At 38.1% G+C, this 288,358-nt stretch overlaps 1 protein-coding gene across 1 annotated transcript; it reads left to right on the top strand.

Moving 5' to 3' along the window:
• Positions 1-106,209: 106,209 nt before the first annotated feature.
• Positions 106,210-280,270, top strand: TNKS (tankyrase). Its single transcript, XM_065899772.1, has 27 exons — positions 106,210-106,882; positions 131,537-131,761; positions 154,396-154,491; positions 194,533-194,569; positions 195,327-195,402; positions 216,862-216,956; positions 218,436-218,502; positions 218,805-218,991; positions 223,186-223,307; positions 224,769-224,860; positions 224,953-225,031; positions 241,468-241,639; positions 243,663-243,742; positions 246,911-247,056; positions 249,014-249,179; positions 250,521-250,740; positions 251,037-251,146; positions 257,316-257,504; positions 259,383-259,620; positions 260,209-260,291; positions 266,995-267,115; positions 268,325-268,422; positions 268,592-268,666; positions 269,380-269,485; positions 270,092-270,278; positions 272,999-273,155; positions 279,699-280,270. Exons 1-27 carry the CDS (start codon positions 106,210-106,212, stop codon positions 279,783-279,785), a joined length of 3,984 nt encoding a protein of 1,327 aa, XP_065755844.1. The 3' UTR covers positions 279,786-280,270.
• Positions 280,271-288,358: the final 8,088 nt, after the last annotated feature.

The following is a 288,358-nucleotide window of genomic DNA, read 5'->3' as shown; positions in this document are numbered from 1 at the left end:
AGCAAAAGGAAATCTATGGCTCCCTTAAAAGCAAACGTGATACGTAAACAGAAAAGCATGGGGTGCCTGTTGACCTGTCACCTCACTAGAGTCCCCAGACCCCTTCCGACAACTGGGACCATGCCAGTGATAAGACCACATCCAGCTCCCTACGGAAATCACACGGACCTTTCCACTATAAACCCAAAGACATACAGACTTCTAGAAAGAGCAGAAGTGTGTAAGGAGCTATTCAAGATAGGCAGAAAGGTGAGCGCATACGGAGGCCAAGGTGAGGCATGTAATAAGGAATCCAGGAAGTGATTTTTTTTTTTTTTTTTTTTTTTTGCGGTACGCAGGCCTCTCATTGTTGTGGCCTCTCCCGTTGCGGAGCACAGGCTCCGGACGCGCAGGCTCAGCAGCCATGGCTCACGGGCCCGGCTGCTCCGCGGCATGTGGGATCTTCCCGGACCGGGGCACGAACCCGCGTCCCCTGCATCAGCAGGCGGTCTCCCAACCACTGCGCCACCAGGGAAGCCCCAGGATGTGATATTTTAAGGCGATAGAACTGAGATGCCAAGATTCTTAAGCCTTTGGAGAAGTTTCCCAAGGCTGAGTATAGGAATCCTAAGGAAATAGAGAAAGATGCTACGAATCATATACAAATCTACACGTGTACATGAGGAGTGGATGTGAGCAATCATGACATTGAGAAACATTTCTAATCATAAATGCTTTGAAAATAAAATCGCCCCTTTAGGTATTACAGCTTCTACGACTATGCAAAACAATGCAGGGTGCTGGATGCTTTCAATATGACCATTTTATTAGTCAGGTCAAGCTGCCAGAACAAAGCTCCACAAACTGGGTGGCTTCAACAACAGCAATTTATGTTCTCGAAGTTCTGGTGGCTAGAAGTTCGATACTGAGGTGTCCATAGGGTTGGTTCCTTCTGAGGGCTGTGAGGTGCTAAAAAACAAAATCTACTAGTAAATTTTAAAGATCTTATCGGCTTTATTCAACAACTCGTGAATTGGGCAGCACCCAATCTAGCAGATAGAAAGGAGCTCCAAGGAGCTGTGCAACATGAAACAAGCGGAAGGGAAAAGGAACAAGGAAGTTGTACTAGGCAAAAAAGGATGCTGGTTATTGCAAGGCTACTTTCCTTTAGGGGACAGTAGGAGTCTCCCAGGCAGGTCACCTAACTAGTGCTGATCAAGCGATTCCTCGTTGACTGGTTTAAGATTCCATTTCTGGAACAGCTAAAACTGTTAACTAAGTTAAGTCTTGGTTTGGTGATGTAGGGATTAGCATAAGTGACTCCATATTGGGTGTGTTGTCTTGTTTTCAACACAGGGAAAGAGCTGTTCCATGTTTCTTTCCTAGCTTCTGATGGTTTGTTGGCAATCTTTGCTGTTCCTTGTAACTGGCTGACTTCTCCCTGTGTCTTCACATCATTTTCCCTCTCTGTGTCTGTCTCTGTGTCCAAATTTCCTCTCTTTATAAGCACACTAGTCACATTGGATTAGGAACCCATTCTATTCCAGTATGACCTCATCTTAACTAATTACATTTGTAATGACCTTATTTCCAAATAAAGTCACATTTTGAGGTACTGGAGGTTAGGACTTCAACATATGAATTTGGGAGGGACACAGTTCAATCCATACCAACCATGATTATGTAAAAACACTGTGGTTTGGGTCAAGGGCTGGAACTTGCCAAGCTTGCAGTTCTGCATGACTGTCACGCATCACATCTGCCCTCAATTGCCCCATATGCAGCCTCCATCCTGTACCCAGTGTGTGGCACCCCAGAGATAGAAACTACCCCAACCAGAAATATTTTGAGGCGAGGATCAGTTCTATAATTTACATTCCTGTCCCTGTCGCTAGCCATGCCTTCCCACGGCTGTTTGCTCCTTTCCATATGTCATACCCTTTGCTCTTCTAAAGCTGCAGATAAAAGATTTCAGACCAGGCAACATTTCAGGGTGTCTGTACCATCTGTGAAATCTCTTCCCAAATGAACAGTGAAAGGAAACACTTCAAAGGTCTTATTTCAAAAAATGTTTCATTCTGAACATACTGAAAGTGGGATTAAAAAAAAAAAATCCTTGCCCTTTACTTGCTTTCATTTTCAATATGAATAAAGAATTTGTCCTTATCTCAGGGGAGGATGCTTTCCTTCAGAATGCAGCGGCTAGAAATACAACACTTAGATAGTCACAAACCCTTAGTGTAGCTGATAAACAGAAAGTATTCACGACCTGTGAGGATAAAAACCTTCCACAGCCATCAGGTGTTGCTTTTGGTATTCCTGTGGCCATTATTCATGGTGTGAATAATGAGGAAGGCCTTGGAAACAGCCAGCAGGCTCCAGGAGCGAGGCGAGGAGGTGAGGTGGGTAACCCAGCTGCCATAGGTAATTTCCAGCTAGAAATTACAAGTAGAAAATCTGAATTGAACTGAAGTTTCTCAACCGAAAAACATCTTCCTGGAATATTAAAATAACCCAATCTGAGCCCAATACAGAAAACTATAAGTCTCTGGATTGGTGGAAGACACTTTATTTATTTATTTGCTGTGGACCATTTTTAAGGTCTTCACTGAATTTGTTACAGTATTGCTTCTGTTTTATGTTTTGGTATTTTGGCCACGAGGCATGTGGGATCTCAGCTCCCCGACCAGGGATCAAACCCGCACCCCCTGCATTGGAAGTCAAGTCTTAACCACTGGACTGCCAGGGAAGTCCCAGAAGATAGCTTAAAAATGTGTTTATGTCTGCGATTTTAAGGGGCTCTCTGAGAAGAAAGGATGAGTAATGGTTACAGGGTACGACCTTTCTCAAAGATAGAAGCCACACCTGTGTGTGATCATGTGACAGGGGACCTTTTGAGCCTCTTCCAACCTTGTGATTCTATTAGTCTTTGAACTCTGGGTGGTGAAGACATTCATAAGCCCAAATAGGGCAGAGTGAAGTGAATTTGGGCCACAAATCCAAAAACCTTTACCTATTCCAGCTCTGAACTAAAGTATTCAGTCTTGGAAGTGAGAGAAAAAGGGGGAGCCGGCAACAGCATTCCAAAAACTGTATTGAGTACCTACACTCAATGATAATCATTATCATTTCCATAGGAAATGAAGGACAGTCTGCCCCAGAGACAAACTCTTAGGTCCATCGTTTGGTGGATAAAAGGCATTCAAGCCATTCCAGTACTTAAGTGTTTAAGTCTTAGGAGTTAGGGAAGCTCCGTTTGCTCTCAAATGCTCCAGAATTAGATTGAGCTTAAGCATGTGCATGGTTCCTACAGCAGAGGCAGCTTTGGCCACTGCTCCCGGGTGAGTCAACGCTACAGCAGGGCCAGAAGGTCACTGAGCCAGCTGGGATCAAGAGGTAACAAGATGGCAGCTGGTTGTTCATTACCCCCCTCCCTGTGATAATCGATGGATAAGCCCAACCCACTTCCTTAAAATAAACTGTGGTAAAATATACATACCATAAAATTTACCCCCCAGATTCTAACTATTTTAAGTGCATAATTCAGTGGCATTAAGTACATCCAACAATACTGTGCACCCATCACCGCTACCCGTATCCAAAACTTTGTCGTCATCCCAAATAGACACTCTCCACTTCCTCTTTAATCCGAAAGAAATAAATGTGCAAATTGTCTTCTCTCTCCTCTTCGACTCCAAGCACTGCTTCAGTCTTGCAGTGCCTTCTATGGAGAAACAGCAACGCTGAGAATAGGCCGTGACCACCATAACGGCACAACTGTCCTCGCTAAGATTCCATGACCTGCACGGGACCGGAGACCAGACTGCACCACGCTGATGGAGAGAACACACTCAGACCCTCCACCAGTATTTTTCCAGCAAAACTGCGTCCCCCACGTGGTCTGCTCGTTATGTGCCGAGATAAGCACTCAGTTAATTTTAAAAATGCCATAAACTCGATAATCAGAGAATGAAGTGGACCAGTCTGCTTTCACTCTTAGGGGTTAATGACAAAGGACACACGATAAACAAATAGTGTTAAGACTGAAAAATGACTCCTTTCTCTTGGTCATCTGTCTGGACTGGGCTCTTAAAGCTCCAATAGTTTTGTTTATTTAGGAGGTAGCAGTAAATCTCTGGGATTAGAACGGCCAGAGGGCCAGGGCATAGAGCTGCCCAGCCTTGCTTTCCTCTACTCCTCAAGCTGTTCCACCCCAATCACTGGGAACGGCTAACACCAGTTCTGCCCCTGGGGTGAGGAAAGGTTACGGGCAACAGAGCTTCTTTGAGTCATTCAGGTCTCCTTCTAGAATACAGGATCAGCTTTGATGAGATACCAGTTCTATCTGTGCCACCACCTCCTGGGATCTTCTCCCCTTCAGGTACTCAAGGCCACCTGATGACACGTGCATATTTTGTCTTTGGTGACTTCTCTGCTGTGATAATATTCTAAGTCTGTTTCTTTCATCTCTAGGAGATAAATTGAGTGGCTGGGGCTTGTGAGTTACAGCGCTCATTACGAATGGCAAAACTCTAAAAGAACCATGAGCTAAAACCCCAAAACTTACCTGTTGGCCAATTTCTAGGTGCTCCCTTTCCCAGAGGAAGAGCATCAGAAGACCAGAACTTGGGGCTGACGATGGTAAGAACCAGCAGAGGCAGTAAGCTGGGAGCTTGAGACCATGGAACCAGACACCGGACTCAATACTCTGAATAATAGAATTCCATAAGTGGAAACAACTGTAAGGATTTTTTTAGTCCAGTGAGCCTCAAACAATTCATACTGGTTAAAATATAGATCCCAAGGCTCTTTCCTAACCTATTCATTCAGAGTTTCTTGGAGATGGCATCCAGAAATCTATCTTTTAACAGTGTGCCAGGTTATTCTGGTGTTTTGTCAATTTTAGGAAACAGTGGTCGCATTGATCAAACCTCCCGCAGACGATGCATCTGGAAGACCCATGAGACAATCCCCTCTTTGTTCTGGACTTGCACTCCTGTGAATGCAGCCTGAGATGGCATTGAATCATAGTGGAGAATCATAACTGAGCTTGGGGTCAGCGAATATGCTCAAGTCCTCTACCCCTGAATCACCATCATATTTATTCTTGAATCTCGAAAGGCACAAGGCAAGGATGAGATGTGACAAATTGGAAGCATAATTTAAGCCTAGTTAGTTTACTCTGCCCTTCTTTCCTATGTCCATCTTTCATTGTTAAAATCGATGGTTTCCATCCCATCATGGGTATCAAATTATAACACAAATAGGAACTAGACCTCATTCTATAGCATGGTTCACATTTCAATTCAATTCCACAGATATTTAATGAGCAAATAACTCAGCAAAGTATTAAAGTGCTAGGCAGTTCATATATAAATCTATAACTCAGATACAAGATAGAATTGATATCTGCCCCAAGAGAGATGCAAAATGTTATGCATGTTCAAAAAAGGCAAAGATCACATCTCGTTGAGAATGGGCTGAAGACACAGAGGGCCCTTTTGGGGAGACGTCCTATTTGAGCTGGAGCTTAAAGTACCATCTGCATAGATGTGCTAAGGAGGGCCTATCATACATAGAATATCTTGTGAGTCAAGCAATGAATGTAGAAAACATGTATGTTGAGGGTGGGAGTGATCATAGAATAGTCAACTTTAAGGCTAAAAGGAAGTGGGTTTGGCTAGTGCATGGAGGGCCTTTGCACTAAAGAATTTGGATTTCATTTTCCAAAAGCGGGGAGTCAAGGAGTGGCCATAGGGGGCAGAGTGAAGCCAGGTCAGATTGGAGTCAAGGGTTCCTGTCAAGAGGTAAGAGGTACTAAAATGTTTACAAGTCCAAAAATTTGGAAACAACCTGTATTAGTCTCCTATGGCTACTGTAACAAATTACCACAAATTTCATGGCTTAAAAAAACATACATTTATTCTCTTTGAGTTCTGGAGGTCAGACCTCCAAAAATCTGTTTCTCTAGGCCAAGATCAAGGCAGCTCTAGAGAAGAACTTGTTTGCTTGCCTTCTCCAGCTTCCAGAGCTGCCTTCCTTGCATTTCTTGGCTCTCAGCTTCTTCTGAAACAAGCATGTGACATTTTTGTAATTAAAATAAAGACAGGAGGAGTGAATGAGGGCCAGAAATAGTGCAGTGAAGATGAAAAGGGAAGAACTGATGCAGAGATGAAGCCTCTAAGATTCACCAACCCATCAGATCTCAGAGGCAGTGGAGGAAAGACCGCTCTCAGTCAGTAAGCCTGGGTGACAGAATGGCTAGGCTGCCAGCAGACATCTGTGCAGGAGGAGATAGTTTGGGGAAGAGGAGGCATCTTTCAGATGTGTTTGTCCTTTGGGTCTCATTGTAAATCTACAAAATCAGACTTTTTACTGGAGGGATCTGGCTACTAGTATTTTAAAAAGTGTTCCGTGTGGATCATAGCATCCTAGACCTAGAGCAGTGGCTCTAAAAGTGTGGTGCTGGAACCAGCATCACCTACATCATCTGCGAACTTGTTAGAAATGCAAAGTCTCAGGCTTCCTCCCAGACCTACAGGATCAGAAACTCTAGGGTTGGGGTCCCGGGATCTGAGATTGAACAAGCCCTCCAGAGGATTCTGATGCATGCTCAGGTGGAAAAACCACTGACCTAGAGAGCTTCTAAGGATCCAGATGACACTGATAATTTCAGTCTAAATCTTGCATGGGCAATTTTATTCCGTCTCTCCTGTGGACCCAATAAAAAATACAACGCTATGGTCAATCCTGAGACCTTACTCTCCACTGAGACTGACTGGGTAACTCATGCACACTGTCCCCAAGCCAAAAGTCAGGATGGTAAACCTTTCCACTATTAGCTGCAAAAACCCCAGCTTTCCAGAAGAAAAATGTCCACTCTCTTCATGGGACCTCCTCATCGTAGAAGCTGCTTGGGCACTCTGTTATTCACTAGACAGGTAAAAGTACTTTCAGGCTTACCTGATCTGAGTCTTATAGACTCTAAAGCTCATAGACTCATGTTATTGGAAGAGAATGGAACAGAGCATCTAGTCTAATCCCATTTTACCAGTTAAGAAATGGAGGGGCCCAGAGCTCGTTGGTAACTTTGTATGGTAACAGAGATCATAACACAGTTGGTGACCAACCTGGACTCAGACTTTCAGACTCATTTCAGTGACCCACATTGCTTCAGCTTGGAAGGAACAGGTGCCTCATCTTCTAACCCTAAGACGCTGCAAGCCCAGTGTAGCTGCCCGGGCCATCCATCCATGTTCAAGGAATTCACGGTCTCCAGGAATGGGTGGATTTGGATTCCTATTGGCACAGAGGAGGCAAATAAAGGGAACAAGGAGAAATGTTTTTTCTAGGCGTGCTACATTAATAACAGCTCTTGCTACAGAGGTTCCCCCATGTACCAGGTAGATCTTTACCTCAAAACAACTTTGTAAAATGGGCACAACTATCCCAGTTTTACCCATGAGGAAATGAGGCACAGAGAGGCTAAGTACATGATCAAGTCCAAACAGTGGACAATGAGTGGAGGTAGGATTAAAACCTCAACTCTGAATCCTGGGCTTTCCCCATGTAGCCATACTGCTTTCTGGTGAGTTGCTTTTGAACTGGGGGTGTGATTTCTTTCAGTCTCTAAATCAGTGAATACTAACCCCGACTGCAGGTTAAAATCGTGGGGAACTTTGAAAAGTACTAATAGCTGGGCTTCCCTGGCGGCGCAGTGGCTGAGAGTCCGCCTGCCGATGCAGGGGACGTGGGTTCGTGCCCCGGTCTGGGAAGATCCCACATGCCGCGGAGTGGCTGGGCCCGTGAGCCATGGCCGCTGAGCCTGCGCATCCGGAGCTTGTGCTCCGCAACGGGAGAGGCCGCAACAGTGGGAGTCCCGCGTACCGCAAAAAAAAAAAAGTACTAATAGCCGCTGCCCTTCCTCCCACTCCCATTAAAACAGAACCTCTGGGTTCTGATACCAAAATACCAGGATTATTGATATTCTTTTTTAAAGCTCCGCAGATAATGCTAATTGCTGATGGGATGCAAACCACTTTTCTAAATGTTTAATTTGCTTCAAAATAATTAAGCTAACCAGGAATAGACACCCGTTCTTTAGGCAAGTGGTGGATAGTTAATTAATTAAATTACTCAAACCGATGATTGAATTATATTTAGAAGTTAGATAAAGAAAGGAAATGGGGGAAAGGAGAGTTGAGTTTTTATTAAATAGTTTATTTGTGGGCAGGGCAGGCATGCAGGACTGTTGCTGGATGTCAGAAATAACAGCTCATCTTGGGGACCCCCATTGGTACCCCCCTGCCCCCAAGATTCCCTGGAACACAGTGTTATCCTGGTGTTTGAAAATGTATATGTGTTTAAAAGTAATTAAAGCAAGTTGGAAGTTAATTATTCTGAACATTACTTTACCAAGAGAAAGTCCTTTTTAAATTTAACAAGTTTTCTATTTAAAGCATTTTGGGTCATGTTCCTAGGTTAAACGTAGAAGACAGTAATCTCATGGTAATTCCTTGGGTCTTATCCAACAGAATTTTTAATTAATAGCATATTCACTAAGGTTAAAAATAGATCTTGAACAGAGGTCTTTCTTTAAGGAAATCTATACCTCCCACTCTTTAATTAAAGCTTTCTGGTAGGAGCCGTGCTCCCAGAAATTCTAGTCCTTTTGATTTTTTAAAAGCTATATCCCCTGAGACTCAGAGTAACCAACCTTCTATTTTTGAGTGTGAATCTTAGGCAATGACAAATCCCAGAAAGCCTCCACCTGTAGCCATCAAAGCCTCCCTCACCTCCTTCTTCACATGGACAAGACATCAACCTGGATGGCAAAACCCAACCACTAACTGCATCCCCAGAAAACTGCCATCTGCTTTTAAATTCTTTTAAAACTGAACCCAAAATTGGTTTATAGACTACATATTTACTTTTATTTTCCTGCCCGAAAATTTTCATACCTTATTTACTTATACATTTATCTAATCTTGAAACTTCAGGAATAGAATTTCTTACGATTGGAGTAAATTTTTTATCAATAAAGACCTCTACAAGTTTCTGGAGCATTCCTCCACCTCTCCAGGTCAGATGAAAACGTCCAAAATTCTGCAATTTAGAGAGAAAGGTGCTGGGAAAAAATCTTTGCAATAGACTTAAGTTAGTAGGATTTCTTAGCCTGGAGGAAACTGGCTTCAGGGTAACCCGTTAATTGTCTAAATGTATACAAAGATGGCTCTACCATCCTTGCATGGTAGAAGGGGTAACCAGCTATTTCGCACATTCACTGAGAAAAGAACAAAGGAAGCCTAGTCAAGCTGCCAGAGGAGGGATTTAGAGGGATCGTAAGACGAAGACTTTTGCACTGAAAGAGCAACGACTCTTTTTTTAAAGACTTAAAGAAAAAGCAACATACTCCCTTGTACTGACTGGGGTTTAGCTATTCTTGAAGGGAGGAGAATTCATTGAGAACTTTTCACTGAACTGTAACAGAAATCCAACAACTAGCTCCTTTTTAAAAGACGAAATCATCGGTTCACGTAAATACAAGTCCAAGGGGTGGGCTCCAGGCATTGCCGGGTTCAGGGGTTTGAACAATAAGATGGACGCTCTGTCTCTTTTCGTCTCCCACTCTGCTTGGCTTTATGCGCTGAAAGAATTTCTTCTTGTGACAGCCAGATTGCTGCAGGCAGCTTCGAGCTTATTCTGCCCTTAAAGCTCCTTTTCCCATATCTATGTCAGTAAAGGATTCTGATCAGCCTTGACTCTGTCCCTAGGCCATTCACTGGTTCCAGAATAATTGAATCCGTCAGACTGGGTTGCGTGCCCATCCTCGTGGCAGAGGCAGTGAGACCCCTCAGGTGGCAGAACCCACAGATCACATGGAGTGCAGGAAAGACAGTTCTAGAAGACAAAGAGGCAAGACGGGCACAGAAATAACATGGTTACTGCAGAGATGATTCGGGAAGAATTCTTGTTTTCCTGCAATCACAGGATGACAACTGTGAACTGAGATTTTAACAGACTACCCTGATGTCCCAAACCCCAAAGCTAAACACTAATTTTTTTTTGGCTAAACTTTAAGCTTGGAGTATCTTTCATTGTTTTTGTATTTTGGTTTTGGCTTTTTTGAGGGGGAAGGGGTGGGTGGAGGCAAAATAATAAGCTCCTGATGAACCAGTTAGAATAGGCAGCCCTGTAACTTCCCTTCATCTTTGGATCACTATTAACCAATCTGAATGTGATTTGGTTTGAGTTCATCGGCCATGACCTTCCACTGTCACCATGTCACAGGGGCCAGATAACTGCCCACCAATGGAACCCTGGCCCTCTTTCTCAGAGTCTAGACTGCAAACTTTCCCTGGCTCCAGAGTACAGGGAGTCCGAAGCGATTGATAGTGACCTTGCTCCCAGGGCACAGGGACAGTTGCTGACAGTACGTTTGCCAACGTTTGGGCTGTTTGGTCTTTATTAAAACCCTGTGTATCATTCAGGGTCCTGGGAGGATACAGAATTCACCTCAGGTGGCTTGAATGAAGAGATTTTATGAAGAACTCTCTACAGATGGATGATCAGGATTAAGGAAACAAACCAGAGAACAAAGATATCCAGAGGGCTTCCCTGGTGGCACAGTGGTTGGGAGTCTGCCTGCCGATGCAGGGGACGCGGGTTCGTGCCCCGGTCCGGGAAGATCCCACATGCTGCGGAGCGGCTGGGCCCGTGAGCCATGGCCGCTGAGCCTGCGCGTCCGGAGCCTATGCTGCACAACGGGAGAGGCCACAACAGTGAGAGGCCCGCGTACCGCAAAAAAAAAAAAAAAAAAAGATATCCAGAGACTAGCAGTGTTGGAAGCCATTATCACCCCTAAGGCAGAGAGACAAGGAGGAAATAGAGGTACCAGGGCTGGGTGAGAGCTAAAGGTAGAGACAGGACCACTTGGCAGGAACACAAGTCATGGAGGGGGTTAGCCATTTGCTGCCTCTCTGACACCCTGGCACTATCCCCCTGGACCAAATCCACTTGCAGCCAGTCAGCAAAGGGCCAGGGATTCAGTCCACAGGGATCGGTGTCCCAGGGCATAGAGTGGGGCAGAGAAGGGAGAGAATGGATTGGAAAAACTAGGTCTGGCTTCCCAACAAGGGAAGTGACACCTAAGAAAACTCAAGGAAGAGGAGGATGCGTTGGTCAAGTCTATCTCCTAAAAATCTAGAGAAAGTATAGCTCTAATCCCATGATGCAACGAGTCTCTCAATGGCCCTAAGGAATTTTGTTCTCAAAGCTTTGAGATTTGTTTCTTCCAAATTTTATCCCAGGTAGGCATGCAGTGACATCCATAATAGACTACTGCAACCATTATACCTGGGCTTCACTGAGAATTAGTACTCAGGAACAAATTCAAATTAATTATCTGGCTACACAATGGCAGGATTAACCTTTAAAGTGGATGCAATGACCGTGATTTACATAATCTATTTAATCATTTTTCAATAGAGTTAATATTCAGAATGCACGTGGGGAGAAATAAATTACATCTTATAGCTTTTTGTGAACACCAGGTTCAGCTCACAAAGAATAAAATTAACATTATCTAAGGTATAGAACATATCAGGTGCCCAGAGCAATAAATTAGATTACAGGGATCATTACCAGCCCTTCCAGAATCTTCTTGTAATATGAATTCATCCAGAAAGTAAATAAACAGTGACACACAAAAGGAGCAGATTTTATTCATCACTTCCCTCTCGGATCCAAACAGAGATAGTCTGATCTGATAGGACCGTATGAGATATTTGACAGGTGTGTGTAATAAACATCAACAACACTGACTTAAGGATCTATTGGAAATACATCTAGAATAGAAGGAACAGGCTGAAAATGAAGCAAAGAAAATTTAATTTGAATCTGGGTTCATTTCTTATCTGATCATTTTCTTCACTTAAGTTCCATTCTGGGTGGAACATGTGTGTTTTATTCTTTCTAAAGAAACAAAGGCCTAAGAACTGAGCACTGGAATGGTCTGTTCTCTGGTCCTAAGGAACCTGGTGCTTGAGAGCTATTCTTTGAGGAATCCAGAGAGTTCTTGGGGAAGGTGTTTAGGGAGAGATGCCTTATTTAAAGTGAACTTCCTGGGCTTCCCTGGTGGTGCAGTGGTTGAGAGTCTGCCTGCCGATGCAGGGGACACGGGTTCGTGCCCTGGTCCGTGAAGATCCCACATGCCGCGGAGCGGCTGGGCCCGTGAGCCATGGCCGCTGAGCCTGCGCGTCCGGAGCCTGTGCTCCGCAACGGGAGAGGCCACAACAGTGAGAGGCCCGCGTACCACAAAAAAAAAAAAAGTGAACTTCCTACAGAGAAAGACAAATACTGAATGATATCACTTATATGTGGAATCTAAAAAATACAACAAACCAGTGAATATAACAAAAAAGAAGTAGACTCACAGACACAGAAAACAAACCAGTGGTTACCAGTGGCGGGGTGGGGGAGCAAGATGGGGAAGGGGAGTGGGAGGTACAAACTATTGGGTATAAGATAGGCTATAAGGATGTATTACACAATATGGGGAATAGAGCCAATCTTTCGTAATAACTGTAAATGGAAAGTAACCTTTATAAATTGTATTAAAAATTGTTTTAATCTTAAAAACAAAGTGAACTTCCTGAATCTAAAACTTCTAAAAATTTAAATTGCCCCAAGAGAATGAGACTGGAAGAAGAGTCATGGAAAAACAGAAACCGTGTCAATTTAAAAGGGACTTTACATTAAAAATTAATTTTCAATTAAAGTACTCACTGTGAATTTTGAGAGCACAGGAATAAAAGGAGAGTTCCAAATGGATCCAGGAGCTCTCCCTCTTGGTAGAATATGAGAGGTAGAATCAAGTATACACTAGAGGAAGTAGGGGCCTAGGGGCCAAAGAAGCAGGCTCCAGCCCAGCCTGTCACTAACTAGAGGGTTCTGAGCAAACTCACATTACTCCTCTGGCGTCCAGGATCCTCATCTGAAATATAAGACCCATATCACATACTAGTAAGTGTGGGTATAGACTCAGTCCAGCCTGGGTTTGAGTTTAAGCCCTACTAGCTGCGTAGCTCTGAGCAAGACATTTACATCTTCAGCCTCAGTTTCCTCATCTGCAAAATAGAGAGATTAGTAGAACCTACCTCATAGGATTATTGGGATGACTAAGTAAAATAAACGTATAAAGCACTTAGCACACAGAGCCTGGCACATAGTAAGGGTGTGATAAAAACTGGTTCTTATTACTTATAATACAGCTCTAAAATCTCTCCAGCTATATTATTCTATAATTCTGGTTTTATAGCACAAAGAGAGAAAACCCATAGTTGAACAACGTTACAAATGATGAGTCCGTAAGCTATGTCAATGCATGAAAACATACATATGCCATCATCTTAAGTAGAAGAAGGGAGTTGTGAATAGTTGTCCCCAGTGTAGATTTGCTGGTAAAAAACAAGGGGAATATTGAGAAGCAGTGGAAGGAAATCATCATTGAAACAGTTGAAATGTCATATTATCCTTTTTTTTTTTTTTTTTTTTTTTTTTTTGCGGTACGCGGACCTCTCACTGTTGTGGCCTCTCCCGTTGCGGAGCACAGGCTCCGGACGCGCAGGCTCAGCGGCCATGGCTCACGGGCCCAGCCGCTCCGCGGCATGTGGGATCTTCCCGGACCGGGGCACGAACCCGTGTCCCCTGCATCGACAGTCGGACTCTCAACCACTGCGCCACCAGGGAAGCCCCATATTATCCTTTTTTTCTAAAGTTGTTCAGGAGTTCAGTACAGAGTTAATGAGGAGCTGAAACTCTATGAAAAGTGGTTTTGCTTGTCTTCTTTTTCTATGAAATTATCCTAGATACGTAGAGATTACCATTTAGGGTTACAGTCAGTGATCGAGGGCCCTTGGATAACCATCCTGCCAAGGTGATGGATCTAGTTGTTTTGTGGCTCATCTGTAGCTTCTCACAAAAAGCTTTTCAAAAAGAAAGATGGTCCAATCTCTCTTAGTGAAGCTGGCTGAACATCTCTCCTCAGAAAATGTTCCTATTAGCTTTTCTCCAACTCAGCCTCCAGTCTAATCCATAAATTATGCAGACACACTCTTCATCAAACTTGGACTTTTTACCTCTTGAACTGTAGTGGGAAGAGAGGATTTAATTAACTTTGCAGCCTGAGAAATCACAGGCGAACTCCTGAATGTCTCTGGGTTACTTGGATAGTTATAAAAATAACAACAACAGCTGAATTATTGAGTGTTATCTAGATGCCAGATGCCATGCGAAGCACTTCACACATCATTTGATTCTTACAACAGCTCTATGAAGTAAGTAGTAATATCATCCCCAGTTTACAGATGAAGACATGGAGGCTTAGAAAATTTAAGTAACTCGTTCATGGTTACAGCGTTAGTAAACAACAGAGATAGGATTCGAATTGCCTTTGACGTGGTTCCAAAGCTCATGGTCTGAACAGTTACTCCATAAGGGCTGTCTGCTAAGTGATTGCTTATCCTTCACAGTCTTTCCCAAATTACTGTGGTGTCTCTTCTTTAAGAATAAGACATCTTGGGCTTCCCTGGTGGCGCAGTGGTTGGGAGTCCGCCTGCCGATGCAGGGGACACGGGTGCCCCGGTCCGGGAAGATCTCACATGCCACGGAGTGGCTGGGCCCGTGAGCCGTGGCCGCTGAGCCTGCGCGTCCGGAGCCTGTGCTCCGCAACGGGAGAGGCCACAACAGTGAGAGGCCCGCGTACCGCAAAAGAAAAAAAAAAAAAAGAATAAGACATCTTACTGTATGTGGCTTCAAGAGAGTTTTCCCCAGAGTGGGTGCCCAATTAGCCAATAGTTGGTCTGTTTTATGCCCAGCATTGTGCTAAGCTAAAGAAAGCCCTTGAACTTCCAGCCTGATCATTTTCTAAAGAAAATGTATTGGAGGAGAATTAATAGACAGAGGAGATTGTAAAAAATTAAAAGTCCAGCCTTAAGAGACTCCTTCAAAAGTAAGCTAGTGGGCAAAAAAAATTCTAAACCAGCATCTGTGTGTGTGTGTATTTTTGTGTGTCTTTGTGTGTGTCTGCATAAGGGGAGTTGAAGAGAAATGTTGTCCATTTATTCCACAAAATGCCAACAGAAAAGATGAACAAGATCACGGCAAGAGAAAACTACAGCTATTTTTTCCCCCAAAGAAGAGCATTCAAAGCGATTCATCGGCTTGACATTAGCAATCCTCCCAAACATTTATACATGAATTCTTGAAGACAAGAAATGGACAAATCAGTCAGCAGCCCAGCATTTGAAACTATCACACTATCCAGTTCTGTAATAAGACATCGACTGTGGATACGGGGTCACTCGCCTCCCCTCCACTTGGCTTCCTCATCTTTCACCTCCAAGTATGAAAATACAGCTGGGAATCGGCCACATCAAGGCAACTGTACTACACATGGGTTCCTTCCATCAATAAGCAGGAAACAAAATGGAAAAAGCTCACTTTTAAATCAACATAGTCATTTGTAAAGAGAGAGCTCCATCTCTTCCTGTATATGGCTACAGCACTCCTCAGAGAAGGGTGAGGGCTGATTTCTCTTTCTCTTTTCAAGGGTTAATTCTCCTGTTGTCATTCACAGAATAGAACATAATATCAAATTGGAGGAAAGATCCTTTTGTTTCTCTATGTCAGTAACAGATGTTTCTTTCAGATCAGGGAGCTGCAGGGAGGAAGAAATTTCATCTCGTGCAAACTTAAAATGAGCTGCCCAATGCTGCAGAGTTATGTCTCTGCCAGGTTCTTTGGGAAGATTCCTGACCTTAAGATCAGCTCTGTTGGAGCCAAAAGAAGTGTTCCTTTTCTTTATAGGAAGCAACTTATTCACATCAATTTGGAACGCACCAGTTCTTGGGCTAAAAGTCCTGTCTCCCACAGCACCGTGTGAGGCCACGGAGTTTGGCTCTATGATCCTGAACTCTGAAGATGTGCAGACCTGAATTCAAGCCCTCAATTTCGTCTCAGCATCAAGATCTACTGTGATTCGGGGAGAGAGAATAGAGGTGCCAAGTCCAGAACTATTGTTTACAGGATAAATTATAGATCTTTGGGAACTATTGTCAAGGTTTGAGGGAAGAGAAGAGGATTCTCACATCAATCTTTTAAAGCCTTTATTATATATTTGAGAGAGAGAAATTCACCAAGTTTTTCTGAAATTTGGTTTCTTCTTTTGTAAAATGGAAATAACCTCTTCTGCTTACTGTGTAAGAACAATCTACTACCAGAGTTCCTTGTACGCAAGGACAGTGTCCTCTAAAACTTTGCTCTCCAGTTTTTGAGCAGTGCCTGGCATAGAGAAAATGCAGAAAAATGTCATCGTTGAGTGAATGAGTAAATGAAAGAATAAGCACATCAATGGATTGACAGTAATAAAATATGAAAATGTATGAAGTCCTCTACACTAGTTGTAAGCACTCTTCTCTAAATGAAATAAACTACTGGCTCTTCCTCTGGCATAGTTCAAAGTCTCTAAAGCATCTCAACCTTTGATTTGGAGTTCTTTGAATTATCGGTCTTTTAAATTCTGTTTTATCTTTGGCAAGCCAATGTGAATACAAACATGGCTTTTCCTCTAAAGACTGTGTGATTCATCAGATAGCCTTCACCTGAGCTCTCTCTAATCTCCTGACTGGTTTCCAGGTAGCCAGAGGTGTTTTCATTTGTGACAGCTCAGTGGGAGGTTTTAGGAAGTCACTTCCTCCCCTAAGCTGCATTTCTAGAAAGCAATTCCCCTCCAAATATGATTGGGAAATGGTGCTTTTAGTGGAAAATATTAATGAAATTTGAGGTCCTAGTCTCAGGTGTGGTTTCCCCACAAGGCAGGCAGCAGGATCCACCGGGTTCCTCACATTCAAGACATGCCAGCTGGGTTCATGCTCTTTGCCACATCCCTGGAGGAGGTGTTAGCCATCAACCTGTTCTGACAATGGTCCAGGCCCGCGCGAGGCTCTGTGGGTAAACCCAGGTACGTTGCATCCACCTTTTCCGGAGAGACAGACCTGAAAGCATAAAAGCTATCCAGTAATCCAAGCCAGCCCATCTTAAGGGCCACCTGAGTGAGCTAGAGTCACCAAAACCAAGAGAGCCTTAGGGCCAGAGTCTACAGGAAGATTTCGTGGAGAAGGTGGGCCTTGAAGCAGGAAGACTCCGCATCTGCACTGACTGGGCACGGAGCCAGCAGGACTCTGCATGGGTCCTGGGGAAAGTCAGCAGGCCGCCGGGACTCTGGGTTTTCCTTTCTTGACATTTTCTCCCTCATACGGTCCTTGGAAGGACCAAATTAAATAGTGGATGTGAAAGTTACTTGAAAATTCTAAACTACTACTATCATTGTTATTTAGGAAAAATATGGCCCGAAAAGCAGGTCAGGCACAGATCAGGAAGGGCATTAAAAGTTTGGCTAAGGAGCCGTGTTGGTTAAAATTGAACTTCATAAGCAAGAAAGGGCAACAACAAACCCTGGGCAGGCCCTTGGGCTCCTCTCTCCCTGCAGCAGCCTCCTTCTCTCCCCTCACAGGGTGCCACCCACTGCAGCACAAACCTCTGTCACAAACTTAGTGGGAAATGAAAGCTTATCTCTAAGAGTGTTGATGAAGTGTTAACTCACCCATTTCAGCTCTACCCTCTCCCCTACACAAAGCTAAAAATGAGAAATCAATTAACGTGGGCTATTTTAGAATTTCGGCAAACTTTGAACGTTAGAGGCAGCGCTGCCTAGCAACAAGAGAGGATGTAGGGATCACCTGAGCTCTGATTCGGACTGTCCCACAGGCTAGCTGCTTAACTAACTTTCCTTGTCTGAACCTCATTTTCCTCCTCTGTGAAGTGGGTGGTGTGTGTGTGGGGGGGTCTTCCACGTTCCCTAAGGACTTGTCAAATCCTCTTTGAGATGTTTCTGTACCTGAGGACAGGGGAGGGGAGAAGCTCCAGGGATGGTGCTAGGGGCTCTAGGAAAAGCAGGTAAACCATGTGGAGGATACACCGTCAACCACATATCCTGTCTAGAGCCACGCTGACATGGTCTATTCTTCCAGCAGACACTGCGGATGTGCCCAGTAGGTCTGTGGATGAGTGACACAGAGCTTCTGACATCACGAAGCTCACAATCTAGCGGCAAAAAAATCAGACAAATAAACGCACCATTACTCGGCAGCATGGTAAGTGTCAGGATGCAGCAGTGCTGGGAACTATGGGAGACAGAGGAGGGACCACTGCACCAGACTGATTTTCCAATATTCTTGTCCTGTGCTCCCTGCCATGCTTTCTCGGTCTGTTTCCTGAATAGCTTCACCAATCAAGAAGACTTGGATACATTTAATCTATTTTTTAAGAATTACAACGATATTAAGTATATCAAATATGCCCGCCGATCAGGCTTGGATCCTCCCCCATCCTCCATGGTGAATCATAAATTACCTAAGGACCTTTTCCTGTGCCATCATCCCATGATTGCCTATCGTGGGCTATGCCGGCTGTTTCTGTATGGCATTTTTTGAACTCACTTCGAGAAGCATGCCCTTCCTTTTCCTTGCTCTGTACCTGCCACTTGGCTGTGTTACGCCTTTCACTGGGTGTTCGAATTTTGTTGGGCAAATTCCCTATATCCTAGGGCAGATACCAGGATACAGACTCAGCACTGACAGAGAAACAAATTATTAACCACCTGCTTGTATTTAATCAGGAGAGTTCATGCCCAAAGCCAATGAGAGTCAATGGGGTCGTGATTAGTGGTGTTTAGCAAACATGTACAAGTTTCCACTAGAAAAATTCATGCTTTATTTCTTTTTTCCTAAAATGGCCTTTCTAAACCCTAGAGGGTTTGATATCCAAGAATCTTGTGACCACACACATAATCTCCATCCTTACCCTTCCCCCGTTTCAGAGATCCATCTCCCGCCCTGCCACCCGCTTTGCCTCTGCCCCTCTGGACTGAAGATCCCAGTGTCTCCCTTCTGCCCAGTCCTCCAACCCCTTGATCACTTCACTGGCCCACCTCTGAGCCTTCTCCTGTTCCATTAGAGTTTTCTTGAAGTGCAGAGATGAGAATACGCATAGCATCCCTCAAGTAAAAGCAAGTGTTTGTTATTTGTTTCCAAAACTCTTCCTGGAGCCCCCAGTCTCATGCTGGCCATTGTGACCACATCAACCCGTGTCAGCAGATAAGCCAAAAGATAACCTCTTGGCTTCCTTTCCTCCTCTCTTCTCAGGGACAGACTCTCTCCAAGGCTGTCTGACACCCGGCCCCCCCCACCGCCAGACAATAGCAATTTCTCCTTGCTGTATGGCTGCTCTCTGCCCCAGGTAAGAATCGGTAAGAAGCAAAACCCATTTTGCAGCCAGAATTCTAATCCTGGGCTAAGCGTGTTCTCATCCCGCACGCATGCAGGGCACGGATTCTGACAAACAGATGACGCAGCCACAGTTGTGGAAACAGAGCTGTTCAGAATCTGCCAGCTTCCTCCTGGAGCGGTGGGAGAAAGCTCTCCATCAATGCCAGTCCCTCTGATTACACCCCTAAAGCACAGCCGCGGTGTGCACTCTCCTTCCAAACATTGTGAGCCTCAATCCATGTGAAATGAGCTGGACCGTGTTCATCAAAATAGCTTCAGCAGCGATGTGAGCCATTCCGATGTTTGGATACAGGACTCTTCTCTGTTTTGACTAAAAATTCTAACCTAGGGTTTACTTTTGTTCTCCTAGAGACACACACACACACGTGTGTGTGTGTGTGTGTGTGTATGTGTGTGTACCCGCCTTCTCTTCCCCTCTCTGGTACTGTTTCCATATTTCTATTTTCTTCTTTTGTTATATATTTAAGCATCTCCTTTATTTCCTCCCTCCATCCTTCTCCTCCTCCTTCTTTCTTTCCTTCTCTCCTCTCTCTCCCTTCCTTCCTTTCTCCCTCCTTCTCTCTTTATCTCCCCTCTCCTCATTCCCTTCCTCCTCTTTCTTTTCCCCCATCTTCTCCCCCCACAATTCTGCTAATTCTCCTAATGCCTTAAACTGTACAAGCCAAAGAGTTCAGCCCGCTCTCCTGAAATTGCAAACTGTTGCGTGGTTTTGTGACGGTAGTGTCATCTGCTCAGTCCCTCTCACTATATCCTGGTGTCTAAAGATTTTCTTTAATATGTACTCAATAAGCACCAATATAAAAAATAAAGTAGAAAAAAGCCATAAAAATCAGACTGTACTGAGCTTAACTTTTCTGCATTCACTAAAACTTGTTGATATCATGGATTCTATTAGGCTAATCCCAGCTACAGCGTGACATGATCTTTATTATGCCAGTGCAGAGCCCTGAAGTGCTTTCTAAAGTATAAAAGATAAAATGAACAGGATTGGGGGCGGGGGTTGAAGGGGTATTATATTACACCTTGATTTTTAGAAAACTGGTAATTTGTCTATGGTATAATTTATATACTAATTTATAACCAACCAGAACATGTGATGGACCTAAACTCTTTCTTCCCTAATGGTGTCACATGGCAGAGAAGCACCATGGAAATAGCTATACACATTCTTTGTGTAACATATTGGAAGATAATACAGAAATGTGTGTAAATGTCTCAGAGTATAATGGAGTATGATCCAGAAGTGTGTATAAATGTCAACAGACCTCGAATATCATTCATTCCTATCCTTGGGGTTCCAATGTTAATAGCAGCTGCTTCTGACAAATCCTGATTGTGAATCTGTCCCCGCTGACCCACACCTTTTGATACCTTTGCTCTGGGAAGGTCACCCACTCCTGTTGGCTTTATCTCCCTGGCCTCTCAGCCTTAGAGCTGTCAGGTCTCAGCCTGTAAGCTGCATGTGTTTGTCATTTCAGCTTCCCTGAGAGTAGGTGATGCCTAAACAACTCTGTCCTGCAGGCATTTGGAATGAAAACATATTTTGTACTTGTCCCAGCGGTCATGAATTATAGAATCATAACTCTGAAAGGAACCTCAGAGTTGTCTACTCCAATCTCTCATTTGACTAATGAGTAGGGTGACTGGTTTGTCTGGACAGTTTCAATCTATGCCTCTTGTCCCGACATAGTTATTAATAGCTCCCTCTTTTACTCTCAGATGTATCCTGATGTGGACGATAAATTGTACAGTCTCCCTACTAACGAGAGAAGTAATGTAGCTGAGGCCAGAATCCACACCCAGGTATCCAGAGTTTTTATTTTTTTTAATAATTATTACTGTGCTGCCTCTTTCACCTTAGAGATATTCCTTTAGAGCAATGCTTCTTAGTCAAAATCACCTGGAGAGCTCTTCCAAAACACAAATGCTTTAGCTCTAATAAACTCTCAGGGTAGGGGTTGGACATACATCTTATGGCAGAATTTCCACGGCAATCCTGATGTACATCTCTGATTCAGAGCCACTGCTTAGAGAAAAGAGGTGGCTAAGAGAGATTGCTACACCCACCCCCCCAACCATGTGGCAAGATGTACTATTTCATCACTAACAAATCTGACCAACAATTCACCAGACTCTAAGGCTTCATCATTGATCGCTCCATTTTGGTTTTGTATATGCCGTGTGACTTTGAAATTAGGCTAAACAAGAAGCTAAAAAGCCCGAAGGTGACTTCTCTCTTGGGTCCAACTCTAGGAGACATACAGAAAGACTTCTCTGATCCATAGAGGTTTCCTTCAGTTTGACTTTCTGCTTCGTATTAACCACGCCATGAAATCAGAGGTCAAAGAGCTAGACAAGGGTAGATTTTCTTCACGCCATAACAGATGAACTTTATAGCCTAAGGTGGCTATAAGCTAAAAAGCAATGCCAACCACCAGCAATGTGGAGCTGATGACCAAAGAAATTTAGTAAAAGACAGGAGTACTTCTCACATTTGGCCAGGAAGAAAAGAAACCAGCAGAAATGACTCCATGCCAGCAAGGAGAAGTGAATCACAGCTGGAAACCTAAGTGAAGGAAGAGCAGTGATTAATCAGTGTTTGAAAGCCATCTGCTTTCTTTGGCTCTGGAATTCAGGCCAGCAGCACTGGCTACAGATGCTTGAAAGTGGGTTGGGTGCCAGAGAAGGGACAGTGTTTTCCTGTTCAGTGAAGGTGTAAAGGTTCATCTTCTGCAAGACTGGAGTGTGAAAGGGCATGTTCATTTGGGGCAACACGGGTAGGTCCCACCCACCAGCCCATCTGGTTGACTTTTTTTTTTTTGGTTGACTTTCTTTTATTTCAAGTTTCTGTGTTATGATTTTTGTTTCACAGGTTGGAATCCTCTACCTGGACTTACTGTTATCTTTTTTCCCTTCCAAATCCCCAATTTAAAAAATAGGAAAGAAATTGAAAAAAGGTATTAACCTATGGGCAAAGAGAATGGAAATGGAAAAGGGGAAAACAAAAGCTAAAAGATTTCTATAAATTGGGGGGAAATAGGAAGCAGATGGGGTGCTTTGGACCAAATTGTGTTCCCTTAAAATTCATATGTTGAAGCATAACTCCCAATATAATGGCCATTTGGAGGTAATTAAGGTAAAATGAGGTCATAGGGGAGGGGCCCTGATCTGATAGGATTAGTTTCCTTATAAGAAGAGGGATCTCTCTCTTTCTCTCAGTGCATGCACACAAAGAAGAAGTCATGTGAGCATACAGGGAGATGGCAGCTACATACAAGCCAGGAAGATCCTCACCAGAACTTGACCCTACTCGTACCTCCATCAGACCTCCAGGCTCCAGAACTGTGAGAAATAAATTTCTACTACTTAAGCCACTCAGTCTACGGTATTTTGTTATGGCAGCCCAAGCAGAGTAATCCATGAGAGATTGATTTAGCCTAGAAGATGAAAGTAGATCATAAAAAGCTGCTAATGGAGTTGGTAATGGTGCAGGGTAGAAAACGGGTTAGTTATTTCAAAGGTCCACATTGAGCTGTTGAACCAACAGGAGCCACCCTACCTTGAAGAGCCAGGTAACCATCCCTCTGCTCATTCTCCTATGAGAAAAGGGAGGATTTTGATTTGTTTTCTGGAGCAACTGAACTGGAGATTGGGGACACAAGGCACAGATAAGGGCCAGGGAAGCTTGGTGCTACAAGCAGGGTGATTAAGGGCGTACATGGTGAACTGTGAAGCCCTTAGTCCTCTGCCTTGGTTTGCTCCTCAAATGCAGCAGTTTGGTATATCTCCCTCCCACTCCAGGGAGGAGAGGGGACGATTCTTCTTTGGAGAAATAAGTAGCCCCAGAGGAGTGATATCTACACAATAAATAGTAAGGGTCTAGCAATGGGAAACAATATTATCTGCATGCTCCATGACCCCCTACAAAGGACCTTACAACTGGACAAACTCTACCCACATGCACCAAGCTCATGAGAGGACAGCCAAGGATTAAGTGAGGGTAGAATAAAGATACCTTCAAATACACAGAACTCAAAAAATTTATTTCCCGTGCAGTGCGTCTCAAACTCCTGGAGCCTGTGCTTTGGCAAAATGAAGGCAAAACTCAACAAAGAGAAAGACTTGGAATTCAGAAAACAAGAATTACAACACAAAATAATGGTGAAGGGAATACCTAGGATGACAAAGAGTGGATCCAGCCTAGAATAGAACTAGATCAGATGGAGCAGAAAGATGGAGGGATATGAAAGGAACATGTCCATAAGGGAAAAAATGTAAATAATCTGATATATTTCAGTGTTTAGAAAAATAATTCCTAGGTGTTGGAAAGATGTTGAAGCATTAGGGGGAAAGGAGGGCTTAATACATATAAAACTGAAAAAGTAAACAAAATTAGGCAATTATTAATTACAGGAAAAAGTGGTAATAGCTGGCTTTCAAGAGGTGCCCAGTGATCCCCAGTTACTGGTTTTCATGCCCCTTGTATAATCTCCCATGTTTAATAAGAATGACCATGTAACAACCAGGATTTTGTGGAAATGATGATATAAAAGAGATTGGAACTTCCAGCTTGGTCTCTTAAATCAGTTGCTCTGGAGGAAGCCAGCTTCCATGACGTGATGATACTTAAGCAGCCTTAGAACCAAGAGCCAGCCAAGAGCCAACATAACCTGCCAATCATGTGAGTTATCATGGAAGTGGGTCCTCCAGCTCCAGTCGAGCCTTCAGGTGATGCCAGTCCTCAGTCAGCACCTCCACTGCAAGCTCATGAGATATCCTGAGCCAAAACCACCTGCTTAAACTCCTGGATTCATGACCCAAAGGAACCAAGCAAGATAATAAATGTTTATTGTTGCTTTAAGTCACTAAGCTTTGGGATAAATCTGGAGTATGAAGGTCTTGGTACCTGGAAGTGGGTGCAGCTATAACAAAAACCTAAATCGAGGGTGTGGATCTAGACTTGGTAGTGGGAAGAAGCTGGAAGGACCTTGAGGAGACAATTAGTGAAAGCCTAGAGGATGTTAAAGATATTGTTAGTAGAAGCCTGATAGTTTTTGAGGAGGATGCTGGGGAAGGCCCAATAGAAAGTGAGAGAAATATTATTGGAAATTGGAGGAAAGGCGATACTTGTTATATGGGAGCATAATGTTTAACGATGCTGTTTTGTGCAGCAACAAGGAAATTTTTATTTACAGAAAGAAAGACTCACACTATATCTCAAAGACTGTGAGTGACATTGGTGAAGGTATGGGCTGCAGTAAGCTATAGGCATGATAAAAGGAGAGGAAAATTCACCTGGAAGCTGAGGTGTAACCAGTTGCCAAAGCCTGGGGAGTGAGCCTGGGGGTCCTAGGGCAGAGGGTGCAGCTCCTGGGCTGCTGGTTGAGGGGAGCACACATATAAAAGGAGCTACCCCATGGTCACAGTCTCTTGCAGTTCCATGGTCTTGCCTGTTCATTATAGTCCTAACCACCATCGTGACAACACACCAGTCAAAAAAGGAACAAAACATGAAAAGATGCCCAGCATTGCAAAATATTAGAGAAATGCAAATTAAAACTACAATGAGGTACAACCTCACACCGGTCAGAATTAGCCATCATTAAAAATCTACAAATAACAAATGCTGGAGAGGGTGTGGAGAAAAGGGAACCCTCCTACACTCTTGGTGAAAATGTAAATTGTCCAGCCACTATGGAGAACAGTGTGAAGGTTCCTCAAAAAACTAAAAATAGAGTTGCCATATGATCCAGCAATCTCACTCCTGGACATGTATCTCACTCCTGGACAAAATTATAATTCAAAAAGATATGTGCACCCCTATGTTCATAGCAGCACTATTTACAATAGCCAAGTCATGGAAACAACCTAAATGCCCATAGACAGATGAATGGATAAAGAAGATGTGGTACATATATACAGTGGAATATTACTCAGCCACAAAAAAGAATGAAATAATGCCATTTACAACAACATGGATGGACCTAGAGATGATCATACTAAGTGAAATAAGTCAGAAAGAGAAAGACAAATACATATGACATCCCTTATATGTGGAATCTAAAATATGACACAAATGAGCTTATCTATGAAATAGAAAAGACTCAGAGACATAGAGAACAGATTTGTAGTTGTCAAGGGGGAAAGAGAGTGGGGGAGGGATGGATTGGAAGTTTGGGATTAGCAGATGCAAACTATTGTATATGGAATGGATAAACACAAGGTTCTACTGTATAGCACAGGGAACTATATTCAGTATCCTGTAATAAACCATAATGGAAAAGAATATGAAAAAGAATACATATATGTATAATTGAATCACTTTGCTATACAGCAGAAATTAACACAACATTGTAAATCAACTATATTTCAACAAAATAAATTTTAAAAAATAAAAAAATAAAAGGAGCAAAGGAAACGTGTTGGAAGACACTGCTTTTGGAGAACACGCTTAGTAAGATCACAGAGTTGTGAAACCTGGGTTCAAGCCCCCTCTGTCACTCATGAGCCCCGAGGCCCTGGTAGAGTCATTCAGTATCACTGTTCTTCTCTTTCATCATCTGTAAAATAGGGACATTTCACATAGTGCCTTTTAAGCTATTAAGTGCTGTGCAACTAGGGGTCGCCCCCCACCAGCAACTTTGGCAACTGTACTTACACCTCCTCCCAGCATGTTGACTGGAGAAAGATAGTGCAGCTTTCCTGACTATGAAGAAAAACAGTCCATTACTACCATGACCTAGAAAACCTTCTTAATAGTCAGAATTACCAGGAAAAATTATGGAGAACTGGGACACAGCCCCTTTCCACAGTCAAGTGAGGCAAACATAACAGAGGGCTGAGTGAACTGACAAAGGAAGGCATTAGAGCCCAGACTGTCTTCATGTAACAATTTAAGTGCCTCCCCTCCCCTTCCCTCACCTTCATCCCTTTTACAAATAGCATTGGGTGACACAGGCTTTAGCTTTACTTGCCTTAGATTCTTTCTGCTACACTTGTGGAGTGGAAGGCGTGGTTGCCTCCCCCGGCCCCTCCTTTTTTTGTGCAACATAAAATGATTAGAGGTTAAGCTTCTCATCTTTGGAAGCCCTTCACATTAAAGGACGAGGTGTCCTGAGATGCCCACATTGACTGGTGCACTTGTGAGCAGCCTGCCAGCACGGACATCTTTGTAGGCAGGTAGGGTAGGAAGATGCCGGCAGACATGGGACTCTGAAATGTCTGGTGTTTCCTGCGAGGTAGGGTGGCTCTAAGACTTTCTTTTTTTTTGTTTGTTTGTTTTGCGGTACGCGGGCCTCTCACTGTTGTGGCCTCTCCCGTTGCGGAGCACAGGCTCCGGACGCGCAGGCTCAGCGGGCATGGCTCACAGACCCAGCTGCTCCATGGCATGTAGGATCTTTCCGGACCGGGGCACGAACCCGTGTCCCCTGCATCGGCAGGCAGACTCTCAACCACTGCGCCACCAGGGAAGCCCAAGACTTTCTTGAATTTGTTTAGTGTTGAGATGCTTTCTCTATTCCTATAGCTAATGTTGGCATAGCTACCTCATAGCAGATGTCTAATGTTGCCTGCAATCATACTTTGGGGCAAAACTTGGTGGGAATCATTAAAGGTGCTTTAACCGTCTCATTGCCAAAACAAGGAGAGGACCATGCCAAGAGAACCCACAAATTAGCCTATTTGCATATGGGCACAAGATGCTAGCCTTCTAGTGCTTCTCAAATTTACCCTTGAAATCTTCCTACAGAGCATTTCTAAGCATGAAAGAACTGCAATATGGTCCTTAGAGCTAGAAGGCCACCAGCAATTCTGCACCTGCTACTGTACACGGCCTGCATTTTTTACAGAACGGATGCCTTGTGATTTGTAGGGGGGGAAATCCCTCTCACTATGCCACAGAACACAGAGCCACATGTTAGAACTGTCAGCTGCTTTCAGGAAAGGTGGAAATCTGCATATTCTCACCCCATCTGTGCAATGATCCTGATTGTTTTAGAAGTTCTCTAGAAGACAAATCTAAGATCACAGCTCTGAACGGTATACTCATCTATACTACTCAATGAGGCAAGGAAGAAAATTAACTAAAACAAATACAATTTCTCAGGGATTGAAAACAACAACTACTACAGACTTAAGAGGTCATTGAATCACATCCAGTGAGCATTCTTTTTTGCAGCTTTCCTGTTGTTTCACAAAAGTATGACTTACAAATTCATCTATACATTACAGAAATACATTCGGTAATTACAAATTACAGAAATATTTATACAGCAGAGAGTCGTCTTGGGTCTAAAAAGAGAGGGAATGATGGTGTTGTGGATAAAAACTATGTTTTCATTAGTGATTCATCCATTTAAATATTTTAAGAGCCTGCTAGGTTCTGGGATGCAGAGATGGTTAAAGCCACATAAAATGGTACGGTCTCTGCTCTCTGGCTTACAGGAGAGAAAGGAGAAGAGGGAGATAGAAAGGCACAGAATAACAGAGAGACAGAAAGTGGAGGCAAACAGAAAATCAGAGACAGAGTAGATAGACATCTTTTGGCGCCAAGCATAGACAGGGGAGAGAGATATAAGCCACTGACTGCTTGCTGTGGGACACTGGTCAACTCATTCAACCTTTTTAGACTTACGTTTTCTCATTTGTTAAAAGCTATGTTTTTTAATGGACCAGAAGAATTATATGATTACATTAATTCTTTCAAGACACATGAAGAATTGATATGCACATAAGGGGAGTTTGTTTACTCAACAAATAAGAACAGCTGTTGAGGCTGTATGCCATATATATCGCGTACAGTTGTAAGAAAAAAGTCCCTACCATCTCTGATCTTACAGGGCTCACAATATCATGACAGTCCTCAAACATGGGCCAGGATCACCTGTGGGACTTTTTGTAAGAAAACTTCAAATGCATAGTAGCATATAGTAATGCAATGTTCAGGTTCAAAGGGGACCCTGGAGTCTGACCTATATCCTAAGTCCAGCTCCACCACTTAACAGACTTAAGACTTTGGGGCACTTACTTCTCAAAACCTTAGTCTCCTTATCTGTAAGCCTAGAGTTAATAATACTGATTTAGTAGGGCTGTTTGAGAATGAAATGAGATAACTCATGAGGAGGGCTTTCCACAGCTACTGGAACAAAGTAACCACTCAATAAATGAGAGCTCTTGCAATCAGCTTTTAAATTCCTCCCAATCCTGAAATTTCTTGATCTAGTCTATTTTAGTCTCCAAGGTCTAGGTAGGAACACCTTACAAAGAGAAGAGACAATAGCACAGAGCCACCTGAGCTTTTGAGGAGGGCGTATTTGGCACATGTGTCTGGTGTGGACTTGAATATTATTGTTCACTCCATTCAAACGCTGTACAGGAACTATGAGATACATAAATGCTTAAAACTCACATTTCTACATGTTGGTAGCTTATTTTCTTCTTAGTTGATTAGAGCAAGGGTATGCATCAACAAGTAATGAGATTTGTTGTAATTGCTTTTATTCTATCCCTATCTGAGAAAATGTATACTTGGATCCCATTTCCTATTCTATGAACTCTAACAAGCCAACATTTCATTGACTTATCCTTCAAAAAGAACAGTTTTCTTTTCTGTTTTTTTTTTCCAGTTTTCTTTTCTGATATAGTATTTTACTTGAAAAATAAATTTGGATAACTCACTGTAACTAATAACATATTTTGGCTGAAATAAGAACTTCTAACCTAGAAAACACGTGGGCAGGGTATATCAAAGAGAAACAGTTTTTGGTGTGACTTTACCTAAAACAATAAATCCTAAACTGCTATTACAAATGTATACTATTTTCCTTTAAGTTGTGAAATTAAAACAAATTTTCCCATGGATTTACTCAAAAAGATTTTCTTAAGCATAATCTGCTCAGACTAAAGGGATTTGTTTTTAAAGATTAACTTTTAAGGCGCTCTTGAGATTTGCATAAATCTTCTTTAATCATAAATTCCTGTTCAGCTATTCTGCTTCCCTCTTTAATATTTGGAGCCATTCCCTTCTTTAATACCTTTTGTCTTTTTAGTCATTTTTTTTAAATTAATTAATTAATTTTTTATTTTTGGCTGTGTTGGGTTTTCGTTTCTGTGCGAGGGCTTTCTCTAGTTGTGGCAAGCGGGGGCCACTCTTCATCGCGGTGCGCGGGTCTCTCACTATCATGGCCTCTCTTGTTGAGGAGCACAGGCTCCAGACGCGCAGGCTCAGTAGTTGTGGCTTACGGGCCTAGTTGCTCCGCGGCATGTGGGATCTTCCCAGACCAGGGCTTGAACCCGTGTCCCCTGTATTGGCAGGCAGATTCTCAACCACTGTGCTACCAGGGAAGCCCTTTTCAGTCATTTTTACAGAGGATTAAGTAATAAAACCACAAAGAACTTATTCCATTGAAATTTCCCTGAAATATTTGCCATTCTCATAACAGATTGTTTTATTATGAGTGTATTATATCCACTTGCATGAAACAGCAAGACAGATTTTCCTTCAAAAAGAAAATAGGTTGCATGCATCTTTAACTTTTGCAATTCAGTTAGAATAAGCAATAGCATGCTTTCAAAATACTAGACGGATAGCCCAGTGTGCTGCTTATTTCATATTGATTATTTAATTGTGCCTAATATATGGACTTATACTGATGTGTCTATCCATTCAATATGCATTGATACCTACCTGTGCCAAGCTCGGTGCTCGTCCTAAAGAGCTCAGACAAGGTTAGGAGGACACTGTCTCTGCCCCAGAGAGCTCACAGTTGGCCAAGGAGATAGAAGAGGCTTCAGAAGAGGGGATGCCACTTGAGCTGAGCCTTAAAGGAAAGGTAGAAGGTTGCCAGGTAGAGGAGTGATGAAATGCTATTCCAAGCAGTGGAACAGTCTTTTCAAAGATCCTAAGGTGCAGAATTGCATGAGAGTTTCAGGAAATGATGGAGTCAGTACATATAACAAGAGGGCAGTTGTCTGTCTTTGAACAAAGGTGTGATTTTACTTGCAAATTGGTAAAAGCATTGATTGCAGACGCACGTTTCCTAAGCCTATATTGTGGCCACTTGATCCCCGATCTCCTGGACCTTCAGCACCAGGTGGCTTGCTCCGATCACCGTCCACTAGACTCCCTGGGGCCACCTTCTTCCCAAAGTCTCCCATACACATACATATTGTGCCCACTTTAGGCAGTGAGAGCAGGGTAACTCAATGATGAACAGCATGTACTCTGAAGTCAGTTCTGTCACTTCCTGTGTGACCTCTAGCAATTGACAACCTCTTTTGCCTCAATTTCCTCACTTGTAAAACAAAGATGAAAAGGCACCAACCTCATAAAGTCACTGCAAGGATTAAATGTGGTAAGGTATATCATGATTTACATAAGTGCTTGGCACATTGCAAATTTTAGTTCTTGTTTATTAATAATACTTCCCCCAAATTCCTCACTGTCTGTAAAAAATAAGATTCTATAATAACTGTTCCCTTTTTGGCTTCATCTACACTTAAGGAAGGTCAAAATCTTGTGGTATCTGCTGCTTTCAGCCTAATGAGGAACTTCCATGTCCTGGGATGTAAAGTTCCCCGTTCCTCTACCCACCCCCATTATTATCTGTATTATTATCTGACATTTGCTGAAATTGACACAATAACTTTTTTCATCTAATCATGCGACATAAAGAAGACTCAAATAACAATTCATCTTGAGTCTCTCTTCTTTGATCTCTTCCCACAGGTTCTGTGCAAGCTTCCCTGGGTCTGTGGCTCCCCCAGGAGGTAAACATTGCTCCATACATAGGGCCACATCCCCTTCTCATATACTGGTTTCCTTTGAAAAAGGCATATTTATCCCATCCCCATACTAAAATTCCGAGTTCCATCACATAGGTCGAGGCAATCAGCTCCTGAGATTATATTTTTATGTTCTAGCCACTTAATTCCAAGGCTCTGCGTGGTGGCACAAAGATGTCAAAAGCTCTGAGTACTGTTTCTGCCTCTCCCCAGCCCCCCACTTCAGTGTTTCTCCCTGTGAATTTCCTGACCAAGCCCCTTATTCCTCTGTAGCTGGGAACTTTATCTCCTCCTGCTTTATCTCAATTCAAACTCTTCTTTAACTGGCAATTCTCCAGGCAAATAGGCTCTCCCCATTCTTCATGAGGTACAACGCATGTCTACCCAAAGGATCACTAACATAGATCGTACTGTGCTTTATAAATCACACTTTGATTTTGCACAACCTTTGTAGAGCTGACCTTCTTCTCACCTCTAAAATCCCAATAGGAAAATATTACCTGTATTTCCAAGTCCTTTCCTGTTTTATCACTATAACAATAATAATGGTAACAGGTAACATATATTGGCCCCCGCTTTATGTCAACAACTAAAATAAGCATTTAATGAACATCAGTTCACGTGATATTAATGAGTCCTGTGAGATAGGCAAAATTATTGGTCTCATTTTACAAATATAGGAAACAATGCTTGCAGGTTAAGTAATTTACCTGAGATCACACAGGTGGAAAGTGTTAGAACAAGGATTCAAGCCCCAAACTTTCTTAACACAAGACCTATGCTATTAACCATTAGATTCTACTGTCTTTCCTAAAGATACCTCAGGATGTAAAGTTTTCTTATATATTCTGCATCTTATGTGTAGTAGATTAAGTGATTATCCCCATTTCCACCTCTTCCAATATCTACACTCTTGCCATGGCCTCACAATGGTTCAGCATGTTCCTGCTGCCCCTTGATTTGGGGTTTAGCCCAGGAAATGTGAGCAGAAGTGAGAAGCTTGGGCCTTGTATTAGTTTCCCGGGGATGCTGTAACGAATTACTACAAACGTGGTGGCTCAGAATTTAAAGAATAGAAATGTATTCCCTCACAGTCCTGGAGGTCCGAAGTCCAAAATCAAGGTGTGGGCAGGGCTGGTTCCTTCTTGGCAGCTCAAAGACAGAATGTGTTCCATGCTTCTGTCTGAGCTTCCGGAGGTTGCTGGCAATCCTTGGAGTTCCTTGGTTGTGTCAACGTAACTCCAATCTCTGCCTCCATTGTCACATGCCCTTCTCCTTGTGTGTCTGTGTCCAAATTTCTCTCATCTTATAAGGATGCCAGTCATTGGATTAGAGCCACCCCCCAGTTTGACCTCATCTTAACTTGATTACATCTGCAAAGACGTTACTTCCAAATAAGGGCATATTCACAGGTAGCAGGGGGTAGATTAGGACTTCAATATATCTTTTGGGGGCACAGATCAACCCACAGTAGCCTTAAAAAGCACTTGGTTTTTCTGCTTGGTACCTAGTACTACTGCCATCACCCTGGGCCTAAGTGAAGATCTACAGAGTAAGAGCTGCCCCAGCCAGACGGATCCACAGTTCAAAGCAGAGCTGCTGGGCTGAGTCCAGACTATGTGAGCCACCCCCCATCTGACCCCCAAACCATGAGAAAATATGATTGTCACTGTCATCCACAGTGTTTTCAGGTGGTTTGTTATACAGCATTTCTGTGGCAACATCTAATCAGTGCAATAGGTCTCCTACCCACTAAAAATAACTGATTAAAAGATACCATGTGAGGGAAAAACCCATTTGCAATAGCAACAAAAGCCATAAAACACCTCAGTATACCACTCTTCAGCAGATATTGGTCATGTGAACTTAAATTTTGTATTATTCATGGAAGACTATTTTCTAATTAAACAATTATTGGGGACCCCACTGGAGATTCATTCAAGAAACAATGTGAACCTATCTGTGGATAGTAAGGAGGGATGAGGGGGAGAAAAAAAAGGAGCTAAAGACGTTAAAAGAAAATATCCCTGCCCTCGAGTTGCTCACGATTACATGAGTGTACAAACTTCTGTAGGTGAATGGGGTAAACAATATGCCATTATAACTATGTCCAGCTGTTTATTTCTTGCCCCTCAAAGGCATTTCTGAAAAAGAACAGCAGCTGCAGAGGAGCCTAACCATTTTGCCAGGAAGAAAAGCACGCAGAGGTGCCCGTAATAGCCAGACGTATTTCTAGGCTTTGCTTTTCTATGGGCCACAGGAGTTCAAGCTGCCCATTATGCTTTCCAGCTAAAGTCACTCTCAGACTTTCTCATCTCATTCAGCCCTTTCCTCCTGTCACATGTTTCTCAGTCCTGACCATACCCAAGCATCTCCAAGGAAGAGTCTTTTCATGCTGCTAATTAGAGTTGATGTATTCATGGAGCTCTATTTTCCCATCAGATCATCCCGTCTGAGGCCAACATTCCTTTTGAAGTCTGGAGACTCTGAAGCTTGGAGGAGCTGAAGAGCTCTCAGAGAACAGAGCCTCCAGGAATAAAACTTTAGAAAGATCTTAAGATCATTAGCACTCTTTTTCTTCCCTGCTCAAAGAGTATCTCTTTGGAAAATCTTCGGTGGTGAAAGTCATTAAGGATCACATATGAAACCCTAATTAATCAAAGTGTGAATCCAATTTTTGACGAGCTGTTTTCATCTCCATTAGATTTGGGGTTTGTAGAAATCTGGACTACTTTAGCACATAACAAAAGGTGGTTGCCCTACAATGTTGAAGTCTAAGTCACTCGAGCTATCTTCTCATTGCATCAAATTCCTGGTGACCTCGCATGAGTCATTGTTCAACACCGAGGATTTCTAATTCAGCCAACAAAGAGCAATGGAATGTTCACCTTTTGCTACCAATTCCTCAGTTTGAAAATGACATTTACCCGCAGTATTCAGTATTCAATGTGTTCTCTTAAATGAGCTAGAAAAGTTACCTTATACCAGGCACAATCTTCCTGTTTCTCTGGCAGACAGCTGTCTAGGAAATGCACTCTGTACTGTTGTTTATTACTTGAGAATCTGCTGCTGTAGAAGCACAGGCACATTTACAACACCATAGAGGGATGGATGGAAATGAAGCAGGGTATAGAAATGAACTCTATGGTTTTAGGTTATTTATTAAGGCTCTCTAAGCATCAGTGTCTTCATCTGTATAACGAAGATAATAATATTTCCTGCCCATCTTACAGGATGATTATGAGAATCAGTTCTTCGATGTATAAGCAGTACCTACGATATCCAACACTGTGATAGCTATTTCTGAAAACATAAAGGTATTACTTCTTGACTCCATGGTTTTTTAATGGAAAAATAAAGGAATTTATGTAAATGGTTAACAGTCCTACAAATACAAGGTAGTAGCAGAGGTCATGGTAGTCAACTCAGAAAGTCAATATTGGAAGAGAAGTTAGAGTCTAGCCCTCTCATTTTAAGCAAACTGAGTTCCAGAGGGATAAAGGACTTATGCAAGGATGTACAACTAGTAGAATCAAATATTTGTTGTTAAAATATCCCAATTTTTAAGCAGATTCCTGGAAATTCAGTATGAGCTAGTCTAGTCTGCTAAAATTTAAACAGTTCTATGGGGAGAGCTGAGGACATTTAGAGAAACCATTTAGCTTCGTTGGACACTGCAGCTAAAAGGACAGGCTCAGGAGTCAGACTGATGGGTATTGGATTCTGGCTCTGCCACTTATTAACTAGTGACCTTGGGCAAGTTACTTAGCTTTTCTGTCTAATTTCTTCGTCTGTAACATGAAGATAATAATAGTACCAAACTCCACAGGATCGTTGTGGAGAGTCAGTGAATGAATTATATAATGGGCTTAGAACAGAGTCTGGCAAATGACAAGCCTCAGTAACTGTTATCTATTAATGTATTTAAGTCAGGTAGAGGCTCACATGGGTCATTCTGTTGGGAAGAGAGGTGCCTATGGAAGGGATGATTGGGGAAGACAGTCACATTAGACCAAAGGGCAGCGCCCAAAGCAGTGAATGCCCTGAACGCCACTTTCCCCGCAAACCAACCCAGAGCTGTTACCTTTAGGCTATTTCCTTCCTTTCATTAAAGTGTCAGTTAAGATCCTGAGCATTTCGACTATTATGCACGAGGGCTGAGGCAGAGCATGAGCCCATAATTCTAGAACTGTAGCACGGCTCTTTCATCAACTCGGCTCCCAGCAGCAGCTCACTCTGGGTTCAATTCGGGCAGCAGAGAAGAGGCAGTCCGTGTTCTGGGATAAAAGCATTGATCACCCATCATTAACAATTCATTAGCCTCCTCTGCCCGGCTGGAACTGGCCTAGATGTTGACAGGCAAAGCCTGGAGGGGTTGTTTGGTCTACACACTGATCACACGTGATTATATAAGGCTTCCTAACCGCAGCAGAGCGCGACAGGCACTGCAGACCCTAGGTTAGGGTCACTCTGGGACAACTGTCCATTTTCCAGCCTCACTAGGTGACGGGGCTGTAAGCTAGTCAGTGAAATCGGCACAGCTGGAGAATGAACGTGTCGGCCCAGAGGTGTGGCCAGCTCGGGACAAAGCAGTGTCCACGGCTAGAGGGAGTTGGGAGCGCCCAGGTCGGTGCTGGAGCAGTGAGCTGCCACGAGAATTCAGTCGTCTGATCCCCTCTAGGTAAATCCCTTTGATAGACAGCGAAGCATCCGGCTTCCTCTAACCTTCCAATCAGACAGCCACCTCCCTCTTCCTCGGATGGCAGGCTGCCTGTCTACTGATGATAATTTGACTTCCCACGTAGACTTCACGGCAGGGAGAGAATGTCCTTGAAACAGAGTATGTGTCTGATCTCCTGGCTGATTCCACTTGTCATGGTAAATTAATAAAATGGTGTTTTGATTTACACACCTGTCTCTTGTGAACTTGGTTAGTATGACTGAGGGCCCAGTAAACTGATCTTACCTCAGTGTGCTGACAAAACCAATTTTCTCAGTTTTTGTACCTGAAAAACAAAGGGCCAGACCCTGGACCGTGTGGTTAAATCACCAAGGTAAATTCCTCTTTGAAGTACCTGGCAGCGGGACAGCCAGCCTTCCCTCTATTGCTTATTAAACACATTTATCTCCTGGACTTTAATCTTTCAAGGTGAACGCTCCATGTTCAAGGCCCACTCAAATGATTGATTCCATGGTGATAAACACAGGAAATGGGAAGTTTGCCCCTATCCTGAGCTACCCATCAACGTTTTGATAAATCTACAAAAGCACCTAATCACAACATAATTCTAACGAGCATGCGATTTTTAGTGTTTTACACATGTCCTCTATTCAAAACTATTAAGTTATTATTCATTTATAAGCCAAACTTTCCTAAGACTTCTCAGACAGTACAGATTCGGTTATGTTATCTTTAAACCCGTGGTGCTGGCTGGGTGGCCCTCAGCCCCCTCCCCCAAGTCCCCAGTCTGCTCTGGGAGTTGTCTGAGGGCATCTCACCTGTGCTCACAGCCCTCTCCTCCAGCCTCTTTTTGAATGTTGGCTGCCCACAGGTCGCTTTCAAGAGAGCCTGACCCTTGCCACCACCCCTGTTTTTGGTGTTGCAGTCATTCGAAGATTTCATCTTCCAAGCATACTGTTTCTGGGAGTCTGCAAAGATATTTTTTGAAGTCAAGCCCACCTACAGAAAGTATGCATTTTCCATCTTCCTCTTCAAGTCAGACAAGGCGGTCTTGCATCCCATCATCAGCCCCTGGTCTTGACACATCTGTGCCTCTGTTCAAGGGAAGTTTGATCTTACAGCACATCTAAATGGCAGGAAAATTCATGTATCTGAAGTATTCAGACCCCTGTTAACAGATCAACAACAGCTATATCAAAATGTCTCATATTTCCAGTGGCCAAAACTGTTGGTACTCATGACCCGTCAGATAGGAAGATACTGGAGGATACAAGCTCTTTCCTACAGGCAGCCCACCAGCTACTTGACAAGGAGCTGCAGAGACTTTAGGAGTAGAATGGCACCTCTCAAGCCCAGATCCTATACCTGTTCTATATCTTAGTCCATTAACAGCAGGGAAGGAACTTGAAAGCTTATTAGAAAAGAAGGCAATCGTGCAATAACAGTGGCAGACTTTGTAGATCATCGTCCAATTGCGTTTTGGAAACTGGTGTGGTTTTTTAAGGCATCTTGACTTGCCCAGTAATTACCTGGGTTAATTCTGTTTTCTGAGCATTGTAACAGATATTCAAAGATACTCCACCCCTGTAGTCTGAAGATGGTAAATATGTTTTAACACAAATATTATGGGACATTATGAAAACACATCAGGACGCAAAGCCTCCTTTGTACATCCCCACACCCCAAAGTATCCAATGGTCTCATTTTTGCAAAGAAGTGATAACTCATTTAACCAGGAGCTATTGAAAAGTACGGTGAAAAACATTAAAATGAAGCTCTATGGACCAATGAATCAGATTTTAGAGACACTAAGTGTCCACATTTTGAAAGACAGCAGCGTTTACACTGAGAAATACTATTTCTCTCACTTGTCATATAAAGATGGCATATGATCGTCTCACACAAAACTGTGACAGATCACAAGTACAGTGGTGATGGATGGGATGTGGAAAAACCTTTGGATGTGTGTGCATGTGTCCTTTTGATGTGTATTGGATAGTCAGTGTGTAAAATAGCACTTCTATAAAAAACACAAGGAAAAACTAAAGCCATGATAATAACAAACTGTCACGTATCCAAGAAAACAGCAACAAAAGACCTGGAGCAAAAACCATTGGTATGAAAAGCCACGTCAGTCTATGACAGAGCAAAGAGATGTCCCCCAAATTTAATAATGTATTTGAGCAACGTAAACTTAAAAATGATATTTTATATATTTACATAAATGTATATGTATGTGTGTATATATGTACATATATATGCATATGCATATATATATATAAATATGTATATATATAAATGTAGATATTTATAATCTTTCCAGGGATGGGATCCTGGGTGTAGTTTTGTACTAGCTGGTCCCTGTGTTTTCAGGAGAAAAGCAGTAGAGCGTAAAGGGTAAGGTGCTCTGGGCACACACCTTACACACTTCAGTTCTCAGCTCTTCAATTCACTTAAGAGGAATGCTTCCATATGAGATGCTCAGAAGAGGCAAATCCACTGAGACTGTATATTAGTGGTTGCCAGGGTGACAAGGGAACGGGGGTGACTGCTCATGGGTATGGGATTTCTTGAGATGATGAAAATGTTCTAAAATTGCATAGTCATTATGGCTGCATATCCTTATGAATATCTACCCAAACCACTAAATTGTATACTTTAAAAGGGTGAGTCTAGTATGTGGATTATATCTTAAGAAAGCTATTATTAAAGAAATAGGTTAGGAAATAAGAAAGAGGAACACTTCATCTTCCTGAGCCTCAGCTTTCCCAGCTGTGAAATGGGATGATGATGATAGCTGACTATGACGATGCATGTGAAGTGCTGAGCACAGAGTCTGCTCCAGTCACTTCAGCAATACCATCCTGTCCTTGCCTTCCTCTGCCAGTGGCTGGTACTCAGGCCTCTCCCCTGATGGAGGAGGGGAGTTGCCTCCATATAATTCATACTATTATATAACTTCACTTGTATCTGTAACTTACGTTTCTGCCCTGTTGTAGCACTGATCCACCCTAGAGGTGCCCTTTCTATAGAGGAGGGAGAGAGAAAAGAAAATAGCAACATTTCCTGGGCTCTGGTGACAATTTTTCCACCTCCTAGGCTATGGAGCTATAGAGGGAGCTCCCAGGAAGGTTATTTAAACTCCAGGGCACATCGGTGTTGCTAGGTGCCTGTACCTGGTAGCACAGCCTTGCTCCAAGATCAGTTCCCCCGTCAGACAGTATGATGAGAGTCCAACCCACATACCTGATGCTGTTCTCTCTTATGGTACCTTTATTTAACCATCTAATTCCACCCAGCAACCTGAATGGACCCACCAGCACCCCAATCCACTAAATGTGCATATATATGCTTAGATCCCCATTTGGACAGATATCAAGTTGTTGCCTAGAGGGCTTCTTGCCACATATGGCATGTGGCTGGTACTGCCCAGCTTTGTGCTCTGGAATAATTGAACCTGAATTTTAATCTAGCTGGGACCCCTGACTCTGCTCTCTTCTGCAGAAAATAAACCTTCTCTTTGTGAGAGATCCATAGAATGTTTACCAAATATTAATCATATGAAGATAATCGCAATAAATTCAAAGAATAGAAATTCAATAGGCCACATTCTCTAGACATAATGCAATAATATTAAAAGCAATTTTTTAAAATTATAACCAAAAAAAACAAAAAACAAAACCCTAACCATTTGGAATTCTTTTAAGTCTTCTGATAACCGTTAGACCAAAGAGGAAATGAATAATACAAGGATATATCATTCAGAAAATAATGGAAATAATGAATACATATCAAATCATGAAATGAGGCCAAGCAGAATTGAGAAATAAATTTATAAACTTCAATTGTTTAAATAAAAATGAAAAACACATGGTAAGCTGTAAAGTTAAGATTTTTGAGGAAAGAAAAAAAAGAGGTCCCAAGGAAGGAAATAATCAAGTTAAGAGCAAAAAGAATACCATCTTCTGTATAATGAGTGCCTACGATGTGTCGGGTTCTTTTATATACATTTTCTAATCCTTCCAAAATCACAAATTGGGTACAGTCATCCCTTGGTATCCTCAGGGGATTGGTTCCAGGACATGGGTACCAAAATCCTCCAGTGCTCAAGTCCCTTATATAAAATGGCGCAGTATTTGCATATAACCTATACACACTCTCCCATATAATTTAAACCACTTATATTTTACTTATAATACCTAACACAATATAAATGCTATGTAAATAGTTACTGGCACACAGCAAATTCAAGTTTTGCTTTTTGGAATTTCTGGAATTCTTTTTAATATTTTTGATCTGAGGTTGGTTGAATCCACAGATGTGGAACCCACAGATGCAGAGGGCAGATTTTACTATTATTTCATTTTGCAAATGAGACTACTGAGTATCAGAGAAGATGAGGAACTTGTTCAAGGCTTCACAGCTCTTAAGTTATGAAAGGAATTTGAGCTCAAGTCTGTCTGACTCCAAACATTGCCCTATTTCTACTATATTCCATCCACTGATATTTGCTCTTTCTAATATATCTCATTCATACAAACATACATTAAAAAATTGACCACATGCTGGGTCATTGAGAAGGACTATATTGGGTTGGCCAAAAAAGTGCATTTAGGTTTGTCCATAAGATGGTATGGAAAAACCTGAATGAACTTTTTAGCCAAATATAATGGATAAGCCTCATAAAGACTTAATGAACAAAAAAGATAACAATAAATATTATATCAGATGCAGAGATTTAAAAATAAAAGTTATATTCTATACAAATACATAATACTAGGCTTTCTATCAGATAGGCAAAAATTCAAAGTTTAACAATATACCCTTTTGGCAAAGACTGAGGAAGAAGGTGCTTACTCTTCCTCTCTGTCTCTCTCTCTCTCTCACTCCTACATTGCTGGAAAAAATGCAAAATGGTAAACCAATGGAGGGAAATTTAGCAATACATACCAAAACTCCACATGCATTTACCTTTCAACCAGTCTAGAAATCTCACTTCTATAAACTTATCCTGAAGAGACACCAACAACAACACAAAAATACCCAAGCATAATGTTATTCATTGTAATTTCAAATTATTGGCAATTACCTAAATGCCCAGGCATAGAAAGTTGGTTCAATACTATGGAACATGCACAAAGAGGAGTACAATGCGGCTGGAGAAAAGAATAGGAAAGATCTTTATAAACTTACATGGAGTGATTTCCAGGATATACTGTTAAGTGAAAAAAACAAAATGCAAAAGATTTTGTATAATACAGTACCTTTTGTGTAAGAAACAAGGGAAAATCAGAAAACATACATAAATCTGCTATTTTGGGGAAAAAAACACAAAAAGGATGAATCATAAAACAGTGAAATTTGTAACCTACAAGGGATAATGGAATGGAGTAGAAAGGCTAAGGGAAGGACAAACATCATTGAGTATCAGTATAAACTTTTATTTCAAAAATAAAAATACATATATTTCCTAGGACTATCTGCTAAAAGGACCTAGTGGCCAGATACTGACCACTAAATACCAAGGCTGCTTTGAATGGGGTTCCCATTGGCTAAATCTGGGATAATCTGAGCATCAGAATAAATAAGAAATATATTGGGTTACATTCTGCTATTTAACATGGAAATCATGAGTCCATACTGATGGTAGATAACTAGAGAGATAGTGGATATTAGGTAAGTAGGTAGAGTGATAGATAGATAGATACATACACATGTACATATGAAGGGAGAGTTCATCCATGTAGCCCATTTATTTTTAAAAAATAGTGATTTGCAACTGCATCACCCCTTGCCAACTGATAAATGTGTAGGGAATAATGGAGTTGAAAACCACTATTTTGCAATGATCACAATAAAGATTATTTCAGGCAAGAATCATCAATAGTTGCTAAATTTGAGGGGAGAAATGGGAGCAGGATATTTACTTGGTATAATGTGTCTCCCCACAGAATGTTTATTAGTTGCAAAAGGAAAATAGTAATTATACAGTGAAGAAACTGGGTAGCATCTTGATTGGGTGATCAAAATTAACATCAGTAATGAGGGGCAGATGGGCCTCCTATGCCTCCAGATACGATACCCTGAGAAGGACACAGTATCAGCTTTGTGGTATTCTGGCCTCCAGTGGATAACTGATGCATTTCATCATGAAGAAACACCAGACAAACCCACACTGAGGAACATTCTGTAAAATAACTGGCATGTTTTCTTCAAAAATGCCAATGCTCTGAAAGATAAAGAAAGGCTAAGAAACAATCCCGATTAAAGGAGAATAAAGAAACATGACAATTTAACATGATACCTGATTCTGGATTGTATCCTAACTTGGAGGAATAAAGTACGGTCTAAAGTTCATTATTGGAACAATTGACAAAATTGGAATATGCATTTGATAAAGTATTAGTCAATGTTAAATTTCCAAATTTTATAACTGCACTGTGGTTACATAAAAGAATAACTTTTTTCTCAGGAAACACACATTGAAGCTTTAAGCACAGTGACACAGTCAACCTGCTCTAAACAATGATGTTTGTGTGGTATATGTGGGTACTTGTGTGGAGAGAGAGAACAAATGAGGCAAAAAGTTTAAAAATTGGTGAATTTGGGTAAAGGGTATATGAGAATTCTCAGAATTATTCTTGAACTCTGATAGATTTGAAATTATTTCAAAATAATAAGTTAAATTATATATATATAATTTATTTAAATTATATTTAAATATATAAAATTTTATTTTAAACAAAATTATACATATATATTCCTGAATGGATTAAGGGGTTTCCTGCCTTTTTTCTCATTCTCATTCACTTTGGACAATTCTCTTAAATGAAAGATAACATTTTATATTCTTATTCACATCTTCATCTTTGACCAGATAAATCTCTTCCCCTGCTGATACCTTTATATGTTGTTTCATTACACAGTTTTATTTTGAGGTAGGTAAGAAATGAGAATTTTTCTTCCCAGTTGATAAGTGAAAAAAAAAGAGAAAACTAGAAGTGCTAGGAAGAGAACATCCTTGCCAGGGATTAGGCAGGGGAGAGGGCAGCCTGATGTGGATTTTGCACTAGGACACTCGGTGGCTCCCTGGAGACCTCTGGAATTAAGTGGTGGCTTGTAGTAGGGTGTGAGCCCAAGGCTAGAGGAGGCCCTGGGTCCTTATGAGCAGCCCTGATGTAGTCAGCATTTACCACTTCCTGGACTGTACCCAGGAGCACCAGGGGTCCCGTTAGAGGGAGAGCCCAGAGCTCAGTCTTTCAGCTCTTATTCTCACCCAGAGACCATCCACTCTCTTCTCCCTAACAAGGCCATACAATGATAATCATAATGATTTTTTCCCATTCTTCCTAGACTCATTTCCATTTGGTTAAAAATGCACTTCCCCAATGATTCATTTATCATCCTGCTCCTGTATTTTATCATGCCTTCCCCAGCGCCCTTCCCAATGATGTGAAATTGTTATCCAACAAGACCCAAACTTCTCATACTCCCATATGATTGCATGGCACTCGCTCCATTTCCTTAAGTTATAGCAACAATTAAACTGTGCTTTAATTAAGTAAGCCCTACCCTCCTCTTATAACATCCCCATTCAGGCAATTTCCTTCAGGTAATTTCCTTCATTTTGATATTATTACTCACGCCTACTGGGGTTAGAAGAATATATGTGCCGGCACAGGATGAGATTTTATGTTGTCTTTGAATGTTGATTAATTACCCTGGCAACATGTGTAATTTCTACAGCTCTATAAAATCTAGCTCCTTATTTTCTCTCTCCAAAACCTCTTCTTCTGGGGAAGTAGAAAAGCAAGCCCTTCTGCCATTTTCCACCTGAACCGTAATCTGTGTACAAATTCCCAGACCCAGGAAAGAATTGATATTTATAGCTCTTGCTCTTACGCCCATCAGAAAACATGACAGACTGGAGGGCACCAGTTTTGAGTGCATACATGAAGCGCCATATTGTGGAATTCCTCAGATTCCTATTAAGTTACAGAAAATGTGAGGCAATCGGTATAATTCTGCTCTGTGTCAGCCTTGCAAACAGGAAGTGCTAGTATATTTTTCAGACCTGAGTGTCCTAAACCAACACAGTCAGGGGGCTCTCTCAGTCTGAGCTTCCTACCTCAGAAGGTTAGTAAGTATGCCTGAGCCCAGGCCCCAGTTAAGCCCCTGTCTCACAACTGGGAGTCCAGCTGGGCGTTTCTGCCCAGTCTACCGGAGACCCAACCCAGTAACTCTAGGGCACGAGAGGACCAACCTTCCTGGTTTACCGAGGACTGAGCGGTTTCCTAGGACCTGGCACTGATGCGGGGAGCGGGAATACCTCTGGGGACATCTTCAACGCCACAGGAATGCAGGTGCCCGTGGCTCACAGCAGAGATTCCGGGTTTACAGCAGCAGTTCTAATCTGGACCTCACAGCTGATCACTCTGGCACTGGACCCTTTGCCCCCTTCAAGCCTGACGCGTGCAGGGGGCAGGACTGAGAGTGAATGATCTCAGCTAGGGCTGGCAGAGGCAGGGCTAACCTCTTCATTCAGCAGGCCAGTGAATTCGCCTGGGGAGAAGAAATTGCAAGGCCAGTGTGCTAAGGTGCACAGTTGGACGTGAGCTGCCCAACTGCCTGAAGTGACCCAGGACCATGACTTGCAGCCTTTGGAGAGAACATGGTTGTTTGAGTCAAAAAGTGGTGGCAGCACATGTGAATTGTCTGAAACCTGAGAAAGAAATATTGGCACGCCTAGCATGGTTTTCAGTCAAACAGAACCGGCCCCAAAGCTAGCCAGTTAGGTCAGATATGTGGTCTGAACAGTCCTACCTGGAAAAAACACAAGACTGTGAACCGTTCTTTCTGTCTTCCCGGGAAGATCTGAGGCTCTCAGGAAAATGGACGCTCTGCCTCTTGCTTTAAACAAAGAACTCTCATTCCCTCGCTCTTCCCCAACATTTGGCGTTTGCGTTGCATGAAGAGCGATCAGGACCACTGTGGTTTTAGCAATGGATCCTGCTCCTCTGGCTGTGTGTGTGTGTGTGTGTGTGTGTGTGTGTGTGTGTGTGTGTGTGAGAGAGAGAGAGATACAGAGATACACACACACACACACACACACACACGTACCTTAGCTTGGGCAAAGGCCTCCTTTGCTATGGATATTGATGCAAGTACAGCTCAAAGCCTATTTTCTTCCCCAGAAGTCATCACAGTACACATTTCAGCTTCTTTTTAATGTGCCTGTGTTCTAGAAGCTGAATGTCTCCAGTTGAGGAGAGCAGAGCCTGTTATTTTGCCCCAATCTACTGTCGAGCTATTGCCTGGAGAATTGATGCAAATCATATTGGCTTTTGTTTCTTTTCTCCTACCCTTGCTTGTGGAGAGTTTTAGAGAATATGGCCACCCCGACAGACTGCTGTTCCTGATCAAAACTCCCCGGATTCTCTGGGCAGAGGGCTCACCCGCCAGCCAGCCGTTTGTAGAGGGTGAGAAAATGAAGCAAAATTAGCATCATATCCACACTCTTTCTTCTCCTAACAGGCCAGCAGCTGGCTCTTCCCACTGGGCAATTTTTCCCTTTTTCTTTGTGATTTGCCAAAGAAAAAAAAGGAAGGGAAGAACAATTAGGAACATCATTTAAGGTGTGTGTACCTGGTGGAGCCCTTTCAAGTGACATTCAGAAGCACTGGATCCCCACAATTCCTGTGCCCCAGGCCAGTCTGGCCCAGATTTCTTGTTTCAATGACATCCATTCTTTAGTTTCCTCACTGTGTTCTGGCCTCTTCTCAAATGACGGTACCCAGGGGATAAAACATTGCCCTTGTTTTTTCTTTTTGTCTTTATTTTAAGGGCAATTCCCCTAGTCCTTTTGTTTTCAACCATGGAAGGAATTCCTGTTCTCATCAATGGCTCTGCTGGACTAAGGCTAACCACAGGTAGATATGTGGACAGATCTTAAAGCTGGTGGCCTGAAATCTTTTACCCGTTATAGGTGAGCCCCCAATCTAAAAATACTCATTCTGCGGAAACCTGAACTTTCAAACAGATTATGAAAGCACTTAAGAGATTCTTTACAAAAAGAATCCTCCCAAGATTGATTCCTGTAGGTAATTGCTTACAGATCATTCACTATAATTAAAGATTGGTAGAAGATTCACTGGAGAGGAAAAATTAATTTGAAAAGAAATTTAAAGTCAACCTGTCAGAACCATCAAAAATTAAAATCTCTCAGAAATGTAAATAAACCCTTGGGTTATAATAAAAACCTATGCTGAAACAGAATTTTGTATACAATAATTTAAGCCATATTTTTGTCTTCTAAAAGCTAGATTCTAATGGAATTTGATTAATCAAATGATTAAATCAAAGGCTCATCTGTAAGTACAAGGAACAAACTTGTGTGACCGTCTTATTACTTTCAAATGAAGACGTAAATGCAAATTAGCTCATTATCAGGCAGAAGGAGAAAAGAATGTTTCTTTCTATTTGGAAAAAGGCAGCCACAAAAAGAACCATGCAAGAGTTCCACATTTTTTTTCTCTTAAACTCCTTGGTAATTCTAATAAAGGAAAAATAGTATCTTATTGTTCTAATATGTATTTCTCCATCCATAAGAGAAAAATGTATTTTCACATGTTTATAGTCCTTCAGATTTTCTCCTTTTTGAATAGTCTTAAATTATTATTATGGTTCTTTTTAAACTTGTTTATAGGAGTAATTTCTGTATTGTAGGTCTATGCTGTCCATTACTCTACCTACTAATCACATGTGACTGTTGAACACCTGTGGTTAGTCTGAATTGAGATATTCTATAAGTGTAAAACAGACGCTGGGTTTCAAAAACCTAGTACAAAAAACCCGAGTCTGAATGAATTAAAAAAACACCCAAACATAGAATAAGATCCAATTATATACTGTCTATAAGAGATGCACTTTAGATTTAAGGACACACGTAGGCTGAAAGTGAAAGGATGGAAAAAGTTATTGCATACAAATGTTAACCAAAAGAGAGCAGGGGTAGTCATACTTAGACAAAATAGACTTTACATCAGAAACTGTCACAAGAGACAAAGAAGGACATTATATAATGATAAAAGGGTCAATTCACCCGGAAGATAACAATTATAAATATATATTCACCCTATATCAGAGCAATCAAATATAGGAAGCAAATATTGATGGAATTGAAGGGAGAAATAGACAAAAACACAATAATAGTAGGGGATTTCAACACCCCACTTTCCATAATGTACAGAACATTCATACAGAAGATCAATAAGGAAACAGAGAACAACACTATATACCTGATGAACCTAACAGACATATAGAGAAAAAGCAATCCTAAAATTCATATGGAATCACAAAAGACCTCAGATAGCCAAAACAATCTCGAAAAAGAAGGACAAAGCTGGAGGCCTCATGCTTCCTGACTTCAAAATATATTACAAAGCTACAGTAATCAAAACAATATGGTATTAACATAAAATAGTTGTATAGACCAATGCAACAGAATAGAGAGCCCAGAGATAAACACATATATGATCAAATGATCTTCAATAAGGATACTGAGACTATATCATAGGAAAAGGATAGTCTCTTCAGCAAATGGTGTTCAGAAAATTGAACATACACATGCAGAAGAATGAAATTGAACCCTTGTCTTATACCGTACACAAAAATCAACTCAAAATGGATTAAAGACAAACATAAGACCTGAAACTATAAAACTCTTAAAAGAAAACATAGGGGTAAATTTTCATAATATTGTTCTTGGGAATGATTTCTTTGCTATGACATCAAAAGCACAAGCAACAAAACCAGAGAGAGAGAGACTACATCAAACTGAAAACTTCTGCACAGCAAAGGAAAAAATCGACAGAGTGAAAATGCAAGGCAACCCAGAGAACGGGAAAAAATACTTGCAAACCATATATCTGATAACAGGTTAACAGCCAAACTATAAAAGGAACTCCTTCAGCTCAATAGTAAAAAAACAAAAAAACCCAAATAACCTGATTTTAAAATGGGCAAAAGACCTGATTAGACAGTTTTTCAAAGAAGATATACAAATGACCAACAGGTATGTGAAAAGATGTTTAATATCACTTATCATCAAGGAAATGTAAATCAAAACCACAATGAGATATCAGTTAGGATGTCCATTATCCAAAACAAACGAACAAACAAACAAAAAACCCAACCATAAAATAACAAGTGTTTGGAAATTGGAACTCTTGTGCACTGTTGCTGGGAATGTAAATTGCTACAGCCACCAGGGAAAACAATATGGAGGTTCCTCAAAATATTAAGTATAGAAATTCCAGTCGATCCAGCAATCCCACCTCTGGGTATTTATCCAAAAGAATTGAAAACGAGATCTCAAAGAGATAGGTATTTCTACTCCAGTGCTCATTGCGGAGTTATTTACAATAGTTGAGATGTGGGAACAACCTAAATGTCCATTGATAGAAGCAAACTGTGGTGTATGCATTCAATTAAATGTTATTCAGCCTTTTAAAAAAGGGAGGTCCTGCCATACTACAGCATGGATGAATCGTGAGGACATTATGCTAAGTGAAATAATCCAGTCACAGGAGGACAAATACTGCATGATTCTATTTATATGAGGTATCTAAAGTAGTCAAACTCACAGAAGCAGAAAGTGGAATGGAAGTTGCCAGGGGCTGGGAGAGAGGGAAATGGGGAGTTACTGCTCAATGAGCATAGAGTTTCCATCATGCAAGATAAAATTTTTGATTGATGTAGTCAAATTTTTAAAGTTCCCTTTAGGGCTTATGCTTTTAATATTATTCCTTGTATTAATCTTTTTAACAATATTCTATTTTATTCCAGTTGTCTTAAATTTATTATTTTTCTCTTGTTTTAATTTTATTCCATCTGGAATTGTGTGTGTGTTGTGAGATTTGTATAAACTTTTATTTTATTTTTTTTTAGTTTTGAAAACCAGTTGTCCCTATATCATTTATTAAACAATGGATCTGTTCCTCCACTAATTTGTTAAGCCACCTCTATCCTAAATCAGGTTTCCATGGTGTGCAGGGATGTGTTTCTGAGCTCTTTATTCTCTATCATTGATCTATTTGATCTATCTTTTACCCCCATGCCACATTGTTTCAATTGCTATGGCTTTATAATACATCTTATCCCTGGTCAGAAGCTCCTTGCCAACCCTCCTTGTTCTTTATTTTCACTTGCTGTTAGAACTTTTCAATTTCAGGATTGGCTCCCCTGCAGCCCTAGAAAGAATAAGTGCTGAACAGTCAGGCAGCTGACTCTCCTCTGGACCCTCCCCTGAGAGACGGTACATTGCCAAGCCCTAGACCTAAAGTTACGTGATCTGGTTCCTATCTTGGGAGAGAATCTGTTTCCTCTCCTGGCCTCTGGCAACTGGTCCAATGCAAGCTGTAACTGGAGGCTATGTCACATCCTCCATCCTCTAGTATAAAGCATGACCTTCACACAGCATTCTAGGAGTAGCTTCCCTGAGTACGTGGTATATATTTGCAGCTCCCACTGGACCACAAAGTGTTGGCCTCCCTTTACTGCAACTTACTCCCCCATCCATCTCTGAATGCTTGGGGCTCCCTCGGTTGCTGTTCACCATGATTCCCCTATTTTCAAAAACAGCTATACAGTTTTAATATCCTTTTGTTATTTTTATCCATAATTTCTCTGTATATTATTGCAGAAGGGAAGGTTTTCTGTGCACATTGGAGCCATCATTAAAAATTATAAAAGTGTATTTATTAATATGGGGAGGTATTTTGATATATGTAAGGGGAAAAGAAATTAACAAACAGAACAAATGGATACTCTCATTTAAAATACTGACAAACATGGGACTTCCCTGGAGGTCCAGTGGTTAAGACTCCGTGCTTCCAATGCAGGGGGCATGGGTTCGATCTCTGGTAGGGGAACTAAGATCCCACATGCCGCGGGAGGCACAGCACCACCCGAAATAAAATAAAATAAAATACTGACAAACAAAATACGCTCCCATGTACATATATAAGTAGAAACTACATTAAGATTTTTGGGGCTGATTGGAAAAGACATAGGTTTAGGTTACATCTAATGACATATAAGAATAAATTCAAGAGGAATAATGAAAGGGAAACTTTTTGCGGTACACCGGCCTCTCACTGTTGTGGCCTCTCCCGTTGCGGAGCACAGGCTCTGGACGCGCAGGCTCAGCGGCCATGGCTCACGGGCCCAGCCGCTCCGCAGCATGTGGGATCTTCCCAGACCGGGGCACGAACCCGTGTCCCCTGCATCGGCAGGCGGACTCCCGACCACTGCGCCGCCAGGGAAGCCCGAAGGGGAAAATTTTAATGCTGCTCATTTAGTCCTTATGGAACTGCAAGGTCCTCATCACTGTTCATAACAGAGCAGTGACTCTATGCTCCAATCTGGCAAACTTGGAAGAGATGTGACCACTCATGTGACAATTGTGTGGCAACTTGCCTTGTCATTCCCCTCAGAGAGCTCTGCTTTGTTCTTTCTGTTATTCACAGGAGCCGGTTCCCTTCTGTCTTGTCTTTACTTCTGCCACTGCCTACTGCTGCAACCACACCTCTCTTTGCTCCCTTCTCTCACTCATAGTTTCTGCTTACCCACTGTTCCTACGGCCTCCTGGCTTCTGGTCACTTCTTTCCCTCCTTGTTTTTCTTCACCACTGAGCTTCTCTACCATCCACATCCATCTCTGTTTTGTTTTGTTTTTTCTAGCTCCAAAAGAAGGATCTGATTCGTTTTGTTCTTCATGATCCAGTATAGGGCATCCTTTTGGCTCAAAGTTCTGACAAGAAATCACCTTAGACTATCACAATATTGTAAATCAACTGTACTCCAATAAAAAATTTTTTAAAAAGAAATAAGTGAATTATAAATAAATAAAGGAATAAATGAATGAAAAGACCAAAAAAAAAGAAATCATCTTAGAAACCTCTGGCTTCCTGGTATCCGATCTGCATATTGCTGCCTTTGGGACAGTCACAGATGCCTGGCTCCATGAGCAATGATCAGGGCTGCAGAACCAGATGACACAAAGCATGAACACCCTTATGTAGAGGCTGCCTGTAACCACATGACTTGAGAAGATAAGGTGAACCTGCCTGGCAGCCACCTGGACCTCCAGTACATCCATTAAACCTTTAGGAGTTGTTACTATGAATGGGTGGGATTTTAACTTTCCTTTAATAAGAATAAAAATATTTCCTCATGTAAAATTTTAACATTTGGCAGAGTTAAATATATGTTCTTGCTTATATTTCTTTAAACCTTGCCTTAAAGTATACATTCTACTTAAATGGTGTCCTCTAGCATAATAACTTGACTAATAGCGTTGAAATGAGAATAGTAACGGATTGTTTTTGCTTAATATGATACAGTGCAGAAACATACCAATGTTTGTCTCCACCAGCCATGTGTATGGAAACCCAAGATATTTAAACTCCAAAGGATCAACATCCATCATGTGGTAGATTATCCACTTGGGAGAGGCTACCTAAGTGGAAATCAACCAAGGATTTGTCTTCAAGTCAAAATGATAAAATGACAATAATGATCACATCTGTTTTGTAAAACGTGGAATGATATGATTATGATGATGTGATGGCATCTCTCATTTGCATAGGAAATATAGTATAAAATGGAATTTTATACATTTCATCTTATTTGATTTCTATAGTAATTCTGTGTAGACAAGACATGAGTTATTATCCCCATTTCATAGTTGAGAAAACGGAACTGGGAGAGACTGAATAAAATTGTGGAGTACAAATAGGATTCAGAAATGTTGACTAAGGTCCATTGCTTTTCCCAGTATACTTTAAAATCCAGTAATAAAAATGTAAATTATTTCCATTGGGAAGCACCATTATAACCGTCTTCAGTCACTTGAATAATATGACATACATACACTTCAACTCACAACTATATTCCCGTATGTTCAATTGGATTCAATTAAATCCAGCAAAGATTTGTTTTCTTCTCTTCTCCCAGGTACATCATTTTCTTATAGAAGTGATACCTTGGAGATGTCCAGTCCCGACATTTTTACGTTCTTATTATCTGACACTTTGTTTATCTTCCTGAAGCACCTCTGGGGCAATGGCAGCACCTGCTTTATCCAAACATGTTTGATGTACCTAAATCTCCACCAGCTGGGGAAGGAAGGAATGTTTCACATAAAATAGCCTTAAAGTATTAGTGTTAAATTCACTACACTATACTGCTGCCCAAATTTCCAAGACCCCCAGAGTTATATGTTCAATTGAGCATAAAACATATGTCAGGTTTGTATTGGACTGTAAATAACAGAAAATTTTACTACAATGACTTAGGCAAATAGAGGTTGATTTTTTTCTTCGCATTCCAAGACACCCTGAGTAGGGCAGGCAGGCCTAGACAGGCACTGAAAGATACCATCAAGGAACCAGGCTATTTACATCATTCTGCTCTGCCTACTGGTCACAAGATGGCTGCTGCATCTCCAGGCATCATGTCCACACTCAAGTGGAAATACAAAGCATCACCAACTGCCTCCTTTTGTTTGTTTTTGATTTTTTTTTCCCAGATAAAAAGAACCTTTCCTAGAAATCCCTACAAAAGAGTTCCCCTTAGGTCTCAAGATTTCATAAGCTAGAGCTAGTTAAACATGGCAGCTCTTCTTTGCAAGAAAGGTAAAAATTGCCGAAATTGGGGCACAGTTTTGTCATGACTGATCATGATCAGGCACAATCCATCACCTGAGGCTGGACTCATGGCTTCTCCGAACAAAATCTATGTTTGTTTATGGTAATAGTGTGGCCCCTCATGAATCAAACATTATGTGGTGATGATAATGAATACCCAAATCCACAGAAAATGAGGAATTGAGGCCAGGTAGCCCTACTCCAAAATGTGGGATGAGAAGGTTGGTTTACCTTTTCTTGAACTGAGTGGAAAGGGGAAAGATTTTAAAACTTTGATTTGGTCAGTAAAAACATTTTTATGTATGCCCATAGTTTTAAAATAGATTTTACTGTCTGCAAAAAGGTTTTGGAGCCCTATAATCTCACAAGGCACAGAAGGCTACATTTGGGCCTGTCCCAGAGGGGATGCATTCTGAACAGCAATAGAACTGGTCTAGGATGGCAGCGCCAGGCAGCATCACGCTACCAAGAGGCTTATGACGATTCACATTACCAAAATGTCTGCGAGTCACTTTCATTACCCTTATTGACAATTAACTTTTATGGCAAAATGAAATAATTAAGCAACAGTAATTCTGGAGCACATAGCACTCCCTTTACTCTTATTAAAGGAATTCAGTGGTGCAAAGGCAAGTTTACTGAGTCTAGGGCTCTTTAATATGGTTTTTTTTTTTTTTTTTTATCGGTACGCGGGCCTCTCACTGTTGTGGCCTCTCCCGTTGCGCAGCACAGGCTCCGGACGCGCAGGCTCAGCAGCCATGGCTCACGGGCCCAGCCACTCCGCGGCATGTGGGATCTTCCCAGACCGGGGCGCGAACCCGTGTGCCCTGCATCGGCAGGCGGACTCTCAACCACTGCGCCACCAGGGAAGCCCTAGGGCTCTTTAATATGAACTAAGATGGTACGGAGCTAAGATTACGGTGAGAATTATGGTGAGTCACTGAATTCATTAGCAAAATTAACTTTCCGTTTGGCATTCAAGCTATTGCTTTACAAGTTATTTAAGATAATTAATAGAAAATGTGCTACAATAATGAATGGTATTTCAGTAACTTCTTTGCCAGTATGCATTGCAAAGAGCACTTGTATTTAACATTCCCATTTTTTTTTGTTTGTTTGTTTCTGCTCCTTGGAAGGAAGTTTGCCAGGAGCTTGCCTATATTTAACATCCTCGCTTGTTGACTTTGTCAAAGTTAACAGAACTCTAATTTGCCTCTCAGTCACTGTCTTACAGAACACTAAACCTGGGATTTAGGATTTAGGATTTCAGTGGTTTCCAACTGAGAAATGGTTACCATCTTGGTGAGAATATGCATTCTTGTGGTGGGGGACTGACACTCATATTGCAGGGAACTTATCATCCCTGGTCTCTGGGCACTAAATGCCAGTAGCATCCCTCAATAATCTGATGACCCCAAACACTCGCACCCATTCCCAGATATCCCTTAAGAACACAGTTAAGCCACAAACTGATATCCAGAGAATGTCTTGAATTTACAGATATCCACAGTAAGATGCTCAGTAACCCAGATTATATATTGATTGGTGGCAGAGGCAGTACTGGAACCCAGGACTAGAACTCTGAGTCGGGGGAACTTTACACAACAACAGGCTTTTTCTGTCACCTAATAGAAAGTTAATAATGTCCTCTCTTGTGCATAATAGCTATTTAATCAATATTTGTTGAATAACTGAGAATCTAATTCCATCAACAAAGGCGATGTTATTCATTAGGAGGTGGCCATCTATGAAAAATGGCACCCTTAATAAATAAATAAGGAAAGGTATTTTGCATTTGGGCTCCAACCAAACATTAAACTGAAGAGGTTTTGCATTGCCTACAGGGTCAGACAAAGGGCTAGAATAATGTTGTTGAATATAGGTGTTTGGGGCCAAGGCAAAGTCAGTAATTCCATAAATGAGGCATCTGGGTGTCCAGAGAAGCATTTTGTACAATTCCATGCTTTTGGACTCTGAGCAAAGGACTCAGAAATATTTTCAGCAATACTTTCTCTACTTCCTTTTGCCAAATAAACTTTTATTTGGTAGTATTTCACTCCCTTGGCCAGGCCTTCTACCTTTATCATTAAAATGAGCACTAAATACTTTCCTTCACTAAATACTTACAGTATTCTTTTGCCTCCTTGCTAGCCACTAAAGTACACATTCTATTTATCACTTAGTCATTCCACACAAGTGGGCACAAGAGTCCCCACAATGTGACAGGCATGATGCTCAGTGTTGGAATACAACTGAAATATACAGCTCACAGAAATGTTACAACAGATGTGTGGCTCTGGAAAACCAGGTTCAAATTCCAACTCAGCCTCTTGAAAGCTCTTTAACTTGGTCATATTCCAACTCTGAGCCTCAGTTTTCTCATTTCTAAAAGTGAGGGAAACACCTACGTTCTAGAGTTATTATAGAAATTAAATATAAATTATGTGAAAATTCCAAGCACAGTGCCGGGCACATAAATTTCCTTTTGCTTCCAAAAGTTTTGTGTTCTGTGATAACTTTGCCACTGCCCTCAGCTAAGACTTTGAATGAGCTGCAAAACCACACGGTTTCCTCATCTGTCAAGTGAAGATGCTACCTGCCATAGCAACAGGAAACAAGGGGATTCATTCACAGGGGTATTATGAGATTTGAGTGATTTGACAGAAAAAAAGAGGTTCACATGGATCTTAATCCAAATTTTTATACTTAATTGAAACTTTAAGTGCACCTACTAATATGTTTAACTTATTTCAGATTCATAGCATTGAGTATAGAATTGGAATAACACAATCTCAATTCTGATAATGGCATATGCTTTGCATTAATTTTTTTAAAATAAATTTACTTATTTATTTTATTTTTGGCTGCATTGGGTCTTCATTGCTGTGCACGGGCTTCCTCTAGTTGCGGCGAGCAGGGGCTACTCTTCTTTGCGGTGCGCAGGTTTCTCATTGCAGTAGCTTCTCTTGTTGCGGAGCATGGGCTCTAGGCATGCGGGCTTCAGTAGTTGTGGCGCGCGGGCTTCAGTAGTTGTGGTACGCGGGCTCAGTAGTTGTGGCTTGCGGGCTCTAGAGCACAGGCTCAGTAGTTGTGGCACACAGGTTTAGTTGCTCCGCGGCATGTGGGATCTTCCTGGGCCAGGGCTCGAACCCACGTCCCCTGCATTGACAGACAGATTCTTAACCACTGCGCCACCAGGGAAGTCCCCTGCATTAATTTTAAAGAACTAATTCTTACATGCTTTTGGCCAAAATAATCATATTCTCATTAATTCTATTTATATCACTACCACATTTAATCACACATAGAAAGATTTCTCTCTTGTTATTTTAAAATAAGCCCCCAAATATACATATATATATTATATCTCAATCCAGTTTTAAGACTGTATGATGTCACCGTGATCAATATAATTGTCCTGTGGTGAATGCAAATATTACTGGGAACTTTGTAAAATTAGATTGGCACAATAAAAATCCAAATATTTTAGAGGCTGACCTGGATTCAAATTCCAACCTCTCCACTGACTAGCAATGGAAACTTTAGAGAGGTTGTTCAAAATCTGTTTCCTCATTTCTAAAAGATTAGTGTGAAGATTAAATTAAATACTGTCTAGGAAACTCATAACAGGATTAAGTACTCACTAAAGATTTGATCCCATATCCAATAGCAGGTGTGACTCTTAGGCTAAGAAGGACCATTTCTTCCCACTTGGTCTGGCTAACTCCTACTCATCTTCCAAGACTTTGACCCTGGCATATCTTCTCTGGGCAGCTCCTGGCCACTACCAACCCACTCTGATTCCCAGCTGGGCCAGGCATCTCTTCTTGTGTTCCCCTGACACTTTGTGTGTATCTACCTCAAATCACCAAACACTCCAAATGAGTTGCCATATTTTACCTGTTCGCCTCTGCTGCTAGACGTAGAAGAGCTTAGAAAAGTCCAGGGACCGTTCTCACCCTTATACTCTAATTCCTCACACGCCATAGGTGTTATAAACATACACTTGATTTCAGAAAGTTGAATGAAATAAAGACACACACCAAGTTCTATAAAACCATGCCCCCAAAGTGTTAAAACACTTTTTCTTCCCCATCTTTTCACCAGCCATGAGAGCTGCAGTCTTATCACTGAAGCCCAGAACTTTGAAGTCATTTGATAATGGTGTTAGTGGTGCCAAAAAAGCAAATCAAAAGACTCTCTAAGGGGTTGTTCTTCTCCTGAATTTGAAAGCCAGTGTCCGAACACTGAGATCCTGTGGCAAGAAATGACAGTCCCTTTAGGACAAGTGAGAGAAATTTCCAGTTACTTCCTTCTTTCTGTAGTACTCTATGAGGCCATTTCTTCCCCAAAATGAATATGGGAGATAAAAGCAATGGTATGGCATATTTAAGATCATTATTCATTTGAGATCCTCATGGAAGTGACATGCGCTGTGGATAATTCTGTCTAAAACTGCCATCCTGTTGGTTACTTATCTCTCTAGCCCCTGCTTGGTTTCCTCTCTGGTCAAGGCAACAAGATAGGCATCTGAGGACAGATGGTGCGTTGTCTTCATGGAATAGGCAGTGAGGGAGAAGGGAAGAGAAAGTATCCGTTACTAACTTATTCTGCCAGCCTTTATGTATTTTGCATACATTATTTCATTTAATCCTCTCAAAAGCCCTGTGAGGTAGTTAAGCAGTTGGTTATCTTGGTTTTACAGATGTAAGCCCACAGACTCAGAGACAGTCAGTAACTTGCCCAAGGTCACACAGACTGGAAGAAGCTCTCAGTGCCATATGGAGCTCCCACACAAGGAAATTTCTCAAGAAGTCACTAAGTTGTACACAGTTCTTTCATTCGTTCACAGGCTTAGAAGCCACACAGAGGGGTTGAGTCCCAGGCACAGAATACGCTGAGTGAATGTACAATCTGTGAGCACATCTGTTACTTAATCTTTTCCAGGCTCAATTTTCTTATCTGAAAATCCTGCCCCGAGATTGTTTGGTAGATGAAATAAAATAAAGCATGACGTGCTCAAGACAGTGCAACAGTGCTGGTACAGGACATTTAAATGTGTTTCTACTGATGAAGCAGTCCCGGTCCAGTGGGAGAACCAGTGTCATAATCAACCTGCTAAGAAACAGCGAGCACTCTTTTAGTAATGATATAAACTAAGTTCTACAGGAATACTAATGAGGAAGTGAAGGATTCTGCCTGAGGGACTAGAGGGGGCTCCCAGAGGGGATGACATTTCAGCTGAGCCTTACAGGATCTGTTCAATTTCCCTGATTTGGCAGAGAGAAGTTGTACAGGGCTGTATCACAGGTGTGGGGAATGCTATAAACAAGGCTTGGGATGCTAGATAGGGGTCAATCATAGGGCGCATGGAGGGGGATGGCAGGAGATTCAGCTCAAGTCATAGGTTAGAGTCAGTGGGAAGAATCTGACATGTTGGGCTCCAGGGTTTGGGTTCATGCTGTAGGCAGTGGAGAACTGTGAGAACTTCCCAAGTAGGGGAGCCACGTGTTCTCATTTGCATACTGGAAAAAGAACTGGGGAGGCCATCTGGACCACAGATTAGAAGGGAGAGAGCCAGAGGCAAGAAGACCATAGTGACTCTCCAGAACATACAGGTTGATCAAGAGCATGGGAGGGGAATGGAGGGTAGGGCTCCCATCTGACGGGATGGATTACAAGTGTCAGTGATGCAAGCCTGTCCCTCATTTCTCTAGGGCAAAGCTGTTTAGTGTTCCACCTTCTCTTTCAGAATCAGAAAGTCTTATAGGTTTAAGGCAGTTCTTAAGAATTTGAGAAGTGAGGGGACGCTATAAAAAACAAACAAAAATAAGGGTAGCTTTGTGGGGTTTGCAGCAATGTGATGTGCTTGAGCTGGAGGGCCTTCTGACCTACTCTACGGATACCCCCAATAAGCCTTTAAAGTATAAACAGTTACTGGAGTTGCCATTCTGTAAACAGACTGTGAATATCATATTCCCATTTTCCCAGGCTCTGCATTCTAACATTCTTCTGGAGAATGTACGTTCGTCAAAATCAGGTCATTAGGAAAAAGAATACGGACAGAAGGGTTCTCTTCAAGAGTCATTTTACCAACTTGGCCCCCAAAACACAAATGGTAAGATTAGCAAGAATGTCCCAATACTGGGTGCAGCCAGACTCTGCAAGATGCTTAATGTCCAAGGATACATCTGGATTTTAAAGGTAGAAAACATTTGTTTTCAGATTTTTATATAAACCGAGAGATAGAATGCTAAGTGTACAAAATTTATTTTAAAGGTTGTGAACTGAAAATTTTAGTCCAGGACTGGGTTAAGAGCTGACAGGGAAAGATGTGAGTACATAATAAATAAAACATTCAAAGGGCAATTTCGGGTATTTCAAAGCATAGAAAAAAACAAACTATAAGGGGCTTCCCTGGTGGCGCAGTGGCTGAGAGTCCGCCTGCCGATGCAGGGGACATGGGTTCGTGCCCCGGTCCGGGAAGATCCCACCTGCCGTGGCAGCGGCTGGGCCCGTGAGCCATGGCCGCTGAGCCTGCGCGTCCGGAGCCTGTGCTCCACAATGGGAGAGGCCACAGCAGTGAGAGGCCCACGTATCGCAAAAAAAAAAAAAAAAACAAACAAAAAACTATAATATTTGATGAATGGTGTCAGACATTAAGCTGTAGAAAAAACAAAAATCCAGATTCCTACATACTCATTAATCCAAAATAGACTCCAGATGGGAAATAAAAATATTAAAACAAAACATTTAAAAATGTGTTATGATTTTGGAATAAGGAAGGCATTCCTAAGTAGAAAATATACCTAAAAACCATAAAGGAAAAAGATTGATAATTTTGACAATATAAAAAGTAAAAACCTCTGCAAACATATATTAATAAAGTCAATATTAATATAATATATTTATGTTAATGTACATTAATGAAGTCAATATATTTATGTATTAGTAACATTATAGATATTATTATGATAAAGTAAGAAACAAACAGCAATCTGAGAAAAAAGGCATTTGCAACACATATGACCACCCCTCACTTGGCCTCCATACCTCTATCTGCAAGTGTTAAAAACCTCCCTAAAACCCTATATGCTCATGGCAAGGCTCCTTCTTCTCCCACCTTCAGCTCCCCAGCCCCCTCACCTCTACCCTCGTAGCCTCACCCCCATTTACCTCTTTGAGATCATCAGCACTAGTCTCCATCATGACCTTTATCCTGGTTCGTATCAATCACCTCAAGAAGCCCAGATTTCCCTCATTATTTGGACCCTTATCCCCATTCGGCGTACATCCCTCTTCTGACCGCACACCTCTAATTCCTAAAACTGTTCCACTGTGCTGTCACTCAAAAGCAGGTCTCCTATATGCTGAACTTCCTCTCTAAACATTCCCATCAGCTTCCTTTTTTTTTTCCAGTCCCGTGGCATGTGGGATCTTAGTTCCCCGACCAGGGACGTAACCTGCACCCCCTGTGTTGGAAGCGTGGAGTCTTAACTGCTGGAGCACAGGGAAGGCCCTGCTGTCAACTTCTTACTCTACTGCCCTGCTGCCCCTGAGCATAGAGCTTCCTCACAGCCCCAAAGCAGTCTGTAAAGTGTGTGTGTGTGTCCATTAAACATCTCTGGAAGGACATATAAGAAGCAGTTAACAGTTATTGTTTCTGGGGAGCAGTTCCAGGAGGTTGAAGAAAGGGAGATTTTGTTATTGTTATATTCTTTTCTCTAGTGTTTACTTTTCATGACATGTATGACATTTTCTTTTTTTTTCAAAGGAGAGAGAAGCACCTTAAAAGACAATGGTCAAGTTCTTTTCTCTTTTATAATTTCAATATTGTGTGTGTGAATCTATCCACATGTGCACACGCACGCCCACATCACCTTTCGTGCAGTGCATGGAGTTAAAGTCATTTGATATCAGTTAACAGATCCAGTTTTTTTGTTTAAAACTGTTTTCAGAGGGCGAAGACAACCTGTCAGGATAGTTGATTAAGTATTCCCTATCCCCCACGTACATATACATAAATTCAATAATAGAAAAATATTCAGACCATTTGTTTGGCATTTTGAAGACAAAGCAACTAACTAATCAATAAACAGCTTCTCATTTGTGTGTGTGTGTGTGTGTGTGTGTGTGTGTGTGTGTGTGTGTCTATGTGTTATTCTTTAGACAAATACTATATTTCGGGATTTAGATAGGTAAGTCTATTTTATCTGCCTTGTACCTACAATTGTCCAACACTGGATTAGGTCCTACAAGTAAACAAACTAAGTCTCTGCCTCAAGATGCTCATACTCTTTGAAAAGGTGGAAAGAACAATATAAACACAAAGGAAACAATATAAACACAATATAAACAGTCAGGAAAGATTTAATGGAAGAGTGAAGACTTGAGAGGCTACAGCAGAAATCAAACCACATAACCAACAATGAATGGCTTTCTTCTAACAGTTGGCCTTTGAAATCACAGTTTTAATAATCCATGTACTCCAGTAAATTATGACAAATCAGAATGCTACATTAAAGTGGACCCTGGGACAAAACTCCTTACCAAACCAATTTGAATTCAAATGGGCAGCAGTATACATAAAGAGAAGAAAATAGCGGATACCATTTCCAACATTGCTTTATAAAGATAATCAGCTTTTATTTATTCGGATATAAGAAGATACTGCGTAGTGGAAAATGGTAACTATTTGGGGATTTTGCTAAGGATGCAAGACTTTCAGGAGATTCCCTCCCTTCCGTTCACCCTTCCTGAATTATTATGCCCATTACCAACTCCATGTCTAAATCAGAAAATTACTCAAATGCAAATTGAACAGAGCAATTTATCTGTGACTGAAAATATCTCCGAGTTAACAGAGCTCCACTGATGAGATCTAAACAAGCCCAGGGAATCACGGTACCTAATTTACAACAGTATTATTTAGCAACATAAATTTAACCACAAGCAATGTATATCGTGAAAGTCATAATAAACACCAGAGAAAAATGGAGGAAAAATAAGAAGTTACACAAAATGTGTTCCATTAAAAGAGAAAGGGATCACAGGACTGTCACATTAGTACTTGACACACCGTCAAATTTCAAACTGGTTAAAGTAATGAAACCAGCAAATTAAAAATTGTGATTCCATTCCTTTTCCCACTGCAGATTTACAAACAAGTAAATCAACTTTTTTGTGTGATTTAAGGTCTCTTGAAAGATTTCCACAGAAAACTATTTCTCCATCAACCTGTCATGGTGGTGAAAGTATCATTGTTAAAAATGTAAGGATTTAAACGTCTTTTGGTTTCCAAGATTTCCCTATTAAATCTCAGAGAAAACTGACTCTTCATCAGCTAATGTATCATCGGAAATGATGTATCCTAAAACTGTTGAAATTTGTAGACAAAAGAGAGCTTAGTAATGCAATTATTCCTTGTTCTCCGAATTTAGAGATGAGTAAATTGAAACTCAAAGATATTATCCAAGGTCATGAAGCCAACTGTTGGCTGAAATGGAACTAAAACTTAATGTTTTAAATTTCCAATCTAGTACCTTTTCCTTACTCTGTGCCTGTTTCTTTCCAAGGCTCTACAACAGTGAGACATGAGAGAGATACCCAGGGCAAGAAACAGGAATTGTAGGTGTGTCCCAGAAAGAAAAAGGGAAAGCACCATAAAGTAACATCACTAACTTCACAATTTTGCCTAGATAGGCTCTATTAAAAACAACTGAGGGCTGCCCTGGTGGTGCAGTGGTTAAGAATCCGCCTGCCAATGCAGGAGACACTGGTTCGAGACCTGGTCCGGGAAGATCCCACATGCTGCGGAGCAACTAAGCCCATGCGCCACAACTACTGAGCCTGCGCTCTAGAGCCTGTGAGCTACAACTACTGAGCCCGCATGCCACAACTACTGGAGCCCACGTGCCTAGAGCCCATGCTGTGCAACAGGAGAAGCCACCACAAGAAGTCCCGCCCACTGTGATGAACAGTAGCCCCTGCTCGCCACAACTAGAGAAAGCCCTCACGCAGCAACGAAGACCCAATGCAGCCAAAAATTTAAAAAAACAAATTTATTTAAAAAAAAATGTATAAAAGTTGCCTGCTAAAAAACTAAATATGTAAATTTTAAAAAGTAAAAACAATTGAGTCTGGGAATTCCCTGGTGGTCCAGCTGCTAGGACTCTGCACTTCCACTGCAGAGGGCATGGCTTCCTTTGGTCCCTGGTTGGGGAACTAAAATTCCACAAGCCGTGTGGTATGGCCAATAAGTAAATTAATAAATAAAATTAAATGGACATACTACCTTTAAAAAGACCCACAAAAACCTGACTTTGGGGTTTGTTTTTTTTTCCCCATCAAATTCAAAGCCGACCAAAGTTGAAGCTTGGTGTTGGAAAAGTTGACACTGTGTACAATGTTTCATCATATTATTGGTTGTAGGTGATCTTAGTTGACAGTCCCTACAAGGTAAAATCCCGAAATTAACACGATTTATTGTTCTCCTGGCCAGAGTTGCTACTGCCCAACTTGATCACTCACCACTTGCAAGACTAGGTTATTATACAGAGTCTATATGTACTTACTCCCCTGTGGTAGTGCGATGCTGGGTTACCTAGTAGGTACTCTATATAAATGGTTGGGAAACTAGCAAAGCAGAGGCAGCAAGGAAAATGGAAAGAATTTGATAGTTGATATTTTAAAAAAATCAAAGTAGACTTCATTTAAGAAAGTCAGAACATTGTCAGATGGCTTTATACCTATTTTATAGCTTGGTGTTTCATTTTAAATTCATATGGCTGAAAGGTTCCATAATCGTTTTTAGAGCTCAATGCCACGAAAGCATTTAAACTAGAACTTCTGGTCAGGATGACTCAGTGTCTTCATGCTTTGCTGCATTCCCTATGCCTCACTCTCAACCCCTCATCAAAATCAACAATGATAGACAAATAAATGGGTATAGTCAATGTAAGAAAACAAGATAAATATCTCTGTGGACCAGAAGCAGAACAGGACCTCAGAACGGTGAAAGAGACAGAAGCCCCAGCCCCACTAGGATCTGGGTCAGGAAGCAATGGCACCTGAGGAGTCACAACTTCAGAATGACAAGGATAAACAGTGCTTCTCCCTAGATGGACCTGGAGCCACATGGATGGAGAGCCCAGGGACTAGGATGGGGTCCTCTGTTCTTGACAAGATGCTGAACACAAATGCTGCCACCATCTGCGTGGAGCCATGACTTTATGGAAACTCAGGGCTCTGGGAGAAGGGAGAACAAACCAGTCCTCAACTGGAGACTTAAGTTTTCCTCTTGGCTCCGTGGAAGGATCTTCAGTACCCCCGAGGTCACCGTGTGCCACTCTTCCCCAAATTTCATTATGATAGATCTGGTTTGTTATAGAATAGTGAACACTTTCTTAGTCCAATCAACAAAAGTCCACCAGGGACAAACCTATAGTCCAACAAAACCAGGTTTATTTACTCATTGCTACGAGCAAGACAGCACCCCAGAGAAACTGTGAGTGTCTCACCAAAGGGGGAAATAGGGTTAGCATAGGATTTGGACAAGAATGGAGTTTAGGCGAAGTTTAAATGAAGAGGGTGTTTATTTAAGCCATCCTAACCATTTTTGTTTTTGTTTTTTTTGTTTTTTGTTTTTTTGTGTGGTACGTGGGCCTCTCACTGCTGTGGCCTCTCCCGTTGCAGAGCACAGGCTCCGGACGCGCAGGCTCAGCGGCCATGGCTCAAGGGCCCAGCCGCTCTGCGGCATGTGGGATCTTCCCGGACCGGGGCACGAACCCGTGTCCCCTGCATCGGCAGGCGGACTCTCAACCACTGCGCCACCAGGGAAGCCCCATCCTAACCATTTTGAAGTGTATAGTTTAGTGGCATTAAGTACACTCACATTGTTGTGCTACCATCACCACCCTCCATCTACAGGACACATCATTTTGCACAACTGAAACTCTGTAGCCATTAACCATTAATTCCTCATTTGTGTTCCCCCCTCCGCACCCCTGGCAGTTACTCGTACTTTCTGTCTCTATGAATTTGCCTACTTAGGTACCTCAAGTAAGTGGAACCATACAATATCTCTCCTTGTGTGACTGCCTTGTTTCACTTAGCGTCATGTCCTCAAGGTTTATCCGCACTGTAGCATGTGTCAGAATTTCCTTCCTTTTTGAGGCTGAATAATATTCCATTGTATGTATAGACCACCTTTTGTTTTTCCATTCATCAATCGATGGATATTGGGTTGTTTCCATATTTTGGCTATCAGGAATAATTCTGCAATGAACATTGACGTACAAGTATCTGTTTGAGTCCCTGTTTCCAAAGCTTTGGGGCATATATCCAGAAGTGGGAATTGCTGGGCCATCTGGTAATTCTGTGTTTAGGCTTTTGAAGAACCACCAAATTGTCTTCCACAGCAGCTGCCCCATTTTACATTCCCACCAGCAATGCATGAGGGTTACAATTTCTCCACATCCTTACCCACACTTGTTATTTCCATGGTTTTGATTATAGGCATCCTAGTAGGTATGAAGTGGTGTCTCGTTATGGAATGAAGTGCTGTTTTGATAGACTCAACACTAAGCAGGCCTGTGAATAAAATGGTCAACACCAGGCTAGGACTGTGAGGTGGACTCAGGGTCTCATTTCCTTGGAAACTGCAAAGTTAAGTTAAAGTGCAATGTTGTGTTCAGAAACCCCATATCTGAGCCTCGGTGCCTGGGTTGATCATTGAGGCTGCTTGTCTGCTGCAGAATGACTTAGATCTTCCAGGCAAAGGCCCATATCTGAGCCCCGGTGCCTGGGTTGATCACTGAGGCTGCTTGTCTGTTGCAGAATGACTTATAGATCTTCCAGGCAAAGGTGGAATGCTCATTCTTCCTGATATAATTTCAAACTGCAAAATCTCAGACAGTCTGCGATTTTAGAAAGCAAGTTTTCATAGTGAATAAGTAAAAGAAACACCCCTCTAAAAATGGGGGTGGTTGTGAATTTTTACAATGGCAGAGTGTCCTTGGGAGAAATATTGGTTACTCTTCACTTTGCAGCTGGCTTTATCTGTTACCTGTTAGCCCAGAGTGACGAGTAGCAGGGCAGATATTTTATTTACTTTCTTAGTCTGAGCTTTTGCTTTCTCAACATCAAGGATATGATAGAGAGCAAGGAAAAAATAAGTCATAAATCAAAAGCTTCCTACTCAAAATGAACCTACAAACCAAAATTCCAAATCTCATAAATATGATGTGAAGAGAGACAGCCACCTAGCCACGGCCACATCGGCGACACCGATGACAGATGTGATGTGAGGGTCTGCCTACCTTACCATTAACTAGCAGCGTGGCTTAGTGAATTACCAGCTTTTCTCCAGTGATTTATTTCATCATGTACAAAATGGAATTAACAACATGACCCACTCAACGATCTTGTTATTAGATGATTCAAGGAGGTAATATGTGAGAAAGGCTTAACATTTCAACATGACTTTCAAAGACCTGGTATCACTATTAGTGCCATTTCTTCTCCTCTGAACAAAATGTTTGGTGGTATTGCTCCTCCGGCAAACAAGAGCATCTGTTCTTCTTTCCAGGTTAACTGAGACACACGGAACATTTTCTTCATAACCCTAAGCTGTAATATCAGGGCAGAGTCTGGGCGGGACCTACCTCTAGCATCCTCTTCCCTAAAACCTCTTCTGCTCTTCTGCAGGGTTATTTCACCCACTTAGACTGTATTTTTATGGATTGAGATATGGTTGGTAATCTCTTGCTATTTCAGCCATTGTCCTTTAAGTAGCAGAAATGGATAGTGAGCTTGTGAGCCTCAAGTGCCAACTGTGAATTTACATCCATCACTACATAATTAGCAATTAGCTGAGCACAATAAAGGGAGATCCTGCTACCAATACCTCTCCACACCATCCAGACTGGGGCGTCATGCTTACCTCTGCCTTGCAAAGTGCAAATTGGGAACCATCCAGGTATTTAGCAAGAATAAAATACAACATTTAAATGAACTGCTTAGAGATGATGATGGGGCAGCTTTTATGCAATATAGTCAGGGCTTCTTTGGGGACCTCATTTTCATTGAAATCCAGCTTCCTGAGCCCCGGCTGACTCCCTAAAGACGTATTAAAGATATTTTCTAAATGAAGGTGGGGCATTATTTTGGGTAATGACTTCAGACCCTAGGCTATAGTTAGCGGCTGATGAGGAGACCTTCAAGCTGAAAGCTAATATCTAAGAGGGGAACTGATCGGCCCTTTTCACTTTGCTTCTTCAAGGCTGAAAGCCAAGTAGAGCAGCTCCTTGCTGGCAGGAAAGGTAAAATAGACCAGTATGACCAAGGCATCCTTCAGCTTTGTGATTAGAGTAATAATCACTCTGCCCCCTAATTTTCCTGCCACTGCAGGAACTATAAATGGCATTCTGTGAGGCCACAAATTGCTATGGAGCACTTTGTACATGAGGGAAATTCTACTATTGTGTAAATGGATCGGTTCTCACCTGAAAATTACTGGCCTCTCTCTGACAAAGTGATGTAGGAGGCCTTGTTATTGCTTGCTGGGTTGTGTAAAATCCAACTAATTTTACAGGAAAAAAAGCTTTCTCTACCTTATGATCCCTTACAATGGGGGCTGCCAATTTTTTGGTCAAACTAGTGAGTGAAGCAGTGGTTCTTTTCTTCCTTTTTCTCTTAGGAATGGTCATCTCCTGAACTGTCATTGTCCAGGAAAAGAGAGTCGGTTCCCCTCCGAGGAATCAGCTGAGAGAACATTTTTGTACTCTTTTCCACCATGATTCTAGACCCAAACCCTCTAAAACGTACCCCCCACCCCCAAAGCATACCTACCTTCCCTGTCTCTACCTCATCCACACATCCACACCCACCCCACACAAAGATTCACTGTTAGGAAAATCCTCACACTCTCTCTAGGCAGGTTTTCTTGGGCTATCCACAAGAGGTAAACACATCCTTCTTTGCTCCTACACTACCTTGCTCACGCTTCTGAAGTATCTCAGCACACTTTGCCTAACAATTTGTCTCCCCACTAAACTGTAACCTGCTAGACACCAGAAACCATACTGATTACATCTGACTTTGCATTCCCAGCACAGGCCACCATGCCTGGCACAGAGTTGGTTCTTAATGAATGTTTATAGTTGAATATACCTTCTAAGTCATAATTTACCTGTTCTTTTATAACAGGCAATTTAAACATAGTTTTAAGATACCGATTTAAGAAAAGATGGATAGACTTGCTTCCTAGGTCTATGCTGTAGACCTCTGGGCTGGGCAAAGCGGGTGCAAAGAGAACTAAGACACTGCCTACATCCCTAGAGGCTCACAGCTCAATGGGAAACAGACTTGAAGCCACATCATCACAATACTGGAATGGAGAAGTAAATCAGTGCTAAAGAAGCACAGTGGGAGTGGCCAACTCCATTGGGGCCAACTCGAGAAGATTTCACAGTGAAGATGACTTTTAAAGGGGTCTTGAAATATGGGTAAAATTTTCCATGTATTGGAGGATGGAAGGCATCCTAGGGCAAGAAACAACTTCTGAAAATAAAACTTTCAGGTCTAAAAGGGCCGTGAAGAATGCACTTTTAGGGCTGTGTTGCTGTCCCTCTTACTTGTGTGTACACCCACCCAATCCCCTCCCCTCCCCTTCGCATCCCCTCTCTCCAAGCACACTCTGTGGGCTTTCAAAAAGAATCTCTTCCAGTGAGGGGCGTTGAAATGGGTGAAGGGGGTCAAAAGGTTCAAGCTTCCAGTTATAAAATAAACAAGTCCTGGGGAGATAATGTACAGCATGGTGACTGTTGTTAACAATAGGTGTATTGCATATTTGAAAGTTGCTAAGGGAACAGATCTTAAAGTTCTCATCACAAGAAAAAAAATTTAGTATCTATGCATGGTAATGGATGTTCACTAGACTTACTGTGGTGATCATTTCTCAATGTATATAAATATCAATTCATTATGTTGTACTCCTGAAACTAATATGATATTATATGTCAATTACACCTCCAAAAAAAAAAAAAAAGGAATGTCTTCACAAGTATTTCAGAGTCTTGTTTGTCTTTCCTGCCCTGTATTTGGGAACTGTGGGTCCCAGTAGGCAGGGGTAGGAACTGTGTAGGGGGTCAGTTCACTTACATCACAATTCTCAGAAGGGAAGGAAAAACCTCTCCCCTCAACTATGAATGAGATCCCTGAGTGCCTTGTTCCTGGTTGCTTGTTTGTAGAATCAGAGATGCTTCTTACCAGAGAAGCCTTTAGAAGTCACCACCTCTGCCCCATAGGAACATGCTAACCCAGCCCCTCCACACTCCTCCCCTCCCTTGTGTGTATCTGACTTTCTGAGCTTCAAAGGCCCTGGGGAAAATTCCAGAGTATCACTAGAGAACATGCTAGAGAAAATCTCACATGAGAATAAGAATGTAGCCTAAGTTCCTACCAGTGGAAACCAAGGTATTATCTTTTGTCCTATTTTTCTTCCTCGATGCCATTTTATCATCTACTCCGATATCTGAAATGACCTCTCACAAGGCCCTGAGGACAGGACCAGGTACAGGACAGTGTGTGGTAGCATCACGTATTTTAAAATTCTGGTTAGGTTATGCTTTTACATCCAGGCCAACGTTAAATATGTTCCTGAACCGCACCTTTTAACTGCAGCCATCCTGGTTTAAGGGCCTGGAGGGAATATAATAAGCCAGTTTGCACCGTAGACTAAGATACAACTGTTAGCTACACATCAACTTTAACAGACTTTGACCTATGAGAGTCCGGATTCAGCTCCTATATTTTGTGTCTCTCTTACCCCGTTGGGTCTCCCTCTGACAGTTTTTCAATGCTCTCATCCACCCCATTCACTGTTCAAGGCCTCTGCAGGGGCACCTCACCTGGAATTGACCTTGTTCCCTATACCAGTGATTTTCCAACCTGGATGTACAGCAGAATCACCTGGGGAGTTTGTTTTTACTTCAGTTCTAGAACAGATTGCTGGTATTTGTTTTAAGGCCCCCAGACAATGCTATCATACAGCCAGAGTTGAGAATCATTGCTGTAGACAGTGTTTTGTTTCGTTTTTAAGCTTTTGAAAGCTGTAGAACTCTGTTCAAATGAACACTATACCAAAACCCAAAGTGTAAAGGAAATTGGAGCAGAGTTTCTTTGGTTGATGAAGTGTAAGTGTGGAAAGGAACACACGTCCATAGGGGACTCCGTAGGACTGTCTAAAAGCCTTCATGGATCTCTATCCACTCCATCAAAATGTACCTTCCCTGAAAGCCACTGCATTCAACCCATGGGCCTGCAAACTTTTTCTGTAAAGGGCCGGTGAGTAAGTATTTTTAGGCTTTGCAAAGTCATATGGTCTCTGTTGCAACTACTGCACACTGCTTTTGGCCGTGAAAGAGCCACAGACAATAGGTAAAATAATGAGCATGGCTGAGTTCCAATAAAATTTTGTTTACAAAAGCAGGCTGAGGGCTGGATTTGACATGCCAACCATAGTTTTCTGACTCATGTCTTAAAGCATTGCCCCCTTCTAAATGATTGATTGCTAATCTTATAGACTAAGCGTACTAATGTTTTTCTTCCATCCAAGTTAACGTCTATGCTCGTTAAGTTACGTGTGTTTTAATTGGAGCCCTCTGATAACAGCCCCCAAAACCAAGAACTGGACTTCCTAGATGGCTTTGGTAGAACCAAGCCAAGCGAGGAATTATTTGGTGGAAGGTGGCAGGCCTATGCCATGGGCTAAAGTGGGATGATAGTAACTCAATCAATAGTCTCTTCTGAACTGGAGTTTAAAGAGTATGGAACAGAGGTCCCTTCAACCTCCTGGAAGTACCTGGCAGGAGGGCCCTGATCAGGGGCAGTGATAGCTGTAGTGATCTTTGCTTCCTTTATCAGATAATAGTGATAGTGTATTGGGGTAAAAAATGCCCTTCCAAAGTCTGCCACATTTGCTTGTAAGAGTCTTTGTGTTCGGGCTTCTCCTACTTGAAGGATCACATCCAGTTCAGCTCAGAAACAAAAGCTGAAGGCAATGCTCCAGGAAGGCTGTAAGTGCTCCTACTGTAGAGGCCACATAAAATGACGTGGGGCCATTCAGAGTGTGGGGATTTGATTCTGCCTGTCAACAGTTCTGCAGGTGTATTTACCTTTGTGCTGCCCGGGCCTGGACTGTGTTTCCCTTGGGCCACGTTTAAGGATCAACTTGTCCCGCTCCGCCAACAGAACAGTGTTCTTTTCCCTGGTCACGCTGCTCCTGAGGTGCTGGAGCTCCCTTATTTAAGAGCATTTTTTTTTTTTTTGCAGTACGTGGGCCTCTCACTGCTATGGCCTCTCCCGTTGCGGAGCGCAGGCTCCGGACGCACAGGCTCAGCGGCCATGGCTCACGGGCCTAGCCGCTCCGCAGCATATGGGATCTTCCCGGCCGGGGCACGAACCCGCATCCCCTGCATCGGCAGGTGGACTCTCAACCACTGCGCCACCAGGGAAGCCCTATTTTAAGAGCATTTTTAAAGACCACATTCTTTTTTATTGCTTTCTGTTTCAAATCTACTTGACACTCACTTTTCTTTCTCACTCAAAATGCCTGATTTTTTTTTATCTATAGCCCCTTGTAAATGAGAAAAGAAAATAAATGTTGAAACTAGTTAAAGATATGAATGCTGAAGTATTTGTGGAGAAGTATGCTGATATTTGCAATTTACTTTGAAATGCAACAAAAAACTGAGATAGGTTGATAGATGGATAGAAGGGTAGATGGGTACCTGATAAAATAAGTAGAGTAAAATGTTAATGGTAGAATGTAGGTATACGATGTTCATTGTAAAATTCTTGCAATGTTGCTATAAATTTGAAATTTTCATAAAATGTTGAAAAAAATAAATGTTGGAATATTTAGAAAAAAATAATTTCTTCACATAAATTATGCCAATGCTTGAGTCAAGACTCAAAGACTTGGACCAACATATGAGAATCAGTCTGCTTGGAGTACTAATTATGAGTAACCCTATTACCAAGAAGCCTAATTAGATTCAAATCTTTTATTCCATCATCATGGTTATGAAATTCCGTTAAACAGCAAGTACTAAATGAAGCGTTCTAGGATCAGCATAATTTATTCTTATTTTTCTCTTTCATCCCTTTGGCTCTCAGGTGGCCAGAATTGGATTTTCTGTAATCCTTGGTCACACTCTCATTATTGGCCCATGGTTGACCCATTTCTGTTTATTCATTATTTAGTCATTTGTATTAAACACCTGTAAATCCACCACCCAAAATAAAAGCCAGAGTCTTGAAAACCCATATCTGACTACATCGTCTCCCCAGCCCATTCCACACCACCCTGAATTCCATGGCCATCATTCCCTGCTTTCATATGTGTACGTGTTCTTTGTATATCCATACAGTCCTTTAAAAATATTTTTTAAATTGTTTTTAACTTTGTAAAAAGGGTATATTCATTTTGGCCAGTCTTCGTTTTTCCCACTTAATATTATTTGCAGAGATTTATCCATACTGTTGCAAAATTGCTGTGGTTCATTTGTTTGATTACTATATAATATTCCATTATGTGAATCTACCATTTATTTGTTCCCTTCAGTTATAGACATTCGGTCCCAGGTTTCAATGTTACGAACATTCTTATATGTATCCCCTGCTATATATGTGCAGGAATGTATCTTGGCTATTTGTCTATGAGTAGAATTGCTAGGTATTAGGGCATTAAAAAGGTTCGACTTTAGGAGGTAATATCAAACTGTTTTCCAAAGTGATTGCACCAATTTGCACTCCTCTCCCCTACATTAATATGGTCTCTGTTCTTAGACAACATTCAATACAGTGGAATATAGGAAAATATAATGAAATGATTTAATATTACACATACATAAATGGAGTGAATAATGAAATAAAATCTTTAAGATATGCCTTTTAGTGATGAGGAAGAAGTGATAAATGGATTTGTCTCCCCCTCAATTGCTACTCATTGGAGTTACATCTAGATAGATGTTTGCATTTCTCTCCTTCCACTCCTGTTTTCTTAGTTTTGAAATTGTTTGTTCTATGTGAGTCTCTTGGGTTCCTCTTCACCTTAGAGGCTGTGGAAATGTTTTAACCTTTTATTCTTTGGCAAAACTGGAAGCCCCTTCCTACAATTTTTTTCTTCAGCATCAAAAAGCATTAACCTCCCACTCCCACCTCTTCCAATAGTTGTTGGTCCTTCTTTCTCTGTCAGTTTTTCTCTGTCCAATGAGAGGCTTTGTGCTTGGAGGTCAGAGGTGCCCAATTCATTTACTTTGTTATTCAGTGTCCTGAGAGCTTACCTGGGCCTCTGGCTTTGTTAAAAACACTCCCTGCTGGTCACAAATTGGTGTGATTCATTTTATAGCTAATCCAGGTACAGTCGGGCTGTTAGTGTCCTGCTGGTGTCCAATCTGTCTAATATCTGGACAACCAACCCTGAAAATGGATGGTGTTGGGGCAGCAGTTGTGATAGGCCCGTGACCATACCCCCCCCCCCCCCACTAAGAGTTTCAACATTTATTCTGCATATCAATTCACCCGGACAGCAGAGGAATCCACCACCTCTGGGGCAGGTGTGAGGGTCACCTCAGGTTCCTGGGAGCCGGTGTTCAGTATGCTGCTCTACCTGCCTACACCAAGGCGGGTCTCCTACACCAAGGCGGCCTCATCAGATAGCGAGTTTCATTATGTGCTGTCCACTGGGGACTCTCCTAAAAGCAATAAATTCATTTCACTGTGCTAGTCTCTGGACTATTAAAGCACTTTAGTCCTGTTTCTCCTTTAAGCTCCCAGGAGCCAAATATTCACTCTGACAAATGCTATTCATTACAAAGTTAAGATGACTTTGACCGTTTCTCTCCCATATAATACAATGAAGACGCTTTGTCCTGGATTCATCTACAGCCTGACAGTATTAGGAATAAAAACATGCCAAGGCAGGCAGTCTGTTCTCCAAAATGGACTGAAATTACCTCTAGCTAGCTATGCCTTGCTTAGATAAAGAGTAGCTGAAAAAAAATAGTTTTCTGCTCATTTTTAATATCCTGGAAGATATATTGCTTAAGGGTGGATGATCAGAAAAAAAAATAAAGTAGAAAAATGAAACATCATTGGAATATAAAAAACATCAAATCCCTTTCACTCCTCTTTTTTTTTTTTTTTGCGGTACGCGGGCCTCTCACTGCTGTGGCCTCTCCCGTCACGGAGCACAGGTTCCAGACGCACAGGCTCAGCGGCCATGGCTCACAGGCCCAGCCGCTCTGCGGCATGTGGGATCTTCCCGGACCGGGGCACGAACCTGTGTCCCCTGCATCGGCAGGCGGACTCTCAACAACTGCGCCACCAGGGAAGCCCCCTTTCACTCCTCTTTAATCCACAGATATTTTCTCCTGCCTTTTCTCCCCAGGCTGAGAGTTAGCAAATAAATGGGGGAATTTGGTGGAGTTATAGAATATCTCCAGAGCTGGACACAAGGAAGATCTTGGAAAGATCTTGGTGATTGATTGATTTGAGCAGAAATTATAGCTATATTTGATTTATCATCAAAGTCCAGCTGTGGGTCCAAATCACGCTTCTAACACATACCAGCATCGGGTAAATTTTTAAACCTCTGGTATGGGGGCCTCTTTCCCCATCTATAAAATGCGAGAAATAGTACTTCCATTATAGGTTTATTGTGAGAACTACATGAAATAACATATGCAAATCTCCTAACCCAGCACTTAACATATACAGTAAGAAAAATTTAATATTTATTTCCTTTTCTTTTTCCTCCCTCTTCTGTGGAGAGCTAAAGAGAGAGGCAGGAGAGAAGAAGAAGAAGAACACAGAGGTAGATTGTTGTTGAGTCTCAGAGAGAAAGCTCTGTCCCACAAATTTAACTTCAGAGAATGTGATCTCTCTTCTGTCTACACCGACGGCATTAAACCAAATAACCACAGAAAATGTGATCACTGTGTTTGATGCAGGAATGAGGTTGCAGATATTTCAGATAAAAGCTGCTAGAGGAACTTCTTTGTAGTCAGAAGTTGGAGGAGAGCTTTGCAGCCCACGAGACCAGGCTTGCTCTGGTTTTAAGTGTAACAGATCATCCTGCCCTCTTTATGCATCCTGGGCTTTATAGCTGTGTTTTGGGTACCAACTTCCCGTCTAGTTTCATCTTAATCCTCCCCTTCATTTCCTTTCTCTTTCACCCACGAATCTTCTTGATTTCCTTGCTTATTTTCTGCATTGTTGTATGCTAGGTACTGTTGCAAACCACCTTGTACCCTATCTGATGACTTTGTTGATTAATTAAAACTTGGCTCTCCTGCTTTTATCCCCACAGCTCTGCACCAGGCTTTTCCTTTGCACGCCTGATGGGAACAGTGGAGGCTTGTCTGCTCTAACAGCTAATGTCCGGTCTCAGGAACAAAGGGAGTCTCTGTTGCTTCCACAGCTGTGGCCAGCCCCATCCCAGAATAAGGAGAGATTTGGGCTGAACTTTCCAGAACACTGGAAAAAGCCCCCCATCCGCCAAGAAAATAACAGCCAAGTCATTCATCCTCTCACTTGTCTGTCCAATTAGAGACATTGCTTTATAAATAATTATTTTTCTAAAAATGTTTCCATCCACTCTCTTTTAGTAGAGTAACTTTAAAATACCTGATATTATCAACTCTGAGGAGTTCCTTGGAGAGTGTGCAGGATCCATCACGATAGGAAAAACTATTTTTTAGTGCCTCTTTTTTTTTTTTTTTTTTTTGCGGTATGCGGGCCTCTCACTGTTGCGGCCTCTCCTGTTGTGGAGCACAGGCTCCAGATGCGCAGGCTCAGCGGCCATGGCTCATGGGCCCAGCCTTTCCGCGGCATGTGGGATCTTCCCGGACCGGGGCACGAACCCGTGTCCCCTGCACCGGCAGGCGGACTCTCAACCACTGCGCCACCAGGGAAGCCCAGTGCCTCTTTTTAAAAAGAAAAAAATGCCTTCTTAAACCCTGGAATTACTTTTGAAGGACACCATTAGAATACCATAATGGGGGAGGGAAGGAGAATAAGGATAAATAAGAGTTTTTCCAATTAAAGTTGTATATTTGTACCTCAATATGTTCAAATAGTTCATCAATTATTTTTTAATTATTTATTTATTTTTGGCTGCGTTGGGTCTTCGTTGCTGCGTGCGGGCTTTCTCTAGTTGTGGTGAGCGGGAGTTACTCTTTATTGCGGTGCGCGGGCTTCTCCTTGCAGTGGCTTCTCTTGTTGCAGAGCACAGGCTCTAGGCATGCACAGGCTTCATTAGTTGCAGCACATGAGCTCAGTAGCTGCGGCACGCAGGCCCTAGAGCATGCAGGCTTCAGTAGTTGTGGCTCTCAGGCTCAGTAGTTGTGGTTCGCGGGCTCTAGAGTGCAGGCTCAGTAGTTGTGGTGTACAGGCTTAGTTGCTCCGTGGCACGTGGCATCTTCCCGGACCAGGGATTGAACCCATGTCCCCTGCATTGGCAGGCAGATTCTTAACCACTGCGCCACCAGGGAAGTCCCAGTCCTTCAATTATTAACTGACTGGGAAAGTTTGCTGCACCAAAACATACAACACCGGAAGGCATTCACCCAAACAGGTTTTATTTATTGAACGTTGTTTGCTATCTCTTGGCAGCTCTGTCTTTTGGGATGTTGTCTGGAAGTCTCCCTAAGGTATACACTGTCGAGGGGAGATATCTTTGTTTGGATTTTTCAAATAAAAGACTGGCAGACACCCAAAGGCAAGTATGCTAACTTCGGATCCTTAGAGAGATCAAAGCAAGGTATTCAGCAGCAAATCCACCTATGCTGAGTCCCTTCAACTTGTTGAATCAGTTCAGGACTCTGATTTAGTGGTGAGGATTAGACCTGTAATGCTGTGGTGCGTTATGATGAAATTCAGAGCTTAACATACTGTGAGTGTGAATCGAAGGACAGATATGAGTAGAGAAGAAAATTCATGGTATTTAAGATGTGAGCTGGTGTTGTCCATTCTTGGCAGCATACTGAACATTTCTTTTTATCCTAAAATCCTTTAGTTTGTTATTCTAAAAGGTAGAAGGAGTTGAGAAAGAATGAGAAATATAGGGGATTTTATTCTGTATGTCTGAGAGGTTTCTTTTAGCACATGCAAATATAAAGACCTGGCTTTCAAAATCATGCACAATTGTGTAGCCTTTTAGGTGTGAAGTTATGAATTTATTAGGTCTTTTCATTGATTTCTTTTTGAGATGAGCATTTTGTTGAAGCCTCACTTTCAAAGGAATAAAGAATGAAACAATAGGATGAAGAAAAGAGGTTGGGAAAAAGAGATCTGCTGAGATCTCAAGAGTGACTGGACATGGCCTTGACTTTGCAATGCAGTCTCAGAGATGACCACAAATCTTGGTGTGTTAAAGTTCACAGGGCAAAGCAACCATTCCAGTTAATTACCTGGGCACGTGCCCAGGGCACAACAATCTAATGCATGACCGAGTCTAGAGGGGGGCTACTTTGGTGGCCGTTTCCACCAAAGTAACCTAGAACCCCAGATGTCGACTCCTATCTCAGGCTAGAGGCATGTGGAGGAGGCTGGGGTACCCTATGTGCAGGTGCAGAAGGCAAAGATGGGCAGATTCTTGGTCGTTATATCCACCAGCATCTTTTGCATTCCCTCACCACCAACTTCCCTCACAACTTGGGTGAAGGTCCACGTAGGACTCTTGGGGCACTGAATGCCACATTGCACAGGGAAGAGCGCTAGCCAAGCAATTGGATGACTTTTTCTATATCAACCCTCACTTCTTGGAGACACCAATAAAAGTCCAAGGAGGTGAAAGTACTCGTCTACGTCCACCTGAAGCAAGGCAGTGGCCAGGAATTTACCAAAACCTATGAACTACAGATTCCAGGCCCAGGGTTAAGCATTCAGAAAGGTTGGCTTCTCTCAGTAGAGCAGTACCTTAGAGTGAGCAATCCCATAATGTAGGATCATATAATTTTTATTCTAGCATATAGAGGCATGAATGGAAAATATTTCTAAGTTTTTTTAAAAAAGAAAAAAAAACACATGGAAGCATCTAAAGCTATTTTTGTAAGTTTCACAAATCCAGAGTATAATGATTGTTTTGTTACAATATTTCATCACTTGCTTTTCCAAGAAACATCATCCCACTTAACCTCAGGGTACTTGAAAAAGAGGCACAGAGTCCCGGCTCTGTCTAGAACAGTTGAGGAACTGGGGTTCTGTCCTCCTTTGGTGACAATTGAAGAGGATATATTCTTGCTATGTCATCTGAAGATTTATATCCAAAAAATAAGGGGGGAGGGATAGTTAGGGAGCTTGGGATGACAAGTACACCCCGCTGTATTTAAAATGGATAACCAACGAGGACCTACTGTATAACACAGAGAACTCTGCTCAATATTATGTAACAACCTAAATGGGAAAAGAATAGATCCACGTATACGTATAACTGAATCACTTCACTGCACACCTGAAACTAACACAACATTGTTAATCGACTGAACTCTAATATAAAATAAAAACTTACAAAGTTTTTAAAAATTAAAGAAAAAAACATTGCAATGTACTTGATTAATAGCAACCATGTTCTATAATGATGTTCACATGCACTGGCTCTATGCCATCCCCAACACAGAATGACAAAATGGAGATAATGTGATATAGCCATATCCCTCTCCTACCTTATTCCTCATTATATAAAAGCAGTGCCATTTTTCTCTGAACAACAGACCTAAGAAAGACATACTTTTCTTTTACACTTCCCCAAGGAGCAAATTTCACGAGAAAGAGTTACATCCACCAGGAGCGATCTGTGCACCAAAAGTATTCAGAAACGCTCAGCCTGCAGAACCATCATTAGCATTCAATCACACACTTTGTTCCTAACAAGCACTCCTTGGCCCTACAAAAGGTGATAATTGTAGTTCTTCTTTATCTACTTTAAATTAATTTATCCTTTGGGGTCATAGGACTGCCAGGTTAGCAGTCCCAGAATCTAACATCATAATTGTACTAAACTATAGCCTTACAAGCTTTCCTTAACAAGCACTTTAAAAAAAAATAGTGATTCTCTCCAAATCCTGGAGTTTAGAAAATAGGCAATGAGGGACACAGCCGACCTAGACCTAGAGGTTGATTCCTAAATTATACAAGACAGGACACAGAGCATTCAATTCTTTGTATCTATTGTATACTTGTTATATATATTTATCTGTAGAATAAACAGGTATTTACAAAGTACGATTAGGGTACTTTATTCTGAGTGATCTGAATTAAAGAAAATACCTAAAACCATACTCTTCCCTTGAATTTGCTAATCTTGGTTGATTTTAACCCATTGTGTCTTTTTTCCTGCGTCTAGTTCAGAAGTGTATTTAATGATGATAATAACAGGGTGCAACCTTAAGTAAACAAAAATGAACCTTATGGAGATTTGAGACATCCAGTTGATGCCATGATGGCTCCAAGCCTGGGCTTCCCACTACGTGAAGCAACTCTCAAGCAAGAAATCATTGCACTCTCCCCTCTCTGCTAAAACCACGTTCCAGTGGGAGCAGGAGAATGGGTCCAGCTGGTAGGAGTCCAGGCAGGAAGATGAGGATCCATGGGTGCTGGTATCCACATACTTGACTGAGCTCCTAAAACATTGGCCCAACAGGTCAAATCCAAGAAATCGCAGAGTAAAGCACTTCTCTTGGGGCTTTGGGAAAACCAAACACAGAAAAACGATTCATGGTTACAATCAAAGCCCATTATAGAGTCCAGGAGCAATTACAGGAATTAGAGGACGTGTGGAGCGGAAAGAATGGCCATTTATTGGGTCAGACTGTACTCACAGGAGAAAGACGATTGCTGAGCAAAGTTGAGAGGACACTGAATGAGCCCAAAGTCAGAACAGAGAGATCCAAGCTGGTCAGAGTCAGCAGCCTGCTGGTCTGGTGAGTACCCAGGGAGCAGTCACTTTCTGAAGTGACAGCTTCAAACCCTGGCCTTAGTTGAACTTATTTTTAAATGCCTTCCACCCTAGTAGGCTGAGAAGCTGCAAGGGTCCTCCCAGTACTTGGTGACTCTAAAGAAAGCTGTGTGGCACTTCCTTGGTGGTGCAGTGGTTAAGAATCCACCTGCCAATGCAGGGGACATGGGTTCGAGCCCTGGTCCAGGAAGATCCCACATGCCGTGGAGCAACTAAGCCCGTGCGCCACAACTACTGAGCCTGCGCTCTAGAGCTTGCGAGCCACAACTTCTCTACTGAAGCCTGCGTGCCTAGAGCCCATGCTCTGCAACAAGAGAAGTCTACGGACTGCAACGAACAGTAGCCCCCTCTTGCCGCGACTAGAGAAAGCCTGCGCACAGCAACGAAGACCCAATGCAGCCAAAAAAAAAAAAAAGTTGTGTAGGGATGAATGTTACTTTAAACATTTGTGTCCCCAGGGTTAAGCACTGTGTGGAGATCAGAGGAGGGACTCAATAAATATTTGTGGAAGGCGGGGAGGTAAGGAAGGGGTGAACAGGCCAGATTCAAGTACCATTAACAAACCATTCAAAACAAGTCCAAGGCTGAGTCGGGAAAGGACAGAAAGCCATAGTCGAGCACCTATTGCTGTGGGATAGAAATCATCAGAAAAGGGGCTGTGACTGGGGAGGTGGGTGGTGGAACCCTCCAGTCACAAAGAAGGGCTGAGGTGCAAGATGGAAACCCCAGTGTAGAGATAACGAGGGATACATCCTGCCTCCAAGGAACTGGAAAATTAATTACAACCTTAACCACCGAGACACAGGAAGGAGGAGAGATCAGGGTACCAGGGCAGGGAGGTATTGAGGATAGCAGGACTAATAACCTCAAGCCCTGACTAGGATATTCCCCTAACCAGGGTCATTGTTAGTCCTGGGATAAAGATGAACCTGCACGAGGGGCTCCGTACTCCTCACAGAAAATGTTCAAGGTCCAGCAGACATGGAAATCTAACAGATTATTGCACGTCTTTCTGGTGGTTGGTTATGAGTTATTCATTCTGCCCCCTGGGTAGCTGGGGAGATAGGGTAAGTCCTCCTCGGTTTGGTAAAAGATCTGCCTCTTGCATTCATTTTTTTAAAGAGAGGAAGGACAAAGGACATTGATGAATTGCTACCTGGAGAAATAAGGTGGTGGGAAAGTTCATCCATAAGTACAGTTCTTTTAGGAAAGTGTGATGGAAGGGAACAGGGTGACCTTTAAGGGTGAGGCATGGTGTTCCAGTTCAACCATATCCTATCAATCCAGTCCCTGGCTGTATGTTTCAGCTCCCATGTGGGGTCATTTGCCCCCTCCTAGCATCCTCTGCTATTTCCATCTTAGTACACTCTGTACATTCTTTACAATTGCCAGGTTATTTTATTTCTGTCTCTAAAACTATAAACTCCAAGGGAATAGGTACCATGTGTATTTTTTTTTCATCTTTGTATCCCCAGAATCCAGTTCTGTGCCTGCAATGCTCAATCAATAACGGTTGGATGGATGGATGAATGAATGAGTGAATGAATAAATATCAAGCATTTATATCCAATTTCAACCATAGGGAAGAGAAAATTTTAGAGACAAGAGATGCAGGGTTAGTGTTGCTTCTAAGTTTCTGCAGTGTAGCAACATATAATCTCTCTCAACACAGAATTTGGGGCCGGAAGTCCAAAACTTACAAGAAAAGAATGGATGACAAGAAGTGTGCAATAACTTAACAGTAATTTCTAGGTCGCTTGCAAATGATTAGCGTTAATAATTACAAGCTTTTATTGGGCCCTTTCTATTTTCAGAGTGCTTTACAGTCATTAATTTATTATTTCTCACAACATCGCTGTGAGGTAGATCATCGGTATTATCGCATTACAGAAGCACTAAGGATGCCGAGTTGGATTTAACTGACCCAGGAACATAGCTGTTCTTAGTAGTTCATTTGCCCCTCTGCTTTCTGTTCTTAACAATCTATTGATGCTGCCTGGAGGGTGATACTGCTGAAATGCAATTTAGAAAGAAACACTGCAGACAACCACAGAGGATCCCAGGAGCAGAGTAGGTCCTGCATCTCTGAAAGGTAAGAGGTGCCAGAGAGAAGCTTCAACGTCGTCTAGAAGGGCACACGCGAGCTTCCGAACCTTCCGAGCATTCTCTAAAAACGTCCTTTTCGCCTAAGGTGACTGCCATCTTGAAAATACAGATTTAATTTAGCATGCATAGGTTTGAAAGCAATTCATACGATTTGGCCTCACAATGTTAAGCTAGGTTTCCTATCAGTGATAGAGCCAAGTCCTGGGACCAATTTGTTTTGTCCCTATGGGAGCTACATGTGATTAGATGTTCACTCCAAGGACTAAAACAAATGGGGTCAAATGCTGGAAATAGTATTGCCCAAGAAGGCTGATGAACCTGTAAAGCAGCACTTCAATCACTGGAACGATATTCAAGGAGAGTGCTTTACCTGCCTGTCCATGGGATATTTTTCCTTTCCTTCTCCATTGCCTGGCTTTCCATTTGTCCACCTGTGGAGGCTTCTCAACCAGCACTGAAATTGTTCTTGTTGTGGGCTGAATTCTGTCACTTAAAAAAGCTATGTTGGAGTCCTAACCCCCAGTCCCTCAGATTATGACATTTGGAAACAGGGTCTTTGTAATGGTAATCAAGTTAAAATGAGGTGATTAGGGCAGACCCTAATCCAATATGACTGGTGTCCTTACAAAAAAAGGAAATTTGAATACAGAGACAGACATGCAAAGAGGGAAGAAGGCCGTGTGAGGACAGAAGTTTGGAGTGATGCATCTACAAGCCAAGACCCACCAAAGATTGCCAGCAAACCAAACCACCAGAGGCTAGGAAGAGACAGGGAGGGAACATATCCCTATAGGTTTCAGAGGGTGCACAGTCCTGCCAAGGTCTTGATTTAGGACGTCCAGCCTCCAGAACTGTGAGACAGTAAATGGCTATTTTTCCAAGTCACCTAGTTTGTGGTACTTTGTCAAGGCAGGCCTAGGAAACTAATGCAGTTCTATTGCTAGATTAATCTCGAAAGGAGATGAAACATGACATACTGTCCAAGGCCACTGCCCAGTAGTATTTAATTCTTCTTTATATAAGTCACTTCCTACTATATAGTAAGTTGGGTGCATGAGAGATGAACTCTACTATCCAGACCATTGGGCAACATTTCGAGTTGTTCCATTAACAGTTATAATTGTGGCCACAGCTCTACATTATAGAAGCTGCCCTCTAAAAAAATAAGGTTTTCATACTTCATTTCTTCGGGGATCCTCATTTGAAAACTCATGCTTTTGGTTCTACAAAAGACAATGAGGAGAAAGGCAAATGGTATAATGCAACCTATCATCACTATAGAGAAAGTATCTTAAATGCATATCTTCCTAGTATCCATCACAAGCAATTTTTTAAAACACATTCAAATAACATAGAAGAAAAGAAATAACAGAAAGGGGAGATGAGTGAAATAGAAAATATAAAACAAAGAAAATCAACAACATCAAAAGTTGGTTCTTTGAAAAGACATTTAAATGTGATAGACATTGAGCACAACTGATAAGAAAAAGAGAGATAAGACACAAATTGTGAATATTGCAAATAGAAAAGGGACATTACTATGGATTAAATAGATGCTAAAAACTGCTAAGATATTGTGAATAACATGTCAAAAAATTGACAATTTAGACAAAATGTACAAAGAGAAACACAATTTAATAAGAGAAAGATAAATTAAAAATTTTAAATGTATATCTATTAAATAAATTAAATACTCAGTTTAAAACTCTCTTACAAGGAAAACACCAGGCTAGGCTAGATGGCCTTGTTAGTTAAGTTCATCCAAATGTATTTAAGCATGGAGTAACAACAGTCTTAACAAAATCTTTCATAGCACATAAGGGCAGAAGCCCTTTCCAACTCATTTTATGAGGCCAGCATAACTTAACAATGACATTACAAGAAAGAAAAACTACAGGATGGTATCTCTCATGAGCATCGATTCTAAAATCCTAAACAATATGCTGGCCAGGACCTCTTACAGAAAACTGTAAGGCTCTTGTACAAAAATTAAAGTGGCCCCAAATAAATGAATAAACCATATGCACCAATTTAAAAATTTGATATTATAAAAACAGAAATTCTCACACAAATAGATATATAGATTCAATGAAATACCAATCAAATCCCAGAAGTTTTATTTCTGTGAAAACTGACAAATTGACTCTAAAATTTAGAGGAATAAAGGAATAGCCAAGACAACCTTGAAGAACAAAGCTGGAGGACTTACACTACTAAACACCAAGACACTATAAAGCTGTAGTAATTAAGACAAGTATTGGCCCAAGCATAGATAAATAGACTGATGGAAGCAAATACAGAATCCAGAAATTGACAATCAGCAAATACAGCAACAGGATTTATGACAAAGGTGACACTGCAGTACAACAGAGGAAAAGATGGATTTTTCAATAAATGGGGTCAATTGGATTCCATATGGAAAACCATACTGTTATTCCTGCCTCACATCGTATTAAAAAAATCAAGTCTAGATGATTTCAGATTTAAATATAAAAGGCAAAACAATAATGCTTCTAGCTGGGAGAATATCTTCACAAATGGAGCAAGCAGATTTTTCAACAGGTCACAAAAAACACTGACCATAAAGAAAAGAAAAATGAACATACTGGACTTCAGTAAAATTAAGAATTTGTGCCCATCAAAAAATAACATTGAAAGTGAAAAGGCAAGACACAAAATGAGATAAACATACACGCGTGTGTGTATAAAATTTCCTGTATCTAGGATGTAAAACTCGGTATATATAAATAACTCCTAAAATCAATAGGAAAAAAGTGAGCATAGGAAAAAAGTGAGCAAAGGATTTGAATATACACTTCATAAAAAACAAAAATCAAAATGGCCAATAAACATATAAAAAGTTTCTCAACATCAACAGTCACCAGGGAACACAAATTAAAACCACAATGAGATAGCACTACCCATTCACCAAAATGGTTAACATGAAAAAGGACTGCATAACCAAGTGTTGGTGAGGTTGTGGGCAAACACTCATTTATTGCTGCTGGGAATATAAATTAGCACAACCACCACAGTAAACTGTTTGCTGTATCTACTAAAGTTAAGGATACACGTACTCCATGGCCCAGTAATCCTACTCCTAGGTTCACATCCAGCTGTAATACACACAAGCAGCCACCAAAACACATACACAAGAATATCGAGATTAGCGCTATTCCTAATAGTCCCAAAATGAAAACAACCTCATGTCCATCAAAACAAAATGGATAAATCGGAACACAGTACAACAATGAGAATAAACCAGCTATTGTTACATATGCTAACACAGATAAACCTCATAAATCTATGCTGAACAAAAGAAGCTAGATACAAAAGAGAACATAATTTACGTAGAGTTGAAGACTGGAAAAACGAATCACAAGTGATAGAAGGTAGTGGGCAGGGAGTGAGTGGGAGAGGGTCTGAAGAGACTAATAGGGGTGTTGGTGATGGTCTGTCTCTTCATTTGAACGATGGTATATGTTTGTTTAGAAAATTAATCAAGCTATACACTTAAGGTTTGTGCGCTTATTTGTTTGCATATTTCAATACAAAGTTTCCTTGAAAAAAATGCATCTTACTGATAGTGGATCTTACAAAACCACAGAGCTTTAAAATCTGGTAAATTCTTAGATTTAAGGGTCAAAGGGGAATGACTGACTCACCCTTGATAGGGAGGTGGCTAGAAATGAGGCTGGGAGAATAAATTCAGGCCACACTGTGACGTTCTCTCAATGCAATGCCAAGGACTTGAGAGTTTATTCAGTGGAATGCAGAGAGTGAGTTGGGACTCAGTGACGCAATATGACTAGATTCACGTTTATAGAAACAAATCTTATACCAAGATATGAAATAAAATGAAAATGGGGAGGGGAGAGAAGATCCAGGGAAACTAGGTAAGACACTGTCAAAATAACGAGGAAAAAAATGAAAGCCTGAAATGGCAAAGAAGTAAAACGTATGTTTTCCCCCTGCCCATCCATGTCTGCCCTTTATCTGGACCTACCAAGTAAACAAGTACAGATTCTGAAAACACTGGTTATGCCTGGAAAGTTGCCGTCTCTCCATCCCAGGAGCATCTTCACGTTGATGGCTTGCAGGAGAGGGGCGATTCCCCGGAGTAGCTGCTGTCAGACCGTTTTTATTCTGACGAGTTCTTGGGTGCTAGTTCTTGTCATGCTTCACAGCTCAAGGCACTTTCAAGCATGGCATTTCCTGGGAAGTTAAAAAAGAAAGTTATGTTATCTGCTGAAAAATCACAGGACAGAAACTGCAAGCAGCACACATCTGAGGACTACAAAAGTGGATCAGTGTTTTTTGACACTAACTTCTTTACTGGGGTAACGCAGTCTGAGGTTTAAGATAGATTGGAAAGGTTTTCTGGTCTCTTTGATGGATCTTTGTGCATATATACCTTGTTCATAAACTGGGGGGAAAGGGTATTTCTGGGGTCCACAGGGCTGGAGGAACACTCTTGTTACATTTAAAACCATAAACAAGCTACAGCATTCCCTATGCTTTTTTCCCTGTTACTGTATAGATAGATACATACATAGAGATAGAGATATATAGAGAGAGAGATTTTAAGGAATTTGCTCACACGATTATGGAAAGGCTGGCAAGTCAAAAATCTGCAGGGTGGGCCAGTAGGCTAGACACCCAGGAAGATAGCCATCACAATCGGAACACCTGCTTTCCTTCTGGGAGTCTGGACATATGGTACATGCCAGGCAGAGGCTGTGTTTGTGACCAGCTCCCAAAAAAAACCTTGGGCATGGAGTCTCTAATGAGCTCCCCTGGTAGACAGCATTTCGCAAGTGTCTTTTTTTGTTTGTTTGTTTTTTTATACTGCAGGTTCTTATTAGTCATCAGTTTTATACACATCAGTGTATACATGTCAATCCCAATTGCCCAATTCAGCACACCATCATCCCCACCCCACCGTGGTTTTCCCCCCTTGGTGTCCATACGTTTGTTCTCTACATCTGTGTCTCAACTTCTGCCCTGCAAACAGGTTCATCTGTACCATTTTTCTAGGTTCCACATACATGCGTTAATACACAATATTTGTTTTTCTCTTTCTGACTTACTTCATTCTGTATGACAGTCTCTAGATCCATTCACGTCTCAACAAATGACTCAATTTTGTTCCTTTTTACGGCTGAGTAATATTCCATTGTATATACGTACCACATCTTCTTTATCCATTCATCTGTCGATGAGCATTTAGGTTGCTTCCATGACCTGGCTATTGTAAATAGTGCTGCAATGAACATTGGGGTGCAGGTGTCTTTTTTTTTTTTTCTGTATGTGGGCCTCTCACTGTTGTGGCCTCTCCTGTTGCAGAGCACAGGCTCCGGACGTGCAGGCTCAGCGGCCATGGCTCACGGGCCCAGCCGCTCCACGGCATGTGGGATCCTCCCGGACCGGGGCACGAACCCACGTCCCCTGCGTCGGCAGGTGGACTCTCAACCGCTGCGCCACCAGGGAAGCCCCAGGTGTCTTTTTGAATTATGGTTTTCTCTGGGTATTTGCCCAGTAGTGGGATTGCTGGGTCACATGGTAGTTCTATTTTTAGTTTTTTAAGGAACCTCCATACTGTTCTCCATAGTGGCTGTATCAATTTACATTCCCACCAACAGTGCAAGAGTGTTCCCTTTTCTCCTTGCAAGTGTCTTCACAACTTGCTGTTGGGGGAATTAAGCACATCCTGTGCAACTCCACTGGGAGAGGACCCTTGGAAGATTGCTTTCCCCCAGACTTTATCCCATATTCCTTTTTCCTCTGCTGATTTGGCTTTGCATCCTTTTGCTGTAATAAGTCATAGTTGTGAGTATGACTAGATATTGAGTTCTGTGAGTCTTCCTAGTGAATCATTAAACCTGGGGGTGGTCTTGGGGATCCCCCAACCCAGGGTATTACAAGAGCCCATCTTATTCCCTTTCTCCCTAACACAAGGCGTAACACAAGTAAATCACATAGTGTATCAAAAGGACATTATAATGAATAACATAAAAACAGCTCAAGAGGAACTAGTGATTATATAGTACTTGGGGAATAAGAAGTGCTACAAAAATGCTAAGTAACGATAATAAGACAAATTATACTTTTCCACTAATTGCAAAGGACATTTCCACTGATTTTCACAGAAAACAAACTTAATTATGTATGTCCAGCAAGAACTATTATAAATCTTTTAAATAGATCTAGAATATTTTTAGTGAGAAGGATAAGTACAGAGATCCATTAACCAAAGGGAGAAATGTTTAGGGACAATTGAATGAAATTTCAAGCCTAATAGGTTTTGAGATCAATTTATTAGAATTATAAGGAAATATTTCATGTATAATGATCTCTGGGTTTTTCTTAATAGTCATACTAATTAACTTCTCAAATTCAATAAAAGTGTAGGAAATTTACTTATGTTCAGTACTTGACAAAATAAATCATGGTAATTACACATATTCACGTGGCCAATGATAATTCCTCTAACTCAGTCTAATAAGCAAGGGTTCTTTAAGATAATTAGTCTTAAAAAAAAAAAAAAGAAAAAACCGCATGTATAAAATGACTCCTACTTATTAGGAGTTTTGAGCCTTCATGATGATGCATAAACAAGAGTTTCCTAAATCTTCAGGTCAGTAGTAACATCCTTTCAGGTGCAGCTTTAGTAAGATGCGTATTCGCATGACATTATAACACACCCAGGTACGATCTCTAGGGGGTTGAAGGTGTTGGGTGACATAGTAATGGGACTTTTTAATTTCAGGGCTGCCCTGACATCCACCGTGGCTACATGGGGAACAAGGTAATATATCAGAATCCCAGGAAAGCCATAGATGATGAATTATCAAAAGGCTGATACCTAAGAAGTGATTAAAACCATATACCAAGCAAATTTTATCTGTCTTCTGTATCACAGATGAGGCTGGCATTCCATCTCTTGACATATATAATCTAAAACAATTATCAAAGTGTGATTCTCAGGTCATCATCACCTGGGAATTTGTTAAAAATGCAAATTATTCAACAACAACAAAAACAAACGACCCAATTCAAAAATAGGCAAAGGACTTGAATAGGCATTTCTGATAGACAGAGAGACAGGTAGATAGATAGATAGGTAGATAGATATACAGTACGTATATGCAAATGTCAATAAGCACATGAAAAGATACTCAATATCACTAGCTGTAGTGTAAGTGCTTGACTTTCAATTCCTGAGGCATTCATTTCAAAAGACAACTATTCTGAATAAACATATTGCCAGGTGTATAACACAGCAACTAGCAAAACAACCAGATAAGGGACTAGGCTGTCCTCACACAAGAAGGTCCCCTTTTGGAAAGCCCAAGGTAATCAAGATAACTGATTGAGTTATCCCCTTGGGGGACCCCACTGCTCCCTTCTTGTGCTACGATTCCTGCTCTTATCCTTTCAATTAGCCAATAAAGAGTGAGCCCAAGAAACTCTAGACACCTCACTCTCAGATCCTAATAAAGGCAGAGCCCCAGGTCTGAGCTCTCTCTCTCTCTCTTTATCCATGACCTCACTGTGGCCCTTGGGTGTGCTGTATATCCTCCAGGACTTGTGAGTTAAAAGTATGTTCCTCAGCGTTCTCTGACGGTTTTTGCTGAAGTATGTCTGTAAGAGCTGGCCCAGTCGTAAGTAGGGGCCCCAGTGGGGAAATGTCTATGGAGGTTGCTGGGAGTAATGTGTGCCCAGTGGGTGTTGCAGGCATTCCTAACCAAGGGCACTACCATCAGTAGGCTTAGGACTCATGGAAGGTTAGTCATTAGGGAAATGCAAATCAAAACCACAGTGAAATACCACTTCCCACCCATTAGAATGGACATGGAAATTATTTTTTAAAAAACACAATGGAAAACAGCAAGATTTGGTGAGGATGTGGATGAGTTGGAACTCTTGCATGTTGCTGGTGGGAATATAAAATGGGGCAGCCACTCTGGAAAGTGATATGGAAGTTCCTCAAAAAGTTAAACAGAATTACCAAATGATCCAGCAATTCCACTTCTAGTTATATAGCCAAAGAAATTGAAAGCAGGAACTCAAACAGATACTTGTACCTCAATGTTCATAGCAGCATTATCCACAGTAGCCAAAAGGTGGGAATGACCCAAATGTCCATCAACAGATGGATGAATAAATAAAATGTGTTCTATACCTACAGTGGAATACTACTTAGCCTTAAAAAGGAATTAAATTCTGGGCTTCCCTGGTGGCGCAGTGGTTGAGAGTCCGCCTGCCGATGCAGGGGACACGGGTTCGTGCCCTGGTCCGGGAAGATCCCACGTGTCGTGGAGCGGCTGGGCCCGTGAGCCATGGCTGCTGAGCCTGCGTGTCCGGAGCTTGTGCTCCTCAACGGGAGAGGCCACAACAGTGAGAGGCCCGCGTACCACAAAAAAAAAAAAAAAAGGAATTAAATTCTGATACAAGCTACAACATGCATGAACCTTGAACATATTATGCTAAACGAAATAAGCCAGCCATGAAAGGACAAAGACTGTATAATTCCACTTATATAAGGTGCAAAGCCACAGCTGGAGACATCCAAGACAAACAGACCAGGCCTTCTTAGCATCAAAGGACAGTAAAGTCTGATCTTAACAACATTTCTGAGTTCTCACCCTCCCAGCAGGAAGCAGCAGGCAGGAAGAACTGACTCATTAACAGTCATAAGCACCCCTGGGAGTTCTAGAGAATATTTGGAGAGGAGACACCTAGGGAAAGTCTGGACTTCTTAATCATCTGGCAAGTGAAAGGATATAAATATGGGTATAAATATGTGACCATATTTTATTGTTGTAGATGGATAAAGCCAAGTCTGTGTTACAAAAGGGAAATAATAGTGAGATGTGGTTGTCTGAAAGGTATTTTTTCCAACTATCCTCTTACACACTTGTTTCCTGTGGTACTTGATTGTAATAAATCATAGTGGGAAGGAGTCTGTGTACCTGATTCAGTAATATCCTAATATCCCTGGCAATGGAGAAGCCAGGCATTCAAGGAAAGTAAAATAGGAAATAAAATAAGAACACAGACTTTCAAGCCAGACAACTGAGGGTAGTGGATTCTAAGGGGGTTCCACGGGTGCTGCATAGGCTCCACTTCTTAGCAACACTTTGAGAAGCAATGTAGCAGGTACTTGATAATGGATGCTATTGATATCATTCTTGTTATATGATGGCAGTAGACGCTGTGAAAGAAGTTCGTTTAATAAACTCTTACCTTCTGATTACCTACATCTGCTTTGATTTCACATGACCAATAAGCACCCTGTGTATTCTCAACAGCAACCAAGAGCCACTGGGTTCCCTATCTTAATCCATGTCTCTGTCACTTTGGAGCACCTCCCCCTCCCCTAATGATGGCCACCCTTGGTAGCTGACCTTTTTGGGTCTCCTCCACTTCTCCAAGTCTGAATAGTGATGATTATGAGTTTCCAATATTAATCAAGGCTTAAGATATTGTCAGCCAAATCAATAAAAGCTTTGTATGATTAAAGTTGAGCACCTCTTATTTTGCTTGAGAAAAGCTGTAAGGATTCTCTCGCTCTTTAGAAAGGGTTGGCTGACATCTAAAGATTTTCAGTAAGTTCAAATTGCCAGAGAGATTTGTTTCTCAGAGGGCCGAAAGAAAAACGATAAAAAGAACTTGAGAGTACTGTATTGGAGAGAATTGTAAAGATAATTACCCACATTAGTCACATTTTATCCATTTTCTTTCTCTGCTTTTTTTCTAAAAAACTAGAAATGGAATCCAAGAAAAACTTTTGTGATAATAGAATAGATTCCTTTATGAGTATGTGCGCTTGAGATATAAATCCAAATGGCAGTGCTGTAACCACCAGCCTATGTTCAAATGTTCTGTCCAAGTTAGGTGCTGAGATGACACTTGATCAAGATACAGATCACTGGTGTTCGTAAGAACTTCTCCTCAGGTGCCCTTGGGTTGGCATGGAGCTCTCCCAAGGGAGATTGTGATATGATTCTGGGCACCCTGCTCACAGAGTGAAACCAACTATGCTGCATTCTATCTCCCTCTAGAAGCACAAGGGACCCTGGAAGCCCGGGGGCAGCTCCTTCAATGATTTTAATGCCATTAATACCACTCACCATTTATAACAAGATCTTGGTGATCAATGATGGTATTGCATGAATACACAGTGCACCTAACTGGCTGATTGGTATTTGTTGGATATCTGTGAGATTTTCAGTGTCGTACAAAATAACAGAACTACTATTATTGAAGGTGTGATTCCATGAAGCTTTCAACATGGTAGAGTTGTACATATGTGCAACCCAATGCGGGTGAGGACCCATATGCAGGGGTGATATTCAAAATATTTAACAATCTATATGACCCAGCCACCAACTTGTCAGATAGAGATCAGTCAACAACAATCATTGCAGCCCTACTACTGCTTTTTTTGAAAATTATTTTATATTGGAGTATAGTTGATTAACAATGTTGTGTTAGTTTCAGGTGTATAGGAAAGTGATTCAGTCAGCCCTTGGTTCCTGGATTCATGAATCCTGACTATCAGAGAAACAGCACCATATATTGGATGATGAATTAGAGCATAAACATCCTCCCAGAGAACACTGCCCAACACTGCAAGTATTGCCACCTAACTTGTGCTTATATCTGACTCTCTTCAAAAGGCCATTCCACAGTTCTACCAAGCCACATGTTTTAGGTCAATGGGAAACCTGGTAAGACCAGTGAATTCCATGAGCGTGGGTCTATTACCACACTTCATTTAGTGTGAAATGAGCTCCCTGATCAGAAGCAATGCTTATACTATGACAGTGGATAAGGCAGCCTGTAAGTCCACAGACGGTAGTTTTGGCAGAAGCATTGCATGCAGGAAAGGCAAATTCATATCTAGTGTATCTATTCCAGTAGGAACAAAACATTGCCCATTTCCTGATGGAAGTGATCCAGTGTCATCAACTTGCCGTGGTAGCTGGCTGATCACGTCAGGTTGGTGCCATATTGGGGACTTGGTTTTGGTGTCTGCTGTTGACAGGCTGGGCCCTCAGCAGTGACTACAGCTGGTCAGCGTTGGGGAGTGGAAGTCTATGCTGCTGGGCCCAGGCATAACCCCCATCGCTACCATCATGGCCACTTTGTTCATGGTCCATTGGATGATGACAAGAGGGGCTGGGGGAAAGGCCGACTGGTATCCACGGAACGTGTCATCCCATCCTCGTGATTATTAAAGTCCCACCAGTTGGTGAGTATTGACATGGGACACAAATATCTTCACGTTTTTTACCCACTTAGAGAGGTCTATCTGTATCTACCTCTTCTCAAGACTTCTTTGTCACTAATTTTCCAATCATACTCCTGCCAACCACTGGCCACAGTCCATGAATTGGTATGTAATTGCACATCTGGCCATTTCTTTTTCCAAGCAAAATGGCCAAGCAGGTGCACTCCTCAAAGTTTTCGTTAACAGAAGGATTTCCCTTTACCACTAAGAAAGGGGTTGCAGTGCTCTTGCGTATTGTGGTGCCTGAATATTGTGCAGAACCGTCTGTAAATCAGGCAGACGTTTTCTCTTCATTAGGGAACTCCCCACAAGGCCATAGATGCGGGCTGGGAGAAAATAATGTAAGAGTGGCAGCCATGGGCACTTGGGCCAATTCCTCGTGTAACTTACTTGTGCCTTCAGGGCCTGCTCAAGCCCGATCTCCTATATACTAGCTCCATTCGATTACAGAGTGTGCTGTGCAACTTTATGGCTCTGTGGGTCAGACAACATTCAGTTCACGATGGGCAGTTCAGGTCACATGGTAAATTGGTGAGCCGTGCATAAGCAGCCAGTCTCTCTAAGACCCAGTAGTAAGCCAGTCTCTCAAAAGGAGAATAATTATCCACAAAGAATGGCAGGACTTTGCTCCAAAATCCTGAGGGTTTGTGCTGGGATTCACATATAGAGGCTGCCAAAGGTTCCAAACAGTGTCCTTATCTGCCACTGTCACTTCAAGCACCATTAGACCTGCTGGCTTGTGTGGCAGAGCAGTTTGCACATCATCGTGGACTTGTTGTAGCGCCTCCTCTTGTTTTGGACCAAACCAGCAGCTTTGGGGGTCACTCAGTAAATAGGCTGGAGTCATACGCTCTGAGGAATATGTCTTCTCCAAAATCCAAAGAGACCCACTAGGCGTCGTGCCTCTTTTCTGATTGTAGGAGGGTCAGATGCAACAACTTATCCTTCACCTTAGGAGGGATATCTTGTCATGCCCCTTCAGAGGCAGAAGACCCCTGAATTTTGGATTTATTTCCGATCCTCTGACAGGCAAATGTCTTAATAATAAGCCCACAGTCATTACAAACTCCTGCTCACTAGGTCCAATCAGAATACTATCCTCAATGTGATGGGCCAGTGTGATGTCTCATGGAAAAGAAAGGCAATCTAGATCTCTGTGGACACAATTATCATAGGAAGCTAGGAAGTTGATATGCCCCTGAGGAAGGACAGTGTTAACCCCATCGCAGTCCTCTGACTGAATATGATGCTTTGTCTTCTCCCGCTCCTTCCATGTGGTAAATTAACCCAAATCTGCCCCTTAGGGCAGCCTCTCTCTCCTCTTCAGATGAGGGGCTCTTTGGCACTCTCATTGTAGTAGGCTGAATAATGGCTCCCCAGATATTCCCACATCCTAAATCCAGAACCCATGAATGTGACCTTATATGGCAAAAGAGACTTTGTATATATGATTAAATTAGGGATTTTGTGATGGGGAGATTACCCTGGATTATCTGGGTGAGTCTGATGTAATCACAACGGTCCTTCTAAGAGTGAAGCAAGAGGAGTCGTAGCGAGACTGACTTGTGACCCCCTCACCTCCAAAGCACATCACTCCAATTTCTGCTTCCATCATGACATCACCTTCTGTCTCTCAAAGAATAATGGCAGCTACTAGAAGCTGAAAAACTCAAATAAACATTGTGTCCTCAGAGTCCCCAGAAGAAACCAGCATTGTTGACTCCTTGACTTTAGCCCAGTGCCACGGATTGCAAATGTCTCACCCCAGAACCGTAAGAGAATAAATTTGTGTTGTTTTAAGCCACTAGGTTTGCGGAAATTTATGACAGCAGCCGTAGGAAACTAGTACACTCTGCCTAGGGCTTTGAGGTCAGCCTGTGCTATGAATTGTGATTGTGAAAAGTGAGGAGGACATTTTTGTGACTCCACAGTGTCCATTTCACCTTCTCCCATTCAACATGAGCCATGCCATTTGGCGAACTGATCCCCGGAGGGGGTCATGATTAGCTCAAGCCCAACTTCCTTAGAGTTGGTTGGTTCAGGAGCACAAGCCCAAGTCAATCAATGCACGGATTTCTCCTGGCAACAGGGATTAATTTAGAAATGGGCATGTGACCCAGCTGGGGCTAGTGAGATGCAAGGAAAAACAAAGACAGTCTTTCTTCTCTGTTTTCTATTTCACTAAGAAAGAAGAAGCGATCAAGAGGCTTTCTCAATCTCCCACCATGTATAGCCATGTACTGCTTCTGTGCCCATACACTCTGCCTTTTTGTGATACTAAGGATGAGCTGTCAGTTATTGTCCTCTAGATTTGATCCCTTTTACCTACTTGAGGACATATTGCCCCAGACATTCTCCCCTCTATCTACTGCATCATGAATTACCCCCTCTCTACTAGATTCTTCTTATCAGCATGAAAATGTGCTTTTATTTTTCCCATCTTAAAAACTTCCCTTTTGGGCTTCCTTGGTGGCGCAGTGGTTGAGAGTCCGCCTGCCGATGCAGGGGACGCGGGTTCGTGCCCTGGTCCGGGAAGATCCCACATGCCGCGGAGCAGCTGGGCCCGTGAGCCACAGCCGCTGAGCCTGCGCGTCCGGAGCCTGTGCTCCACAACGGGAGAAGCCACAACAGTGAGAGCCCCGCGTATCGCAAAACAAACAAACAAACAAACAAAATTTCCCTTTTAAGTGACTGATAATGGGTATGAGGTTTCTTTTGGGGTTACTGGAAACGTTCTAAAAGGGATTGTGGCAATGGTTACACAACTCTGAATATACTAAAACTCATTGGTATGTACACTTTTTTTTTAAATTCCGTCAGTATTTTTATTTATTTATTTATTCAATTTATTTTTGGCTGTGCTGGGTCTTCGTTGCTGCATGTGGGCTTTCTCTAGTTGCAGTGAGCGGGGGCTACTCTTCGTTACAGTGCAGTGGCTTCTCTTGTTGTGGAGCACGGGCTCTAGGCGTGCAGGCTTCAGTAGCTGTGGCATGTGGGTTCAGTAGTTGTGGTGCACGGGCTTAGTTGCTCTGCGGCATGTGAGATCTTCCCGGACCAGGGCTCGAACCCATGTCCCCTGCATTGGCAGGTGGATTCTTAACCACTGTGCCACCAGGGAAGTCCCGGTGTGTACACTTTAAAGGGGTGAATCGAATGTATATGAAGTGTATCTCAATAGAACTATTATTAAAAAAAGAGGATATTGGCAAATATGATATTCTAAATGTTTGAAATTGGGTAGAATAAGTCACAATGATATTTTAACTACTTTAATGGAATATCTGAAAACATTTGCAAACATTCTATAAAACGATATAAATAGTATTTATTCATTAATAAAAACATGATAAAATAGAAAACAAATATGAAAATAAAAGTACATCTATAAACAAAGGCCCTTTCTTTTTTATTATTAATTTTTAACTGAAGTATAGTTGATCTACAATGTTGTGCTAGTCTCTGTGTACAGCAAAGTGACTCAGTTATACACATATATACATTCTTTTTTAGTATTAAAAAAAAGCCCTCTCAACATCACTCCTTGCTCCAGTTGCTACTTTATTTCTCTCCTTCCCTTTGCACTAAAGTTTATTTTAAAAATTCCCTTTACTAGTTTTCTTCAATCCCTCTTTTCCCACACGCTATTGAACCTACTCCATTCAAGCTATCACCTCAACACTTCAACAAAACAGCTCTTCAGGGTTGCCAGTAACTTCCACGTAGTTAAATCTCATGGTCAGTTCTCAGTCCTGATTTTACTTGTCCTATCAGTCGTATTTGACAGTTTATGATCTCCTTGTTTTCCTTGTTATCAGTCAACTATTGCTATAAAAGTGCTCTGTAAAAAACCACCCCAAAACTCAGTAGTTTAAGACATTTTTGCTTATTCATCTGTGGGTCACACGAGGGGTTTTTTGATGTAGGCTTGGCTCAACTGGGCTGGATGGGCTCCAAGTGGCAGGATGGGTTCTGATCTGTTCCATAAGTTTCTAATCTTTCTTGGACCAGAGTGTTAACTAGGTCGTTTCTCTCCTGTTGATGATAGACTGTAAGAGGGCAAGTGCAAACACAGGATGCCTCTAAGGTCCAGACTCAGAACTGGCATGGGCACCTCCACCATCATTCTGTTGGCCAAAAAAATCATGTCTTTGAGCTCAAAATCAAAGGGCTGAATATGCTCTCTCTTTAAGGGGAGTATTTACAAAGTCATATGGCAAAGAGCGTGGACACAGGGAGGGGTGAAGAACTGAGGTCTCTAATTTGATCTACTATTCTCCTCCTTGAATCACTTCCTTCATTGGTGTCGAGAATATCGCATTCTACTAGTTTTATTCCGTTGCCTGCTCCTCTCAGCAGTGGAATTGGAATGCCTCAAGGCTCTGTCCCTGGACTTCTTCTCTAGCTATAGTGACTCATTTGGTGATCTCATCTAGTTTTATGGTTTTAGAAATTGTCTATATGCTGATGACTCGCTTGTTTATATCTTCATTCTGACTTCTCCTCTGAACTCCAGACTCATATACCCAACTATCTACACTTGAAAGCCTAATAACAAGTTTAAACTTAACAAGTCCAAAAACAAACTCCTCATCTTCTCCCTTAACTGTTCCCCAAGTAATAAATGGCAACTTTTTTTTTTTTTCCAGATGCTCAGGTAAACCCTTGGAGTCATTCTTACTTCTTTTCTTGTCACCATCATCTCTTACATTTTAATGGCCTCTTCCACCCTAGAATCTGTTTTCAATACAGCAGTTAGAGTAAGCTTTTAGAAATAGAGGTCAGATAATGCCATTCTTCTGCTCAAAACCCTTCAGTGCCCAACATCTCACTTACAATACAGCTCTGCTATGACTTTATAATACAATCTGATCTTCTGTTATTCTTCGACTCTATTTCTTTTCACCTCCTCATTCGTTCTGCTCCAGCTACATGAACTTCCTTGGTGTTCCCTGAATAAGCCAACTATCTTCTGTCCCAGGGCCTTTGTATTTTTTGTTGCCTTCCCCTGGAACACACTTCCCCCAGATATACCCATGCTTGCTCCTTTAAATTACAACCCTTACTTCCATCACCCTTTTCCCCAGCTCTCATTTTTTCTGTAGCATTGTTTATCACCATCCTACAGGCTATAGGTTTTACCTATTTGCTGATTGTCTATGACTCTTGGGTGGATATATGAGTTTCACAAGAGCAAGAAGTTTTGTTTTGTTCACTGCTATAATCTCAGAATGTAGAACTGTGCCTGGCACTTGGTACGCACACAAAAATATTTGATGAATGACCAAATGGATGGATAGATGACATTGAAGAATTTGGTTAACCTGATAAAATCTGCTTCATTCACTGTGGTTGAGCTTAATGATTGCTAAAACTAACCTGACATACCTTAAAAGTCTCAATAAAAAGTGACTACCTGGCTTCCCTGGTGGCACAGTGGTTGAGAGTCGGCCTGTTGATGCAGGTTCGTGCCCCAGTCCGGGAGGATCCCACGTGCCGTGGAGCGGCTGGGCCTGTGAGCCATGGCCGCTGAGCCTGTGTGTCCAGAGCCTGTGCTCCACAGCGGGAGAGGCCACAACACTGAGAGGCCCACGTACCGTAGAAAAAAAAAAAAAGTGACTACCTGATGAGTGTTATTTGCATCGTGGGTATGGATGGAATTACCCAGGAAGTACATACACACAGAGAAAAGAAGAGGGCAAGGATTCCCTTGTTCTTCCTTCATCTACCTGTCTGGCTACTTCCTATGCCTCCTTAAAGCACAGCCATTTCTTAGAAACTTTTCCAGTGAAAACACTGGGGCTAAAGGGAGTTATTTTACCTTTGAAGAGAACTAGTATCTCTGCAAATCAGGGCAAGATAAAGCTCCAGAAGAGACTTGGGTCTCACTGTGTGCAAAGGCATTAATTTCACTCCTGGCATCCAAGCAAAAGTCCTGGAGTTATTATAGAAGGTAGTAGAGGGTAGGTGTTAAAAGCCCAGGCGCCAGAGCCAAAACACCTTGCTTCAAATGGTGACTCCACACTATTAAGTGTCCTGTGACCTTGGGCAAGCAACCTAAGTTTTCAGTTCCTCACTTTTATCATCTGTGAAATGCATTTAATAACAGTAGAGTTACTGGGAAGATTAAATGAATTAATGAAGATAAGGCACTTAAGACATAACGCACTATAGGTCATGTACATGTGATATGTAGTGAGTACCGTATAGTGACAGTGATACTGCTGCTATTTGAAGCTAGGATCTTATTATTTGAGACATGGCACCATCCCCTCCTTGAGTGCTCACCCACGGCTGGGTTACAGGCTGCTTTGTGTTTCCAGAGCACCCTGTATGTACTGGCCTTGGAGCACTCACATCGTGTTGACATTATCTCCCCCACTAGACCATAAACACTCAGTGTTGAGGGCCATGTCTAATTCATTTTGGTAATCACTTCCTGGTATGGCACCTGGCACTTAGAAAACACTCCCGTGCCTATAGGGGCCAGGTCTTTATTGAGTAAAGTCATCTAGATGTAAATCAACAAAAGGAATGGTAGAGAACAATTGCCCTCTGGCGATACCAAGTAGCAGCAACTATGAAACTTCAGCCTATTGTCATGTGGAAAAATAGGCAAGGGGCTTCATACCATCTGATTTTCCAATGCCCTCTAGTTTCTATTGCGGCTGTAACAAATTATTACATATTAGTAGCTTAAAATGATGCCAATTTATTATTTTATAGTTCTGCAAGCCATAAATCTGGCAGGGGTCTCACTGGGCTCAAATCAAGGCGTTGGCAGGGCTGCACTGTTTTCTGAAGGCTCTAAGGGAGAATTTGTTTCCTCATCTTCACCTTCTAGCTGCTGCCCACATTCCTTGGCTTGTGGCTCCCTACCTTCATCTTCAAAGCTAGCAATGGCTGCTTGAGTCCTTCTCACATTGTATCACTGCAATCTCCTTCTCTGCCACCCTTTTGCACTTTTAGGAACTCCTGTGATAACATTAGGCCGTCCACATAATCCAGGAAAATCTCCCTATTTATTTTTTAATTGAAATATAGCCGATTTATGTTTCAGGTGTACAGCAAAATGATTCAGTTATATAACATATACATTTTTTCAGATTATTTTCCATTATAGGTTATTACAAGGTATTGAATATAGTTCCCTACATTATACAGTAAATCCTTATTTATCTGTTTCATATATAGCAGTGTGTAACTGTTAATCCCAAACTTCTAACTTTTCCCTTCCCCTTTTCCCCTTTGGTAACCATAAGCTTCTTTTCTATGTCTGTGAGTCTATTTCTGTTTTGTAAATAAGTTCATTTGTATCAGTTTTTTAGATTCCACATATAAGTGATATCATATGATATTGGTCTTTGTCTGACTTACTTCACTTAGTATGATAATCTCTAGGTCCATCCATGTTGCTGCAAATGGCATTATTCCTTTCTTTTTTATGGCTGAGTAATGTCCCATTACATATATGTACATCTGCTTTATCCATTCCTCTGTCAATGGACATTTAGGTGGCTTCCATGTCTTGGCTATTGTAAATGGTGCTGCTATGAACATTCGGGTGCATGTATCTTCCTGAATTAGAGTTTTCATCTTTCCTGGATATATGTGCAGGAGTGGGATTGCTGGATCATATGGTAACTCCATTTTTAGTTTTTTAAGGAACCTCCATACTGTTCTCCATAGTGGCTGCACCAGTTTACACTCCCACCAATAATGGAGGGTTCCCTTTTCCCTAAACCCTCGCCAGCACTTATTATTTGTAGACTTTTTGATGATGGCCATTCTGAGCAGTGTGAGGTGATACCTCATTGTAGTTTTGATTTGCATTTCTCTAATAATTAGCAATGTTGAGCATCTTTCCATGTGCCTGTTGCCCATCTATATGTATTCTTTGGAGAAATGTCTATTTACATCTTCTGCCCATTTTTTGATTGGGTTGTTTTTTTTTTATATTGAGCTTTATAAGCTGTTCGTATACTCTGGAAATTAATCCCTTGTCAGTCGCATCCTATGCAAATATTTTCTCCCATTCCTTATATTGTCTTTTCAGAAAATCTCCCTATTTTAAGGTCAGCTGATTAGCAGTCTTAATTCTATCTGCAACCTTGAATCCACTTTGCCATGTAAGGTAACATATTCACAGATCCCAGGGATTAGGGCATGGCTATCTTTGGGGCACTATTATTTGGATATAAAAATGAATGTTGGATTGTTCTATTATGTTTTCTCTGATACAGGGCCTTTCATTTGTTGGGTTTGCATTTTCTCTCTCATGCTGTAGGCCCCTCTCATGTATTTGGTGACTTATGGTGGTAAGCTCAACTTCCGTGGGAGATTTCTGCAGACATCCATGTGTCACTGACCTCAGGAACCATGGCTGTGTTGGTTTCCCTTGAGGGGGCTATGGTGGACTCCCACACTATAGCCACTGTGGTTTCTCAGTACTGTGGACAGAACGTTTTGAGGGAGAGATGCGCAAAGTTCCAGGCTGAGCATCCCTTCTTTGCAGAGTCTCCACCCGCCACTGCACCCAGCACACACATCATGACTACAGCCAGGAGGGAATAGCTGCCTTTCCCCTTCCGGTTCCCAAGATTATTAGACCTTCCTTTAAGACACTGTGAAAAAAGAAGTATGTACGAGAGGCTGCATATCAACATTATTGGGTGAAAAGGAACCTGTTTGTTATTAGACAGGCAAAACCAGTGCTGTCTCCCAGGTAGCCTTTAATGTCCCATACCAGAGGCCTTCTCCAGTTTTTGATAATAATGGTTGACATTTACATAGCATTTAGCATGTGCCAGAAGCTGTTCTAAGCACGTGGCATATATTAACTCATTTATTTCTCACAACTCTTAATATCCCCACCTTGCAGATGGGTTTACAGAGGTTGAATAACTTCTGGATTATTCAATGTTTTATTTTGAGCAACATCTTCAAAACAAAGACGATATGAAAGAATGCGCAACAAGAGAAACTGCACACACACACACACACACACACACACACCATTTAACTCAAACAGGTTTCACTCATTTATTTCCTTCAACAAGCCAACGATGCCAGCAGGCAAGAGGAGTCAGCGCCTGGAGAAGCGGGTGGAATCCTGTTCTGGGATGGACTAGTGCCTCTCGCTCCCTCGGCTGCCACTTATTTCCAGCCAGTAGGTCTGGTGATCTCTGCTCCCAGAGTTCTTTGCTCCAATCTCCACTGGAGGTAGGAGATGGCTCACCAACACTATGTGGGAGCCTGCAACCCCTGACAGTCGCAGGAATCAACACTCAACAAGGCTTGGCTGGCTGGCCCTGTGTTCTGACTGGGGAGGCTGAGCCCTCCAGGTGTGCCTCACAATCTATTGGTTAGCAGCGGCATCAGCCCTATTCTGATTGGCTACATGCAAAGTTTCGTAAGCCATCATTTCATATTACATCATTACATATGCATTATTGGCTAGTTATATCATTCCTCATCAGTATATTCCAGAACTTTTGGGAACTTTTCTAAACATGTTTATGAACTTGGGAACTTTTCTAAACTTGTTTATGACCAGGTATTTATCTTTTTTGAGTGAGGAAGCCACATGCTAACCCTTAATGAGATATATATGTACGATTTTAATTACTTGTGGAAAAATTGTTTACAAGAAATGCTTTGGGTGGGAAAGCTAGTTTACCATTTTTAAAGTACAGCAAGTAGGTTTTTATTTATCCCTGTTAGAACATAGGGTGGGCCATCCTTTAATCACACACAGCTAGCCAGTGACAAAGCTAGAATTCATATCCAAGCAGTCTAAATGCAGAATCCACATTCTTAACTACTGTCTTACATTTATATTGCCTCTCTGCCTGGAACTAACACTCCTGGCTCAACTCAATACTCCTCCCAAGTGTACAGACCATACTCGGAGAAAAGCCAAGTTATCAAAAGGGCAGACTACGGATGTCTTGTGAGCAACATGCAGAGGACCCTGCTGTGTAAAAGATATAAAGCTACTGAAAATTTCCAAGGGGGAGGATGCTAATAAACTAATATATAGGGGATCTTTAAATTACTGTAATTTTCCTGCCTTGTAATAGTTGCTTTGCTTTTTAAATAAAATTTTCTCTGATACAATGTGGTTGGCATGATTGCAGCTGTTGGAATTATTGCCCACCTATAGCTTTACAAAAAAAGATTCTCCTGGGTTTCTGGATGAAACTTCAGCTAAAAATTCTCTTAGCTTAGTAGTAATATCTTCATAGAAATATCTGGCCCTTTGGCATCATGGGCATTAAATGACATAAGGATAACATTATCTTTTTCTAAGGCCCAGGTGAGGAAATGGCACTGCCTCAGCCAAACTATAGCTTTAGCTTGGGCTGTGGTTGCAGAAGAGGCATTGCACAGAGGATCAAACAATAAGTGGACTTAGCAGATTGGAGCCACTACCAGTGAACGTGAATGTGGAGCAGATTACTGGGAAGCATATGAATGGAATAAACACACCAAGTCTAATTGAAATATGGACACTGCACAAGTTCACGATTGTGTGATTTACAAAGTGTGTCCTTTGGGGGAAAAACAAACATCACAACACGGTCCAGAAGGTGAGTGACCTTTGAGTTGGTGGCTCTTTCCTTTGTATCAACAACATGGCTTAAGAGAGTGCTATGTGCTCACATTTTTATACCACTCGGACATGATTTTTCTGAAAACATTTTTGAAAATGGTAAGATGCTACACAAATTTGATCTGCAACAATTATTGGAAACAAGGCCCGTATGGAATCTTGAATTTTCAGATGAAGAAACAATTCAACCTGATTTTTCTCTGCCTAAGATTCCTGTTACATGTAAAATAGTGGCTATTTATTTCTAGTCATTATCTTTGTCGTAAAGGAAGTTGTGAGGAGACAGCTACCGATAGTGGCTATTAACACTTTATGTATGACACGTTAGAGCATGAAACTAACAATCAAGGTGTGCTTACAAAACACCCAGGACTTTTAATCCTCACGACAATGCTACAGTAAAATCAGAATTTTAGAATGACAGAGCTGAAGCATATCTACCAAGACTAGCCAACTAGTAATCATTAGAGATGTGATTCAATCCCAGGTTTGTTTTACTATAAGCTTTGCTCTTTTCCCGAGGGTACAGTGCATCCCTCATGGAATTGTTTAGCTATAAAAGATCAGGTAATGGTATCTGCTTTTTCATGTTTAGAGCTCAATGTTAGTCCATATAAACCCAAACCTTATAAATACTTAATGTTAAGTACTTTTACTACTTTCCAGTGGAGGGGAAAAAAGCAATTTCCAATTGATTGAATGCATTTTCAGACACAGTTTACCAGTAGAATAGTTTCAGGCAATTCAGCCTTTTTATCTCAACCAGCAGAAACTTTAAAATTTATTTTGTACTGATAAACAGACATGCTAGATGCATTTTGAATTCGGGTGAACATCACTACTTCTTGTGATCTATGAGGGTCCATCACTACTTCTTGTGATCCATCAGGGTACCCAGTGAGATAATTCCTATGTTTCCCATTCAGGGAGAAGGTCATAGTCAAGGGGCACAAGGTGAGTTATGGGCATCTAATGCATCATGTTGATTCACCCCCACGCCTCAATGCCACCCTCTGTTGTGCATTATGATTCAAAACCAGGAGAATGTGTGTTGTGGACAGATTTTAGTTACACCGATGGAGTCTTCCTATCCAGCCACACATTTGTCAATATGTGAACAATAGCACAAATTTATAAAACACATGGATAATGTTAGAGTTATAATCTGCAACCCCAGACTAGATGACAATAAATATCACTCATAATATTATGTTCCTGACCTTGTTGTATTTAGATGGTAGTCCTAAAGAAACTTACCTATTTATGTGGATAGGAATATTAGCATCACACTTATATTTCATAATGAACATGTGAAAGAAAAATTTATCACATAGTTTGGTATTTTGCGAAGCAAAATTTCTACTTGACCCATCTAAATCTTGGGTTTTTCTTTAGACACAGAAGCTCCATTTGTGTCCACTCTCTTGGAATAATGTTGTTTGTCTAAATTTCCAAAATACCTAGTTTACTATTAAACAGGAGGCAGGAAATGCAGACCTTACTGAGATTATCTCATTCATTGGTACATTTCTTTTGATGGTAGACAAAAAAAGTAGGTATAGGCAGAGGAAAAAGAGATAAAGTAATTGCTGAAGAATGGCTTCTGAAGGTGAGTGATGGATGTAGAGCAGTCAGTTTTTCATCTTAGTTTGGGAGAGGGAGGGAGGAGGGATGAGAGGAACAGACATGAGAAGTTCAGCTAAAAAGAATTCAAAAGAAAGGAACATATTCGTAATTATTTGGGTCAAGCTTAAGGTGAGAAATAAAAGTACAGAGATAATAGAATAGAAAAAACCACAATTTTAATAGTTAACATTTATTGAACTATTAATTCCATTTTGCAGAGGGGAACCTGAGACACAGAGAGGTTAAATAGTTTGTCCAAATTTACCCAGCTCATTCACGACAGAGCTTGAATTTCAATCCTGGCAATCCGAACCACTATTTTAAAATGGGATATTAACGAAGTACAATACATAAAGTGAGAACTCTCATAGAGAAGGGATAGAGAGACCAAGGGATTAACTGGGGGGGGGACGGGGAGGGGAAAAAGTCTGCATTTCAAATAAAATTTACCAATGGGCTAATTATAGTTGTGTTTTATTAACGTACGGAGCACTCTGTATATGTTAGCTCATTTAATCCCGCTAACAATTCTGTGAGGTAGATACTAACTAGTCCATTTATCAGACAAGGGCACTTGATATTTGATAAACGACACATACCTTGCACAGAGTTCCACCTCAATAGCAGGCTCTGGAGCAAGAAAAGGAAGACTGAAGAAGACCTGGCAACTGAACGGAACAGGGCAAGGTAAGCAGGCTGAAAAGTGAGAAAGGCAGGAAAAGCTTCCCGTTTAAGCCTAGGATGGCTCCAGCTTTCAAATCTCCCCGGCCAGCCCGCCAAGGAGTCACAAAGCCCGCCCCTCAGCTACAGGGCGACGCCCCCTTCCGCGGCGGTTCTCGGAGCTCCCAATACTTCCCGCCCACTCTCTGACCCCGCCCACCGCTCCCAGCATCATTTCCTGTGCGCTGGGTGCTAATTGGTCCAGCAGTCGGAAGTGAGGGCGGGCGGTGGGGCCGTTGCCGCAGTGACAGTGCTGGGGGAGTCCGAAGATGGCGGCGTCGCGTCGCTCTCAGCATCATCACCACCATCATCAACAACAGCTCCAGCCCGCCCCAGGGGCTTCGGCGCCGCCGCCGCCACCTCCCCCCCCACTCAGCCCCGGCCTGGCCCCGGGGACCACGCCAGCCTCCCCTACGGTGGGTGGCCTGGCCCCCTTCGCCTCCCCGCGGCACGGCCTAGCGCTGCCGGAGGGGGATGGCAGTCGGGATCCGCCCGACAGGCCCCGATCCCCGGACCCGGTTGACAGTACCAGCTGTTGCAGTACCACGAGCACAGTCTGTACCGTCGCCGCCGCTCCCGTGGTCCCGGCTCTTCCTGCCTCATCTGCCGTCGGGGTCGCTCCCAGCCCAGCCGGCGGTGGCAGTAACAATTCACCGTCGTCCTCTTCTTCCCCGACTTCTTCCTTATCTTCCTCTCCATCCTCCCCCGGATCGAGCTTGTCGGAGAGCCCCGAGGCGGCCGGAGTTAGCACCACAGCAACATTGGGACCTGGGGCAGCAGGACCTGGGCCAGGGGTCCCAGCAGTGAGCGGGGCCCTCCGGGAACTGTTGGAGGCCTGTCGCAATGGGGACGTGTCCCGGGTAAAGAGGCTGGTGGACGCGGCAAACGTGAATGCTAAGGACATGGCCGGCCGGAAGTCTTCTCCCCTGCACTTCGCTGCAGGTCAGAGACTTTGAATTGTTTATTAAGGGTTTTGGTGTTGGGGACGGGGGTCCGGGTCGGGAAAGAAAACAAGTTATTATGATGGAACAATGGGGGCGTGGTTATGGTTCTTCAACACTTCTCGGGAAGACTTGAGGTTCCTTTCTTTAGGTGGTGCCTGGGTAACGGGGGGCGTGGTAGGGGAACGTGTGAATCCATTCTTTTTAGTGTTTGCACAGTGATCCTTGTACTCATCCCCAAACTCCTTTACTGGTACTCAGGATATGGGTATACTTAAACTTTTTCAGTTACGAGCGTGCAGGAATAAAGTTAGATCTGAACAGTCTTAGAGTAGTTTTGTCGTTTGTTTGCTAGTTTATTTCGTTTTTGCAAGAGTAGGTCCCAGGAGGACAGTATAGACCAAAAGAAGTTTAATGTAACTCGACAAGTGTAGAAGTAGCTATCGTAGTCTTCTTAGTGGGCCAATGAGAGACATAAATGAAGTTAGTGAAACTTTCCCCCCTTTTGCAAGGAGTTTACAGTCCAGTTGGGTAGATCGAAAGGTGCCTGTATGAAACAACTGGAGAAGACTATTTGGATGCATTATGTGATGGCGGAAGAAATATAGGCTTTGAAGTTATGGACACTGCTGTTTGTTAGTTTTGTAACAGACAATTTACCTTATCTCAATTGCCTCCATTTTCTCTTGGGCAAAAGTGATATACTGAGGTTGTGTGAGGATTTAGTGAGAAGCATCTGGCGCGTAAGTTCTCCCCCCAGAATGCTAATTCCTAAACGCTGGAGCACTACACACTTTTGTCTTTTTTTTTTTTTTTTGAGCAAGTAGTTGACTATTTTCTTTTAAAAACACATAACATATTTTTATAAAATACAGAGAAATATAAAACAAAAAGGACCATAATCTCACTGCCTAGATACCTACTATTGATATTTTAAAAAATAAAGGTAGGGCTTTCCCTGGTGGCGCAGTGGTTAAGAATCTGCCTGCCAATGCAGGGGACACGGGTTTGAGCCCTGGTCTGGGAAGATTCCACATGCTGTGGAGCAACTAAGCCCATGCGACTGCCCTCTAGAGCCTGCGGGCCACAACTACTGAGCCCGCACGCCTAGAGCCCATGCTCCTCAACAAGAGAAGCCACCGCAGTGAGAAGCCCGCGCGCTGCAATAAAGAGTAGCGCCCTCTCTCTGCAAATAGAGAAAGCCCGCGCACAGCAACAAAGACCCAACTCAGCCAATAAATAAATAATTTTATAAATTAAAAAAAATAAAGGTAATGTTATATACATTAGAAACGCTACATTAAAAATGTATATGTTGTATGTACATTGTAAAATTAATGTAGTATAGAAATATATACAATGAAAAAGCACCACGCACACACACACAAACATCAGAGGTAATACCCTGAAGATTACTTCTGCTAAGTTTCTCCTTCAGTTTTTTCTGTTAATGGTAAAGCATATGTTAAACTTACTAAATACATTATTTATTTTTACCACAACTTGGAAAATATTTTTATCTTCATTTTATAGATGACACAAGTGGAGCACATACTGCTTAAATAAGCCCACGTTCACTAGAAGTAGTGGAACCTGGATTTAAACTTTGATTTTAGAGTTTGTGAAATCAAGTTTAAACAATTATAACATACCAAGTTTAAGGTCACTTTTCTTTTTTGTGAGTAATTTTGATGGAGTTTCTACTTTGGCAGTGTTTGGGGGGAAGAAGTAATTGGGGGCATATACTCCAGGAATAGTGTTCACACATTTTATTTTTTGCAGCCCATACTTAGCAGTATATTGTCACCCACACACAAACTGAGTCAAAATTTCAGGAAACAATTCTATCCCTTGCTACATGTGTTGCACTCTGATATTTTATATCCTATTCCATTTCCTTTCTTACAAATGCTGTTTGTGATCCCATTAATGAGTCATGATCAACAATATGAGAAACACTTACAGGAAATCATTATTAGATGGCTGGGTCCATTCTTGAAATGTAGCCACTACTGTTAGGAATGTAGTGAATTGAGTCATAAACAGGCTTCCATTTAAGTAGATGCATGCTCACGGTGTTGCTTATTTTAGATGAAAAATCATTTCTTTTTCTTTAGGCCAAATGATAGATCTATAATGAATGAAACGAGACCTTTTGCTTTTGCAGACTTTATTCCATATTTGACTATTTTAACACATTGTTTCACAGATCTTGTCATTTCTCACAATATTGCATTACAAGTAATCACTAACAGGTGATAGCTAGTTATATTAATTTGGGTAATAATGTACTTATTTAGGATTAGTCACACATAAAATAGTGCTTATCTCCCAAATCACATCTTCTGTTTGCCACAATAGTTACTTTATATTCTGTTTTAGTTTTATGTGTACCCAGATAAGCTAGAAGATAAACAGTAAAACAGCCCTGTAATTATGTTGTAGTTACGAGAACCTAATCTTGAACTGGCTTTTTTAGAGGAAAAAAAATAATTTTTTTTAGTGCAGTGTGGAAAAAAGAACAAAAACAGTAAAACTCTCCATGGTCTAAATGCACAACACTCTGTAGTCAATTTACCATGCTTTCATGTTTATGTTCCTAGCATTAAAGCATTAAAGCTTTGTTAAATCTAGTCTTCTCCATCATGTGTAGCCTGGATAATTAAAAGTAATTCTCAGTTGACTATTAGTTGGTTAGAATGCTAGTCACTGAATGTCATGGAAGAGCTGTTTTAAAGATAGGAAATTGGTACAGTCCCTTGGATGGAAAGGTTTAAAAATTGTAGTTCTTTTGTTGCACGAATCTTTTATTACTTATCATAGGTTGGTGTTAAACACTGACACAATTTTCAAGTGGCAGGTATTCCTTACCCTTATGGAGCTTCAGTCGGGGTGGGGGGGGGCGGAAATTAAATAACAACAACAACAAAACCCCACAAAGTGTATAACCTAGAGTGACAGGAAAAGTACACTATACTCTCTTTTGGAGCAGGCAGTAAGGACTCTTGTCCTGATTTTAGATCATTTAAAGAAGAAGTCTTTCTAAAGAGATTGTTTAAAACAGGGATTTAAAGGATGAGTCCAAGCTAGCTAAGCAAAGATGGGAAGGAAGAACGTTAATTAATGCCTTTATTTCCATATAAATATAAGTGTAGTTCTATAGAGTGAAATGAAACCATTTTTAAGACCCTCTGAAGTGGTATGAACTCATACTCATATTTAAATCCTTATGCTTTTTTTTTAACCATAATTCTTTCCAGCAGCAGAATTAAGAATCCTTTCTATCTCACTGTGGATTGTGATAATTATTAGTTTAAAATGTGGCTTAGAGACAGTATTAATAATGGAATCACCGTATCCACAACTAGAAGCATAGTCTTCTGTTTCCACTGTTGATACAGGTTCTGAAAGTACTATTTCTAATACCTTCTTAAGATAGCCATATCAAAATGATCCAGTCTTTTATTGTTGACGAGTTTATATAAGACTTTTTCTTCTACAATTAAGATTCTTGACCCTGGTTTTCTATTGTTCAAAGGATGGTAGTGAAAGCTTTAGAAATAGTATTAATTTAGAACGATATATCTCCTGAGTTCAGTTCCTAGTAGTGACATATTTTTGTTATACGCGGGCCTCTTACTGTTGTGGCCTCTCCCGTTGCGGAGCACAGGCTCCGTACGCACAGGCTCAGCGGCCGTGGCTCACGGGCCCAGCCGCTCCGCGGGATGTGGGATCTTCCCGGACCGGGGCACGAACCCGTGTCCCTTGCAATGGCAGGCGGACTCCCAACCACTGCGCCACCAGGGAATCCCCCTGATGATGTCTCTTTTTAAAGAAAAGTTCAGATGATGTCTTTATTTAAAAAAAAAAAAAAGGTTTAACGAAGCATTGAATTCTGAAATTTCACAGTATTTACTTTAAATTGAAGAAATTTTGAAATAGGCTTCCTGGTTAACTTTAATGGTTAACATTAATTAACATATGACTTGAATTAGGACATGTAATATGAGGTTCTTCAGTACCAAAACCAGCAAAATATGTAGGGCAGTTTTATGCTTTCTTTTGATTTGAGTGGTTTCTATATCAACACACATTTAACTATGTAGAGGTTGCCTGACTCACTTCTTTTTCTCCTGATTTTTTTCAGCATGTCCATGCTTGTCCCTCCCCCCACTTCACTGCACAAATGTAGTTTCTAGTAAAAAAAAAAAAAAACCACTATGTCCTCTAAACTGTTGCCCATCAGTGGGTAAAAAAGTGAGTCAGAATGCTTCAGTCCTGGAGTGGGAATCTTTCTGTACTTTCTATTGTCTGGCAAGGTCCTTGATTATACTATTTTATTTTTAATATCTTTATTGGAGTATAATTGCTTTACAATGGTGTGTTAGTTTCTGCTTTATAACAAAGTGAATCAGCTGTATGTATGCATATATCCCCATATCCCCTCCCTCTTGTGTTCTCCCTCCCACTCTCCCTATCCCACCCCTCTAGGTGGTCACAAAGCACCGAGCTCATCTCCCTGTGCTATGCAGCTGCTTCCCTCTATCTGTTTTACATTTGGTAGTGTATATAGGTCAATGCTACTCTCTCACTTTGACCCAGCTTACCCATCCCCCTCCCTGTGTCCTCAAGCCCATTCTCTACGTCTGCGTCTTTATTCCTGTCCTGGCCCTAGGTTCATCAGAACCTTTTTTTTTTTTTTAGATTCCATATATATGTGTTAGCATATGATACTTGTTTTTCTCTTTCTGACTTACTTCACTCTGTATGACAGATGCTAGGTCCATCCACCTCACTACAAATAACTCAATTTCATTTCTTTTTATGGCTGAGTAATATTCCATTGTATATATGTGTCACATCTTCTTTATCCATTCATCTGTCGATGGACACTTAGGTTGTTTCCACGTCCTGGCTATTGTAAATAGAGCTGCAGTGAACATTGTGGTACATGACTCTTTTTGAATTGTGGTTTTCTCAGGGTATATGCCCAGTAGTGGGATTGCTGGGTTGTATGGTAGTTCTATTTTTAGTTTTGTAAGGAACCTCCATACTGTTCTGCATAGTGGCTGTATCAATTTACATTCCCACCAACAGTGCAAGAGGGTTCCCTTTTTTCCACACCCTCTCCAGCATTTATTGCTTGTAGATTTTTTTTTTTTTTTTTTTGCGGTATGCGGGCCTCTCACTGTTGTGGCCTCTCCCGTTGTGGAGCACAGGCTCCGGACGCACAGGCTCAGCGGCCATGGCTCACGGGCCTAGCTGCTCTGCAGCATGTGGGATCTTCCCGGACTGGGGCATGAACCCATGTCCGCTGCATCGGCAGGTGGACTCTCAACCGTTGCACCACCAGGGAAGCCCTGCTTGTAGATTTTTTGATGATACCCGTTCTGACCAGTGTGAGGTGATACCTCATTGTAGTTTTGATTTGCATTTCTCTAATGATTAGTGATGTTGAGCATTCTTTCATGTGTTTGTTGGCAATCTGTATATCTTCTTTGGAGAAATGTCTATTTAGGTCTTCCCCTTTTACCTTTCATTTCTCATAAGGCAGGAGTTAGGAAAGTTTTTCTATATATGGCCAGACAGTAAATATTTTAGGCTTCATGCCCTCTGTGGTCTCTCTTTAAACTGTGTCAACTGGTCAGCTCTGCTTTTGTGCCATGAAAGTATCCATAGACAATACATAAATGAGTGGGTATTGTTATATTCCAATAAAACTTTATTTATAAAAATAGGTAGTGGCCATATTTGGCACAAGTGTTGTAGTTCACTGATCCCTGTCATAAGACATTGTCTGTGGTATTTTTTTTTTTCATTTTTGTTTTCCTTCTTGTTTAGTCTTTACTTCTGGAATAACCTTTTATTTTGAATTATTTTCTGAGTTCTGTCATCTTATTTCTAATTCACATATGCTAGTTTTTCATATCTTACATCATTTGCACATTGTCTTTTAGCTAATATTGAAATAGTAGAGCATAATTTTGTCTTTTTTGGGCATTTTCTTCTAGTATATTGTCTATAGGGATGCTTTTCTGCTCAAATTCTTCTTATAAGAACTTTACATGGGATTTGACCTCATTTTTTTTCTACCGCTCATTTTTACAGAAATTAATTGCTAAGTAATTTCAAGGATAAAAATAGATGTCTGAGATGTTGAGGGTAACTCCCCTTGTCCTTCCTCCTCATGTTGGACATGCAGGTCTGACCTAGAATAGATGAAGTCTCACAGAAAGGTTTGCAGGATCATCTCTTACAGTAGTAGCATTTAAATTATGAAACATCATTTTATATCTTAGTTTATATAGCCTACATGCCACTTTCTAGAGAGCCTTTACCAGAGACATTGTGCTAAGGGCATTTTATAGTTAAGATGTCTTCCTCATAGTCTGTTTACATAGAAGTTTTAATAACAAGAAGTTTAGTCACCTGCCTTTTTTTCCTCCCCTGGGGCATCCCTTTTGTTCCCAAGGAACTGAATAGATCGCAGGCTAGGTGTGCCTTCCTTCCAAACCAGATGTGATTCTTTGGCAGTTAAAAGGCCAGAGAAATATATCTGGAGAATAGAATACATATCTTTAAGGACCAAGTTGTGAGCGTAAATATGTTTTTAAAAAATGGTATCTTAAGCTTAGAGCCCAGGAGAAGAAAAGTGGTCAAGGAATGTAAATCATGCAAAGAAAATGTATTTTATTTTAGTGTTAGGTTTTAGGAAGGAATCAGCATCATCATGAGTCTTGCGATGAAATGCAGTTGAAAACACTAGAGTAGCTTATTCTTTTTTTTTTGCGGTACGCGGGCCCCTCACTGTTGTGGCCTCTCCCATTGCAGAGCGCGGACGGACGCGCAGGCTCAGCGGCCATGGCCTACGGGCCCAGCCACTCCGTGGCATGTGGGATCTTCCTGGACCGGGGCACGAACCCATGTCCCCTGCATCAGCAGGTGGACTTTCAACCACTGCGCCACCAGGGAAGCCCAGTAGCTTATTCTTAAATGTATTTAATAGCCTGCTTTTGCTTTATGGACAAAGAAGTGTTTCTGGTAGTTGATTGTAAAATATATGTGAGATACGATTGAAGACACAAGACCCTCTTAAATTCTTATTTTTCCTGTATGTCAGGGTACTTGAAGTTACTTTGGTCTATGTTTATTCTTCTGACAGGAACACTCAGAAATGTGGGATGTAGCTCTGATCTTGGGGGGCCTAATACCTGTATCATCAATGTGGATTCATAATAAGAACTGAGTAGTGTCGGTGTTCTGGGGATTTATACTAAAGCCTAGGTGCTCAAGATAACTTTGACGTTCATTTTCTAAAAATCATTTGATTTTGAGTGATTGAGGAAAGTTATGAGTGTTTTGTTTTTGTGTGCCTACTGGGTTTTCCTTTTAAGGCTTCATCAGATATTCAGGATTGCTTTTCCCTGCAGTGAATTTCTGGGTTCTTTGTCAAGTGGAAACTTGTTTTGCCTGTTGGTTCAGGAATCTGTGTATAAAATTAAAGTAGTGTGAGCGTAAACCTTTTTTTTTGAGACTTTTTTGGGAATGTGACAGCTCCCTATTCAGTTAAGATTTGTCATTTTTGTTTTAATTGTAGAAAAAGGGGAGATAAAGTGATGTAAATTTTCCTCTCCCTTTTGTCTTTTCAGTAGAACACTAAACTAATGGTTGGTGGCAGATGTTTGTTGGTTTGTTTGTGTGGACTTGCAACTTTTTTCATTGCGGTAGATTTAAAAAAACATGAAGCAGACAATCTTTATTAACTACAAACTGAAAAAAAAAATTGTTTTAAATTTACTGATTGACCAGATCTTTGAAGCCAAGGTCCCTGTATCATCAGGTATGGTTTAAAAATAACCTAAACCTTCTGATGCCCAGCTATAATGCTTTGGAAAAACTAGGATATATGTATGTATATTATGAGCCATAAAGATCAGATGCCTTCATTCTGGTCTATCGACCAACCATAGAAACCATTTTGATGTTCTCATCCATCTTGTTAATAAATAAGATATACAGTTCTCCATTTCCAAAACTCAGGTTGTTCTCATGTTGACAATGGAAAATGGGTTTTTAAGAAAGAAATGACATGGGATTACAGTTGATAGCTACATTTTAGCTATTTTTTTCTAGTATCTTGAGAAGAGATGCCAAGCTATGCTTTTGTCTTTGCAGGAAAATGTTCTCTTTTGGAAAGAAAGAAACAAAAAAACCTTTCAGACTAATTAAAAAACTTTTAGCAAGCTATCAAAAACTTGGTTGCCCTTCCCCCCCCAAAAAAGGTCCACACAATTTAACATTAGGAAAGTGTAGCTGTTACCTTGTTAGAATTTTATGAAAGCAGATAAATTTGAGGTAAAAGGAGAAGTTCAGTGTTCAGTTTAGTGGAATGCTCGTGGTACGTGCTCTATAAATATTTGAGCAGATGAACTTTGTAAGTTAACACTTCTGATTTCTGATATTGTCTTTCTTAAATGTATAAATGGTAATTCTTATATATTAGTCTAGTTCTTTGTCATCAAAGTGCTTTTACTGCTCTGTTGGCATATAAACGAATAAATTTAGTACTGATATTGTTGCTAAATAATAGTAAAAGCTAATAAAAATAACAACAAAAAAGCTTTCAAGTGAATTTTGCACTTTCCCTGTGTTATTTAATCCTTACAGCAATCACACGAGATAGGTTTTAACTCTGTTTTACAGATGAAGAAACCGAGACTCAGGTGTCTTGTCTAAGGTCACATAGCTGTTAAGTGATGGAGCCAGATTTAAACCCCTATCTGAGTGTCCTAAAATTGTTTGGGTAATCCTACTCAAATAGAAAGTTGGTAGCAGTAAGAAATCAACTCTTTGAGTCATTTTATTATTTGACAGTTTGTTATTGCCTTCTCAAATTTGTTTTCTGAAAATGTAAGTAATTGTACACATTTTGGAAAGTTCAGTAGAAAGTAGTTCATCATCTCACTACCCCAGTGCAGCTAATAATAGTCATTTTGGCATCTTTTCCCCTAGCTTTTTTCCTAGACATTTAAAATAAAGCAAAACTGCATATAGATGCTCTCTTAAAACATGACTAGGATTAGATCGAGACCATGCTTTTAGTAAGTAGGCTGTTGGAACATTTGTGATTAATAGAATATTGGACTCTGATCTTTTGATCAGTTGCTAATTAAACATAAAAAGTGTGATTGGAAGTAATCTTCGAAGAACCTCGTAGTTTAATGGAAGAAGGATATCTTAGCAATTCCTTTCTTTAAAAAACTACTTAAATTTGTTAAAAAATCTCAAAGATAAGCTGCTGTATGCTTTGATTCATGGAAGCAGTCAAGAAAAAAACCATTTTGAACAGTAAATAAAGCATATGGGAGTCACAACAATTTGAAAGTTTAATGCCCCTGAACTGATAGTTTAAAATGGTTAAGATGGTAAATTTTATGTTAAAGGTATTTTACCACAATTAAAATTTTTAAAATGGGGATGGATGTCTATCATAGTGTGCATTATGGTCTCTCCATTGTCCTTAGAGAGAACTCATTTCTTAATATTACCAACATGAAATATGGAAAGTAGCATATTTAGCAGTGCTACGTTGAGGATACCCTTTCATCTCTTTTGTTAATTCACATTTTTGAGAGTCACTGTCCTCCTTCTTTGGCAGTATGAAACTAAGTATTCATGAGGTGTTTATGGAAATTCAAAAGAACTTCATGCAGCTTGTTTAATTAACAGTCATTGAGACAATTTCATAGTGTGTTTCCCCCCTTTGGTCTTTTTTCAGGAATCTGGCATGAATCCTAAGGTTTTATAGTGGTTCAATGACAACTCAATAAATGTAAGTGCTGTAAGGAGCAAAATGATGGAATGGCATCAGTTCCTGCCCTTGCAAGAATTTATAGTCAAAATGCAGTAGTTCTCAAACTTTTGATCTCAGGACTCTTTTACACTCATAAAAATAATTGAAAGAGTTTTTGTTTATATATATTATATTGATGGAGATTTATATTAGGACTTAAAACTGAGAAAATAAAAAATTCTATTCTGTGTTAGAGTAAATCACACTTTCAATGAAAAGTAACTGTTTCCTAAAACAAAGATTAATGAGAAGAGAGGCATTACTTTACACTTTGCTAGTCACGTTAATGTCTGACTTAATAGAAGGCAGGCAAATTCTCATCTGCTTCTGCATGCCATTTGTTGTGCTTTATTACATATATTGAAGTATATTTAGAAAATCCTGCTTTAAACAGATATGTAGTTGGAAAGGAAGGAATATTTTAATAGCATTTTCAGATAATCATAGATTTTTTTGTTTGATACTACACCCCGACTTGACAAGTAGTCTTAAAGGTTAGTTGCAATGTGGAATCTGAAGCCATATCAATAAATTTTTCATACTCTGTTATGTATGAAATGAAATCCATTGGTCTATCTTATATAAATGGATTTTATAGCTATACACATTTAAGTATCGAGAAACTTTTAAGCTCATGGTGGCAGATGCAAGTTTTAAAAAATTCTCATTTTTTGCTTGAAAGCTCACATTTTATCATTGGGAGCAAATACTGTTTGTTGTTTTCCTTGAGGTGACAGGCTCACTTTGTTCATTCTTGAGAAAATGTTTACCAAATACACAGGTCAGACGGAGCTCAAATGGTCTCATAAGTGTTGTTCCTCAAGACAACCATACTTTGGTGTGTAGCAGAAGTGCTTAATGTGTATTTCTTATTTTGCCACAAGAATATTAAAAAAGATACATACTGAGGGGTTGGAATTTAATAAAATTAATATTTACATTTTCATGAAGGACATTCTTAAGTGAAACTGGTGGCTTTTTTTTTTTTTTTTAAACTGTGAGGGCCTGGTGGTGAAAAATTCAATGACTAATATATGTCCATATATGTCAGCTCTACAGAATACAATGTATAGTTTGCTGCCACTGTTTTGGTTCATGCCAAGATGCCAGCAGTTTCACCTACCATTGCTTTTGCACCATCATGAGCACCATGAGTACATTTTCCAAATGTCCAACACATGATGTTATAAGATCTTGCACTATAACTGTCTTGACAGTAAGAAAGCTAAAATCATCTTAATATTATTTTGTAAATGGTTTTGACTTCTCAGACCCCCAGAAAGTGTCTCAGGGATCACCAGGGGACCATGGAACACACTTTGAAAACTGTGGAGCTAATACAAATAGATATTAATTTTGTTAACATTCTTTTGAGAATCTGATACTAGGTATGGACATTTTCCCCAGAAAGATATACTTAAATAGCAAAATTTACATGTAATTTTCAGAGGATTATAAACTTCCAGAAGCACTAGAGCTATGGTTCTCAAACTTTGCATCAGAGTCACCAGGAAGGCTTTGTTAAAACAGGTTGCTAGGCCACACTCCCAGGTTTGTCATTCAGTTGGTCTGGAGTAGTCTAGGAATTTGCATTTTTGTGTTCATTCTCTTTGGTACTTCATGAACCCTTATTAATCTGAAATTTTACATTTTCCTTTAATTATGAGACATCCTGTCATTATTTCTACGTATATCTTTCCTCTCTTCCAATCCTCTGTCTTACCTGTTTTTTCTCATTCTCTGCTTCTGTTTATCCCTTTCAGAATTTTTTTGCTAAGTTCTTCTACCAGTTTTTCCTCAGGAATTTCTCCTTTGTTTCTATTATTATTCAGTCAATTTATTGTATTCTTTATTTCTCCTGTTATATTTTTCATGATAATATTTCCAGTTGGTTTTACTTGGTAGATTTTTGTTCTCGTGTTTTCAGTATTCTCCAGTTTTTCTCTAGCAACATTTAATATGCCAATTTTAAATGTTTTTTTTTGGTCTGTTAATTCTGCTTTTATTTGCTCTTTCATGGTACTTGCACTCCTCAGACATCTTATTATTTTCTGCTGTGAGCTTATATTCCCTAGGAACTAACAACTATTTGGGCCAATATTGCATTTGTTTGGGAGGATGAGTTTTGATGGGGGTCCGGTTTAGGACTGGTGAAAAACCTGTGTTCTAGGTTTTGGTTCTCCACGTGGTCTGAGGCAAATAGGGACATGCCTCAGGGTAGAGAGGCTCTGGATGGTGGTTACATCGTAGTTGTTGAGGATTTCACTGAGCAATTACACGAGGTGAGTGCTATCACTGTCGTGTAATTGCCTAATTGGGAGTCCACCTGTACTTTGCTTCCCACCTCAGCCAAGTTCCAGTATTTTACCTTGATGTTACCCCTTCTCTTTTGGCTAGAGGTGTGCTGTAGATACTGCTTTCATATTCCACAGCACAGGGGACAATGTGATAATGTTGAGGAGTGAAAAGGACACAGATCACTTTCCTCTGGCCTGTCTTCTGTCCAGGATAACTGATCTTCTGCAATTAAGCTCATGTTTCTTCCCACAATGGCACCCAACCATTTTTTTTTTTTCTTCCCAAGGAGGAATGATTTCTTACAGTGTTTTTTTGTTTGTTTTGTTTTTTTAAGCTGGAATCTGGGATTTGTCTTGTACCCTTTTGCTTCTGGTGATTTCCCAATGTTTTTGGAAAAAACACATTTTTAACTGTGTTTGCTAATGAAATACTTTTATCTGAGTATAAGTGTTTTCCTTTCTAAATCAGGTTCTATAAAATGGAAAAATTAATTGGTCAGAGTCCACCTTTGATAAATGAAAAATATATGCAACATCATTGCTTTATAGAAGTCATTTTGTAGTTTGTTTTCTAAACTGTTATTTTAGAAATAACGGAATATACTCTTATAAGTCTTAACCATGACTTCTGATCTAATGAAGTGTAAAATAGTTCTTTATTTAAAGGCTAATAGAGTTAGAAGAGGAAGCAATTATGACTAATGTTAAGTAGAAAATGCATGTTTCTTTGTCATAGAACATTTCTTATAAAGTAAGCAGAAATCTATTATTAGGTACCTACAGTTCTGTGTATATTGGACTGCATAAATTTAACCCAGTGTATAGAAAACCTTTGACATTTTAAAGAATATATCACAAGACTTTCAAGACTTTCCCCAACTCCCAGCTTAGAACATAATTCTGGGGCATATAATTTCCTTCATAAAAAGTAGTAAAACTAAAAACTTTAAAAGACTAGAAGATAGGCCTGTACAAAAAAGTTAATAGAATTACCCATCATGTTGAGAGGGGTCTGCTCTGCTAGGTACTCCTAATTTTGAGGCTGCTTTCTGCACATCAGCCAAGATACAGGTGTGATTCAAATTATTTTTCTTCCAGTTTTATTGAGATATAATTGACATATAGCACTGTATAGTTTCAGATGTACAGCATAATGATTGATTTACGTACATCATGAAATGAGTACCACAATAAGTTTAGTGAATATCTGTCATCTCATATAGATAAAAAATAAAAGGAAAAGAAACAAATATTTTTTCCTTGGATGAGAATGCTTAGGATTTACTCTCTTCATGTATAACATAGAGCAGTGTTAATTCTGTTTGTCCTGTTGTACATTACATCCCTAGTACTTATTTATCTTGTAACTAGAACTTGTACCTTTTGACGATTTTCATCCAGCTCCCCCTCCTGCCACCCCCCCACCGTCTCTGATAACCACAAATCTGATCTCTTTTACTATGAGTTTGTTTACTTTTAAAAATATTTATTAATTTAAATTTATTTATTTATTTATGTATTCATTTATTTATTTATTTATTTTTGGCCGCATTGGGTTTTCGTGCTGCGCACGGGCTTTCTCTAGTTGCCGCGAGAGGGGGCTGCTCTTCATTGCGGTGTGCGGGCTTCTCATTGCGGTGGCTTCTCTTGTTGCGGAGCACAGGCTCTAGGTGTGCGGGCTTCAGTAGTTGTGGAGCACGGGCTTATTAGTTGCTCAGCGGCATGTGGGATCTTCCGGGACCAGGGCTCAAACCTGCGTCCCCTGCATTGGCAGGCAGATTCTTAACCACTGTGCCACCAGGGAAGTCCTTGTTTACTTTTTAAATACAATTGACTCATGACATTATTTTAGTTCCTGGTACACAACATAGTGATTCGATATTTCTATACATTACAAAATAATCAGTTATCATTTGTCACTATACAAAGACATTACATTGTTATTGACTGTATTCCCTATGCTGTACGTTTCATCCCTATGATTCATTTATTTTGTACCTGGAAATTTGTATCTCTTAATTTCCCTCATCCCCCAACTCCCTTCTCCTCTGGCAACCACCTGTTTGTTCTCTGTATCTGTGACTCTGTTTCTGTTTTGTTATATTTGTTCATTTGTTTTGTTTTTTACATTACATGTAAGTGAAATCATAACGATATTCGTCTTTCTCTGTCTGACTTATTTCACTTAGCATAATACTTTCTACATCCATCCATGTCACAAATGGCAAGATTTTCTTCTTTTCTTATGGCACAGTAATATTCCTCTGTGTGTGTGTGTGTGTGTGTGTGTGTGTATGTATGTGTATAATACCTTCTTTATCCATTCATCTGTTGATGGACACTTAGGTTGCTTCCATGTCTTGGCTATTGTGAATATGCTGCAATGAACATAGTGGTGCATATATCTTTCTGATTTAGTGTTTTTGTTTTCTTCAGAAAAATACCCAGGAGTGGAATTGCTGGATCATATGGTAGTTTTTTTGAGGAACCTCCATACTGTTTTCCATATTGGCTACACCAGTTTACATTCCTACCAGTGCTACACAACAGTTCCCTTTTCTCCACATCCTCACTAACACTTGTTATTTGTTGTCTTTTTGATGATAGCCATTCCAACAGGTGTGAGCTAATAGCTCATAGTAGTTTTGATTTGCATTTTCCTGATGAATAGGGATGTTGAACAACTTTTAATGTGTTTCTTGGCCATCTGTATGTCTTCTTTGGAAAAATGTCTGTTCAGGTCCTCTGCCCATTTGTAAAATTGGGTTGTTTGTTTTTTTAATGTTGAGTTGTATGACTTTTTTGTATATTTTAGATATTAACCCCTTATCAGATACATCATTTGCAAATATCTTCTCCCATTCAGTAGATGGCCTTTTCATTTTGTTGATAGTTCCCTTCATTGTGCAAAAATTTGTAGTCTGATGTAGTCTCATTTGTTTACTTTTGCTTCTGTTTCTCTTCCCTGAGGAGACACATCCCTATTGCTAAGACTGATGTCAGAGAGCGTACTGCCTGTGTTTTCTTCTAGCAGCTTTATGGTTTCAGGTCGTACATTTAAGTGTTTAATTAATTTTGAATTTATTTTTGTATATAGTGTGAGAAAGTAGTTCAGTTTGATTCTTTTGCATGTAGCTGTCCAGTTTTCCCAACATCATTTATTAATTTTTAATTCAGTACAGTTATAAGTTACTGTGTTTAATGGACCTTTAGAGATGCTCACGGATATCTAGAACTACTGGTATTAAATTGCTGAATGATGACTTTGTTAGCTGGGAAAGAAAAGTTACTTTAGGAACCTTACAGCTATTGCATAAATGTGTCATGGCTGAAATTTGTTTCATTGAAAGTAATTTTATTGTCATTGTTTTTTTTTTTTAATGCTTTTATGGGGGTGGAGGTGGTTTGGTATACTTAAGAAAGTAACCAGGCTATTCTGATATTTTAGGTTCAAGTTTTTCCTAATGTTTTTTGAGAGAACAGTGAACACGTCTCATCTGTCACCAAGTAACTTTTTATCTTTCCCAACTTACTTTCTGTTATGTCTTCTGTCAGGAAAATAGATATTATATATATATATATAAAGTTCATGAGTTATTTTGCTAGACAGTCCCAAACTTATTTTATTGTTACTTTGAGTGTCTTTTGAGTATAATTTTTTTGCACTTAAGGAAAAAAATGATAAATAAGTATATGTGAGAGATGCAGTATAAATTTTTTCATTGGTTTTATAAGTCTAAGTCAATGAATTTAGCAGTTCAAATGATATATAGTGCTTGTGACTTTGCTGACAGTCCAGTTAGGTCGAAAGAGTCTTTAAGCTATGACTTTGCTACTATAAATTAAAACGTCACTTTTTAATACTCCAAACAGTTTAGGTTTTTCTCCTTTTATTAAATTTTAGAATGCATTGTTGTTATTTACAAGATTTAATATTGCCCAAGGTTGTTCCTTTGAAGCTTTAAGTTTAGGCAGTTTAAAATGCTGAACACTACTGAAACAAATTACTGTCTCTATGAACTCAGATCTAGTGAATAGATACCAGTGACCTTACATTTGATATTGAAACATTTTTGAGTGGTTTTAATTGAAACTCTTAACATTAGAATAAGAAACTTGGTACGTATATTGGGTTTAGGTAATGTGTAATGAATTTAGGTTTTCCTCCAGTGCCAGCACAATGCTTTCCACATAGTATATTTTAAAATTTCTTTGAGTATGTGAAATAATGTAATTGTTTCTCCTACTGCTTAGGGGAAAGAATGTGCTGAACTTTACAAGAGGTTCCTATTACTTAGTTTGGTTAGGGAAGAAGAATTCATCAGTGTGAACTTTTTATTGCTACTTCGCTTGCCCTGCTGAAATTCAGACTCTGTTACTTATGACTCAGAGGTTCTGCGTGATCTGGTTTTACTGACCTTTCCTAATGCACCACTGCCCCTTCCATCCCCAAAGCAATGAAAACCTTAAAATACCCAATAATCCTTGACAGATATGCATAGGGTATTAATGGAGAAAAATAGAAGAACATAAGAGACCTCAATTGAAGGAGAGGTATATCATACATATGGATTAGAAGACTCAGTACTTAAAATTTTCAACTTTTCAGAATTAATTCTAATCAGTAAGCTTTTAAAGAAAATAATTTCCAACAGGCTTCTTCATGGAACTTGAAGATATTTATATTGAACATCAAAAAACAGTAATAGCCAATATAATTTTTTAAGAGGAACAGAGTGGATTGACATTGCCCTACTCAATATCTAGGCTTATTTTGAAGTTAAACTGTTGAACGAACAAACTGATGGAAAAGAAAAGATACGGAAAAAAATAAAATTAGATCTTTAACTCACACCATACTTACAAGATCTAAATGTGAGAAGCAAGATTATAAAAGTAATCTAAAAGAAAATATAGGAAAGTATGTGAATAGGAAAGATACTTTAAAGATCACATAGGAAGCACAAACCATGCTTCCTATGTATGTAGGGAAAGATTGTTTAAGTTTAAAACTTGTCTGAAATCAAACACAATGTAAACAACGTTTAAAGACAAGCCATAAACACAGAGAATATATTTATAATGCATATAACCAACACAAGATTGGTGTTCAGAATATATAAAGAACTCCTACAAAACAATAAAAAAAAGACAAATGAAAAATTGGGCCAAGATATCTGTCTGATAGTTGACAGATGAAACCTAAATTGTCAGTAAATACATGAACAGATGTTTGTATCAATTTGCATGGATTCAGCTATAGATATTCCAGAACTCAACCAACAGAAACTTAAAGCGTAAGGACATTTATTTCCTGCTTGACAAGTCTAGAGGTAGGAAGTTCAAGAGTTGGTCCAGTACCTTATGAGCATAGGAAGGATCTGTGCCATTATTTTCATAATTCCCTTGACCTTCTTATCATTTCAGTGGCTTCAGATGTCACCACCTTTTATGAGAAATTTTCTAAAAATAGAGAGGAAAGGAGAAAAGAGAAAAGAGAAAGGGACCCTCTTCCTTCATACACCTTCTCTTAATGGGGAGAAAAATCTTTTCAGAAGTTTCTAGATTTTCCCTGCTGTCTCATTGCCAGTCACTGACAGAGAGGAATGAAATCACCTTTCCGGCTTAGAGTAATCAGGAGTCACTCCCTGGACTGGGGAAAGGATTGCCTTCTCTTAGCATATATTGTCTGTCCAATTCCTGAGCAAAATAGAATTTCTGTTTGCCAGCAAGAAAAGGGGATAATTAGAAAAAGCATTTGACAAAATTCAAATCCATTTATGATAAACAGTCAACAAAGTGGGTATAGAGGGAACATAACTCAACATAATAGAGGCCATATATAACAAGCTCACAGCTAACGTCGTACTCAGTGGTGAAAAGATGAAAGCTTTTCCTTTAAGATCAGGAACAATACAAGGATGTCCACTCTTGCCACTTTTATTCAACATAACATTAGAAGTCCTAGCCAGAGCACTTAGACAAGAAAAAGAACTAGAAGTCATCCAAATTAAAAAGGAAGAAGTAAAATTGTCACAATTTGCAGATGGCATATTATATATAGAAAATCCTAAAGGCTCCATCAAAAAGCTTTAGAATAAGAAAATTCAATAAAGTTGCAGGGCATAAAATCAATACATAAAAATCTATAGCCTTTCTTTGCACTAATAATGAACTATCAGAAAGAGAAATTAGGAAAACAATCCGATTTACAATTGTATCAAAAAGAATAAAATACCTAGGAATAAATTTAACCAGGGGGGGTGAAAGACCTGTATATTGAAAACTGTAAGACATTAATGAAAGAAACTGAAGAAAACAAATAAATGGAAAGGTATTCTGTGCTCATGGATTGAAAGAATTAAAGTTGTTAGAATGTCTATACTGTTCAAAGCAATATATAGATTCCATGCAACCCCTATAAGAATTCTAATGGTATTTTTCACAGAAATAGAACAAACAATTTTCAAATTTGTATGGAATCACGCAAAAGACTCCAAATAGCCAAAGCAGTCTTGAGAAAGAGGAACAAAGCTGAAGGCATCACATGCCCTGATTTCAAACTACATTACAAAGCTAAAGTAATTAAAACAGTATGGTATTGGCATAAAAACAGACATATAGCTCAATGGACAGAATAGAGAGCCCAGAAATAAACCCATACATATATGGTCAATTAATTTATGACAGGAGCCAATAATATACAACGAGGAAAGGACAGTCTCTTCAATAAATGAGATTGGGAAAATTGGACAGCTACATGGAAAAGAATGAAACTGGACCATTGTCTTACACCATACACAAAAATTAACTCAAAATGGATTAAAGACCTGAATGTAAGACCTGAAACCATAAAACTCCTAGAAGAAAACATAGGTGGTAATCTCCTTGACATAAGTCTTGGTGATGATTTTTTGACTCTGACACCAAAAGCAAAAATAAACAAGTGGGACTACATCAAACTAAAAAGCCTCTTCATGGCAAAGGAAACCATCAACAAAATGAAAAGGCAAACTACTGAATGAAAGAAAATATTTGCAAATGATATTTCTGGTAAGAGGTTAATATCCAAAATATGTAAAGAACTCATGTTGAGGGGCTTCCCTGGTGGCGCAGTGGTTGAGAATCCATCTGCCGATGCAGGGGACACGGGTTCGTGCCCCAGTCTGGGAAGATCCCACATGCCGCGGAGCGACTAGGCCCGTGAGCCATGGCCGCTGAGCCTGCACGTCTGGAGCCTGTGCTCCGCAATGGGAGAGGCCACGACAGTGAGAGGCCCGCGTACTGCAAAACACAACAAAACAAAACAAAAAACTCATGTTGAAAACAATGACGGAAGAATGTGTGTGCGTTTGTGGGTGAATTGAAATTGAGTAGTCAGTCAAAGTCTCTCCTAGTTGTTACCTTTTGGCTGAGAATTGGATGACAGAAGGAGCTAGGCATGTGAAGATCTGGGTACAAGGTCTTCAGGCAGAGCACACAGCAATTGCAGAGTCCTCTAGACTGAAATAAGTTTGTCATATCCAGGGAACAAAAATGGAAGACAGGGTTAGTAAAGCTCAATGAGATGGGAGAGGTGAGAGTGGCCAGCTCACATAGTGCCTTGTTATGTCATAAGGAGATTTTAGTAATATTTTATGTGTGTTATTGGAATCCATTGCAGGATTTTAAGTAGGGAAGTGACCTAATCTGATATGTGCCTTGAAAAGATCACTCTGTCTGCTCTGTTAAGCATGAATTGTTGGGCAGCAGCTGTGACAGTAGAGAGACAAACAGGTTATGTGCTGAAGTCTAGACAAGAGATTGTGGAACTTGAAACCAAGCTGGTGGCACTGGGGAGTAGGCAGATTTGAGATGTGTGTTTGGAAGTACAGTTCACACATATCAGGACTGAGGGAAAGAATTCTTCAACAGTAAAATGAGGGTAATGGTATCTCTCACAGGGTGTTATCACAGGAGCCAATGTTTGTCAAGCATTTGGCATACTTCTTGACACACATAAGAGCTTACTAAATGTTAGATACTTAACCATTATTATTGTTATTTTTATTGTTGTCAAGAATAGGGCATGTACTTTAAGCAAAAAGAATTTTTCTGTAAAAGCTAAATTATACCTGTTGTACAACTCTCAGATTGGAAGTGTTATAGCACATACTGTTTTGTTGGTAAAAATCAGAGTATTACTCTGTCTTAATTTTTAACAACCTTTGGATCGGAGGGAGATGGTTCATTTGTTTTCCTTTTGTACTTCATAATACTGAACCATAAATAAATAAATATATATATATATATATATGTATGTATGTAGCAACATTCCTTTTAAAAGCTGTGACTTAACTTTTTTAAATGTGTGCTAGCTTGACGAGCTAGGACGCTGAAAATCTTGTCTGCAGTATGTCTGTAATGCTTTCACTTAGGGACTGTTTCTTTGAGTTAGTTATTGATAACGTTACTTCAAATTCTATGTAGTTCTTTGAACTGACCCTAATTATTATTTTTACTTTGGTTCTTTAGACCCAAATAAACAAATCAATTATAGAGATAATTATGACTACAAACCTTGGTTATGAAACAAAGGCCTTATATAACCATCAGAGATAACGAATTCTCTTTATGTGTGAAAAATAATGCATATGCATTCAACATGGATAGAATGGCGAATGACCAATTATGATTTGTGCTTAACAGTACAGGTAGAGTATATGTTTTGATAAACTTTTTATGTGTGGTTTTCTAAATTACAGTACTTTACATAGGGGACTTATTTGTTTCATAGATAACAAAACCTCTGATTTAATAATGTATTTTAATACAAAATCAAATTAGAAGAGTTTATGTCATAATTGCCATATAAAATGTATCTTTACTGGTTTTGACTGTTCACCTCCACCTTCTTTTATAAACTTATATGTGTACACCCACATATATTTTATACAAAATTATGTTTTTATATAATAATTAAGAAAACAGATAATCAAAAATAAAAATATTCCATACTTCTACTGCTTAGTGATTTAGTCTCTTTTTCTACCCATCTATGTATCAAATATATATATATATTTTCTCCTATATTTTGTTTTATATATTTTTAATCTAAAAGACTGATCTAAAAAAATATCTATGTTGTTGAATTTTCTGTAATATCCTGTTTTGTGTGTGTGTGTGTGTGTGTGTGTGTGTGTGTGTATGGTCTATACCTTTTTTGGTGATTTTTTTTCATTGTGGTAAAATATATGAATTTTAAAATGTTAAAATTTTGTTTATTTTAAGCAATTTAAAAATAAAATACCATTTTAGCCATTTTAAAGTATATGACTCAGTGACATTAAGTACATTCACAGCGTTCTAGCATCCTTTTAATACAGGATGGTATTATATCAAAAACCATCACTTCATCATTCACTTAACAGAGTCTTTATTGTTGGACATCTAATTTCCATGATTTTCTATAAATAATGTTATGATAAATATTATTTTTATTTGTTTAGTAGGCATTCAATTTATACTGTTTTAATACAATAATTTTAGACCCAGTATTACACATACAAGTAAATCTAAAAGGAGGGGAAAATACATGTTACATTTGTACACCAACATTAATGTGCCTGCAAGTTCCTATCATAACACAAAATTCTAGTGAAACTGTTAAAAGTGGCATATCCTGGTGTATGACTTCTATCTACAATTATGTCTGGGACCAAATGCATTCACATTCCTCCACATGACTCCACAAGATCACTTCATAAGGATTCACAGGCCCCAACATAGCACCAAATGAAGAATTTCCTTGCCACCAAAGATTCAGGGAATGAGCATAGAACTCCAAAAACTACTCTGAAGATGACTCTCTTTATGTTTATTCTCACCATTTTCCAATTTGTTTAGATGTAGCTAAATATGGTCTACAAGTACCTACAAAAGAAGTTGGCCATAAAATTACTTATAATAACACAGCAAAATTTAGTTCTCTGCAAAATAAGTTAATATAATACTATTTGTTCCCTCCCATAGATAACTTTGGATTTGTAATATTTAATTTCCTTCACTTCTATTTTAAAAGAAAGAAAAAACATACAATAGGGGTAGCCAAACTATTGCATGGAAGTATTTATCCCTTACTTTCTCTCCACTTTACAAAGCAAATTGTATGATTCTAACACTTAAAACAAAATAGACTTTAGGAATAATTTGTTCTAAACTACCTGTATAAGTTTCCTGTGGCTGCTGTATCAAATTACCACAAACTCTATGGCTTTAAAAGAAATTCTTTTCTGTCACAGTTCTGGAGGCTGTCAATCCAAAATCAGTATCACTGGGCCAAAATCTAGGTGTTGGCAGGTCTGTGCTCCCTACCAGGCTCTAGGAGAATCTGTTCCTTGAGTATTCCTGGTGGATGCCAGCATTCCTTAGCTTGTGGCCACATCACTCTAATATGTTATATAAATATTCTTGATGCAAAATATTTGTTCATATATGAATCATTTTTAAATGATAAAGTTTGAAAAGAGGTATTGTTGAGTCAGAGAGTATATTTGTTTAAGCCTATTCATGATAATGCTACATTTTTTCTAAAATGTCATACCAGTTTTTATTCACATTATCAGTATGTGAGCACAGTTCCATTTCACCACTTCCTTGCTGATACCAAGCATTTTTGTTTTGTTTTCTTTTGTTTTATATTTTAGATGTAAAAGTTTTAGTAAAAAGTAAACACACTCTTTGCTGTTTTGCTTCAAAGTTATAATGTGTATTTTTTAAAGTACCAATTGATACGTTAAGAAGTATCTTATTTTATCTTTATTTATTAGTGAAGAAAGGAAATTAGTTCTCAAACACTGTTAATACACTGATGAGGGTGTGTTTGCACTCAGGCTTTACTCAGATCTATAAAGCAGGAAAATCACTAAATCTTCATGGGTAAAGAAAGCACCTATGGCCCAGTGGGAGAGTAGGTCTGTGACAGTAGAGGCAGGAGGCACATTGAAGTCAGAGAATTAAACAGAATGTAATATCTGTTAAGTTCGGCAGATAATAAAGAAACAGCAGGATGGTGATAGTTACATTAGCATGTACCCTATACTTTTGGTGTTCCAGTTACTAATATGAAATTGACTTCTTTTCACCCCAAATTTTCAACTTAATTTGAAGAATATTTTCTGTGGAAACCTAATTCTGATAAATATCTGTGGAAACATATCTTTTACTTTGAAGACTTTTTCTTAGAGCCTGCTTTCCTGGAATGAGTGGATTTCTAAAGATAGTGTGGAGGACATAACGTTGAAAGAAACCTTTTTCGTTTTCCTTCTATTTTCCACATAGTTCTCATTTATTTAGTTTATATATGCATAAAATAAAGGAAGATAGGACCCTTATTGCTTTTCAGTTTTATTTAAGATGTCATTTTCTAACAGCATTGCATGGTAAGGAATAGCATGGAGGTAGAGATACCTAGCCAGTTAAGTTCTAGTTAAATTTAAAGTAGGAAAGAAAGGATCATAAATGACAGTATTAAGCTGTAAAGATAAAAATACTAATATTTTCAGTTTCCTTTTTTTTTAACCCATTGCAATGTAGCTTGTAACTTCATCACAGTACTATAATGACTTTAAAATTGTCAAAATAACTGTTCTTTTCCATTCTCCATTGATCTCACTAAATGCTCATCATGCTGGACTTTGCATAGTGTTGTTGCCCTTTGACTTCCATAATGGTGTGTTTTCTTGGTTTTCCTTACCTTTCTCAGTGCTTGCCTAGTCCTTACAGTGCTTTAGATTTTTTTCTAGCTCTTCCGACAACCCCCCACCATTTTTCTGTCTGAAAATTGTGATACTTTTCACCAGTGTTCTGGCTCTGTATTTCCAAATGCCTGCATTCTCACTTGTTTGTCATAAAATTTCCTCCAACTCAGTAAATCCAAGCTTGAATTGTTTCACCTAACTACCCATTCATTTAGTTTGGCTAACAGTCCCAAGATAGATGTTATGGCATTATCTTTATTTCTTCCTTTTCAAATATCTTGTAACCAAACTATCACCACATATTTCTGGTTTCCATATGTTCTTCTCCAGTTGCCCTAGTGTAATGTTGACTGTTGTGATTTGGCTTAGATTTGGTTGTCATTGGTATTTAAATAACCTTTATTAAAACGTAGAGATGGATTTTATACATACGATTTTGTCTTGTGAAGCATGAGGGGAAAGTGAATGCCTTGGACAGGAATCTTGCCTCATTCATTTTACATTTCTAGCACAGTTGCCCAGCACATAATAGATGTTGAAGAAATGTTTTTTGAAGGAACTGAGCAAATTAAGGGAAGAGCTTTCTTAGTTCTAAGTTCTGTGAGATGAGAGAATCCATTTGAATGGCAACTTTTTTTTTTTAACCTTTTTGCTATAGAACACAGTACTTCAGTTGTTCGTATTTGTTGATATTGTTAAAGGAATTCTAATGGTTCTTTTTACAAAATTGACTTACAGTATAAAATATTTTCCCTCTTCCGTTTTAGGTTTTGGAAGGAAGGATGTCGTAGAACACTTACTGCAGATGGGTGCTAATGTCCATGCTCGTGATGATGGCGGTCTCATCCCGCTTCATAATGCCTGTTCTTTTGGCCATGCTGAGGTTGTGAGTCTGTTACTGTGCCAAGGAGCTGATCCAAATGCCAGGGATAACTGGAACTATACCCCTCTGCATGAAGCTGCTATTAAAGGAAAGATCGATGTATGTATTGGTAAGTATTATTTGTTGATATCTAAATTGTACTATCAGCCTGACAGGTGTAACATTTTAAATGAAGGTTTACACAAGGAAGAAGGGTAACTTTTTCCTTGTTTTTTATTGCAGTGGAAATAGTGTTCCCAGAGAATAAATAAAGAAGGCTTTATTACTTATTCTTAGAAACAATTCTTTTCCACCAAGGGGAAGTAGAGAGATGGAAATCTAAAGTTGGTTAAGAACAAGTTTCGCAACATTAACTCTCCAAATGTGAGGCAAATGTCCACTGGTGTGGAACTAAATTTTGATGGATTACTGTTATCAAATTTAGTTAATTTACAGTCTCTTTAAAAGACTGCAAGTTTTCCATCCTAGCGTCAATGAGAACCATTATAAAGTATAAGTTCTAACTGAACTGGATGACATATTTGGAGGTTTTAGGTTGATTCAAGGAAAGTCATGTAGTACTAAGGCAAAACCTCTTTCTTTATGTTACTAAAATTGAACACCAGCTATTTTATTAGCACTGGAAAAGCTCTGAGTGGTTTGAATACAGTAGTTCAAGGCTTAATATTTTCAACATGTGCCATAGTCTAGAGAAAAAGCAATTTCAAACAAAATTGAAATTTTCAACGATTTTAAGTATTGTGATTATATGAAATTGTATTCAATCAGCATGTCTATTTTATATGTATCTAAGTATATATATTTTTTGATTTTGCTATATTTTATAAACTCTTTCATTTTGAATCTGAAACAAGCTTCTAGAGAACAAGCATAATTTCTCCTGAGTGTATCATCTCCTTGAAACTTAAGGTGGTGGATGTTCGTTTAGCCTGTGGCAGGTTGATTTACATAATTGTTGTCTTCCTGAATGGCATCCATTTGTTTAGTCAGATATTTTTATGATAAAACTCAAATACATATGTCATTTTTAAAGATACAGAGGCGGTGCCGTTATTAAGATTTTCTCCCTCTTCATAGCCATCTCTTCCAGCCTCAAATATATTTTTTAGTGTTCCTCAAATTATTGCATTGCCTGACAAAACTTCTTTATCCCATTCTCTCTCATTATCCTTTGTCACTTCATCCATTGATGTGACCTTTTGGACACCCTGTCCTTTTTGATCTTTGACATCTTCCATTTTCACTTGATTTACCCATTTCCTCCTATGTCTCTCACTAAAACAGCCATGTCCTAGACTAAGTCATTTCATAAAAGTAACCCAAAAAGCTTGAACTTACCACATATTCTCTGACCACTAAACATCTTAGGTTACTTGTGATAAGTTACTAAGTGATAACAGTTATTGAACTTGACATGTATTCTTACCTAATCTTCTAGACCTTCAACTTCCCTACTTTCATCCTTTCTTGCTTCACTTTGTCATATCCATTGGATTTTTCTGTCATTAGTTACAGAATTTTATACAGTTTTCACCTTCTTGGAATATTATCCCTTTTAGGCTTCAGTGTTCTATTTTCCTACCTGTACCTCTCTGAATTTTTCATTCTATCAGTGCTTTTAATATCTTATTGAAATTAATATTCCTCTCCTCCTCCTAAATCCACTTCCCAAAAGTATATAATGAAAATGCTCCTTTTATCTAAGTTCATTTATTGGTTTTTTGAGTGTCAGTTATAAATTGAGGTTCAGTTTCAGACAACCCATTTCCTACCATAAAAATACTAAAATTCATTCCATAACTAAAAATATAAATATATACTTCTATAAACATTAGAATATAAAACCAAACTCTTAATATAAAGCTATATTATAAATATTCCTTTTGGGTCATTTTCTTGCACAGGCAGAATTGAATGAGGCCTTTCTAATTCTGAGTGCAGTGATATTTGTATCTAAACTATATACTTTGTTTTCCTAAATCTCCCACAGGCAAGCATAGGCATTCTTTATTGACCAAAGAACTTTTAAGTAATTAAAATTAATTAAAATTTAATTTTTTAAAATATTTTTATTGATGATTGTGATTCTGATATTATAGATTCTCCTCTTGAAGTGATCAAACCATTTTTTTTTTCCACTGAAAACTACTGATGTCTTACTTTATCCATTAAAAATTGCAAAGGAGCATGTCTTTGCTGATGTTGTGTGCTTTGGAGATGTAGATTTGTTTCATCCAGTTGTGGATTCAAAAGGATTTACACGTCATAAGTTAGCACATCACACTTTATCTTCAGTTCCACTGATCATAGTAGAATTGGTCACCATTTTGTTGATGATGATCAATAAGATTGTGTGGGACTCATTATAAGGACATAAGTGTGTTTGATATTTGGGTGGGAGTTGAAGTTAAGCTTTTATGAGTTGACATTGGCTAGGGTGGTCTAGGAAACCAGGCTAGGATGGTCTAGGAAACCATCAATTGTATACTATAGAGTCTAAGGTCTAAATAATACAGAATATTCACAGAATTATAAAATATTTATTAAATTAAATAGAAAATACATTTCTCATCTATTTCTCATACAACTGAATCTATAAATCTTTGCATAATGGGTCAATAAAACTAAGAAAGCCTCCTGTATGTTGTCTTGGCTAGATTGTTGTGTTGCCCTTGCTAGATTGCTGTGTTTCCCAGTAAACCACAGATCTTAAAATATCATATTGCTTTATTATATTTAACTCTTTACATAATAAGAGGCATTTATTATATATTGTTTTTGTTTTTGTTTTTTTGCGGTACGCGGGCCTCTCACTGTTGTGGCCTCTCCCGTTGCGGAGCACAGGCTCCGGACGCGCAGGCTCAGCGGCCATGGCTCACGGGCCCAGCCGCTCCGCGGCATGTGGGATCTTCCCGGACCGGGGCACGGACCCGTGTCCCCTGCATCGGCAGGCGGACTCTCAACCACTGCGCCACCAGGGAAGCCCTATTATGTATTTTTAACATTTATTTTGAAATATAGATTCATAGGAAGTTGCAAAAATAGTACAAGAAGATCCATGTATCTATCCTTCACCCAGTTTTTCCCAGTGGTTACATCTTATGGAATCATAATACAGTATCAGAAATAGGAAACTAGTGTTGGTACAGTGTGTATAGTTCTATGCCATTAATCACACGTTGAGATTCATGTAACTACTACTGCAGTCAAGATACAGAACATGTTATCAGACTCCCCCAAAGATCCCCCTCATTCTACTTATTTATAGCCTACTTTTATAATGACCTACCCCCCATCCCACATCCTTAACCCCTGGCAACCACTAATATGTTCTCATGTGTATAATTTTACCATTTTGAGAATTTTATATAAATAGAATCATACAGTATATAATTTTTTGAGATTGGCTTTTTTTTTTTTTCACTTGACCTTCCAGATTTTTTTTTAAATTGCTGATTATTATGCCATGGTGTTGATGTACCATAGTTTAGCCATTCACCAATTGAAGAACATTTTGGTTGTTTCTACTTTTTGGTTATAACAAATAAAGCTCCTGTGAACATTTGTTTACAGGTTTTTATGTGGAGATGAGTTTTCTTTTCTCTAGATAAATGCTCTGCAGTGTGATTGCTGAGTAATACAGTAAGTATTTGTTTAGCTTTTTAAAGAAACTGTCATAGTATTTTCCAGTGTGTTACATGATTTTTCATTCCTAACAGCAATGTATGAGAGATCTAGTTTCTCTGCATCCTTGCCAGGATTTGGTATTGTCACTATCTTTTATTTTAGCTGTCCTAATAGCTCAACAGCGTTTTAATTTATACTTCCCTAATGGCTAGTGATGTTTCACATGCTTATTGCCATCTATATCTCCTCTTTGGTAAAATGCCTCTTCATGTCTTTTGCCCTTTTTCTTGAAATGGAGTAGGATGTGTATTATCTGGGATGCTTTTAGTTGCAAATAACAGAATACCTCAACAATAATCGCTTAAACAATAAAATCTTATTGACTCACATGATAGAAAGTCTGCACGAGGTTTTAGGATTGACTCAGGAGTTTCAACAATCTAAATAGGCAAACATGTTAGCTTTTCCCTCTTGGTTTCAAGCACCAAGCATCATATTCTCACATCAACATCCAAAGCAGGAAAGGAGGAGGTAAAAAAAGGGCATTCTCTGCTTAAGATTTTTTTTTAAGAAGAAAAATCTTTCCCAGAAAACTTCCTCTTAAGAGCCCATTTTTCAGAAGTAGGTTACGTGTTCACCCCCTGCAGTAACCACTGGCAAACAGGAATGAGATTATCAGAATTAGGACCAATCATGATTTATCCCCTACATCTGGGCACCTTGCTTCCCAAATAAAATTGGATTTTTTTAAGTAGTAAGAAAAGGAAATAAGTTTGAGTGGATGATTAATGATGTTTCCACAGAAGGATAAAACAAGTAAGATATAAGACTTATTAGTAACATGCCTAGGGGTGGGATTGCTGGGTGGAATGATAAGTGTGTGTTGAATTTTACAAGAAGCTGCATTTCCCTGATGGCTGAATGTGTTGAGCATATTTTTATGTACATATTGATCATTTATGTGTATTCTTTTGTGAGGTCTCTGTTCAGATCTTTTGACTTTTTTTCCTTATTATTCCCGAGTTTTGAGAATTCTTTTTTGTGTTACGGATATAGACCTGTGTTGGATTTATATATTGTGAATCCTTTCTCCCAGTCTTGCCTTTCATTTTCTTAATGGTGTCTTCAGGCAAGCAAAAGTTTTCAATGTTGGTTGAAGTCCAATTTGTCAGTTAAAAGAGAAAAAGTATTTGGTGTCTTCCCAGCACTGGAATAATAAGGTGAGGTATCTAATAGACAATTATTCTTAGGTTAAACACAGTTTATAGTGAAATAAGATTATAGTTTTAATTATCAATACATTGCAGAAATTCAGGAAAGCAGGTTTTGGTTTAAGGGTCTCTGCTTGAAGTGCTTTATGATAACTTAGGATACACTTTTAAAAATTAAAATGAAAGAATTGGCTACCCCATAATGAAAAATTGAATGTATTATGTGGCTCATTTTTAAGATTTAAAAGTCAGGTGGATCTTGTTTAATTAGAAAATAATTATCCAAAATATGCATGGTTATTTCTGTGATAACATTGTTTGCCCCTACTATTTGGAAGTATATTTCTAGAATCTAGGGAAATAGGTTATTTTTAATAACTTGTTGCATGAAATCTTTCTGTGAAGGAAGACATTAATTTGTAATACTTAAACTTTTTTTTTTTTGGTTTGTGCTATCCCTTGGCTCTTCTGAGATCAAAAGACACACACAGATGTTCTTTGAGCTGTTTCTTCATGTCACTGGCTTTGGTAATAGTTTTTCATATTCCCGCAATATTGAGACAGGAATTATAAGCAGTTTAAGTAGTTCAAAGACAGTCTTTATAGTTCTGGTGTAGTCTTAACCTCTAGTTCTCATTGGCATCTCGGAATAGAGTAGCTATCTGTCCACTCAATAGTATATTTCCTTTCCTTTTTTTTTTTCCCTACAAAATGTGAGTTGGGAGCCAAATATAAACTTCGGAGCACAAGTTTTAAGGACCAGAGTACCGTTTACCATATTTTATTTTTTCCTACCTTTGTTATTTAGGGATCATATTTTCACATAGAGTCCTATTCAACCTGGGTCTATGAGTGAGGGAACTCCCCTGCCATCACTTTCCAACTTGTAGCAGAAGCAAGGAATGAACTTATTTTACTAATAAGCCTTTGAGATTATGGAGAACATTGTTACTGGCCGTAACCTAGACTACCCTGACTGACTACACTCTATTTATGAAATTGAATTCCTAAGTAAACAATAAAGAAATGGTTACGAAGAATGACTTGTTTGGTTGCCATCACAGGGAAAAATATCTTGGAGCTGATCCCCAAGTGAATCAGGGTCATAAACACAGTTCAAAATGCTTTCCTACTTAATAATTAGCATATACAAGTGGTATGTGCATAGTGATGAATTAAACTAAAATTGTTGTAATCAAAATATATTTGCTTTCCAATGCAGCTGTAGGGTCAAGTGACAGTCTCTTAAACTGAATCAGGTAAGGTGTCAATTTGAGCATGCTTCCAATCAGTGTCTTGTTATGTGCACCTTTGGTATTCTGCTGAGATTGTACTTGGTTCTTCTTGGCTGATCCTATTGTTAGTCTTCTGTGGTAAGGAACTAACAATAATTGTCTCATTTATTCTTGTATTCTTGTTGCCTATAGCTGGTATCTAATTGTGTACTCAAGAAATGTGTGTGGAATAACAGAGCAATTCACAGGAAGATGGCTAGGTTCTCTCTGGCTTTTTTGCATTACTTTGTGTTAATGTGGAAAAGGAAGTTGAGTAATTTTCTACTCCTTTTGTTTTTTTTTTTTTTTTTTGCGGTACGCGGGCCTCTCACTGTTGTGGCCTCTCCCGTTGCGGAGCACAGGCTCCGGACGCGCAGGCTCAGCGGCCATGGCTCACGGGTCCAGCCGTTTCGCGGCATGTGGGATCCTCCCGGACCAGGGCACGAACCCGCGTCCCCTGCATCGGCAGGCGGACTCTCAACCACTGCGCCACCAGGGAAGCCCTCTACTTCTTGATTAGGTGGTATTTTGAGATTCTTTTATTTTAAAGTTATGTGAATTTGCAGCATGTCAGATAATCCTATATTTATATACAAATATAAAACGTATAGTCAGATATAAATTATGTGTAGATAATCTACCATTTGTCAAATCGTCATTCTTCATTAAGGATGGGTTGTTGAATATTGGTTCTGAGCATGCATTGACTTCTGGTTATGGATTTTTTGTAAGGAATGGGCAGTCATACACTTTTTGTTGTTACTTGTAGATTAAACCCATGAGTTCTCCTGTCATGAACTGAAGAGTTGAGACAGGGAGGGAGAAGAAAGAAAAAGGTGATGTTGGTGCATTTACCAAAAATTGCTTTGGTTACATGATACATAATACAGTGTTTTCCCTTGAGGCAGCCCAAAGTACCTAACCAAACAATTTCACTAATATTTATAACCTATGCATGAAGCAGATGATTCAAATTACCTACCATTTTACTAGTGAAGAAAGCTGTTACTTTGCCACAGTCTGTAGAGCTGATATAAAGTTGTTATAATAAGAAATGTTTTCTTGACTAAGAACAGAAAGTTCTCTCTGCTTAGTGAGATTTGAGTGTATTTTAAGAATAAAAAACTAATTTCATTCTTTAAATGTGCCAAACAAATCCTTCTTTATTCTTAGTTCAGCTTTTTAGATCATCTAATATTTAACAAATTTAAAGTGGTAATTTTACCTTGCTTTAAAAACAAAAACAAAAACAAAATCTTAAGATAATCTATTTACTAAAGCTTAAACTGTTTTTATTATTATAACTCACTCCTAAAGTAGTATCTCTTTCATAATTTCCAGGCAACTCTATTTTATGTATCTTTTATCTAGAAAGATATATTTACTTTCCTTGTTCAAACTCTATTTTAAATTACCTTATCTACACACTCGTGTTTCTCTTTAGATCATATAAATCTTTCTCCTTTACTAAATTACCTGATCACTTCCATGAAAAGTCCTGGAACTTGGGAGTGGCATGGGATTGAGGGTGGGGGGAGAGAAGGGTGGGACTGCTTCTGGTACATTCTTGTCTTTTGTTATTTCAAATATAATACATTGAAGATTAACAGCTTTCTGGGTTTTGTCTTAACAGTAATATTAAAAGTAATAGATGTTCATTTAAAAAAAATAAGCAAGTACACTGATAATAATTGTCACACCTCATTTTCTGTCCATTTAGATTTATGTAGCCAATAAATGAAAATCGGTTAAAATGTTAAAAATTTAATTCCTCAGTTGTACTAGCCACATTTCAAGTGCTTAATAACCATATCTGGCTATTGGTTATCTTATCAGAATGTGTAGATATTGAAATTGCCATCATTGTAGAAAGTTCTATTGGATAGGGCTGTTATAGTCAGTGTACCTGTGTCCATAGTCCTTTCTACATAAAAATGAGATCATTCCACGCATGCTGTTTTCTAATTTTTTCACTTTGTGTTATGACCATATTTCATTATCAGTGAATATTTTTGTCTAATCTCATTTTTTTTTTTTTTTTTTTTTTTGCGGTACGTGGGCCTCTTACTGTTGTGGCCTCTCCCGTTGCGGAGCACAGGCTCTGGACGCGCAGGCTCAGTGGCCACGGCTCACGGGCCCAGTCGCTCCGCGGCATGTGGGATCTTCCTGGACCAGGGCACGAACCCATGTCCCCTGCATCGGCAGGCAGACTCTCAACCACTGCACCACCAGGGAAGCCCTCTAATCTCATTTTTAAAGGCAGTCAAGAATTATATAGAAATAACCACTTTTAAAATCATTCACCTATATTAGGCCATTTAGAATATTTCTGATTTTTCACTATTTTATAAACAGTACTATAGAGACTATCATTTTCATTAATTACATATGTAAACCCTGATTACTTTAGGATAAACTACTGGAAAGCTAGAGCTTCTTAATAAGAATCAAAGAAATGTAGCTGCTGGAGTACTCTATTAGGGCTCTTGATTTAGTCTGTCACATTATCTATCCATATGCCATCCATAAATGAGCTAGGTTAAGAAAAGTCATTTCCCACACCTTCCTTACTCTTTGTAAAAATTCATTGAAAATTCAGTGAAGTCCTGAGAATTTGTTTCACTTGCTTTTGTTTCATTATTCTCTCTCTTCCCTTTTCCTGACAGAATACTTCCCTTTGGCATTTTTTTTTTTCTTTTGCGGTACGCGGGCCTCTCACTGTTGTGGCCTCTCCTGTTACGGACCACAGGCTCCAGACCTGTCACAGGCTCTGGACGCACAGGCTCAGCGGCCATGGCTCATGGGCCCAGCTGCTCCGCAACACGTGGCATCTTCCCGGACTGGGGCATGAACCCATGTCCCCTGCATCGGCAGGTGGACTCTCAACCACTGCGCCACCAGGGAAGCCCTCCCTTTGGCATTTTTAACATTACTTTTCCATATAAAAACTGAATTGGGATCTTTTAAACAAGTCTCAATGTAGCATTTTCATAAAAAGTAAAAAAAAAAAAAAAATGGCAAAATTCCATACTTGTATCCTTAAAAAGGAGAAGAGCCAAAAATGATAGCAGTTTTTCCCTTCTGAAATAATCCCTGGTTAGAGTGTTTATGCATTTACCTGATATATTTGGGATTACTTTAGTAGGCATTCTGGTTAATGGTGTTAAATATATATTGATATATTTATATAGAGTTTGATATTTGTTCACTGTATTTTATTAAAATTCCCAGAATGAATGTCTTTATTCTCCTAAGCACTTAAGAAAATATCAAAGATGCTTAAATTAGGGGGAAAAAGGTCAAGTAACAAGAACAAAAGAACAACCAAAAAAACACCTCATACATTTTAAAAAGTGATGTAATGCTTTGCTTACTACTCAAGACTGTCTGTTAAATTAATTAATTATATGTTTGCACTTACTTTTAGATTAAACATGATTGTCCAAAACAGTCTATGGATTTCAGTGAGATGCGTGGCTTAAGTTTGGTGTTGTATGAAAGTGGTATTTGAGGCAAATGGCTCATGTAACCAGTGGGTTCTCTTTACATGGTTATCGTGTTATCTGAAACACATGTATATTAAAACTGTGTCCTTGCTTTTTACAGTTCCCTTGTAACTGAGATTTCAGAGGCAGGCCCAGATTGGAGATAAAGACTCATGGAGTCCTTCTCACTCCCCATTTTCAGCTGACCAAACTAGAAAGTTGTTACGTGTAATAATTGCAGTTTCAGGCTTTAAAAAAATGTGATGTATTTTTGTTGCTTTAGTTCTTCAGTTATTTAAATCTGCTAATTCTCTTTTTTTAGATGGGGGTGGGTGTTAGACTTTTCATCTGTAAACAGAATCCAGGATTAAGAATGTAACCTTATTGTGAGTTGTTTCATATTCTGCCCTCAGGTATGACAGTACAAATAAGACATTAAGAAATCCCACAGTGTGTCCAAATATATGTTTATTTTGTGTCAAGCCTGAAAATTTCTATATTTGTTGTGGTACAAATAATCATGGTTACAGATAGAGGGCATATATTTCATTTTGCCTTGGGGGGGCACAATTTTGAGCATTGATCTTTTGAAAGAATCTATTGTACTTGAGTATGAGGATGGTGGGAACAAGAGAAGGAAGTATTCTAGTGGGTCTCCTAAAATGGAACCCTGGCTGCCTTGGTGTTACTGCAGAGTCTGGTTGCCTGCTTTCCTACAGGGGGTTGTTGGATGGGGTTAGGAAGAGGACATTGGTCGCTGGAGGAAGGTATTTAGGACAGATACATAGATGTGCCCTTTAGAATTCACATGAAGGAAAGAAAGCTTGAGTTACAGTTCTGGTGTGATCTTGGCTTCTACTTGTGTAGAATTATAAGGTAGAAATTAAATGCTTGGCTTTAGAATTAAGTATGAATTCCCCTTTACCACAAAGAATTTAGTTGCTTTGAGCCTCAATTTCTCACTTATAAGGTGGGCATCAGACCTCCTGCATCAGGTTGTTATGGAAAGTTAAATGAAATAATAAAGCAGGTAGAGTCTCGGCAAGTGCTTGTTTCCTTCCACTCTCTTTTCCCTTGGGTGGCAGCATAAGGTGTTCTCAGAGATCATTTCTATATTCTGACACTCGGTAAAAACGTAATGACAGATATGTGGCTCTTTGTTGCCTTCAATGTGAATTAGTTTATGTCCTTTGTTTCATATTCATTGTTACTTTGTAAACTTGAATTATGATTTGATAAGACATGAAACCTTTTTTAAAATGGCAGTTTATGCCCTTTAACTTAGCAGAGACGTTGCAGGTAGGATAATGGAAAATTATCGTAACATAAACATTTTCCCCACAAATACTTCAATAGCAGGAGTATGAAGTTCTAGTGATTTGCTGTGACTAAGTAGAAAGCGTATGAAAGCTTGACAAATGCAAAGAGATGTGAACAGTGATAATTTTTTAAAGGCAAATTAATTATGAGTAAATAGTTCTTCAAGTTGCTAGAGGGCATCATAATTGCTGTTTCTGAAAATTGCAGCCCTCTAGGAATGAGCGAAGGGAAAGAGCAAAGGAGGAACTCTGTTAAAAGAAAAAGGCATTCTTTTCCTCCTCACTGTGGGGGAAAGGAGCTCAGGTGGGATGTGAGAAACGTGATTGAATACTGTCATTAAGAATATCACTCATAGGATAATTTATCGAAAACAAGCTACATTAAAAAAATTATTTGATATATTTCCCAAAGAATGAAAACTTAACGGTTATGTTCTTTGCCTCCTTCAGGTTGAAAGTACAACAGTATATTGAGGTTCCAATCCTTTGAATTCTTAGAGACATAGGAAAATAATAGTTGTGATATTATTTCTTAAGAAACTAAAATTCAAAGCAGAATCAGAATATTATGGTACTGGCTCAACCCTGTGTTCCTTGTGAAAAATGTTTTCAAACATGTGACTTTAAACCTTGTATCACTAAAACTGTAGCACTAAAACTGAATTGGTCTTAATATTTTATAGTGGGGGAATTTGCCTGGAAATGCTAGTAAGTCCTTGAGGCCTTACTCGGCTCTTGGACTCAGAAAGGTGGGTGAAACTTCTCTCAGAGAGATTGGGAAGCACCTTTTGCATGTGGTTGCTGTCCCTAGAACTGTAAAAATTCTGTCATCCTGTTATAAACTTACGTGGTCAGACTATAATATCTACTTTGTTACTTATTAGTGTTTTATTTACATGACTCTAGTCAAGTATTAGAAAAAGTAATCTTCCCCTAAGTACAAGGAAGTATAAAACAATAATTGGGTACAAACGAATTCATTGTTCCTAGGGCTGTTACCAGTTTGCCTTTATTTTAATCCAACTGGTATTTTTTTAGCACTCTGTGCACGGGATTCTATTTTTGAAAGGCAGATGAAAAGGTCCTGATTGAAGGGATAGGGTGTTTATTGAGTCCCTATTGTGTGCTAAGAACCAAGCTAGGTTTATATATATTGTCTCAATTATGACCGCAATCCTTGGAGGAAGGTAGTGAAAGAGGAAATTGAAATTGACAGAGGTGAAGTCACTTGACTCAGGCCAGACAATTGCTAAGTAGAGAGCAGTATTCTCAAACCCAGGTTTGTCTGACTCCTAGACAGGGCTTTCTTTTAGATTTGATTCTCTAGGGTTTCCAGGTAGAAAGGAGATATGCTTTGTTATAATCATTCTTATATTTGTTCTACTGCCTGCTTTATCTTATAATAAATTGTGGTTTGTGTAAGCAGATAATGCTGATTTCCCAGAAGTATTGGGGCCTGCCTTAACTCCTTATTGAAAAAAGGATATAATTGAATTGGATATAAGAATCTGCTATATACACATACAGAATAATCTATACCTAAGTTACTCCATATGTAACGGACCTTTTCAAAAATTCTTGGTCTTCTCTGTTTATAGGAAATCTTGATAATGGGAGCAAAATTTAATTGGAGGATTCTTTTATTATTATAACATTTCATGCCAAAGTTTGATCATAAAGAGCTAGTCTTATGTAAATTCAGTAAAATTTGATTTACTTGGATTAGCTTTTTTGAGTAATTAAATATTTTCTAATGTCTTTAAAAAAATTCTTACATGCACATGTGTACTATATGTTAGCCACTGTTCTAAGAGCTCCTCAAATACGTATTTGTTTTGTCCTCCTAATAACCCCATGAGTAGGTACTGTTATTATCTCCTGATTTACTGGTGCGGAAATGGAAGTACAGAGAGGTGATGTCGCTTCCTGGGGTCCCAGAACTAGGAGGTGGAGGAACTGAGATTCTAACCCATTCAGTCTGGTTCCAGAGGACCAACTGTTAACTGTGGTGTTTTGCCATTAGTAAGTGCAGCAGACTTAGGAGAGAATTTGATTTTTTTGAACTTACTTTAGCTCAATGAACTATCTGCCTTTATGTGCCTCATTAGATGGAAACCCATTGGTAACTTTTTTCCATGTCCCTCACCAGGAAAAAATAAGAATACATTTTTTTCCTAAGTTCAAAGGCACATAAAGACAGATAGTTCCTTGAGGTAAAATTATGTATCACAAGTATGCTAGTCCCAGTTGTTGACAGAATTCTGAATTTTTGGTGACTTTTGTATGAAAGGCAAAGACTAAAAAAAGTATGGTTAAAAACCTGGACTTTTACACAATAGAAAATTACTTCTTGACTATTTTACTTTAGACTTATTTCTACAGTCTCAGCATTATCACAGATTCTAAATTAATGTATTTATTTTATATTGGAATTGTTTATTTAATGCTATACCATATTTAATGTTGTTTGCTTGATAAGAACTGCCCAATTTTTATTTCTCCATTGGTTACAAATTAATTACTTTAAAGAGCAGCTTTAAGAGAAGTATTGTTTTGGCAAACATACTTAAACAGCATGTGTAAAGATCATTTTTGTCTGAGGAGAAATATCTGTCTCATTATAAAAATAATATATATTTGTAATAAACATTAAAACACTGTAGAAATATGTAAAATAGAGACATTTTTGTAAAGATTCATTTACCATGTATAGCCATATCTACATAATACTTTAAATTTAAGATCTGTTATTGCTGTAGATGCCCGTTGAGATCCGCCCATGTACTCTAGAACTAACGCCTCTTTCCCCATCACCATTGTTTTTATTGCCTCTTCCAGCTTCTCTGGCCAAGCTTTTGAAGTCCAGAACCCGATTTGAGGCAAGCTGGAGCAAATTCTCTTTAATGAGAGTTTGGAATTAAGGTTCAGATAGTACAAGTATATGTATTGTCTGTAGCCGAGGGTGATGGCAATAAAGCTGGGAGACAGGGATAGGCAGCAGCAGGATAAATTTGGGGACATGTTTCTGCCTTTGCTTTTGATGAGATGCCTCTATTCTTCAATAAATTTTCGTGTTGTTTAAGCCAGTTAAAGTAGTTTTTTCTCCCTTGTAATTTAAAAGAAAAAGCCCTCTAATTGATAAAGTCAGTACTCAAAGATATATTCATAAGTCACAGCATCATTTTTATTATTTACCTTTTACTATTATTTACTGTTTTTAAAAACATTTACTAGTTACTATTTTATTGATTTACTATTTGTTTATTTCCTATTATGTTATTAAACCACAGAAATCTTCCTTCAAATGAAATCTAATGCAGTAACCCAATATGTAAAAGTGTTGAGAGGGGAGAAGCATAGATCTTCATGTATTCCACCTCACAAAAGTTCGTGTGTGTGTGTGTGTGTGTGTGTGTGTGTGAGTGCGGGGAGTAGGTGTGGTTTTAGCCAGGAGCAGTTTTGCCCATTGAGGAGATATTTAGCAATATCTAGAGACATTTTTGGTTGTCACAGCAGGGCTGTTTACATCAATTGGGTAGAGGTCAGGGGTGCTGTTATCATCTTTCAATGCCCAGGGCTACTCCCTATTGTTGCAAGTTCACGTTGCAACCCAAGCCAAGGCCAAAGCCAGGGCCTGACTAATTTGACGAGAAACGATGCCACAAGTGCCAGCTCCTTGTGGTCCTTGTACTATACAGCAAAAAGGATGACACTGAGAGGAGAAGGGCTGAATGACTGCAGCACAAGTTGTGGGATCCTCTGTTGCTGAAGAGCCAATAGAAGGGGAGATGAAGAAAGCCCCCTACTCTACCTCATCAGAAGTGGGAAGTGATGAGGGAAGGTAGAGAGGTGAGTGGAAGATGGCCTCACAGTAGCTCCTTGCAAGTCTCTCATCTTTCATTTCCAGAGGTCACAAGGCATTTGCACCAAGACACAGATGAACTGTGATTCAAGTCTTTGCTTAGCATGTGAGGATACTTGCAGAGTCTCCAGGGCACCATGGTGGAGCCATCACCCTACACCTGCAGTAAATAATTATCTGGTCCAAAATGTCAGTAGTTCACTCTGCTCTAGAGTAGTGCTGTTCGGTAGATACATAATGCCAGACATGAATGTAATTAAAATTTTTCTAATAGCCACATTAAAAAGAAACAGGTGATATTAATTTAATAATATATTACTTAAAGCAGCATATACAAAATATTATTTCAACATATGAGTATAGAACATTATTATGCTAAGTGAAATAAGTCAGAGAAAGACAAATACTGTATCACTTATATATGGAAATATAAAAAATACAACAAACTAGTGAATATATCAAAAAAAGAGGCAGACTCACAGATATAGAGAACGTAATAGTGATTACCAGTGGGGAGGTAGGGGAGGGGCAATATAGGGGTAGGGCAGTGGGAGGTGCAAACTGTTGGGTGTAAGATAGGCTCCAGGATGTATTGTACAACCTGGGGAATAGAGCCAATATTTTGTAATGACTGTAAATGGGAAATAACCTTTAAAAATGGTATATAACATTAAAAAGCATTATTAATGAAAAATTTTATATTTTTTTCAACTGGTTTCTGAAATCTAGTGTATATCTTCTACTTAAAGCACATCTCAATTCAAGCAAACTTTTCATCAGTAATACTTGATCTGTATTTAGATTTAATAAAATTTACAGTTGAAACAGTAGATTCACATATCTAAGGTGTTCAAAACATATTAAACATTTTCCAATAACTGAATCATGTACCAGTGTGTCATGTATCAACTTAATATTTAAATTAATTAAAATTAAATAATTAAAATAAAATATAATTAATAATTCAGATCATCAGTCTCACTAGCCACATTTCAAAGACTCAATACTTACATATGGATGGTGGCTACTATATTGGACAGTGTAGCTCTAGGCACTAGAAGATCACTTAATCATCTTAATTTATGGCTAACAGGCCAAGCTAAGACCACACAACCATTACTTCAGAACTTTTCTCCAGCTTGCTTGGATCTCTGTTCATTATATACCAGAATACCTGCTCTTAAATATCCATTTCAGAAGAGCTTTATAAGTAGGGTCACATTAGGCTAGGCATTATATTATGAGGTTCTCAGAGGTTTTTCCAAAGGATATTAATTAAGATGAAAGAAGCCTACTTCACTCAGTGAATGTCACTACTCATTCAGTGAAAAGATACCACTGAGCATCAAAAAAATCAACATGAGTCTAGTTTATGTTGAGAGAAACTTACTGATTAGCCTGAGTATGTTGACAGGGAATAGAACTGATCATTCTTTCTGAGTCCCAAATTTAATTTGATATGTAGAACCAGTATTTATCTCCTATGAATGTTAGAATTTGAAGGATTTAAATAGTTTATTTGGGGGTGGAAAGTGCGGGTAAGAAGATGGATCTTAATAAAGGAAGAGAATTCTAAAAAATATAAAGAGGAAATAAAATATTTTTTAAAAAAAATTTTGCAGATGAAAATAAATTTATATCAAAGAGTTTTCTTTGATTTGCCTAGTCAGACCTTATATATCTTGGTTCTAGAGTAGTGTTTGTAGGAATGTATTTAAAGCTATTAACATTTATTTTAAAGTAATTTTTAAGGTATAACATAATTTAATTGATGTTACCTAAATTAAATTTATCCCAAGAATAGGAATATGGTGTTTTTACACTTGTAAAAATATCATTTTTTGCAAATATACATGGAAGCAGATTTATAGTTAAATCATTGCTTAACGTCTGCTGTATAGTATAACATACACTATAGTTAGGGTAGGTTCACAAATTATTTACCTCTGACGTATTACTCTAAAACTTATTGCTTTGTTTTGAATTAACTATTTTTTATAGTAGTTCCTAATTTATATGTGTACTATTTTTTTCTGTATCATTGAGTTTATCCTGTTTGAGCTTCTTGAACTTATAAATTTGTGTCTCTTATTAGTTATGGGAAAATCTTAGGCATTATCTCTTCAAATATGTATGTGTTTCTTTTAAGACTGATTACAACATATTAGACCTTCTCACTCCATCCTTTGTCCATGATTATTTCTCCTTGCAGCATTCTTGGATCTGTTGACATGTTTTCCAGGACAATACATTTCTCTTCAGGTTTATCTAATCTGCGAGTAAACCCCTCTATTGAGCTTTTTAAAAATCAGCTTTATTGAATTACAACATAAAATTAGTTTGAGATAATGAAATAAAATGCATCCATTTTAAGTATATATATTGACAAGTTTTGACAAATGTACACGCCCATGTAACCACTACCACAATTTAATAGAGCAGTTTTATCACTCTAAAAAGTTCTTTGGTGTCCATTTGCAGTCAGTTTTCTCTTCCTCTCCACCATCCCCAGGGAACAATTGATCTGTTTTCTGTCACTGTAGATTAGTTTTCTGTTCTAGAAATATGTTCTTTGCTGTATGGCTCCTTTTGCTCAGCATGTTGTAGAGATTTCATCCCTCTAGTCTGAGTCAATAGTTTATTTCTTTTTATTGCTTAGTAGTATTCTTTTGTATGGATATGCTACAATTTGCTTATCCTTTTACCTGTTGATGAATATTGAGATGTTTTTCGTTTTTTTGCTTTTCTAAATAAACATGAAATTTTCATGTGCAGGTGTTTTGTATGGACATATTTCTTTAACTCTTGGATAAATATCTAAAAGTAGGATGTTAGAACATACAGTAGTGTATATTTACCTTTATAATAATTGCCAAATTGATTTTCAGAGTAGTTACATACCACTTTACAGGCCCACCAGCAATGGATGAGAGTTCCAGTTTAGTACATGCTCATTAATATGGAATACCATTAATAATAAAAGGTGGGTCATTGCCCATTTTATAAATTTGCATTTTCTTTTGAATAATGATATTGAGCATCTTTTCATATATTAGAAGTTTGTATATCTTTTGTCTTATGCATTGACGATTATAGCTAGCTAAAATTCGGTCTCTTAGTATTTTGCTCCAAAATTAAAAATTTTATTTGCTAAACTTGGTGCTTTGTGTGATTTAATTTTAGAAACTCAGTCAAATGAGTATTTCTATACTCTAATTAAAAGAGTAAGATGGGGCTTCCCTGGTGGCGCAGTGGTTGAGGGTTCGCCTGCTGATGCAGGGGACATGGGTTCATGCCCGGTCCGGGAGGATCCCACATGCCGCGGAGAGGCTGGGCCCCTGAGCCATGACCGCTGAGCCTGCGTGTCGGGAGCCTGTGCTCTGCAACGGGAGAGGCCACAACAGTGAGAGGCCCGCGTACTGCAAAAAAAAAAAAAAAAGAGTAAGATGACTATGAAATACTTGCAAAACATTTTAACATAAACATAACTTCTTTTAAAATTGAGTGTCTGTTCATTGTGAGGAACAGTTTTAGACCTTTAATGTAGCTCTAAATTCACATAACAAAGAATTTACCATGTCTTAATAGGAGGGTTTCTGCCATTAAAAGTGAAAACTATACTTAAATGCTTTTTCGTAATTTACCGAAACGCCTTGCTACATTTTTAGCTTGGAAAATTCACATTGTTTCTATTTCTTCTATCTTCTTAAATCAGTTATTAGTGCCTGTACTTAAATATAATTTATCATAATAGCACTTGATATTTTTCTAGGAATTTGATAAGATGAGGCTTCACATATGTGTAGAAATATTTTCTAAAATGATATGAATGCTTAAATTTAATAGTTTTGAGGAATTAAATGAATCGATTTCAGTCTCTCCTGCATTGGTCACAGACTGAAGGCATGCTCCCTGAATCTGGCTCGCTGTAGCTGAATGTTTGCACCAGAAATAGGAAAATCACATGTCCTTCTTGCCATAGCTTTTTCGAAAATGTCATTTTGAATATTCTGATCTTACCTTGGGTTTAACTCTCTGTTATTACGCTAGCTGCTATATTTTCTCCACCCTTATAACTTCCAAAGGAGATAAATGGGTTTGAGTTATAGAGCCTAGACATTTGGGATTTGAGGTTTGATAATGCCCTAATTGGTTAAAGATAATACAAGGAGATTTTGAATGTCCGTCCACAGTAGTCTCGAATTTACTTACTGAATATTACTCAGATTTTAGTTTCCTTGTTTTTCTTTCAAACCTTAGTTTGTATATTGATTGTATATTCTGGGAACTTTGCTTCAGACATTTGTGCTACTTTTGAAGAAGAATCTGTTACAAGATGAATTTCTAATTGTATTATGTATCTGTAGTCATATTTTATTATTCCTTTTGGTAGCACAGAACTTTGAAAGCAACTTTTGAAGCATCCAGCATTGAGAGTCCTACATGTCACTACTTCAAGTACAGACTGACTGTCTTGAAAGCCATGGTTGTTATCCTTGCCCTATGTATGTGCTGTTCTTCTGGTATTAGAAAATAGTATCACACAGATCTTCATAGGGAATAGTGCGAAACAAATTTGACTTGAGGAATTGCTCAAGAAGTAGTTTGGTACTTTTTAGTATGTACCCTACAACTTTGATCATGGACTCAACTATTAATTTTGTTTTTGTTAAATCAAGTGTTAGGATAAATAAATTTTTTTTCCATTTTGATTAAAAGCATAGGGAAGGAAAAGGGTCTGTTTGAGGCAAATCTTTCTTTTTTAAGATTTTAGATCTTAATGCTTAGACTGTAACTCTAAAGCATTATCAGGGATTTGAGGCCTATTCTAGATACATAGAAATCATTTATCTAGTCCAGGTCCTTCACTTTATAGACCTGGGAACTGGCTTAGTGCTTCTCAACCTTGTCTGGTCAGGGACCAGTTTTTTTCCTTCCCCAATGCATGGCAGGCCGATAACTCTGTAAACTACAATAAAGATGAGGTACTGGAAAAAGTAATTTTAAAATGACACACACAGTTTTAAATGTTTCCTCTTAATTTCTGTGGTTATCTCAATGTCGATGGATTACAGAGAGTTCGAGGACTAGAACAGTCCATGGACCACACTATGTCTATTACTGCCCACACTTTATCTATTCCTGCCCAAGGTCGAGGTTGGCAGACTATGACCATGGGCCAAATCCAGCTCACCCCTTGTTTTTTGTATGTCCTGTAAGCTAAGAATTGTTCTTACATTTTAAATGATTTTTAAAATATACAATAATAACAATATTTTCTTATATATGAGAATTATACAGAATTCAAATTTTAATAAAGTTTTATTGGAACAGAGTCACACACATGCCTTTAAGTATTGTCTGTGGCTGCTTTTCCTCTGTAATGATGGGGTTGAGGCAAGGCTGAATAGCTGAGACAGAGACCATATGGTCTACAAAGCCTAATGTATTTTCTCTCTGGCCCTTTACAGAAAAAGTTAAGATCTGAAGGTTTGGCTCTAGGACAAAGCAATGAATTAGTAGTTAGTGGTAAAGTTGAGAGTACAAATACATTTTAAAATGTGCTTTAAATATTAGTATTAGCTGATATGTATTGTCAGGCTCTGTGCTTAGTACTTTTGATGCTATTTTTTGTTCCCATTTAATCTCCCCAGTGCTGCCCTTTTATAAAAGGTTAGGTAAGTTTAGATCCCTTGTGGTCTAGTTATGGATACCTTTATTGCTCCTAAAACTCTTAACTCTACTGAGTTTTGTGGGTTTTTTACCCATATCTGGTGAATTAAAATGGTTCGATTATTTTCTAATGTGGATTTTGTTATCAGCATCTGGTTTGGAAAATTCAGCTTCTTCCCTGTTGCTACATAACTCTGCAGTGATGTTTCTGTGTGTTCAGGTCCAATGAATGAGATGCATATGACTCAAAAATGTTTAGAAAACAGATATTTCTAGTGAAAAGATAACTCCTTTCAAAGTCAACTAAAACAAAGCAAAACTGCAACTAAGCTGTAATGGCAGATTTCTGTTGCAAAATAGCAAAGATATAATAGGTAAGGCTGAGACTTTAGGTGACTTTTGGAGGAACAATAAGGCTTTCTATGTTTTGCCTCTACCACGCATTAAGCTGCAAAGTAAAAGCTCCCACCATATTATCATCAAGGATTGTTAAACTACGTTCTTATACTTCTTGTTTAAAGTAGGTTCTGAAGTTCTCGAAGTATGCGATAAAAAAACTCAGATTTTCATGGTAGCTGTCATTTCTTTGTTTTCCTACTTTTTGCATGTGATCACTCAGCATCTAAATAAAGATATAGCGATAGCTGTCATCTTTACATTTGATACATGAGCTTGCTTCATGATAAAGACCCTTTACAAGCCAAATCTTCATGTTGGGATTTCTTCCTGGAATAAAAAATATATATATTGTTGTGAAAGCTTATTCATTATGATGAAAGAATAACTACAGTTTCACATTATGGTACTTGCTATTTTGTGCTACTTTTGTCACTTTATAAACATCTGGAAAAGAATTATGTTCATTGCTTACAGTCAAGAGTGAAAGTCTTAGCAAAATCTCACTGCATCTTTTCAAGCCATGGCTAGTTTTTGTTATCCCAAGTCTGAAAGTATCCGGGATTTAGTGCAAGAGATGCTGATGCACGCTGTCCCAGCAGCTGCGTCCCAATTCTAGATAAAGCTATTCCTTTGTACCTTATAATAAAGCCATCGACTAGATGGCTTATGTATTAAAGGGAGAAGAAGAGCTTTATAAAGCTCTATACTTATTAATAATGAGGCTTGCCTTCCAAATATTCCTAAAGAATGTATGTACTTTAGCATGGGACTGTTAATGAATGAAAATCTGGGACACATCAACAGTCATTATATATAACATGTCTTTAACCATTTATTTGAATTTAATATTTCTGCTTTGTTTTAAATTTATGCTATAGAATATTGGTAAATGGTAACAACTCCTGTTCTCTCCAGGAGTACACAAAGTGTTAGATTTGAACTGTTAGAATAACTTGTAATTGAACTTTGCTTATTAGACTAGTTTTTAATATATTTATTAGTTTAACCATTGGTTGGGTAGTGTTATAGCAACACCCGCCCTCCCCTCTCCACCATCCCCACCCTGCCCCTATACACACACATACCAGATGTAGTTGAGAAATGTTTTAGATTAATAAATTATATCTGGATTTTACTTAAACAGTGATTCTCTCTTTTGGAAGCCTACACATCTCAAAATTCTCTGTAGCTACTTTTTACCCAATATAGCATGTGTAACATTCATTCCTCAGCATATATCATAGTGATTGAATTTCTGATTCTAAAAATTTTTGATGGCCAGAATTATTGTGGAAGGCAGTTCCTTTCTGCAGCTCGGCTGCAGGGAACCAGAGTTGCATGCGTTACTGTGTCTGGTAAACTTCTTGGAAGCAAGCCAGTATGTTCTGATGCGTTTCCATACATGTAAGCAGTGAGCACTAAAAGGCTTGCACAGTATTACAGCTGTTCCAAGGCGAGGAAGCGGTGGGAAATTCAGCAGTGAAAAATTCAGCAGTGAAGCAGCAGCAGCAACAAGCAGCCACAGTGGTAGTAAAGACAGGGCAGGCTCATAGTGAGAGGATTTCACAGCGCAAGGCAGCGAGCATACAGCTCCCCATCCTTCTGCCTGAAGGAGGCAAACCCAAACTGTCTGTTGCAGGATTTTTCTAGTTTCGTGTTTATGATGTTAAGTCATGTGATTATACTGTACCACAAGTTGCCAACTTCGCTTTACTCTAGAGAGGATCCTTTGCTGCAGAGCTTTTTTTTCTTTTTCTTTCTTTCTTTTTTTTTCTTGAAAGAGAAAAAATTGTGCAATGTATGTTTATGCCTACACCATGCCGAGGCGGCACTTACCAGTAAATAATCTTTGTATCTCTGAGGTAAGATACTGTTTCTGCTTTCCCTGCACAGTGCTGCTGCAGCACGGAGCTGATCCAAACATTCGGAACACTGATGGGAAATCAGCCCTGGACCTGGCGGATCCTTCAGCAAAAGCTGTCCTTACAGGTAAGAAAACAGAGCTGCCCGATTATTTTATCTACTAGCTATTGGATCTATTTGCTTGCTTTTATAAAATCTTTATGGTCTGAATTTTATTTTCTTTTACTGATAAAAGCTCAACAAATATATATGCCATTATCTCTATTATTGATTTGTTATATTAACTGTTTTCCTTAATCGCTATACTGGCATAAGCATAAGCAATAGGATTGCTTATTATACTCAGAATTTCTGAGAATTACAGCATTAAATGATAATATAATTATTCATGCTTTGGACTTTTTTTTTTATGGTTTGGATTGTAATTTCCTGTACCTCATCTTCTCAGTTGATTCTTTTGAAGACCTTCACTATTGAGCAAGCAAGGGCATTTGTATTACTTTATAAAAGTAGTTTTGATCGGAAAGACAACCTGCTGCCTTATTGCTTACATCAATGGTTAAATAAAATATGATGCCGCTCCTCCCTTGCCACTCTGTTTATATTTTTATCATTATCTTCTCCCTTTTACCATGATAGCAAAGTACTTTTTAACTGAGGCAGTGGATTACCTTCTTTCTTCAGATAGTGAAAAAATTTTGGCTTAAGTATTGGTTTTATTAAGGCAAATGTCAGGAACCAACAAAGGACATGCTGGAATAGAAAGACTCTCTCAATAACAACATAGGAAATAATGCTATAAGTGATGTGATATTGAGCAACCGTTTTCACTGATCTTCATTCGCAGAATGCTGCATTGGATCTATTTTTGTTTTTATTCTCAGCATCTGAGTTCTGCTGCCTTTGCCTTCTTTTACTTAACTGACATTTATAATTTGGAGCCTCTGTCACTGCAGTACTCATAGTATTGTTTTAGGTTGTATGAAAGTAAATGACTTTTAGCTTCCTTTTAAATTTGTCCAGGTTTGAAGAAAATAAATCTTTTATTCACTTTTGAGTCCATTTTTAACAAAGATTCTGAGGTGAATGGAAAATATCTATATACAGAAAGCTTTGAAAATATGTGGAATTTTGCTCAATTACTCTGCATGGAAAGACAACTTCCCTCAGTGTTAAAATTAACATAATCTCAGATAAATCAGAGTAATCTGATTTATCTAAATTAATAAGAGTTTAGGTGATTTGGTTGCTGAATCATGATAACATACACTAGAGGAATAAAGCTATTTTAAACCAGTGTAAAGAGGAAATTTAAATATAATTATAAAGTTTTAAATAATGAAATTAAAGTCTGTAGCCTCAGGGCTGCTGTTTAGGTTCTGCAGCCTTTCAGTCTCTTCCTTTAGCAAAGCCCCGGGCAATGATTGCAGCCTTGGAGTGGTCTCTGACCAAAGGAGAAAATTCATAGTACTAGAGGGATATTATAAATGCTGACCAAGACTGTCTCTGTATCTGTGTCCTCTATCTGACCTTTCCTTCTCTTCAATCCTCAACACCTGCCTTGTCCATTTGTTAGATTTGTCCATTTGTTCATTTAATGCAGCACTGCTTTAGATCCACTTTCACTTTTTTTAAAGACAAAGTTTGAATATAAGTTATGAACAGCAAGAAGCTATCTTCTAAGTGGAAGTGAATTTCAGGGGAGGTTATACTGGCTGTTAGTTTGGGAAAGAAATCTGGCAGAATAACTCATAGAGACCAAATCTTCCTGGAGGACAGATACCATGTCTGTTAAACTTCCCCGGAAAAGCATCTAGCACTGTATTTGGCTTAGATAGGAAGATATTAAATTCTTCTTGGTCATAATACTGAGCTCATTAATTGTTTTTTTCACAAATATGCTCTCTTGGAAATGACATACAACTTTTCAGATATGATTTAAAAGAAAAACATTCTAGTGGAAAATATAAGCTAATGATATTTACACACTCGTGTTATATAATGCAGTGAAATATATTCCAAAATGTTTTTCTGCCCATGCAGGTTCTCTTCTAAGCAGTTCTTTCTGATGGAAAGAATTCCATTCTGATGGAATTATGGTGGAAGTATTATTTCCAAAGTTAAATTTAAAAGATTGAGCAGTGATAAAAAGAGAATCTTTTGAAAGTCTTAATTTAGAGTTATTAGAGATTATTCTAGATGATGTGTCACTATTTTTATGCCAGATGTAGTTGTAGTACCATTACTTAACCTTGAGGGTGAAGTTTCTGTTCTTTATTTTTTTTGTCTTTGGGAATTTAATTGCCAAAGATGACTTCCAAAATTTTTTATGTTACTGCTTTTGTGCATTGGCTAAAATTATGTATAGATATATGTATACTCCTTAAAGGAAATTAACAAAGTGAAAATCTCTCTTACCTAATATTTTAAAATAAATAAATGACTAATACCCTCTTCCGCATAAAGAATGCATGAGGTTTTACAGAGCTGTATAAAACAACAACATACCCTTAGTCTTACAGTTAAGGGAGCCCAGCATATAGCCATCTGCTTTGAATAGTGCGCTTAGGTATTTTAAAGAGAATAATCAATTGGAAAGACTCATTAAACTCTTTGTTGAATTATTAAGTGAATGATTTGCTTAGAAGAGATCTTGAGGGTTTTTTGTTTGGTTTTGGTTAATGACTGAAGTTCTGGGCAGTCAACTGAAGGACTTAGAGGTGGTTTTGTTTGTTTATTTTTTGTTTTTTAGGAAACAAGGATAGGAAAAGCCTAAACAAGCCTTGTAAATTTCATTGAAGAGCAGTTTCGGTGTGTTATGATTATGGATTTTTAAAAAATTACTTATTTTGACCTTTTTTTCTAGGTATAAAAAATACATTTCTTTTAGAAATTAGAGAAAATAGGAAAAGTACAAAAAAGAAAAAATTACTCATTATTCTACCACCTACAGAGAACATTCTGGTGTATTTTATTTATAACCTTTTTTTCTTAGTATACACACCCCACATTCTTCTTTCTCTTTAATCAAATCAGCCTTATACATTACACATATTGCTTAAAAATCTTTTTTTTAATTTAGTTATATGAATATTCCCAGAAGGTGCTAAGTATTTTTCTGCAACATGAATTTATAAATTTCGTGGTATCCTTCTATGGATATATTTTAGTTTTTTGAACTAATCCTCTAGTATTTACCATTTAGGTACAGTGTTTTCATCCTTTATTCTTCCTTGTGAATTTAGAGTTATTTTGTCAATTCCATTGGAATTATGCTTCTTTACCATATTCAGACTTAGCATCCACACACATGTATCTCTCTATTCCTGAATGAAGTATGTGAAGATTTGGTGAATGAGGAGCTTCCTTTTTAAAGGGCTGTGCTGCATGTGGTATTACTTTGCCAGAGCTACATGTAAATTAAAGGTGGTTGACAAAGGGAGTGTTCATTGAAGAGGATAAGGATGTAGGAGTATTTGTTAATCATGTAAAGGGGATTCTGTGAGGTGCAGTGGGAAGTTGGGTCATAAGAAGAGGTGACAGCAGATTGAGGCTGAGAGTTTGGTAAAGGATAGATGGCCAAAGGAGAGTTATCGCTGGCAGAACCGAGGATGACAGGGATGTAAAGTGAGTGAGTTTAGATGGTCACGAGGTTGCCAAGGTAATTCATCCCAGCAGTTTCCTAGTACATTTAGGGATAGGGGAATAAGGGAGAGGGATATATTTGCGCCAGGGTTTCTCAGGAATAAACTTTTGTCTGGATTCATTGCACTTCTGAGGAAATTCTAATCTGTGATTGATGGGCTGGCTCCCTTTCTAGAAGGAATCCGCTGTGGCTCAGGCTAGAGGCAATGTTGAGGGGTCTGGTATGTGCTTGCTGAGCCTGGTGTGTTAAATCAGCAAGGTATATCTGGAATCCTATCTCTTTTTTGTTGTTGTTCTTCTTCTTTACTGCTTCCTACTGCTTTTCAGATAAAATGAAAACCTTCAGCATGATCAGCGAAGACTTAAATGATCTGGACCCTGCCTCGGTAGGTTTGACTGCTAGGTTTTGCTTAAGCCAAAATTTAGGATTCCTTTCTTCTTCTCACGTTTCGAAAGCAACCTATCAGTAATTCAGGTCTACCATACTTTCAAATCCCCAGTCCAACCATTTCTTACCAGCTTCACTGCTCTAGCCCTTGTACACACCTTTCGTCTTTCTTTCATGACAGCGGTAGCTTCATAATGGGTCTCTCTGCCTCCACTATAGCTGGAGTGGTCTTTCTAAAGCATAAATCAGTGCTGTGATTAGAAAATTCATTAATATATTCTCATTACCCCTGAATAAAATCCAGACTTTAACCCTAGCCGACCATGATCGGGCCCCTGCCTTGCATATCTCTGATCTTGTCCTGTACTGTGTTCTCCCGTGAGCTCTTTGCTTCAGCTACAGCTGTATGCTTGCTGCTCCTCACACAGATGAATCCCCTTTCTGTGTCTGGACCAACACGTGCTCTTTACTAAAACTGGGACAGTGCCCCAGAACTTCACATGGGTCATCAGTCAAATCTCCACTCAAATGTTCACTCCTCAGAGAAGCCTTCTTGTTCTCAATCCCATTAGCTTACTTCATTTTCCTTATGGATTTATTACTTATTTTCTTTATGGATATATGAAATTGCATTAGTTTGTTGTTAATTTTTTGCCCCAATAGAATGCAAGCTTCACAAGGATTTGGGCTTTTGTCTCTCTTGCTCGCTTCCTTGTGCCCAGAACTTGGATGAGTCCATGAAACAATTGAATAAATAAGGACATCTAGGCTCTGATTACTGGTCACTGAGGGCAGCATATTTTCCAGGTCCTACAAGTACTCAATAGCTATTAATTGTTTCACTCTCATGCCATATTGTAAGAGTCTTATTAAATTTTCTGCTTCTTTTTTTTTTTTTTTTTTTTAAACATCTTTATTGGGGTATAATTGCTTTACAATGGTGTGTTAGTTTCTGCTTTATAACAAAGTGAATCAGCTATACATATACATATGTTCCCATATGTCTTCCCTCTTGCGTCTCCCTCCCTCCCACTCTCCCCATCCCACCCTTCCAGGCTGTCACAAAGCACCGAGCTAATATTCCTGTGCCTTGCGGCTGCTTCCCCCCAGCTATCTACCTTACTACGTTTGTTAGTGTGTATATGTCCATGACTCTCTCTCGCCCTGTCAAAACTCACCCTTCCCCCTCCCCATACCCTCAAGTCCGTTCTCCAGTAGGTCTGCGTCTTTATTCCTATCTTACCCCTAGGTTCTTCATGACATTTTTTCCCCTTAAATTCCATATATATGTGTTAGCATACGGTATTTGTCTTTTTCTTTCTGACTTACTTCACTCTGTATGACAGACTCTAGGTCTATCCATCTCATTACAAATAGCTCAATTTCATTTCTTTTTAAGGCTGAGTAATATTCCATTGTGTATATGTGCCACATCTTCTTTATCCATTCATCCGATGATGGGCGCTTAGGTTGTTTCCATGTCCTGGCTATTGTAAATAGAGCTGCAATGAACATTTTGGTACATGACTCTTTTTGAATTTTGGTTTTCTCAGGGTATATGCCAAGTAGTGGGATTGCTGGGTCATATGGTAATTCTATTTGTAGTTTTTTAAGGACCCTTCATACTGTTCTCCACAGTGGCTGAACCAATTCACATTCCCACCAGCAGTGCAAGAGTGTCCCCTTTTCTCCACACCCTCTCCAGCATTTATTGTTTCTAGATTTTTTGATGATGGCCATTCTGACTGGTGTGAGATGATATCTCATTGTAGTTTTGATTTGCATTTCTCTAATGATTAATGATGTTGAGCATTCTTTCATGTGTTTGTTGGCATTCTGTATATCTTCTTTGGAGAAATGTCTATTTAGGTCTTCTGCCCATTTTTGGATGGGGTTGTTTGTTTTTTTGTTATTGAGCTGCATGAGCTGCTTGTAAATTTTGGAGATTAATCCTTTGTCAGTTGCTTCATTTGCAAATGTTTTCTCCCATTCTGAGGGTTGTCTTTTGGTCTTGGTTATGGTTTCCTTTGCTGTGCAAAAGCTTTGAAGTTTCATTAGGTCCCATTTGTTTATTTTTGTTTTTATTTCCATTACTCTAGGAGGTGGGTCAGAAAGGATCTTGCTGTGATTTATGTCATAGAGTGTTCTTCCTATGTTTTCTTCTAAGAGTTTGATAGTTTCTGGCCTTACATTTAGGTCTTTAATCCATTTTGAGCTTATTTTTGTGTATGGTGTTAGGGAGTGATCTAATCTCATACTTTTACATGTACCTGTCCAGTTTTCCCAGCACCATTTATTGAAGAGGCTGTCCTTTCTCCACTGTACATTCCTGCCTCCTTTATCAAAGATAAGGTGTCCATATGTGCGTGGGTTTATCTCTGGGCTTTCTATCCTGTTCCACTGATCTATCTTTCTGTTTTTGTGCCAGTACCATACTGTCTTGATTACTGTTGCTTTGTAATATAGTCTGAAGTCAGGGAGCCTGATTCCTCCAGCTCCTTTTTTCGTTCTCAAGATTGCTTTGGCTATTCGGGGTCTTTTGTGTTTCCATACAAATTGCGAAATTTTTTGTTCTAGTTGTGTGAAAAATGCCAGTGGTAGTTTGATAGGGATTGCATTGAATCTGTAGATTGCTTTGGGTAGTAGAGTCATTTTCACAATGTTGATTCTTCCCATCCAAGAACATGGTATATCTCTCCATCTATTTGTATCATCTTTAATTTCTTTCATCAGTGTCTTATAATTTTCTGCATACAGGTCTTTCGTCTCCTTAGGTAGGTTTATTCCTAGATATTTTATTCTTTTTGTTGCAATGGTAAATGGGAGTGTTTTCTTGATTTCACTTTCAGATTTTTCATCATTAGTATATAGGAATGCCAGAGATTTCTGTGCATTAATTTTGTATCCTGCTACTTTACCAAATTCATTGATTAGCTCTAGTAAATTTTCTGCTTCTTAAAAATGGTTTTGAATTGCTTATAGTCATGTATACCTCTTAAATCACAGTGCATTAAAGTTTTTCTTTTTTTTTAATTGGTGTGATGGGTAAGGTATCTATTGAGCCTTTTTTCAACAGATTTCTTGGTTAGTTCCTTTGCTTGAAAATATTCCAATTCTGGAAAGATCAAACTTCCTGCAGCTGTCACATCAGACTTCCAGATGTCACATCAGACTTCAAACCAAGGCCTAATTTTTACTCTTCTTTTGGTTATTGTTCTGTTAATGGGCTGTTTTGCACATCAGCTGTACTAGAGTGGAGCATATTGCCTTTCATGTGTAGTACATTTTTACTATCAGCCTCCATGACTGAAGACAGATTTCTCACGTCCTTAATTTGAACTTAAGTAATTATTTTTATCAGTTATTAGGAAGTCTGATAGTACAGTGTACCTCCTAGAAAACAAACCATGAAAGGAAATCCCTTACTTTTAAAGAAAAGCTATATGTTTTTCCACTTCAGTTTTATTAGGTGAAAATTATTGTTTAACATGAATTCCTGATTTAAAAAAAACATTCCCTTTAGTATTAGAGCAAGAAAGTTAAAAATTGTCATTGAAATAAAACAGTGTGAACACTCATTTTAAAGATGTGTTGAAAATGTTAATCCCTTAACTAATTGTTAAGAAAATTTTATTAATGGTTTCATCTGTCTATAATTTTGGACATGAGCAGGAAAATTAAGAGTTCGTTATTAAAAGTGATTGAAATACTTTTTTGAAACCTTAAAAATATGAAAAGGACTTAGGAGAGGAATATAAAAGTAGTACCTTTTTAAAATGACCATATCTGACATAGGTCACCATGATTTAAATTTTAAAATGTTATTTGCATCTTGAACAAACAGGTCAAAGGTTAACCTGAAGCTAGTTCATTTCTTCTTTTTAGCACCTGTTCAGTTCATTTAGTAGTTTTTATTGAATTGTCTTTTAGGTTACTTGCAGCAAGGCAAAGTTTTTTTTTAGAAGTTAGCTTTATGTAAAATACAGTAATAATAATAGCAGCTGACAACTCCTGAATGCTTCTGTAAGCCAAGACCTGTTCTAAGGGCATTGAATCCTCATAACACTAGGAGATAGATACTATCACTGTACCTTTTTTTACACCAGAAGTTAGGTTACTTTTACAAGTTCACAGTCCTTAAGGGAAATTTTTGGGATCTGAACTCAAGCAGTTTGGCTCTAGAGTTCAGTATTCTTATATATGCAGAATCAGATTTTTTAACCCACTCATTCATTTAGAAGGATGTGGTATAAAACACGTTTGAAAAATTGGGCTGACCCATAAATTCAGGGCTTAAATTCAATCCATTAATATAATGTTTCTCTACTTTCTTAGCTTAAAGACTGTTCGTTTCAAAAAGAAGAAAATTTACCTGATTAATATTACCTGCAAGATTTATCATTGTATTATTATAAGAAAATGACTTACTTGGATAATAAATTGATTTATCCAACTTTATAAATTATGTTCTTAAGTCTTTGCTCTCTAGGCAGCAGGCTTGAAAAACATTCATTTGAAATATTGAGAAAACAGTATTTAGAAGTGTCGTGTTGACTTAAAAAATGCATAATGTGAGAGTTATGAGTTAATTTTTATTTGGGGCAAAATGAGGACTACAGCCTGGGAGATAACTCTGAGAGATAGCTCTCAGATGACTCTGAGAAACTGCTCCAAGGAAATGAGGGGCGGAGCCAGGATATATAAGAGTTTTGCAACAAAAGGACGGGTAGTCAAAAGATTATCTTCAATTAAAGAAAACCAGATATCTCAAGTTAAGGAATTTAGCGCTTTTCTATATGGGAAGATGCAAGAGTCTGGGCTCACTGAAGTCATTCCTTTGATATGCACCTCAGCTTTCTGGGGCCAGTATCCTGTATTTTCACAAACCGAGTTTTCTCAGGGCTCACTGCAGGGAGTGGCTGCAGTCTGATGGCTGCTAGATGGCAGGTATTCTTTTCAGCTCTGAGTTTCCTCAGGGCTCACCGGCTCATGTTGGAGGGTTGCAATCCTTGATGACTGTGACATCCTTTGTTTATTGATATGGCAAGAAGTATTCCACTTATAAATATTCCATTCCATTTATAAATATTGCATTTATCAGAAGCTATAAGGAAAGATATAATAATCAAAATGTTTGAACTATTCAATTCATAATGAATAAGAGGCAGCTCAAATAGTTTTAAGTGTGTACGCCTTAAATGAGTTACAGATAAGATAGTTAGACATAAATATATGGAATGGGAGAGAATAGAAATTTTCTGTTTAGATAACCCAGAATTCTAGTATTTCACCCTCTTCCCATCAACCTTTTGTGTAATTAAAGCCAGCAGGCCTACTTTAATGATCATTAAAACCAGCATGATCATTTAACTCATCAAAAATGACATATTTGTGAAGCATAATATCTTGTTAGTGTGTACTCTGAGAACAACTGTCATTTTCCCTAGTAAACTGTAGCAACCTTATAGCATTTTCATTGCAATTTATATTAGAGCTTCAACTACAGCCAAATTACTGTTTTAAATGGTTAAAATTTTCTTATAATAATTACTGTTAACATTTGCTTTCTTAAATAGAACGTGTGACATTAGAATTCATTAATGCTTTAGTATTGTAAGGGTTAATGAAATTTTCATTAAACTTTCATTTTGACATAATTGTAGGTTCACATGCAGTTGTAAGAAATAATACAGGGAGGTTCCCAGTACCCTCTTTATTATTTTTCCTTAGTGGTAACATCTTGCAAAACTGTAGTATGGTATCACAACCAGAATATTGACATTGATGCACTCAAGGTACAAAACATTTCCATCACCAGAAATACCCATTCTGTAGTTTTCCCTGCTTGTAATGTCTTTATTTTGGTATTAAGGTAATGCTGGCTTCATAGAATGAATTAGGAAGTGTCCCATCTGCTTTTATTTTCCGGATGAGATTGTTTTCTAGGAGAAATTATTTCTTTTATAAATGTTTGGTAGAATTTACCAGTGAAACCATCTGGGCCTGGTACTTTATTTTTTGGAAGATTATTATTCATTCAGTATCTCTAATAGGTACAGGGCTAATTAGGTTATATATTTTTTCCTTGTGTGAGTTTTGGTAGCTTATGTCTTTCAAGGAATTTCATCTAAGCTGTCAGATTTCTGTGTGTAGAGTTGTTTGTAGTTTTCTTTTGTTAGATACCTTTTAATGTCTGCAGAATCTGTAGTGATAGCCTCTGTTGCATTCCTGATAACTGGTAATTTGTGTTTTCTCTTCTGTGTTACTAGTGTTTCCTAGAAGTTTGTCAGTTTTATTGACCCTTTTCAAAGAACTAAGTCATTGTTTTATTGATTTTTTTTTCAGTAATGTTGATTTCTGTTCTTATGTTTATTATTTCCTTCTGCTTACTTTGGGCTTATTTCACTCTTTTTCTTGGAGTGGTAGTTTAGAAAATTGATTTGAGACTTTTCCTCTTTTCTGATATATGCATTTAGTGCTATAAATTTCCCTCTAAGTACGACTTTGGCTGTATTCCACAAATTTTGATACATTCTATTTTTATTTTCATTCAGTTCAATATATTCTTTTTTAATTCTCGAGACTTTCTCTTTAACCCATGGTTAAATACTTTCTCTTTAACCCATGGTTAAATATTTAGTAGATGTATGTTGTTTAGAATCTAAGTGTTTGGAGGTTTTTCTATTACCTTTTTGATATACCTTCTAGTTTGATTTGATTGTGGTTAGACAACACTTGTTATGTTTTCAGTTCTTTTCATTAAAAAATTTTTGTTTTATGGCCCAGAATGTGGTCTATGTTGGTATATGTTAAATGGGCATGTAAAAAGAATGTGTTTTGGCTGTTGTTGGATGGAGCGTTCTATAAATGTCTCTTCCATCCTGTTCGTTGATGGTGTTATTGAGTTCTTCTCTATCCTTGCTGATCTTTTCCCCACATGGCCTTGACTGACATCACAGGAGGAGAAGAGGGGTGACTTCGTTACCATTGGGCTGTAGTGAAAGTTTGTGGCAGTCTGTGGTCTCCACCAACACTGTGTTGAGGAGGGGCTAATTGTTACCTGGCAGAGATAAAGACTTGTTTCCTAGTGAGCTTGCAAATTTAGACTCATCACAGGCCTTTGCTTCATGAGTAGGGGTAGAGCCACAGTTTTTTTGTTTTTGTTTTTCTGGGTTGTTTTTGTTTTTTGTAGTATTTGACTGGAAGAGGCAGTTATTGTCTAAAGGTTTTCTGTCATGCCAGACTTTCCCTTTCCTGGCCCTTTGGCTTGAGAGAACAGGCTTTTGTTTGTCTGCACCTGTTGGCATTTTCTGAGTTGTCAGCTTCTTCAGCTCTTAAGTCTGTATATATGGGGCAAAAAGGACTTGAGAACTCACCACCATGAGTCATTCCTTGGGTACCAAGGTCCTTAACTGGTCTGCCTTCTTCTGTCCACCATTGAGAGTCTTCTTATATATATTTTACATATGATGTCTAGGTTTTTTAGGTGTACTTAGTGGGAAGAGTACAGAAAAGTACATCTACTCCATTTTCCTAGAAGTAGTCTTGAAACTACTTTTGATCAGTTATTACTATTTGGAATCAGTCATTTCTCATATGTATACTCTGAGGATTTAAGCATTGAGTGTAACTACATGAACAATAGGCGTTTCGGTGGCATGCTTATTTCTCTAAATCTACCTGCTGATCAGAAACCTATATTTAAGCAACTGTGAGTTATGAGGGGTATGATTGGACTCTCAGTACTATTCACATAGTACTGCAGAGAACTTAATTGTTTAATGCATTAGCTTTTTATAGGTGAATAAAAAGCAAAATTATGATTTTAGCATTTACAGCTGAAATAATTGTGACTAAAAGTAAAAGTTATCAACAGCTTGCTGCTTTATCAGTTGGTAACTGGTAGATAAGCCCATAGTCCCCTCCTTCATGATCTTCTTTCTGTGCTGTTCATTATTTCCATTTACTCTGGCTCAGCCCTAAGGTTGGAATAGCCCAGTAGCCAGTATTTTCCTAGTTTATCTAACGTAGGAGAATTATTTTTCTGAAAATTTAAAAAGTCATTGAAACACATGGCATGAGGCTTTATTATTTAAAAAATGAGGTGTCCCTGAATAGTGGAGTAAAGGGAGTAATTGGTAATTATTTAGGATTAAAGAGGCTTTGTAATTAAAGTAACTAACTTAGTGTTGGAGAGTTTACTGATGGAATTTTTGCAGAATACCATCTTTTCCTGCTGTACTCCAGCTTTGTCAGTGTCCCTGCTTTACCTTACTCATTCATAAGGCTGAGGAAACTGGAGCAGGGTGTGATGGTGCAAAAAAATATAGGTTGACCTAAAACAAAAACCTTCTTTGAACAGACACCCACTTTTGTGCCTGGTGTTTTCTAGCAGAACTTGCCTTACACCTACATTTTCCTACCTTCCAACGTGCTGTTTAAGCAGATATCAATGAGGAACATGTGCTAACTGGTAGGAAGAAGCGAATGAGCTGTGTATACATATTTGCTTAGGGAGCAGTTTCTCAAAGCTTTGGACTAGGATGGTGGTGACCTAGGAGGCACTGTGCTCTTCCTAACCCTTTCCCCACTTTACGGAGGAAAAGCTATCACTAGCAGCAGGTTCGTGGCCGTACTGCAAGACTGCAACACTGGCTATATAGCACAGTTACACGAATTTTTGGAATCAAGAATATCTGCATTGGAATGTCACTTCTGCTGCCTACCAGTTGTGTAGACTGGAAAGTTACTTTGCGTTTCGAAGCCGCAGTTTCCCAGTTTCCCAAATTCCATGAGGAATTTCCTTTAGCGGTAGGTTATTAAGACCAGATGAGCCATAGATCTGCATCAGTATGATTAGGAGGGTGTGGTAGAATTCTGCTCCTCTAAGAGGTGTTGATTCCCTTGTCTCCCTCCTCTCCCACTGCCCATCCCCAAGTCTTCACATGTCTAATTTAGCTTGATGAAGAAAAGAGGGCATAGTTATTCTGTTTGGTGGAACAGAAGATGTTTGTTGTGTTTCTAATTCAGGAAAATGAATTAGACATACATTCATTAAATATATTAATATAAGGAAAGATGGGAAGTAAGGAAACTGCCCTGGAGCAAATTGTAGTAATTCAGGCCTGAGAATGAAGTGAAAGTAGAATGAAGGAGAAAGAAGTAGAAGGAAGAAAAAGGGGTGGGTCCAAAATACATGAAAAGCACAGATCTAGCATAATAACAGTATACGTGTACTTAACTTTTAAATTTATTTAGGATATTTGAAATAGACTAGCTAATAGTTCAAATATTTGTGAGTATGTTTAGAAAGAGCTTCTTATATTTCATTGAAAAAATAGATGCCATCAAATAAGAAGTTAGTGCTATGACCAGTTCCACCAGCCTAGCTACATCTGTACTCAGATACTCTGCATTCCTTCTTACTACAATGAAAGAAGCATGCTGCTTCTGGCTAAGGTCAGCCCTCTTCTGATTTTGCTCTGGATCCTATCCCATCTCACTTACTCAAGGACCTGCAATTATGTTCTCCCTATTGGCTTATATCCATTTGCATATAGGCAGATTCTAATAGCTCCCACTTTAAAAAATAAAGTAAAAACAAAATTGTTTTCTCTTGATCGCCGCATCACTCTCTAGGCACCCATTTTTCTGCTTTCCCTGCAGAGCATAAAGAGTTTGCTCGTGGGTTCTGTCTGTTTTCTTACTTCTTATTCTAAACTAAACTTACCTGGTCCACTTTTTGTTCCTAACCACTGTACTGAAATATTTTCTTTTTTCTCCCCAAGTTTATCAGTAAACTCCATCATCTATGTATATTCCTCCCACACACACAGTGGTCACTTCCTTGTGCAGCCTCTCAACGGCATTCAGTATAATTTCCTTTTTGAAATAGTCTCCTTGTGCCTTCCAGGATACCGTAATACTATTATTTTTCTCCTCCATGAAGCAGTATATACATACTCATGAGCTTTTCTAAATTTCCATACAGTTATATGAGGCCATTATCAATTTGATCTTTTAACGAAAATGGCTTTTGATTCTGTTGATTCTTATGAGGCTATTATTGTGTTAGATGTTTTTGCTGAGTATTAGAAACCTCCTGTCTATCAATGTGTTGATTTCAGATGTTTCATTTTAACACTTAGCTAGTTCATAAAGCAGTTTCCATAACATTATTAAACACCTATAATTTTTATATAGCAAGAATCCTCTTGTGCTTCTGAAGGGTGTCAAAAGGGATATTCCACGGCTGACCTCTGTCCCCACCCCCAGCCATGACATTGTCACAGTCAAGAGCCATTTTAGGGTGTTTTAGGGTAGACAAAAGATTGAGAACCATCCAAGACTGAGAACACTCCTGCTCCAGTGTGATATGATCTTGGAGGGTGTATTTTCACTTATTTGCTTAGGGGTCATAAAATAGACTGATGAGAAAGAAGCCATTGGTAATTATTTTATGGTAAAGCCATATTTTATGGATAAATAAATTAAAAGATAAATCTGTCTTCTGCTTTAAAATATCTCATTCATTCCAACCTACAAAATTTTAAGTTTTATATTGGTAAGCCTGTTCTTATTTAATTTTTTTCCTTTTTCTGTTTTTGATTTTTCATCTTACTTCTTCAGTTTCAAAAGACTTTTCCAAAATAGTACTAAAACAAAATCTAGCAGTGTTGGTTGTGTGTGTTTGTTTTTTTTTTTTTTTAAGAAAAAGGTGACAAGTTTTTAAGAATTTTCAACATGAATCTAACTGTAGAATGCAGATGTAGTTATTATAAAAGGGCATCTGAAATGGCAATGATGCATGCTTCAAAGGTTGTCTCATTTTATAAATCTTATGGAAAAGGGGAGATCAGCATTGGCTTGTATGTTCAAAAGTAATCAAGTTCTACATTAAAATCTTTGAAAAGGCTTTGAGTAGATCATTAGTGACAGTTTTATGTGTTATTATTGTTTATATCCTGAGAGAACTTAATGATATTAATAGTTGAAACTTGTAATTAGACCTTTGGTAAGTAGAAAGATGACAGATTTCATACTAAAATAACAATGAAATTTTTACAGTTTATACTGTTTAATGCAAATTCAACTCTCATTTTTTGCCTCAAAATTGCATTCTAAAGCATTGAGCAAACAGAAACTATTGAACCACCTGCATTTCAAATAAATAACCACACTAAAGGAAATAAAGAAGAACTAGTCTAAGTAACTTTTGAGCACAGTTCTTTGACTTTATACCTTCAGTCTAGAATGGGGTAAAAAGGGCAATTTCAAACAAACCCTCACTTCCTTCTATTAAGTTGTTTTGCAATAATATGGTATAGTAATTCTGAACCTGTTTTAGGTGTATTGTAAGATTGAGTAAATGTGTTGGGAGTAAATGAGTTAAGAGTTATTTGAAAAAAAAATAACTGATCTCAGGACTAGATTGGGGAAGGTATTAGATGAGCCTGGAATATCTTATTATGCTAGAAAGTAAGGAAGTGCTCAAAAAAATAACGGGGGCATTTCTAAAGGACATAGGGGCTTGTCAGAAGGACATCTTGAAGGGGCTCCCACTGAGCAAATCTAGGACAGTTTGACCATCAAAATAAATAATGAGAGTAATGGATTATAACCCATTAGATAAAACAGGAATAGATATGTTCATACAGTGATAATAAATGAGTGAGTGGGGAGCGTTCTTTCTCACTGTTAGAATGCGCATTGATAAATGTGGAGGAACTGTTGAAATTGGAAAATCACCATTTGCAACCATCACAGTAGACTGGCTAAGACAAGAATCCTTAGTGGATGCTAAATCTCAAGGACCAGATCCGATGAGGAGCAGGATGTTTGCGTGGTTCTGAGTGTGGCTGTCGATAGATGGATTATTACTTGGGGAAAACAGTAACTGTACAGTGGAGAAATCTGATAATACCTTTACTGGGGAAGCAAAATTAATATAATCAGTGAGAGTCAGATAAACCTTGCATGCTGTCAGATGTAATACCTGAGAAGGACACAACATCTCTCATGTTGTATTCTAGCCAGGGATGCATAACTAAATCTCACCGGGAGACATTAGACAAACACAAATTTAGGTGCATTCTACAAAATAATTGGCCTGTATTTTTCAAAAATGTCAGTGTCATGAAAGACAAAGGCTGAGGAATTATTTCAAATTAAAAGAGATTAAAGAGACATGACAACTAAATGCAAAATACATGATCCTGGACTGGAGGGGGAAAATGCTATAAAGGATATTATTGGAACAATAACAAAATTGGAATATGTACACTCTATTAGATAAAAGTATTGTACTAATGTTAAATTTCCTGAATTTACTTACTATACAGTGCTTGCGTAAGAAAATACCACGTTTCTAGGAAATAAACACTGAAGTAATAAAAGGCAAAGAGACATGATGTATTGCAACCTTCTGAAATGGTTTAGAAAATTATTTATTGCTTCTACATACATACGTAGAGATATAGAGGGGAAAGAGAGAGAGGATATAAAGAACATGGACAAAATATTAAAAATTGGTAAGTCTGGGCAAAGAGTATATAGGAATTCTCTGTACCTATTTTGCAGTTTTTCTCTGTGTTGGAAATTATTTCAAATGAAAAGATTTTAAAAATTATCACTCTGGGCAAAAAAAAATGTGACAGTTTGGTTAATAAATTATACGGTCACCCTGTACTATTTTTTTCTACTTTTCATCCTCATAAAGTCTCATTTTTTGAATTACTAATGCTTAGGAAAAGCTCAATCTTTTTTTTTCTTTACATTTTACTTTTTTTTTTTTTTTCTTAAATCTTTTGGCTGCACTGTGCGGCATGTGGGATCTTAGTTACCCAACCGGGGATCGAACCCGCACCCCCTGTATTGGAAGGTGGATTCTTAACCACTGGACCACCAGGGAAGTCCCCTCTTTACATTTTACTTCTAGCTACATTGGTGTCCTTTTCTGTTTATTACTGCATCAAAATTAAATGCTTGTTTCTTTTCTGTGGATGAAGTTTCCTTGTTTTAGATCAGAACACCATCTTATGGGCATTGTTAGAATTGTTAACTTTCCTTGTTTTCTGTCTTGTTCTGAAGGAAACTCTTGGGCATTAAATTTGTTGAGATTGTTTTGAAACAAGTATCCGTACCCTTTCGTCTTTCTCCTCCGCCCTCGCCCCCGCCCCCGCAAGACCACAATAGACTCAATGTTCCTGTTTGGGTGAGAGTATATTCACTCTGGTTCTTTGAGGATACATGACCTTAGTGGGCACAAGGTGGGTACTAACTATTTCCTAGGAAGCTTTTTAATCAGATTAGCCTTCTTGTGCTTCTGACTGTGATAGGTGGGTGAACAGTATTTTCTTTTCTCAGGGAAAGGGTCAGGTTTACTTAGAATGTCAATAACTTAGAGTATCTTAAAATTATGTGTTTGATAATCAGCCTCTGACAGTTTTAGAATTGCTAGATTTCTTTTGATGTGGACATTGAAAGTCATCTGAATTGATAGCCTGACAGGGCATGGAGAGAAATACAGTGAATTATGTGCTCAGGTGTTTCTGAATGAAAGGGGGAAATATAATCAGAAATAATAATGAGTACTGTTTTTTATATGTGGGAATTTCTTTTAAAAGAAGTAGTTATTAGGAGATTAATTAGACAGTACTAGATAAGGAATGCTTTACAAATAGGCTGTCCTTTGATTTGTGGATTATCAGAACTCATCACCTCCAGTTTGTATCTCTTTTCTTTCTGAGGTGGGTAACATTCTGTGTATGAGTTTTTATTTATGTCCTTTCCCTCATGTTTTTTTCTTTGTGGGGAAAAATTCATTGCTCCTTATAATTCTAGTTATATGTATTTGGCTTCAGTGTTTGGAAATAGGGCCCAGGTGAGTGAAGAAGAATCTTTTTTTCTCTATTGATGTTCTAATCTTCCCATATGTTGTTTTCCCATTATTCTGTTATCCTCCATTGCACTGAAATGAATGCAAAATGAATGATATATTGCTTATGACAAGACATAAAAATGACTCTTGTTTTTAAGAAGTTATTAGAATGCCAGTGGCAATAACAGACATGGGAGAGTATCCTATTCTCCAGAAGAGCGACCGATTTTGTGAACTTGTTTGCAAAATAAGTCTTCTTTCATTTTTAAAACTTAATAAGGAAAAATAACTGCTTGCCTATACTCTTTGTAAAACAGAAAGAAAAACCTACCAAATGGTAATATTAATGATGGTTTATAGAAGAAAAGGCTAGCCAAGAATGTAGAAGGAAAAGAAATTCGATTAAGAATGGAAGCAATATTTAAATGCTTTATGCTTAGTACCATCATACCAGAAGTTTGTGATTTTACTCATTTCTTTCTCTTAAGGGTATATTTTTATACATACTCTTCTTGATATTTTAATTCTTAACCAGAGAACATTTGACACTTAAAGGACTAGGACTTCATAGAAAGTTCTTGGATCCTTTTATATTTCCCTACGTTTACCTTAATCATGGCTCTCAGTGTCAATGTTACTTACTGTCTCCATTACTTAAAGTACACTTTGGGCCAAATATCATGCTTAAATGTTGTGGGTAGTACTTTGAATTATTGCGGGTTTTGGACCTAAAGATCTAATCTCCTGGAGAAGAAAATAGCCGTGATCATACAGACACACACATACATTTTACATGATTACTTTTTTTTTAAGAACAAAAGAATAATGTTACTGAATGATAGTTTATATATTTTGTTTCTGAAAGAAAAGAAAATGGCAGACATTATTCAACATACTTTTTTTCTTTAGGTCCTTATGTGATGCTTTTCAGAGAAAAATGGTTAACAAAAGTTGAGATGCTCTTTTTAAAAATGATTTGACCAAAGAATGAAAGTAAAGATAGTCTTTCCTAAGAAGTATTTGAAAATGTGAAGTAGAAAGGTCTTTTAAATGTGTTAGAAGCTATAAGAGCAGAAAGGAGAATGGCATATTTTTTGGAATAGAAAAAATAGGAAGTGAATGTACATACATTGTAAAATTGGTGCCCAGATCACAGAGCTAAAGAACATGTAAAGGAATGAATGATTGCAAACTTTCTATAAACCTATTAAAGGATGGAAATGAGGTATCTATGTCCTGAAAATTTTACTCGTAGAGAATAAAGTGAGTAAAGTCAATTGTGTAAATGTTCTCAATGTTGTTATTTAAAGCAAATCAGAATGCTACTTTATAGATTCTTCAAGGTTAAAATTCAGGAACACTAGTCTATTTTTTAAAATAGACCTATCTTTAATTGGTCTGAAAATCAGTTAAGCTTTCAAGTAACCCACATTTACAAACTGTAAGTTGTTTAAACATAAGAAGAACAGCTTATGAAAAGTGTTTATTGGTAGGATGTGAGAGCAGCTTTCTTTTGATTTTGACCAATCATTTCTCTGTGGGCTAAAAGAAATGAAATGTATTTTTTCAATTGAAATGATGAAAGTATATATGATCACTTTACAATGTATTTATTACATAGTAGATTTTTTTTTCATTCTACTGTATAATCTTGTTCACTAATTCCTTACTTGTTTGGCTATCTGGGTTTTACTAAGTATTTTTCAATGAAAGACCTTATATCTTTTAATGATGTAGGATAACATGTATTTATTATGTTTTATGTGTTTAATGAAGTTCAATAACTTTTGTATTTACCTGATTTAATTAAGTGAGCTTAATTAACCACTGAGGCTATTCCTCAGAAACTATGGTGAGTTCTTAGTGTCATAATTAGGGAATTTTGCTTTGTGTTATGAGTCTACTGCTTAAGGGCTTGAACTGAAGAAGGTGCACAAGCAGAAGGACTTCTTTGAGTAATTGCAGTCCCTATACTTAGAATTTTTCATTCATTTTCCTTAAGACACTCATTTACACATATGTCTTCCAGTAAACTCTATAAAGCTTGATGTCCCAACACAATTAGGAAAGATCAAGAGCAGTGGGAGATGTGCTCTTTATGTATTCAACAAAGGATAATTGCAGAAAAGCACTGTAGGCCTCTGTAAATCTTTCCTACTACATCTGAATTCTTTAGCTGAAGAGTACTTATGCAGGGAATACACCAAAATATCTCTCTGGTAATTTTGGTATTCCTACATCTTGATCTTGCCAAGGTTAGGTTTATCCTTAAATACCTGGCTATATTATTTGAATTATTTATTGGAGAATCGTTCACCCCTTGAACATTTTTAGTTAGACTATAATATTGGAAAGGAACTAAATCACTGCCGCCAGTACATTCAATAATCTATTGGTTTTATGGACGGCAATGATAGGCAATTAAATTTGGCACAGTAAGAGTTCCCAAAGACAAGTTTATTATTTTTTTCACTTGTAAATTTTTGCTCAGATAATCAGTAGAAATAATTTTTTCATTATCAATTAAATGTTCTTTTTGAGAAAGAAAATAACACCTTATAAATGGGAACTGTTGTGACACATCTAGGCCGCAGACAAAAACAAGGTCATTGTGAACTCACAACATAGCAAACATCTTCTTCAACTGGCTAATATAAGTGACAGTGGCTTTTTTACCCAGCCATAGAATTGCCCCCATTTTCTAATACAATCTAGAACAAACCTTTGCTTCCTTATATCCTCCCCTGAAATCTCTTAACTAAGCTCAAAAGCTATAATGGATTCTAACATACTCTTACCGAGGTGCCTACGTTCCCCATGGCCTGTGTTCTCTCCCTCACTGTAACAAGTAACGTCCCAGCTTGTTCAACGATAGCTGTGTTCCTAGTGGTCTTTGGCTGGAGGGCATTGACACTTTCCTTAAAGATACTTCTTAAGGTACAAATTATTCCCCTAACACTTAAAAGTCGAATGCTTTAACTTTTTGTGTATATATATTCAATTCAGCGTGTTTGTTAGTACTTACATGTTCAGACATTTTGATAGCTGTTAAGTATATAAGGATAAATAAGACACTGTCTCTGCGCTCTAGGAAATTTCAAACTGAGCCATTGTTATATTTTCACGTGTTAATAACAGTGAGTCTGATTTATTTATAAACCTCTTTCCTTTATAGATTATACTCATTTTTTACCATGTTTCAACTGAAGGAAAAAGAAAATGCTTGAAAATTTGTTAACTTTGTGTAGGGTATGGAATTCTGGTTACCTTTGCCTAATATCTTGACAAGGGCTAAATTTTTGTAACTTATTCACAAGAACTCTAGTGCTACAGAATTTATAAAATAAACTCTTACCGAGAATGCATTTGTGTGTATGTGTGTGTGTGTCAGAGAAAAAGAGACAGGGAGAGACTGAGAGAGACATTTACTTTGTAACTCAGTCATAATGATTTACACAGAACCACCTGATGGCCAGTTATGATGATATAGTATGTGCCTTTCCTAAAAGAACTTCTGGAATTACTGTTAGTTCCAACATCTGCCCCAGGATATATCTATCTCCACAAGTCATTTTCAGTAAGATGTGAAAGTTTCTCAGTTCAGTCTATGTCATGAAAACTATAGGTCTTCATCTCACACAAAGAGAATGAATCTTAGAGAATGAATCTTAAAGTGTTTCTTAGTTTCACTCTTCAACAAATAACCTTGCCAAGTCTTCTTATATTCCAAGGCAAATCAGTGGGCCGCTGGGATATAAAATTTTTAACACTTCCAAATGGCTACAGATATTTCTTTACAAACTGCATATAGAAATGTTTGCCTTAAGTCTTCTAAGATTATCAAGATGAGAAAACATTAGGCTGTCAAGAAGCTGAAAATAACTTACTGAAATTTTATACTAACTCACTCTTAGGTAGTCCTTGTCACGATTCTTGGGTAATTGTTTGCAGAAGCCTTTATACAAATGGCTGGTTCTATCAATTAAGCCACATTTACTCAAAATGAATACATAGTATTTTTTGCTAGCACAGAATGAGAGCTTATGTGGGAAGAATCACTTTCAGTATTTGAATGGTGCTAGTTACCCTTAACTATAGCTTTCTCCAAAATGGATGTATTATTACATAATCACAAATTAGAAATGTTAAATTATTTGAAGTAATTATCTACTTTTGTCACACCAAGATTTCTACAAACATTACTTAAGGTTCATTTGTGTCTGTATGCTATTTGGGCTGGGGACAAATAATTTGAGATGGTGGTGGGTGGGTCAGAATAATGTCATCTTTCATAAACACCACTAGTCATGAACTATCATAGCTGTAATTTGTCAGACTGTTTGTTCCCTTTATGTATAAAAAAGTTTTTTAATGTTGTCCTTGAAATAAGACTCAGTTTATTTTAGTTTAGAATATTGAATACCATTTTTTTCTTTCATTTTTTTAGCTCTAATTTCTCATCAGGTCATTTCTGGAGATATTTTAAACTCTATTTAAAATGTATAATGGTACCTTTAGTAAAAACATGCTATCTCTTTCTAGCATATATAAACCTTGGTTTATAACTGTAAAGAAAATATGACTAAATAAATGTACATACTTTAGTGTCTCATAAAAATGTATGTAAACTCAAATCAAAATACATAAAATGTATTGTTTTTACCTCTTTTGGAGGACTACTATCACTAGCAGCCTGCTAGAAGTACACAATTACTATACTTCTTTATACCCTATTGTCATAAAGCAGCTGATTATACTATACTCCCATAATAGTAAAAAATGAATATTTTATCAAATTTATTTTTATATAAATTTTAAGTCAGTGAAATGAAAACACAGGTCAAGTAAAAACCAAAATCAGCTTTATTAAGCATAACTTAATATGAGAAATTTCGATAGGTTTGCTTTTTACCATATTTTTAAGTCATTTACAGAATCTTGGGAAGTCGGTTTTTATTAAAAAATGTTTGCATTAGACATAGTCTTGAAAAGAAACATAAAAGAAATTTACGGTAATACCACTTCACACCCATTAGGATAGCTACTATTTTTTAAAAAATGAAAGAGAAAAAATAAATATTAACGAGAATGTGGAGAAATTGGAACCCTTGTGCACTATTGGTGGGGAAGTAAATGATGCAGTGACTGTGAAAAACAGTATGGAGTTTCCTCAAAAATAAAAATAGAATGACTATGATTCAACAGTTCAACTTCTGGGTATGTATTCAAAAGAACTGAAGCAGAGACTCAAAGGAATATTTGTACACTCATGTTCATAGTAGCATTATTATAGCCAAAAGGTGGGGGCAACTCAAGTGTCCATCAAGAAATGAGTGGATAAACGAAATATGGTATATTCATAAAATGGAGTTTTATTCAGCCTTATAAAGGCCTACCATTCATAAGCCCAGTATTCTCCTAGAGAGAGAAAAGTAAGTTCTTTGCATAACATAAATGACTAAATGCTTGATTAGTTTACTATTGCTATTTATTTATTTTCTTATACTAATTCAAATAGCTCTCTCCTCAAAACTATTTGCCTTGCTTTCAGGAATAAAAGATATGTTCGAAAAAAAGCTAAAAAGTAATAGCCAGCCAAACTTTTACTGGAAAGTACTGTTATATGTATATGCTTATAATAATTTTTTTGGGCTGAATTAAAAGCACAACATTTTCATTCAACAATTTCATGTCGCCACATCAGATTTTGTGTTTGCTCATTCTGATTTATTTATAATGCAGTTTTCTAAATCTGTATCCTAATCCTGTTCTGTTGGTTTTTTTCAGGGGTTTCCTATGTAACCTCATAATACTTTCATTTTTAGTTCTAAACTTAGATACAGTAGACTCCTCTGTTGCAGTGGAGCTTCCTCTGGATAACACATTCCTTTTAGGAAACATAGGCATCTCCAGGGATGGGAACGTGGGTTAGGTGTTCCTCTTTTTTAAAATACATTGAGCACTTACGGAGTTATGAGAAAGAGTGTAAAGTATGGTCCCTGACTTCAAGGGGCTCAAGTTAGGGAAGGAAGACAGACCCACAAATTATTTTCCATACAATATATAAAGTGTTATGGAGCACAGAGGAAGGTGCAGTTGATTCTCTGCAGGAATTACTAAAGCCAAGAACTCAGCATTTACTGTACCTGGGTTGTTCTCTGTCCACTTCTGAGACTTAGTATTTTCTATCTAACATTTTTATGTATTTTTCCATTTAGAATATTTTGTTTTTCTGTACTTTTGATCAGTAGTGTCAAAAGAATATGGCCTAGACTAAAACCAAATGATCTTATTCAGTTTCACTCCCCAGTTACTTCTGGGTCATCTGTAAGCATGGCAGGAAATAAATGCAATAAGCAAACTAAGCAAAAGGAAAAAAAAAATACAATTCTTCTCTAGCTTGTTCTCAGCAAGAACAGTATCATTCTACCGAATTGATAGCACTTTCTTCTGAATCCATCAGGAGGCATCAAGAATCATTATTCAGAATCAGAATCATTATTCAGAACTTGAACACAGTAAGTTACTGTCTAGAATGAGGGTAAAAGTGAGTTTGCCTGTGTGCACACACTGGTTTGCTAGTTGTTTTTTAAAGTTAGAGCATGTATAACCTTGGAACCTTCTCCTGAAGATGGTAATAGGTAGTTGCTGATTTGAGTTTCAAATGTGCCCTTTCTTTAATTTTTCTAAGATACTAATTAATATCTTGCTGCTAAAGAAGCAAGAAAAAAGGAAAAGGAAATGTATAGCTCCAATCCACAAATCATAGATTTCCGTGCTTTATTTAGTGTTTAGCTGATACACTGGGGGCATATACGCCTACGCGCGCGTGCGCGCACACATACGCTCACACACACACACACACACTCACACACACACACACACAGGCATGGGTAATCAATAAACTAACCGCACTGATTCTGAGCTCAGGTTGGTGATGTCATTATTAAGAACCCAGCAGTAGGGGTTCCCTGGTGGCGCAGTGGTTAAGAATCTGCCTGCAAATGCAGGGGACACAGGTTCGAGCCCTGGTCTGGGAAGATCCCACATGCCGCAGAGCAGCTGGTCCCATGCGCCACAACTACTGAGCCTGCGCTCTAGAGCCCGTGAGCCACAACTACTGAGCCCACGTGCCACAACTGCTGAAGCCCGCGTGCCTGGAGCCCGTGCTCCGCGGCAAGAGAAGCTACCGCAATGAGAAGCCTGCGCACTGTGGCGAGGAGTGGCCCCCGCTCGCCGCACCTGGAGAGAGCCTGGGCACTGCAACGAAGACTCAACGCAGCCAAAGATAGATAAATAAATAAATAAATAAATAAATAAATTTATAAAAGAAAATAAAAGAAACCAGCAGTAACTCAGAAGAAAGGATTGCCCATCATTTTTATAGCAGTGGTACAGCCTTGTAGAAAAACATTGTTTTATGTGGCCTTGTCCGTGTCCTGTTGGAAACAGTCATTATCAGCAGGACTGACTTGCACATCCTCAATATTTAACATAGTACTAATGTTAGATTGATTTTATCTTTAATTTACCTCAAACCTCATGCTTTAAAATACTATGTGCATATTAACCTTTAGTCACATTTCATAAGGATTGCTACATTGCAGAGTTGGTACATTTCTGTGGTAGATAGGTAAAAATATGTCAAAATTGATATGTATTTTATGAAATCATTATATATAATATAAAGTAAATCTAAAGTTAAAAATTAACAAAAAACAAAACACGTATGAAATATAGTAACAAATGCATATTTTTCAATATGGCTTATCATTATTGACACATGGATATACTTGAAGCCTGCTTTTAGAAGTCAGTAAGTTACCAATTAGTTTATTACAGAACATCAAATATCTGTATGATAGGAGCTTACTACCGAAATATCCATCTTTCTTTTGGAATTAAGTTTTCTCTCTAATGAGGAAATGAGATTTACTCTTTGTAAGGTTCTATCAGTCTCAGTATGATTCTATCTCTTTGGGATATGGAAGAGAAGGGAGAGTTCACTGCGTTGTTTTTCTAACTATCATTCTCTGAATAGCTTTCACTTTTTCTTGGAAATTATTTAAAACCTTCTATTTTTTCCACTACTTGATTAATGTTGTACGTCAGTTTTTATAGCTTTCTGCTCATGTTGTGATTACAACTTTCTAAGGACCCAGCAAAGTGTTTAGGACAGTGAGATAAAATGCCCCCCCCTTTTCATTATATTAAAGCTGTTTCATTATAGAGAAAGTTACTGGGGTATGGAGAAATCTATTCTCTCAGATCCCTTAAGTGTTGTTTTCAATCAAAATTCTTTCACTGATGCTAATGAAAAAGAGGTCCTATCTCCCTGATGATTTCAGGGGGAAATAATAAACAATTGTTAGTAAAGCAATTGCTTTAAAATTTGAAAAGCATTATTCTTACCATCATCATCGTCATCATCATTATCTTGTCTTGGAGGTCTACTGTAAGGAAAGCATTGTTGTGTGTTTTATTTATATTATCCCTGACCCTCAGAGCAACCCATAAGATAAGCTTTATCTTTCTCATTTTACAATGAGAAACAAGAAGCTCAGAGGAAGGTTAAATGATTTGGTCAAACTCACGAGGCTAGATAGTTGCTGACCCAGGATTTATTCAAAATATCTGGCACAAATGGTAATGCTCCTTGATATGACTTACCAGTGATTCCCAAGCCAGGCCCAGGTCACGTGCCCCCAGTGGACATATGCACAAACCACCCCGATCTTTGTGATGAAAGTCATGAAGTTAGAGGAAGAAAAAAGATTAAAGACAGCAGTAATATACCATCCAGACTCAATTAGAGCATTTTGCCTTCTCCTTTTAAGTCTGTTCAGTCTTTTTTTTTTTTTTTTTTCTGTACGCGGGCCTCTCACTGCTGTGGCCTCTCCCGTTGCGGAGCACAGGCTCCGGACGCGCAGGCTCAGCGGCCATGGCTCACGGGCCCAGCCGCTCCGCGGCATGTGGGACCTTCCCAAACCGGGGCACGAACCCGTGTCCCCTGCATCGGCAGGCGGACTCTCAACCACTGCGCCACCAGGGAAGCCCAGTCTTTTTTTTTTTTTTTTAATTCCAACATGCCATTAATACACTTTTCCCTATGAACTTTCAGCCATAATCAGTCCATTGTTGAATAACTTAAATGGTTAGAACTATTTCTCCCATTAATTAAGCCAAATACAGTAACTTCTTTTTGGAACTACATTGTATATGGCTAAGCATTTTTCTTTTGGAGAGCCTCCTCTGAAATACAGACAAGAGTAGACAGGACCCTTTGTATAACTGTAACCATCACCTCTACCACCTTAGTCTTTTATACTGTAAGCCAAATAGCCCCCTCACCCAGTTTTTTTAAATATTTAATTTATTTTTTGCTGCATTGGGTCTTCGTTGCTGCGTACGGGCTTTCTCTAGTTGCGGCGAACGGGGGCTACTCTTCGTTGTGGTGCGCGGGCTTCTCATTGCGGTGGCTTCTTTTGTTGCAGAGCACAGGCTCTAGGCGCATGGGCTTCAGTAGTTGCGGCCCATGGGCTCAGTAGTTGTGGCTCTTGGGCTCTAGAGCGCAGTCTCAGTAGTTATGGTGCATAGGCCTAGTTGCTCTGTGGCATGTGGGATCTTCCCGGGCTAGGGCTTGAACCCATGCCTCCTGCATTGGCAGGTGGATTCTTAAACACTGTGCCACCAGGAAAGCCCACCTTTTTTTTGTAAAATTCTGCTGATACAACATAAGTTTCCATGTGTTTTTTTGTAAATTTGTCACATTGATTCATTGAGTTTCCTGTCAAACCAGCTACAGAGTAGTTGAATTTGGGCTCATCTTAAGCCAGCTTTTAGTCTTTCTTGACTTATATATTTGAACAGTTGACTTTTTGTTTTGTTTTTACTCTAATAGCAGGATACTGTATTTATCCTAATTCTTTATGTTCTTCTTGTAATGCTTGCCATCAACTGCCATCATTCTGTATCTTAAGATGGTCAGGTTCCTCAAGACCAGATTTTGTTCCTCCATGTTATCTAGATAGCCAGCTCTTTTTTTCCAAATTTCCGTTTCTCTTAAGTTATTCAGCAGGAAGAAATGATGAATTTACCAAGTCCTTTGGTCTTTTGCCCAGGACTTTCAGAGTCACTAGAAATGGTCTGTATTTCTTTTGATACAGTTGTTCATCTCTACAAGATTCAGTAAAAGTGATGAGTGGTGTATTTGATATACTGTCTAAGCATATTCTTAGTCACTTCTTTGCATTTGCATTTGAATGAGGTAGCCTTATTAAAAGCTGTGCTATACCCATGAATCATCATTAACCATACTGGTCCCTTTCTCTGGATACTGTAGTATGTTGCAGGGCTTCTTCAGTCCTTAATACCTATGCATTCTCATCATTATTGCATACATCTTTGAGAGACCTAGATTACCTACTAAGAAAAGCCTCATTTTTGCATTATTCTGGTCATTAATGCTCAATATTTCTTAGGTATCACCTCTGAGTTTCCAGTCTTCTCACCTGCTTCATTATTGGATTCTTTCCCGCTCCCAACCTCATTTATATCTGTTTTTACTGCTCTCCTTCTCTCTTATTCTTCCACTTCCCTTTCCCTTTTCTTCTCTCTCCCATGCATCACTCCACCCCTACCAAATAAATGTCCAGAAGTCATGCTCTGAATCGGGAGTTCCTTATACCTAGGAGAGTCCTTACATCACTCAGAGGGAATTTGCTCCTCCATAGTGACAGCGTTTACCAAGTTTTGTAATCTTCCAGCTCATGATAGTTTTAGATGCGCACTGTCCAGTACGGTAGCTACTGGCCACAGATGGCTATTGGACGTGTGAAACAGGCCTAGTGCCACATGTTGAAATGATAATATTTTAGATATATTGGATGAAATAAAATATTAAAATTAGTGTCCTCCATTTACCTTTTTTTTAACATGGCTAATAGAAAATTTTTAATTACATATGTGCTTTGAATCATGTTTCTACTAGACAGCATTTTTAGATACTCTAAACTAAAAGGAAATAAATAAAGAGATTATTCATTAGCACAATGGAAAAGAGAAAAATAAATTACACATGAAAAAAATAATAAAATGCATAGCATTCCAGAGCCATTTTGGATCGGCACATCTCAATAGGCCCAGAGAGCTTTGCTGTATTATTGTACAGTCTGGTCTAGGTTCAAAATAATTGCCCCTGATTTGTCAAGAAATGTTAAATTATATTTTGAATAATCCATTTTTGAATGCATAGAACTGTTTAATGTATTTCAGAAAGAAATTCCCTCAAGAGCAGGAGAATTAAAATGCTAAATTAGCAGTATGTTGAAAATTTGGCTATCTAGAGTGATTTAGCCCTTGACTTTTCCAAGAGAATTAATTTTTATGGTTGTAGCTTTTAAATAAGGCTAAGTGATAATTTTTATATGAAGGTAGTTGATAAATTTATGGGGGCAAAAATAAGCCCATCAAAGAGTAAAAGTACCAAAATATTCAAAACCAGTTTTTTTCATCAGAAATGTTTCTTAATGTTTGATGTGAAGTATTTATATTAAAATTATTTCAAAAAATTAATTTTTGTTTGTTATTAAAATTAGTATACAGATTTCATCTCTTCATTCAAGGAACTTTCATATGTAATACCTGCAATCTCTGTCTTTGGTCACCTTGTTTAGAAATGATAGTAAATGTCTCTCATAGGCAGTTTCTACAATAAAGTTATGGATAGTACAAAACTAAAACCTAACCATGGAAAACAGATTAATGTTTTGAACAACGTGGCAGGGTTGTATGCATGAAGTGATATATATCACAGTTAATCCAAGCAGCTTTCTGAAATATAAGAGGAACAAGGAAGTTCTGAATAACCATCTACTGAAAAGATAATATCAAGCATTGACATAAATCTAATTTCTGCTAAGAAATTCATATTAGCACACACAAAAGACATGACACATGTCAAATCTGTTGACACAGATTTCATTATTGATATACAATTATCTTATACATGTTTCTGATAGAATTGTTGCTGTCCTGTTTTGCTAGGTATTTAAAATAAAAATGGAACTAGACAATAAAACTGATACTAAGGGATGGGGTTAAATATATTCCAGATAAGAAAATGAAAAGGTACAGTTGACATGTGGCTTCCTGCTTCTATACATAGGAAAATACATCCCAGTAAGATATGTAATTTTAAGATTATCTGAAATTGAACATCTACTTCTGTTTCTCCGGTTTGCTACTTCAAATAAAGATGTTTTTCCTGATTTACATTTAGACAGACTTGAAACAATTTCCCAAAGCAAAATACTACGGAATAATTTTTCCCCAAAAATTGCAAATATGTCCTCTTCATTTCCTCAACTTTAAAATCTTTCCTCCATATTTTTCTGAAATAATAAACTTCTTCATATATCTCCTTCTCAGTTGAACAAAATAAGAAAAGAAGATAAAAGTCTAAGAAGAAAGTCAAAATTAGTAGTTATCATGTTAGTACACTAGCCCATTATAGTAACTTTATAATAAGAAAGTAGTTAAGTAAATTAAGTGAATGCTCATCTGTATTGGATTTTTTTTTAAGCTAATATTATGCTCAGGAAAGGAGCAAACTGGCCTTCTAGACATTATACATCAGTACCTCTCTTATAGTCTTTTATTTTTTCTAAAACTACTTCTCTTGGAGAACATTTTCTTTAATATGTCTGAAATGCCTCCTAGGTGAACTATGAACTCTCAATGTCTGTCTTGAAATTGGCTGTGCAAGAATCAAAGACTGTAGTTTCAACATCTAAATTAATAATTAAATAAATTAGCTATATTATTTAAATAGATTATTGTAATTTAATGGACATTCTCAGTATATGAAGTCTGAGTCTGTGGTAATATATCCATTAAGCAGAAGCTGAATTAGCAAAGTGTTGCTACTGTGAGCATGTTCAGAAAGATTATTGGGTGAAGTATTAATCTAAGATTGAGATGTAAATATTTAAAATTTTACCATTTATAGCATGATATCCCAGGTGACACATAAAACTAACACATCAAATATAAGCTCTGCTGCATTGTGATGCATTCAGTGCCTTCTCTCTACTTGACATTCTTTCCATTCTTACTGCCACCATTTACGTACTTTTCTTCTCACCGTCTTGCTACAATACCCTGTAACTAATCCCCAGTGTCTCCAGGTCTTAGTTCATTGAGCTACCAGGTTAAGTTCAGCTTTACTTAGTTTACTCCCCTGCTCAAAAAGAAAGAAAAGTAAACGAAGAGTTTCTATACCTTACAAAATCATGTTAAACTCTACAACCTGGGCTTCCCTGGTGACGCAGTGGTTGAGAGTCCGCCTGCTGATGCAGGGGACACGGGTTTGTGCCCCGGTCCGGGAAGATCCCACATGCCGCGGAGCGCCTGGACCCGTGAGCCATGGCCGCTGAGCCTGCGCGTCCGGAGCCTGTGCTCTGCAACGGAAGAGGCCACAGCAGTGAGAGGCCCGTGTACCGCAAAAAAAAAAAAAAAATACTGGCAAAGGACGTGGATTCTTGTCCTAGCTTTGCCACTGTATAGTTTTAAATTTTTAGGCAAGTTATTTACTTATTTTGGGTCTTAACTGAGTCATGTATAAAATAAGGATATCAAACTAGTTTATCTTGCCAAGCTTGCCTTAAGATTATATTTAGAATCAATGAGTGTAAGTCAGAGGTACTTTTTTTTTTAACAGCAGTTCTTAACCTGTAATAACTTCATAGATTCTGTAAAAACTCTTAAAACTGTAGGCAAAAATTTGAGTTTATCTTCATATGTGCAAAGAATTTTCTCCCTACGGAGAGGGTCTAATGCTGCTTTCATTAGCTCCTTAAAGTGCTTTGTGACCCCCCCCCAAAGTTAGGAACTATTATTTACCTGATCTAAATCTTTTATTAACACAGACATACACACACTCAATGCCTCAGTCTCTCTCTCACTGTCTGGTAAATATCTCAAAGCTTTAAGGACATAGTGCTTAGCTCTGTCATCTTCTGAAAGTGGTCCTCAACATCTTTTCCTTAACATACCTGACAGATAATGTTTACACGTGTGATATACTTCCATCAGTGACAGCTGTGCTTTGCAACGTGCTAAATGAATAATATATTCTATGGATTTGATACCGTTCCTCGTGTTCTAGCTCTGTCCATCACTTTTGTCCTACTAATTCAAGATTCAGTACATGATACAGTAGTAGTAGCTGTGTTATACTTGGCATATTATAGATAGTGAATATATATTTGTTAAATAAATAAATGATGTTATTCAAAGGAGAACTAATAAATGAGTGGCATTAAAAGAGAGAGAGACAGTTTGAATGAGAAAGATTATGCCCAGGATAAAATACCATTACTCAGACTTCACTAAGTTTAATTAGCTCTAACCCTGAATAAGAGATTTAGTGATACTTTGGGGGAAATATAAGAAAAAACTAAGCATTTGCAGCTTAAAGAAGTAAATCATAATTGGTGCTTCCTGAAAAGACCAAAACTGCAAAGTTACTACATCTTTCAGAGACTTTGTAAACAGGACAAAATATACAAAGAATAAAATGCAATCATATACAGTAATTACAGTGAAGACAAGACAGTTCTTACATCATTCAAAAAGTAGTCACTTGTACTTCTGCATTAGCCTTAGTTTCCTTAATTCCTTATATTTGGTGTAAGAAGGCAGAGGTCTGACTATCCCAAATAGGTGTCTCACCAAACGTCTGGCCCTCAGTAGGCTGATGCATTGAGGGGCTGAGCATCCTGATAAGAGCAAGGACTGCAGGAAAGTAATTTCCTTTTCACAGATAACAGTATGGTTCCTATAAATCAAAATATGCTTTGTTCATGTATTCTCGTAGCTCTAAGATCGCAGGTACTACATACAAAACAGTTCCTTGAATGAAGAGATTAAATTTGTATATTCTCCCTATTTCAAAAAAAGTACAGAAGACAGAACAAGTGAGAAATGAAGAACTAAAAGCTGTGCAAATTAGTTCAGTTTTTAGGTGAATTGCCCCCAAAAAGAGGCAAGATTGGGATTTCTAGCAGTACAGCACTGTCATATTTCTCATTAGTCAACTTTTTCTCTTTTGTTCTTTTTCCTTTCTGTAGGTGGTGTGATTATATTCCAGAATAAAGAATTTTTCAAATTTTAAAAGAGATGTGATTTGTCAGTTTCTTATAAAGTTAAACATACATTTACTGTACATCCCAGCACCCACACACCTAAGTATTTGCCCAAAGGAAATGAAGACATAGGTCCATACAAAATCCTGTCTGAATTTTTACAGTAGCTTTATTCATAATCACCAAAAGCTGGAAACAGCCCACATGTTGATCAACTGGTGAATGGATAAGCAAATTCAGGTGCATTCATATAATGGAATACTGCTTGATAATCAAAAAGAACAAATATTGGTAGTCCAAAACATGAATGAATCTCAAAAGCATTTATACTAAGAAAAAGAAGCCATACTTAAAAGTCTACATATCCTGTGATTCCATTTATATGACATTCTATAAAAAGTAAAACTACAGAGAAAGAGATTAGTTTAGCAGTTGCTATTGGGTTGGGATAGATTGATTACAGAGGGGCCTGAGGGAACATTTTGGGTGATGGAGATGTTCAAATTTTGAGATAGTGGCTACACAGCTGTATAAGTTTGTCAAAATTCATAGAACTGTACATTTGAAAAGGTTGAATTTTAATGTATGTAAATTGTACTTCAGTGAGTAAATAAAATATTAAAAGACACAGCACATGTACTATATCATAAAATATCCCAGAGGAGTCTGGGCTTAACCCTATAATCAAACATTAATGTATATGATAGCTATGTATACCAGGTGAGTCAAGTTTTGCTGCCAAATGAATTTTTAGAGCTTTGGGGATTTTGAATTGGCACATAAGAAATTGTGGGTTGATTGCTATAGAAGAAGGATCCCTGATATAGAGCAAAGAATGTAAAACTATTGGCCTGTTTCAGATCAAATACGATTTTACTTTACCAGACCATTTTTGGACAGCAAACATTGTGATAGTAAAGAATCAATATCCCAGTTCTCTCAGCCCTGACCAGCCATTTACACAGATAGTTGATGGCTTAAGCAGTGGTGGGCATTCCAAGCACCCAGATACCACACCATACATGGCATCACAATCTGACATGCTTAGAAGGAGATCTCCTTCCTTCCTTCCTACCTTCCCTCCCTCCCTCCCTCCCTTCTTATTTTCTTTGTGACATATCAAAAGGTCTTTTAAAGTACAGGCACAGTTTGCAGAATGTCTCATTGGTTAACAATGTGCATTAGGAATACCTCTCCTGGTTTTTAATACCAAACTTTAGAGAATGCATATATATTATAATACAACATTTTTTTGGCCAGTGTGTGTTTGTAGTTATGTCCCAGATTTTAATACTTCCGTTTTTAACAAACAAACAAACAAATCCATGAAAAGTCTTGAGTTATATTCCAAATACAATTGACAGAATGTCAGAAGCAGGTATAAATTATTTGAAACCCCACTTAAGTGTCCATAAATGGGATGCCTATCTAAGATGTCACTGGGGCTAAGTGAAGACATACTACTGCATACAAAGAAACTGGTTGGTAACAATCATTTATTGACTGCATTATATGGTTTTTTTGCAGAGCCTTTGTTATGTCTGCGTGTAATTTTGTGTTTTTTAATGTTTTAGGACCTTGGTTTAGGTTTTTTTGTTAACATGTAATACATTATAATTTTTATCGTTTAAATATTATAAGATAATATAGTTGCATTTGGGGGCCTTTTATCTTCGAAAATTGATTTTCAGCTGCCCTGCAGGGCAGGAGGTGTGGAACACCTCCATTTCTCTAAAGAACTGGAAAGTTCTTCCCAAGCTGCACTGTACCGGACAGCCAGCTTGGAGTTTACGTTAGTACTGCAGCACAGGGTTAATGTTAGCGAATTAGAAAGGTCAGAGTTGTAGGGAGCAGAAGATAGGAAGGATCTCCACCAGGAAAATACTCTATTCAAGCCTAACATTTTAAAGCCCCCAATTATTCCTTGTTTAGAATCGATGTGGAGCGTTTAGTTTGATCGTGATTCTAGACTTCTCTAATGCTGTGGAGGACTTTGAAGCCAGAATCAGAATGAGTGGGAAGGTTGATAGGATTCAGAAGTTGGAAGAAGGCATAGAGGACTCTTAATACTTTGTAATTTTTTCCCAACATTGTCCTGAAAATATTTATGAAAGATTTCAGAGAACGAAATAATAATTCAATTGACAATTGAAATAAATAATTCAAAAAATAATTTCAGAGAGAGGATGCAGATCATTCCTGGGGCCATGTGTACATATAGTAGATACCAGCCTGTCTGAAAATTGCTTTTGGTGGAAGACCTAGTTTAACATCTTGAGATCAGATTATTTCCTGGTGCTTCAGTGAAATTCCTTCCACAACTACGTGGCTGTTTCTAAAGTATCAAATCTATTCGTGAAAACACATGGATTATGTCACCCAAATTAATATTTTATTCCCCATATTGGCTGCCAGTTTAGTTACAAGAATCAGTTCATCTCTTGTATTTGTTGGCAGCTTGATGAGAAAGTATCTATATGAGAATTAGCAATTCATGGTACTACTTAGCCCTCAGCAACAAAAGGGTCCCTAAACTTGATAATTGAGATTCTTGATTGAAGTCTTTACGTAGCTCTTACCTTGAGATACCTAAAGCATGAGGAATTAACACATGCTGTGGGAAATGCAAAATGTATTGGTCATTTTAATAGACCTGGAATACATTGTCTTCATTCCTACCTATTCCCTTGGTCCAAAATGTTAAAACAAACTAGAAGGTAAAACTTTTTTTTTTTTTTTTGGCCCATGTTTACAAGCTCATGTGAAAGTTCCCTGCTTTAAAGTAGTTTTGATGGAAATATTTGGCTTATGTTATATAAATATGTTCAACCTGTTTAAAGCTAGTTGTTGTCATTGTTTTTAAAATTGTTTTATTACTATTATTGTTGTGTTACTCTTTTGTTTACATCGATCTTCCAAAACGCAGATTCGGTTAGTTTCTGCTCACGTTGGCCTTTTTTCAGGGCTTGACAGATAGTGAATAATACTCAGTGAAACCTTAGGCAATTCATTTAATTGTCTTGGTGTCAGTTTCATTAACTGTAAATAATATGTTGATGATCCCTTAGGAAAGCTATTCTGAAATTGGGGATGAGGTGACAGGAGAAAGGTGACTTTCAAGTTACACCCCCCCCTCACTGCATATAACAAGAGATGTTACTGATAGGCATGTATTATGCATGGTTTCAAAGTAGAGAAAAGAAAGGTCAAAATTCTTTTTTAGTCCTTTATTGCTTTAAGAATTTATGATTCTGTGTTCATAATTTTTCCATGTTGTTCCATCTCAACAAAACCAAATGACTCATTTTTAGAAAACTTAGTCTGCTTTGATCCTGTCAGTTGCTAAAGAAAAGAACGAAAGCCCCTTAAGATGTTGAAATTGAGATAAGTCAAAAATTATGACGTCTATTTATTGATTCAGGTTTTCTTCATTTTTATTCAAAAAGTAATTTTGCCTTCATAGTAAGTGAAAGAGAAGTTGTTTCTAACTACCTCAGAGAAATACAAAGGGGAGCTTTATTTTTAACCTTTATTTTTTAACTTTCATTTTTAACCTTCTTTCTGATAACATATTGATACTTTTTAACACATTAACTCATATCTCTGCCCCCCAACTGTGTGTGTGTGTGTGTATGTGTGTGTGTGTGTGTGTGTGTGTATTTACCTTTACATGCATCCTATCAATACTTAGTTTACTAATAAAAACAGTTCAGATTTTGGAAAGTAAACTTTGTGGCTTGCTTATTTTTTTTTTTAGCCCCACTTATTTTATTCTAATCAAAGAAAAATATTTTAAGCCATCTGTTTTCTCCGTTTCTGGCTGCTATTATCTTGACTATAATTGCCTAGTTTCCTTTCTGGCTGATCTATTGCTAGCCTTTATCTGTATGTTATTAAAGAATATAAATGCTCCACAGAGCACCAGAGTCTCAGCCAGAATATTTTCAGATTCACAGCTGAAATGAAATAGAACTAGGGGTTTCACTGTTAAGTAAGCAGCTCGGATTTGTTGTCAGAGTGTGTGAGGGACTCTAAGTTCATTACGCTACTTATTTCTGCGATGTAGCATTTGAAAAATAGCTTTGAATGTTTATGGATTGTGGTCCTCGGGCACCAGGTAGTGGATGTTGGAATGTATTGCAGAAAAGCTGAATAAGTACTAGGAACTCTAACAGTGAAAGTAGAAAGTCATTTGTAATACCTCCGTCTGACACTGTTGGGTGCACTTACATGTTTCCTTTTGAAAGCTTTGGTTTATTATCAGTTTATCCATGAGGGAATAACTTTTTTTTTTTTTCAAAAAGTGCCCTTTGGAGAAAATATCAATAAGCTATACTTGATGAGAAGCTTATGTATGTAGACTGATGTGAACTTTGGAGATGCCAAATACTTTGCAGTTTTATTTCCTAGCTTACTGAAGTCATGTTTCACTATGACTTCAATTTCAGTAGTAGCTGCTTTCAGATCTCAATTTCAGTATGATTACTGTATATCAGGAAATGTATACTTACACCAAAATATAGACTGTGTCAGAATTGATTGTCTTCACCTCCCTTTACCCCGTTTGGGCCACTTTCCTCCCCAAGAAAAGTTCACTGGAGTAGAATATGGGAATATTTTAAATAATCACAAAACGTATAGATCTTTAAATATACTTTGCACTCTACTTGTTAACATATTTCAGTATTTCCTCATTGTTTTCAAAATAAAGTTCAAACTTCTTAGAGTGCCATTCATGTGATCTATTTCTTCTCTGCCTCATTCTTACCCATTCCCCTGCAAATGTGCTTTGTTTCAGGTTTACTGAGCAGCCATTGCCCCTCTCATTTCTTTTACTTTGGTTGCTTCCTTCTCCCTCACCCTTCTTCACCGGAGGATCACCTGTTCTTCCTTTAAAAACTCTGCACAAGTTTTCCTTCTTCCAGGAAACCTTCCTTGAACTACAATTATCCTGCCTCTTATTAATCCTACTTAGACTAGCCTTTAAATTCTTCATAGCATAAGACTCATTTCCTACTCTCATCATTTGTTTACTTGTTTGTCTTGTTTAATAGACTATTATTCCTTGAGTTTAGAGATGATAGTTTCTTTTTTTGGTTTTGAATCTGGCCTATAATTGTTTGCTGACTGACTAAATGAATGACTTTTATAGATTATCCCATAATTTCACTTATTTTGCTCTTGATTCTTAAGGCGTTTGAGGGTATGGGTCATACCATTTTCTCAGAAGGAGATTCTTAAACTGACTCATTCACTTCCATATTACCTAAAATATTTAATAAAGGTAGGTCTTTGGTTTTGGGAAGACAAGAACCTTATTTGTGGGGGATTAGAATAATGTAAATCTTAAACTGTCAATCAGTTAAAGAATCTGGAATACAATACATGGGAAATTAGAAAGACAGACTCTTATCATGAAGCATGCATTCTAGCTTATCCATGTATATTGTTGAGCCCGTGACTTTATTGGTATGTAAAATTCCCTTAGGAGAGACTAGATATTTAACAATTTTTTCCTTATTTGAAAATAACTGCTTACAGTTTCTAGATTTAATAAAATCTTAATCTAAGAATCAAGACAAAAGTTTAAAGAAATATTTGCTAATGAAGGGTTATAGAATTTAAACATGTGCTTGATGGTCCTGAGACGTCCTTAAAATATTTGCATCAGGGCTTCCCTGGTGGCTCAGTGGTTGAGAGTCCGCCTGCCGATGCAGGGGACACGGGTTCGTGCCCCGGTCCGGGAAGATCCCACATGCCGCGGAGCGGCTGGGCCCGTGAGCCATGGCCGCTGAGCCTGCGCGTCCGGAGCCTGTGCTCCGCAACGGGAGAGGCCACAACAGTGAGAGGCCCACGTACCACAAAAAAAAAAAAAAAAAAATTTGTATCAATATTCTGCATTCTGTAGCAAAATAAACAAAATGCAAAGAAATCCATATTTATAAGTGATAAGATTTTTTAAAGTAGTTTAAGCTTATTTCTGAATAGAATTATAACATTTTCATCTAAAATTTTATTTTTTGTTTGTATACTTAATATTTGCCTTCACATAATTACTTGCTTAGACATTTTGTATAATTATTTCTTTAGTGATATAGCAAACTGAGTCAGCATATTATAGCTGAATCATGGTCCTGGCTGTTCCTTTTATTTATTCAGTGAGCACACTCTATATTACTAAAATTCCTTCAGTTGTGCTTGCAAAGACTTGTTTGTTAGTTCTTGAATGCCCTAAGAAATTTGTATTGAAGATTCTAAATTATATACCTATTTTCAGTCTGTGATATATTAAAAAATGGAATGGAGAAAAATTATTCACATCTTAACAGTTGGATGTTTGCTTATTCTCAGAGACCCCAGTCTCCTTTTAAAAAATATTTTTAAGATTCATTGTTGTTAAACTTTGGTATTGAATTTGTATAAAGTGTAGGTTGCAGCACGTTAGAATATTATTGTCATTTAGGAATGTATTCACTGTTTTGGTTTTTAGAGCACTGCCTCCAAGGGGTTCATAGCATTTGGTACGTAGTTCACGTATTTCTAGTCTACAGACCTACCCTATCGAGGCAAAGGCTTCTTGATCCTGATATTTTTTTTCTTCTGCTGTAAAGCTCAGCAATGGTAATTAATGTGGTTTTTTTTGACAAAACTTTCCATGTCATTACAAATAAAACTGAGGTTTTTTGAAGATTAGTAATTTGTACCTTTAAAGAGCCACATTATTTTGCTTTTGTCTCAGAATGTATTATGCTTCACAAGTATACTGTGACAGCCTGAATAGAAAAGGGGGGAGGGGACATTGTCTTCAACTGGCATGCTGTTATCAGAGGGAATGTGTTTCTGGACACGAGATTTAGCATTCATTGGTCGTCTGAAGAAAGCTATTTCATCTGAGGATTGGACAAGAAGCTGCGTCAATTTGCTGCCCGTCTCCAAGGCACTGGTGATGCTGCCTTCACAAGCTGGCTAACGTCACGGCTCCATCACCCAGCGGGGTGTGGACTCTCTTTTTCTGTTCTTTTCTATTTAATTCTCTATTTGCTGCCTACTGCATTTCTTAATCTGTCTTCTGCCAAATGCTAACAGCATGATATTTTGCAATCATCTAGGTGAATACAAGAAAGACGAACTCCTAGAAGCTGCTAGGTAAGTGATTCCATTCATTTTAAGTGAGTATAATGCATTTAAGGGAGAAAAGGAGGAGGGCAGGTGGAGGATTATAAAAATTATAACATGTTATTGTCTTGCTTGGATTTTATACGATAATGCGGGTAAGACCTTATACTAAATCTTTGTATACTTTATTTTGCACGATTAGTGTATTAAATGAGACTGTCTTTCAATATGGTGATGATTGTAAGGTTAATTTTATTTGGAACATTTCTTAAGGTAACTGCAAACCCGAGTTGCCGAGCTTTTCGAATGATATTCTTGGAGTATTTAAAAACCTATATCTTTATTTTTCTCTGGAAATTTTTCTAGCCAAGCTTGAATGAGGGGCATGAAGTAAATGTTAAAATTCTCACCCATTTTCTTTTGTTCTTGTTCATTTATAATTTAATTGATTAGCTTTTTACAGCATTTTATATGTTTTTAACTCCAGTGTTTTAGATCACTTATCAGAGTAAAGTTTGTTTGTAATTAAGAAGGTGACTTTATGCAGATACATAAAACAAAAATGTAGAAAGCTACCTTATCTATGATATACCACTGGATGATGATTAACAGGAATTATTAGGAATATATTGATTGAATTGAATAAAGCAAAAGAGATTCATTCAGAACCATATTAAAGAAATCAAAGCAAGCCCATATCATTTTCTACTCTCTTGTAAAAAATATCCATAAACATTCATAAGAAGCGCTATAATTTTATAGGAATTGACTTACTACCTTTTTGTAGGAGTGGTAATGAAGAAAAACTAATGGCTTTACTGACTCCTCTAAATGTGAATTGCCATGCAAGTGATGGGCGAAAGGTAAGTCATTTAAAATATAATACTCCCCTTCAGTGATTTCTTTTTGCTTTACAGTTAAAAATTTTAAAGTTGGCATATATATGTGTATGTACATATATATACACACACACGTATATATACATACATATATATGGCTGTATTTTACTGGTACCTTTTAACTGTAAAATGAAATGCTGCTGTGACATGTTCATAGAGCTGGTGAAGCATGGATCTTAAGCCTTTTCTCTTAAATGTCAGACACTGAAAGTTATTTGTTAAATGGAACTGCAGCTTTTTTAGCGATTAAAATTATAACAACATATTATTTTCTGTGTATGATAATGGAAATTAGAGATATTTGTTTACATCCTAATTACCCATCTTGGTTAGGATATAATTTTTATTTCTTTTTGGCAGAGGAAAATTTGTTTGCTAGGCAACCAACACTTTTTCCATTTAAAGCTGAGAAAATGCTAATGATTTTTTTAGGTCTATTGTAACGGCCCTGCTTTTTTTTTTATTGGCTAAGTTTTCATCGTTATATATTGAAAGAAAGTATTAAAGCAGAGAAAAATATTCTGTATTAATATACAGTTGTCATAAATGTAAGGTAATATATAAAATATGAAGTGGTATCTTCATTATCTGCTTCATATTCTTGCTGAATAGAGACTGAAAATGTAATCCTTTATAGGCTTTGGTATCTGACCGCAAAGTTTTGCAGTGATTTGCCTTATAGATATGGAAAAACAAAACACTTTGTACTATAAAGTCTTTTTTAAAATGTTGGTTAATTTTTTAATGTTAAAGGATGGCTTTTATATTTTTAAAACCTAAAACATTTTTAAAGTTACACTGCAGATATTGAGGAATTTCTTGTACCTAATAATGAAAGAATTAATTCCTTTGGAATTATTTATATCGAAAATATACTGTGGAAAGTATCAGGATGGATGGTACCCCTTAGAAATAATGAACTGTTTTGCTTTTAAAAACTCATTTTTCTCTGAGTGATAATTTTATAGATTAAAATTATTCAGCTTTCCTTTCACTTTTTCCCTATTCTAATGAAACACATATAATAGTGGCATTGAATTGAATACTTCCAAATATATGTTGTTATTGAAGATGGCTTGTATATTATTTCTCATGGCCTAATGAATGTTTAGTTTCTCTGGATAATTTGGAGAGAGACTTGTACTTTCATGGTAGGTTAAATTATGTATATATAAAGCTATAAATTAGCAAAGATTTACTTGGTACTATTGATGACTTTTGGGAGATGTTTTTAAATGGTTACTGCTCATTTTCCCTTCAATTTTGAAGTTGCTTTGGGAGTTTTAACTTCCTTGAGTTACTTTGAGTTCCAGATTTTGTTTGGATCCTTTTAGTAGATAAGGCGACTTTTATCACTATGCAGAAAGAACCCTTCTTATCTGTAAATGCAGGTATATCTTTAGACAGAACTCTTTTAGAGCCCAGCCTACTTCAGTTTTCCACAGCCATTTTAATATTCCAAAATTTATGTGAGATTACTATAACAGGAGTCAGTTTCCATCCCAGCCTCATTCTCCCATCCTTACCCTTATACCTTGACAGCCCCATTCCTAGCTCAGTGAGTCAAAATAATTAAGGAGTGTGAACACTGATAATTAACAAATTACCTCTTCTCCTTGCTTCAGTCCCTACACAAATATGTAGAACTTCTTTATTTTTCCTTCTCCCCAAAGGAGGATACACTTCCTTTATTCGTGTAGCTGAAACTAACATATTCCTCATTCAAATTCCTATGGCTCCTTTTCTGTATTACTCTATGGCATTTACCGCAGAGTTCTTGAATTGTGGTTATTCGTACGTATCTTTTTCTTCTACTTGGCTATTAGCTCTCTTTTGTACCGGACCAAGCCTGGCATTTTGCATGTAGCAGAAACTTAGGCTACGAATATGCTCCCAGATGAACATAATTTTATCCTTCGAGTGAAAAAAATCATCTGTGCTCTTTGCCAGTTAGAAAATTAACTCAGAAGTATATGAATGGGGAATTGTATATTTTCTGTTATTATATATTATTACTAGTATTATTTTATCAGTTTATTTTTGAGTAATTGTACCACAAGGGAGAATTATATATTTTAATGTGTAGAACATTTTTAAGTACATGTCTCAAATATTACTATTATACTGAAGGTTTCACAACATATAAATAATGTAATAATTTTCCAAAATGTGCTCCTATACTTTTTTAGATTATCAGTTTTCTCAAATTAGATAGAAAAAGAAAATTAGACTTAAGCGTTTATTAGGTTTTGGTGCTATGCATATAACATAAAAAATCATTCAAAATTGTTCATCAGAATGCAAATAAAATTTCATGTTTAAAATTGAATAATGTTCATATTTAGATATTACCCTTGTTTATGGCACAGAGCAATTCTTATTAGATATGCCAGTTGCAGTAAAGCCGTGAAGTGGTAGATATTGTGGGTGCTGATGGAGTTTGGGAAAAGATTCTTTAGTTATGGCAGTCTCTTTTGTTTTCTTGCTATTGATATCAAGAGGATGTGTAAGCAAATCTAGCTGCTGAATTACAAGTCAATCTTATATATTTAGTATTTTTCCAGGCCATTAGCATGTGTTTATCTAGAATTAGGAAGTCAGATTGTATATAAACAAGAGGATACAGGTACTTTACATGTATAATAAATTAGTCAGGTATATGAAGTTTTATTTCTTGAATTTGCATTTTAGAACACAGTGCAGAATCAAATTCATTTTTAGCAGGTTTTTAAATGACTGTATCAGTGCTTAACTGAATCCTTGCCTGTCACTGTTTTTACTACGATTCCTGGTTTGTAAATTTTAAAAGCCCATGGAAGTGTCAATTTTGTAATGTTTTTAGAAAAGCAATGTTCCTTATACACTAACTAGTGGGTGGAGAAATTGCCTAGATATATGTGGGGGGTTTAGACGTCAGCATTCCTTTTCCAAGTGGTACGTGGGCTTGTACAGTGACAGTGTAAATTTAAATAGTCTCTTAATTCTGTACTGTGACCTGATGGTTATCCCATTAGGTAATATCTCAGTGGTTAAAATTTTTATTTCCCACAGACATTTGTTTTTATAACCTGTAGAATCTGAAAATAGTGAAGTACCAATAAGGTTTTAAGTAACTTACATGGTTATATTTTGCTTTTATTTGACATGTAAATCAAAGCAGAGCTTGACTGCTCTAGAAATTTCCAGGTGTTGTTGTTTTCCCTAAAAAGCAAAGGCAGAAACATTTTTTGTAATGTTTTGTTCTAAAATGCTACTTTCATACAATTACACACCTGTTCTAATGCTGGCCACTTTAGAAACATAGGGGCATAGATATAATTTATTGTTCTTCTGTCTCCTGCCCATTGTGATTAGGCATAGCGTTCCATAGTTTCTTATTTTGAATTTCAGCGACCAGGTCCTTAAAACAGATTGCTTCCTTTCTGTAATTCCTATATTTTCAAACTTAGATGTCTTGTCCTTTGCTCTCTCTTTGCAGCATGTTCTATCATGATCAGACATTTTGTTAGCAATTATCCGAATATTCTGGTCTTGTTTGCTATATAAATTTGAGATGGCGGTCGTCTCTTGTTTTGCAATACTAATTTTTATAAGGATACCTTTTTACAATGAATGAAAATAAGTATTTGAATACATCTCAGATTATTCCAACACTCAACCCTCTTCAGAGTTCTTTTAGGTCCCTTTCCTGGCTGCCTTTATCCCCTTCCAAAATAAATGTCCTAAGTTTATGCCCTCCTTATAACAAGGAATAGGTTGGAGTTTGGCATTACTATACATATTCCTAAATAGAAATAATATGTATCTTTGCATGCATTTACTATGCATACTCTTGCTGTAATTGTATGTCACCAAATATTGAAAGTAACTAATGGTTGGTTGGAATTTTGTTTTTATTATAAAATATTCGATGTTATGGTAGTTTCTTTCTGCTCCTTTTGTTCATTCAGTCAGCACTCAATACATGCCATGTATAGGTCACTGTGCTAAGTGTCATGGGAGATAACTGTGTGTTTAATGGTATTGGTTCACAAGGAGCTCAAAATTGTTAGAATGATGAAGACATAATCCGGGACATTGAAGCCAGTGCCTAAAAAAATATGATTCCTTTTGCTGTGATACAAAGTGTAGATTTAAGGTGAGATTTTTTTTCTTGCTCTTTTATTTTTAAAGCATTAGTATTTAGACATGTATGCTCTTCTGTAAGAAATCACAAATTTAGATGAAAGGCAACTGGAGGAGCATGATTTAAATTTAGAAATATTAACTGAAGAGTTTCTCTAAATGTCAGATTTCTACTGTGTAAATGTTTGCTTCCATAAAATAGTTAATAATGAATAAGACTCTGGAAATGGAGAATAGTGAAGTGTTTAAAAACTATTTTTTAATAGAGATCAATCAGAAATAAAGTAGAATTTAGTACCATGCCTTGTAGATACCATAAAAAACTTATGTGATAGTCAAAAGAGCAAATAGGCTTTGAGGCCAAACAGATGGATTCTGTTCTCTGCTCTTCCACTTTCTAAGTGTGTGACTATGGCTCTACAGTTTTCAGTGTATCCTTTACTAAATGGGGATGATGATACCCATTCCACAAGACATTTGAGAGGATTAAATGAAATAATGTGATAAATGTAGCACATAGCAGAACTTCAGAAACTTAGATCCCTACTCCTCTGCTACATTTTTTGCTTTTGAGCGTATTTAGAATGGACACATACATACTTCTGAGTACTTCTGCATCCCCCACTTCTCCACTTAAATTGTCTTTATTACCAAGCTCAGTCCCAGGTGGCATTTGGATAAAACGTAGGTTACCAGGTAATCTACAAAGCATACAATCAAATTAATTGTCTTGGAACTTGGTCTTTGTCTCCTCCCCACCCCACATCACATTTAATAAATTAAATTTGTTTATTTTTGCAGCTTATAAATTCAGAAGTGTGTTCATAAGATACATATGCCCATTTTCTAAGAATATATTTATTAAACATTAATATCCAGCTGAAAATAATGCCACAACATTCATTTGAATTCCATAAAGCACATCCAGTGTAGCACAAAGAATATGTAGGATTAATGCAATGGTTTTTGCAATTTATACTTAAATTTTAGGGTTATGTGAATTTGTCATATTCTAATACAGTATTCTTGGTTAACACCTCCCTCCTTCAGTGTAAGTCTTCTCTAAATATTTTGCTGGAACAGGATTTTAACAGTCCTCATATTGTTACTTTGACAACCCCTCGATGAACCGGGCCTCTCATTATTTATGCTCTTGTCTAATCCCCTCCCACACAGACTGTGAACTAAGCCTGGGACTGCTTTGATGAATAAAATGAAGTAGAAGTGATGCCATGCCAGGTTTAGGACTAGCCCTTGGAATTGGCCTGGTAGCTGCAGTTTCTTGCTTTTGGAATACTCTTTCTTGGATCCCAGCTGCCATGCCATGAGGAAGCACAAGCAGCCGTATGGAGAAGTTCATGCGGGGAAGAACTGAGGCCTCTAGCCAAAGACCCACCAAGCTTGGTTAAGGCTCTAGATGACTCTAACTCTCCACGTGTCCTAGACTTTTAGCCTCAGCTGAGTGTCCAGTCCAGCCTCCAGGTGACACCAATCGTCCTAACACCTAGCTCATACCACATAGAGCAGAAGAGCCACCCAGGTAACCTACCATTTTAGGGGTGGTTTGTTATGTAGTAATAGCTAACTGAAATACCCCTGCTATAAGAAAATATTGAGTATAACTCAATGCATATTGTCTATTGGTCAAGAAAGTTTGCGTCATTTCTCAGGCAGATTACTGAAAATGGTTCTCTCACAGCTGCTTGGAAGAATAAGTGAAGATTTTTTTTTTTTTTTTTTTTTTTTTGCGGTACGCGGGCCTCTCACCGTTGTGGCCTCTCCCGTTGCGGAGCACAGGCTCCGGACGCGCAGGCTCAGCGGCCATGGCTCACGGGCCCAGCCGCTCCGCGGCATGTGGGATCTTCCTGGACCGGGGCACAAACCCGTGTCCCCTGCATCGGCAGGCAGACTCTCAACCACTGCGCCACCGGGGAAGCCCTAAGTGAAGATTTTTAAACAAATCACCAAACATATTTATTTCTTTTGATATGTTCAATTACTTTGTATTTATATCTTACAATTTAAGATTTTTTTTCCCTCAGAAAGCAAAAAATAATTTTATGCACATCTTTATGGGTCATGGCGTTGTAGGAAAAAGTAGGAAGTTGAAGCTAGAAGACCAAGTTTTAAGCTAAAATTATTACTAGCTATGTGATCATGGCAAGTTTTATTATATCTCTGAGTTCTCAGTCTTTTAGCCTAAAAAATGATGGCTTTGGGCCACATGAGCTTCAATTTACCTTTCAACTCTAACATTTTAAGATTGTTATGTATTTTGTTACTTATTTTTCATCAGAGTAAGTAATACAGACTTGGATTATGTAAGAGTCGGCAGATAAAACACTCCTGGTATCTGGAATAAAGTTTATATACAGCCTTTTTCCCCTTTAAGAAAGTGTTAGCATTACCTGAGGGCCCATGCGTGGCTCCCTGTGGCCTTTAGTGGCCTTTATCATCCTCCTCTATTCTTGCCACATCTTGGTAGATAAAATGTCAGACCATTTTTTAGTGTCCAGCTTTTCTGGCTCATAGTTTAGATGTTACTTGGGATTATAAGAAGGTCAAAATGCAGTAAGTGTGCATTAGGGAACTCTTCAAGTACTTTAAGTTTAATTATATATCTAATCAAATCACTTCTTTAAAGTACATCTTGCTGAACAGTGCATGTCTTAACGGTAATGCAGAAATCCCTTGGAGCAAGTTTTCTTGCCTGCTTACGTTGGGATATAGTGTATAAAATCTTTATGCATGTGTATATTCATTGTGTAACAATAAGGGCTGAAAATGTCTTTTTTATTTTTCATTAGGGAATCACTACTACTAAAACAGTCTCTATTTTGTCAAGCATGACATGTCTACTGGTGAGGGTAATTAGTACCCATGCCAACTATGTTCTGTTTTTCTCTTTGAGAAAAGAATTTTTAGTAGGAAGGGACCTGTGTTAAAAAGCAGGTGGTAAAACTTAGGAATTCAGTTAAGCTCAGCTTCGCCACCCTCCTCTGAACTTCGGTTTCTCCTATACTCATATCCAAAAACCACAAGTTTCCTGCAGTTTTCAATATTAGACTAGTTGAGGGATAAAAAAGGAGCGAGTACTAAATCATTTTGCTGGGAATATGATTCATTATTAAAATTTGATTTAGAAGCCAAATTACAAAAGTGATATTTCAGTATATCCTTTTAAAATTGCAAGAATTGAAGTTTAAAGTGCTTCTTCTGACTCTCCAAGTATACCAGACTTTATAGGGTAGGTTAGATTACAGCTGCAGCAGTAGCTTGAAAAACATCCATCTGGCAGAGTGGCAAGGGAATAGGAGATCAGGTAGAAACACAGAAGGTCACTTTATGCTATTGTTGATGTCCTAGTTCTTCAGTGAGTGGAATTGTGAGTGGTGTTATTTACATATAGTTATTTATTAAGTATTACATAATAAAGGTATTTTAAAATAGCCCTCTAGGGCTTCCCTGGTGGCGCAGTGCTTGAGAGTCCGCCTGCCGATGCAGGGGTCACGTCTTCGTGCCCCGGTCCGGGAAGATCCCACATGCATGGCTGCTGAGCCTGCGCATCCGGAGCCTGTGCTCTGCGATGGGAGAGGCCACAACAGTGAGAGGCCCACGTACCGCCCAAAAAAAAAAAAAAAAAAAAATAGCCCTCTAATGATTATGATTTGATTATGGTCTCTCTGGCTTAAACTGTTTAGTTAATGTCAGTTGACAGTAGATTATTCCGCAAAATGTTTTTAAATCCTTTTAGTAAAGGGTGAACCTTAGTATGTGAAAAAGGCTTGCTTAGTTACAAAAAGAAGTCTGATGTCAGAAACTCTTCTGGCCTAAGGAAAGGCAGCAAAAAGTGGAGAGTTCATTATGGATTTGAGAACTCTGATATTATCTGTAGCTTTGAATTGGTATTATTAGAAACAGTTGTTTGGCCATAATGTGAAAACAATATAAACAATTTCTTAATTCATTGTGTACCAGTTACCTGGTATCTCAGTTAGCTCCGGCTGCCATACCATACTGGGTTCCTGGCTTGTGGAGGGCTGCCTTTTTGCTGAGAGCTAAAGAGAGCTCTTGGCTCTCTCTTCTTTGTAAGGGCACTAATCCCATTATGAGGGCTTCTACCCTCATGACCTCATCTAGCCCTAATTACCTCCTGAAGGCCCTGTCTCCAAATCCCATCATGTTGAGGGTCAGGTCTTCAACATGTAAACTGGAAGGGCAGACATACTCACCTGGTTATTTTTGTATGCTACTTTCTTTTTCTTTTTTAAAGAAGTATAATAATTGTTCAGGAAATCTCCCCTCCCCCACCTCCGAAGCATATTCATCCATTCTCTCACTTGCTTAATTAATTTAGAATTATAAAAGGAAATTTCTAAAAGTATCAAGAATCTTAATATCCTTTTTAAAAGAAGGCTATTTTCAGTGACTAATAAGAAAATGTCTTTCTCTGCTAAGAATGGCATCAATAGTAAAACTTTAAAAACACTATAAATACCGTGCATAATTATTTGAAATACATATTGGGTAGTCAAATTAGTAAATTTGGAAATAGACTAAATATAAATTACTTCATATGTTGATTTTCCTTTTGTAAAGATGCTTTAATCTTTCAATAGTAACATGGTAATACCCTACTCTGAGTACCATAAAAATTCCCCTAAAGTAATCTCCTAGTGTCTGAGAGGGTTCAATACCCATTAGAATTGGGTAAGGAGGCTTCCGCAGGGAATAGAGCTAGAGATCTCTGCTCCTGGCCGCCTTTGGCTGCTGAATTCACATGTGCAAACTCAGAAATGTCAGGACTCGATCACTGAAGGAACTTTGAGGTAACAGCATGTCTCCCAAGCCCTAGAGCTCTGAAGCACACTAAAATCAGATAACAGAATTTCTCATTCTCTAGTTTATACAGTTAAAATGACTGTCCAAGGATCTAAGGTGGAATGATTTCCCCATAAATAATCTTTAAATGACAATTGGTGGACTTGTTTCCTTGTACTTCCAGAATAAGTCATCTATCTGTTGAACGTTAGTTAGAATCTTTGATGTTTAGATTTGAAAACCTAAGATTGTAAATATTAATTATAAAAAGGAATTCATGTGAGGTTTGAGTAGTGTGAAAACTTTTCTTTTGAAAAGTATAAGACATCAGGTTACTGTCAGACCAAGAAATTGGATGTGCATAAAGTCTGCCAGCTGTTTCTCATTAAGCAATGCAAAATTAACGTTGCACCTTCTGAAAGTGTTAGGCATTCTTTTTCTTTCCCATACAAACCCTATGAGAGGACGCTAGAAACTCATTTTCATGCATACATTTCAATTCTTCAGCTGATTCTGAGGCTGAAAAAGAGAAACACAAATTTCTGGCTGTTGAAGATCCCCTTGGAGTTTCCACAATGATAATGTTGAGTTAAAATTCAATTAAGTTGGCATTCAGAGCTTTACTCTCACAAAATTACCCTATGGATTACCCGCTCTCTATTGTCTGTTCATTTCCTTTCCGCTCTCCTTCTCTTCCCCATGCATAAGACTTAAAGTAAGGATAGTCCTTTATAGACTCATTTCAAAAAATAAACTTTTACTATATAAGGCAATTGAAGTACAGAAATTTTGTTTTATGAGATATTTCATAAATTCTACAAATTTTCAAATGCCTTAGTTTCCTTCCTAAAGATGACTACATATGTTACTTTGGAAAAGCATACTCTTTGAGACTAAAATATCAATCATTATTCTACCTCACAGAACTTTATTTGGAAGAGGACTTAAATGCCAACTAGTCCAACCTCCCAGTGCAATGTTGGAAGCTTTACTCTAATGCTGACAGGTTGTCATCTGGCTCTGCTTGAATGCATAGCCAGACCATATCTGGATTTAGCACCAAACTTAGGGTTTCACAATTTAAGGAGGGATATTGACCAGTCAGAGGGTGACCAGGAAGGTAGTCAAGAAATTATTCTGGAAGAAGCAGTTGAATCAATTGGAGGGATTTAGTTCAAGAAAAAACCAAATGACTGTTAGAGATACATAGAAAAATCCAGCACTAGGAAAGAAGCAGGTAAATTTTCTTCTCCAGTTTCAATATTCTGTTATTCCTCCATGTCCCCTGATGCTTATTATTATTATTATTTGCGGTATGCGGGCCTTTTACTGTTGTGGCCTCTCCCGTTGAGGAGCACAGGCTCCGGACGCGCAGGCTCAGCGGCCATGGCTCACGGGCCCAGCCGCTCCGCGGCATGTGGGATCCTCCCGGGCCGGGGCACGAACCCGTGTTCCTTGCATCGGCAGGCGGACTCTCAACCACTGCGCCACCAGGGAAGCCCTATTTATTTTACTTTTTGGCTGCGTTGGGTCTCTGTTGCTGGTCCTGGGCTTCCTCTAGTTGCGGCAAGCAGGGACTACTCTTCGTTGCAGTGCGCGGGCTTCTCATTGTGGTGGCTTCTCTTTGTTGCGGAGCACGGGCTCTAGGCGCGCAGGCTTCAGTAGTTGTGGCACACAGGCTTAGTTGCTCCGCGGCATGTGGAATCTTACCGGACCAGGGCTTGAACCTGTGTCCCCTTTATTGGCAGGCGGATTCTTAACCACTGCGCTACCATGGAAGTCCTCATGCTTATTATTTTAAATAACTTCTTTTGTTAAGAAGTCCTGCATTTCTAGGGAACCCTCCTACACTGTTGGTGAAAATGTAAGTTGGTGCAGCCACTATGGAGAACAGTATGGTTTCTTAAAAAACTAAAAATAGAGTTAACATATGATCCAGTATTCCCACACCTGGGCATATATCCAGAAAAGATGAAAACTTTAAGTCGAAAAGATACATATACCCCAATGTTCATAGCAGCACTATTTACAATAGCCAGCACATGGAAGCAACCTAAATGACCATCAACAGATAGATGAATGGATAAAGAAGATACATACAGTGGAATATTACTCAGCCATAAAAATGGATGAAATAATGCTATTTGCAGCAACATGGATGGACCTAGAGTGAAGTAAGACAGAGAAGGACAAATATCATATGATACAAATTATATGTAGAATCTAAAAAATGGAATCTAAAATGAACTTAGGGCTTCCCTGGTGGCGCAGTGGTTCAGAGTCCGCCTGCCGATGCAGGGGACACGGGTTCGTGCCCCGGTCCGGGAAGATCCCACATGCTGTGGAGCGGCTGGGCCCGTGAGCCATGGCCGCTGAGCCTGCGCGTCCGGAGCCTGTGCTCCGCAACGGGAGAGGCCACAGCAGTGAGAGGCCCGCATACCGCAAAAAAATAAAAAAAAAAAAAAATGAACTTAATTACAAAACAGAAATAGACTTACAGACATAGAAAACAAACTCATGGTTACCAAAGTGAAGAGGCAGGGGAGGCATAAATTAGGAATGTGGGATTAACAGTACTATATATAAAATAGATAAACAACAAGGACCTACTACTGTATAGCACAGGGAACTATATTCAATATCTTGTAATAACCTATAATGGGAAAGAATCTGAAAAAGGATATATATGTGAATCACCTTGCTGTATGCCTGAAATTAACACAACAATGTAAATCAACTATACTTCAAATTAAAAAAAAAAAAAAAAGTCCTACCTTTCTGGGGCACTCATCCAACAGTATGGTCACACTCTCAGTATTGATAGGGTTTGATCTGAGTGCTGAGTTGAGTCAGAACTACCAAAGTAATCCCTGCCTACCAAGAGTAATTCTTCCTGCCTCTCAGCCATACTGATCCATTTCTGAACATACTATCCAGAACCTGAGTGCCCAGCCAAAGGAAAGGAAGGAAGGCAGAATGAGAGTTCTGAAGTCAGACTTACCTGCATATGATCTCTGACTGTGCTATTAACTTGCTGTATTAACCCCCCTGTTTCTCAGTTTCCTCATTTGTTATATGGAGATAATAATAGTTTCTAGTTCTGGTAGTAGTTGTGTAAAGTAAACAAGTTAATACATAGAAAGTACACAGTAGATTTTAGCTGTTATTTCAATAAAATACTTGGTATTTTCAAAATGTTTTTATATGTTTTATTTCATTTTAGCCAGAAAATAACACTGTGAGGAAGCCAGTACTATTGTTACCCAACTCCCTCCCATTACAGAGATAGTGACTTCAAAACATTAATACGTTAAACACTGTTAGGTTGTAGGAGTAATATGTCTGTTTATGAAACTAGTCCTGATTTAATCTGCTGTGATGGGACTGTATCTGTTATTAGGTGTATTTAGCTCTAGGCACTGTGCTTTAGAGAACTGTTGACCAAGAATGCCAGGACCAGAAAAAAAGACTCATAATGGGAAAGAAGTCATTATTATTAGAGGATCTAGTAAAGTGTACTCTGTAGAAGAGACAAGTTAAAAGATATAGTTTGGGGGGAAGGTGTGAATAAAGTATCTTTTTAAAATTTTATTTCTACTTTGGTTCATCCATTTTCATTCTCCAGATAGTTTCTCTTTTAAATTATTATTATAATAGCCCAAGAGTTGAGAAACTTCAAGGAGACTGTCTAATCTTTATTATGGTACTACTTAAAATACCTCTTCAAAAGACAGGCATCAGTGATGAGATATATTTATTTCCATGGACTCATGCCCGTATTGATTCTCTAGCTTTTAATTTGGCTTGATTCTGATTTAAGTATCACTGTCTCAAAGAACTTCTTAGCTGTACCTCACAAGCCGATTAATCATGTCTCTGTGCCTAAAAGAAATTTAATAAGCTCTGATTATGCAGTTATTATATCTCCCTGGGAGTTTTGTATTAAAGGCAGATACAGTATTTTATTTGTAGAAGGGGAACACTGATCTATCTTAACCAAATGATAAGTTTGAATGAGATGTGTTTTGTTAAGATAACCAGAGCAGAGCTGGAACATTTGTAAATGTCCATTTATAAGGTGATGGTTAAATAATTACGATGCAGCTACACAATGGAAATACTATCCAGAGAATAAGATAGACCTCTATGTGCTAATATTTTAAGAGAAGAAAAGCAGATTGCAGAAGGAGAGTTGTCAGTATTGTAGAAAAAGAAAGAAAGGAGGGACAAAGACTGTCGTAGATTTGGGGAAACATAACGGCCCAATAACAAAATGTATTCTTCCTGACATCCGGCAAATGAACTTTTTAAAGTTTTTGAGACAGACAGGAAATTTGAATACTAACATGGACATTAGGTGATACCAAAGATTTACCACTATTTTATTAGATGTAATAATATCGGGATTTTTTTAAGAAATTGCCCATAATTTTTAGAGGCACCTACAGAAGTATGTAGTGTCTTGAATTTGCTCCAGAATACTTCAGTGGGAAAAATAAAAGAGATAACAGAAGCCAGTGTAACAAAGTCTTAATAATAAATGATTGTTGAATCTGGGTGATGAGTACATGGATGTTCAGGTGAACACTGAAAGATCTGAGCAGATGATAAAGTTTTATGATTCTTCTCCTGATTTGGTAAAGTAGTAAGTCTTGTCTTATTCTGAATGCATGTGTGCCCTTGCAGGTGGGCACACATACACAGACACACACACGCTACTTTCTGACTTGGGACAGCTCCGGAAACCAAGAAACTCATTCAGCATTAAGCCTAGCTAGAGTAGGGTGATCAACCATCCCAGTTTGCCTGGGATGCATGGGTTTCCTGAGACTAAGAATGTCTCGGGCAAACCAGGATGAATTGGTTACCCTAATCTGAAAAATTCAGGAGGATTTGATCTAGGTCAAAGTGGAAATCTTAAAGAAAACCTCAGTACACTACACATCATGAAGTTAGGCAGCTCTCTGATGACTTACATCCTGGCTTCTCAGTTGTGGTTTTGTTCTTTCCTAGGGAACGCTTCAAACATCACACAGGACTGTGTTGAAATGTGGTGTAAATCTTTCACACAAATTCAAAATCAAATTCACGAAGCTGGATTGTTCATATCCCCTGTTCTCTTTTATTAACGTAAATCAAAAGCCAACCATAACTTTCATTTCTTTTTTTACTAGTATGAGGCACTGTGTTAAGCCTTCTAACGTAAAATTAAGATATGCTGTTCATTCTCAATGAGCTCACAGTGGATTAGAGGAGACAGACACATAGATATTTAACTATATGATTTCATGACAGGTGTTACAGTAAAAGATTGTGGCAAATAGTTTTAAGACTGTCTTTGGCAATCTTTTTAGTGACCACTTTTTGTTGCAAAAGTAGTGTCCAAAGACAGAATAAGAGGAAAGGAGATATTTATCTGGAGTACTGGTATTTTGGAATCTCATTTTAAAATCTTGTTTAAGGATTGCCCCAAATTTTGTACAGGCAGACCTCATTTTACACTTCGCTTTAGTGTACTTCTCAGACACTGTTTTTACAGATGGAAGATTTGTGGCAACTCTGCGTTGAGCAAGTTTGTTGGCGCCATTTTTCCAGTAGCATTTGCTCACTTCATGTTTCTGTGTCACATTTTGGTGATTCTCACAATATTTCAAACTTTTTCATTATTCTATTTGTTATGGTGATCTGTGATCAGTGGTCTTTGATGTTACTACTACGACTTGCTGAAGGCTCAGATGATGGTTAGCATTTTAATAATGTATTTTTTAACTAAGATATGTACTTTTTTTAGACATAACACTATTACACACTTAACAGACTACAGCATAGTGTAAATATAACTTTTGTATGCACTGGGAAACCAAAAAATTTGTGACTCACTTTATTGCGATATTCACTTTATTGCAGTGGTCTGGAACAAAACCCACAATATTTCTAAGGTATGCCTGTACTTTGTAAAAATAGAACAATAATAATAGTCTTAAGAAATTAAGAATTTTTATAATATTTTATGTTTCTTAGATGAGAAGTGCTGTCAAGATTGGGATATTCTGTCTCTGTGTTAACTTCAAAAGCTTTCTCAGTACTAACAAACTGAGGAACCTTTCCCCAGTACCCAGCAGTCATTTGTGAGATAGCCATGTGTGTTTTGTGTTAAATGCTAAAATTCCCTTAGGATTGAATATGTAATAATACATTTAAATCTTGAGACGTAGTTTTCATGATTTCTTTGCTCAGTAGGAAAAAAATATTTGGAAATTAAATTTTGATATTCTAGGCACATAATAAAATATAGGTCTTCCAAAGGTGATGGCTGCATTGTGTATCTATAGAATTTTCTTGCTTTGATATTTAATCCTTAGGAATACTTTGTCTTCCATTGTTTGGATTTGTTAAGGAGTCATGTGTGAAATTAAATTTAAGTGGGAAAATATTTTGTTATTTGTAGGCCTTTAGTTTTTTTAGCAAATTAATAATTGTGGCAGTTGAGCTGTTTGGAGTGAACCAGAGTGAACGATGAGGTCAGAAAGTTGGAGGTAGTAATGAGAGATTGTCTGTGGCCTTCTAGATCATTATAAAGACTTCAGCTTTACTTAGAGTGAGATGAAGAGCCATTGGAAGATTTTGAGCTGAGGACCGGAACATCTAACATTTTAACAGGATCACTCTGCTGCTATGTTTCATAGGCTCTCAGAGAATTATGCTGGAAGCAAGGAGGCTGTTACAACCAATCAGCTGAGAGAGGATGGTGCTTAGACCAGGATAGTGATAGTAGATGTGGTGAGAAGTGATGGGATTCTGGAGAGACTTTGGAGATAAAGCCAACAGAAATAGTCTGATGCAGTGAGCATAGTGTGTGAGAGAAAGATGACAATCAAGAAAGACTATCAAAGTTTTTGACCTGAGTAACTAAAAGGATGGAGTTGCCATTAACAGCAATAGGAAATTCTGCAGAGTAGCTTTTGGAGGGAATACTAAGAGCTCAGTTTTGGACATGATAAGCATGCAGTGTCTCCTGTATATCCATAAGGTGATGTCAAGTAGGACGTTAGATTATGAGAGTTTGGAGTTCAGCAAAGAAGACTGAACTGGAGATAGAATTGAGGAGTTGTCAGCATATAAATGTTGTTTAGAGCCCCAAGACTGCATGAGATCACCAAAAGAGTGAGTGTAGATAATGAGGAAAAAAGGTCTAAGGACACAGTCCTGGAGTTCTCCAATGTCAAGAAAGTGAGGAGCAACCAGAAAAGAAGTGTGGGTACCTAGGTGTCCTAGACACCAAGGGGAAAACATTTCAAGAAGGAAGAAGTGCTCAGCTATGTCAGAGGATGCTGATAGGTAAAGTAAGATGAGGACTAATAAATGACCGTTAAGAAGTAACTTCTAAGATACTTAATAAGGTGATAATAAGCAATAACCACCATTTGTTGAGCTTTTTCAATGTGATACTGTATTAGGTGCTTTATATAGTTATCTATAATGCATGAAATAGCCTTATATGGTAGGAATTATAATTCTCATTTTACAGATATTAGAAACCAAGGCTCAGAGACATTAAGAAATTAGTCCAAAGCCATATACCTTGTAAATTTTGCAGAGGAGGAATGCAAACCCAAGGCTTAAAAGCCTCCACTCACTTCCTTATTTTGTGCTGCCTGCGCTTCTGTTAAAGTTGCATCCACAGTTTTATAACAGGTTGTCAGTTGTTCCTATTTTAACTATGCATGTATGTGTAGGGTAAGTTAATGCATTATTGTATGCTGCAAATCTGTATCATAAAAATCAAAGATAAATGTATATATATAAGTTTATGTTTCCTATGGCCTGATTCCAAGAAGAAAACTTTGAATTATGAGATTTATTTAAGTAAGGATTCTTTTTTCTGTAAACATTTTACAATATGAAAATATTAGTAATAACATTTCTCTTACAGCAGAATAATATTAAGATGGGTTTTTGATAAGAGTTTCTATATTTGCAGTTGTTTCATACTTTATCACCCTACATGTTTTTTATTTTATTCTTTTTTTTTTTTTAAAGAAGATGTTGTGGGTAGGAGTTTATTTATTTATTTTTGCTGTGTTGGGTCTTCGTTTCTGTGCGAGGGCTTTCTCTAGTTGTGGCAAGCGGGGGCCACTCTTCATTGCGGTGCGCTGGCCTCTCACTATCGCGGCCTCTCTTGTTGCGGAGCACAGGCTCCAGACGCGCAGGCTCAGTAGTTGTGGCTCACGGGCCTAGTTGCTCCACGGCATGTGGGATCTTCCCAGACCAGGGCTTGAACCCGTGTCCCCTGCAGTAGCAGGCAGATTCTCAACCACTGCGCCACCAGGGAAACCCCCTATTTTATTCTTTTTTTCGCTCTACATGTTTGACTTTTAAAGTATTCCCAACAAAAAATCTGTTTTAAGAATAAATATGAGGTGTGTAAACTGACAGTGACTGCTGTCTTGTGCACAGTGATGCCTTAAATGTTTGATTCTTGTGTTTGCTAGTTTACAGCCAACACAAAATTATCAAGTAATGTGTGAGTATTTTACAAATGGGCCTGCTTTCCTTTTTTTTCCAAACCAAAATTACACTCTGTTAATTATCCTAGCATTTAGAAAATTACTCTTACCGTTGCTATGCCATTTGGTAGTTGAGGTATAAAGTTGGCACTATGTGGTAACCATTCACTAGATCACATGATTTTAATTGCTTTGCATCAGAAGATAGCATTTAGTATATAATGTTTAGTGATAAATTTTTTTCTAAGGGAAAAACTCCTGGACTCTTAGTAGTATAAGCTTGTTCAAATCATCGTTTGTTCTCAATTTGTACTTTTTCTTTTTGCTTTATACCATTTCCTCAAATTTATTGCAGGCATTTCACAGATTTTTATGTGCCTTCCAACGATACTATTTAGTTCGCACAGTTAGCATCCACATTGGAATGACTCCTCAGGAAGTTTCATCCTGCTTGTTCTGTACTCACTCTCCCTGTGAGTTCATCCACTCCCATAGCTCAACTACCTCTACTTAGATGCTGCTACCATTTTGCTAACTGACACTGTCATTATCTCCCTCCTAGATTAGTCCTGCAGGCTTCTATTCAGGTCTTCCTGTCGTCAGATTTGCCCTCCCTCTCCAGTTTATTCTCTACTGAGTAACCAGAGTGATCTTTCCAAAACTCCATTCTTAGTCCCATTACCACTAGGGTATCGTATAGGCTCTCAAACACAATAAACCCAAACCTCACATTCTCTCCCTTTGGGTTCCCTTTCCTTCCCTTCCCTTCCCTTCCCTTCCCTTCTCTTCTTCCCTCTCTCCCTCCCTCCCTTCTTCCTTCTTTTCCTTCCTCTATCACTGACATTTCCAAACTGGAAGCTGCTATATCCCTTACTACTTATTATCAATTATCAGATTCTAGCAATTCTCCTTCCTAATAGTTTTTGACACTCACTCCTCAACTTCATTTTTTAACAACTGCTCTTTTTCAGGCCTTCTATCACTTTCTACTATTTCAATTACAGAGCCTTCTAGTTTATTTGAGTTATATAAGTTTTAAAATCATACAGATTAAAAATTATATTACCATTTTCAAAGCATTATAGATAATTTTTAGTCTCATGATGATTTTTTAAAATCCAGAAACTAGATATAATTTTTTGTTTTGGCCTTCTATATGAACAATTAGTGTGTGTGTATATGTATTCATTCATTTAGGGACTTAGTTTATTTTCAAGAATAAGAAATATATACTATTATTGACCCAACTATATACAAATAAAATTTTGTAAGAGATACTTAATATGAAAAAAGAAAATCTTTTTGTGCATCAGCAATGAAATTGTCACCTTTTCATTATAATATTAAATGTCAGCTATGTCCTATGAGAGCTTACTGACACATTGACCATTCATCCAAAGCAGTTACTATCTCTTGCGGAAGCTTCCCAACTGCAGTTTAAAGTCAAATTCAGCCCTGAAAGTGGGCCAAGAAGGAGTGACAGGAACTAGATTTACCTTCCTTCCTGAAACAATTAAAAAAAAAAACTGGATAAAATATATGAAACTGGTTTTCAGAAGTTGAACATCAGGCAGTACATAGTAGTGATCCTTGAGTGATAGGAATCAAATAAGGTGAGTTCTGTGATTGCTCCAGGTTGCTGCCTAGAAAGAATTTCCAGGCCTTGATGCAGGGAGGGAAAATACAGGAGGCACCCAGTGGTTTCCCTGACTCGAGAAGATGGAATTAGAAGATTGAGGAGACCAAGGTGGCAAGAGTTAGCAAGGTGGAGGACCAGGGAAGGGAGAGCTGCACAGAGAAGAGAGCTCCAGAGAGCTGCAAAGGATCCCCTTACTATCTTCAGCTGAGTACTGATTAATACAGATATGAGGAAACTACCTGAGGCTGATAAAGGAACCACCCAAAAGGATTAGAGGTAACAATCCTAGCAACTCACAGAGACTTTAATCATTTCTGTTGCCACCAGCCAGAAGGGACAAACCTCATAATTCATTAGATATCATAGAGTACTCAAAAGGGTAATGCTTCAGTAGAAGGGGAAAATTAGTCCTAGAACAAAGGCTGCTCTGGTCCTGCTTACAAAGCTTAAACACAAGCTTTGAAAACAACCTAACATCTGTACAATTGGAGTCCCCAAAAGAGAGAATGGTAAGGGAGAGGGCAGAAAAAATATTTGAAGAAATAATAGCTGAAAGTTTTCCAAATTTGATGAAAACTGTAAATAATAGATCGAAGAAGCTCAGCCAGCCCCAAGCACACACATACACCAAAAAAAGAAGGAAAAAAAAAAAAACTGTACCAAGGTACATCACAAGTCAAATTTCTTAAAGTCTGTGATAAAAAGAAATTATGAATGTATCCAGAACAAAAATCACATGTACATAGGAGTAAAGATAACATGTAGGCAGATTTCTAGTCTGAAACAATGCAAGCCAGAAGATAGTGAAACAACATCTTTAAAATGTTAAAGGATGGGGAAAATAAGCCCTGAAAATAATTTGGTAGTCCCTAGAGGTATCATTTACAGTGACATTTGACAGGTGTCTGAAGGCAGAAACTTGGATGGGCTGCTTGTTTGATGATTCAGAAATTTTAGTCATCTGTTTTTATGTGGCATTTTACATTTTAAAGGTATGTGGGTATATGTGGGAGAAAACTTTTCATGCACTTTTGAAATAGCTAGGATGGGTGGTTTTATCTCCATTTTACATGTGAGGAAGCTGAGCTATGTAGGTAATATAACTTTCAGAGTTCCACAAGTCCAGGACTGTGATCATGTTTCCTGACTTCCTATTCAGGACTCTTTTCCAAACTACCTGATCTCATTATTAGCTGTGTATTGCTCAAAAATAGTTCCTAAACTTAGAGACTGTCAGAACATATAAAATGTATGGAGTGCCTTGAAAGCAGTAATAGATAGCACAGTATTAAGTAATTCTATTGTATCAAAACATGTGAAGAAAATAAATGGAAAATCTTATTAAATCCCAAGGCCCAAAATAGAAGACATGAGACATGGTAGTACATTAAAGTATATTAGACCCTGTGTGAAAAGCCATTACAGTATTGAAACTTTAAATAAATGAGCAGAGGTGGGAAAATTGCTATGGTTGCAGAGAAACTTTTAATTAAAGTAATGTTATTTCTGATTTTTTTTAAAAGGTGAGGACACATTTGATTATTTTAATTATCATATTATATGTGAGCAGAGCACCTTTTAATAACTTGGTTCAAATTAAAATGTGGCAGAAATTAGTTGGGAAGAAACTTTTATTTTCCTCCTCTATCTATACTGCATATGCAGTACATAAAATAGAAGAATTAAATACTATCTTGGCATATTTCATCGTATCCAAGGTAGGGAATTAATTCTGACCCATTGCTAGCAGCCTAATGGAATGAATACGGTCCATCGTCTTTTTTGTTTCCACTAGAATTTCTTCAAATATTCTTCAGAGATGCTTTTCAATTTTTCCTATTAAAGAGAAATTTTGACAGCTAGCTCTTTATGATAGAATTGGGATTGAAAAGTTAGAATTTGAAAGGTGGACAGGATGCAAGTAACGTAAAGAAGAATGTTTCCAATTATGAGCAATATGAGCCCCGACATGTCTTCGCAGAACAGTAGGAATGGTCCATGATGGAAAGAAATTAAGAAATAATGTGGAATAGGTAGGGTAGGGCTTGATAACTGAAGGCCTTGAAAAACCAGTAGGAGAAGTAGGTGAATGGCACTGAAGTTAGAATTTACTCCTGAGATGAGTGAATCGTCTCTCATCCAGTTAGGAAATAGGAATTTTTGGCACTTCACCTCAGTATTTTCTGTGTATGTTAACACTCATTGTCTTTAAATAAATAAATACAGATTAGATGCCAAAGCAACAATTATTTACCTGAAGAGGGGGATACATTTTTCTTTCTCTTTTCTATCTAGTCAATTCCGACATTTTTCTTTCTCTTTTCTATCTAGTCAACTCCTTTACATCTAGCAGCGGGCTACAACCGAGTTCGGATCGTTCAGCTTCTTCTCCAGCATGGTGCTGACGTGCATGCAAAAGACAAAGGGTACGTGTATCAGCCTATTTCCTGTAATGGTTTCATTCATGGATATTTACTCTTTGTTTTCAACATCTGATACACTAAAGTTTTTGAGCACTGGACAAAATCTTATATCCCATTGCCTTACAAGCTTGTGTAGCATTTTAAGAATGTTCAGAGTGATTTGACTTCATTTTCACGTTCCTACTAATTAAGGATTCTTCTCATAACAATTTCCTAAATTAGTTTAATTTTATTGTATTCTATTATTTGAAGTTAAAATTTGTTTCTCTCAATTGCAATTACTATTTTTCAACTCTTAAGTTACACTTTAGAAAGATAGATAAATAAAAAATTCTGATAATCCAGTAACATAACTATCCTATTTATCAGGTATGAAAGGACCATCTCTTACTAATAAACTAAAATCATAAGTATACGTAAGTATACAATATTCTGATTTTATCCTGATGAAATCTTGGCCATCTAAACGGAGAAAACCTAAAAGGTCCTTATGAAGGTTGATATGGGAGAGAGGTGTCTGGGAACCAAGAAAGCAGTATGTCATTTATTTTATGAATAGGTGCATTTTGGAAACCTTTGTACCACTTTCCTAGCTAACCTCCAGGGAAATGTGAGTTGGGTCTGCTAGCCTATGTGATGGGCTAACATTTCTCATTATGCCACTTTAATATCTAAAGGATAATTGACCTGACTGCCCAGATGAAGTAGTGTTCATATTACACTGATAAGCAGCATAAAGAAAAGAAGCCCTGGAGCGGGCTTTTGTTCACTTTGCCCCTCTCCGTGTCAGGAAACATAGACAAGAAGAAAGAGCTCAGGACTCGAGACAGCTCTCAGAAGAGGAGTCCATCATTTAAAATCTGCTCTTTTTGGTGCTCTTTCTCTCTTGCCTGCGCCAGGTTCTGTGCCACATGTGAATGGTGTTCCCATAGTATAGGGGCACAAATGCCTGATGCTCTTGTAAATCTCTTTTCCTTTGTGCATGTCTGAAAGCAGATGGTGTACAATAGGTGAGTCCTCAAGATAAGTACACCACAAAAAAGAGGGTCTTTGACTCATGCAGAATGATAACTCGGATATGCAAATTGTAATGGTTTGGATATTGAATTCTTATGCTGGAAATTACCATGAAAGTGAAATAAAATGGTAGGAATATTTCAGTTCACTATCAGTTAACATGTATTTTCTATATATACTTACTATATAAAGCATGCGATTTTCAATTAGTACATGCACTTCTTCCTTTTATCAAAATGCTTTTCTAATTGGTGCTTTTATCATTATATTTAATGACATACATAAAACAAGATAAATACAAAAGGTTGAGCATTGTCATGCTTTGTATTCTCTTATTTAATACTTCAAAATATTTTAAACGTAATTGTACTACGATTTATTAGATTTTGTTTCTTAGCACTTCTTGGATAAATGACTCTAAGTTCTTTGAAATGTCAGTATTTTAATTGGCCTTTTTCCATTTAGTGGACTTGTTCCTCTCCATAATGCATGTTCATATGGACATTACGAAGTCACAGAACTGCTACTAAAGGTAAGAGAAATTAAAAATATTGAATATTATTTGCTTTTTTTTTTAACTCATCATGAGCTTTCATGGGAGTTTTTTGCCAAGATTTTTAAGATAATAAAATTGTTTTTTTTTAAGGTTCACCATTGCCTTAAATTTTTTTAATTATTCAGCTTATTTTAAACTATTTTTTAAAAGCTGAAATTAAAGAAATTAAAACAATTGTTGACATTTCAGAGTTATAACTGAAATTTACAGTCAAATAAGCGAGTTTTTTGATCCAGTGAAATGATTAGTGACCATTAATTTTTTTTTTCTCAATTCAGCATGGAGCTTGTGTTAATGCTATGGATCTCTGGCAGTTTACCCCACTCCATGAGGCTGCTTCCAAGAATCGTGTAGAGGTCTGCTCTTTGTTACTTAGTCATGGTGCCGATCCCACTTTAGTCAACTGCCATGGCAAAAGTGCCGTGGATATGGCTCCAACGCCTGAGCTCCGGGAAAGATTGACTTGTATGTATTTATATCCTGAAGTCAACATCGCTTGTTGTAAATTGTAATATCTTTCTTTTTTTTAATATTAATTAATTTATTTGGTTGCGTCAGATCTTAGTTCCAGCTCGCCAGTTCCTTAGTTGTAGCACGTGGGCTCTTTAGTTGTGGCATGCATATGGGATCTAGTTCTCTGACCAGGGATTGAACCCGGGCCCCCTGCATTGGGAGTGTGGCATCTTAACCACTGTTCCACTAGAATATCTTATTTTTGTTATTAGGGCTGTTGTTTTGTCTAACTTAGATAATAGACTTCTCTTCTTACATGTTCACTAGCTTATTATCCTCTTTTCTTATCATTACTTTTCTTTTTGAATTCTACAGGAACCTCACATACATATACTATGTTTATTTTGTGTTTATTGAAGCCTAATTCTAATTCATGTGTTAAGTAAGGCTCCTTTTTTTTTTTTAAAGATAAAAGAGGATGATGAGTCCATCAATAACCATCTATTGAATACCTACTATGTTCCGGGAACTTGAAATATAGCAGTGTACAAACCAGAAAAAAAATCTCTAAGCTCAGAGGTTATATTCTTGTGCTATTGGTAGTAATAGATGATATCTAACATTATGGAGTACTCACTATTTCCCAAGCCCTGCAAGTTGCACATTCATGTTTTTATTTATGTGTGTTATAGCCCAAGTGCAATCACTTGCCCAAATTTAAATAAGATAATTTTTATGATTTGGTGGAAGTAATCTTCTCAGGTACTGATACATATTACCTATGTTTACATATGCATGTTTTTAAATAAACTTTTAGAATAGTTTTAGATTTACATAAAACTTAACAAAAATAGTACAGAGAGTTTTTTTATACCCTATATGCAGTTTCCCCTATAAACATATTAATATGGTACATTTGTCAAAATAATGAACCAATACTGATACATTATTAATTAAAGGCTGTACACTATTCAGATTTCCTTATTTTTTTACTGAAAGTCCTTTTTCTGTTCCAGGATCCCATTCAGGATACCACATTACATTTAGTTGTCATATCGAACACTGAGATATATTTAATTCTATACGTAGGCACTACAGGTTTAAATTAAAGTAGGCATTACCTACCTAATTTTTAATTTGTCCCATGGTTGATATTCTCTTACATCTAGTATTCTAAGAATCAGATAACTAGATTTAAACACCTGAGAAAACCTTTAAATGATAATTTAAGAAAAAGGCATAGTCAGAATGAAAACATCATTTAAGTTTAAACAGATTGTAAATTAGTTTATGTTAAAACAGGAAGAGTTCCTTGCAGTTTTGATCTTGTTTAAATGGAAATTTAAACTTATTTTGGTACCGGAACAGATGACATCTACTAGATTACAGGCCAGCGCAAACCAGATTATAACTGGGCAGATGTCTTAGCAATGAATCCTTATAGAAGTGCATTTATTCTCTCTCCCACTCATATGACTCTTGCCATATGTTATCTTGCATTATATAGTGCATTTTTCTATGTGTCGTTCTGTCTCCCCAGTGAAGTTTAAATTCTTAGAAAGACCTTTGGTTTTATTATTCTGTCTTCTTAGCACCTATACAATGCCTTGTTACCTAATAAAATGTGTTGATGGTAATTGTGCTTGGGTCTGTATCTGCCTGCCCCCAACTTAGCACAGTGCATTGTGCATGCTGTGTGCCCAACAGGTTTATTGAATTGAATTTAACTTAACTCAAAATTTATTTTTTACATCTTTTTCTAATTTCTTTCTTTTAGTTTTATACCCTGGGCTCAGCGTCATCCCCATGTCACCAATTTGACTTCTTTTTTCCTTTGAGTCATTTTGTAAATTATGAGTACTGTTATGGGTTTTTATGTTGTATTTCACTGGTCTACCTGATTCCACTGTAAACATTAAGATTTAACCCAAATTTGTATAGTTTTGTAAAGGAAGAAGTTCCCTGATTAGAGTACTTTGCGACCTTCTCAGTATCTCCTTTATTTTATTAAATGAGATTCTGCCAAGGAATTATCTGAAGGAAAGGATGTAACAAAGTTGGAACTTTTCTAACCAGTTTTCATCCTCACGCTCACTGCTTTATACTAGGCAACCACAATGACAGAATTCTTTTTAAGAAAATTATACAGGAAACAAAAACAATATTTTGATCATACGCGTGGTTACAGCATTTTCATTACACACACATTTTTTTTTGCTCTTTCTTGTTTACTTTTTTATTTGTTATTTTCATGAAGCCGATTGAACACAATAGTGCGGGTTCTGCACACACTGGAGCTGAAAATACTAAAAGTAGCTTTTATTCTTGTTTCCAAATGCATTTAGAAAGAGAGATTTTAAGGTATTTTATAAATATTAAGTTTTCAGGGTAATTGGGATTTCTGAAGTTTCATAGGCCTGTACTTTGAAGAATTTAGCAGTGATAAAGTACCACTAAACAAGAGGTTATATAAAGATGTTTTTTCCCCAAACCTGCCATGACTTATTTTATAAATATTCAGCATTCATGCAATAAATACTTATTGGCTACCTACTATGTGCCAAGCACTGTGCTAGGTGATGGGACTACCGTAGCAGGTAAGACAGTGTGATAAGTCCTCTGATATACAGCTAAAGGCATGTACGAAGGACTTCATAAGAAGGAATCCTAATGGGGAACAACAGGAAGGCTTATCCAAGTATCTGAATTGAGACCTTGAGTGACGAGTAGTAGTTGATAAGACACGAGTATGTGCACACGTGTGTCTCCGTGTGTCTCTCTGTCTATTTAAAATTGCCTTCCTTTTAATTAATTGATTAATTAATTTATTTAGGCTGTATCGGGTCTTAGTTGCGGCATGCGGGATCTTTCATTGCAGTGGGTGGGCTCTTTGTTGCAGCATGCGGGCTTCTCTCCAGTTGTGGCACGTGGGCTCCAGAGCATGTGGGCTCTGGAGTTGTGGTGTGCGGGCTTAGTTGCCCCACAGCATGTGGGATCTTAGTTCCCCAACCAGGGATCGAACCCACATCCTCTGCATTGGAAGGTGGCTTCTTAACCACTGGACCACCAGGGAAGTCCCTCTTCCTGTCTTTTGAAGAAGAGCAGAAAGTGACATGGGGCCCTCAAAGGAAAGGGAGAAAGGAAAAGAGAAAGAATTCAGCCAAGTGACTCAGCTTTGCTGTGCACCTGAAGCTATCACAACATTGTTAATCAGCTATACTCCAATATAAAATAAAAAGTTAAAAAACCTGAGAGATACTGTCAGTACTTTATGCCTGATAATATCAAATATTTATATGAAATGGGAAAATACCTAGAAAAAAAATCTTACTTTAAAAAAAAAAAAAAAGAGAATTCAGTACCAGACAGATGCAAAGGCAGGCCTGGAATTAATGTAACATATTAAGTCACATATCATTATATCTTTTTAGAACAATGTTCAGCTTTTTGTTAATAAGTAGTCATATCAAAATACAATCCAACCTTGTAAAATAGAAAATAAGATGATTTGCTTTTAATGAGTAAGAGTGGTGGATTCTTACTTATGCAATTAATTTAGAAATGCCTTTTTAAAAATCTCTTACTTGCTTATACAAATAATAAATAAACATTAACTGTTCTTTGAAAAATTTTCAGACTCTGGCACTTCCCACATAATTCAGTTCTTCCCTTCTCTGTGTCAGGGCATAATCACTATTAACATTTTGGTGAATATTTCTCTAAATGTCTTTTTTATATCATTAGTTATATTTAGTTATGGTGGCAGTAGAAGTAGTAACAGTACCAAAAAAAGGGTCAGCCTGTCCTCCTCATTTGCTACTTGAATTTTCATTTAATAATATATACTTTCACGTCAGCATATACATAGACCTATCTTTTTGTTTAAGAGTTATAAAGTATTCCAGTGTATAAGTATTCACGAATTATTTAACTGGTTTCTATTTGGTGAACATTTAGGTTGCTTGTTTTAAAACTTTGCTGGAGTGAGTATCTTTATGAACTCCGAGTAGAAAATAGTCTTATTTCAAAATTTTTCATTGACCTACACCCTCATCCTTTGCACCTTTATCATCATATTGTCATTTGTTGCTGTTGCTAAGATAGAGGAATGTGTAAAATTAATAATTTTTCTACTTTATTTATAATCATGCTAATGATTTTTATAGATTTTAAATATTTATGTGTCAACCATTATTTCATTAACAGATGAATTTAAAGGTCATTCTTTACTACAAGCAGCCAGAGAAGCAGACCTAGCGAAAGTTAAAAAAACACTTGCTTTGGAAATCATTAATTTCAAACAACCACAGTCTCATGAAACTGCACTGGTAAGATCCTATTGTTAATCCATTCCTTGGGTCTGTAATAGTAGTGTAAATGCAAAATAGGATTTTCATTTCAGAAACATTAAGGTAACTTTAGTATCTGACGTGCCAGGAATTTGCATTTTAATATTGGTTGCATTGATTTTTAAATTTGGTTAGGGAGATAATTGCTTTCATGGATGAGAGAATAGACATTTGCTCAACCTTAATCTGAAAATTATTTTTACTTTTGTCTTTACCCAACCATATTATAACAAATGTACTTTTGTGGCCAGTACTCTCATGAAATGCAAGATGTGATTTTTCTCTATAGAATCTTCTTTTTCTTGTGGTTGCTAGATAAATACTGTATTTGCTTTCTACCAACGATTAAATTATTTTCAAAGACACCTGCATCATCATTTTGAGCAATTGTAGTCAAAGAATTGTTACATTCATTATAGAAAAATGGTATGCTTAGGAATTTTTTTGTTCCAGACTGTACAAATTTTTAAAACTATTCATGTTTTTTCTTCTAATGTACTTTGAGAAAGATTGTTCTATTTTCCTTGTCATTGACCACATTAAGTTTCAGGTATAGGGCTGGTTGGATTATACCTGAATTCAGAATTTAAGCATAAGTGATGCTTCTATCACAGACCTCTAAATATGCTTCAGTTAACATTCTTTATATCTGGCACAAAAGGGTCAAACTCTAGGCAGTACCTGCTAAAAACAACATTATAAGAGTTACCAAACCAAAATAGGCCAACTGTATGTATACTCAGAATATGGCTCTCATGCTGGGGTTTAGATACATTCAAGCTACACAGCATTTCTGCCAGGAGACACTCAAAGCCACAGAATGAACCTGACCTGCTTTTTTAGAGTGTGCATTCTGTTCATTAGTATGTAGTTTTCTTACTTTTTCAGTTTTAATACAAACATGAATATAAAATGAAGTTGAATATAGAAGTTGTATAAATAGAGGGTAAAACATAAAATTTCTGAGAATACTTCTCCCTCTAAGCTCCTTCAAGTCTGTTACCTTCTTACCTGTCCCTGGGCATATGGACTTATTCTCCTGTAGTGCTAGGAGTACCTCTGGGAAAGAGCTTGAGAAATATTGATTTATGTGGCTGACAGCCTACTGAAGGATTGAGTAATTCAGTTATAGATTTCTGTAGCTTTGGAGAGGCAGTATTCTGATACCTTCAAGTAAATATATACTGGATAATTACTTATTGGCTGAAGGAAAAGAAATGAAGTCTCTTACTGCTCAACTGAGAGCATAATTTCACCTTGGTTTAAAGGCTTATGTTTTATACTCCCAGTGTATTTAGAGGAATTTTGATCATCTCCATAATGTTAAAATATATGTTTTGAGATAACAGTGTTTTAAATAGTCAGCAGGTGCTATTCAATTCAGAAATCTATTTTTACATAGAAGTTTATTTTATTAACTTGGTTTTCTTTACTTTACAGCACTGTGCTGTGGCCTCCCTGCATCCCAAACGCAAACAAGTGACAGAATTGTTACTTAGAAAAGGAGCAAATGTTAATGAAAAAAATAAAGAGTAAGTGCAGTTGCAGAAGGAGTTGCTCAGTTCTTAAAGAGAAAGTGTGGTACAAGTTAGGAGATTACCTTTTCCTTTCCTCCTCTCCATAGTTTCATGACGCCCCTGCACGTTGCAGCAGAAAGGGCCCACAATGATGTCATGGAAGTTCTACATAAACATGGAGCAAAGGTAAGACTCATGCCTGAGATAAGGTGCCAACCTTGGCATTGAGTAGCTAGCTGCACTTAAGACTATTCCTATTCTCTCTGATTCTCCCGAAGAAATTAATCTTATAAAGGACTGTTAGCATGTATTTGAATTCATAGATTCTCCTTTAAAGCTGATTTAAATCTTGTTACTAATAGAGATAATTACCTGTGTTTTATATTGTACTTTACTATCATTCTTCTATAAAGCAATAAAGGTGGCTATGGTCTTATCATTTGAAATACATTTCAACTTTATATTGTTTCACCTTAATATTGGAATTGATGTATTTTGGTAGTCAACATCAATTACGGTTTATCAGAAAGTAATTTATGTAAATGATAGGTAAAATATTGCTACCTATTTTAAAGAACATTTGTTCCTTCAAACTGGTAATGATAATAATTTTCTCAAATAACCTTAATATAAAGAAATAAAATTTTAATAACAATTTTTATTGGCATTGTCTGAGTGACATTATCTGTAACTCCATGACTCCATAAATTGCTTGAGGAAAATTTGCTTGAAGGGAAGCAAACTGGTTGTTTTTCGGAGGTACTTGAACTTGCAGATTTTTAAATCCTCAAGAGTGAATACTTTAAAGCAGGAGTCCCCAAAGTAGGGTGCAGACACTCCATGGAACATACAAGATGAGCCATTGGGTGTAGGAAAAAAATATTAGAATTTTGATTTATTAAAATAGTAATTTATTTACAAATGGAAAAGTTAAGATCTACAGTAAGTCCCCTACATACAAACAAGTTCTGTTCCGAGAGCATGTTCACAAGTCTAATTTGTCCTTAAGTCCAACAGAGTTAGCCTAGGTACCCAACTAACACAATCGGCTGTATAGTGCTGTACTGTAATAGGTTTATAATCCTTTTCACACAAACAATACATAAAAAACAAACATAAAAAATAAAGAAAACATTTTTAATCCTACAGTACAGTACCTTGAAAAGCACAGTAGTACAGCACAGCAGCTGGCACTTCTTAGGTAGTACCAGCTACATCACCACTGCTTTTTATGCTTGCTTCCAGACATCCTGGGCTTGAAATAATGATACTGTACCACTGTACTCTATCCAGTACTGTAAAGTATACAAAAGCAGAACCACTTGTAGAGGATGCATTCATGTAAAAATGTATGCCAGACATGTGAACTAACTTACATGATTGGACATGGGAACGCACGTTCGCTTCGTTGAAAGTTCGCAACTTGAAGGTTTATATGTAGGGGACTTACTGTACTAATATTTCATACACAGATTGATGCTGGCACTCTCATTATGTCCATGTGTCAGCCTGTCTGAGTCATGTCAGAGCCCAAGGTGTTTCGTGAGGAAGAACACGAGTTGTGTGGGGGGGGATTGACCGTGGTACACTCACTCGTCTGCTCACTTTCAGCACTTTGTGACACATTGCACTTTACATGAGTAGATTTATGGATATTATCCTAAATGGTAGAATCTTGATAAATATCGTTGTTGAAAATCAGAGGGAATGACCATGACAATCTTATAGCATAAAAAGCTTATCTGGCTATTTTATGAATCAGGATTTTCAGGTTGACGTACTTAGTTGTTGTGCCTTTTTTTTTTTTTTTTAATGAAAATAAGGAAGTTCAAAATTTGCTGATAGTTCTGTGGTGACAAATGACTATTACTTGTATGTAGGTACTTTTTTTTTTTTGAAGAGAAGCATAATCAGAACCTTAAAGGTGAAAGTTATATATTTTAGAGTGAATGAGAAAGTAACTGCTCTTTAAAAGGAACTTTAACAAATGAAGAGGACATTTTGAAAACAGATTTTTAGAAAATATCCACTGTTTTGTGATTTTGTTGCCAAAAAATTATGTGTATTTATCACCCATCTGTCATATCTATATAATTTAAAAACTGGGCAACAGGATTTTCTAACCTGTTTTAAAGTTTTTGTTTTGTTTTTAAATTTGTGTTCAGGTAGTTTTTGAACCTATTAAAAATATTTTAATGCAACACCTCATAATAAGTTTGCAAGAATCAAGAAAAATGCAATTTTACTAGCAGAATTCAGTTAAAACCTTAGCATAATTAGTAAATTACATTAAAAAATAAACGTTGTGATTTAGAAGGCTTTGCTAACAATGCACTTTTTCCAGGGGCACTACATATCTATGTGAAATCTTTTTAGCTAATCTAGCCAATGGGACCAACTATTGAAAATGAGCTTAGAATCAGACCCTCAAATCTACAACATAATTTTTATAAGATTTTTTAAAGTTTCTTTTAATTGAGCCAAATGATATTTTGTACGACTAATAATTTAAAATTTTTTTAATTTTTAATTGTTTTACCTCTTTCCCATCCTTTGTAATTTTTTTGTATAAATTTTATATATATTTATTATGTATTAGTTTAGCCCTGCTTGGTTATAATTTACAAATGTACATAAATGTATATTGAGACGGTTCTTAAAACATTTTTTTATTCCTAAGGTGCATGATCCAAAAAAATTTGTATATCCTTGCTTTAAAAGGACGGTTGATGTTTTTAATTAAACAGGATGAGCTGGAATGAAAGGAACAGAGTTCTACAGATTTATTACCTATTTTCAGGGTACAACTACTGCACTGTTGCATAAATAATGTCTTGTTGTTCTATCAAACAAAATAATAAGCTAAGTAGGCTTTCTGCTACACTTAAGAACATGGTATGTTTATCATTTACCTATTTTTAAAAATATCTTATGGCATTTATAATGTTCTTGAATAACCATTAATAATGCCCTTCATTTTGGGCAAGTATCTCTTTGTTGTCTCCCACGAGTCATTTTATTTCCTGAAGGTTCAGTGAGAAATAACATTATTTTATATAACCTATCCTAGTCAGCATTACTCTAGGTCTGTGGTTCTAAATCTTTTTTCTGCCCTTCATGTTCACAGTACATTCTCATCAGTAACGTCACAATTTATCAGTGGGTCATGTATACTTTTAACCACCCTGCTAGTGATGTAGAATGCCTTTTAGACTAGTATATCTTCCCTAGTCCTTCCACTTCAGTTCAACAAAATTGAGAATTCCTGTGACTAGGCACTTTAAATGGGAAAAAAAGTCATATTTAATCAGGGTTAGGAACCAATAGATAGAAATTTCCATCCTCCCCTTCACTCATTTCCTGGTCCCAAGGCAAACTGCTATCCCTCAGGGCTAGTTTATCTGGTGACTAATGAATTAGTAAAAGCTCACTATAAAGACCCAACTTAGCTACTGTTGGGCCCTAATGTTTGCTTGCCTAGTGTTCTTTCTGGGCAACTTGTGGTTCCAATTTGATGTTCGAACGACTCATTGTTTCCATTTGATTCTAAAAGCACCTTCTGAACAAGTAGCCCCACTCCCAAATTAGGATTCAGCCCTCGTAGGCTGCTCCTACCATTCTGCTGTCTTCCCCTCCTCATGATGAACCTAGTTCTCAAGCTAAGACTACTAAATCAGAAAAGGCAGAGAATTTGGTAGGGAGATCTAATACCATTAACTAACTTGTCTTACTTAGACAAATAGAACTTAGTAATATTTATATAAGCCAAAGCATTCTTTTGTGTAAAACTTGGTAATAAATACAAAGTACAGGTTCACTCAGCAAGTTAAGCATGTTGTGTATGTAACATAGACAGATATAGTTTTCAGTTTAGAATCTTCCACTTTCTAGTTTTATGACCGTGAACTTAATTTCTCTGAACCTCAGTTGACTCATTGGTGGTATGTGGGTATTAATACCTCCCCTACAAGGGTGTTTTTTTGTTTGTTTTGTTTTTTTGGTAAAAATTGAATGAGCTTATATATATATGTATGTTGTATAGTACCTGGCACACAAACAATACTTTGATTGCTAGTAAGTATGAGCATTGTATTTTTTTCTATATGTGTCTTTTCAAACTTATATACTATATATTTCCTTTAATTATCTACATTTTATTTAAGAGATGTATATAATCCCTTTATAATTTGTTTTGATCCACTAGCTCAACATTGAGTTGTAAAATGATAAAGATTGTCAGCTGGATACTGTGGGAAATAGTTTGGAAGTTAAAGCAGTTACCAAACTTGAAGCTAATCCTGAACCAATTTAGGGGCATCAGTAATGAAAAAGGAAGAGAAAGACGAAAGCCATTTGGAAAGACTAATTGGGTGCTGGAATAGACTTAGAAAATGGTGGTAGTTGGAAATGAATTGGGTGCTGGAATAAACTTAGAAAGTGGTGGTACAATTAAGGAAGTAAGAAAGCTAGAAAGAAATACTGGTGTCCTATGTCTTGGTAATGATTTTGTACTTGGAGTTAATATGATAGAGGGACATTAAATAAAACTAGTGGTTGGAAATACAGCACTAGAGTATGAAAGAGAGCTTAGGATTAGAAAGATCTATTGGGAAGCCATTGACATAGTGATCATACATTGTGGGAATGAGGAAGGTTCCTGGTAGAGAATATGGAGAGATGAGTTGAGAGTCAAGGAATAACCTTTTGAGGATTACTCATGTTTGTGGAACAGTAGTGGGAAGAGGAACTGAAAGGCTTATCATGGTGTCTGTTGAGTGCAACGGAGTGTGAAGAAGGAACAGGTGATTAGTGCTGCAGAGAGAAACCAAGGTAGACGATCCATTTAACTTGGCAATTTTCACATAAGGGCCTTGGTAGCTTTTGAAGGAGGTGTTCCAAAGATACAGAGGTAGAAAATTGTATCAGTTAGGGTCTTGGCAATAAATAGCACACTCAGAGTGGGTAATTTGAGGAAAGTTTAATAAAGGAGTTATATACAAAGGTGTGGGCAAGGTTTAGGAAATCAGCAAGGGATGAGGTAGTACCAGCAGCAAGTGGGAGCTATCATCATCCTGGGCCTGAAGGGGCAAGGAACAGGGAAGCTATATAGAGCAGGCCACCTGACAGCATCTGTAGCCTTTGATAAAGGCTATATCTAATCTATACTCCTCACTCTTCTCCTTCCCACCAGTCCCCTTGTCATTACTTCCCACTGGCCAAATACAGCGAAAAGTTAAGACCAAAAGAGCCCATTGATGTGATCCATACACGTGATTTTCCCAGGACACAGAGCACGGTGGAGGGTGGATGTGGGTCCAGGGAGGCAAGCAGGCAATATTTAGCAAAAGGACAGAAAACAAATGACTCTTAAGGAAAGGATGGTTATAAGAAAATGGGGTTATTAACCAACTTATCTGAGAAATCCACTTTTATAGGAGTAAACTTCTGTATCTTAAAAAATTAATAATTATCTCTACCAACCCCTGCTTCGCAAGATTACTGTAAGGCCTAAATGGGAAAGACATGAAGATTTTATCCTTTTTTCTTTATTATTGTTAATGTACCCTGGCATTCTGCATTCTGTTGCTACTGCCTTGTTTGCTATCATTATTAAGTACAACCTAAGCCCCAGTTGCATACGGTATTATTAATACAGCAGATACAAAAGGTTTAATTCAGAAGTGCTTTCTTTTCATACATGAAAGCACTGCTATTTTGTCATTAGTGAGCATCTGTTAAATGTGTGAAACATGAAAACTTTTTTTTGATGTTCGTATGTCTTAATTTGACAGATTTATTTATAATGTATGTAAGAAGAAATTGTGTCAACAGTCATTGGCATTAAATGGGCTTATTTCTCATATTGAGAGTGATCAAGACCTTTGCTCACTTTGGAGAAATGTGTTAGCTTATTTTAAGGATTTTATTAATGCTCTTCTAGAGGTGGATTGATAAGCAGATTCTATTAGGCTAAAGGTGTTAAAGTGCTTTTAAGGATATAGATCCAAAGTAGCTTTTATAGTTCAAATAATATCTGAAGTTTGATCATATCAAAATAAAGTCCAAAGGGGCCAGTGTCTCAGAGACATTTTAGTTACTGTTCAGTTAGATTGACTGACTCTAGATTAGACATAAGTAGAAATCTGTTTTATACTTATTTATATACATGCCTGCTTGTTACTTCTATGAGATAACCATGTGGTTAATCCCAAAGAAATAATCTGCAGGAATTCTAGCTGAGATTCGCAAAAGGCTGGAACAACAAGTTTTGAAACTGTTACCTTGGCTGCCATTCTCTCTCTGTGTCTGTCTCTCTTTCTCTTTCTGAGATTGTGTGGCTTTCTTTTCTCTGCTTGTCTTTGTTCATCTGCTTCATTCTTCTTTTTATAGACTATATTTTTCTGTTTTACTTCTCTATGGCCCAAATATGGTCTTTTCAGCCCCTACTTTATAAGCCTTTGGCTTAAAAATATACCATCTGCAGCTGCCATCTCTCCCAAGTCTCAGGGATGAGAAAGGGAGCGTATGAATAAGACTTCAGTTTGTTTAGCACAGCCATGGGATTGGCACCTCGAGTCTAATCAGCTGTGCTCTCTGCAACTTATTTCTCTGACAGTTAGGGCATGTAGGCAAGGTAAGTACCCCTTTAAGAAAGCGAAGAAAGTATGCACCATTATAATATAATATACCTCTTTTCAGAGAACTTGATTGTTCCTTTTAAAATTCCATGTGAATATTGAAGGTTTACAAATAATAATACTCAAATTTGGCTAGTAAACATTAATCTAGTTTCATGTTTCTCAAATTTAATTTTTCTCAAATTAAAATTTAACTTCTTAGATTCCATACTCTGGTGGGTTCATAACACATTAAAGGATTAAAAACCTATTAGAGTAAAATATTGATTACTGTAGCAGAATTCTAGCTACGAATTAAATTTTTGCTTATTTTGTTTATTTCATTCCTCACAGGAGATACTTTTAACTGTGTATATCCCACTGTGGATAACAATGGCCTGTAAATATCTGTAAAAACGTAAATTATACTTTTATTATAGATAAAGTGAATCAGTTTTTTTCAATATTAAACAATTCTATCAACACAGGCATTTAACTTTTTTCCCTCCAGATTTCTAGAGAAAGAAGAAATGCATGGTTTTTGGTTAGAGAATAGTTTGATAGTCTCTAATGTTTGTTCAGTATACAGAGTAGTATGTTGAAAACAGTATTCTTTATCATAAGAATTTACTAATTTGTCATTCTTTTGAGCCCTCCATTTACCAACCATTTTCAAACAACCGGTGTACAAGGTATTGCACTTGTTACTATGAGGTATATAGGAAGTTTGAATTTGATAAAGATTCTTATCTTAAGGGACTTAAAATCTAAAAATAGTCTTGTCTAACACAGTCTACTTGAATACCTGTTATACGGGTTGGAAAGTACAGGTAGATTGCTATTCAGAGGAGAGACCAATTACTTGTTAGTGGTGGCAGGCTAGGGGAAAGAATGGAGAAATTCCATGAAGAAAATAGAATTTAAGCTAGGAATGTCCAAGAATTAGATATATAGAAATAGACAAAATACAAAGAATACATTTTAAATAATGACTCAATCTGAAAAGCAAAGGAGTTTTTTAGTCAGAAATTATGATTAGTTAGTTCAGTAGGTGGAGTAATAGGTAGTCCATGGGGGATGGTGAAAATCTGAAAAGATATGCTGGAACAAGATCTTGCTGGTCTCAGCTGGAGAGCTTTGGTTTGTTCTCATGGTACTTGGAGAGCCACTGGAAATTTTGAATAGGCAGATGGCATGAACAAATCCTGCTTCAGGAAGATAGATAACATCCTAGGAAACTACTTTCTCTTAGAAAACCAATTACAGAAATGTAGACTCAAGGTATATATATAACAGTTGGCAATCATTTAGCAGTATTCAACAAAGTTAGCTTTTTAAGATTTTTATAAAAAGGGATGATGTCGAGTAATGTTTCTTACCTTCAAGCTAAAAATATTACAGTATGCCTGCCACCTACCTGTTCCCTAGGTTGTAGTCTCTGTCTACCAGGGCATAGACCTGTTTCAGATTCCTGTCTTCATCCCTCTTTTGTAGACTTTATTAATGCCTGTTAATTTTTTTTAACTGTTGTTTGCTTTTAATTCCAAAGTATCCTGATTTGGGCAGAAAAAAAAAATTGTCACTCTAGCTAAAATAATATAGAGACTGTTTTCAACTCTCAGATTACTCGAAATCAGGTTTAGTTTGGGATGTACACATGTTCATAGTTAACGTAAAATTATAATGTGAGTCTACATGCCTAAGTACAGAAATGTCACAGAACAATTGATGATGAATTAATAAATGAGTGATGTGGACAATGACAGCTGAAGTTTAAGCGAGAGATGAACTGAGCCTCATGGTTAGCTGTTGAGACTAGGCTGTTCACAATGATTTTTGAAAGAATCCCCTTAACCATTTCCTTATGGTCTGCTTGCTGGTTTCCAAAACTGTTTTTGGCATTTTTTTAATCATAATTTTATGTCCTATACATTTCAGGTCACATACCGTTGTGGTTTTATATCATTTTATCAAATTATCCTCTTTAGGAAAGTCATTCTTACTATTCAAATAGAAATAAAGATACATACCTCAGCTTGTTATCTCCAGATACAAAAAAAAAAGAATGTTTTTCTTTAAAACTGCCAGACATCTGTTATTCTTCTCACACCTTCTGAATTTGTATCTTTAGCCAGTTCTAACCATTAATTACCACAGTTGAGGTGTAACACATTAAATATAACATTTTTCTTATTTGAGGCAGTTTCTGTACTTTAGAGAAAACAGATCTCTTTAGTGCTGAATGCTAAGCGTCTTTGAAGACATCCTCTGTCATATCCTTGTGGTGGAGATTGGGATAGAGGAAAATAAAACTGTGTCTTAAAAAAGACTTCATCAGTCCCAACATTCCTGAATTTCTTCAGTAAGTGTGCTGGTAATTCCAAATAATACATATATATTAAGAATTAAAGTTGTATCTATTTAAAATATGAAGAATAAATTAATGCTTCTGTATATAAAATCAATCTGTCAAATAAATTTTTTAGGTTGAAAACAAAACTCATGGACAGCAATGCATATATATAGCTGTATAACTTGAAAGTTCCTAGAAGATTCCTTGTGAGCGGCAATGTCATTTATTTGGTTAGCTCAGTTTGAATGACCATTTAGGCACTTAATTATATGTATAATACTAGACTGTATATTTGTTTTGTGTCTCTGTTTTTTTAAGAGTTTGACTCGTATATAAAGAATATTTTGAATGTTGTTGAGCCTAAGTATTTTGCCTGAGTGAAGAGTGTGAGTCACAGTCATCAAAGCTAAGAGGACAAAGAACAGTGTTGTGTCAAGAGATATTCTAGCTTCTGGACTATATTCTGTACTTGAGTTGGCCCTTTTCTTTTCAGTGTTTCCAGTATTGATTTTATGGATGACCTGCACAGGTCATTTAATCTTTTCCTGTTATTTCTCCACCAATAGAGTGAATTATTGTCATTTACCATTTATGTAACTTACAGAATGGTGGAGATTAGAGTAATAAATCCAAACTTAGGAGAACTCCCTTTAAACAATGAGAGTTCCCTACAATTCTCTGGCATCACAACAAAATAAAATTACACTGGCTCCAATATATCACCCTTCTTCACTGTGAAACTGAACTAGAGCAGCAGCACAAATCCTGCCAGGTGACTCATTTAAAAAATCGGGGGACGGGGACTGATCTCTAGTCATATCGCATAGTTACTGCTGCCCTCCAGGAATAAATTTATCACACACATTCTGTACTTCTGTGCCTTGAACCGCTTCAGAATATTTGGAGGAGAAGATTAGATTGCCCACTTTATAGAGAGCCCTGATTCTAACCCATGACTGACAAACAAATAAAGGTAGAACCTTAAGGGTGTTGATCGAGTTAGATATGAGAGGGAGTTAGGGACCTTGATTTTTCTTTTTTCAATTTTGAGTCAATTTAAAGATCTGTAATGACTCAAGCAGAGAGTCGATTTCCCATCCAGTAATCATTTTTCAGTAAATGTGTTCTTAAAAGTCCACATAGTAAATATTTTAGGCTTTGTGGGCCAAGAGACAAAATAGAGGATTTTAGGTAGGTACTTATATAGCCATTTAAAATGTAACCATTTAAAAATGTAAAAACCATTCTTAGCTTGCAGGCCACACAAAACCAGTAGGTTGGAGCTGGCCCGCAGATCAAAGCTTATCAAGGCCTTCCATAGAGCTCTGTTTTGTTCAGATAGAGAAGCTTGAGGGTCTGAGACAGTTCTGATGATCTCATCTCGTCCTTACTAGTGCCTGGTAAAGGCATGGGCCCACAAACCATCTCTGGCCCCAACCATAAGGAGAGGTTCGCTGAGAAAGCTTTCTTCTCTTTTAAAATAGATGTCGGCAACTTCCCTTTTGTCCTTGGGTAAGACTGCCTGGCACTGGTGGAGCGCAGCTGCCGCAGTCATCTTATGACCTGAGACGGGAAAGCCCGGAGCCCTGAGACCAGGGAATTGGAGAAATTTCTGACATTTGCTTCTAGAGAGGAATAATTCTTCTTCACAAAAACCCTTATAGAATATCTGTTAAATATTTCCCTATTATTGATTGTCGTTCTTTCTAAGTGGGTTGTACAAAGTCTCACCAAATTTTTCTGTTTCTTTTTTTTATTAAGTTTTTTTTTTTTTGATGTGGACCATTCTTTAAGAGTCTTTATTGAATTTGTTACAGTACTGCTTCTGTTTTATGTTTTGGTTTTTTGGCCACGAGGCATGTGGGATCTTAGCTCCCCAACCAGGGTTTGAACCTGCACCCCCTGCATTGGAAGGCGAGGTCTTAACCGCTGGACCCCCAGGGAAGTCCCTCTAGTTTCTTTATTCTACTTATTTCCATGGAATGAGTGCTTCTATTACATTATTCGCTGATACTTTTCTATGACTTCTTGTAGTGCTTCAGCCTTGTTGTCTGATGAAGCACTCCATGGATATTCTTTTGTTGCTATGAAACTATTTAGAATTTGAGGGAAGAATTATTTCATAAAGAAAAATATATACATTTACTAAAGCAAAGAATTTTGTGTTACACTGGTCTCTCCTGTACTTTAGGGTAGAGGGAAGAGTTACATTTAAGGTTAAGTCATAGTCTCTGCTTTTAAATAGCTTACAGTTTACATGTAGCATCTAATATTAGCAAGTGCTTAGTAAATGGTAGTTGCATCCCTTCCTTATATTAGTGAGTAGTGTTTTTGCTCAGTATTTCACTCCATGAGTGCATGTCCCAGAATGAGTAAGAGGTGGAAGAAGTGAATCTGCAGTGTTCTGTATTGCGCTCAGTTCCACCATGCATATTAATAGAGAGAACTGCTTCTTACACATAGTGTGTTGTTAATGTTTAAAAATACTGTCTGTACTTTATCTGGTGTTCAGTTGATCTGCTTAGACACTGGAAGTGAAACTGGCTGGTGTTGGATTTACTGAGAAACTTTACATCTGTCTCTACCATCGCATTGCTAAGGCATCTTAAAGGATAATCTTGACCAAAGGCAAATTTTACCTTTCACGATGACTTTAGAAACTAACACCTTTAGAAAATGGGGCTCCAGGGTAATCTAATAAAGCTGGAGCATAGCAGGCCTATCAGATTATGAAGAAAAAATAGAGTGGGAAGAGAAGTGGGAGAGGTGATATCAAAGTAAATGACAGATGGTCTTCAATGACACGCTGAGGGATTCAAGTTTATGTGAAGGCACTGAAGAGTCACTGAGTTTGGGGTGAGGAATAACTTGGTAAGATCTGTATTTCAGAATAGTAGTTCTGAAACCATGTTCCCATGATTTAATGAGCCGGATTATGGATTTCCATCACTATAATTGAATAATTTAGTGGGTGTCTTATCCAATTTCCAGAAAAATGTTAATGATTAGAATGTTCTTAAAGTTCTTCTCCTGTGATGAGGACATAACAGAAATATTCACAGAAAAATTCAAGAAGTTTAGTTTGACCACTTGTGTTTTCCATTAATACATGCTAATGGCTGTGCTTTTATGTTGTTTATGTATAAACAGTCATTTTTCTGCTGGCAAATGTGATATAATTAAATTTGTCAGCATTTCATGGTGAATCTTGTGAACACCATTAAGAATTTATTGGCTCTCTCTTGTGAGAACACCAGAATCACAACTAGCTGCTGGACAGTCATTGATAGGAAGATGCTGGAACTCACCAAAAAAGATACCCCGAATACAAGAGAAAGGAGAAGCCACAATGAGATGGTAGGAGGGGCACAATCGCAGTAAAATCAAGTCCTGTAACTGCTGGGTGGGTAACTCACAGACTGGAGAACACTTATACCACAGAAGGCCACCCACTGGAGTGAAGGTTCTGAGCCCCACGTCCGGCTTCCCAACCTGGGGGTCTGGCAAGAGGAGGAGGAATTCCTAGAGAATCAGACTTTGAAGGCTAGTGGGATTTGATTGCAGGACTTCAACAGGACTGGGGGAAACAGAGACTCCACTCTTGGAGGGCACACACAAAGTAGTGTGGGCATCGGGATCCAGGGGAAGGAGCAGTGACCCCAGGGGAAACTGAACCAGACCTACCTGCTGTTGGAGGGTCTCCCACAGAGGTGGGGGGTGGCTGTGGCTCACCGTGGGGACAAGGACACTGGCAGCAGAAGTTCTGAGAAGTACTCCTTGACAGGAGCTCTCCCAGAATCCACCATTAGCCCCACCAAAGAGCCCAGGTAGGCTCCAGTGTTGGGTTCCCTCAGGCCAAAAACCAACAGGGAGGGAAAGCCAGCCCCACCCATCAGCAGTCAAGCAGATTAAACTTTTACTGAGCTCTGCCCACCAGAGCAACAGCCAGCTCTACCCACCACCAGTCCCTCCCATCAGGAAACCTGCACAAGCCTCTTAGAAGGAACACTGCCAAACTCATTCTATGAGGCCACCATTACCCTGATACCAAAACCAGACAAAGATACTACAAAAAAAGAAAATTAAAGACAAATATCACTCATGAATATAGATGCAAAAATCCTCAACAAAATACTAGCAAACAGAATCCAACAACACATTAAAAGGATCGTACACCATGATCAAGTGGGATTTATCCCAGAGATGCAAGGATTCTTCAGTATATGCAAATCATTGTGATACACCATATTAATAAACTGAAGAATAAAAACCATATGATCATCTCAATAGATGCAGAAAAAAGCTTTTGACACAATTCAACCCCCCTTTATGATAAAAACTCTCCAGAAAGTGGGCATAGAGGGAACCTACCTCAACATAATAAAGGCCATATATGACAAACCCACAGCAAACATCATTCTCAGTGGTGAAAAACTGAAAGCATTTCCTCTAAGATCAGGGACAAGACAAGGATGTCCACTCTCACCAATATTATTCAACATAGTTTTGGAAGTCCTAGCCATCAGAGAAGAAAATCAAGAAAAAGAAGTAAAAGGAATACATATTGGAAAAGAAGAAGTAAATCTGTCACTGTTTGCAGATGACATGATACTATACAGAGTGAATCCTAAAGATGCCACCAGAAAACTACTAGAGCTATTCAATGAATTTGGTAAAGTTGCAGGATACAAAATTAATGCACAGAAATCTCTTGCATTCCTATACACTAATGGTGAAAAATCTGAAAGAGAAATTAAGGAAACACTCCCATTTACCATTGCAACAAAAAGAATAAAATACCTAGGAATAAACTTACCTAGGGAGACAAAAGACGTGTATGCAGAAAACTATAAGACACTGCTGAAAGAAATTAAACATGATACCAACAGATGGAGAGATATACCATGTTCTTGGATTGGAAGAATCAATATTGTGAAAATGACTATACTACCCAAAGCAATCTACAGATTCAATGCAATCCCTATCAAATTACCAATGGCATTTTTTACGGAACTAGAACAAAAAATCTTAAAATTTGTATGGAGACACAAAAGACCCCGAATAGCCAAAGCAGTCTTGAGGGAAAACAACGGAGCTGAAGGAATCAGACTCCCTGACTTCACACTATACTACAGTGTTACAGTAATCAAGACAATATGGTACTGGCACAAAAACAGAAAAGTAGGTCAATGGAACAAGATAGAAAGCCCAGAGATAAACCCACACACCTATGGTCAACTAATCTATGACAAAGGAGGCAAGGATATACAATGGAGAAAAGGCAGTCTCTTCAATAAGTGGTGCTGGGAAAACTGGACAGCTACATGTAAAAGAATGAAATTAGAACACCATACACAAAAATAAACTCAAAATGGGTTAGAGACCTAACGTAAGACTGGACACTATAAAACTCTTAGAGGAAAACATAGGAAGAACACTCTTTGACATAAATCATGTCAAGATCTTTTTTGATCCACCTCCTAGAGTAATGGAAATAAAAACAAAAATAAACAAATGTGACCTAATGAAACTTGAAAGCTTTTGCACTGCAAAGGAGACCATAAACAAGACGAAAAGACAACCCTCAGAATGGGAGAAAATATTTGCAAACGAATCAACAGACAAAGGATGAATATCCGAAATATATAAACAGCTCATGCAGCTCAATATTAAAAAAACAAACAACCCAATCCAAAAATGGGCAGAAGACCTAAATAGACATTTCTCCAAAGGAGACATACAGATGGCCATGAAGCACATGAAAAGCTGCTCAACATCACTAATTATTAGAGAAATGCAAATCAAAACTACGAGTATCACCTCACGCCAGTTAGAATGGCATCATCAGAAAATCTACAAACAACAGATGCTGGAGAGGGTGTGGAGGAAAGGGAACCCTCTTGCACTGTTGGTGGGAATGTAAATTGATACAGCCACTATGGAGAACAGTATGGAGGTTCCTTAAAAAACTAAAAATAGAATTACCATATGATCTAGCAATCCCACTACTGGGCATATACCCAGAGAAAACCATAATTCAAAAAGACACATGCACCCCAGTGTTCATTGCAGCACTGTTTACAATAGCCAGGTCATGGAATCAACCTAAATGCCCATCGACAGATGAATAGATAAAGAGGATGTGGTACATATATACAATGGAATATTACTCAGCCACAAAAAGGAACGAAACTGTGTCATTTGTTGAGATGTGGATGGATCTAGAGACTGTCATACAAAGTGAAGTAAGTCAGAAAGGGAAAAACAAATATCGTATATTAACGCATGTATGTGGAACCTAGAAAAATGGTACAGATGAACCGGTTTGCAGGACAGAAGTTGAGACAGATGTAGAGAACAAACATATGGACACCAAGGCGGGAAAGCTGCGGGGGGTAAGAGGTGTGATGAATTAGGCGATTGGGATTGACATGTATACACTGATGTGTATAAAATTGATGACTAATAAGAACCTGCTGTATAAAAAAATAAATAAAATTTTTTAAAAAAAGAAATTATTCGAACCCTTGCCTGAAGTGTCACAGCCTTACAACAATGAAAAACTGGAGACAGGGAGACTGTCTTAAATCCTTTCTTTTCTTAATCTTGTGTTTGGTGGGGGTACCCAAGTGTTTTGAATAACCAACCAGCATATATTTGAGAATTTACTATGTACCATTAACGGGAGCTTTCTAGAGGACCCAGAAAACCTATACAATACTTTCCATATTTCAGTAACCTTAGTTTTACTTGGTAAACAAACACTCTCCCTGTGTTCTAATTTATAAAATAGTGCTGAATTGACATAGGTATTCAGAAAGGAAGTAATCAGCAAGGCTTCAAGTAATCAAGGAAGATTTCTTAGAAAAGGTGAGACTTGCACTAGATCTCATAATCCAGAAAGGCAGAGCAAAGGGCTTCTCTGAAAGAAGCAACATGTACAATGAACATGGACTTTGGTCTGAGTGGAGTAGAGTCTTTACTGGGGTATCCTAGAAAACAGGTTAGGACTAGGTAGTTTTGATCAAATTATAAACATGATTCCAAAGTTTAACATTGTCTTAACAGTCTTAAAATTATTCTTCCTTTATAATTCTTCAAAGTTTTAAAAATGGAACCTTTGAATCTTCAAATCAGGTTTTTGGTTAAATGTGTAATTCAATTAGGGCATTCTATCATAATCATTTACTAAAATTAGAAAAGAAATGTAATTAATTACTTTGACTGTCTTTGCTTACTTATTCTGTTGTCTTTATATTCCGGGAACAAGTTTGGTAGAACTCATTCATCCAAAAGTATTTAATGTGCATCTTCGACGTGGCAGGCAGTGAACATCAGGCAAGAGTCCCAGCCCTCAGGGACCTTACAGAGACCCCTAGTTGTGAGGAGAGTGGCAGGGAGTGGAGGATGGACAGGAAGACAGTCGTTCAGGGAAAGGATGGGTATGTTAGAATTTTCAGTAAGGTGGTCAGAGAAAGACAACTAAGAAGATGGTGTTTCTTAGAATCAGTAAGCGAGAATTAATAATGAATAGTCTGTGGTATTTTTCAAAAAGCTTTGACAGTTGATTTTTCTCATAATTTATTCGCTAGGGTGTAAAAGGGGACAAAAATAGCTGCTCGATCTCATGTGCCCACCCAATGATTTTTCAGATGAATGCACTGGACACCCTTGGTCAGACTGCTTTGCATAGAGCTGCTCTTGCCGGTCACCTGCAGACCTGCCGCCTGCTGCTGAGTTACGGCTCTGATCCCTCCATCATCTCTTTACAAGGCTTTACAGCAGCACAGATGGGGAACGAAGCAGTGCAGCAGATTCTGAGTGGTAAGTTAAGATAGACATTGCATTCTGTTCTTCCTCTTCCATGTCTGTCCACTGATAAACTCTTTCCACAGACAAACTTTGTGCCCCTTGTTTTAAGTGGCTCTTTGGAGTATTTTCTTTGCCTGAATATTTTTCCTGCCTTTCCTTGCTTGCAGTTTAGCCTGTGGCTCTGCCCATCAGCCTATTTTGGTGGGGTTGAGGTAGGTGTCATGAAGAGAGGCAACCATTTTCTTTAATTTTTTTAGTGTTAAGTTGGAAACCTGACTTATGGGTGTTATGATCAAAGGTTACTTAAAACTCCTATAAACAGTGTGGAATTACGGTTGCTCTGAAATCTATCAAATAGGGAAAATTACAAATCGTTCATATGGTAATGATCTTATAATTAATTGTTCTTACATGTATTATATTCTGCTTTCTGTAATTCTTAACTTCACTGTGCTATTATGATATTGTCTTGTCTTTCCTGGTTTAAATATAATTATAAAATCTTCCTGAGTGTTACAGTGCCTACCTAGTACCGTGTTATATACTTTAAGTATCTCGTTTATTGAGGGCGATCAAACATAAAACTGTTACAAAAATAGATACTAGTTTCCAAAGCCCCCAAATCAGAGGAAATAACATGGTCTGCCTACTGAAAAATGAATAAGAAGTTACAAAAGAAATTTAATATAATTGACTCTTCTTTCTCATTCTTTTAATTTTTTCCATGGATTATGTCTGCTGTAGAATGACCTAACAAACTGAAAGAGTAAAATGGAGTAGGCTACAGGCAAGGAATCAGAAGTCTGCTGCTTTCCCTACGTATAATGCAGTAGTTCTTTTCTTCATCAGACGCAGCATACCCTCTTTATTATGAATATTTTATAGCATCCATTTACTATCCAGAAATGAAATTCATAGATATTATGACCTAACTATACAGAGACCTTTCCAAAAATCTTTATTAAATGCCCTGTCTTACTCTGTAAAACTCACTTCCCTGAATAAAGTACTTTAGCTTATTATAGCATCACTTGATCTTCCCGTTTGGACACTGGGCTCAAGGAAGGTGTCTCTGGCCACAAGATATTGAAATCTTAAGCCTGGAAGAGAATTTCTGGGAAACCAACCAACGCTCACTTTATAGGTGCGAAAACTGAGCTATCAAATGATTTGTCCATCATCACAATAGAGCCCAGTTTAAATCCAGGTTTTCTGGACTTAAGTTCTTTTGTGTTACATGAGTGTGTGTACACATGTGCATTATAAAAGCCACACTTAATGTCCATGATCATACTTTGAGTGATAAGCATTGTTTTCTTTAAAAATCTTTTTATTTGGGCCAATGTGTAATGAATTTTTGGTTTGTTTATAGTATTGGATTGATCAGAATAACTCATTTGTTAGCCTCATAACTTCTAGACTTAACAGCCTGTTTTAATTATATTCTATTTAACATTTGTATCACACCTCTTAAGACATTTTAAACTGCATTTCCCTGAAGCCATAAATGTGAATTAAACAAATTTCTGTATTTAGTAGGCCTTTATTGTACACTGATTATATTTTCTAAGGTCACTGATTTCAGGAGTATTACTTCTGTTTCATAGTGTAGAAATTGAGACCAAAAAGAAAGGCTAAACATTAAGTACTGAAAGTTGAGTGGCTTCCCTCGGTTTACATAACAGAATCTATTGCAAAGCTTTGCTCCAACACTTTGAAAGACCAATGTATCATAAAGATGTCCTTGATCTCATGGTCCTATGTTTCTCCATTCCCCTTTGCCAAGTTTTGACCATAAAATTTGAAAGACAGAGTAATTGGGATGGAGAGAATTTGTGTGTCCTAAAATTTGTTTGAATTTGGCTTATGATAAGGTGGATATAGATTGAAGTAAGACACCATAAAACCTTAAATTAGATCTTAGAAATTTCTGACACCTTAACCTCTCTCTTTCCATTCACCAAATAATTTTCCCTCCTTAGCTACTCTGTGATTCCTTAAAAACCAACAGCACTCTTTCCTTTCTTTCATGTAGAAAGTACACCTATACGCACTTCTGATGTTGACTATCGGCTCTTAGAAGCATCTAAAGCCGGAGACTTGGAAACTGTGAAGGTAAGGCAGCGCTTCAATGTCTTGGGTAGCCCTGTGGAACCTTTGCTTACCAATTCATTTTAGGCTTGTAAGTGAAACTACTCAAATCCAAACAATAAAAAGGATGAGCAGAGTAGATCCATAAACAGGAGAGATCTTTAACTGTGAAGGTTTTCCTAGTATGTGCCGTACATTAAACCACTTTCTAGTCACTTTACTTCTGGTTATATGAATGCTCTTTTTATTTCCACTTTTATTAATTAAAATGTTATTTTGGCCACTTTCATAAATTCCCAAGCTAGTTCAAGCCCAGGTAATAGTAAAGTTTGAAACAATGTTCTTGACCTTTTCCAAGAGATTCTCACATTTGCTCTAGGAAAACATCCTTATGATCCTGCAGCCATTTGGAATTCACTATATGCAGAAGATGGATCTTCTTTTCTCTGTCATTGCTTTTGCCAAGGAAATTTTATCAACCTTTACTTGTGGTGCAGAAACAATGATTATAGATTGAATTTTTTCAAATATAAAATTATATTCTAGTATTGAATATGCCTTTTTAAAACACATACACTTCCCCTCTATAATCATTCATGTGTGGAAGAAGATAGCAGAAAGGGGTATGAGTTTTATTTTTGTTTGGGGATTGGTCTTGTAGTTTTATTTTTTTTTCCTTTTTTTAAAGAAAGGCTAATTGCAAATTTGGTATTGATAATCTTACCAGCTTATTTTTTACAAACTAATCTTGCTCATTTCTTATTGTCGCTTCTTATTAAACAAACTTGGTTTTTGTGATTTTTAGCAAACAAATTTTAGTACTCTCGATGATGTATACTGGTTGAAAATGACAGTAAATGCTTTCTAAACTCTGTTGCCTAGAAATTTTATTTTTGTTGCATTATGTGGCTACTTCCAACCTCTCTTCCATCTTATATTAACATCTAAGTTATTTAAAGGAAAATAGTAAATTTCAGTCATAACAGCCACTAGAGAGAAATTTTAAATTTCTCTTAGATCTGAAATTATATTTTTTTTTCTTAAAAATACTTTTATCATTTGAAATGTATCCTAATAAAATCTTAAAATATAAAAGCGATTAGGACTCCTTTTCTGTATCATAGCATGATAACCCCAGTGCTAGAATTGCTATGTGTGCCCATCATAATTAAATTAATAGTTTATTATTTTTTTAATGTGCAGGTTTTAATTCCTACATCTTGTATGTATTAGAAACCATGCCACAGCTTCCAGGTTTCTTAAATAATCCATTCACAATAAAGGCCAACTGTATTTTTATGAATAGAGTAGAAATGGCAGAAGAAAACAAAGCACAAATTAAGTGAGAATTAAGCATGATAAACTTTTCCTTCCTTAGAGGCTTTGGAAAGCATTAGAAATTAGTTATTAGAAAAAATGGCTGTTTGCTGAGTAAAGTATTTGAGAAGCAGGTAGGAAGGATATAAAAATTGCCTTGGCATTCAAAAAGAAATTGAAATAGAATAGAGGATAAAGAACTTCCAAATAGTAAAAAGCAAATATTTAATAAGCTGAATTGGCTTTCTTTTTGTTAATAAAAACATAAAATAAATTGGGTTTCATTCCCTACCTCATCCCCATTTTGCCACTGTTCTCTGCAAAAGAAAAAACAAGCTAACTTAGAATATAAAGAACTAGAATAAAAGCAGCAGCAGGAAGCAGCTTCAATCATGTAAGACACCATAGAAGGTCTTTATTGTCAATTTTTGTAGCCTTTCTTTCTAGTTTATGTATTTATTTCTGTTTAATTTTGTTTTTTGATTCTATAATTTATATATTAATAAAATATATAAAATTTGCCACAGACTCAGTTGTCATGAAAAGATATAACCTGGCCAGATGACAGTGGCTCTTCAGATTTTAGTCTCTCCCTTATGCCCAGACTTCCTTCTGTCATATAAAAATTGTACCACCTGAAAAGCCCTGTTTTTACCCTACCAGCCCCTCCTCAGTATCTCCATAGATATCTACCAGGTTCAGAGTTTTTATATTATAATAGCTCATTACAGTGAGCTATATATGAAAGCCCTTGCCATCATACCTGTAGCCTAGAAAATGTCACCGTTTTTCTCTGCTTTTTTAACTTAAGAATCCTTCTTTTCATTACCTCTTTTCTCATCACGTCCCTGAGTTTGGGTAATTAAGTAGGTAAGCAGTGAGGTAACAAGAAGATCAAAAGATTAAGAATCAAGAAAGTGGGGTTTGAGCTTTTATTCTACCCCTTACCCACTGTATGAAAAAGGATGTCACTTAACTTCTCTGAGCCTTGGTTTATTTATCTGTAAAATGGAGATGATGATTGTTTTCACACATAGATAATAATCCTCTCACTGAAAAAATAGGGAATTCTTTATAAATTGTTCCTCAAATATTTTTATTGTAGTCCATCTGTCACCATCAGCAATGCAACCGCTCTGGCCTAACTTTGCTTCTACTGCTTTGTAAGCAAACAGTTGAGCTTGTGCTGAAATGATAATACTCAAAAGGAGAATAGGTGAAATAGAAGAGATTTGGAGGATACAGCTGAAGGAGATAAAAGGCCAGAAACTAGAATATGATCAGAATCAATCTGACGTGTAGACTTAGACAAATATCCCCTCAAAGATCAAGTAAAACATTGTTGACTGCATGGCTTTGCTGAGATGGATCAAAGGGCCAAGTGGATGGCCCAGACAGAATTAATGTAATTTTCCCAGCGCCTTCTTGCCACATCAAAGGAGGCAAGAATTCTGGGTAATTCTGAGTCAACCAGGGTTGGTCTTATTTGAGCAAAGAGTGGCTAAGAGCGTGCTGGTACAAGCGTACAGGCTGTTACAGGCAGTCTCGGGGAGGAAAGCCTTATAACTATGAAGAAGGAAGGCACCATTTGCCTTGGAAATGCTTGCCTTATTATGGGTTTTTCTTTTTGATTAAGATTTTGGCCGGGAAATGTTGAAAAAGATTAAATAGCTCTGCAAACGGAACATTTGTAGACACTGTAAAGCCAAACATCGTGCTGATTTTAAAACATCACTTGTATTATCTAATCTTTGGAAAGAAATACTCATTAGAAAAATACAATTTATCCAAGATGTCTGCAGTATTTTGGAGCGAGTTCTATGAATAAATACTAACGTTCTTCTTGTGTTTGTCTGTGTGTGTGTGCCATAAAAGCAACTTTGCAGCCCTCAGAATGTGAATTGCAGAGATTTAGAGGGCCGGCATTCTACACCCCTACACTTTGCGGCAGGCTATAACCGTGTGTCTGTCGTGGAGTACCTCCTACACCATGGTGCCGATGTCCATGCCAAAGACAAAGGGTATGCATTAGAATTTCACTGTTTGGGATTCATTTTCTTGATACTTAAAATTTATTTTCTTTATATTTTTGAAGTTTTAGGTATTTTTTCCCTATTAAGAAAGTAATGCATGTTCTTTTTAAGTTTAAAGCATAAATTAAAACATTATGGAAATGTATAGTATAGAAAGTGAAAAGTCCCTCTCACTCCACCTCCTAGAGACTACAGCATCAATATTTTGTTGAAACCGTCTGGAGTTTTGAAGGACCTGTCGCAGTGCGTGTGCTGTTGTGGTGGAGCTTACTTTTAATGTAAATGATGATGTCACTGCACACGGTCTGCTTTGCAATTTGCCTTTTTCACCCAGTAGTATATGCTGAATGTCTTTCCATGTCAGTACTTAATAGTTCATTTCATCCTTTTAATGCCTATATATAGTATTTTACTGCATTATGTACATGTGTTTATATAGTTTGTAATTTATTGTTCACCCCTTTTTTTGCTATTAAAAATGTTTAATCTCCTCCTAAAAGAAGCCACCCATCCCAAAGTCATAGTAATAGAAACATAATTTTATTTTTACTCATTCAGATATTCTCTATTTTTTATTAGTTTACTGAACTGTTTTAATTTATCTAGACAGAGTTTAAAGCAGCCGTGGAAGCTATTTAGAAAAGCAAGAAGGAAGTTTTAACTGAAATGAGCTTCCATATCCTGAGTTAATTTCATATCATCTTAAAATATAAATAAGCACCTTTCTGTGTAATTACATACCAGACTGCTGTAGAATTAAACCACACAACTTAGACCTCAGTTAACCATTTTGGGCTTATTTATCTTTTAAAAGGGACACATCAGACATGAGTATTTAATAATATTATCACTAGCTCTTTCAAAGTATTATGGTGCGTTAGAGAGGAACCAACATTTGTTTCTATTGCCATCAGTGCCCCCCCACTTTATTCTTGGCCACGCCGCGTGGGATCTTAGTTCCCCGACCAGGGATTGAATCTGCACCCCCTGCATTGGAAGTGCAGAGTCTCAACCACCGGACTGCCAGGGAAGTCCCTCTATTGCCCCATTTTAGCAGTCAGTATTTTTGGTCTCAAAACATTAAAAACAAAAACAGAAAAACCTGATCTCTCTAACTAAAAAGGTACTAATTTGATACCTTGTGTTTGCTGTGTACTAAGTGCAACTTAAACTTATCCTTTTGATGCATCCTTTTTTATGGGGACATCTTTGTCCTTTTAGAATGCCAGCTGCCTTCCAATCAGAACTTAGAGTCATCACAGGATAGTTTGCTCATCTGACTAGAGTTTATGGTTGATTTCATTATTTTCTTTACAGAATACTGAAGTTTCTCTATCACTTGGATTTTGGGTTTTCATTGCTTGGCACCTAAATATTTAAATCTATGCACAGAAACCACTACCAGATTATTAACAATAAAAAAAAAAGCCAAAAACAAAAGGTTGAACTTGCCTAAGTAAATAAGTTAGATTGCATTGTGTATTTTATAAGTAAGCAAGCATACAGTTTTCACTAGGAAGACCCAAATGGAAGAAAATCTGAGAGATGATAAAACCAGATTATTAATTAGTTAGTTATTCCTGAAATCACTTTGTAGTGTTGCTCTTTATATTGCCAGGATGAAACCTGAATTAAAAGTATTATAATAGAACCTTTTTTTATGGGTATATCTATATGTATTTTAAGAATAAAGATTGCTGTGAAATTTATATCCATCACCAAGAAACTAAGCAAGGTCCTTATATTGAAAGGGACATTTTTGAAATTTTTGAAATTGTTAATCCTTATTTGGAAATGGATGATGCTATCTTCAAGATCAGAGGAGAACTTTTTTTTTAAGTGAGTGTTCAGTATAATCAATGCCATAGAGAATTATTTTTATTATACATATCATTTTAATGCAAAGATTTGTTGTATGTCTTTAAAATAATTTTCTTTTGTTTAGTGGCTTGGTGCCTCTTCATAATGCTTGTTCATATGGACACTATGAAGTAGCTGAGCTCTTGGTAAGGCATGGGGCTTCTGTCAATGTGGCAGACTTATGGAAATTTACCCCTCTACATGAAGCAGCAGCTAAAGGAAAATATGAAATCTGCAAGCTCCTTTTAAAAGTATGTAATTTTTAAAATTATAAAGTAATTATATTTATTATTTGGTTAGGACATAAAATTACATCAGAGTAAATTATTCTATAATACAGTGAGTGCAGTAAGTGCTGTAGAGACTGCTTCCATTTTCTATTTTAGGGAGATGTTTAAGTGTGATATCATGATACTCACGTAGCTTTGAGTAATGTCTGAAATGCCTTTCTGAACTGACTTGATTATGTTGAGTTCATCACAGTTCAACAAGGTAGATTTTGGAAAGAGTTGAATTAGTTTGCATTGCTTATCTGATACTTACAGTATTAATATCAGAAAACATTTGTACGAGAAGAACCGAGTTTTTCCATCAAGTTTGATTTTTTCTTCTTACTAGCTATTTTATTATTGTTAACAAGCTCATTTCTAATTATTAAGCATTATTTAAACATTAAAGGATATGAAGTTAAATTAAAGGATGTGAAATTAATTAAAAGATGTGAAAAATGACTGGACATGTATTTATGTCATTTTCTCTTTTTTTTTTAAACTAGAGAAAAACTTGTCCTGGTTAAATATAAAATTCTTCTCCTGCAACTTTCATGGGATCAAGTATGTTCTTATGAGTTTTGAGAATAACACTCTATTTGATACTCGTTTTTATTATCACTGGTTAGTAAGAAATAACTTCTAGGACAATGTGAATTCATTGTCTAGGTTGGTTATTCCAGATTTTTCCATTGGGCCTATAGCAGTCTGTGTCAGGCCTGTAATAAAGATTCTTGACTTTTATTGACCTTATTTCATAGGTATAGATGATTAAACTTTTAAAATCAAATTAACTGTTAATACATTTCTACCTAATTTCATGATAGGTTCTAAGACTTACAATGGAAATATTTTTAAATTACCAAACTTTCTTGTTATTGATTCCATTTGGAATTAAGTACTTTTTCCACCTGTGTGTCTTCCTCTTCTCACTTCATCAACACTGAGTATCTCTATATAATTGAAATCTGGTCAACATTAATATCCAGGCCGTGATTAAAAGGAAAAGTGGTTTCTGAAGACAGCTTGGAGTCTGAGAAAGTATATGATACAAAAAGTAAAAGACACTCGACGCCTTTCCCACTCACCATCACTGTTGATCCTGAGGCTTGGGGCTTTGATTGGGAAGTATTGATAGTTAGAAAGCTGATCCAGTATATTGCTAAGTAGGAATTTTGCAAGAAAGACCAAATATTGCCTCTGTTTTTCACAATGTGTATAGAATAGATAATCTTTCTTTGGATGAGTGAAGGTGAAGTTAAAAATAAAGAAACAAAACAAAGATACTACAGAAAACACAAACCCCATTTGGTTATTTTGTAGCATGGAGCAGATCCGACTAAAAAGAACAGAGATGGAAATACACCTTTAGATTTGGTAAAAGAAGGAGACACAGATATTCAGGACTTACTGAGAGGAGATGCTGCTTTGTTGGATGCTGCCAAGAAGGGCTGCCTGGCAAGAGTGCAGAAGCTCTGTACCCCAGAGAATATCAACTGCCGAGACACCCAAGGCAGAAACTCAACCCCTCTGCACTTGGCAGGTAAGCATCACCAGCCCTTCCAAGGCTCATGATCTTTCTTAGATGCCTAATACAGCTCACCAGAAGATGAAAGAAATGCTGAGCATGAAGAGTGCTACTCAGAAAATGCTTGATTGATGTGATTTTAAATAATTTCTTATTATAAATTATATAAATTTCTTATTGTAAATGTCTTATACTTAATTGTGTGATAGTAGTTTAAAGCAAAAAGTATTAATGTTTTCTGGTCCTTATCATTTATATACATATTTTCCTTTTTCTTTTAAGCTGACATTTGCCTTTTCTCATTCTAACAGCAGGCTACAATAACCTGGAAGTAGCTGAATATCTTCTAGAGCATGGAGCAGATGTTAATGCCCAAGACAAAGGTGGTTTAATTCCTCTTCACAATGCAGCATCCTATGGGGTGAGCATGCTAAAGTTAAAGTCTAGAAAACTTCACTGATATTTACTACTTTTAAATGCATACCATGCATGCAATAAGTAGATATCTAACCAACAGCGTAATTTAGCACAATTTTAATCTTACTATTCAGAGTGTTTCTAGCCTTCTCAGGCATAACTATCTTTTGGCCAAGGACCATACTTTTTATAGCTTTTTGGTCTCTTCACATTATCTAGCACAATAATTGTTATGTAATGGCTGCTCAGTTAATATTTATTGATGTAGATAATAAATTTTAACTCTACCTTAAGTAGATTTTAGAAACTATGAAAACCAGGAGGTTCCTCTGTAGGCATGGAAATTATGCTTGCTTATGTTTATCCTCAGCATCTTAGAAAGATTCAAGAAAATGGTTGAGCTATTGGTGTATGTGGTTTCATAGAGTTCAGATGACTAGCTGAAACCCCACATTGAAAGTCGCAATTGATTCTTGAAAAGCCCTGTAACTGTAATCTGTAATCATCACCTGAAAGAGGAAGAGGGTTGTATTCCAGTGCCTTGACATTTGTTGGACTGACTGCCTGGAAGTCACCAAGGCCCACTTTAGGTCTGATGAATCACACAGGAAGAAGATGAATGCTTTTGTGCTTGTCAGAATCCCTATTTGACTGTAAAGATGCACACGTGCCAGAATGTACATACTAGGGGCTCTCATAGATGGAATCATTATTGGTGAGGACAGTTTCCAGATTTGCAAAAGCCTGACAGACTATAAGTAAAAACTAATCACCATGATTCCCATACTCTCTTACTCTCTTCTCCCTTGCCCTTCATAATGAGAATATCTGCATCTTCTCATGCCCCCTCTCAAAGACCAGTATTTCAGGGAGATGACATGTCTGAGTGGGAATAATCAAGGAAAGCAAACAACCTAGTTTCAAGTTGGACAGAAAGGAAAGAAAATTTTACTTCCAAGTGTGATATATGCTAATTGAAAGTTATCAGATTTAATAAATATATTATTAGTACTGAAATCCTCTTGAAACTTCTGTATTTGAAGTTATCTTTCCAAAGATAATTAATCCTTTATTAAAATCATTAGAATTTTCTTTTAGCCTTCTTTCATATAAAATTCTCAATTTCACTGTACTACGTGTATTTCTACTGAAGACCAGGCATGCTAAATATTTACTGCTAATATACTACATATATGTGTGTGTATAATCCTTTTACCTTTGAGTTATAAGTATAGATATGTATCATTTGGAGAATAATGTCCAGTACTTTTCTTAGCATGATCCTTCTCTCCATGTCTCTAAGCCTCAGTTAAAAGTTTATCAGTTAAGAGTTTATAAAGCTGATGGGATCAGTGTCTTTTAACTTCTGTATAAATCTACTAGTGAGCGAGGATAGGTGTAGGCAGTAGAATTATACTTCTTGACTTGATCTAATAAAACCTAAACTGTCAACTGTGTAGACTATGTTGATCTATGTACTGTGTTTCCAGTATATCCCATACTTTGTGGATGTGGAAAAGTTCAGTCCTGTCAGTCTTTTCCTTTCATAGCTTTCATAGTTGTCACTGAGGATGAAGAAAGTAAAACTAAATTTTTAAGGTTTAAGTATTTTACCTTTTAATTCCCGTTCTTCTGATGGGAAAGGTGTTGAGATTCTACTTATTACACATATGTGTCGATCTGTGACCAGTGTGAAAGAAAGAAAATTTATAGTGGTTCTCTTTTGTGGCTAAATATAATAAGGTAGAGAGCAGGATGGCCTTGTCTTTGTTCGTATTCCCTTGCAACTATCTTGCCATTAGCTGAGGGAGTGTAATGCAGTCCGCCTCCTGACCAGAGGCCCGCTGTCCCGTTTTCATAAACTTATTTCACCATTATCCACAACTCCTGCTCTCCTCTTCTAACTCCAAGTGAGAAAGATCATGAGCATTTTTAGTTTCATTCTCTCTTTTTATGTTATCCTGCTTTTTATCACATCCCTACTGCTGAGCTCTTTGTAAATGAATGTAGCTTATGGAGGTAAAAATGAAGAGAAAGTTCTCCAGGCTGTGTAGAGGGCATTTGGTAGAGGTTTCAGTCAACCTGGTTCATCCCATCCTTCTACTAAAGAATGCTAATGAGCTAGACAGTATGTTTGTAGCAAGTACTTTTGCCTCAGTGTGTGGGTGGATTTTTTGACTCACTCTAAAAATCCTTCTTGTATTAAACTTGGAAACTTAAAAATCAAATATCTGTGAGCTAATGACTATGTACTCTTATTCACTAAAACCTTTACTTTGATGGTTTCTTGACTTTTTTTGGTTACCATGTTTTTACCATGTACAACATATACCCACCCTCCCACCCCCAGTAACATCTCATAGTGATTTTCAGTTGGCAGTAGGTAAGGTCATTCCCTCCATTGAGAATCTCTGCTCTATGAAATAATTTTATCTAATGCAATTTGTATATCATATAACCTGTTGTCAGTAACCACATCAAATCTGTATTTATCTCAGTCTCAATTAGTAGACTTAAAATAAGGACCAAGGTTAACCATGATATAAAAAATGTTTAAGCTACTTTATCTTACTTTAGCTAAGGGGTGGATATAATTATATTTTCATTATCTCTAGACATATAAATCCATATGTCTTTCCAAAGCCCCTTTTTATTCATATAGCACATAAGCCTTGGCTGGATATTTTAATGAAATTATAGGGCTCTGTTAGGGTGGCAGAACACTGGTTATATAGTATTAATATCGATGATGCTTGGACTGGCCTGGCTGCATGGTGTATATGATGTACTGCCCTGAAATGATAGTTTTGTGAAGGAGATTTTGGTGGCACTTTGTATGGAATACAGGCTTCTATATTTAAAATAAGGCTATTGGTAGAGTAGTTTTAGGTATAGGGTTACCCAGTGATCTCTGCTTAAATAGCTTTTCCCTGATATCATACTCTCTGCCATTTTCAACTTGTCAGGAAATGGCGCTTGTGTTTTAGTCTAGCAAGACCATGCAGGCAGATGTGGCGAAATGGAGACCTGAATTTGGAGTCTGAACCTCTGGGATCTAGTCTTTAATCTTTTCCTCCATAACCCACAAGTCTTCAGCAAGTGCCTTAATCTTTCTAATCTTCACTGTCCTCACTAGTAAAACTTAGATGCTGAGACCGTCTTTACAGGGTTATTGTGATAATTAGGTAAGACCATGCATGTGGAAAGTGCATTCTATCCAAATCCAAGGGAATACAGTTATTATGAGATAACTCGATCCACACAGCCCTCATACTGGGCTGGTCAGAATAAGGTCTGTGTGTCACTTTTACATCTCACAGCCTTAGGAATTAGCTGTATGTTTGACCAGCTCAATATCAGTATTAAACAGACAGATTAATTGACTTCAGTAGTGGATAATGACTGGTAGCTGCAGATAAAATAATTGTGTGAGATATCTGAAATTACATAAAGTTACTTAAGCTGTTATTTATTGGTCATCATCCTTTGATACATATTTTACCTTTTTTCCTCTGGAGAGCTCAGTCAGCTCTCTGTGTGTCTTTGGGCCTTTTTACATAGAAAGAACTTACCACTTCAGTTTTTCCAAAAGGAGAAACAAAGACATAGTTTAAGAAGTTTAAATAAAAGTTACAGATTTCATGAGAGTATATATTAATGGTAGTGTGCATTATCCTGTTTAGTGTTTTTGTATTATAATGCCTTATATTATTTTTTAATATACATCTACACAAGACAACTAAATTTTTGCTCTTCAGTAGATATAAGGCATTGATATTTATTTACCACACAGCATGTAGTTTTCTAGTATCTCATAAGAGTAAATCAATTTGCTGAGTTTTCTCTCTCAAATTTTTCATTTTTTAATGCTTTCTCTAAAATGTATAATGTTAGGGGGATTTCATGACATTATCGTACAATTAAATTGCTCTAACTGGAACCCAAACACGTTTCTCTTCTCCCTACTTCCCAACTTTCTAAAATTAAATTAGGGCCCTTGCAGTGTTTTTATGTTGCATTTGTCATTTAAAGCATTTTGTGTTGCAGCTGAATTTTGAAACCATAGTAAGTTGACCCCTGGAAACATTCCAGCAGAGTTCAATTCCTTTTCTAGACCTTCTAGTTCAATGCTTTGCTCTTATGTATCGTATAGGACTGAGCTGTAGCTTATTTATTGCATTTGTCAGCCTTAAATTTCAGTTACTTGTTTTGCCCCAGTGGTGTGGCTATTTAAAAGATTTAAGAATTGTGTTTTTAGTCTACTTGGGTAGCAGCATATTTCCTGTTTATTGCTGTTTCAGATGTTTGTCAGCAAATTTAATAAGCACGTAATTGGTTTCTCTAAGCATAAACTATAAATTTAATATAAAGAAAGTTTAATAATACATACCATTATATGATTCATTTTATACACACACACATAATTTTCCTTGGACTATCTAATTTTGGAAGCCTATACAAATTAGTCTACCAAATTATATTATACTGCCAACACAAATGGAGTAGAATAAAACTAATCATCAGGAACCTAGTTTAAACACCCCATAACCTTACAGGGGAGAAGCTTGAAATTACTCCGTGCTTTTGGGTTAATTGAACAAAAATAGCTATTCTTTTCAACATATATCCTTTGAATAAGGGAGATAAATCACTGGGGTCTGTTTTGTTTTAAGTGATTTTGATAGTGCTACAAATGTTACCTATTTTTATCTTTTGTGTTAGAATCAATTTTATAATCATGATATACCTCATTCATAATCCCCAAAAGATCACAAAACATGGCCTGTTCTCAGAAGCCCTAGTCTGGTTATGCTCTTTTTTGTTGTTGTTGTCTTTATATTGTCAGAGCAAATATGGAAGCTTTCTTAGAAGTTGTCTGATTTGTATTTTCCTCTGTTTTCTGAAATCAGTTTTCCTAAAATTAACAAGTATTTGTATTATATTTAAAAAAACACCAAAAAATACTTTAATACTACCTCAGAAGAAGTACCTATTCTTTTTGAAGTGAGTGTCTTCAAGAGAGCAAAGAAAATATTAAGGAATTTTAAAGGAAAATTTGAAGAAACATGCCCTAAATTCTATCCTGGGATACTTCTGTCCTGACTTTCCCCATCTCTTCCCATTCTCATGAAATTCAGCTTCAGATAGGTATTCAGCAAATGTTTAGTTGGTGGGTGAGTCGGTAAGAGAGAGTAAGTGAATAAGTAAATTACCCCCTTACCTGTGCTCTGACCTTTTGTGTGAAACCATTTACAGAACATCATTATTTAGATATTGTACCTCAGAAACCACATACCCCAAGTGAACCTTCCTTATAGTTTCATTCCTAATTAAACTTCTGCTACTCAATTTCTGTTAATGCTTCCATCTACCTTTTTTTTTTCTTAATCTTCTAGACCAAATTAAAAAAGAAAAAAGGCAGTTACCTTTGACTCTTTTTTTCATCTTTCTTCCTCTGTGGTTAATTTGTCTTTCTAAAACCTGATTCTTTTGCCTTCAAAATTTCTCAAATTTAGCTCTTTTCCGTTCTTCTCTAACCATCACAGTTGAGGATCTCATCACCTCATGCCCAGGTTATTAGTTAATGTGTCTGCAGCTGACATTTCCTCCACCCACTAAGTCATTTTGGCTCGACAGACTAATTTTTGTAAAATGTTTTGTTATGTTACTTTCCCAAAGGCTGAAGAAAGAACATTGAGAATCTTTGAGATGAGTGTTTTCAATAAATAGATCAGGTTGCAATAGGTTAGAAAGAGAAATGGGAAGATAAAGAGAAGCAATGGTTATAGGTTGCTGGTTTGAAAAGTTTGACAGACAGGTTAGCCCCTTATTAGGAAACTTGGAGTCAGGTAATAGTTTCATCTTATATGTTTATTTTTAAGATAGATCTGAATATAAGGCTGAATAAAAAAATTTTTTAAGGCTCCCATGAAGAATTACAGGGTAACAGAATAATTGTGGAATTGATGTTTTAGAGGAAGCAAGAAAAGATGAAGTCCAAAATACAGGTGGAGGGGTGCAATGAATATTCTTTTTTTATAGAAGAAACTTCTGTTAAGGATGAGAATAGAGATATAGAGGGAATGAAATGTTAAATAAAAACAAGTGTACCTGAAGGAGCTTTACCAAATAATCTCATTCTTACCTCTTGGCATCCTTTTGTTTTTCTTCAGCATGTGGACATCGCAGCGTTACTGATAAAATACAACACATGTGTAAATGCAACAGACAAGTGGGCATTTACTCCTCTTCACGAAGCAGCCCAAAAAGGCAGGACACAGCTTTGTGCCCTACTCCTGGCACATGGTGCAGATCCAACTATGAAGAACCAAGAAGGCCAGACACCTTTAGATCTGGCAACGGTAAGTCCTCATTTCAAAATATTTAGACTTGCTTGTTATACTTTCAGAAATGACAGTAAATTCCAGGACTTAACAGGTTTACCTCTAGTGGTGCATATATCTCTCGGAAGAAGAACAAATTTCCTTCCTTATGAATTTTTTTAAGTTCTCATTTTTATATAATTTAAAACTATTAAGGCAAACTAAGCAGTAAGTTAATTTTTTTTTTTGCCATACTTAACTTGGAGGGAAAACATGAATCATAGAAAAACTTGTATATAGATTGTATTCGTAAAATATCTTAACACCTTCTACTTTGGCTTATTATTCTAGAGCATCTGATGTTCATGGTAATTTACCTGAGGGGGGTGAGATAGTCAAAGAAAAAATTATCTTCTAAGCAGTATATCATTCTTCTGAAGATGGAAAAGTAAACTGATATACTGTAGAAATAGTTTCAAAATCAAGAATTAAATTTTTGTGGTTAAATGATATTTAACTACAGAATTAAACACAGTAAAGAAACATCTTTCCTGAATTTTCTGGAAATCAGGGAGTTACTGTATGGACACATAATTTAGAATTTTTTAACCAAAAAACTTTTCTAAGCCACATTCTGTTTTATATATCTGTTGCTGAGTAACAGTTTTCAAAACACTTAGTAGCTTAACCAAAACCAAGTGAGTGGCTAGTACAGTGCCACTCACAGTTATAATTCCTCACAGTCCTCTGGGTTGACTGGGCTCAGCTAGGCAGTTCTGCTGTTCTGCCAGCTCCCTTTAGCTGGGAGCTCAGCTGAGGCTGCAGCATCTCAGATGGCCTTAAATCCTACAGTACCTCTCTCTGCGTAGTATCTCACACTCAGTGGTCTAGTTCGAATTTCTTTACAGCATGGGAGGATGACTTCTAAGAGAAAAAAAGTAGAAACTGCCAATCCTTTTAAAGCCTGGCTCAAAAGCCTCAGAACATCACTTCCTCTACATTCTATTGGTCACAGAAACTCATAGGCAACCCAGATTCCAGGGAAGGGAGGTGCCACCTCTGATGGAAGGAGGGGCACAGATGTACATGGAAGAAAGGATAGCTGGCTCTCTTTGGGGACAATCTCCCACATACTCTAACGACAGTTGTGCCTAGCAGACTGTAGAGTTCGTGAATAAGCTAGCCAAAATAAGTGCTGTCCCTTTAAAGTTTCACCAGATTTTAATTGTACATTAAATTATTAAGTATGCACTAAATAACTGAACAAAAATTATTGTAGTTGTTAAGCATAAGCAACACATACTATGTATGGAAACTCCTTCTAAAGAAGAGATGATTGAAATCAGCATTCTAAAATGTGCTCCTTTTTAGATGAAAGATGAAATACTTTGTTTTTTTAACTCTATTCAAATCTTTGTTAATTTACATGTCCTTTGAATACATGTGTAATAAGTATGAACAATTGTGTGCACACTTTTCATTTAGTGTTAAAAAGTATTTCTAGGCGTCAATATAGTTCACATTCTTGGATTTTTTTCAGAGTCAACTTTTTTCTGTGTGTGCGGTGAGAATACTAAAGATCTACTCTCAGCAAATTTCAAGAATATAGTACAGTACTTATATAAGTACTTACAGTACTTATTAACTGTAGTCACCAAGCTGCACATTAGATCTTCAAAAGATGAAATATTTTTTTTAAATTGTATAGTTTCTCCATTCTACCTATTGAAACTACTGGGACTCTTTGGAGCTGTGGATCAGAGAAGGAAGGAGGAAGGAATGATCAAAACCCAATAGGGAATAATGGAGCATTCATTAAAGAAAAAATTCACTAAGCATTTTGTCCTTAGTGAGAAACTTATTGTTTTAAAACGTAATTTTTTTGTGTTATTTTATTTTGTTTATTTATTTTTTTAGGCTGACGATATCAGAGCTTTGCTGATAGACGCCATGCCCCCAGAGGCCTTACCTACCTGTTTTAAACCTCAGGCTACTGTAGTGAGTGCCTCTCTGATCTCACCAGCATCCACCCCCTCCTGCCTGTCTGCTGCTAGCAGCATAGACAACCTCGCCGGCCCCTTAGCAGAATTGGCAGTAGGAGGAGCGTCTAATGCCGGGGATGGCGCAGCAGGCACAGAAAGGAAGGAAGGAGAAGGCAAGTACACCTGTGAACGTGTATTGGTTTTGCGGTTTTAAGTGAACAGATTCACTTTTCTATTGGTAATTATTGAACACCTCACTTAAAGACATCCTGTCTGTAAGCTTTCATGTACACAACAGCTTATAAGAAATATGTCTTCGTAGAATAAATTCTTTGGCATCTACTTTGTTCTTACTTATGTATATCCCAGTATATCCTTTTCCAACCATATTATCTTATTGAACTGAGTGAGTCTTATTACTGAAATTATATCAGAAAAATACTGAGAGATTATGTAAGAAATGAAAACTGAAACAATAGCTGATAAATGAAAGCTGAAACAATAGCTGATAAATTTGGATTTTTAAATTCCACTGTTAAATATTTCACTAAAAGCATTATATTATGCTTTATAAAATTAATATAAGTACTACTGGTAAGATAAACTCTGCATTTATTTCCCCATCAAATTCAGAGGTAACTTGAAGTAAAATCATCTGCACAGCCAAGGGTGTCAAAGAGCCGCGGCTTTAAATAAATACTGGAACTTCCTTTAGATTGATAAACTTCTTTCTGAAAAACTTTAATGTATGTCTGTTTTAGTTGCTGGTCTTGACATGAATATTAGCCAATTCCTGAAAAGCCTTGGTCTTGAACACCTTCGGGACATCTTTGAAACAGAACAGGTAAGCTCTCATATATAGTTGAGTCTTTTTAATTTAATATTAAGAGTTATTAATTGCCACTTGTTCTTTCTTTTTTTGCTTCTTCGCTGCTCTTTTAAAACTCAAAACAAATTTCTGAAAAAGCTAGAGGAATCTAGTATTTTATGCTTCTTTCCAAAATTGTCTAACAGATGATTAGAGTCTGTTATTTTGTTGTATCTTTATAAGCAGTCTGGCTCAATATGTTTTATTACATATCAAAACTTAGGCCATGAAACCCCTGCAAAAGAATGTTTTCAAAATCTTTCCTCATTATTTTGTTTCCAAAAAGTGTTAGCCAGTATTCATCTCATTTTATTACTAATGTGACTAGACTCCATTAAAACTAGTGAGAAATTTTTATGTTAACTATTTAGCAAAATCTTCATGAAGCAATTATCCATTACTGGATAGCAAAATAATTCTTGGGCAAGTGTACATTTTAAAAATTGCTTCTTTATGAAGTTTCCATTGTCTAGGTGGAGCCTAAAATAATGCTGAACCAAAACTTGGCCATATGCTTATAGACTTAGCCTATTTTCAGATGTATCTGAAATGGCTGTGAAGGTCTTAGTATGAAGTCATCATTAGGGTGTTTATGAATTAAGATCCTTCTGTTTGTCATTCTGTTTTTATACAGGATAATGAGTTTTTAACTTATCACTGTATGATTTTATTACCATTAACTATCAAATAATAAATTCCTGAGTTTGACTTGACTGTTACTAATACACATAGCATCTTAGAATGGGAAAGATCTTTAGAGGTCACAAAGTCATTCTCCCAGATGTAGGAATTACCCTTTTTATATCCATGTGGGACAATAACTTGTTACAATTTGGGCAGGTATGATAAAATGCTTGTAATTTAAAGTACACCCAAATCTGCCCCATGTATAATCTATTAATCTTATGTTTACATTTTACCCTGTTTTGCACAGAAATCTAACCTCTGGTCTACATATTAGACTAGCATTAGTTTCATAGGGCTGCCATAACAATTTCCCACAAATCTGTGGCTTAAACAACAGAAATTTATTCCCTCACAGTTCTGGAGGCCTGAAGTTCAAAATCAAGGTGCCGGCAGGGCTGCACTCCCTACAGAGGCTCTAGGGGAGAATCTGCCCCATGCCTCTGCCAGCTTCTAGGCCCCTTTGGCTTCTGGCCACATCCTTCCAATCTCTGCTTCTATCTTCACCGTGCCTTCTCTGTGTCTGTCTTCTCTTTTGTGTGTCTTTTGTAAGGACACTTGCATTGAGTTTAAGGCCTCCCCATATAGTCCTAGATGATCTCCTTATCTCAAGATCCTTAACTGAATTTACATCTGCAAAGATGTAAAAAAAGTTTTTCAAAAAAGATTCTTTGCAAGTTCTGGGGATTAGAACATGGACATATCTTTCTGAGGGCCACCATTCAGCTCACTACAACATAATATAGCCCTTCTTATATTTCTAAGACCTAGTGAACTTATCGTGGATTTACCCTTCCAACCACCCACCCACCCACCCACCCTTACAGAGTTTCTCCTAATTTAGCATAAATTCACCTTCTGTTTCAGTTATTCTTTATGTGGATATAGTGTCCAAATTCTTCACTGGCCTCTTTGCCCCATCTGATTTCTTTGTTAGGCATATAGTCAGTTTAGAGTTAATTAAAAACTCCAGGTCTTTTTCATATCAATTACGATATTAAGATTTTCTAATGTCTTTTTTTTTTTAGCTGAATTTCTTCATATTATATATTGTAGTTGATCTTTAATGCTCTTGATGATCAAAACAGTTGGGTAGAAATAGCACTGGACTAAAAGAAGACCTTGATTCTGATTAAGGCATTTAACCTATCACTTGCCTGACCTGTAAAATATAATAATACTTTCCAAAGTCCAGATAGTTAAAATTCCCAGTCAGATGCTTCTGTGCCAGTCTTTAAAATATACTTTAATGAAATATCAGTTGCATCTTCTGTCTGGTGGGGAGGACTTCATAAGCTGCTATAATAATTCCCTTTTCCTTTAAGCTGCGCCTGCCATTGATTCACCCTCTGGTGTGGAGATTTCTTATGAGAATAGCCTAAACAGTAAGACTCCTTTTCCCTTATCCTTCCCTTGAAGGTATTAAAGCTGTTTTAGAAGCAGTATCCTCTGCTAAAGCCATATTCCAGCCATCTCCCTTCTTCCCAAATCATATCCACAGTAACTGAAATTTCACATATCTTTGCTTAATAAAAACAGACGCTAATTCAAATAATTCCAGTTAACCGTTTTTCAAGAGTTCAGTTTCTACTCTTTTAGTCAGTTCGCGTCATAATTTTATGTTTTCTTTTTTCTGTTTTACTTTATATATTCTCTTTTATAGTAACTGATTTCCTGTGGCCTGGTTATCTCACTTTATTGATTTTAGTAGTTTAGTAGTTTAGTCTTAACAGTTGGTCCTTTTGACAGCTTATCCTGGTTTCATCAGTTTCATTGTTATCTTTTTCACTTCAGTTTTGTTCTGAGTAAATGGTTCCATTGATTTTCCTTTTGCCAGAATAATTTCTGTATCTTTTTTTTATCAATATGTTGACTCTTCCATTTAATGTCTATTACCTAGCATAGCTCTTTCCTCCAGACAAATGATATCACCATTCATTGTGTTGAACTCTGTGTGACTGTCTTTTGGCCCAGTCTTCAAGCAATCAAAGTTTTATTTTGACTACAATTGTTACTTGACTAGCCTTTAGTTATAGAGTAATACCTTCTGTAACCCTTTCCATAACTTACCCAGAGGATTTTCTGCCATTAGCATTCTATGTCAGTCCGGTAATATATGATGAGGGCCAGGTATTTGTGAGGTGAGGGAAAGTGTTAGGGTGTATGTATAGCCATTTAGTTCATGTTTATTGAGCTGAAGGCAGAGGCGTCCTGTTTTCCTGAGATGCTTTGACACATAATATCTTATTGCCTCTGTTCCTACTGATAGATTCTTCTCTCTCAGTGGAGTGGGGAACATAGTTCTTTTATTTCTGGTTCCAGGGAAACTTCCTTCAGAGCATCATAGCCTCACCTCTTACCTTCACAGTTATTCTCTCTGAAGTCTCTTAACTAACTTGACTTGTTTGTCTTATATAGTTTGCTAGTTCTATATTAAATAATATATACCTATGTCCTTTATAGTTAGTTAAGTATAGTACCAGTGTCACTTTGGCCCTTCCTCTATAACATAGCTTCCTGACTAGAATACTTTTTCTGTGGGAAAGACTGATTTGATTTACATTGCAATTCCTGGAACATAAATGCCGTGACTTGGAAGATTCCTTGTGAACATGTTTATGGTCCACATATATATTTTCATGAAAAGTGACCATATAAATTTTTACTTCAGAATCTAAAGACAAAGACATGGACTCAAGAAATTCATTATGAACATGATTGTAAAGTTAGTTCTAATTACTGTTACTCTAGCCTGCAATCTTTTAAGCCCAAGTAAAAGAAAGGCCTTTTTCATTAAAACTCCAATTCTTCTCACTCCACCCCAGAGGAAATGAATAAATCTTAGAAACAAGAGCCAGCCCTTCTTAAAGTAACACTCTTGAAGTGACATTTGCTTTATGTGCAAGATGACTTAGCTGATACATGGATAATATTTATTTTAAAGATTATAATTTGGTTTTAATGTGTGCTAACTATAAATAAGTGGCCCAACAAACTTATAATTTCCTGGATGTAACTAAGTTAGGGTTTTGTGTTTTTTTGAAGTGAGTTAATTTAAAGATAATTTTCAGAAAAATATTTCTAGCAGTATAAAAGCCTTGAATCTTGGAGAAACATACCTAAAATCCAACTAGCCTGTTTTACTTCCAGTTATTTCCATTTCTTTTATTAACACAATAATCTCATATTCACTTAGCTTCAGAATTTTGGAATAATCTTTACCCCCATTCTTTTTTTTTTCTCTAACCGTTTCTATTTAGGCCCTGTCATCTGTCCCTTTGAAATTGCTCTCCGATTCATCCCTTCCAATCCGCTCCACCCTGTCATCATCTTGTTCACAGTCACTTTCCCTTCCAGATCTGCCCTTCATACCACCATCCTCCTGAAAGACACCTTTGTGTTGCTCTGCTGAAAAGGTGTTCTTGGACATTTTGGACACTGTCTTAACTTGGTGTGTAAAGCCCATTAGATCTGCTTTTAGCCTGCTGCTCTGTCCATCCCTTCTTTTATTCCTGTATATACATTATACGCTAATCATTATGAACTTTATTACTAGAGTCTCTCAAATGTTCTATAGTCTCTCACTTGATTTTCCTTTTGCGCATGGTCTTCCATTTGTCTTAAACCCCCTTCCCTTCTTCCTCTGCCTAAGTCCTCTTCCTTAGCTGAATTATTACTTTCTTCTAAGAACCTTTCCTGATCCCCTTCCTAGTCCTTTCTTTGTTCCCTCCCCTACTTGTAGCCTCAAGCCAGTAAGTAATCTTCCTAAGAGTTCCCATAGGGGTTCCTCGAAAACATTTACCAAGCTTTACCAAATATTTGTGTTTACCTTTTATCTCCTTGGTAGAGGAAATAGCATGATCTGTAGTGGTAGGATTCTGTTTGTTCCCTGGCTCCACTCTTTTACTGCCAATTTGGACCACTTATTTACCTTTCTGAGCTGAAGTGGGTTGTTTTAGAATTAAATGAAATGTTTAATTAGTTACTTTTTTGGAAATATCTAGCATACAGAAGGTACTCATTAAATATACTATGTATGAATGAATGATTAGTGAACATAAATCTAAATTCTTTAGCTTGTCATTTAAGGTTTTCCAGTTGCCAATTCCAATAACTATGAGGACAAATAGGGTACCACGTAACTCAAAGCAACTAAATTTAATGTTTAGTTATTTTAGCTTTTTAGTCATCCTTTTTAAGAAAAAATAAGCAAGAGGAAAGACAAGTATGGCAATACATTTCAGCTCTTCTGTGTAGTATTTTCATGGCTTCACTGTGCCTTAATTTTCTCATAAGGACAGTAGTAGTATTTCATGAGTCATTGTGAGTATTAAATGAGGTATTCATTTCATTCACGATTGGAGCTATATATAATGAACAAATGTGTCAAATGTTCTCCATTTCTTCTCTAGAAGCTAATACTATGTTTTGCTGGCCTGGTTTCTGCTTCTTTCAGACATACACTATATGTATCAATTCAGAAAAGCTAAGGACTCTTTAAATTGAAGCTACCACATAGATAAGAGATCCTGTTTTTATGTCAACCTTATGTGAAGTTTAGAAGGAAAAAAGAATGGAATATCAGTATAGTAAACCTTGTGCATGGTTTCCAAATTATATTAAAATCACATCTAGCTAAAAATGTAAAGACTCCTATTATGTTGTGATCTATTCCATCTCAAAGATGCATATTTCAAAACTGTTGCTTTTTAAAAGCTCTGCTGAAAACTTCCTTTGGGTGATTGGAAGTGAACTGCCCATTTTGTGCAATGGAGCGATTATTTCTTAAATGGCCACTTAGGAGCAATAAAGTAAATTATTTCCAAGAATGAATGATGTATGCTTTTTGCACTGAGGAGATCGGACTCATTATATAGTATTTCATGACAATAAAAACCATCGGAGCTCCAGGCCTAATATGTTAGTTTTTTAAAATGCTATGTGCAAGGATAAAGGTAGAGAGAACTATGGATAGATAAAAATATCTTGTTTGAGTGGGAAAAAGAGTGTCTCTCAAAGGATTTCTCCGTTTCCAGAGGAAAGAGAAAATCAATGGCTAATCTTGTGAAGTAGTATTTGGGCTGTCAGAGGGGCCAGCTTCTTCTGAGCTGAAAATTGCAGTTCATCCCTCAAGAAATGTGGCCGCCCAGGACTTCACCCTGTGCCTTCAGAGCACTGCCACTGGGTGACGCTAGAGTCACCGTTCCTTTTAGTCAACAAAGGAATCTGGTAATTTTGAGTCGTGGCAGCTAATCATCTCCATCTACAGGGACGAATAACCAAAAATTTAAAACCATTGGTTCTGTACAAAAACAGAATGTATGTTAGGCTTCAGGGATTGTTAGATCTGAGAATTTAGAAGAGACCTTAAAAACCATCTATCTACTCTCTTTTTTCTTCTCCAAATTGGAATTCTTTATATAGTTTCTATATAAAATGGTCTGTAATCTAACTAAATGCTTGTGATATAAATCTTACTACTTTCTAAAGCAGCCTTTTCCATGCTCGGATACTTCTAGGAAGTTCCTTCTTATTTTTATATAAATGCTACTTCCCTAAAGCTTCTCCTGTTTCAGCTGAACACCTCTCCCGTTCCCTACCATTCACCTCTGCTACCTTCTGGATATTGGGATCTGGTATTTCCCCATTTTCAGGCTACTGGTTGTTCCCTCTTATATCTTGAGGCAAGCAAAATGTGGTAGAATTAAACAATCAAAAGGAAAAATAGCAATGACCATTTTATACTTCTATAGCATTATTTCTCCCATTTTAATTCTCCATTGACTGAAAGCAAATTAGGGAGTATTGCAAGTGAGCAAAAAGCTGATAAGTTTATGGGGGCAACTTTAAGAAGATTATCAGTTCATGCTTATAAAGGAAACAGAAGAATTTTCTTAATTTGACTGGATGCTATAGCATTGAAGGCAAATGGAAAAGTTTTCATCATCTGAGGAACTGTTAAAGATGTAGCAATTAATTTTGATTCGTTTTTCAGATTACACTAGATGTGTTGGCTGATATGGGTCATGAAGAGTTGAAAGAAATAGGCATCAATGCATACGGACACCGCCATAAATTAATCAAGGGAGTAGAAAGACTCTTAGGTGGACAACAAGGTAAGCTATTAAAAAATAAATAGATTTCAGAAATTAGTGGTACAAGATAAGTGTCCAGGCTGGCATTTGCTCGGGTGGCCTGACCCCAGAGCTCGTGCACTCAGCTGGGGTGGCACCTCCTGCCTCCCTGTCTCCATCCTTGACCTCGCTCTCCCTCTAGTTGCTTTAGCTAGAAATCAGAGTCACTCTTCCCTCTTCCCCAACACTTTGTATCCTAAATATCTCTGGAATCTGTGCTTCTGTCCTTTCCCACTGCTGTCACCTAATCCCTATCGCTGTCATCTCTGTCCTGGACTCTCACAACCACCTTCCAGCTTATCTCCGACAGTCACCTTTGCCACCCCTCTGGTACCTTCCCTACACTGTAACCAGAAGACACTTTTCAAAATGACTATATGATCATATCATTCCAGGGCTTAAAACCCTTCAATAGAACACTGTTGCTTTTAGGATAAAATCAGATGTTCATAGCATGGCTTTTCATAATCTGACCTTTCTCTCTTACCTTATCTTGTGTCTTTTCCCCTCCCTCACAACTGTCAGCTCAGTCTTTTTCCATTGTACTTCGCTGTTACACGCCTATCTTTCTCCTTTGTGTGCCTCCCTGTTCTCTGTTAGAAGTGCTTTCGCTATAGGAAAGCAAAGGAAGAGAAAGGAAAAAACTTGAATTAGTCATTTAGTCTGCAGAGGTAATAAAATTGCAAGAGTGACATGAAACTAAACATTAACAGATGTTGAGCTTGAGTCTTGCTTATTTGTACTAAATCAACACGGGTAATGAAATTAACAAGAACAATGTATTTTAAACTTATTATAAGTGACCATTTCAAGTCATCTCACAGATAATAATTCTTTTAGAGGATAATTCTTATATTTTAGACCACACTACATTGTAATCACACTGTGTTTTCTTTTGTATCAGCATCATGTATGTTCATGATTGAGTTCAGTTCAACAAATAATTGTTGAGCCTGCTGTGTGTATGTACAAGGACCTCTGTAAGAACAGATCAAATTGATCCCCAAACACATCTCCATTACTTCTCTTGTCTTTGGATGTACTTGCTTAATACAACCTTATATATTAGGTTCAAATTGCACATACATTAGACTTGTTCCAAAATATCTATTATTTATGACAAGTGTTCCCCAAAATAGAGCCTGAAGAGTGTGGACCTTTGTTTAATATGTTAATTTTTCTTTCCTGCAGGCACCAATCCTTATTTGACTTTTCACTGTGTTAATCAGGGAACTATTTTGCTGGATCTTGCTCCAGAAGATAAAGAATATCAGTCAGTAGAAGAAGAGGTAATTGTACATGAAAATTTTTAATTATCTTTTCCTGAAATCTGTGCTGAGTCTTAGACTCATCAGTGACACAGTATAATAGAATTGAACTTTTGAAAACAACAGGAGGAATGTCTTCAGAATTACACACTGGCGTATCTTCAGAAAGTTACTCTCTTTTGTTCTATAGATGCAAAGTACAATTCGCGAACACAGAGATGGTGGTAATGCTGGTGGCATCTTCAACAGATACAATGTCATTCGAGTAAGTTTTTAAAATTTCAGGGTGAAAATTGGATTGCACAGCTTGCCTGAATATCAAACATAGGCTGGGGCAGCTGGCGTTAGTGAGGCAACATGGCGATAAGACTCCCAGCTCACCCACTAATATGGACCATAGCTGACAGTAATTTCTGTTATCACTATTTCAAAGTAGCATTAAAGGCCTGGATTTTCCATCTAGTTGAGTCAGTGTTTATATCAGTATGCATGTATCTCTTAATCTCAGTATCTTATTTATAACATGGAATAAATGACTGCCGTATGCTTTTTTTCAGAGGGGTGTCATGAAGATGAATAAAATCAGTTGAGAACTGGGCTAACCCTTTGGGCTAATGGACCTATTGAAATTACACCAGTGCACATCAGAATTACCTGGGGAGCTTTTTGAAAGTACAGATTTATAAGCCCCTGTATCCCGAAATTCAACAAGTCCTCAGTTGATTTTGAGGTATAGCTAGGTATGGTGCAGAATAACAAACAAAAACTGTAGCTGAAGCTTATGTCACTGAAAGCCAGCGCATTAACTGAATTACACCGGCCTGGCAACTTTATCGCTTTTAAATAATGTTTTAAGCAAACAAAACATAAAACAAAAATTGAACCTCCCTAAAGGAAAACATACTTCTTATTTTAAATCATAAACTACCAATTAATAAACATTTCGCTAATTCACTTCTTTCTTCCTCATCCTTAAAGATTCAAAAAGTTGTCAACAAGAAGTTGAGAGAGCGATTCTGTCACAGACAGAAGGAAGTGTCTGAGGAGAATCACAACCACCATAACGAGCGCATGTTATTTCACGGTGAGTGTCCCGACAGTCATTATCTCTCTGGGCGTTTGCAAACTCCAGTAGCGTGAAAAGCCTGTGTTACTGACTATATTAGTGTTGTGTTAAAAATGGTTTGCTCTGATTTTTTTTTAACTACATGTTGGTACCAGCTTTCTAATGCATTACATGTTAGTACAGGCTTTCCAAGGCACGTACAGTGAAAGTAATTTATCTGAAATTGTCTCAGAACTTCAACTGCACAGTGAACCATCTAGATAGTGAAATACTCTTTTTGTTGTAGTTTAGCATAATTGTTTTAGTTTATTAGATTATCTGTTTTTGCTTAAAGTAGGACTGGGTGTAAAATAATCTGTATCTTCAAAGCCACGTTGTACTTTGCTATCTAAAATCTCATGCCATCTGCAAAATCCATATAACACCCTTGCTCGGTGAACACTATGGGTTCCTGATAAGATTCTAGTACATGATAATAATTTATGTAAGTAGACCATCTTACAAAATAAACTTTTCATTTAGGCGTTATTAATTAGTATTAATCTGCCAAGTGCAAATAGTATGCAGCTAATTGAGATTCTAGAAAAGCGCTCAAAACTGATCTTTCTGTCTTTATATTTTTAGGTTCTCCTTTCATTAATGCCATTATTCATAAAGGGTTTGATGAGCGACATGCATATATAGGAGGAATGTTTGGTGCCGGGATTTATTTTGCTGAAAACTCTTCTAAAAGCAACCAGTACGTTTACGGAATTGGGGGAGGAACAGGCTGCCCCGCGCACAAAGACCGGTCGTGTTACATATGTCACAGGTGAGCATCTTGTCTTTTGTGTAATGGTTGCTGTCCTCAAGTCATGAACCAGCTTGGTTTCTCAGGCTCTGCAGAAGTCACAGGTCATCCTCAGTCTTACTCCTAATGAGTCAGGCTGTTTTGGGGTTGGATAGGAATAGCTGATCAGCCCCTGCCCCAATAGGAGTCGTGACAACAGAGCTGACAGCAGCGGTAAAAGCTAGTCATAGGTTACAGTGAAGCTCCCTCCATTTTGGCTTTCTCCCTGGGTTCCAATTTCCTTGCTTCAGATTCAGAACAAGGTTGAGAATTATTTCTGGAGAACAAAGAACCTCTGGCTCCAGTCACATTTGAACTAAAGTCACATTTGAACTAAAGCACATAACTTCTATAAACAAGTAGAACCTTTAATTTGCTGACTTTGCTAGTGATATTTTAAGGCAGGGTATATAATTAGTTAGAAGTCCAACCTCAGAATATAACTTTGGAATTAATAGTAAACAAATGAATATTAGCTTTTTAAATGGGATTTTAAAACTCAGAAATTTGAGAGAATGTTATAAACTCTCAGAAGTCAGTGAAAAACATACCATTCCCTTTCCTGTCGTTGGAAAAGATACAAAAAGAATTGTGCTGTACAAAGATTGCAACTTATTGCATTTCTCTTTAGATTAACCAGCTGCATTATTTTTGCAAAGTCAAGTTAGTAAGATACCTTGTAATCCAGTTGAAACCTCAGAAAGACCCATATAACCATGAAATTCATTATAGTTGTTCACCTTAAAACTTCTCTCTCTCAGTTTTGTTGTGAAAAAAATTGTAGCCATCAGCAGTTCTAAGACAGATGCCCTATGTCCAGAAGAAAACTTCTTTCTCTTAAGGTCGCTGTGGTTAATAACACATAAAAATTCCCAGGGATATATAATTGCAGAAATTTCCCTTTGTTGCTTCAAACCTAACTCCTAAATAACAGTAAAAATGAACGTAGATGTGGACTAACAGTTGCTTATTTAAATTAGGCACACATGTTTATGTCTTGGCCAGGATTTCCTAGAAAACAGAGCCTGAAGCAAAAGCTTATGAACTAGCACTTTCCTGGCAAGTGCAACCTCAGGGAAGCAGGAGTGAGGGCACAGAAGGAAGTGAGGTGGATAAAGAGGCAGAGCAAAGACCGGGAGGTGCACCGGTGAGCTGGCCACGGTCTCATAACCAGTGCAGTCGGTTGCTCAGTCCATGAGGCCTGGACTCATACGGTCTGAACTGTTACATCTCAGAGCAGTACATCATGAGGGAAGAGAGCTGAATTTATGTGCTGGCGCCTGTCTTGCACTGGTCAGCATTTGCCCCACAGGGCGTTGGTGTCCCACCTTGGGGCCGCTGCGTCTGCAGGATGCACACACAAGGCACAAGGCAAGCCGGTGAGCAGACATGAGCTAGTACCAGCCTCGCGGGCCAGCCAGGCAGGTCCTGCATCTTTTGTCTCCACAGCAACAGGGACACCCTGGGGCAGGAAGCAAAAGTCAGAAAGCGAGGGCCTGTCAGGTCAAGCTTTGAGTGACATACGGACACTGGGAGTAGCCATGGCAGTGGGCCCAGCGGGCTGAGCGGGCAGAGTCCAGTGACACTGTAGCGCCACCACAGTGTGGAGATAGAGCTCAAAAAGCTTCCTTCTAATGCAGATCCAAATGTTTTCCTCTGGGACCCACAAGAGGATACAGTTGATGCCCAGCCAGCATCCCAGAGGGTCATCAGTAGCGTCACACTAAAAAAGCCAGCCCAGGCAGGACTCAGTTAAACTGGGTCTGGCACAGTTTTTACTCAAAGTAATATCTCTGATGAGTCACAATGCAAAGATCATACTCCATTACTAAAAATAAACTATTTGATTGAATAACAGGTATTTACAGTTAACAGCGTGACCAATCTTATAGCGTAGTTAAAATATTTATTAAAATGTTTGTTAAGGGTTTGCAAACTTTTATTTTAAAGAGCTACAAAGTAAGTTTTTTAGGCTTTGCAGGCTGTATGATCCCTGTCACAGTGACTCAGCTCTGCCCTTGTAGTACAAAAGCAGCCGTGGTCGACATGTAAATGAACGTGTGGCAATGTGTGGGAATGTGTTCCAGTAAAGTTTTATTTACAAAAACAGGTGGCAGACTAGATTTTGGCCCATACTTTGCCAACCCCTAGTTTATGTAATACACTTTCTTTCCAATCAGTCTTTCTTCTCCTCTATAATATTTAACAGCTGCCCCAATTCATGTTTCACTCAGGTAGTATAATTTCCAGACATACAGTTAAGCTAAGTATTTTTATATATAACCCCCTTTTATTATTACGTATCTCATCCCAGTTTTTGCTTCTTCATAATGAGTAATAAGCCTAATCTTAATTTCAGATGCTGCTGCCGTCTGCTTATTTTCTTCACTTTCTTCCTATCCAGCCACGTGCATCCTTCCAGAAGACAGTTTTTGCTAGTATTTGTCCTTTTTCCACTAGTCAAAAACTTGCCAAGTGTTTTCTATGATTGATTTTAAACCACACCAAAACTTTAAATGTTAAGTATAACTATTGAGCCTGCTAACAGCTTATAGTATATCAGTATATCAAATCTTATCCTATTCCTACTCATAAAATCAAAAGTGACATTTAAATTAGCTTGCCTTATATTAACTGCTTTTGAAAAAATCAGTAAAGCTAACAGTTATGTCATTCTAAGTTTGCTTTCCTTTTTTCTTCAGACAAATGCTTTTCTGTAGAGTGACCCTTGGCAAGTCCTTTCTGCAGTTCAGCACCATGAAAATGGCTCACGCCCCCCCAGGCCATCACTCCGTCATTGGGAGGCCGAGTGTGAATGGGCTGGCCTATGCTGAATATGTCATCTACAGAGGAGAGCAGGTATGGTGCTCTTGGAATAAGCATGACCAAGCTACCATAAACGGTTGATTCAGAATGCGGAGACCACGTAAGAGTTGAAGAAAGCCATTTCATGAAATATCCACCACATAGTTTGATAGCATTAGTTGATTCAGTTCAAAATGAGCATACCAAAATTCTTTGATATCATCTTTATACGTAGATCCCATCATTCACCTGTCAGCCAGGTAATACAGTATAAACAAGATGGTGGCTGAGAAATAAAGGTGTGGCATCTCGTGCAGCTCTTGTGGCCTGCTGTTCTGAATTAATGCTTTGTATCTTTCATGCCTCCGCATGGCATGGAGAGCTAAGAGTAGCTGCCATTCAAAGATCTTCGTGAGGTACTTGCCACAGGCTGGTCACATGAGTTGATCAGCGTACTTACACAGAAGAATAGCTTTCTGAGTCTTAAAGCTACAGTACATTGAATTCTGCCAAATGCTTGAGGCTCCAAGAAAAAATTGTCAACAAACAGGAAAACTTTCTATCATTTTCAATCCAGGCCTTAACTCTCACAATACTGCTGAATGCCTACTAATCTGTCTAGAAACAAAAATCAATTTGTCTGAACTTAATTGAATTTCAAATGGATACTTTAACTACACTGTTAGAGAAAACTAAAAAAGGAGAAAGAAGAAATTAACTATACACAAGTAAACTATGAAAACTATTTTCTTATATGCCAACAATCTTGGGCCGGGTCAGGTGTGGAGTAGGGGAAGAATTGCAAACAAATCCTGGGTTTCATTTAGTAGATCTGTTGATTGTGGTGGTTTGGGCAAAGCATTGAAACTCTTTTAGCTGTATTCTAGGATTGAGCAAATGAGTAAATGTGTTGATGTGTTAATTTTGGGAGCTGGGTTCTCACTGTGGAAGAAAAGACATATAAATATGGAAAGGGGAAAGGTAAGAATGACGCTAGGGACGGACTGAAATTGGAGATATCGATATGAACTGATGCTTTCTAGTATTTGTATGTTTGTACACATGTAAATAATATGTATGTATAGGTATATTTGTAAGAGGTATATGTGTAAGAGATATATGTAAGCATGAGTATATATGTGCATGTATTTCTTAGCACTGTCTGCTGAAAGCAAAGAAACCCCAGTAGCAATAAACACACCTAAAGCCCAGATCTTGGTCTCCAATACCAACCCCCACTAAAAGGAACTTTGGAGAAACAGCTAATTCCAGGGCTGGAGCAGAATAGGAACAAGATGAGCCCGGAACAACATCTTGTTATAACAGAAAGTAATGAAGTGCTCAAAAGCAATGATGGGAGCATGTCACAAGGCCTCAGAGCTGGCTTGAAGTGGCTCCCACTGGCCAAATCTGGGATAGTTTGAACATCAGAATAAGTACAGTAATAAATTTTAAAACATTGGAAAGAATACGAATTTATGTTTCTATACTGATAACAAATAGATAAATAAATAAATGAAGGGGAAAGGAAGGCTCTGCGTACAGTAGAAAGCCAAGGGCAGGTGGTAGATAAGGAGGGAGTACTAGATTTGCAGCCATCATGGTAAAGATTAGATCAATGGATGCTAAATGTAGGGGATAATTTTGATACGGAGAGGAGGATTGTGCATGGTCTTCTTATTAGTTACAAAGGACGGGGGGAAACCCACAGTAATTATACTTTGGAGAAAGGGGGCAGTACCTTGCCCAGATGATCAGAATTAACATCACCAATGAGGGACAGATACACACACAGTGTGCCTCCAGATGTCATATTCTGAGAAGAGCCAAAATCATCTATGCAGTGTTCCAGCCAAGAATGTATGACCTCAGTCTAATCAAAATGAAGAATGTTCTATTAAAAAAAAATTGAGGGGAAGACTGGATTCTTCAAAAAATGTCAATGTTATAAAAGAGAAAGGCTTTGAAAACTTTCAGATTAAATGAAACCCAAGAGACAGGACAACTAACTTCAGATTCTGCCCCCAAATTGGATCTGGTACTAGAAGAGAAAGGACACCATTATTAGATCAACTGATAAAATTGAAATATGAACAGTAGGTAGATAAAAGTATTATGTCAGTATAAAATTTATGTAAGAGAATATCCCTATTCTTAGGAAGTAAATACTAGCATATTTGGGGATAAAGAACCATGATGAGGTATATTACTTACTCTCAAATGGCTCAGGGAAAAACGTAACTGAATCTATCTGTCTTTCTGTCTGTCTGCCTAGTATATATAGAGGTGGGGGAAGTACACATGATAAAGCAAATGGGATAAGTAAAACCTTAACAATATTTGGATGTAGGTAAAGGGTATACAGGTATTTTAGGTACTAGCTTAATTTTTGCAACTTAATATGTTTTGCAGTTGTTTCCAAATAAAAGTTTAAAAACTACCGAAGAATAAATTTGTCAGATTTTTCTTTTTAAATCAGAAACTCCCTACTTCTAGAGAAAACACTTTCACTTTGACTCAGTAATTCCACTTTTAGAAATTTGTTTTAGATATAATCAGTGATGATCACACCCAAAAAAAACCCTACAAGAAGGTTCATCGCTGTGTTGATTATCATAATGAAAATTTTAAACAACCTAAATATTCAACAGAAAGAGAATGATTTAAATGAATGTTAGTATATTTATGTGCCTGTGATTTAAAAAGTATATTTACATGGTATATGCTAAACACAGAATCAACCAAAACATAAGAGCGGTTATCTCTGGGTATTGAGATTATAGGTGATTTCAGTTTTCTCTACCATACACTTTTCAAGATTTTGTAAGTTAGCTATGGGAAATAGAATTTCTTTCACATTTGGGTGGAAAGAAATAATAAGGGATACTAATAATAGGTTTACATTTGTAGTATTTGCTGATCTTTCAACCATTTCCTAAGTAGTTTGACTTGATAACTTGTTTAGATTCCCTTGCTAAAAGAATTTTAGAGAATGATGTGGTCCAAATCATATTTGAAAGAAAAAAGTACCTTGAAAACTGAAATGTGTGTAGTAGCTGTTTTGTTTCAGGGGAGCATACCTGTGCTTCCATATCCAGGTGCTTCCCACATGGACAGTGTTTACTCTAATGTCTACTAATTGAGTCGCTGCCCATGAGCAATTTCTCCTGATTTATGGTGGACTTTTCCTTTGGTAACTTTTCTTTCATTCCCCTTAGTGATACCTTAAATCATCTTTCACCCTTAGTATCAACACTTTCAAGAATATGTAAATGTTTTATTCAGAGGGTTGGTTCGAGGAGTATTATTTATTTATTTATTTATTTATTTTTAAATTATTTATTTATTTTTGGTTGTGTTGGGTCTTCGTTTCTGTGCGTGGGCTTTCTCTAGTTGCAGCGAGCAGGGGCCACTCTTCATCGCGGTGCGCGGGCCTCTCACTGTCGCGGCCTCTCTCGTTGCGGCCTCTCTTGTTGCGGAGCGTAAGCTCCAGACGCGCAGGCTCAGTAGTTGTGGCTCACGGGCCCAGTTGCTCTGCGGCATGTGGGATCTTCCCAGACCAGGGCTCGAACCCGTGTCCCCCGCATTGGCAGGCAGATTCTCAACCACTGCGCCACCAGGGAAGCCCCGAGGAGTATTATTTATTATTGGTGGGATTATTTGTTTCTTTGGAATTGAAAAGATGTGTTGAAAAATAACTACACTGTGCTTGAAAGAAAAGTAGTTCTGATTTTAGTATATGACTGGACTTAGAGTATCAGGAATTTTTTGTGCGTTGTACTATAAGCTTCACATTAAATTAGACAATAGAGGAGGTATTCTCTGGTCATTGGCCGCTTCAGACATGTGGCCTGTTTTACTGAAATGATATGAACAATGCAGAGTTATGTAACTTGGAGGATAGAAGACTACACAGTGATTTGTAGGATGATTTTCAAATGCACAAAATCATTCAAGGGAGCATGTTTCTTCACCTCTGTGGAGAATTAACTGAAAGCATTTGAGTTTAAGTTGTAGCATTGAGGATTTGGGTTAAGAAGAATTTTCTGAAATTCAGTTACTAAAAGTGGCTGTTGAATCTTTTCTTTTAGGTACTTTAAAAATATGCTCTATGCTTTTATAACCAGCATGGGTTTAAAGTAAGACTTGACAGGAAATCATGTTTGTTGGTCTATCCTGGGCCCTTCTAGTCCTGCAGTTTAGTAATTCCCTTGCCTTAAATCCCTCTGGACTTTGATGTGATTAATTCCTATCTCAGTGGGTACACAGAAGCAATTCAGTAGCCTAGTCAGTAGGAACCAAGAGATAAGGACCTGTAAGTCATTCATACCATTAGCATCTTAGAATCTGCCTAAAATTTACATGTGTTAGGAATCTCCTAAGATAGTGTACTACCAAAATTCACATGCTTGCATTACCAATCCCTTTGCTTAAGCAACATATCTGCAAGCAAAAGGATGTATCATACAAAGTATCATAGATATTAAATGTCATTGGGACAAAAGGAAGTAGGAGTGGGCTTCACACTCTTTTTTTTTTTTTTTTTTTTTTTTTTTTTTTTGTGGTACGCAGGCCTCTCACTGTTGTGGCCTCTCCCGTTGCGGAGCACAGGCTCCGGACGCGCAGGCTCAGCGGCCATGGCTCACGGGCCCAGCTGCTCCGCGACATGTGAGATCTTCCCGGACCGGGGCACGAACCCGTGTCCCGAACCCGCGTCCCCTGCATCGGCAGGCGGACTCTCAACCACTGCGCCACCAGGGAAGCCCCTCACTCGTTTTTGACACTTAGCACATGCTCACCGGGGTTAGTTTTAAATTCTTCTTTTTCTGTCTGGCTTATCTTCCCAAACAAATGGGAGACTTCTTGACAGCAGGGTCCATATCTTACCCCAGAGTGCTTTGTATGCACTAGATGCTCAATATATGTGTATTGGTGATGAATAGATAATTTTCTTGACCATCAAACTATCTGGTTGATTAACCAGTTTTTTTCCATTTTTCCACCAGTTTTTGAGCCTTCCTAGATTCTTTATACCCGACTCTAGAATTAGCAATAGATAGCTAACCTACCTTGTAACTAAAAACTAAAATACAGTTTAAAACCATTTCAACAATTAAGCAGTGTTCACATTATAATAAAATAAAACTACAAACTATTTAGTTATTGCGCTCCGGATTGGAAAGTCAGGAGTAATGAGGATTGTCAGTCTTAGTTATTCCAACTATGTGTACTAAAGATGGAAACCATTGCTGTTTTTAAGTCAAACCAAAACAGACTGGAATTTTGGAAAAGAATATTATGAGTGATAATGGTTCCTTACATGAATAGAAACAGTTATAACTTTTCAAAACATATGTACATTTTTTGTTTTTTTAATCCTTACTGAGACCTCTTCAAGAAGAACTAGTCTTTGATGAATGAGAATAATAATAGTTAACTAACACAAACTAGATTTTTACTATGCCAAACCTATTCTAGGATCTCTGTGTTTAATCCTCACAAAAATCTTGGTGTTGTTACTGTTCCCATTTATAAATGAGGAAAGCGGAGGCACCTGACATGTAACAGTTTCTGCAGAGGTGTAAAATTATAAAGAAATAATTCAATAAATCTATCACATGTTCATTTCTGCATTTTAACTATTAAACAGTCCAGTTTTTTTATCCTTCATTCTTTCCATTATCTTACTCTCTCTAGGTCAGCATTCAGCAAATTATTTGGGGGCCCCAAAACACTTACCTCACCAAAGAATACTATTTTTCACCCACAGACCACTCTGAAATATTGAGTCGAGTCTTATCATTATGTTAGAGTTAGGGGTGACAGGTTCCTAGGTAGTGTACATGGCTTCACCCTGCCCCCCTTCCAGCTGCTTTTGTAGGGATTTCTGGTTTGTCACCACTTCCTGGTCAGGCTTCCTCTTCCCACCAAGAAGTGCTCTTCCCACTGGTAAGCACCGAGCCTTCGGTTTTACTACAAGAAAGAAGACACAGAAGAGGAGGGAGTACAGGGGGTGGAGGCTCTTCATCAGAGTCATTTTCTTTCCTGTAAAAATTGTCTTTAACTAGTCAACTTGTAAAAATCACCTCCAAACTGTTGCCTCTGAGTTACTGGTGACTCAGCACACGTTGCCTTTCTTCCTCCTCACTCAGTGGGTTACATCATCATCTATGATTAATTTGAAATCAGTTCAGTGAACTATTCTGTCATGTAACAGACTTTTCCTGAAACATGCTATGTGATGGCACTACGCTAGGTGCTGTGAGAAAGAGATTTTTTTCTTGCCTGAGTTTTCCTGTTTATGGCATGTGGCTCTCTAGTGAGGGATAAATACAGTGTAACCATTTTACAGTATCCAAAAGTAGAAATAACATTATAACAATTCTAGGATTATAGGATTTACACAGGTTTATATACAGCTGTGGAGGCGGACCTCCTAACTGTCCAGGCACCTGTGAATTAGCTGACCTTCGTAGGCTCTTGGGTGTACGTAGAGTATGGGTTATGATCAACAGCCTCTGAGGCTTCCACGTTAAGTCGGGCTTTAGTATTTTAGCTGCCCAGAGGGTGATGTGTTTTGCTTCCTGTCCTTTCCAGGCATACCCAGAGTATCTCATCACCTACCAGATCATGAAGCCGGAAGCTCCTTCACAGACCACGGCAGCTGCAGAGCAGAAGACCTAGTGAATGCCCACTGGTAAAGGCCAGATTGGATTTAAACCTGGGACTGGATGACAGTGGATTGTTTTCAACAAAATCAATATTCTATAAATCCGTGACAGCCTAGAAATAAGCTGTTTGTCTTTTATAAAGCATTGCGATAGTGATGAATATAGTATGAGTAACTGATACATACTCAACTGCTACTGTTCCCTTTGAGGAAATGTTTACAGGGGCGGCCTTTTAACATATCTCAGGCTCATTTTCATTGTAGTTATCCATTGCTAAGACAGGATTGCTTCAATCTAGACTTGGAAAAAAAGAAAACATAACCAGTACTTTCCCAAATGTTCACAATTCACACACTACATTTGCTTTGCTATATATGGCGCGTGTATATAGTAAATATACGCATATGACAGGTTCATTTTTCGTTTTTTCTGAACACTCATCGTTCACTTTTTTTTGCTATCGTTGTTGTTGTTACTTTGAAAATGAGCCGAGCCTTCTTGAGGATATTTTGCACAAAGTCACACTGACTAAAATCACTAGTGATGTAACCCAAGCTTCTGGCTGAGCAAGGCTTAGTTTCCACTTTTTTTTTTTTCCCACTGATTTATTTTGTATCTGTACTTCTTATCAACGTAAACTGAGATGGAAAGGAAAAACACCACGTTTCAGTTTCCTTTTATTGATTGGCCAGTCTTACAAGGGAAAGGCACAAACATCAACCTGATTTAGGAGCTCCCAAGTTCAGAGCAGTCGAAGCCAATGAGAGCCACTCGCACTTTCCAACTCAGGCCTGCCTCCGACGTGTTCAGGACGGTGCTGGAGGGCCAGGAAGAGCCCAGCCAGCGAGAGGCTTGAGTGATGCTGTTGTGACGTTCAGAGGGGAGACCGCCAGGGAGGCCTGTGAATCCAGGAGAAGCAGCATTACGACACATGAGGGGCCTGTGGTGCGATAATAGGACCGCAGAAAAGGACAACGAGGGCTCCTCACAGAAAACACGACTTCTCTCCACTTAACCCGCACCACCAGAATTGTCGCCCCCAAAATTAGCTGCCTTATTTCCAAATTCAGTGGAATTATTGTACTGCATTAGAGTCTCAAAACAATTACCTTATTGTTTCTCTAGTTTAGAAAGCTGGGATTCAAATCCTGTGTAGTCACTAGATAGGCACAGATGCAAGAACTTTTCTGTTTACTCCAGATTTGGGGTTTATTTTGAGTGAGGTGCTTCCGATAGTTTGTGTAGGTCCCTGCACTAAATTTTTGAACCATTTTCTCAAACTTCTTAGTAGACAAGGAGAACAAAAATGGAAACCAAAGCTCTTTCAGTTACTTTTTAAATGAAAGTGGAGAAGTAACCATACTGTTCCTTCCTGAAGTCACTACTTTGTTTTGCTTTTTTTCTCAACATTTGTCAAGCGCACATTGTTACTTGTAAAAAATTATCCATTACAGTTCTCACGCTTGCCCTTTTCACCTTAACTGAATATTGAATTAAGTGCATTAACTTACTTACTTTGACATGCTATGCGTCTACTCAGCTTCGAAGCAAAAGTAACATAAATGTGATGGAAAAACAGTGTGACGCAAACTTGCCATTTCAACTTAAAGTCCTAAAAACTAACTTGCTTGTTTGTTCTTTAATACAGGCTGATTAAGCTGTGACCTCATTTAATCTCCTGAGGAAAAATAAAATGGTTACATGCAAAGATTCTAGAATAGGCTCTTAAAATATACATTTTGCTTTCCTTTTGGCTTGAGTCCAATGCTAGAACTAGACATCGGGAACTAGTTTTGAGTTTTATAGCTGAATCTTGCATGGGTCCTCAAAATTAAATCAAGAATTAGCCTCAGTTGTTGCTTCTATTGAAGTTTTAGTGACCCAAGCTGGGTGTTTGTGTCTTGGCTACTTGTTTAATAGCACTAGAATTCCACATGAAGCTCTCAAGTTTGATATCCATTGAGGGCTTTTTTCCTCCCTTCCTTCTTTTTTGCTGTGTGTAACAGTGGGTTGAAGGAATTGGCATCTGTGTAGTTTTCAGTAGCTGTGAAAGTGTATATTACTTGCCTCCCCAATTAGATATAGTTTAAAATGGTAAACACAGCTGTGATTTTTAGTTAAATAAAAGGGTTAATATGGTATAGATCCCAAAAGCTTTATAGCTTCATTAAAAAGATAAGCCACTACCCAACTGTGGTTATATGTTATTTCCATCATACTAACTAGATTAACGGATGTGCCAGTTTTAAACTTCAGCCTTACACTTGAGAAGGTAAACTGTGGTTCAGTATTTAAACCGCCAATGTTACGTATCTGATGTTCTGTGTGCCAAGTAAAGGTACTGTGTGTAAGGAGGACATTTGCTGTGCTTCTTGTCTCGTAATGATTCAAGTATATAGTAGTTCTTGAAAGAATGTGTACATATTATTCATCTGCTGAAGAGAATGAGTTCATTGATGTCTCACAGGAGCCAAATACATTTTTTCAAAACTTGAAAACCAAAGGTCATCATGAGTGCATTCAAGTTAGCAAAAGTTGATTGCGTTTGGAATTTCCACCCATAGCAGTGTGAAAAACCCTTTGGAACTCAAAAGCATGGCTTTAAGTTAGGCTAAAATGCACTTAATTTCTTGCGTACACACTGTATAGAAACACTAGCAAGTGAGGACTTCCAGTGTGGCCTCCCCTGAGTGGCCCCTCTGTTTCCCAAACCATATAGAAGAGAGAATCCAGACGCCTCCACCTTTTCCACCACAGGTCTGACATCAAAGGGCTTCTAGACCTGATGGCCCAGTTTGCTAGCTATTGGCATCAGTTAAGTGCTCTGGACTGGACACTTTCTCCTTGTACTTGGCCTCCTTCCCTTTTCCCCAGATTGCTAGTCTGGAATTATAATTAGCTCCAGCAATTACCTTTGACCCCTCTCATTTTCCTCCTTTCTCCATCTTGAGTCTTGCATATGGCGACCGTACCTCTGTATCCACTTCGCAACTAGAACTGGGTATTAAGCCTCATGTGCTCTGCTCGGAAGATTCTGCCACTTTGTCAACAAATGACAGCATGGAACCCAGAGTTTTAATTCTATGCAAAATAATAGCAGTACAACCAGGATTCTTCCTTACCTTTTCCTTCTTGGAATTTGGAATCTCTAGCTTTTCAGTAACATAAGTAGAATAAACAGTATTAGGATGTTTTTGTGAAATGGCACCCTTGTGCTCGTTTGAACTTGATGTTAGTGGCTACAGTAATTTCCCTTTGCTCTCAAAATAGCGAAGTGCATTGATATATGCAGAGAAATGCCTGAATGTGGCAAATAAAGTAATATAGATGAATATTCTATTATTATAGCCTTTATACAAAAAAATAAACTTTTGGTGTATGCTGGAAGACAGCATTAGAATACAATGAGTTGTCTATGTTTTTCTCTATTTCAGTAAGTCTCCCACCTGCACAAAGGTTATTGGCCACTGCTTACCCTCCCTTTTTTTTTTTTTAACATGTTTATTGGAGTATAATTGCTTTACGATGTTGTATTAGTTTCTGCTTTATAACAAAGTGAATCAGCTATACATATACATACATCCCCATATCCCCTCCCTCTTGCGTCTCCCTCCCACCCTCTCTATCCCACCCCTCTAGGTGGACACAAAGCACCGAGATGATCTCCCTGTGCTATGTGGCTGCTTCCCACTAGCTATCTGTTTTACATTTGGTAGTGTATATATGTCAATGCTACTCTCTCACTTCATCCCAGCTTGCCCTCCCTTTTAAAACGTGTGCACCTTCTGGATTTCTGTAATTGCTTTCAAACAGAGATGGTATGTATTTTTAAGCACCTTTCCCCCAGTGTGTCCAGATTCCATTTGTATGATAATCTGTGATAAACAGCCTTTTTTCTGTGTTTTCTGTTGGGCAGTTATCTTGCATAGAGCTATAGATTTTAGTCATTCAGGCAACACTCAAAACTTACATAAAGATAGGGTTTCATGTGTCAGAAATTTACTTAAAGACTGAAGTTAAACTTCTTTGTTGTCAAATCAGTGACAGAGAAATGAAAAGACAGTGATTGTGGAGATAATATTTGCACTTTGGCTGGACACGTCTAGCACAAGAAAAGGAAATGCATTTAAAAAAAAAAAAAAAAACACCCTAAAAAGTGAGGCTTCTTCAGATACTTTGTGAGTTCTGAAATTAATAGACACTCTTTCTTCTTAAGAAAGCCTTAACTATGGCAGAAACTTTTTAACCTTTTATATCCTAATAAATACAGAGTTGTAATTCCATTTCTCAGTGTGTGAAAGGTGTCACCGAGGTGGGTGTATCTCCATGTATCTCACACCTGGTAGGCGTACTTAATGAGAGTCTGTTTCATAAGTAAGCCTCCTTTACGTGCAAAGGAGCTGAGAGAATTGATCCATCCCAATTTCTCTACATCTGAACTTCCTCAGCTACCAAATCTTCTGGTTCAGAGAAATGCTAGAAAGATTTTGAAACCCATTAAGTTTTGTGCACGTGGGGATTGGCAACAACTCATAAAGTGATACCATGTAGAATTTGGGTGTTGCACAAGCTGATTTTTAATCATTTTAAAATATAAACCAAAAAAAAAATATATATAAACCACGGTGATAAGTGAAAAGCAGTAGGAAACTAAAGATTTTATATACTAAGACCAAACGTGCTCACGATGTGACCGGTTTTAAACGTCTGCCAGAGGGTTGTGCCTCCTTTGAAATAACGTTCACACAGTAGAGATGATTGCATTCTGACTCTTCGTTCTTTCGTGTTTTCTTTTGCGACTTACACTTTCACGTCTCCACGCGCAGCCCACCACCCATCTTTTCAAACAGATTTCTCATGCTCTAGAACGCAGAGTGTTCGGTTATTTTTCATCTGTCGGCCCTTTTTTGCAGGCAGCCCTTGAAGCCCCTTGTTGATTCCTAGCATTTGCAGAGAAATGTAGTTAAACCCTGGTAGGGGGGTGTCTCTCCCACACTCCCAGGCCCCTCCCAAGGTTCAGGATGAAAAACTAGAGTACACAACCGTAAAAATTAGAAAAGAACCAAAATCTTTAAGGCTAATAGCCTAGACCTAGAAGATGACCTTGACTATATAACCATTGTATTCATTACACAGAATATTTAAACTCTTCATGTGCATAGAATACCTGCCTCTGCTTTCACTGTGTCAAGCTCACCCTGTCTATGTGGTAGTAGTATTTGTCTGATACCTACGAACTAAAAAGGTACTTTTATCAACAAGGTTTCTCAAACACATTACAAAACCAGCTTTGAGGAAATCTAGAGTGTTTCCTGGCAACAGCATTTGGAGTAGTAACTGTATTTTCTCATTGTGATCTTGGTCTGTTTACGTAACCAATGTAGTGACTCTTTGGTTCATCATTGGTGTTGTTTTCATTTGTAGTCTCTGTGTGACCCACCAGTGGCAGGGGGTCCCAAGCCCCTTTCCTTTCCTTTTTGCATTTGTCTTTTTGTAGAATTGCCAGATAAAATACAAGACACCCAGTTCAATTTGAATTTCAAATAAACAAATAATTGTGTCTCTTAAGTATGGTTCATGCATTATTTGGCATATATTTACTGCAAAAAAAATATTATTTATCTGAAATTGAAACTTAACTGAACATCCTAGGGGTTTTGGCTTTGCTTTGTTTTGTTTTACTGAATCTGGCAACCCTATCGATTTGGTTGTGGAAAATCGCTTTCAGCATGTAAATTCTTCTAGATTTCACCATCTTTCACGTGGAATGGCACCTTTTTTCCCCTCATCCTCTACTTTCCAAAAGAGGGCATCAAGGAATTCAACCTGCCTGCATGGTGGGTTTCTATTTAAGGCATCTTTATGATTATATTTAACCAGTAACTGTGCTTTGGCTAAATGTCTAACTTACAGTACTTGTAATTGTTTAATATTCAATAAAAACATTTTTAAAGTTTACTGTATGTGGGTAGCAGTTAGCTCTGAAGCGTTTTCATTTGCCTGTTTGTTCCTTTCAACCTGACCAACCTTAACGCAACTGACCTAAAACTGTCGGAAAATACGAATAACAGCTCCCTCTCATCTTCCTAGTGAGACCTGTGTGAAGGGCCTTAACCTCACCTCTGAGCCCACATGGGAGTCACTGAAATACAGCACTAGCAGGAGAAGCACAGCTGCCTTTTAGAAACATCTCCGCAGCGAATAACACCGACTCCCAGGGCAGCTTGAGGGGCAGCAAACTCCTATCCCTGCCCCCCTCCTCCTATCATACTGGGGAAGGGGGCAGGGAGCGGACTACCTGCCTGTGATGATACTGCCTTGGTTGTTGGGCCTCGTGTTAGAGGCAGCACACCCTATTAACAACACTTGTAAACCTTTATCATTGGGCACGGTTCACTTTCCTATTACTTTATAATCATAAGACAGTACAGCGGGCCTCCAAGCTGAAGGAGGACCTGGCATTATATTGGGAATAATAAGAGGTCATCTGTTCCCATTGTTGGGACCTGGCTGCCAGATTTGCTGCTTGGCATCTACTCTGAAGACCTGGACCTAGAACGAGCAGAAGCGGAAGGGGGTGGTGTGTGACTTCATTTGACCAATCCCCACCTGCCCTATAGGGCTAGTAAAAGGTCTTTATGTAAGATAATGTGTAGGTGACATGTTCATTTTGTCAGTACGATTCTTGGCATACTTTACATAGCCAAGGACTGATTAGAAAAGTAAGTCTGTTCATCTCCACTTTCATAATTCTGCTCACAAATCAGGAGTACGTGATACAAAGCATAAGGTAAATTAGGTGTTTGGGATCAACAGCTACACACTACTATATATAAAATAGATAAACAAGGACCTACTGTGTAGCACAGGGAGCTATATTCAATATCTTGTCATAACCTATAATGGAAAAGAATCTGAAAAAGAATATATATCTGAATCACTTTGCTGTATACCTGAAACTTAACACAACATTGTGAATTAACTATATTTCACTTTTTTTTTAATGGTTTAAAAAAAAAAAAGATAACCATGCCGTGGATGCACATCTGCGGCCGTATGAAGAGGCTGGAGTTGCCGAGAAGCCATGGTTGCCGTGGGCCACTCAGTTGCTTCACAGCTCCCAGGAAGTTCTACGGGGACTCTGGTTCTCTACTTTTCTATCTACCAAGTAGGAATACTTTCTGCCAAATAGTTGTTTAATAGGAATATTTGGAAGATATACAAGATAACACAAATCAAGTGTTCTTGGGGTCCTAGGAGAAAACAAGTTTAACAGTGAGAGGCTTAGGCGACCAGGTAGTCTGTTAAGTGCAACAAGTTTGCTGAAAGACCGTGTAGGATGAAGACACCACCTCTGCCCTCAGACTGCCTAAGTTCATGGCCTGGCTCTGCCACTTACACACCATGTGACCTGCGGAAGCTCCCAAGGTGCCTCAGTCTCCCCACCTTCAAAATGAGTCTCCTACTACTACTAGCTCAGAGAGTTGCTGTAAGAATTAAATCGTGTTTTCTGCTGGATTGGAACCCAGGTACTAGAGAGTAGACCTGGACCTCCAAGACACACAATGAGCAGCTGCTGATTTAGGCTGTGCTTAACTAGTTCTCTCTAAAAACAGAATGCTCTGGTGTATTTCAAAATGGTTCCTTTCTCTCTCCCACTGCATCAAAGCACAAGGAGATTTTTCTCCAATATTTACTATTTGAGCTCCTGGAAATAAATCTCACACAACTGTAGTGGACCCTGATGACTGTGTCCCCCTGGAGTTTTGAACTTAGAGTTGTCCACATTCAGCCTCCAGCAATTCATCAATTACAGTTCTTGTTTTCCTTCCGGTACTGGTTCCCAGAGAAGTTTCTGCTCGTGAGTCTCTGCTCCAGTAAATTGTTATTCTGGGTATTCGCCTGTCAAATTCTCCAATCCTGGGGACAGCAGTTTCCCCTGTGTCCTTACCACTCTTACGTATTCTAGAAAAGTGGGTTTTTCAGCCTGGGTTTTGACGTGTTGTTAGGAGTAGCACCTTCCAAGCTCCTTACATCAGAACTGGGACCCCCAGACCACAATGACTTCTTAAAATATAACACTAAAGGCATGATCTACGACAGAAGGAAACTGATAAGCTAAATTTTTATTAAAATTAAAAACTGTTCTGCAAAACATACTGGGTAGAAAATGAGAAGATAAGCCACAGACTGGGAGAAAATATTTGCAAAAGATAAAGCATTGCTATCCAAACTATACAAAGAACTTGTAAAACTCAAGAAAATGAACAACCTGAGTAAAAAATAGGCCAAAGACCTGAACAGACACCTCACCAAAGAAGATGAACAGATGACAAATAAGCATACGAAAAGATGCTTAACTTGTGGTATTGGGTAAATGCAAATTTTTAAAATAACATACCATTACACACCTATTAGAATGGCCAAAATTTGCAACACTGACGACACCAATTGCTGGTGAGGATGTAGAGCAACAGGAACGCTCATTCATTGCTGGTGGGCACACAAGATGGTACAGTCACTTTCGAAGACAGGCCGTTTCTTACAAAACTAAACATACTCTTACCATATGCTTCAGCGAAAGTG

This window comes from Phocoena phocoena, chromosome 21 (assembly GCF_963924675.1).
Source record: "Phocoena phocoena chromosome 21, mPhoPho1.1, whole genome shotgun sequence".
In the NCBI taxonomy this organism is placed as follows: Eukaryota; Metazoa; Chordata; class Mammalia; order Artiodactyla; family Phocoenidae; genus Phocoena; species Phocoena phocoena.
The sequence above is the reverse complement of the archived record's forward strand: the minus strand, read 5'-3'. Positions and strand labels throughout refer to the sequence as shown.

What these genes read in the sequence shown, in the direction of transcription:
- TNKS (XM_065899772.1), top strand. Translation starts at nt 106,210, where the DNA reads ATGGCGGCGTCGCGTCGCTCTCAGCATCATCACCACCATCATCAACAA. An exon ending in TCGTGTTACATATGTCACAG is followed by an intron (nt 270,279 to 272,998) that starts GTGAGCATCTTG and finishes TTTTTTCTTCAG; the next exon opens with ACAAATGCTTTTCTGTAGAG. An exon ending in TCATCTACAGAGGAGAGCAG is followed by an intron (nt 273,156 to 279,698) that starts GTATGGTGCTCT and finishes TGTCCTTTCCAG; the next exon opens with GCATACCCAGAGTATCTCAT.